Source organism: Camelus bactrianus, chromosome 27 (assembly GCF_048773025.1).
Source record: "Camelus bactrianus isolate YW-2024 breed Bactrian camel chromosome 27, ASM4877302v1, whole genome shotgun sequence".
Taxonomy (NCBI): domain Eukaryota; kingdom Metazoa; phylum Chordata; class Mammalia; order Artiodactyla; family Camelidae; genus Camelus; species Camelus bactrianus.
This window is the reverse complement of record NC_133565.1, coordinates 32,043,297-32,307,206: the sequence shown is the minus strand read 5'-3', so window position 1 is coordinate 32,307,206 and position 263,910 is coordinate 32,043,297. Positions and strand designations below refer to the sequence as shown.

Below are 263,910 nucleotides of genomic sequence, written 5' to 3'. Positions count from 1 at the left end.
GAGAGCTACTTCGGGAGGAGATGTGAGCTGGGCTGGTCCCCTCACCTCAGTCTTCTGCTCCTGCAACAGTTGTGGGTGGGGGCGCCCCCATGCCAGTCCTAGGAGGAAGGACAGATGCTTTTGGGTTGCTTTGCCTCTGAGGTTTCTTCAGGGCTCCCTTTGGGCAGAGAAGCACCAGTCTGAGGTTCTGCACAGCTCTGTTGTGCCCACTGGCATTGCAAACTTGACCTTTTCTGCTCCGCGGGTCCTCAGTGTCCCAGTCTGTCAAGGAGAGATGTTCTAGATTCTCTCAAAAGGCAGGAGAGATTCTCAACTCCAAGGTATCATTTGCCTCAAAATAACCCTGCCAGGTGGATGACAACCACTCCTTCCCCTATTTTATGGAGGAGGAAACTGGCTCAGAGCTGGAAGTGGTTCTGGCAAGGCCCCCAGATGGAGAGGAGGTCCCTGGCTATATGGGAGCAGGACCCGAGGCCTTCTGACTCCTGAATCTGGGTGTTTCAACTTCCTGGGGCTGCCTCCTGGAAATCTGGCCCTGGATTTAGCTTCTACCTAACAGCTTCAGGCTGGGGCCCTGCTCCTCTTGGCTCCCTCCCAGGCAACAACATCAGCCTTGTCCCAAACAGGAGAAAGGGCAATATTATTGCAGAGCTTCTGGTGCCTAAAGGCTCTGCGTGCTCTCTACCTAGCCCCAGCATCAGTGTTGCCTGGCCTCGGTTTCTCTGTCCAGAGAATGGGTGAAAGTGTACCCCTGGAGTGTTTCCCCATCCCTCTTCCATCAGAATCTCTCTGTCACACTTGGCTGCTTCAGCCCACCCGCAACCTCATCCCACCACTCACGGTCTCCTCAGGGCCTCCCCTTGCCCAGTGCCAGTCCTACCATGTGTATAGCCCTTCAGAGTTTGCAATAAAATTGAGGCCCATTTTGCAAATGAAGAAACTGAGGCTGAGGGAGATTAAGGGACTTGAGCAAGTCTACACAGCTGCTGAGAGGTGGAGCTGGGTTCTTTGACTCCAAGACCAGAGCTCTTACCACTACAGCACAGTGGTAACTCAGGCTCTGGGTTCGAATCCCAGCCCTCTTGCTTAGCTGTCCAACCTTGAGCAAGTCACTTCACCTCTCTGTAGTTCAGTTTCCTCAGTTGTAAAATTGGCTGTGAGGATTTGATGCTTTAATGTGCCTCATGTGCCTAGCCCAGGTGCTATAGCAGGTGCTCAACAAATGCTTGTCCTTCCCTCCTCTTTGCCCTGTAGTCCTGCTGCACATCCTCCCAGTTCACATATAGCTTCCAGAGGCAGCTGCACACAGTAGTGCTCAATAAATGCATGCTGGGGTTGACAGAGAAGCCAGTTATTGCTCTTCTGTGGGGATTGTGGCAAACTCCCATCCCGTTCACTCTAGGAGGCCTGGGGCAGGGCTGTGCTCAGCGGTCTCAGTGGCAGTAAAGCCATTGACTCCACACTTGTCCCTTGTTTTTCCTTCTTCCCAAGTCAGCAAGGCACCTGGTCCTTGTTAGGGGCTAATTACTGGCCAAGTGTGGGCCCAGCCTTGCGGGGACTGCTGAGAAGACGACGTTTGGAGAAGAGCTTTCTTTTTAGGAATGAAGAAAGAAAGGAGAAGACTTTTGCTTTTTTATGAATCAAAAATGTGGGTGGAGATTTCCACCCTCCCCATCTTCTCCCCCCCTGATCCTCACCCACACACATTTACCCACCACTACCAGAAGTCGTTGGCCTGTCTGTGGAGCCTCCAGACGGAGGTCCCGCCCACAGCTGAGATTCAAGTCAGGATTAGCTCGCAGCCTCCCCCCCGCCCCCCGCCCGCCTTGTTGCTAGCTGGGGAGAGAAACACAGGCCTGGAAAAATAAAGGCAACTGGCAGGCAGTAATAACCCACACTCGCTTCTCTGCTGGGGCTTCTCAGTTTACAAAACATTCACCTGGTCTCTTGACAACCCTGGGAAATGTGTGTGTTGGGGGACAATGTTCCCTTTTCACTGATGAGAAAACTGAGGCTCTAGTAGGAGAGGAATGCTGGGGCTCCAGTGCACACAGGCCTGGCCTTTGTTCAGCCTGTCTCCTAGGACTTGAATCTCGGATGTGCGCTTTGGAACTAATCCTCGACTGCCTCTTACTGACTCAGAGCTAAGGCTGTTGGACTGGGCAGTGCCTGCTCCTCAATTGTCCCCTCCCCAGCCTCCTTGGCATGTCCTCCCTGAGGTCCCCGAATCCCCATCCTGAGTAGAGCTGACTGAGTCCTCCCTGGTATCCTCAGGGCTTCTTCCTCTGCCTTCTGACCTTTGCCATGACTTTCTCTGGCTTGGATTGACCAGGTATTCTTAGTGACAATCCATGAGTGCCCCTGCCTCCTTGGCCATATCTCCCCTTCCTCCAGGAAGCCCTCCCAGCCTTCCTTCCCATCACTGACCTCCCTTTCTACAGACTCCCTCGAGTATTGCTCTCTGTATTCTCCTAGGGCCCCCCAGAGTGCACCTAATTGGGTCAGGAGGTGTGAATCAATGCCTCTTGGGCCCTGAGACAGATTTCTTTCTAGCAAAGCACAGGACTGGGTACCTGGGGCAGAGGAGAGGGAGACTCAGAACATACTTGAAGAATGAAGGACACTCACAGTCCAGGGCTAAAGGAGGGTTCAAAATTTTCTGAAGCTACAATGACCTGTGGAATGTGCTGCCTCTGTTCCCCCAAATGATCTGCCTCTGGGAGACCAAGACAACAGAGAGCCCCGCATCACCCACTTCTCTGCCAGCAGAGTTCAGCCACGCGTGCTGGCAAGGCCCTCCTGGTCACTCTTACCCTCAATGCCTCTTGGACTAAGAGTGCCTGCTCTGGCAGTAGCTGTGGCTCGGTCCCGCCATTGGCCAGGGCCTGGCACTCTGAGTGCTTCTGTGTTTTGCACCCTGACTGCCTGGGCCCCACCCAGGGAGCCTGCAGCCAAAGCCAGCTTGCTGGTAAATGGCAGGAACTTGTGCCCTGGATGGTGGTAGTACCTCAGCTGGGCATCTCTCATCAGCCAGATCCTGACCTCGGGGAGTTGGCCTTCCGCCATGGAGGACACAGAACCCAGGCCACTACTGTGCAAAGGTACACGGGCTTTTGACCCCAGTTCCGTGGCCCTGCAGTCTTATGGCCAGGAGCTCCACAGCAGCGGGCCGCAGGCCTGGGCCTCTGACCTGGGGCCTCTGATAGGAGTGGCCTTGCTCCTGCTTCTGGCTGGAGGTATGGCTGGGGCTCCTCCAAGTGCAGGCAGCCAGGATCAGGAGGGGCGGGGGCAGCTATTCCCAACAATTACACAATTCAGGAGCTAAAAAGTTATGCTTGCTGCCCTCGGGAGCTGGCTGTGGGCTGTGGATGGGAGGCGGGTGGCAGGGCTTTCCCTGGCCAGGGGCAGGCTCTGAGCCATGCCCAAGCTGTGCTGGGGAGATGGGGGGCTGGGGGTGGTAGAGGACCCTCTTGGAACCTCTGTTCCTTGGAGCAGGCATTCATCTTCCACACCATGTCCGTAAAGGCTTGTGGCTTCAGTGGCTGTGACCAGCTGGCCACAGCTGACTCTTCCTGAGGTTATGCTATTTCTAAATATTGGTTCATGCTGTTAACCCCTGCTTTGCTCCGCCAGTGGGTATTCAACTGGCTGCAGAGAGAGCCTCTGGGAGGGGGAATGAATAATCTTCGTTTGGATGGAAAATTTGTGAACATACTTGCTCAGGGTCTAGCACAGGGAAGGTACTTTGTGGGCTGGGGCGGGGCTCCCAAAAGAAGGATGAGAAATACCTGCCCAGGACGGGGAATGAAGCTTCAGTGGGCATTAGGAGACATGGGTCTGAGCTGGCAGCTGGGCAGGGCAGTGGAAAGAATGTGAGGTTAGGAGCCAGAGGTCTGGTTCTGCCAAGCCTTTTCTATGTGGCCTCAGGCGAGTCACTTTACCTCTCAGCACCTTTTCCCTCATTTGTAAATTGTAGAACCATGATGCTTGCATTAGGCCCTCCAACAGAAGTTCTGAAGCTTATAAACTGTGAAGGGCACTGCCTGGTTATCATGGGGGCAACTGTTGATGCCAGGGCCATGTTCTCTGCATGACTCCCAGGAATCCTTTGAAACAGAGGGAAGCCTGCCAACCAAGAGTCAATTGGAACAATGTGGCAGGGCTGTCTTCAGCCTGTGTGGGGTTTAGCGGGTTTGCCACTTTATCCAATCACATGTATCTTGGACATCAGCCCCTATTGGCCCCACTGGCAAGTGTCCTTGTATAGTGAAAAACCTATGATAGCCAGTCTCCAACATGGCCCTCAATGGTCCTCACCTGCTGGCATTCATGAGCTAGTGCAGTCATCTCCCACACTGAATAGGGCTGGCCTGTATGGCCAATAGGGCATTGCAGAAATGGTGGAGCATGATTTCCAAGATCAGGTCACAGAAGACGTGACAGCTTATGCCTGTTTTCTTCTGATTGCTTGCTCTAGAGGAAACACGGAGGACAGTTAAGCAGACTGTGGAAGGCCTGTGCGGAGAGAACTGAGGCCTCTTGTCAACAGCTAGCACCAACTCACCTTTCACATGAGTGAGCCATCTTGGAAGTGGGTCTGCCAGCCCCAGTCACACTTTCAGGTGGCTGCAGCTCCTACTGACATCTTGACTGCCACTTCCAGAGAGACCTGAAGCCAGAACCATTTACCTAAGCCACTTCTAAATTCTTGACCCACAGAAATTGTGTGCAATAGTAAATGTGTATTGCTATTTTGGGCTCTTAGACTTTGAGGCTAATTTTTTTTTAGGCTGATTTGTTCCACAGCAAGAGTTAACTGATACAAATCTACACAACTGTAAATGGTAGTCCAGTCACCCAGACGGGGTGCATGTCTGGGTTCAGAAAGTAGGACTCTGCTCCCATGAGGAGGAGTGATGTTTCCTTGATTGATCAACAATCCTTCATTCATTTCACAAATATTTCTTAAAGACTTAGCATATTTTAGGATACTGTACTGGGGGCTGGGGACACAGGGTAAGTGATAGATTCTCTGCCTTTGAGAGCTCATGGGCTCCCCAAGTGACTTGGTCATTGTTGGATCTGGGGAGTAAGGACAAGGGAGATGTCCAGGACAAGCCCAGATTTTCCATCTGCACACTTGAATGGGTGGTGGCATCATACACTGAGATAAATGGGGGATGGGGAACATTTCATGAGAAAAACTCTGGGTATGTTGATTTTGAGACATTTGTGAAAATCCCAAGTGACACTGTGCAGGCTGTCAGATATGTGGGTCTCAACTCCTAAGAAGGTCTGAGCCAGAGACAAATATATTTGGGAACTGTTGAGGTTGAAGCCACAAGAGGAGATGAGACTTCCCAGTGAGAGGAGGGTGGTGGGAAAGGAGAGGAAAGTCCAGGACTGAACTCAGAGACACCAACATTCTTTTAATATTTGAAAAATTTTAAATTTTTTTAAAAAAATGGAAGTATCAGCGATTGAACCCAGGACTTCACGCATGTTAAGCACATACTTTACCACTGAGCTATACCCCTACCCCTGCCTAATTTTTTTTACATAATTTCAGACTTATAGAAAAGAAGCAAGACCATTATTTACTTCCCACATACTCTTAATGTGCTAGATTTCCCAAGTGCTAAAATTTTATTACATTTTAAATTCTTTTCTATGTATATACATATTTTTGGCCTGTAAGGATTTTTTGAGGGTAAGTTACAGACATAATGTTCCTTTATCCTTAAATATTTCAGTGTGTATTTCTGAAGAACAAGGGCCTTCTTTTTCAGAACCAAAGTGCAATGATCAAAATCAGGAAATTAACTTTGGTACAATACTTTTAACTAGCCACAGAATCCCCCCCTCAATTTTGCCAATTTTCCCAGTAATATCCTTGATAGCAAAAGAAAATCCTGACTCCTACATTGCATTTCGTTGTCCTATCTCTTGAGTTTCTATTAATCTGGAGAAGTTTTTCGGTGTTTGTCTTTCATGATATTGCCATTTTGGGGCAAGTACAGACCAGTCAGTTTGTAATGTGAGTCTTGATTTGAGTTTGTCTGGTTCCTTTGTGATTTGATTCAGGTTATGCCTCTTTGATGGGAACAGCCCAGAAGTGATGCTGTATCTTTCTCAGTGCATCCTCTTGGGAGGTACACAGCATCCATCTACCCCAGTGTCGATGATGTTAACTTACATCACTTGGTTGAGGTGGTGCCTTCCAGGATTATCCCTGTAAAGCTGCTGTTTTTCCTTTTGTAATTAATAAGCATATGCCAGCATTGAAAGGTCAGGCTGAGGAAGAAGAGCCAGGAAGAAAGCTTGTGAAGGGCCAGTGGGGACATGGGAAGAAGACCAGAGCATTTTGGAACCAGAAAGAGGTACTGCAAGAAGGAGGGAGTGGCCGGCCATTGTGGTCCAGTGATGCTGAAAGGTCCGTCCCGCAAGGGTGAGAAGTGGACGTTGGCTGCGGCTTCCACATACAGGTCATAGTTTAGGTGAAGCGAGGGGCTGAAGGCAGCCTGTGGAGAGTCAGAGTGTGAAAGGGAGGCGAGAATAGAGACAGCAGGGAAAATGCCTCCTTTGGGAGGTCTGCCTGTGGACCAGGGAGAGGGGTCCAGGCAGTGACGGAGAGGTGTGCACGGCCGAGATGGCTTTTAATAGACGGAAGGGATGTAGAGAGTATATAGAAGTGATAAGAAGGGGCCAGATGAGGGGTTAAAGCAAGAAGGGGGGACAATGGACAATGAAAGGTTCTCAAAGGCAAAGGAGATGGGAGAAGGTCTTGGTGGGTGCTCCTAAGCCCTGGGAGGGAAGTGGGAACAGATGACAGCGGAAGCCAAGCCGGTGCTTCTGACATCGCGGTAGGGAGGATTTGATCAAGTCTAGTCTGATGGCCTCTGTTTCCTCTGTGACGGGGAGGCGGAGCAGTGGGCTGGAGGGAGGGCCAGGCACACAGAGGGGAATGAGCCACATTTGAAATGATCTCTGGGGAGAGGGAGAAAGCAGACTGACCAGAGTGGAGGTGGGCAGGTGGGTGGCATGGAGACAAGTCCAGGGTTCGGGGGCCGTAGGTCTAACTAGAAGGTTTTTTTCTTTTAACTGAAGTATAGTCAGTTACAGTGTGTCAATCTCTGGTGTTCAGCACAAGGTCCCAGTCATGTGTATACACTCATATGTTTGTTTTCATATTCTTTTTCATTAAAGGTTATTACAAGATGTTGAATATAGTTCCCTGTGCTATACAGAAGAAATTTGTTTTTTTAAATCTGTTTTTATATATAGTGGCTATCATTTGCAAATCTCAAACTTCCAAATTTATCCCTAGAAGCTTTTAGCTTCCTGGTGCAGGTGTACAAGCACACCTGGTGACTCAGGGCTGGGATTTACCAGGAAAGAAACTGGACAAGGAGGGCTGTAAAGGCAGGAGGGGACTGAAGGGTGGTGAGGAGGTGCAGGGTCACTGATGGGGTCTCAGGGATGGTGGGCCATCTGTGCACTAAAAGAAGTAGAAGGGCAGAGGGTGGTGTTCCTGGGAGGAGGGTGAGGAGCCCAGGATGTGCTGGGGAGGGTGGCTGAGAAGGCGTGGAGGGGAGGTATTTGGAGATGGGGAGGTTTGGGAACTGGGAGGCCAAGGGATTGGTGGGTGGTCCCTGGGGAGGCCTAAGTCACCAGGGTAATGGCAGGAGTCGGGGGATGGAATAGAAGACAATGAGCCAGGGCCACCAGGTTTACAAGGCAGGACAGATGGCAGCCCTGAGAAGATGAGGAGGGGCACCCTCGATGCTGGAACACTTGGGGAGCAGTGCTCTTGACAAGGAAGGGACACTGCCTGGTGGGTACCAAGACCAGAGACCTGCTCCACCTTGGGCTCTGAGGGATGAGGGTATGAGAGACAGAGATGCAGCTTTAGAGAGGACCAAGGGCTGTCTGCAAGAGTGAGCTCGAGGGAAGGGAGCATTGGGAGCAGAAGTGGGTGGCTTGTGACCTACTGGGGTATTAAGTAGCTCAATTTCCCCAAGACAGTGGGCACAGGGGTGACAGACAGGAACAGTATGTGTGTGTGGTGGTGTCAGGAAGGCTTTCTGGGTCTGAAATACTTGGAGACGACCCCCGCCCCCCTGCAACCCCAGCCCAGAAAAGTGAAGTTCCCAGCCCTACATCTGGCCCCTGTCAGCATGTGGGGACCATCAAGACCTGGGCCCAGCAGGCCCGCATCTTCCTCCAGGAAAAGCTGACAAGGATGTGAGCAGAGGCCGCACTGCCCATAGCCTGAGGCCAACTGAGGCTGGGCCAATCCCAGCCTTGCCCAGCCCTCCCTCTCCAGAAATCAGAGGTGTAGCTGCCCCACCGGAGATGTGAGAGGCACAGGGAGGGTCTGCTGCTGCTGAGGTGGGCCCCTGCCCTCTGTTCTGAGCCTTTCAGTTCCAGAAGGGCCTTCTGGAGTAGCCAGCATGCCTGGCTAGTCTGCTTTGAGTCCTCACTGTGCCTGCTGGTTGGAATGGGTTCAGAGCATGGTTTGGTTTCCAATAGATCAGAAGTTATGATTGAAAGAGAGCCCTGGGGTTTGTGTTCTGGTTCCATCTCTGATACTAATGTAGTGGAGATTTGGGCAAGTCTTTGCCCCTTTTGGGGCCTCAGTTTCCTTATCTGTGTACCGGGGCTGTGACAGACACCCTCTTTAAAGGCAGCAGTCATCTGTTCCCAAAATGAGAACCCCTCTTACGTGCTACAGATCAACTCCCTCGTCTGAGCTATGAACTGGTAGGTGCAAGCAGGCCCCCAGGCTGAGCCTCCTGGATATTTAGGGGTGAAGGGGTCTCTAGCATTTCCTCAGCTCCGGGGCTCATCCATCAATCACAGGGCAACTGAGTATCCTCCCTCCCCCTCAATGTTTTTTCTCAGGCTCCTGCCCCCGCCCCCCCCGGGGGTGCTCTTGACCACAGGCACAGGAAGTGGCTTCTTGAGGCCTCAGCACCACTCCTTCATCTTCTGTTATTTGCTCCTCATTCCCTGCCTAAAATGCCAGCAGCAGGAAAGTATTCCTCAAGCTAGACATGGATCTCTAAAGACACCGTGCCCTGGGGTAGGAGTCTGGGAAACTATCAGGCAGTCACACTTTAGTGTGAAATAATTGACTTGACACTTTCCCAAGAAAAAACAGACGTTGATAGAAGGGAGGGCGTGTCCGGAACCTAGGGGGATAGGTGGGAGGGGCAGGGAGTAGAAGGCCACCCAGGGGGCTGTTCAGGTGGCAAGAACCCTTCACCCATGACCTGTCCACTCTTTGACCAACCTTCACCCACCGGGAGGGAAGAGCTGGATCTGTCACTCCATGTCTCCCTTTTCCTTTCCTGACCCATGGTCCTGGAGACCCTCAGGCTATTTCACCAGAGTGGGGACAGGACAGTGGGGCCAAGTTCTCAGGGTTCCACAATTGAGCTGCCAGCATAGAATTTCTACGCCACAGTTCAGGCGCCACGGCAACTGGGGGAAATAAACACTCTAGGTTTCACAGTCCAAGTTCTGCGGTGAGGTCATCCCCAGCTCAAGCCTGCCGGGCCCTACAGCTGGCTGCACCTCAGACAGCCTCAGCGGCTTGAGCCGGAGGACTGTCTTCCTTCCCAGCCTCCAAGCAGCCTCTGGTGTGGAGGAGAGAGAGTGGAGACAGGGGCTTGTGCAGGGGGCCAGGAACAGGCCCTACCCAGGCCCAGCTCCTTGCCTGCCATTAGACCTCTCAGAAGCTGTTGCCCCCTCCTCACCCCCAAACATGAAACTGCCCAAGGGGGCCAGAAGCCCTGTGTTCTATGGGCAGAACCCAGAGAAGAAGGTACAGGTGTCCTCAGGGCAGGAGGTAAAGCAGACCCCTGTGGTCATGGCGATGATCAAAGGTGAGAGTAGCCCCCACACTACCCGCCTCTACCAGGCTCGGGCTCATTCCTCTCTCTGCAGGGATGTTGAAGGTGTCTCACCCTTCCAGCTCTGACTCCTGCAGAGCCTCTTCAGACTCTCCTTGAAGCCACAGAAGAGCTACGCTTCCAAGCTGAACTTCACAAGCAGTATTAGCTGCTGGGAATTTTTGACAGTGGGGTGGGGAAAGGACAGAGCAAGGGGTGTGAAGTGAGGCCAGTTTTGGCAAAAGATGGGGATTTAGTGGCATCTTTAGCCCAGCTTTAGCTTTCCTCACTTCCCTTGAATCTTACTCTCAACTGAAAGCGGACAAACTAATTCTTACTACATTGCTAATGACTGATTGCTGCTCTATGTGGGAGATGATTTAGTATGTGATTACATGCTTGGGCTCTGTTGGCTGATGTCTCAGAATTTTCACACTCCCAGCTTGTGTAACTTTGGGCAAATTGGTATTTCTAAGCCTCAATTTTCTCATCTGTAAAATGGGAAAAATAAGAGTTATCTATCTTACAGAGTTGTTGAGAGGCTTAACTAAAATAACCCAGAGAAAATGCTTAGCATAGTACTTGGCACAGAATAAGTTCTCAGTTACTCATAACTATTACTTTTTTTATTATGTGTTGCCTGTCCAAGAGAAACTGCATTTTGTCTGAGAACACTGCCTTTCCCCAAAGGAAGCAGCTGGATGGTGGGATTTGTGGCAGTGTGATACCAGCGAGAGTGAAGACCCCAGTGTTCTCAAGGCACACTGTATTTGGGGCTTCCTCTGCCTCTGATCCAGTGGGTCCAGGCTGAGGGCCTCTCTGTCCATGCTCACAGGTCCAGGGCCTGCCAAGTACCTCCGGCCACCCTGCACGGGCTACGTAGACCACGACATGTCCATGTTTCAGGAGCCAGCCTACACCCTGCACACCCGGCACTCAGAGAAGCGTGAGTGCTCACCACGCCCATAGTCCTCGTGGGCGTACGGTTATTATTGTTGGACATTTGGGGCGGCAGTGAGAGGTGAGGAGTCATAATTTGTGGCCGCAGGCTCCTGGGAACCCAGGCCTGCCCTGAATAGGATACCCAGGTGGCCCACGGGGTCCGGAAGGAAGCAGGGATGCCAAGTGACCCATCCCTCTGAAGGAGACTGTGGGCCTCTCCCACCTGGACCTCCTGAGGGACTCTGCTGCGTCCAGCTGGCAGAGTGTCCTTCCTGTCTGGTCCTTGGCTGGGGCTCTTCAGCTCTGGCTGCTATGGGTTCACTTGCCATAGCAGCTGGGCAGGAATAGCTGGGGTGTGGGAGGAAAGTGGGGGCTGCCCCCCAAAGCTTCTCAGGTGGCTTAGAACTCCCTGAAAGGGCAGGAGAAGCAGAGGCCACGGAAGAGTTGGGGCTGCCGGCCAAAGCCAGTGAGAGGAGGGCGTGGGCAGGGGTGTGTATCTGGGGGTCTGAGATCTAGAGTGCCTGCCAGGCCCCTCCGTGGGGTGACATGCCCTCCGCAGCAGGGGAACCCCCTGGCTGGGGCTGGGCCCCTTCTTCAGACTAACAATAGCCATTGTGCCACCAGTCCCTGAAGGCGTGGGGGCTGACCAAGCAGCTGTGCAGCTGTTATGTTATCTGTTCCTATGAACAGGTTCTTGAGAATGTTAGGTCATGTGTTAAAAGCCCCATTTCACCGATGAGGAAATCAAGGCTCCTGAAACACCCAAGAGCCCAAGGAATTGAAAAGGAGCCCTTGATCTTTTCTTGGGGGAAGGGGATCTTTCCTGGAGGCAGGCCTCTGGGGCTGACAGGGCCTCTCCTTGGCTGCCGTGCAGGGATCACGGACATATGCAGCCCTGGGCCTTGTTATTTCTTGGATCCTAAAATAACTCGGTTTGGAATGTCCAGCTGCCCTCAGGTTCCCATGGCGGAGCGCGTCTCTAACCTGCGTAAGATGGGACTGGAGAGGGAGGGGGGCAGGGAGGTTGGGGGACGGGGTGCATGTTTAGTACATAAGCAAGGGCAAAGGGTCAGGAACCCCCTCAGCAGGGGTGTCTGTGAATGCTGGCATCCCCCTGCAATGTCACACCAAGACACCGATGTCACCGTGTTTGTGTCACAGCACTTACGTCTTGAGGCCAGTGTTATGCATGTCTGTCGCAGGGTGATGTTATGATAAAAAACATCACAGGGCTTACGTCATGGCAGCGATATTGTCGTGCTAATGAGTTCACACATGTGATTTCAGGATGTTTTCCTGTGCTGTCACAGGGACAATGACAGTCCAAGGGCTATGTTCCGGGGACACTTGTGGCTTTTATATTATGATGACAGGGTCACAATCCTGCTGTCAGGATGGCCAAAGCCCCTCCCCACCCCCATCCCCTAGAACCATTCAGGGGCAGTAATGTTCCTGCTAAGCTGGTTACAGTGAAGCCACACCAGGCTGACCAAGACCTCAGCTCCCTCCCTAGACCCGTTAGTTGAACGCCAGGAGGTGCGGTGGCCTAGCTCCTGCCCTGAGACCCCTCCCCTTCATTCACCCACTTGCAGGCCTGAGCCCCACTCCGGCCTCCTGCCATTACCACTTGGAGAAGACCCACCCACCTGGGGAACGCAGGGCTCCCCAGTACACCTTCGGCTACCGGTGCCCATACAGAGTGACGGACCCCAGTCCAGGCCCCAACTGCTACCAGCTGCCACTCCTGCTGGGCCCCAACCTCCCCGCCAACCGAGCTGCCCCTTGCTATAGCTTGGCCTCCTCGGACAAGAGCTGGTTCCACAGGGAGCGTGTGGCGGGAGGCCCGGGGCCGGCCGCGCACGCCAGGCCTGAGCCGTCCGTCTACCAGAAGCGCAGCCCCGCCTACAGCCTGGCCAGGCGCTTCTCCTGCCCGGTGGACCGCACCCCTCGGCCCGGGCCCGGCTCCCACGACGTCCAGCTGGTCACGCTGCACAAGCCCCGCATCCCCGCTTTCGCCATGGGCATCAAGCACTCCCCCTACCTGTGCCCGCTGGTCGTGGACATTCGCGACTGAGGCCCCTCCTTGTACACCCACACCCCGTCCCCAGAAGTTATTTTTCTACGACATTGAGCAACTTGTCAAGGTTTTGAGTAGCAGAGCTGGTGCCTGCTTTGCCCAGCACACAAAAGGCATTAGATAAATATTTTCATTTATTTATTCCTTTGTTTTGCAAACGCTCACGGCTACTTCCTTTGGGCCTTGCCCTGGATAAGGGGCTGCAGATGCTGGGAGGCACGGTGGGGGTCCCTGTCCGGGAGACACTGTTCTGGCTCACCAGGGGAGGCAGCCGGGTATCCTTCGAAGAGCCCTGCAGAGACTCTGGAGAGCTGCATTCTCCTCCCAACGCACTGTGCCTACTTGTGCAGCTCCTGAACCTCTCTGGGCCTCCATGAAGGGGGAGGGTAGGCCTGGAGGGTTCCAAGTTCCCTCCAGCTCCAGAACCCTGTGACTCAGGACAAATCCTGATCCCCTCCACGCTGATCCCTGACAGTGGTTAGCACCCAAGAGAGGAGCAGGGTGAGCAGGTGTGGGCACAGGAAGGAGGGGTCATTCTGGTTGGGGATGGGAAGGGAGGGCAGTTTTCCGGGGGGAGGAACCCAAGAGGACAAGACAGTGTGTAGGAGGGAGGGTGGTGGAGGTAAAGATGAGAGGGAAGGCATGCAGGTAGGACCGAAGGATGCAGGGTCGGGAACCAGGGGATGCTCAGAGGGCAGGTGCCTGGGCTGTAGGAGGCAGTCGATAATGAGACCAGATGGTGGGCAGCGTGGAGGGGACTCAGGATTTGGGCTACATGCAATAGGGCTAGATCAGGTGTGGTCTTTTCAGAGTTCTCTGGGCAGTAGAGAAGGTTCGACAGGATGGGCAGAGCCTGGAGGCTAGGGTTCAGCCTAGGGAGGAGGCAGAGGGCAAGGCGGCTGCTGGGAGGAGGGCCTGCAGATCACATGCAGTCTTTGGAGAGTCACTTGTGTATCCCCAGCCTCAACGGCCACCCCTGTTGTGCCGGGTCCAAGAGGAGAGGTGGAGCCATGAACTAGCCAGGAGGGGGCAGTGTTGCCTCACTCATGAGTCCAGGTGGTGCCCATCTCTCCACCTCTTCTTTGGGACAGACAGGTGCCAGCTCTCCTTTTGTCTCTGGTGGAGGCTGGGGTCTTGGGGCTGGTATTTATCCTTTCTTAATTCTTGGTATCCAGATCCCCTGACTAGCCCCTCTCCCAGCTCCTCCGCCATAGGAGATGTGAGGGGGACTTCCATCCCTGCTCTGCAGCCTGCAGAAGTGAGGAAGTGAGGGCAAGAGGGAGAGGGGCTTAGGGAAGGAGGAGAGGAGGCTGACTAGGCCCCAGATCCCATGCCTCAGGGAGAGGCATGCAGCCACTGTCCCCAAAGCAGGGGGAGGCAGGAAGAAAGGGCCACTAGGAACCAATGTCTGATGGCTCATCCTTGCAAATTTGAGGAATATTGAGGTTTTAACCGAAAATTAAAATTGAATTGAAGAACTAACTTCAGATGGAAAGGAGCAGAGAATATCTTTGGAGTATTAAAAAGAAACAAACAACTGAATATTTTTAAAAGGGGCTTGTAGAAAACCCCACTGGGGTCATACTTGACTCTGGGCCTGAAGTTTCCTCCCCCTCCCACCCCAGCCCCCAGGCCTGGGGTGCTGTGTCTGTCCTGTTCTCGCCACTCCTCAACAAGGCTGTTCTGGGCAGGCTCGGGGGACAGTGAGTGAGCTTGGGGATCCATCTGTCTTGCAGCAGATTAGAAGGATGTCATGTTGCCGACAGTGCCATTTATCACGGCGGCTGCAAAAATTAGTGATGCTTGGGCTGAAAGTGTTGGGCGGGGGTGGGGGCTGGCAGGTGGCAGCAGCTGATGCTCTCCTGTGTCACCAGGTCAGGGAAACTACAGGCCACCCTCTGAGTAGGGATTTTCTGATTTAGTGCCCATCCCATCCCAAGGCCCTCCGTTAGAAAGATAAGGAGACTGAGGCCCAGAGCCAGGGAAATAACTTTGGTCTTATGACAAATTAATGGCCTGTCTCTAAATAAAGCTTAAGGCTCAGTCTGTGACCAAGGTTAGGGCTCAGTGTGTGACCAGGATCAAGGCTCAGTCAGTGGCCAGGTTTGTGGCTCTGTCTGTGATTAGAGTCAGGGCTCAGTCTGGGGTGAGATCCTTGACTTATATTAGGACTAACCCTAGTTTTTGCCCCCATGGCTCAGTGTGGGGCAGGCCTTCAGCCTGGCCCCAGCTGCCACCAGATATATGGGTAGCACTAAAGCTAGAACTAACCTTCTCTTTGTGGTCCCAAGGGAAGGAGAGGAGGCTTGAGGATTCAGAATGAATCTTTCGGGGATGAAGATGTTTGGAAGAGAGATGGCCCCGCCAAGAAAGGGATGCGGCCTCCAAAGAAGATAAATGGCCTCCCTTGTGCCTCAGCCCACAAAGTGATGGGGTCATTAAGCTTGAGATAGACCTTCAGACAAAGCAGTCCTCATCTCTTGGCCTTGCCTCCCCTGTGGTGGTGACCAGGTCAATGACCTAGAGAAGGTCAGTGGACATGGCCTCCCAGGCCTGGCTGAGTGCTGACCCCATCACTTCTGAACAGCTTGGGGGCCATGCTTGACCTGATAGGAAGCCCTGGTCTGATTCTTGTAGAACTTCAATCTGTGCCCTCGGGTAATTAGGCCCTGGAGCCTGACAGGTAATCACACAGGCATGATCATTCACTCATTCAGCAAATACCTGCTGAGCTCCTGCCCTGTGCCAGGCTCTGGCTGTGCCCCGGAGTCCCCGCCACGCCCTCCGGGAGTTCAGAGAGGGCAGTGCGGTGGGAGGATGAAGCAGCTCTCTCCCGGCATGGGCAGACATTGGAGGGAGGGCGAGGGTCAGCGCAGGGCAGGGTGCCCACTGCAGCTTCTGCCCTTCTCTCCAGGGGGCGGGGGGAGGCCTGGCCTCTGTGGGTCACCCCTGCCAGGCTTGGCGGTAAAACTGCAGTCACGTGACCCTCCTGGACACTGGCGGCGGTGAGTGGAGGGCTGGTCTCTGTCATTCTGTTGTTGCTGGAGGGACCCTGAGGGCCACCTGTTACTCTGGCCCCCAGGAGCTGGAGAGATGGTGGCCCTGGGCCAGGAACAAAAGATGGGCCCTATCTGCGGGGACACACTGCCACACCATACACAAGCTCACAGGTGGAGATTCTGCGTAAACATGTCCTTCATCCACATATGCGTGGAGATAAGCTGCAGACGCGCCTCTCAGTACCGCTCGCCCATGCACACACCCTGCACAACCTACTCCACACACCCCCCGACACAAACCCACTGAAACGGGCCTTAAATCACACTCACAAGGAAAGGCACAGACACACACACACACACACACACACACACACACACACACACACACACACACACACACACACACACACACACACCAGACACTACACGCACATTTACTACCACACACCTTGCTCCAGGCAGGCACCTCCTTATCTCACGCACATACCCATGCCCCCCAGACTAGCCCACACAGCCCACCGCCCTGGAGAATTAGACAAACCGTGAGAACCACGCCCCCCCCAGACCTGCACAGGTGCAGAGGGGGCGGTGGTGGGCTGTGGCGGGGGGATGCTGGGGAGGGTCTCTGTGCTCAGGGCTCAGAAAGGAGTTGGGGCTCGATTCCTAGCCCTGGGGGCAGAGGAGCCGCTGGCTGGCTCTCAGCCCTCCAGTTCGGGGCCCACCTCTGGATGGGGCGCACTTGGTTGTGAGCCCTCACTGACCAGGACAAGCCAGGCCCCTTCTCCCTGCCCCCAGCACTCAGAGACCCCATCCTGGGGACAGGAGGACTGGAGTAGGAGCTCCTGCCACTGGCTCTCCTGTTCCTGTCCTTGGCTGGGGTGGGGGTGGGAGCTGGTTGGAGGGCACATCCCCCTGGGTTCCTGGTGGGGGTCAGACACTGCCTCTCCCGGCTTGCTCTTCCTTCCGGCTTCTCTCTCCTCACACCCACCATTCCCATCTGGCTCTTCTGCCCGCTCTTTGCTCTCTCCCTCTTGCTCCCCGTGTCCTCTGCCTTGTTTATCCTCTAGAATAAAGATCGACATTTTCAATTACCCCCGAAATAACAGAGCCACTCTCGGAGGCCCCAACAGGAGGAGGATTGTGTGTGTGTGTGTGAGTGTGGCCTATGGGTGGGGGTAGAGGTGGGAGCTGGGGGCACCCATGCCTTCACGGTCCTTTGTTTGCTTTTTCTTTTCTGGAGCCTTCATTTTTTCCTGGGAGAGTGTAAGCACGTTTCCCTTCAGGGGAGGAAGGGAGACAAAAGAGAGAAATAAAAAACTGTCATGGTTTTCTTGTAAACACAGTATGTGGTGCAGAGCAGGGGCTCAGCAGGAGACAGGGACTGAGGGAGAGGCAGGGACAGAGAAAAGGGGGGCTGAGAGACACGGGGAGAAAAGGTGAGCGGGCAGGCCAGAGCCACTACTCAGGGCCTGGGTGAGCATGGGCCCCAGGCAGGGCTGCCAAGGGGAGGGGCCGAGGGGAAGTGTTGATCCGGGATGGTGGAAGGGACTCAGGAGGGAGAACCTTATGTCCAGGGCCCGGTGGGGCCCAGGAGGAAGCGGGCCCCAGGCAGCTATTATTCTCTGAACGTCCACCCCATCCCGGCTCCAGGGTGAGTAAGACAGACACGTGCCTGCTCTTGTGGAGTGTAAAATATACCAGAAACCAAGCAGTGGCTTCGTGTGTTCAGCATTTGCCATGTGCCACACACTTACATAAGCTGAGAATCAGAGAAGGTGAGGGACCTGCCTAGTGACACACAGCCAGAGGTTCAAGGACCAGGATTCCAGTCCAAGCATATCTGACTCCAATCCTCCCTTCATACAGCCTCAGCTCGGGGGCTAGGGGCTGGGAGAAAGGGTTAGAGACTTGGCTCTGCCTGTCTGACGTGTGACCTTGAACAAGTCCTCTCCTCTTCTCTCTGGGCCTCAGTTTCCCCGCCTGAAAAGTAGAGAGAATGCTGGCTGCTCAGCAGGGCTGTGGGGAGAAGCAGATATCTGGACGCAGGTGATTACCCTGCTCTGGTTCCCTGGAGAGCTAGCTGAGGGTGTGTGTGGGCAAAGAACATCTGGTGCTGGGGGAGGGACTGGCCAGCAGCAGCAGCAGAGAGGCTGGACCCCAGCTTTACTCCCTGCTGTCACCCAGTGGCAAGACTTGGGTACTGCGAGAGATGGGTCTGGATGGGCTTCCATAAAGGTCAGAGCTGGATGATGCCTCTAGGGAGTGTGGTTTGGTCTTCTCTGGCTCCATTTTGCAGCTGCCCAGGGAGGGGACAGATTTACCCTCAGGTCACTCAGGTTGGAAGCTCAGGCTGGAGCTGGGGCTGGAATTGGCTTTCAAGGAAGTGTGCTTTCCCTTACCCCTGTGGTGTTTAGGAAGCCCCCAAGTGCCCTCAGAGCAAGAGAGATGGAGCTCTGTATCCTCTGCTTGAAGTCACCTCCCCCAGGGACCCTTCCAGGATTTCCTCTATCAGGAAGTGGACTCACTTCTGGCTTGCAGCCCCACATACTCCCTCTCCATTTCCCCCTGCTCCACCTGTCCTAAACTGTCCCCCCCCCCCCCCCCCCCCGTCCTCTAGCGATTGGGCCCTTGAGACATAATGGATGATGAAGGACAATCTTCACCACCTAGGGAACACTGCCAGAGGCCCATCTCTGTCCTGGGACTTCATCTATATTCTATCACTTGAACCTCACAATGACCCCAGGAGATCAGGAGTAATTTTGAGCCCTATTTTTCAGGCGAGGAAATGGGCACAGAGTGGTTGTGACTTTCAGACAGAAAGTGATAGAGCAGGAATTCAAATCCATGTCCACCAATTCTCTGGAGACTTTCCCTTATTTGGAGATGAAAACTCTCCCCATGGCTGTAGGCCAGTCAGCCATGACCAGACACTGACATGATTAGTTCAGGGTCTCAGGGGCTCAGGTCTCAGCCATACCACTGTTCTACTATGTGACTTTGGGCAGGGCCCAACCCTCTCTGGACCTCTGATTCCTCATCTGTGAAGTATGTGTGTGCTCTGGATTCCCTCCGAGATCCGTTCTGAAGTTTGGATTTGGCATGTCCAGCCTTGGGCTCTGGGATGGATCCATCTCGAAGGGCACTGGGAAGGGGTGAGCAGAGCTGGGAGGGTGGAGCTCTGGCCCAGGAGCTGGGCCTCTTGGGTGCACCTCCTGTCTGGGTGTCAGCATGTGGGGCTGGGGGATCACAGGGAGGCACGGGCTGTAAGAGGGGTTCAGATCAGGGACAGGAAGCGGGTGAGGGTCTGGCCCTTGGACCTGGGAGCCTTCCTCTCTGCCGCCTCTCACAGAGGGGAGTTTTTCTTGGCAGGAAACATCCTCATCAATCAGCGGCAATGGGGGGCTGACAGGAGGCCACTCCCCGCCGGCCAGGCTTGAGGCAGACTCATAAATCCCACTCGAGGCTGGGCTGTAAATTCCTGTGATTCACACCCGGCCTCTTGGAGGACGGAGACATTGGGGCTGTGGGACAGGCTGCTTGTCCCTGGGCAGTACAGGTGGAATATCTTATTCACTGGCCTGGGAGGGTGGGTTGGGCTCAGACAACCTCCTCCCCAGCCTCTATGGGAGATGCGGCTGCTGACCCGCTTGCCCTGACCCCCACCCCAGGACACACCAGGCCCAGCCTGAGTCATCCCTGTCCAGACCCTGGCTACCTCTGCCTTCAGTCTGGGACATTCCTGGGCCCCGGTCTGATCTGGCCTGAATCAGCCCACATATGTGAACACTTTCTGTGTCCTCTGAGATTTCGTGGGGGCCTGTGGCCAGGAGGAGCCATGCTGCTTACAGCATAGCAACTTCTTTGGCCGCTTGATGGTCTGTCTTGGTGATGATGAGGAAGAGGTGGGAACCAGGGCCCAGTCTGTGTATTTCTCATTCTAGGGGTTCTGGGGCCCTGAACCCACTGCCTCTCAGAGAGGGAAGGGCCTCAGAGACTCTCTGCCCAGGACTGCAGTCATTTGCCAACTTCTGCCAGGACTTTGTCAGACTCAGTTTCTAGCCTTGCCTCTCATTTACTTAACATTTTCCTTTAGACTGGCTCACTTAAAATTTAGATTTGTTAAGCCTTGTCTTAAGCAGTATTTGTGAAATCAGGGGTCTGATGTGTTAGTTAAATACACACAAACACACACATGTATGTGAGAATATATACATGAAAATAAATACGTGGTTAAAATAGCAGATGCCCCTCTCCGTGTACTATCTAAAGTCTGTGTCTCACCAATGATGCATACACCATTCTTTGAGAAAACTGGCTCTAGCCTGCTTTCTCTATTTTACAGACAAGACCCAGAGAGGTATAGGAACTTGCCCAAGGTCACACAGCACTGGGATTATCAGCCAGCCCCCCCTGACTCCTAGGCTAGTGCTCATTTTATGGGAGCATGCTCATTGTGGAGGGACTGGTCAGAGTGTGCAGGCCTTCCTTCCCCCAGAAGCACATTCGGATTCCCAGAGGCCTTGTGGGGACGATATGCCCTAACACAGAGGAGTACATTGAAAGGTGGGCTTCCCGGCAGCAGGCTGATGGGCAGGCAGGCGGGCATCTGGGTCTCCCGGTGGAATGAGACACTGGCCCTCCTCTCTGTCTGCCCTTCTGCTTGGTGCCCAGGCTCCTGCAGTGTCTCTGGACTGGTGGGGAGGTGGGGAAGGGGCCCCAGGAGAGGGAGTGAGCAGGGCTCTGGCAGCAGCCCTTCCCTGGGGAGCTGCTTACTGACGCGATAATTAGTGGCACCAGCTCCCAGGCTGGCAAAGAAGGTGGCCTCATTAGTGAGCGCCTTCCCTGGCGCCATCTCCACCTCCCTACCTTCAGGCTCCTGCCCCCTTGCACTGCCACTGCCGCCACCACCATCACCCTTCAGACACGGCACAATGGCTCTTGCTGGGGACAAGGCTGCCAGGAAGGAGGTGTGTGTGCAGGGCAGCCAGGGTGTGTGGGTGTGTGTACACTGCACACACAGCATGTGTGCACAAGACATGCTCACATACCAGTGCACACACACTGTTAGATGTGCACACATAGGTCTGTGTGCACACACCATCCAGAACACGAGACACCTATTTCTATAACCAGACAGACTTGAACGGTAACAGATCCACTAGAGACCTGGGCACACGGAAGGGACCTAATGTGAAGACAGTCATGCACATGAGAGCATGCCCACGCAGGTGTAGACACACACCCACACCAAGAGACTTGTACGTGTGTTCATACCAACATCTTGACGTGTGTCTCCAGACTCAGGAGCACATATACACAGATTTGTGCATGTGGATGAACGGCAGAGCGGACACACAGAAAAGTGCAACAGTAGATGGCATGTTCCTGTGTGCACCATTGTGCACAGGGACCCCTGTGTGCACACATACATGTAACAGCACACAAGGGGAATGTTTTTCTTGGAATCTAACAAGGCCTGAGGTGCTGGGACTGGTTAATTCCTTGGGGGAGGTGAGCAGACAGGAGTTGAGGACACATTTAATTAATTGTTATCCTTCCTGATAGAGGGGGAGAGAGATGGATGGAGGGGGAGAGAGAGAGAGAGAGGAAAATGAGCAGCTGGAGGGGTTAAGGTGAAGAGGGGTAGCAGCAGGTGCAGAGGCCCTCAGGGCCCAGGACATTAATGCTTTCAGCTCAGGGTAGACCCAAGGACCCCCTCACTCAGCTCAAATCCCAGATGGGCCCATCAGAGTCAAGTGGTTGGGCTGATGCAGAAATCTTGCAGAACCCAGGATGGAGAACTCACCAGTCTTTCACTTGCTTCCACTGAGTGGAAATCTACCACGAGAATCTCCCAGCCCCACTTCTGCTCTGGGGGTCTATCAGCTCAGGGGACATTGAGGCTCCCTTTTCACAGGCCAGAGTGGGAGAGACACGACTGCCCAAGGAGGCCCCTCCTGGACATTAGGACAGCTCCCCCCACCCCTGCCCTGATCTCAGACCCAAGACAAAGTCAGGGAAACAGGGATGGACAAGGATAGGGACTCTGAGGAAGAGAATTGATGTTGTTGGGGAGGGGGGTGAACGGGAGTGAGACAGAGAGACACAGGGACCAGAGATGAAAGAGACAGAGATGCTATGCAGGAGACAGAGAAAGATGTGAGGGAGACTGAGACTGAGCTGGTGAGAGCCAGACAGGTCCAGAGAGATGGGGGGGAATCCAGAGAGAGAATCAGAGCCAGCATGAAACAGACCTCAAGTAGGGAGATGCAAAGAAAGATGGGAAGAGAGAGCCCAACTCTGCCACCTTCCTTGATGAGGAGGGAGTCACCACACCTGGGGACATGGGGGAGTAACCCTGGCCTAGAGAGGATACTGTGTGACCATGCCCAGGCCACCCAACCTCTCTTGAGTCCTGTCTGCTGGTCAGTAAAGTGAAGGAGGGTGACCCAGGCTTTCAGGGGGCCCTGGGGCTTGGCGGGGAGGCTGCCCTGGCCCTTTGTTCCCTCTACTTTCCCTTGGGGCACATAGGCCTACAGATGGGGGTGGGGCCTCTGAAAGGGCTGGGGGTCCAGGCCCTACTGGGAAGCCCCCGAGTTGGTGAACCAGGTGGAAGAGGAATGTCTCTGCAGGGCGGGTGTAATGTGCTGCAGCCATGCAGCGCTGAGTGATGAAGCGTTTGCCCTGAATATTGAAAATGCATAAATATCCATTTTCAGGCACCAAGGCGGATATAAATACAGAGGGGGCTGTGTGTGCAGCCCTCAGTGGTAATTTACCGGCTCTGCTGCTCACGGTGGCATGAGCACTTACATTCGGCCATCAGGAGGCTTTCCAAGATGGCTTTATGACCGCCGGCTGCCACCTGGGTCCCTTCTCTGGGAGAAGTGGCTCCTTGGGGGTCGGGGACCACTGCCCACGGTGGGGCTTGGGCAAGGCCCTTGTGGTCATCCCTGGGCCTGCTCCATCCCAGGCCGCGAGGCCTCTCCACCTTCCCCTCCTCCAGCATCTCCTGGCTCAGGAGGAAGGGAGGGAACAGGCCTGCATCAGGCCTGGCGTCCACCCACCCCTGGTGCCCTGATCTCGAGTTCACACAGGGGAGAACTGAGGCCTGGGGAGAATCACGTGGCCAGTGGGGGTCTCCCTGTATGCTGCCTCAGCTCAGCACGTCCGTAGCCCGCAGCCTGGGAGGTTAGGCGGCAGGGTCCTTGTAGCAGGACCGGACAGCAGAGGCCATGGCCTGCGGGCCGGGAGCTCTCTGGTGCCTGCAGGAGAGGTCAAGGGCCTTGCCCTATGCGGGCTCACCCTGACCCTCGACCCTCTCTGTGGGCTGGTAAGTGGGGGCCCTGAGGCAAGTCCCTGCCTCTCTTCCCTGAGCTGAGGCCTGAACTTGGAGACCCTGACCTCTGCAGCCTGCACACCTGAGGGGTGTCTTTTCATTTGGGCTGGGACACGAGGCCCACCTCTCCACAGCAGAGAAGACTTTGACTTCCACTGGAGGGCACAGTGTTCTCCGGGCTGCGGTCCTTCTGGGGCCCCTGAGCCTCCTCTTCCCTGGAAGGATGAGGGTGGGCTTCCCTGCCGTGAGAGAGAGCCCCCGACTCCCCCGCAAGGCAAGAGGGAGCTGGACAGTCACCCACCATCTGGGCTGCATGGGGAGCCTGTTCATGAGGGTTGCAGGCCCTGAATCTGCATCAGGAGCCTCTCAGGCAGAGTGGCCCAGGGCCTGGGTGCAGGGCAGGGCTGGGGGTGGGGCCAGTGGGGCTCAGCGGTGGGGTGGGGGTGGCTGTGGAGCGGAGCCTGAGGCTGAGCCTCGGACTGAACTGTTCCTCCTCTTCCCGGCCTGCTCCTCATCTTTATCTCCTACAGCTCTGTTATGGCCCTGACTCCGCATCACGGCCGCTCTAGACACGTGCTCTTCGCTTCTGTCTCTGCTTTGAAGTGACTAGATCACGTGGAAGGTCTCAGGTCAAGTTACTTATGGAAACAGTCTGGCCCGAGTCATTTCCCAGCAGGCCAGGGGTCAGTGAACAACCCATGGCTTGGCCTCTGAGGTCAGATATTCACAGGCATGGTTGCTCCAGGGTGCCCCAGAGGGAGTCATTGGGCTGGGAGTGGGGCCATCTTCCTTAGAACAGTGTGGGAGTGGGCCCCGGGATTATGATCATGAATTGAGATCAGCAGCTTCAACCCCTCTGGTTCAAAGGCTACACTCAGGCCCTCCACCCTGGCCCTCTCCACCTAGGGCCCAGCAGTGCCTACCGTGTGCCAAGCACCATGCTGGGCTTATGGGTGAGCAGAGATGTACAAGGTTCAGTCCCTGCTCTCAGGGGCTGAGAGTCTCATGTGGGAGACAGTGTCCACAAATAGCAAGACACAGGGACACAAGGAGCTTGGGGTGCAGAGAGGAGAGAGGATCTAGCTCTGACTGAGGAGTAGGGGTGCTTCACGGAGGGGATGACATTTAATCTGAGTCACAGGTGGGATTTTAGCAGTGGTTCTGGGGTTGCTGGAAGCCTCCTGTCTGTGTAGACATGTATGGTGTAACATGCCGACTCTGCGTTGGGGAGGGGGTGAGCTGACTACTAACCAGTCTAACTTGGCTAGTGAGAGAGCCCAGAGACTCTGGAGTTAACCCAAGAGTAGGCAGGGCCAGCTCCTGGAGGGTCTGGAGAATCTGTCCAGAGGGAGGTGGGCGAGGGCATCAGAAGGGCTTGCTTGGCTGAGAGGCTTTGCCTGCCTTGGGGGAGGGACGGCCAGCCGTCCGGCCCTCCTGCTGGGCTTGCAGGGCCGGCCTTTAGAGTTGGGCAGACACACAGCCATCTCAGGCCCAACACCCAGCCTGCAGCCTAAAATTAGGGCTAAAATTAGCCTTGTGGCTGTGGGGCAGCAGGAGACACTGTCATGGGAATCGCCCTGCCTTTCCTCTCAGAGGCCATGACAACTGCTTCTGAGAGCTGAGGGACACAGGCCTGGACTCAGAGTGCGCTTGAACTTACTGCAGCAGCAAGACCCTGCACCACCCTCCCTCCTAGCTCGGCTCTGGAGCAGGAGCCCTGGGGGGGCAGGAGCAAGGAGGGCCCTGCCTCCTCTCCTGGCCACCCCTTGGCCTCTGCCAGCCGCTGGGGGGAAGAGGTGGCCAAGCTCTGAACCTCTGGGGCCCACAATGCACTGATCAGGCCAACAGCCCCTCCCCGACCTCTTCCCCATCTCCTGCTTGTCCAGGTGCTTGACTGAGTCTCTCTCCCGGTTGCCATGGGAACCCCAGGTGGCTGAAGTTTGCCTAAGCCTGGCTCCCTGACGAGATGGGCAGTGGGGCAGGGCCCACAGGAGGGGACCCATCCTCCAGCTCCTGGACATTCATAAGGTACTTTGTTGCATGTTAAAGGCTCAGACAAGTCCTATAGTAAAGAAGCCTGTTTTGCTTTATTTAACCCAGAGATTCCCTGAGTGTTTGCCCATAAATAAGGAGCATCTTTGAATGGCTCTAGGAGCTAGTTTCCCTGGACCACTGTTTGAAAAATGCTGGATGGGCCCTAAAGTGTGGTGCCCTGTCCTTTGGGATCTGAGGTCCTGAGGCCTGCTCCCCACCGGTATGGAGGGGCCTCCCACGGGATATATCTTGGTACCGGGCAGAGTGGGCATTGGAAAGCTGGCCCCATTGTCAACACTGTTTCCCTCTCCTGGCCTGTGGATCAGGCATGGTTCCTGGATGTGTTTTGTTTAAACCACACAATGTTCTTTTAAAACTTGACCTGGTTGCTAACATTTAAAACCTGAGAGATTCTACAACAGATTTTGAATTTTAAAGTTCTCTTGAAAAGATGTGAAGACCTATCAACACAGTGTGCACACATCCCTCTGCAGAATTGAAGAACAGTACGAGCCATTTACATGCAAAGCAGATCACTCCACTCCTGGCACCTCCTGAACCCCCTTGAAAACATTTTTTTGTGTATGGCCCCTGTCAAGGGGAGTATAGGGCCCTTCTCAATGAGATCCTCTTCCCTGGGGGGACCTATACCCGACACAACCCCTCCATGGTGTGCCTTTCTGCAAAGGGCAGTGATAGGTGGGATCCTGGAATGTCCCTCACACCCCGTGACTCACCAGGTACACTATGCAAATCAAGTCAATGAAGGCCAGTGAAGCCCACTGGTCCAGCCCACTCTGTGCCCCCAGGTTCCTGCAATGTGACGAGCACCAGGGTGGCGGGGAGGCAGCGGGGCTGTGGGGCCAGTGGAGGGGAGGCCTGCCCTGGCTCCTCTCATGTCACTCGCCTGTGGGCTTAGCCCACGAGGAGATGCGCTGCAGCTGCTCAGGTCACCCTGCTAATCGGAGTGTGCTGGATGCGAGGATCAGTCCCCACAAGAACTAAAAGCTGAGAACAGTGTGGGACCGAGCATGCCAACACTTCTGAGCCAGCTCGCTGCTGCGGAGAGCCCACTAAAAATAGCCTGCTCCCTCTCAGCTGACACTGGAACCCCAAGAAAATCCACTCAGGACCGGTGGCTGGGGCAGCCTGTCCTGCCCAGCCACCTGCTGGGGCCCAGAGGTGGGGGACAGGTGCTGGTGAGAGCCAGGGCCTCTCGCTGGGAAGGCTGTGGGGGGTAGACAGAGCTCTGACTTGAGGGCAAAGGGTGGTGGGGGGCTGTTGGGATAACTGAGGAATTCCCCCTATCAGGCTGAGATGGGGCACCAGGATGGGTTCTGTCCTAGGTGGGCAGGGTCGGGGGTGTCAATAGGGGGCTGTCCTGCTTGGCTGGGCATTCAAGTTCTCACAGTCCCCACCGAGACCACCCCATCAGGATGCCTGACTCCAGCCACCTCCTGCTTTGCCTGAAGATGTCCTATCTACCTTGAGGCCCCTCATGCATGTCTTTCCTCTGCCAGGAAGCTACGTTGATCCTGCTCAAGGCACCAGCCTCTCCTCCAAGCTTATCCTTCTCCCATCAGGGCTGCCCTTCCCCTAGTGCACCTCAAGATGCTGTGGCACCATGAACAAGCCACTATCCTTCTGTGGAATCAAGTTGGAGCAGGCTCTGAGGTCCGTCTGGCTGGAACCCACTGCACATGCTATTGTGACATCCTGTGTCACCATGCCCCCCACAGAGTCCTAGAAGGGTAGAATTGGAGATCTGGGTGTGACTGCAAGCCCAGGCCCCTCTCAGAGACCGAGGGTCCAGCCTCTGCTTGCATGCCTCCTGGGGCAGGGTGCTCACTACCTCCTGAGGCAGCCCCACATTGCTGGCAGGTTCTTACTCTGCTTCTTCTCCAGGTCCTGCCTCTGTCACGGTTCCCTGGGGGAGGGGTCCAGCCTGGCCGAGGGGCTCACACACTTCTGGGAGGGAGTAGAGCTAGACGCAGACAAGACTTCAGAGAACAAGTCCCAGTGGGCAGGGGCTGAGCCCTCTGGGGGGAGGACTAGAGGAGGAGAGACAGGGAAACTGAGGCTAGAGGTGCTTGGCCCACCCAGTGTGGACAGGCTGGTGCTTGTCCTCAGGTGCAGGTGGAGCTGAGGGCAGAGGTGTTGGGGAGAGGCCAGGGAGAAAACAGGGCTTTGTCATCAAGAAAGGAGGGTCCCTGGGCCTGTAGGGGGTCAGCCAGGCTGGGCTGGTCTCTGCAGTGGTGCCTGGGGGCCAGTAGCAGCTGGGGTGTCAGTGGGTGGGGGGCTTCTGTCCCCGCTGCTTGCTCCGGAGATGACCCTGGCACAAAACCACCTTCCCTGCTGTGGGTAGTGATGACAGTGAGAGACCGGGATTTCCTATTGCTCCTGACTGTGGGGACATGAGAAGGGCTGGGAACACAGAGGTTCACATGTCCTGGCTGCCCAGTTTTGTCTGTCCTCAAGGCCTTGGGTGAACCCTTCATGTCCTGGGCCTTACTTGTCTATCTGGGTAAATTCAGTATTGAACCAGACAGGGGCCAGATTAGTGGCTAACAACCTGGAGACTCTTATCTCAAGTCACCTGAGCAAACTTCTGCAAATTGCTTAGCTTCCCTGTGCCTCAGTCCCTACACCTATAAGATGGGGATGACAATAGAATGTCTCTCACAGGGCTGCCGTCAGGATTCAACGAATACAAATACATACATACATACATACATACATACATACATACATAAATATGTGTCGTGCAGAGCCCAAGTATGGTGTTATATAAATGTTAATTAGTATTGCCAGGTCACAGGCTCTTTTGAGAATTCAATAAAATGTATAGATCCCTGTTCAGAAAAAACTTGCACCCATGTACCCAAATTGGTGCATAATTTCCAGGGCTATGAACCCCTGGAAGCTCACATGTGTAAGAACACATGACTGAGGCCTTCTGACTCTAATATGATTTTTTCCCTTTTTTTTTTCAGTTGATTTTCTTTTCTTTCCTTTTGTTTTTTTGGTTTTTTTGGGTCAAATTAATATATGCAAGTAGTTTTAAAAATCCAAAGATAAATGGTTGTCCCTGCATTACCACCACTCCTGGACCGGTCTCCTCCAGAGGCTGCAGCCCCACGCAGCCCTGTCCCCTGCTGTTTCCCTCCTTCTCCACAGCCCGAGCGGTGTGTCGGCGGGTGGCAGGCCTGCCCCTGTTTCCTCCCCAGTGACCGCAGAGCCAGGCTTTGCCCCTCTGACTCTCCGCCAAGTTCTCGATTCCACCTTCTGAGTGGCTCTCGGGTCTTCCCAGGGGCCTCCCACACCTCTGCCTCCCCGCCCCCAAGCCTGGATGCCTTGTTTGTCGCCCCAGTTGTCCCCCTGCCTCCACACTTGTCCCCTCACTGGTATCTAGAGCAGCTTTCAAGTTGCAAATCCCACCACACCCTCTCCTGCTGAAAACTCCCCAATGGCTCCCCCTCAAATGCAGTGATTTTAGCAGCAAGGTTGAGGGAGAAAAAGTTATGTAAGTTTCATTCTGCCTGGGGTGCGGAGAAAGCAGAATTCTTCCTGGCAAATATGACACCATGAAAGGGGGCCTGGGGTTGGCCTAGGGGCTTGTGAGGACACTGAACTGGGCCAGGCCTGCTGCCAGGGCCCAGGGGTGGGGCTGGGGGTGGGGAGAATGAGGCAGCTGGGATGAAACCATTTCATGCAAATACACTGAAATGAGGCCTTGGGCAGGTGTGGCCAGCTGCCAGGAACAGAGGCTCTGAGATGCTACTGTTTCCCACCCTGCCAGACAGCTGGCCTGACAGTCTCTTGCGGGAGACTGGAGGGGGTGCTGTGGGGAATAGCACCTAAGGCTCCGAACCGCAGGGAATTAGGGAAAAAAACCACACATCTGGGCGCATCCCCTGCCCTCCTTCCATACTTTGGTGGTGTCCATTGCTACAAGATGAGATGCAAGCGCCCTTGGGCAGGTACTGAGGCTGGGCTTCCAGCTCATATCTGAACGACACTCTCTTTTCTTTTTTTTTCCTTTTTAAGTGGACCTCAGGTACCCAGAGCTGGGTAATCACAACCCCTGGTTATGCCACACTCATAACTGGCCCATGCAGGGCCACTTCCACTAATGAAGTAGTTTGTTTACACTGACATATTTTTGTTCACAATAATACAGTGAACACGTGTGAACTCAGAACTCAACCCGAGTTCTAGAGCCTTAACAATATTTGCACCTCCCTTATGCTCCCTTGTCCTATCCCCCTGCCGCCCTCTCAGAGGTAGTCACAATGCTGAATTGTTTATTATTCTCTTTAAATATAATTTTATTATTGTATCAGTCAGAGTAAATGAGCTTCTGCCACAGTAAAAAATAACCCCTAATCTCTGTAGCTTAACCCAACAAAGGGTTATTTCTCACTCACTACAAGGCCAGTGTAGAGGCCATTGCAGACATGGGACCCGGGCACCAGGCAGCCACCACCCTGTGAGACTGCTATTCAGCACTGAGATCTGGGGTTCACTTCGGCAGGGGAAGAGAGTAAGAAGTAGGCACCAGTTCTTAGCCGTTTCTGCCCAAAAGTGACACTGAACCCATTGGTGACATTCCATTGGCCAAAGCTCTCCCTAATTTCAAGAGGGCAGGTACCCAGAAAGAAGGAAGAACTGAAAGTTTTACTGAGCTTGGGTAATGTTACCACAACCACATGTCAGTGGATACCAAAGCAGTATGTTTTTGTTTCTCTTCCATTTTTATTGAGATATAATTGACATTTAGCATGGTGTAAGTTAAAGGTGTGCAGCAGAATGATTGACTTACATAATTCATGAAATGATGACCACGATAGGTTTAGTGAGCATCCATCATCTGACATAGATACAACAACAAAGAAACAGAAAAAATTTTTTTCCTTGTGATGAGTGAAAAATATGTTTCTGATTTTAGTTGTTTGCGAACCTTATAGAAAGGGCATCCGTCATGTTGTATGAGATTTACTTCTTCACTCAACATTCTGCTGCTAAGATTTATTCATACGATTGTGTGTAGCTGTGAGTTCCTCCATTTTAGGCCATCTCAGTATTCCACACAATGATTCTATCCCCTGTACCCATTTTCCTTTCAAAGGGCATTTGGATTGTTCAGTTTGTGTCTGTTCTGTTTTCTGTTCTTTGCTATCGTGAATACTGCTACTGCTAACAGTCCCTTCTGGAAATTTCCCTTGGATCTCATCATCCCAATTGCAGATCCTGAGCTACTCCGGGCTCATGGAGAGTTCTGTGCAGTTTCTGCCTCGACCTTCGCGGCCCCAGAACCCAGGCAGCCTGGCCCCTCTGCAGACGAGGAAACTCTGCTGTGCCTCCTCCCTTCCTTGCCATCCTCCCCCGCGGGCAGACTTGGGAGCAGAGACCCAACAGCTCTCCTGTTTGCAGCTGCTTCTGCTTCTCCAAGTGCTTACATCAGGAGGCAGGCCATTTTCCGGTGGAGGACACAGTGTCAGTGGTCAGGTCCTCCCCTCCTTTTCTCCTAACACATACTAAGCTTTGGCTGAGACCAGGTCTCGTGCTGTGTGCTGATGAAACAAAGACTAACTTGTTAAATTGCAAAGTGGATATGTATCTATTTCTGCTTATGTGCCAAACTCTGTTGGGCTGGGACCACAACCAAAGGGACTTGTCCTCAAGGAGTTCACAGTCTAGATGAGGAAGTGAGGACACAGACACTGTCCTGGACTTGCTGGGGTACAAGATGTGCAGGTATGCAAGTCACATCACGAATTGACAAGGATTCAAAAAATCTAAGTATTTTTTAGTTACATATGTGTCTATATCTCTGTCTCCGTGTCCCTATCCACCTACCTACCTATCTATCCATCTAGTGAATGTGATTTTATTTATTTAAATTAAGCATCTTCTATACTACAATAGGATAGGAAATCAGATCTTGATTGGTAGATTTACATTTTTTGTAGATCATAAATTTTCTAAGCTAAAACTCATGTTTTAAACTCTTCTAGTTGGGGCCACTTAAAAATTCTCCTAGAGAGCCAGCTATAACTTTTAGCTGCTCTTTTGATTTTCTCTAAGTCTTATCTTCTTCTTTTTTTTATCTGTTGCTAGTGGACCAAAATATCACTGCATTCTCTTGGGAAGCTAATATTAAGCTTGCCCCTAGCAGTGCCTCTGCTGCTTTTGAGTTATGGCTTACGTTCAAATCGAAAATGCTGGGGAAGTAACCCAAATTCTACTTCTGCTGAGTGATGTGGCTTGTTGTGGTTGTTGATTTAATTAAGAGCACCTAGAGGCTGTGACACTGGAGTCCTTGCAGCGCTGTCTTGGGCTGCCTCGTCCAGCCCCACTTCAAGGAGGTAGCATCACCTTATGCGCCCACAAATTCAGCACCTGTCAGCATAGGTTCCTCCTGGATGCAGGCATCCGAGGAGATGTGGATGCCCAGAGGATGGTGGCTCTGACTCTGCTTGTGTAGGGAGCATCAGTGGGGTCCTGAAAAACCTGCTGGTGTTAGCCTGGAAGTGAAGGGGGAGCTGGAACTCGAGGCCAGAGGCACAGCATGTGCAAAGGCACAGATAGGTGACAGGACATGGTGCCTACAGGAGGCAGCAAGCAGTTTGCAGAGGCCAGGACAGAGGGTCATCAGGGGATGAGCTATGAGCTTGTGGTGACCTTACCTGTGCTCAGCAAGACTTCTGGTTCTCCCCTCATGCTATGTATGTGCCCTCTTGAGATTACGGAAAGGTGGCAGGTGCCCTGCATGGCAGTGTGTGATAGATTTTTAAAAATTGAGGTATAATTGACATAGAACATTACTTCTGGGGTAAGGATTTTTTTTCAATCGTGGTATAATATACATAACATGAAATTTACCATTTTAACCATACAATTCAGTGGCATTAAGTAGATTCACAATATTTTGTAACCATCACCACTATCTATTTCAAGAACTCTTCATCTTCCCAAACAGAAACTCTGCACCCATTAAGCAATAACCCCTTTCCCCCATGCTCCTGCTCCCAGGCCCTGGCAACCACCATTCTCCTTTCAGTCTCTGTGAACTTGCCTTTCTAGGGATAGCCTATAAGTGGAATCATATAGTATTTGTCCTTCTGTGTCTGGCTTATTTCACTTGGCATAATGATTTCAAGTTTCTCCCATGTTGTAGCACATATCAGAATTTCATTTCTGTTTATGGCTGAATATTATTATTATGTGATAGGATTTTGACTTTCTCCTGGAAGTGTTGGCATGCTGGGGAGAGTTTCACGTAGAATGACAGCGGGCACCTGCTGTTCAGGAAACTCTCCGATCCGACCTGTGTGTGGGAGGCTGGGAAGAAGGGTGAAGGCCTGCAGGAGACTGTAGCAATGGTTCAGGAAAAGAATTATGATCCTTCAAAGCTGGTATAGCCACACATCCCCCAGGGAGCTTTTCTTCTCCTCTGAAACCCTCGGGGCCCTTTCTGTCTTCTGAGTATCAACAGCTGAACCGCACAATCTCTGCTATCTGTTAACCTTTTGGCAAGTGAACTGTGCCCCCAGCACTCCAGGACCCTCAGGCCTGACTCCAGTTTCTCCTCCTCCTGTCTCCCTAATACACAGCCCAGTGCACGGCTAAGGCCTCGGTGGACGCTGGAGTTGGGGCTCAGGGAGAAGAGACATCTATGACAGGAGTGGCCCTGGGGGAGTCAGTTTCTCCCACCACCTGCCTCCTTTCTCTCCCAGCCCTTGGCTTGAGTCAGGCTGCATCCCACTGGAGGTTTCATCTCCGGAGCTGGGGCCGAAGGAGACAGAACAGGCCCCAGGGGTGTCGATAACAGGGTTATAATCCAGCGGGATGAGCCTGAGCTCTCTGGAGCCTCATAGCATTTTCCAGCCCTGGCCACTTTATTACCATATCGCTGAGTGATGGGGCTCCGGGGAGCTGTGGTTCCAGCGGCCGCTCCTGCTGCCGTGCCCCCCGCCTACGACTGATCAAGTACAATTGGGCTGAGCACACTTACACTGCTTCCTGCCACCCTGTATTCTGTTCTCCCCATTCTCTTTCCCTCTCTCCTGCTCCTCTGGGCGGCAGAGATTTGGTCCCCTTGGCCTCATGAGCCTTGGGCGTGTGGGCTGCTGGCAGCTGATGCTGACCCCAGGGGCTGCCGATTCAGGTCCACCTCGTCCTCATTGTATGGCCTTGGGCCTCAGTTTCCTTCTCAGAACAACCAGGGGTTTGGACCAGTTGTTCTCCAAGATTCTTTTCAGCCCTGACTACTCTGTGACTCAGGTTTTTTGTTTTTTTGTTTCTAAAGATTTCAAAGCAAATTGCAGAGTGTTTGCTTCCAAGATGGTGACAGTGTGAAGGAATCAGGTAGGCAGGCTAATTCTGCCTTCCCTTCACTCCGCAGGAACCCCAGACAATGAAGGCATCCTTCTTTGTCCTCCATGGAAACATTAGTAGCCCCAGACAGAGGCTGGTGCCGTTCCTCAAGGTTGTCTTAGAGTCCAAACCATTAGGTCAGAGCTTGTCAGGGAATCAGATACCATCCTGACTAAAGAAACGTGGAGCAGCTCGCTCAGGGAGTGGGGGGCAGAGCAGGTGTGACAGGGAACCTGGACCCCAACTGCAGCCCATCTTGGCTGGACCTCATGGTGCCCATCCAGGTCGCTGAATGTCTGCCATGCTCCAGAAGCTCTCTGGGGAAGGACATTTCACAGATGAGGGAATTTACCAGTCTAGGATTTTATAACCACAATATTAGGCCAAGTCATTCTAGTCAGAAATTGTCAATGATCTACCTTTCTTCCTAAGTAGGTGGAGATATTAACTGAAGAATGACTGTTCCTTGGTGGGGAGCATATAGCTCAAGTGGTAGAAGTGCATGCTTAGCATGCATGAGGTCTTGGGTTCAAAACCCAGTTCCTCTACCAAAAAAGTAAGAAACAGAATAAACCTAATTACCTGCTGCCCCCGTGCCTCCCTTCTGAACCCCCCCCCCCCAAAAAAAGTGACTGGGCCTCATCTTAATAAGATCCAAAGAATGATGATTTTCTTCACGAGAGCTTTTTTCTGTCCACTTGCAAAATGGTCTCTCTGGTCTTGTAAGACAGGCCCTCCCTGCTGTCTGCCTGCGAAGGTGAGCCTCAGACACCAGGACCTGGAGGCCGCGCCTGGCAGGTGTGCAGCGTTCCTGGCCTAGGATCTGTCATCCTTTCCAAGGGAGAGTGAGGGGAGCCTGGACTGCTTGGCAGTGTCCCCCAGGGGCACTGTGTTCTCTCACTTCTGACATCTCTGATGAGGTCATATGCACAAGGTTGGTCTGAATCAGCCCCAGGAAGGAGACTTCAAGGAGAGATATCTCAGAATTCCCCAGCAAGTAGATGGTGGCCTGGGGAGACACGGGAAACACTGGGCTTGTGGGGGGTGGAGACGTGGGGGCTGTTTCTGGTTGTGCCACTAGACATTGTCCACACGTCTCTGCCTCTCTGTACCTCAGTGACAGCCCCACCGTCCCCGCTTCACTTGGTGTTGAGAGGATGGACATGAGGTAGGAATCCTAAAACTATGTGGCAAAGATTGTTACCTCTACTCCCCAGTCAAATCATTCAGGCCTGTATCTAAAGTCCATCACCAAACCTCCTGCAAAAATAAATATTTGATATAATGGGATTACTCAAACAAGTTACAACTTTTAAAAACAGACCAAGTTAGAATGAAAATTTTTACAGCACGTAAAGTTGCAAATCTGCAAAGCAGGTGTGAAAGATGAACTAATCTGACTGCCGTACCCCTCTGCTGCTTTTTGTTTCCTGTTACAGATACATATTTACCTTTTCTTATTGTTTTCTTCCCTCTACTTTCTTTGGGTTTCCTTTTTTGTTCTTTTTCTTCCTTTTTGAATTAAATAACAATGTTTATTTAAAATTTTTCCATATATTAATAAATTCATTTAAGGCTATACATTTACTTCTAAATATTGCTTTAACTGTATCTCACAAGCTATAAATTGTATTTACAATCTTTAGTGGCTTCTCTTACATTTTAATATACATATTTACTTATAATTTTTTTAAACAAAGTTCATGGATTATTCAGTATCTCTATTATCCTCTGGACAAGTAAAGAATTCTTAATTTTGTTGTTAAAATATTATGACTTAAAAACACAATTGTAGCTGTTATTATTTTATGGTCAATAGTTCAGTTCACTATTTTTTTTTAAATGAATTTCTGCACTCATTCTTGGTTTTTTTACATCCTACTTTTCCCATTAGGTTCACTTATCGTTTTGCTGAAGTACATCCTTTAGGTCTTTTTTCAGTAGTCTCTTGACTATAAACTTTCCTAGTCTATATGTGTTTGAAAAAGTTTTGTTTTTAATCTTAAGTGATTATTTAGCTGCAGATGGAATTTTACCTTTCATTTTTTTTTAAACAGTACTTTGAAGCATTGGCTCCGATGTTTTCAATTTTTAAAAAAAATTATTGTCTAAAATTTTGGTTTTACCCTCCTTTTGTACTCTGCTTAGGGGTCTAATCCCTTGGTGATTTTGTAAGTATTGCATATCCAGTCCCCGAGACAGCATGTGGCTTTGCTGGGCCAGCTTCCTCTGGCCTCCCTAAGTTCTGCCTTATTTATTAATTTTTTCCTTTAAAAATTTTCTCTGTCACTGTTAAAGGTTTGCAGAAAAGTGGAGGAGGTTGTGGTAGCCCACAGAGCACAAAGTTGGAGATACATCTTGACTGAAGGCCCACTTGCTTTGGCTACTGGATAGACATCAACATTCCTGTAACGACAGCGCCTCTCTCCCTAAACTCTGCCAGTGCCGAAGACCTCTGGATGCTGTGATGTGATGCCAGTTCCTGCCTGTTCTGGGCTAATGTAACCATGAGGCTTGATGGCGCAGGCTTGGCCCCACTCAGGTACTGAGCTCCAGGAGCCAGGCCTGGAGGGTACTGGGAGCTGCTTCGCCCTGCACCCCATGGCTTAGAGTGAGCTGCGTCTCGGAGCCTCAGCTTTCCCTTCACACCCCGGCCACATGGTCCACACCAACCTCCCTCTCTGCTTTCCTTCTGTTGGTTTCTGCAGGGGCTGGAGGTAAGCCCTGAGCCTGGGCTCTGTCTGCTGCTGCCCTGCTCCTGCTCCTGTTATTTTGTCTTCCTTCCTCCGCCCTCTTTCCCTGGGGCAGGGCCTTGCCCGTAGGTAACTTTATGGCTGTTCTGTATCCTACATTACATTACAAACATTTCTTCTTGTCATTAAAAGGTCTTTAATATTTCAAAGGTCCTTACGACCATTTACTTAGTCTTTCTCTCAGTGTTATTTCCAGTTACTCTTGATTAGAGGTAACCCAATGGTCTACACTTTAAATTGTGCCTTCGGGAAAGACCCCAGAAGGGAATGACAAGGTAAAAATGAAAGCCCTTGGTTACTGATATCTGTCTAGAGTGGATATATTTATCCCCATGACATTGGGATTTGAGCAGCCCTCTCTACCAACCCTACCCACCCCTAGCAGCTCCCAGCACGTTGCAAGCAAGGGAGGCACTCAGGCAATGCTTCCAACATTGAGTGACTTTATCTCCTCTAGTCCAGAGTTCCTTGATACAAAATCTTTAGTTCCTTTAAGAAATTTCTGGCCAGACCCCGGACACAGGGAGCAAAGTGCCAGAGAGAGCAGGAAGGTCTTGGGCTCACCAAGTCAAGTTCCTGAAATGCTACATGTGAGGTTTGACACCAAGCAATGGAATGGCTCAGGGTAAGTAGTGAATGTTTCTTGAGGTTCCTACTTTACAATTTGCTGAACTGTTTTCTTCTACATTTTCAAAATCCTTGCAAACTGAACTGCAAGGCAGAGGTCCTTATTGTCTCCATTTTCCAGAGGAGATGACCGAGACTCAGAGCCACTCAGGCAGTGTTTCTTAAAATGTAGTGTGCACATGAATCACCAGGGATCTTATTAAAACACAGATTTGAATTCAGGTGACCTCGGGAGGAGGTCCAAGATTCTGGTTTCTAACAGGTGATGTCAATGATGCTGGCCAGAGGACTTCACTTGAGTAGAGAGGTGCCAGGGAGCTCATCCTAGTCACACATATCTTATGGGTCTGAATAGGGATCTGAATCTGTCTGAGTCCAAAGCCTGCACTGAGTCTGCTGTTCCCACCTAGACTCCTGCAATCCAACCACTTACTTTACGGAGGCCAGAGAGTTTGAAGCTTCAGCTGGAGGGAGAGGAAGCTTTGTTCAAGGGGAGGGGCTGCTCTCACCAGGCCCACCCCGCCCTCCTCGAGGTTTAATGAGGAAGAGAAGGATGGAGGGGAACTGTCTCTGGGGGAGGGAAGCCACACAGCCAGGCAGCCGTCAGTGGGTCTGTTGGAAAAATTAATTTTTTAATTAAAAACATCTTTTTCTCCCCTCTTTCCCCTTTGCTTTAATGTCTCAGTCTGGAGTAATTATGAGTTGCTCTGGGGAGACTGAACCTTAGAAAAATTGTTGGTGCAACTGGCAAGGAGTTTATCTGATTAACTTGGGCTCAGCCTTTGAAAAAAAAAAAGCAAAAGAGAAGTAAAAAGAAAAAGGGAGGCGGGAAAGCACCAATTCTCCATTCTCCTTCTGGCACAAAACTTAATCACAACGTCTGGGGGGCCAGGTGGCCCTGCCCAGCTCCTTCGGGCCAACCCCTACGAGGTGGGTGGGGAGGATCAAAGCTCATTTGCATTCCCTTCCCAGGGCCCCACCATCCCTGGCCCAGCCTGGCCCCCACCCCTGTCCTCAGGGGCTGGGATGCATCATTTTGACTAGCCCAACAAGGGACATGGTGTCTTAGGTTGGGTTCCTGAGAGGCAGAGCCAGAAAGGGAGATCTGAGTGCTAGAGGTTTATTAAATGCGTGCTTTCAAGTGATGCCCACAAGAGAGTGGGATAGGATGGGGAGGAAGCTAGGCAAGGGTGAGGGGTCAGCTGAAGCCTCAACCCAAGGGAGCTCTGGAGCCTGAACAGCAACAGAGTTACCAGGAGGCTAGGGGGTTGTGGGTGGGCTTTTGTTCCTGGATCTGTCAGCCATTGGCTTGGCTTGTAAAACCTCCAGGCATTTCCTAATAAGGTCAGTCTCCCTTGTCTGAGGGCAACGCTGCAGAGAAGGGCAGCTGAGGGGCAAATGCACTGGTAAAAAGAGATCTGAGTAAGGCACCAATAGCACCTACAACTGGGGGTGGGGTAGTCCGGTGGGGTTGGAGAGAAATGGATGGATTCATGGTGATTTAGGGGGGAGAGTTGTTAGGACTTCAGGAGGTAGGCTGAATGAGGGGGTAATGGAAAGTGAAGTGACAAGGGGGCTTCCAGTCTCCTGGCTTGGTGGCTGGGTAGCAGGGAGTTCCAGGTTTTAAGATGGGCACCCAGAAAGAGCGTAGACCTAGTTGGAGAGGAGGGTGATTTGTTATCTGGACATGGTGGACATCCAGGTGAAGATGTTGAGCAGACAGCTGGGTGTGCCAGGCTGAAGAGGAGATGTGGGTGCCACCTGTGTGGAGATGGGAGAGGCTGGGTGAGCTGGTGGGAGCTCTGTGGGGAGAGAAGAGGCAAGACCCTGGAAGACCCCTCCAGCTGGGGCTGGCAGAGGACAGGGAGCCCAGGGTGGCTTGAGAAGGTACAGCCAGAAAGGCAGCAGGAAAACAGAGAGAATAGTGTCCCTGGTACCCCCTCTCCCATCCTCTGTCTCAGTCGTTACTTGTCCCATCTGCAACTTTGTGGCAGCCTTGAGGACCCTTGATAGACTGGATCCCCCTTGAGGGTGGGAATTGTGCCTGTCTGGATTAGTATGTGTTTCTAGCACCTATCAGACTCCCAGGTACATAGTAGGTACTCAGTAAGGCTTTGCTGAAAAATATACTAACACCCATATGGCACCTACCATGTACCACCCACTGTATTAAGTCATTTACCTATGAGGAAGATGAAATTATTATCCCCATTGTACAGATGAAGACTCAGAGGCACAGAGAGGTTAAGTAGCTCATCAAGGTCACACAGATGATATGTGGCAGAGCTGGAACGTGACTCCCCAGGGTCCTTGTTCCTGTGCGAATGAGTGAGATTTGAGGTCAGCCTGTTTAGGACCAGGGCACATGACTGGTTCATGTAGCACATGCACATACAGTTACGAGCGCATGCAGCCACATTTGCATGCAGTACAAAAACAGCTCTTGTCTGCTGCAGGAAAGGACAACCCACAGCCTTGGGAAGGGGACCCTTACTGTGCAGCCCTCTCATCACACTGGACTGGCCAAAGCTACTTCAGACTAAGTCACTGCTGCCTTGATAGCCCATGAGGACAGAGGGATATTGGGGGTGGAAGGGGGAATTCTGAGGTGCGGGCTGCCCTCCTTCTTCTGGGCCCTACCAACCCGCTTTGCGGGAACTTGTGCTTCGTGGTCGCTGGCGTCTTGCTTTTATAAGCATCGCCAGCCAATCAGCTCACACCTTCTCTCTTGTGCTGGAACTGACCAATCACACTCGGCCTGGTTTCTCCGTTGCTAGGTGCTGAAGCTACCTCCCTACCGCCAAAGGGCTTGCGTTTTAAAAGTACAATCCTGGATCTGGAGCTGAACCAGAGGTTGGATGCTCCTGGAAGATAGATTTAAGATTTCCTGAGCTCAGTGTCCAATGGGTTCTGCCCACCATCAAGGCTATTGGAGCTCAGAGGAAGGAGGGAGCACCCAGCCCGTGGTAATCCTGGAGGACTTCCAGCAAGGGGCCCCGGAGGAAGATTTTTAGGCCCAGCCTCGGTGCCCTTTTCTCCAGACAGTGAACAGCAGGCCTTTCTCAGTGCCCTGCTGGCAGCCTCAGCATTCCCAAGCTGGCAGCGTTGGGACACCTCTCTGCCCCTCTGCCAGCTCCGGGACTGTCCTTGTCCTTGAGCTCCACTCTGCCCTAGGACCCTTTTCCTTTCTCTCTCTCACACACACCCAAGGCTCATTAGCCTCAGGCCTGAGTCATGGTCCAGACACACTTCTCTGGCTCCAGAGACTAGGGATGGAAGCGGCCAAAGAAATGATTGGAGAGGATTCAGAGAGAAGGGGAGCATGTCCTAGGTGGGGAGCATGGTGTAAGCAAAGGCTTTGGAGGTATGCGTGAGAATGTATGCATGTATATCTGCCCGTATACATGTATGTGTGCATCTGCTGATGTTTCCATGCACAAGTCTTGGGCACACGTGTGCATGTGTGTAAAAAGCTGAGAAAGGACATTGATGCCTTCTTGTCTTGGATTTGTGGATTTTATCACCTCCCTCTGGCCTCCCCATGAGAAGCCTGGCTTCTAGGTCCCTGTAGGCCTGGTCCCTGAACCCTATCCCCATCCAGTCCCCATCCTATTGAGTGTAACAAGTTGTTGATGGAAAATATTGATGAGACTAGCACCTAGTGGAGCGAACATCCCTCCAAATGGAGAAAATCTGATCCAATCCAGCCTTCTTTCCCACTACCAGGGCCCCTGGTAGCCCTCTTGCCACTCAGTTTCACCTTTTCTGGGCCCTGGGACCCCACTCCTGCACCTCAATCAAAAGGGCCCACTAAGGGGGAAGGGATGGAATAAAATTTATGCCTCCTTTGCCCCAGGTTCCTGGGTCTTGCACCTCAGAGCAACCCAGTGTCCTCATCTGTGGTCAGGCCAGTTCGATCTTGTTGGAGCTGGGGTCTCCTCCCATAGCAAGGCCTGCCTGTGTTCCATGGGCTGCAACAAGAGGTTACTGACTTGGGACAGCAGGAGGAAGCCTGGGATGGGGTCAGGGCCCAGGCTTACCAAGGACTCTGCCTGCTCTGAGCCTCAGTTTCTACAGCTGTAAAAAAGGGACCATGATCCCCCAAAGCTCAGATAGGGGAGATGGGCAGGGGGTCTGTGAACTGTGAACTGCTGGATCACACTGTTGTCTCCACTGGGGCCTTGCTCAATGGGAGCATCTAATGGCATAAGCCAGGGATGGCAAGTTTGGCCCATAGGGTACTTAAGAAATTGAATTAGTGGCCAACATTTAAAAAATGGGCAGTTTCTGAGGGAAGTCTGGCTTTTGGCTTCTCTTTCAAGATTTTTCAAAATCAGAAGGGTCACACTGGGTAGTTGGGGCTTTTAGGCAAAGCCTGCACTCCCCTGGCCCTTCCTCAGCAGGTCTGTTTCTGGTTACCTGCCTGACCCCTGGGGATAGTGACCCCTGACCCTTTCAGAAAACGTTAGCATTTCAGAAGGGGTCTTCCTCAGTGGTCCAGAGAAGTGAGTGGCCTGTATTCAGGTGGGGGAGACAGGAACATCTCTGCCTCCTGGATCTCACAGGGCACATCCCCCTGTGTTCCCCACTCTGCAGCCCCAGCAGGGCTCTGAATGCCCGATTGCCCGTCAGGTGGGAAACAAGGAAGGAGTTGGGCCTTGGATGTGACTACTTTTCCCCCTCCATCACCTTGACCATTGCCTACGTTGGGTAACCTTCCAAGAGCCAAGGAGCTAGCTGGGCAGGTTCTCCTAGAGCAGGTATAAACTAGGCTAGACATTCCTTTCCCCTCTGATTCCTTAGTGAAGCTCACCTGTACTCAGGCAAAAGTTTGTGCTGTGACCAGTTCTATGGAATCAACCATTTGGTACAGGGCTGTGAGAGCCACCCTCATCAGACTGGAAAAGGGGCAATCTGGTCTTCCTCATCCACCCGTCCTCAGCTGTGTGACCTTAGGAAAATAAATTAACCTCTCTAAGCCTCAGTTTTCTCACCTGTAAAATACCTACTTCCATGGGTTGTCTTAGGATCAAACGGGATCAAGTGTAAGAGAATTGCCTGGCACAGTTCAGGCACAAAGTAGGTACTTAATAAGTGTTTGTGAAAGGAGGAGTTGAGGGTTCTCAGGCCCAGCAATGGAGCCTGCAGAGTTGCTCTGCAATGAAGACTGAGTAACAGGGTCCTGGCTGGTTGGGGCTGAACGTGATGACAAGAGTAAGGGGCCTCTGCTTTGAGAATCTGCCCTGTCCAAGCTTGGGTAACTGGGAGCATGTGGGAGTGGAGCAAAGGGTAGCGGTGTAGCTCTTTCTCTTTCCCCATCCTCTACCCTTGTAGTGGGGACACAGCTCTTTCCTTAAGAGCTAGGCCCCTTTCTTAAATAGGGAGAGACTCTGCCTTCTTCGGTCACTAGAATCTGGCTGCTTGGTTTCCCACTGAGATGGGGAAACTGGGGCGGGGGGGCAAAGAAGCAGGGTCTACAGGTCCTGGAGCCACTTCCTGGGGTTTCCCTATCAGGACTTGTGAATGGTGGGCAAGGGACTGAGGCAGCCCTCTCAGACTTTACCCAGTTTTGATTTGAAAGCACAGGTAGGACAAGTTTATTCCAGGTCACCCAATGGGGAGCTTTGGGACAGAAAGGATCTGAGCAGCCTCTGAAAGGAGGGCCCTCCTCCCCCTTCCCTTAAAGGCTGCTGTCTGGCCATCTTTTGCACACAGCAGTGGAGACCATTGCCTTCTCCCTGGGTGTGCTTCTTGGAGCCACAAGATGGGGGTGCACATCTGGGTGTGGTTGCTATCCCAGAAGGAGGGAGGGCTGCCCAGGGAAGATAAGGATTATGGTTGTGATGATGACAGCCGATGACATTTACTGAGCACCTGGTTAAACTCCTCCTGCTGCACTCATCTGATTCCAGGGCTGCAGACAAGCCCATCTCATTGAGGCACATCCTTTACATGAAAATTCAAATGGGAATGGAGCCACCCACAGGGAGAAGGGAGAGGTGCATCAATTCATGGACTTCAAAAAAGCATTGTCCTTGGTGGTGGTGGTGGTGGTGGTGATGAATCTAAGAAATAGCTTCCCACGAGTGCTTAGGATAATAGTCCATATCCAAAATGTTGATGTATCTTCCTGGTTTTAAGGAACGTGTCCAGCGAACCAAGTCAGCTTTGGGGTCTCCAGACTGCTTAAAGGCAGAAGAGATATTTCAGGACCCTGGAGAGTGCACCCAAACTCCCCATGGGTGGGTGGAATGTGGAGTTGGGTTTCTCAGAACAAGCTCATCCTGAGAAATCATCATATAGGTGGGACCTGGGTCCTAGGGCTCTGGGAACATGACTTGCCTAAGTCATTCAGCAGGTCAGTGGCTTCTTGTTTCCATGCAGCCTGACTGCCTGGGCCTGTGTCTTCTGGAGCCCCCTGTCTGTGTACAGGCAAAACAACGCCCTTGACGTGGTTGCTCAGAGGATGAGATGAGAAAATGTAGGCAAAGGCCATGCACGCATGCTATGAGGGCTGTGTAGTGGTGGCTGTCACATGGCTGTCTTCCTGATGTCTCTGTCTCATTTTGGGTCTCTGTTATTCCCCTCTCCCTCCTGGTGGGTGAAGTTCTCATCCCTTCTTGACTGCTGGCTTGGTCCAATCCAGAAAACTTGGGGGCCTTCGGAGTTGGCTCATCCAGGCCCAAACCTCAGAGAGAGAGGCTTTTAAAAGATAAGAGTGGATTCTGGCCTCTGGTGGTCCATTTCCTGTGGCTTCACCCTTTCTCTATGCTTTTTCTTAGCATTAATGCTCTGGGTTTCTAGACCACTCCTTTGTCCCATAGCCCTGGGCAGACTCCTCTCTCCACCGCCAGCTCTGCCCCATGCCAGTGGCAAGTGGTGAAGCATTTATCTTATTAACAGCTCAGACTTGACAAGCATGAACCAAGCCGGTTCTAGGCCTGATCACTTGCGTTATCTCATTTATAATTAGCATTTAATTAGCATCTACTTTGTGTCTGGCAATGTAAGAAGCATTTTACACACCTTTTCTTATTTAATCACTTAACAGCCTCCAGAGACAGCTATTAATGCTAATTTTATTTACAGGAGAGGAAACTGAGGCTGGGAGGGGTTGAGTGACACTTGGGTCACAGGGAGGGGGCCTTGGAGCAGCAAGGAGGAAGCTTGGGAAGCACTTAGCACAGTGCCCAGCATGCAGGGGGTGCTCAGTAAAAGGGGTCACACCTGTGCACCCTGGGTTCCCTCCCTGGGATCTCTAACTGGATGCCTCCTCTTCATCCTTCTCTCCCACCCTGGTGCCAGCTCTTCTAATGGTCAGAATGCATTAATTTACATTTGAGCAGACAGTGGCAGAATTTCTGGCAGTGTGAGAATTGGGTGTGGGGGTAGGGGGACACAAAGAATCACCACTAGCTCCAGGCACAGCAAAGGCCCCACCTTGCTTGCTGTTTTGGCCACATCCAAGTGGGGCTCCCAGGGGCCAAGATGTGGAGTCGCCATGAAGTAATGTCTGAATTTCATGAGCTCTCAGTAGTGGGTTATTCATTCTGCCTGGAAACCTGAACACAGCCCCAGTCCCTCATTCCTCCCCTGAGCTATTTGGGCCTGGGGTATGGGGTGGAGTGAGCCAGGACTTCAAGGCCTTTAGGTTCCCTTCTGCTACTGTCACAGGGCCTGGCCTTGACCACGACCTCCCTGAGATGCCCACCTGGGCCACACTTCTCAGTGTGGCTCTGTTGTGGGCAACTCACAATCAGGCCTAGGGCAGGCCTTTGTCCCTTTTTGGGTTCCAGTGTCCTCATCTGTAAAATGGGAGGGGAGGACTGGCTGTTCTTTGAAGGCTCTCCCAGCCCGGCCACACAGTAGAGTAAATGCCACAGAGAATCCTTCTCCTCCCCTCTGCCTGCCCCATCAGAGGATAGGTAGTGGAGGGTGGGGACGGAGGACCTGGGGCAGAATAGGGTGTGGGGAATGAGGCTGGCAGAGGAGTCTCAGTGGTTCCTAGCTCTCTGGCTTGAGCAATTAGTCGATTGTGGTGGTGTTTAATGAGATAGGGAAGAAAAAGAGGCAAGGGTGAGTCTAGAAAGGGATGGTGAGTTCAGTGTTGGGTCCGCTGGATTTGAGGTGCTCAAGAAATGGGCCTAAGCGGCCAGCATGGAGATGAGCTTGGATGTGAAGCAGGGATATCTGCATCAAAGGCACATATCACTCCATGCAGAGTGTGCAGTGCACACAGTTAAGCTACTGAGGGCCAAGGAGGGATCAGAGAGGACTCCTGTTCAGGGCAGAGCCAGCAGCTGGGAATAGTGAGGAGAAGAGAAGGCTTAATCAGGGAGGGCTTCCTGGAGAAGGCCATTGAATGTTGTGTTTTGTAGATACCAAGAGAGGGTAAGGTCTGAAGGAGTCCTTGAAGGCCATGATCAGCAAGATTATTTGACTTGCCCAAGGTCACACAGCTAATAAGTGGCAGAACCAGGATTCCAACTAGGTCTGCATCACTCCAGGGTCTCTGTTCTCAACCCCACAGGATGATGCTCTCAGTATATGAGGCCTGGTGTGGGGAGAAGGAAGGGCCAGGAGCTACAGAGTGTGATGGACTTAGTCTCTCCTAGTTCAGACCAACTTGTCTCACCCTGTATGTGATCAAAGTCCAAATCAACAAAGAGATAGCAGAGCTTTGACCCTCACCTTAAAATCCCAAAACATGAGAGTTGAGATTGTCCTAGAGATCTGACGCTGGGTACAGGGTTGCCCTTGAATGTAGATGGCCTGGGCAATTACTTAGCACCTGTGAGCTGATGTGCATCCAGAATCTCCCTTGCCCCTCAAACTGGTCCATCACCACGCCCGAGAGTCCATTGGCACAACCCTGACTTTGGAACAGATGTTGCCTGACTGGTCTCTTCCCAGGAAGGAGCACATCTTTGTCCCCTCCCACTTTGCACAGAGGGGACTTACCAGACACTTTTCCCCTGGGCAGAAGGGGCAGAGGTCCCTGGAGGAAACCCTTCCTCCTTGCATCGCAGAAGGCTAGTCTGCCATGCGAGGGACCGGCTCGCCTGACAGAAGGGCAGGGAGCTGCTGGGCACACCAGGCTGCAGCGGTGGCAGCAATGGCAAATGCCAGCAGCTTGCAGTGAGTATGCAGTGTCAAATGGGGTGCATTACTCTCTGTGCAAATTAAAAATTAAAATTAATCAAACACTCAAATTGATTTCCTTCCCGTCTGTTTGCTCTACTGTGCCAGTCAGATCCTGCCTGCCCATCCCAGTACTTCCCAGCTTCACGCCAGGGCTGGGCAGCTCAGGCTGCTGCAAAGATCTCTGCGGTGAGCCTTGGGGAACTACAGGCACCTTATTCCAACCTTAAGAAATTGAGTAAGGGTCAACCCAGCTAGGTCTCTGAGCCTGAGACCCCGTGTAAGGCTTGGAAAGGGGGGCAGGCTGGAAGAGAATATCAGTTTGGTCCGAAGGAACACCTGTGCTGGGCTGGGAGGCAGAACCCTAGGGAATACTCATCGGGCCATCATTAGTTGACATTATAAGCCTGGGCAAGTCTTGTTGCTTCTCCCATCTCAGTTTCTCCATCTGTGGAATGAGGAAAGGGAGGTAGAAGGAATAAGTCCCTCCTGGTTCTAGTGCTGGCCCATGGGTTGAACTGGCCTTCCCTGGAGACTGACCCCAACCCCATCCCCCTGCCCCAGCCAGCCAGGTTCCCTGGCCTCTTCCCTTCCCAGCCAGCCCCTGACCTGCCACTTACCAGCTGTGCAGCCATGGGCAAGTCACTTAACATCTCTCAGCCCCAATTTCCTTATAAGTAAAGTGGGGATGATAATACCTGCGTGTGGAGGGAGATGAGCACGCAAGAGTTTTACCAGGATCAACACCCTTGGCGGGAAGGGATTAAGGGAAGCAGGATGGGGCAGAGAGGGAAGCTGGGCTGTGATGCAGTTACAGTACAGAGCTGTGGGGATCTCTGGACCTGAGCTCTCTTTGTGGGGTTGTCCTGAGTTGGGGAAAGAGGTCAGGCCTTTATCCCTTGCTTTGACCAGTTGTTAGATGTAGCTGCCCAAGGAAGGGCAAGGCCTCGGGCAGGGAGACTCTGTTCAGCTGAAGGACAGGTGCTCATCTGTGGCCGGCCAGCCTCAACACTCCCAGCTGCAGGGAGGAGTTCTTCAGCCTGCAGGGGGTCTGCGTAGTGCACCCTGTGCCCCCTGTCCACTGCAGACAGTTGAGAGAGGTCAGTGTGAGGGTTCCCTGGAACAAGGTCATGAAGCCTGGCAGGGGTCAACTCATAGCAGAGAGCAGTCACTTTGTTTAAAAGGCCTCAGGGCCCCTCCTTTCCTCACCTCCACAGCCAGATACTCCCAAGTCTTGAATTTTTAAGTATCTACCTTTGGACCTCTCCACCCCCTCATCTCCTTACCTGAAGATGTACCCCACAGCCTCCTTTCCAGGCTTCAACCTCCAGATTCACCCACTCCATCCATCTTCCCTGTAGGAGCTGGAGGAAGTGCCCACAAATTCATATCTGAGCATCTGTCTTCCCTCAAAACCCTTCAAAGTCCAATTATTCTCCCGAGGCATTCAAGGACCATGGTGACCCAGCCCTGATCCCCTGCCCGGCGCCTCCTCACCAGTGCACCCCGCTGGCTGTTCTGCTCCTCCCTTGACAGTATGGATGCTTCATTTTTCTGTCTGTAGGAAGTTCCTTCCTTCCCCCTCACCTTCCTTCCTTCCTTCCTTTCTTCCTTCCTTCTTCCTTTCTTCCCTCCTTCCCTCCCTTCTGTCATTCAAGTACCATCCATGTGGCCAGCACATACTCTCGGAATCCCTGCAGTAGCCAAGCCTGGGCTGGCAGGTGCTGAGGGCTCAGAGGGGATCCCCCGCCCTGCCGCCCCTGTGCTCCCCCCTCCCTAGGACCCCTCTCTTAGGCAGTGAATTCCTATGCATCTTTCAAGGGCAGTCATTCCAGGGCCTCTTTGGGAGAGCCAGATCCAGCTGATGCCAGCCCAGGTAAGTGCAGGAGTTCCCCTCCTTTCCTCTGAGGCTCAGGGCCTGGTCTTGTGGGCTCCCAACTCTTAGTTCTGTGATCCTATTGGCCACCTTGACAGTGCCCACTCCAGAACTTGGAACCTTGGCCTTCTCCTGTGGATGTGGTTGTCCTCATGCCTGTCTGGCCACAGCCTGTGAATCCTCCGAGAACAGCCCCACAGGGCCTGGCACAGAACACACCATCTGTGAGTGGGAGCTGAAGTGTAGACCTATTCCCCGAGTTGTACACACACACTGCTGGGTCCCCAAACTCCTCCTGCCCCACTGGCCTTCCAAACTGCAATTCTAACCCCACCTCTCAGTAATAAGCAGGGTCATCTATCTGCTCAGATCCCCAGTATCCTCCAGTCTTGCTACCCCTGGCACCATCCTCCACCATGTGACTGCTGGACTGCAAGTCTCCAGTGTCCATACTGGCCATAACCTTGTGCCTCAGTTTCTTTATCTATAAAATGAAGATGATCCTTGTTCCCACTTCCCTCGGCTATAGCGTGCCTTCACTGAGAAGGCACACAGGATAGGCTTGTGGATGCAATGCACTTCCCCACTGACAGGTAGGTGTGATTATTGTAGAAAAAGCTGATGTGACAGAACTGTGGATTGACCCAGGTGTTCTGACAAGCAGGCCTGGCCCTGCTGACCTGGGGACAGGTCCTGCAGGGCCATCCCAGCTTCCTTAGGATGGGTCCTTAATAAGATAAATCAGGTTCAGAAGCAGAAATTATAACTCAGAGAAGAGAGCCTCCCACATGGCAGAGAGTAGTGCTGCTCAGGGAGGGAGCAAGCTCTGAAGCACATCCTCCCTCCTCCAGCTGCTCTCTGCACCAAGGCAGCCCTGGCGGATGGAAGAGAAAATCAAGGTTCAGTGTGCAGTCCCAGGATTTGAACTGAGAGCCACTGTTCTTCATTCCTTCCACGAACACTTACTGAGGTCCTGCTCCATGCCAGGCGCTGTGCCAGGTGTGGGGAATACAGATCAGAGAACTTAGAATCTAGAGAAAGAAACAGACAGAACTCAAAGGGACAGAACTCTTTACATTGCAAAAAAATGACAACCAAGACAAGTACTATGAAGATCTATAGGGCTGTTAGGTTGAGGCTCAGTCTGGTCTTGGGAGTAAAGAAAGGCTTCCTGCAGGATGTGATGTTTGACCTACCACCAGAAGGTTGGATCGGCATTAACTTGGAAAAGTGAGGGGCTCCAGAGAGGGACTATCACGTGCAAAGGCCTTTTTGTGGGAGGAAGGAGAGAAAGCCCCTGTGGCCAGAGCATAAGGAGAGGGAACTGGAGATGGGGCTGCACGGGACCAGGACAACAGGTTCTCACAAGCTCTGCAAGGAGTTGAGGGTTTAGCCTGGTGGCTCTGGGCTGACCTTGGAGGTCTGAAGCAGAGGACAATGTCCCCACTGTTCCTCCAACCACTCCAGAGCCCGCCACTCAGCACCCTGCACCAGCGACCACTTCTACCCCCTTCTTCTGATGCCCCAGCTGTAGCACAAGGTGGGGCATGCCAGGGACTCAGATTTGGCAGCTGAGCTGGCAGAGTGGTGAAGGGGGCAGACCTTGGCTCAGCTTTCACTCAGACTCCACCTGAGGCTCAGAGAGTGTGTTACCTGTATGAGTTTGCACAGCAAAACTGGGGTCATAGATTCCCAAACACAGACACAAAGGCTAGGTGGCTCCCAGAATAGGAGAGTGGGAGAAATTGATGGGGATGTAGACTGCTGCTCTGCTTACATGTCAGGGACTCCAGGGGAAGGCTGTTTGTCTCTGTTTGACTTCCCTAGGGCCCACCTGGAAGCCCTGGGAAGACTCTGAGGAGGCGTGTTGAGCCAGAGCAGGCAACCGCCATGAGCTCATCTCCTTTGAGGCCCCCAAGGAAGTCTGTTAGGAAGGCAGAAGGAAAACGGCCAGGGAAGGAGGTAAAAGGGAGAGAGTAAGGGCCTTTGGGAAGGTCCACAAAGCTAAGGCCAGGTGTGTGGAAGGAAAAGGACATTTTCTGAATGTCTCTTGTGTGCTGGGTCATTCCTGTGTGTTATTCCTCATGAATTCTTCACCAACCTCCTTGGTGGCTGAATATTTATTCCCATTGTACAGAAGAGGACACTGAGGCTGGAATTGGCACTGAGTATGCCTAATAAGAAAGTCTAGGGTCTTTGCAGGGCACCTAGATGGGTAGGTGCCAAAGTCTGACCCTTCCTGGACTCGCATCACCACCACAGCGAAGCGTGGGCTTCTCTCACTTCCAGCTCCGGTCAGCAGGGGGAGGCTGTGCTGCATCTGGCGGCAGAGATTGGGTGCAGAGATTGGGACTGAGTTTAGGAGGAGAGGAGAGGGGGCCTCTTTCAAAAGCTCCTGGAACTGGGGAGCCCTTAGCTGTGCCTCTGTGAAGGATGGAGAGGGCTTCAGCCTAGCTTAGCTTAGTGGCAGCCCCACTGCTGCCCCAGAACAAAGTTGAACCTCCTCACTCAAGGCTCTTATAGATTCTCTTCCCCCAAATACATGCATCTTTCCCTATTTCCCACTTCTAGGTCTTTGCACATGTTCTTCTCTTGGCATGGAATGCCCTTTGGGCCCAGCCAACTCTTACTCATCCTTCAATACCTGGCTTCAATGTCACCTCCTCCAGGAGCTTTCCTGGACTTCCTCCATCCCCCAGAGTTTCACCATACCTTCTGCTCTCTCATTTTTGGAGGGACATAACACCAAATCAGAGCCACAGAGATGATGGAAGCCAATGTCCTTCCAAGGAAGGATAAACTAAGGCCCAGATAGAGGCAATCATTTGCCCAAGGTCACACAGCAAGAGTGGGAGGCCACCCTGTGCCCTGTTCTCTCAGCATGACAGGTGTCCTTATCCTGTGCTCAGATCCGGACAGCTGCTTCCCTGATCCTTCCTCCCCCCACGCCCCAAGTGCTGGGCGCCCAGCCGGCCTGCACTGCTCACACCCCTAGCCTGTCCCTAGGCTTAGCCACCGAAAAGCACTGAGCGCCCCCTGGATGGCGTGGTCCGGGCAGCTCCTGACAGCCCTTCTCCTTGACTCACCTCCAGCCTCGGAGGGCCGGGCTCACTGGCGGCTGACAGGGCGCCGCCCGCTCGACCCTGGCTGTACCACTGCCCCGAACTGTCCCAGAGCAGGAGGACGCCCTCCTCGGCGCCCCCGGGTGGGGCAGGTCGAGCCCGGTGCGCTATCCCTTTAAGCCCGGGCAAGATGGGAGCTGTCAGCGACAGCCGAGGCTAGTGCGGGACGTCGTCGCCCGCGAGGCCGGAGCTTGGATCCGCGGAGCGACCGGAGAGCGGAGGGGGCGGCGGGGCCCGGGCGCGGCGGGTCTCTTCGCCTCTCACTGCGCGCTCGAACCCTGGGCCCGGCGACCCGCGGGCTGCACCCTATGTAATGCGGAGAATGTGTGAGCCAGCGCAGGGCGGTGGGGAGGAGGAGGCGCAAGAGAGGGCGTCGGCAAGATAGACCTCGAGGCAGCGAGAAAGACAGAGGACGGAGATCGGGGCGGGTGCAGGTGCGAGAAAGAAGAGGAGATAAAAGGAAAGGCAGTGACAGAAAAGGGGGAAAGAAAGGAGCGAGAGAGCACGCGGCGGCGGGAGGCGGCGCAGGCGAGGAAGAGAGAGCCGGCGCCTCTGGGTGGGAGCGCTGGAGACCGGAGTTGGGTGCGCCGGCCAGTGAGCAGGCTGAGAGCACGGCCGCGGTCCGGCTGGGCGCGGTGAAGAAGCAGGGACGCCCGCAGGGGCCCCCTCTGGGAGCAGCCGGGGACCTGAGGCGGGGCCAACCTGGTAGCGGACGCAGAGCCACTCCTCAGGCCCCACGGGCCGCGCTCTGGGGACTCCGGCGGGCCGGGGCCAGGGGGCCTTTTGTGAGCGCCTCAGGAAGGCGAGAGTTGGGAGTGAGGAGCCGGGCGTGCGGCGGCAGCGGGGGTGTGTGCGCGCCCGGGCGTGCGCGTGTGTGAGCGCCCAGGCGGGTGGGAGCGCGCGTTAGGGATTCTGCTGGCATCGCAGCGTGGAGAGCAGGAGGCAGGCGCAGGGCGCGCAGGGGAGCGCGGGGCCCTCCCGCGCACACGCACACAGCGCGCGCGCGCGCGCGCACACACACACACACACACACACACACACACATACACACATACACACCCTCACGCCCTCCCTGCCTCGCTCGTTGCCGCGGCCACCATCTCGGAGCCGAGCCCTGCGGAGCGGGAACTCGAGTCGGAGCGGGAACCGGAGCGGAGCCGAGACGGGGAATGCGGCCCTGGAGTGGAGCCGCGCGCGGAATGCGCGCCCGGGACGGTGAGTGTGGCCGGGCCGGGACGCTGCGGCGGGGCCAGGGCGGACGAGGCGCAGGCCACGGAGCTGGGGTGTCTGCCCGCCGGCGGCGCCGCGTGCGCGGCCTCTGATTGGGCGGGAGCCTCGGGGGCAGCGGGTGGGGGTGGGGTGTTGGGTGCGCGCCTATGGGGGGCGTGCACGCGCGGAGCTGGGGAGGGGCGCGCTCGGCACCCTAGTCGTTGACCGCGCTCCCGCCCGCTGCGCGGCACCGCCTAACCCTCGCATGCCGCCAGAACCCAGGCGACTTGGAGCAACTTTGCATGCGGAGGCAGAGGATGGAGGCGCTTTTATGGTGGAACTCTGGCCTTTCTAGAAGAGAATGCGAGGGAGGAATGAGGAGGGGGCGCGGGTTGTGCCGCCCGGCGGGCCAAGGGGTGTGTCTCTACCACCCGGTCAGCTCAGCCACCGGCTCTCTGGGACACCAGTTCAGCCCCAAGGCGCCTCTCTGGAGCAGCTCCGGGCGCCGGACTGCTATGACCCTGCCAGGGTCGGGGGGGGACTGCGCGGAGACAGCTTCCAGGCCCAGGGGCCGCGAGGTCGTCTTTGCAGCCAGGCTGAGGACACCGGGCTTGAGGTGGGGGGAGTTGGGAGACGTGCCCCTGTGTGTATGTGTGTGTGTCCTTGAGCCTTCTGCTCCGTGGGACAGGCGGCTGGAAGAAGGGAATTGCCCGAAAGGTGCATTAGTACTGGCCCCCAGGAGCTCCCAAAATGCTAGAGATTACAGGGGGAACCTCTAGGCCCTCAGCCTGGTGCACTGCCGCTCCCTATCCCTGCTTTGCTTGGAGCCATGCTTCTGCGTGCTTCAGTCTGTGTGATGAGGTTGTGGCTGTGTTGTACCCCGCTCCCTGTATCCCCCCCTGCCCCCCCCCTTCTTGGAGTATCCTCTCACAGTCTTCCTGTCCACTGCTTACTGCTTCAAGGAACTTCCTAGACACCCTTTCTCCCCAGCTCCTCCCCTCCTCCTCCCCCTTCCCCTCCAGCCATCCCCACAGTAGAAGATAGGTTGGGGAGATGTGGTCCAGGATGGTACCTCTGAAAAGGAGGCAGCCCTTTGTCCCCAGGACTGAGAGGCCCAAGGAAGTGTCAAGTCAGGCCCCCTGCAGGCCCCTCCCTGTTACCAAATCCTCCTTGCTTCTGGGGCATATTCCTCCTCTGGGAAGCCTTCTTTGATTGCTCTCAAATCCTTCCAGCTTGGGATTCTGGGTTGGAGCAGTTGAGTTCCCCAGCAGCCCTTGTCCATGTGCCCTCCTTCCTGGCACTCAGTGTATGAGCCTGTGTGGTCAGAAGTCTTGTTCTCAGCCTAGATGCTGTGTGGAGGTATGTGATGTTGGACCAGTCAGTATCTGGGTCTCTGGGGTATGGTAATATCTTGTTTGACTAGCTTTCAGGCTTAGAGCTCCCTTCCACTTCCATTACCCCTCTAGAATCTCTCTAACACCTTGTGAGAATGCAGGGGCCATGGGCACACTTCCTCTCCATTTCACAGAGGAAGATTTTGAGGCAGGAGAGCTGCAGTCTCAGGGCAGCCCCTTTCATTGTGAAGTTGTCCTTTAACCCTGGTCTTTGGTGTGGGCGGGAGGGGGCAGGAGGGCCCTCAGACCCTCTTTATTGACCTGGCAGTGGGGCTCTGGGGGCCTGCTGCTGGGGGGGGGGGGTCTCCCCAGGGCAGCTCTCTTGCTGCCTGTGACCAACACCCTCTCCAGATGGGCAGGGACGTGGGCACAGCCATTCTCAGCCTGATTCTCCCTGGCTTGACCCCAGCCTCATTAACCTTTGCCTCCTAGATTTGGTACCAGAGTCTGCCTGGGCTCTTTTTGATGGTTTGCAATTCTTGGCACTTGGATATTGGTATCATTCTAGGAGTCAGAGAAGTTTTCCCCACCCCCAGCCTGGCACTCTAGGTCAGGTCCTGGCATTGTCCTCCTGTTTGGGCTCCCAAACCCTTCCCACTCTCCTGAGATCTCCATCCTGGATTTCCTTTGTGGGCCAAAGAACTCGCCTGAGGTAAATGGGCTCCCCACCTGGTCTAAGTGTGCAGGGGGTGGAGGATGGAGTCTGGTGGCTATAGGGACCAATTTCTCCCCAAGTGGTCTTCCTGAGACACAGGAGGCTAGAATAGCTGTCAGCTCTAGGCAGGCCTCTGTGACCATTCCCCCCAGCCCAGTCCTGATGACAGCCTGGACTCATCCCCAGAGCCACTCAGATCTCTGAGGTCCTCGGGTGGGGAGAGCTGTTGCCCAGGAGTGACCAAAGCTCATCTAGGGGCTCGGGGGTGCTGATGGCCTGCTGGGTCCTGTGGTGGCCCCTCAGCCTCTTTGCTGGCTTCACTCTGGGGCAGCCCCTCTCTGCCTCTACCCCTTCCTTTCTGCCAGCTCTAGCTGATTCAGTCTTTCTTAGCTGTCATTTCTCTTTCTCTCTTTTCCTCTCCCCTCCTCTTTATCCCTTTGTCCTCCTGTGGCTCCCTGACCTCTGGACTTTTGCCTTCTGTGTGTTGACCTGATTGATGCTCTGGTTGATTCCTAGGTGGCTGGAGAATGGCCAGATGTCTGTTTGGCCCCACCCCTGCCTTCAAAGCCTGCTTGAACCCTGATTCTTCTGCACACCCCGCCCCCACCCCAACTGACTCCAGCAGGATGAGCCCTCCATATGGGGCCTCAAGCCTTGGGGAGGGAGAGAGCGGGGTACCTCTTTAGCCCCTGATTCTGTGCTGTCAGGGGTAAAAATCCCAGCCAGGTGCTCCCAACCCCCACTGGCTGCCCTTAGGAAGACAGTCACTCCCTGCCCTAAACCGCCTGACTAGGAAGGGGTGGTGCTCAGTGTGGCCCCCTTAATTTCCCTGTCCAGCCAAGCTCTGACCCTGCCATGTTTGTGTTTTACGTTATAACAAATTCAGTGATAAGTTGTTGGCTGGGCTGGGCTTTGGGGTAACTTGAGGGGGTAAAGTTACCCCTGACCACTCAGGCCTCCTTTAGGGGGAACTGGGGACCACTCTGGCCAATCAGTCTCTTCTGTTGGCTTCCAGGGCCTAGACATCTGCTCCCAAGAATCATGCCTTGCTTGGCCTTTCTCTTCACTGCCTGGAGCCCTACACTTGAGGCTCACTCCACATTCAGGGTCATCTCCTGGTTTGAGGCCTGGGCTGAGTACTGGGGATACTGATGACAAGGTGGGCCCCTCCCTGGATGGGCTCTGAAAGGGCACACAGACATCTACCCACATCCCTGGGTATGAGGCAGACTGGGCTGGGCCCCTGCAGAGGTACAGGGGAGGGAGGCTGGCAAAGGGTAATTTCAGATGGACTGGAAGGGCTGCTGCAATTTGACCTGTTTGGATGTTTCTGGTACTTGGTAGATGCTCAGTAAATATGTTGAATAAGTGAATGAATGGAGAATGTGACTGAGTGAGGGCTTTCCAGGCAGATGGCACTGTGTTAGCAAAGGCACAGAGGCGGGAGGCGCCAGGCACGGGTGGAACGTGTTTGCGGTGGAGTAGTTCACGCGGGGCAGCAGGCATGGAGCAGGCTGGCACAAGACGGAGGAGGATCTTGAGTGCCTGACTGAGGAGTGTGGGCTGATTTCGTATTCAGGGGTTGTAGGGTTGAAGTTCTGGAGGGACGCGATCAGATTTGCAATTTAAACCGCTCCCTCTGGCGGTAGTGGGAGGGGTTGGCCAGGAGAGCCAGAGGCAGGGAGGCAGATCTGAGGCTGCTGTGGGAACCCAGGCTGGTGGTGAGGGCAACATCAGGGACAGGCGCCTTGCCAGCCTTCACCAGGATGGCCAAGGGGCTGTACATAGATCCCCTCCTGATGGAGGATGGAGAGATTTGGGCTGGGTGGGGAGTCAGGTGGGGTGATATAGGTCATCAGAGTAGGGCAGGGCCTCAGTATCACCATTCCCACCACCTGGGCCCACAGAGGTGGCAGGCTTCTTGAAGTCATAAAATACTGCCTTTAGTACTGGCCCTCCCACTGTGTGCACTTGAGCAAGTCCCCAAGGTTCCTTGGGCCTCAGTTTCTATGTCTGTAAAATGAGTAAGCTTATTTGTCTCCCTGGAGACCTGGAATGAGTTTGGGTGGAAGTTAGTGACCTTGGAAGTGGGATACAAAGGGAAGGGGCAGAGGGGTGGTCAGCATTGCTATTTGACAGAGGGAGTTTGAGGCCCAGAGAGGAGCTGTGACTTGCACAAGGTCATAAAACAAGTTGAGAGCAGGACATTCCAGTCTGGGATTTTCCCGGCTGCGCCTGTGGCCTGCTGGGCCGGGGTGAGTGGGGTGGCCCAGGCCTCAGGGCCTTTGCAGAGGATGTCCTCAGGCAGTTGCTTCAGCAGTCCAGCTGTCAGGGAGCATATTGGTCCATATGGCCACATCAGGGGAGGTGCCAGGCGCTGAAGGAGGGATAGCGGCTGCCACCCTGGCCTTCTGGATCTGTGTGGGCACTGCCAGCCACCAGGGTCAAGGCAGGAGGAGGCCAAAATGGAACCTCGGTGTCCAGGTTGGTTTGGACATGGAGGTTGGGACTTGGCAGGTGGCCCAGTTCTAGCACCCATCTGCCAGGGCAGCCGGACAGGCGGCTCCATGCCCAGCACTGATCCAATTAGCTCAAGGCCAGCTGGGCTAGCCACCCCCACCCGCATTCCACACTCAGCTCTGATGGCCCTACTGGTCCACAGGCCATGGGGTGGCACGACACATCTGATGTCAGGGGCTCAGGCCTCAGTGGAGTATACGTGTGTAACATGCGGCCTTACCCTGAGCACTAATTCTGTAGCTCTGAGATTTTGGGGTGTGGGAATGGGCCCCTTGAATCAGCCTGGTGTGATCAGAAGGACCTGGGTTTGGATGCCATCTGGAACTGAGTTTGAATTCGGACTCAGCCACTTCTGAGCTGAATGAGCTCGGGCAAGTCAGTTCACTTTTCTGAGCCTCAGTTTCCTCATCTATTACGAGAGAATGTGACCTACCTTGTAGGGGTGTCATTAGCATACTTTGAGATAATACGTGTAAGTGTGTACTAGCCTGATACACTGAATCTCAATAAATGCTAACTTATACTTTGCTCTCTGCTAGGAGAGGGAAGTGAGTCCTGTTGGAGTTTCAATCTCCAGGCTGAAGTAGAAAGGAGCCTTATTGTTATTATTTCCCAGGACAAAATTTGCTGAATAAGTTTCCATTAGTTTTTATACTCCCTCCCTCATTTGGTCCTCATGGCAGTTCTGGAGAGGAGGCAGAGAGCACTGTCCCATTTCACAGATGAGGAAACTTGGAAGTGATTCTTCAGAGTCACGCAGTGAGTTGGGTTTGGCCCTGTCTCTGGACTCCTGGTCCAGGACTCTTGTTCCATCAATATGCTTCCCAAACTTTGGAGGGAGTGGGTCTGTCTTCAGCGAGGTCTGTCTAGACCAAGCTTGTGGATTCTAGAGATTCCCTGCCTAGCCTTGTCTCCATTACAGGTGCAGGGACAGGCTGCCATGGCGACAAGCAGCCAATCCCAGCTGGGATTGGTATGGGGATGCTCAGCCAGGCAGCATTTGCTGCATTTCTCTGTCTGCCCAGCACAGGGTAGGGGCGGGGGTGCCAGGAAGTGAGGAGGGGTAGGCCTTTACCTCTCGGGGAGCCATGGCCATGCAAGGCAAGCCTGGCTCAGCCTTTTTTTTGGGCAGGTTGGGGAGAGCACTGGGCTCTGCCACTGACCAGCTGTGTGACCTTGGCCAGGTCTCTGTCTGCCCATCTTTCAGCCTCTGCCTCCTTTTTTGTAAATTGGAGATAATTCTCTCCCTGCCTGCCTCACAAAGCTGCGTTTGAGATTCTACTATAAATATATGTTTTTATACAAACATCATCTTCCACAGCTGTGAGTCCAGGAGTCCCCAGTCCTACATCTGATGGTCCTGTAGTCATTCAGTGATTCACTTGTTGGGTGCTTCCTGGGCCCGGCTGTGCCGGCTGCTATGGGGACAGAGATAAATAAGACCAGCCCTCGCCCTCTTGGGGCAGGCAACCTGGCAGTAACTGTGGACTCCATGGCATTTAATCATCTTTCCAAGCACATGCTAGTTGTCATGCCCCTACTCAGCACCCTTCAAGAGCTCCCCATTCCCTCAGACTGGCATCCAAACCCCTCATGTCTTGCACAGTCTGACCCTCTGCCCCAGCCATGTCCCTCCGTATTCCTCTCTGCACCCTGACTCCAGCCAGATGCCACTTAGTCTCCCCTTCACACACACGGTGGCTTTCCTTCCTCCAGGTTTCGTTTTGCTGTTCCCTCTGCCTGATTCCTTCCTCCAACTTTGCCCATAGATTGCACACACTTTCAACACTCAGCCTAAATGTGTGTTTAACCCCTCCGCCCGGTCACCCTTACTGGGAATAGCTGCTCCTTCCTGATAACTTTGAAACCAGTGTATCTGCTTCACATTTAGCAAACGTTCACTGTGCAGCTACTGTATGTGAGGCCTATCGTGTGCAAGGCCCTTGATGTGTGGCAGTTGGTCTCTCTTCATGGCCTGGGAATGCCTTGGTGGCAGGGACTTGGCTTATCCATCCTGGGTACCCGGCCCATCCAGGGACCTGGGGCCAGATGGGCTGACCAGGGCCTCAGTGGCCACTGCCACTTCTTTCTCCCCTTGGGCCTGGGGAGGCCGGCTAGGCCCAGGATATCTGTTTGAGAAGCTCAGAGTTATGGGTGGCTTTTCTGTTGAGGTGCTCACCACAGATGGCCTTCCCTGCCCCTGCAGGCTCTGCCAGGCGGCGGGGGGGGGCACCTAGTCACAGGCCACACATAACTCTCCCTGATGAATTGCATGGCATTCAGCAATTAGCAATTGATTATCTGGGGTACTGATAACTCTTCCGTTATCGATCAGCGGAGGCAGGCCTGGCCAATGTTGGTGTGGGTCAGCTGGGCCTGGCTGGGAGATTGCGATCATGGCCATTTATTCCTGACCAGGAAGCTCGATAAATAGGATAAATAAGGAACCAGAGAAAAGGAGGTGCCGGCCACCCTCTCTGATTCATGCTGCCAGGGTTGGCGTAGAGGGATGAGGCAGAGAGGGAGGGGGCAAACAGGGAGCTTTTGCTCACTCCTGCCTCCCTCTGTTCCTACCTTCCCTGTTCCCCTTCTAGTCTCTCCTGGCCTGGGTCTCAGCTTTCCCATCTGTTAAATGGGGATTTCAGTCTCTTTGTGGGGTAACACTGTACCTTTGAATGAGATAGCCAGGCAGTCACTGACTTGTCTTCATTTCTGCCTAATGGGCAGGGGCATTCTGAGGCTCAGAGAGGCCACGTGAGGATGGAGTCAGCATCATGACCTCTAGCCCAGGGCTGCTTTGTAGAAAGGAAGCGGAGATAGTGGGCAGGAGCAGGGTGGTCAGTCAGAAGACAACAGTTGCTTCACTGAAGCACTGTGCCTTGCTTTTGAATGTGCTGAGGCTTCTAAAAGTGGGGCTTGGACTCAGTGGAATTTGTGAAAAAGCGATTTCTAGGGAAACCACATAAAGGAGATGGCGGGGGGGATTTTTAACCTACTTAAGAGACCCAGCTGCCTTTCCGGCTCGCCAGGAGCAGGCGGCATTGTTTGTGAGGCTCTGGCTCATGTGACTGAAGCTTTTTTTTTTTTTTTAAACTTTTTGTTAGGAACATTTTCAAACATACAGAAAGACAGAGAGAATAGTACAGGAGACTCCCATATATTCGCTCACCTAGGTTTAACAATTGTTGACATTTTGCTTTATCTTTTTTTTTCTGAAGTAGTTTAAAGTAAATTATAGACACCGTGACATTTCACCCCTAAGTATTTCAGCATCCATTTCTAAAAAATACGAGAAAATTCGTCTAACCTCAAGTGGTCACATATTTCATTTTATCTTTGAGAGGTGAGAATGCTTGAGAGATGAGGAGACAGGCCTGAGAGGTGACCTGGCCTGTCCAAGAGCACATAGCAGAGAGAGGTAGGAGAGGAGAGGTGGGATCTGACCCCTACAGGTGTCAGCCCAGGGTGGGCAGAGACAGTGAGGTCAGGGGGAGGAGGTGAGTGGTCTGGAGCTGGGCAGGTGGCTGGAGCAGGATCCCCCTCTAGGGGGCTGATTCCTCTGGCTCAGGCTGTAGCTTCCACCTGGAAATATCCTTTTCAGATAACTGTATCTTTTCTTTTTGTTTGCTATAGGGATTAATCAGGAACTGCAGTGTCAGGAAAATCTAAAGCAATTTCTTGTTTATTGTTTAATTTAGGAGACTGTTATCAGGCTCTGGCCATGCAGGGCCAGGGAGCCTCTGCTGGCTCAAGGAGCAGGGCTGCCCCTCACCAACCCCCTTGGAGGGCAGTGGGGAAAGCAAGGGGAGGGCTGCCTGGGGGAAGGGCTTAGGATCCTAGCCTGGACAGCCGGGGATCTGGGGGAACTGGGGCTGTGTGTGGGGGAACTTGGGGCTGAGCCTAAGTTCTCGGCTGGGCCGAATCCCCTGTAGCCTCAGAACAGAGAGATGAAATGGGGCACAGAGGGGAGCGCTCCTGGGGCATGTGCAGAAAGGAGGTGGGGGCTCTGGCTGCCTCTGGCCGCACCAAGGAGCCATCCTTGGCTTTCCTGCACGTGCCCAGTCTCCTCCCGGGGGAGGGAGGACAGGTGTCCTCTGCCAGCCTAGGGCAGGCACAGGTCTCCCTGGGCTTCCTTGTCTCCTTAGGGTGACACTGCCCCCTGGCACTCATACATACTTGGGACTCTTCATTTTGCCCTTAGTGCCCTTGGTGACTTGGGAACACCTCCTGACTCTGTGAGGGTCATCGAGGTCATGGGTATGGAGTTGAAGAATGTTGGAACTAGAAAGCAGCCTCAGAGATGACCTCATTTTCCTTTTATGTTCAAATAGGGAAATGGAGGCACAGGGAGTGGGCAACCCCATCTTGGGTTTCACAGTGAAAAAGCATCACAGAGCCTCAGCAGTAAGTCAGGTGTCTGGCTTCTCAGTCCCAGGATCCCCTGCTCCTGGGTCATGTGGACTTGTGGTTCGGAGAGACCAGTGCTCCCGGAGGTGCAAAGGGGCAGAGGCGGGCCTAGTTGGAAAAAGGCTGTCAGTCATCCCTGGGGGTGGGTACCAGGTTCTTAGGACCTGCCCTCCTCTCTGTGTGTCTGTGTGTGTGTGCGTGCACACACACACACACACACACACACACACATCTAGTTACCTACCAGTGGAGAGAATGGGTCTGCAGGTGGAGGAGGAAGCCTCAATGGGGTGTCCTGAGGCTCAGCCACCTGGGGCTGGGACTGTGCTTCTATGCTCCCATCTCTGCCCTCACAATGAAGAGAGCCCTGATTAGTGCCATGCTTACTGTTGGGTTTATTTCTTGAGGACTAGGGTAGGGGCAGTGGGCAGTAGAGGCCCCTGGGAGGAAGGTGGCCAGAGGGAAAGCAAGAGACAGAAACACCAAAGCACCTTCTGATCCCTGGTCTACAGCCACGCTGCACCACCAGGCCCTCCGTCAAGCCTGTGTGTTCTCCGCAGCTGGGCATTCGGGGAAGGACAGGAAAACACCCCAGCCTCCACCGAGTGGCTCAGGGAGGGCTGTGTGACCTGGGGCATGTCACCGCCTCTGCTGGGCAAATTGATGCGGCGAATGGGCCTCTTCTGCTCTCAGGGTAGGGCAGGGAGGACTGGCCACGGCTGTTGGCCCATCTGTTGGCTGGTCCTTCAGCCCCTTGCTGGGTGGGCAGTGGGCTGGAAGGGATCACAGGACATCAGCAGGTCCTTGTTGCTCCCACCCCCAGGCCTTTCCTCTGCCCTCCCAGTGCTGCAGGGGAGGAAGGGCACTGTGCCTGGAGTCCAGGGGGCAGGCGGGCCAGAACCAGCTTCTGTTCCCATGCTGACTGTGTGCTGGAGATTCTGCAGGGCACTGGGAGAGCGCTACCTTTGTTAGTACACGTTACTGCCCTGCAAGCAACCTTTGTTAGCACACGTTACTGCCCTGCAAGAGGGGGTGTTATGGACTCCATTTTACAGGTGAGGAAACTGAGGCTCAGAGAAGTCACCCAGCTGGTCGGTGGTGGGACTGGGATCTGAGGCCAGAACTACCTGACTTTGCTGGACCACACTGTCTTCGAGACTTTGTTTCTGCTGTCGGCTCTGCCACTAACTGTTGTTCCCTGGGTCTGGGTGTTTGCCTTTGTCCGGTGAGGCTGGGAGGATGGCTGAGGGCTGGGCTGCAGCCACAGGCTGGAGAGAATGGGTGTGCTTCCAGTTCCGTCCTCCACCTGACCTGGGAGGTTCTCAGGGTTCTGGCTGAGGCCTGCTGCTGTTCTTAGAGGAATCCCTCCTAAGCCAAGCAGAGTGAGAGGCTCCCTGGCACTGTGTGTGGGGATAGGCCCTCCAAGTGTGTGCAGAACCCCTCGGCACCTCCTGCACCCTCTGCCCCAGCTGGTGTATGCCGTCTGTGCATTAATCAGGCGACGGCAAGGTGGTGTGGGAGCCTGTGTGCACGTGTGTGGGTATCTGGAGGCCTGGAGAGGCACACTTGAGGACTGAGTGTGAAGTTGGGCAGAGGTGAATTTATTGAACACCCGCTAAGTGTTAGTCACAGTGCCAGGTGCTTTACATACCTTACCTCAGTTAATCCTAAAAACAACCCCATGAGATATGTACTATTACTATTCCAACTTAACAGATGAGGGAACTGAGGCTTAGAGAGATTGAGGGACTTGCAAAGGTCACACAGCTAGTGAGTGGAGGAGCTGGCATTTGAACCTGGGAGCATCTCCTTCTAATGGAGGCAATGTCTTCTGTGTGACAGACAGAGGGGAGGTCTCTACTGCAGCTAGGAAGGAGGGAGTTAGGTTTCAGGAAGATACCGCTGGTGTCTGCTCTGTATTTATAGAGAGGAGGCCAAGGGTTAGGTGCGGGGTGCAGGTGGGGAAGGGGTGGTTCAGAAGCAGGTGGAAGAGGCCTGGTTGGAGTCTAGCCTATAGCCTAGAGACTTGTGTCCTTGGCTCTGTCATTTAAGGGTCTGCACCCTCAAACCTGCCTTACTTCCCCCTGAGAGGATGGGTGCACACTCTGTATTGTCCCTTCTCAGGCTCAGGCCTGGAGGTGGGACTGAGCAAGGCTCCTTGGAAAACAGTCAGGGCGGCGCACCATGTGGGGAGCGTCCAGGATGAGGCTGGAGAGGGGCCCGGGCTGTGCAGGCCTCCAGTGCCAGCTTCTGGTGGTGGATGTTCTCTGGAGTTTGAGCAGAGCCAGGTCTGAGGACTGGCAGGATGGATCTCTGGTGGCTGGGGGCTGGCTAGTGGCCCTGGGCCATGGCTGGTGGACCATGGAGAGAGCAGGGTTGTCCAGGGCTTCTCCCCTCCTTGCCCTCGCCCCGCGGGTGCAAGTAGGGGTGTAGGGGGTGGCTCGTCTTTCCTTGTCTCCCATTCTCTGCCTTCCCTTTTCTTGCCTCTGGGAATGTGGAATAGGAGTGGGGGTCTCTGGCCCCTCCCAGGCCCCTCCCTTGGAGGCTGTAAATATTTTATTTCCACCATCTCTGCTGCTGGAAATTGCTGCTTTTAACACCTTTTTTTCCTTTTGCTTCATACAAACGAATGCTGGAAAAATTCTGTGCTGGGCGCTTATTCTGTCTCTTTTGCTCGTGCCCAGAGTCCCCTCCAAAAACTCTAATTGCTTTTAAGCTGCGATAGTTGGCAAAAGCAATTTTCTTTACATTATGGAGAAAGGGGGGGAAATCCACCACATTTTCTTCTTCCTTTTTTTTTTTTTTGACTCTAACCTTTCATTTTGAGTTCCTCCTCACTGCTGCTGAGGTTCTGGGAGAGAAATGGAGTAGAAAGAGATGTGGACAGGGAGGCAGAAGCACCCTGGGACAGGGCATTTTGCCTCTCTGAGCCCCAGTTTCCCCACTGACAAGGTGGTCGAATGTCCATTCATTAAGCAGACATTCCCTGAGTACATCCACTGGAAGGAACTGGAGGGTAAAGCTCGGCTCTGTCTTTGCTGCTGCATCCCCAGCACAGAGCCTGACACATAGTAGGTGCTCAGTTGACTGGATCAGTAGCTCTGTTGTGAGCCGGGCACTTTGCCAAGCACTGGAATGCACGGGATGAATCAGATGCAGCCCCTGTCCACGAGAGCTCGCTGACATAATCACCCAGACATAATCACCGTATTACTGAGTTGTACACAGGTGGGGACTGGATACTTAGGAGTGCAGAGCAGGGCGGGCCAGGGAGTCGGGAAGCGCTGCACAGAGGAGAACTTGGGCTGCATCTTGAAGAGGAGGGTAGGAGTTTGACAGGTGAACCAGGGCCAGGGAGGAGGGAATTCCAGACAGGAAAAAACATGTGCAAAGACCAGGGGTGGTCAGCGCTGGAGCTGAGGGTGGGGTCAAGCCAGGGAGGAGGTGAGGCTGCCCAGGTGGGCCTGAGTTGCCGGAGAGAGCTTTGCATGGGGTTGGCGAGTTTGGACTCGGTCCCTAGGGTAATGGGGAGTCCTCGGAGGGTTCTGAGCAAAGGACGTGTGGGAATGACCCCTCTGGCTCCACAGAGTGGGAGGGATGCTGCCTGGGAGGCTGGTCCTGGTGAACCTGTGGGGGAAGGGAGGCTGGCAATGTGAGCTTGAGACAGACAAGGCAGGGGACAGGGTACCCAAATCCTGCTTGTGCTGTGGTGAGAGGCAATCCAGGCCTTCCCTGGACCATGGGGTGGGGGTCCCCTGGTATAGCTGGGGTGGCCGGCATCCAGTCCACAGACCTCCTCTGTTGCCATGGTCAGTAAAGCTTGCTTCGTTCTTGGTTCCTCAAGGTGTACAACCCTTTACAGTATATAGACCTTGGAAACATCCCCTAAGGTGAGCAGAGCAGGGGGCCATTCCTCACTGCCAGGTGTAGGCCAGGCTTGCCCCAGGCTTCTGCAGGCAGGTGAGATGGGGTGTGGACTTGAACCCAGGTCTCAGGGCCCCTCGCTGACTGCCTGTACCACCTCTGCTGCGCTCCCCTCGGCCCCAGCCCTCTCCACTCCTCCCCTCTCGAGCCCTGTGCTCCTTCCCTGTTTGCAGAGTGTGTGGGGCTTTTCAAAAGCATTAATGATAGAAAATAAATTGGAATCGGAGAGGAATCATCGCTGGGCATTCTCGGAGGGCCGCCTCTGCCCTTGTGTCTCTCAGCCATATTGAAGCCAGCAGCCAGACCAGAATATGAATGAGTCTGGGGCCGGCATCGCTCTTAATCTGTCGGGGAGCCCTCCCTAGCCAGACGGCACTCACCAGCAGCAAAGCTGTTTGCAATGAGGCCTCAGCGACTGCTGGGCATCACTGACCAGGACTGATTTCTCTGGGATAGAGTCACAGTCCTTGGCTGTGGAGGAGGGGTGGAGGGGGCCTTGCACCCAAGTGCCCCCCCGCCCCCCCCCCCCGCCTCAAACCCTCTGCGGGTGACACAGTTTTGAGGCCAGACTGGGGTGGGGTCAGGCATCTCTGCCCAGGGCAAGGGGGCCCATGCCAAATTGGCTTATCTGGATTCCTCATCTGCGTGTTCAAGGCCCCCTGTGTGAACTTGGCCTTCTTTGTCCTGCCTCTAGGAAGCCTTCCTTGATCACTACCCAGCTCACACTGGGTTTTGTGTTTTCAAGCTTCTTGTGGCCTCTGGAGCAGGGGTACACACCTAGTGCCTACAGAGGGCAGGCAGGTGATGAGCAGGGCAGGCTGGGTGTGCAGCAGTAGGGGGAGGCGGAGTCTGGCCGTGTGAGGCACAGCTTGTGAGCCCTGCCACAGGCGCTTTCACACGCGGCTCTGCTAGGCGGCCTTTGCTCCTTTTCATCTGCCAGCTGGTGGAGAGCGACTTGAGGGCAGGCCCTGCCTCTGCCCCCACAGCCTGTCTCCCCATAGACACAGGCACAGGCTGGGCATCCAGGCAGTTTTCCCGGGAAGCATCAGAGGCTCCGCGGGCCTGGGGAATCCCTCAGAGCAACCTTCCTGTTTAGAAATGGGGAAACTGAGGCCCAGAGATGGGGGAATGGAAAGGGCCCTGGTTCTGCTCTAAGCTGACTGTACATCCGTGCTCTTCCAACTCTTCCAACAGGAGGAAGAGGGCAGTTTTTATACCTCTGTTTTAAATAGCAAGAAACTGAAGCTCACGGTATTTGGATTCAGGAGGACACTCAGGCCTACATTTGAATCAGTGTGTTGGATACCCAGTGCCTGCTGCCTCTTTCTGGCAGGATTGGGGTGCTGAGGTGGGCACCGTGTCACCTGAGGGCGGTGAGGCACATTTGTGCCCAGAGCAAGCCCAGCCAGCAGCAGGAGGCCTGGGATCCTGGCCCAGATCTGCCACCAGCTCCCTGCATGACCCAGCACAGAGGGCTACCCCCTGTGCCTCCAAGCCAGTTTCTCCAAGCCAGGCTGAGAGAGGCCCCTGGAGGGGTCAGAGAGAGTCCAGGGGGCTCCACTGAGCTCATATGCCCTGGCCTGGCTGCCAACCCTATTCAGTGCTTCTGTCTAGCCCCCGGGGTCCCTTGGCCCCAGTCCAGGCTTGCTGTGAAACCTCTCACTCCTGTCCTCTCTGAGGTCCCTGTCATGTGGGAGATGGTGACACCCAAGAAGGGCTTGGGCTCTACAGGTCCAGTTGGCAGTGTGGGGTAGCCCGGGCAGCCTGTCCGCTTCCCAGGAGGGAAGAGGGACTCAGGCCACCACCAGGTGGGAGAACTGTATCCAAATACCGGACTGGATACAGCCCTGTAGTCTGAGCCTCACCCCTGCACGGCCCTTCCTTTCGCCCGCTCAGAACGGGCTCCCAGGGTCCACCTTGTATAGCCCTGGGGTGTAAGATGGGGATACTGAGGCCCAGAGAGTCCGAGAATGAGACTCAGGGCTGACACTCACTGACTCTGACCTCTGCCCCGTCCAGCCTCCTCCCCAGGCAGCCCCGCTCATCTTGGACAGCTCTTGTCCTTGCTCAGAGTCAGCATCTACTCCCTGAGACTCTCGCAGGGGTCCTGGTTGGGGCCTGGAGCTGCAGAGCCTGTCCTGGCCCCTGCCCTCCAACACCACCCACGGATGTGCGTGCAGATGTCCAGCCCCTGGGACCGCTTTCCTCTGGGGGACAAGACTTGCTCCATTCCTGCTTGATGGTTCCGAATCTTTTTGGTCTGTGGGCCCCTTGGGGAATCTGACGAAAGCCATGGCCCTATACCTGAAACAGGCGCACTCCCCCTCCCCGAACCGCGTGTTCACACTCACATCTAGATTTGTGCCGTTTCAGTGCTCACAGACCTAAGTTCCCCCTCCCTGGGGACCCCTGTTAGGAACTCCCGCTTTAATCAATTCCCAGGTGACGTGGTTAATGTGACCTGTCGGACTGCCCTAGGATGGGAAGCTAGGCGACTCAGTCCCCAGGCCACTCTCTTTCTGCTTCACCCTGCTGCCTTACGAAGGTGTGCCTGGCTGAGTGCTGTGATAACCCACTCATTCTTTCCACAAACTTTAGTCCATGAAAGCCCCTCATCTTCCTCCTAGGAGGCAATCACTGTACCGTCTAAATATTGTCCTCCAGCCTTTTGGGGCATAAACCAGCAAACTGCTGTTTATAAAAATGGCTCATTCTGAAGTAGCATTGTACAGCTAGATTTTTTTTCATATTGTTATACATACATGTGCTGCCTTCTGCTGAATGGCTGCAGAGTGTTCCATACTATGGATGTGCTGTGTTTTGTTTAAACATTCCCTTATTGATAAACATTTAAGCCGTTTCTTTTTCACTCTCACCAGCAATGCTGCTATGAGCATCCTTTAATATTTATATGTGAGTGCCTATGCTATTATTTCTGTAGAAGCGCCTGGAAGTGGGATTACTAGGTTGTAGGGTGTGTGGGTTTAAAACGTTATTCGATATTGCCAAATTACCCTTACAAACTTTGAGCCAATTCCCCTTCCCTCCGACGGTCCATAAGTGTTCATTTACCCACATCCTTGCCAGCACTGGTTGTTATCAATCATTTAAATTTTTCCCAGTCTGATGGGCAAAAAAATGGTATCGTGTTGTTTTCATTTGCATTTCCCCGATTGCTAGTGAGATAGAACATCTTTTCATATGTTTATTGGCCAATTTAGTTTTCCCTCTGTGGATTTCTAATTCACTGCCAATTTTTCTCTTCTTTTGTCTTTTTTTCTTATTGATTTGTAGGGGCTCTTTGCATATTAGTGATATTCTTTTCCAGCATCTCACTTGCTTTTTAACTTTGTTTATAGTGTCTTTTGCTGTACAGATGTTTTTATGTGTTTATGTAGTCGGATTTATCAAATTTTCACCTTATGGCTTCTGGATTTAATGTCTGGCATAGACGGCTTCCCCCACTGTATAAGATTTCATTTCAAATAAAAATTTTATTTCTGAAAAATCTTTGCAAAGCCCTGGTTTGTGGGCTCCTCCTGGCAGCTGCAGCGCTGGCTTGGGGAGGCAGTGATAGTCCCATCTGCCTATTCATTTCATCTCTCTGTCTTGAGCTTTGGGGTCCCAGTTGCTCTACCTCTCCTTTTTGTGTCTCTACTGTTTTCTCATCCCCAGCTGGTTCCCCACTGAGCAGCAGTAATTAGGGGTGGGCGATGGTAGGCGTGGCAGCACTCAGTGGGTTGGGACAGGATGGTGGCCGGTTAGGGACATGCCCCCCTTATCCACCCTTCACCTTCCAGCCCAGCCCCAAGTCATATGGGCTGGCAGGACAGCCCCTGGCCCAGTTCTCTCTCTCAGAGAAGCTCACTTCTTGCTGGGAGCCTGAGGGAAGACTCTGAGCTAAGCCTCACCCCTCCTCTAGCAGGAAGCCTTCCCAGGCAGCTCCTCCCTCCCTGTCCGCAGCCCTGGGCCTGGCCCCTCCCTCCTGCCCTCGCTGGTCTTTCCCCTTCCTGCCTTCTCGGTGCTCAGCAACCTTGGGTCCACCTGGGTACCTCTCAGGGTCTGTTTCCACCTGTGTAAAATTGGTCCCGGGAATGTGGACCAGCTGCTGGGAGGCATGGCCCATGTGGGGTACAGTGGAGCTGTTGGGTCTTCCAGGCCAAGCTCTGGAAGGTGTTGTCCCCTCAGTACTACCTCCGCCAGAAAAACCTCTGCAGGAGAGAATTTGTGTGCTGCTGCCAGAGGTGGGGACTTGAGTTCCACGAGGGTGACAGCCTATGACTAGGGCTCACTTGTTCTCTGCCCCATCCCGAGTCCAGTGCCATCCATGTCTGGCTCATGGGAGGTGCCCAGGAAGGGAGGAATGAGAGAGGAAAGAATGAACAATGCAGGAAGATGCTGAGCCAGGGGAAAGGAGGAGGGCAGCCAGGGCACTCACTTTCTTTGAGCTTATGTGTAGCAAGGTACTTTCTCATGGTTCCTCATTTCTGGGAACTGGGGTTGCAAATGGGGAACACGCCCCATGATCTCCTGGAGGTGAGGGCCTCACACTGGAGGCCTCTGTGTGGGGGCTGTAGGGGGCCTTGGGCTGAGGGAGCAGTTGGGAGACAAGTCGGGGAAACCTGGAAGTCTCTTTGAAACATGGCCCAGAAGCACATAACTGAAATCTTTGAGGTGACCTTCCCTGGGCTCCTGCAGCCCCTTACACTTCTGTCCCAGCATCCTCCCTCTGACCGTGGTGGACTGTCTCCTCTCTGAGCTCCTGGCATATTGTACTTCATGTCTTTTTATCCCCGTCACCAAGCACAAAGTAGGTGCTTACCAGCAGTAGAATGAATGAATGAAAGAAAGAAAACCCGTGGGTATAGGGTAGAGGGTTCAGGTCTGGGAAGAGGAGACCTGGGCTCTGGGCTTAATTTTTTGGCTGACTTGCTGGGTTGACCCTGACCCTCACTGGGCCTCAGTCTCCCTTCCGTACAATGGACATGGACCTTTCAAGCTTTGAGATTCTGTGACTGTTGACCAGAGCAGGCGCTTGTCTCTGTCTTACACACACACACACGTGTATATACACGTGCACACGGGTATATACACACGCCAGTACTATCCTCTTTGATCACAGTGTTTTCTGAGCACCTACTGGGTGCCAGCCCCCCACAGTACTGAACCCACTCTGGCACATCCTGAAGTAGCTGTTTCCATGGAAGCCTCACATTCCCCAGGGCATGAGTTAATTCTGCTGAACACACAGGCATCTGATTCCCAGGGCTCCCTGGGCTCCACGGAGGAGTCGGGGAGCCAGGAGGGAAGGTTGGAAGCCTTCCCACCTCTGCTACGGTTTCCTTCACCCCTCCTTGGCTGTGGCGCCAGCTGCTAGGATTTCATGTCCATTCTGGACTCGGCTACAGGCAGGCCTTGTGTCCAGGAGAGCTCCCAGCTCCCACTGCATCTCCTCCTCTGCCCCAAATCATTGTCATGCTCTGCCTGTGGTCCCATTTCCATAGCAACTCCTTGTGATGCCACCGAGGAGAGTGGGAGCTTTAGAAAGGTTTGGGGAGAAGGGAGCGGGAGGCCCATTCATTATCTTGGAACATGGTAGCTGGGGGCTTGGAGCGGTGCTGTGGGGATGGCTTGCCGTGCCAGCTCAGGTGGAACTGGGCTCAGGGCTGCCAGCCAGGTGGTCTGGAGGTCTGCCTGAGACAGGGCTGCCCGGGTTGGCCTGGGCCTTGCTGGCTTGTGCCAATCTACAGGGAGCCAGCTTGGGCAGCCACTCAGGGCACCCCTGCCTGGATAGGCCTGGCTTGGAAGACCCAGTCCTGAGGAACTGCCCAGACTCTGGCTACCCCTTTGTCCTCCAGGATCAGCAGCCATGGCAGGGCATCCCTGGGACCTGCTGGCAGCAGGGGGCATACACTGGGGCTGTGAACTGTGGGGCTAGGCAGGCCCTCTCTTGCTGGGTCCTCACTGCTCGTGGCTCTGTTATCAGGATGGGAAAGCCAAGGTGGACCGTGGAACCTGCTCGGGGCCCATTTCTCTGCCTCCTTCTTGGAGGAGAAGTTTGCAGTCCATGAAACAAGAAGACTTGCCTCCAGAGAGTCCTTCCATCTTTACCTACCACGTAGCTAGAAATTCCACCGTTTGCATCTTAGACTTGATGGAATGTTGGCTTTGGGAAGGACTCAGAGGCCTACGTTATTACAGCCTCCTCTGAGCCCCAGCTTTCCCATCTGGAAGGCCTTGTATGTCCCCCTGGGGACCTGGGCCTGTGCTATGTGGTACCATATGAGGAATTAAGAGAAAAAGGAGGGGTTGGCCTGGCCTTTCAGGGAAGAAGAGGGAGCAGCTTCTGGGAGCCAGGCCACTTAGATGCTGACTTTCTGCATTTCCCTCTCCCCATCACAATTAGAGTCACCTCTGGGTGCCACGTGCACTCATGCTTTCTTAATGCTTGTCTTTGCGTTGACTCAAGTTTGAAGGTGGATCACGGAGCACTCCTCAAGCCCCACATCCATGAGATCACAGCTGTAATATGCTTGTCATTTTTTTTAACACATGGAAAAATAAACATGCACCTATGAAAATCAAAATGCCTGTCTGTGCACCACCTAGAATCCCCGTGTGCGCCTCCGGTAATGTGTGTCCCACACTTTGAGAAACTAATTGGATTGGAACCTCTTGGCAACAGCTCAGAAAGGGATTTGGGTCTTTATCTGAGAGGGGGATTTGGATCTTGGTCTGAGAGGTTAAGGAAACTGAGGCTCAGAGAGGGAAGCTTGGCCCAGGGCCACACAGCCTGAGAGTGGGAGAGCTGGGAGTCGATCTGCCTCCTGGGACTTCCAGCCAGGCCTGTGTCTTGGGGTCTTGCCAAGGGGACAGGACTCCCTAGTGTCTTCCCCTACTCGTGGAGGATGGGGAGACTGGAACCCCAATTGCCCTTGGAGAACATGTGGAGGAATATACCAGGATTGGCTGGGGAAGGAGGTGAGGGGTGGGAGCCGTGGGGATCTGGGAACTGGGAGGTGGGGGTCTCAGGCTCAGGGAGAGGCACCCCTGGTACTCTGCTGCACCCACTCTCAGGGCCCAGCCCTGGGCCTGCCTCCTGGAGTGGGACTGGGCCCCGCTGCGCCCCAGGCCATGCATTCCTTCTCTCCTTTTATCCTCCCAGCAGTCCTGGCAGGAGGGACAGTGTCCCCATTTTATGGATGAGGGAAGTGAGGCCCAGAAATTTGACTTTCCCAAGGTCACAGAGCCAGTGGGTAGGGGGTGCCTATTCAGACACCCCTGCCCCCTTTCTGTTGCCAGAAACCCCACCATTCACAGAACCTCGCTTGCCCTGGCTGGTGGCATGTGTGTGAGTGTGTGTCAGTGGGTTAGAGCACGTGTGTGTAAATGTCAGTGTGTGAGTGATATGTGAATGTGTCAGAGAGTAAGTGTGTGTGTGCATGTGACAGCACGTATGAGTGTTTTAGCATGAGTGTGCTGATGAGTGAGAGCACATGTGAGGGTACGTGTGTCAGCAAGGAGAGAGAAAGTGTGTGTGCATGTGTGAGATGTATGAGTGTTTATGGTCCAGCCTGCTGAGATCAGACCCACTGCGTGCATGGCCCCCCCACCCCCACTGCTTCCCAGAACTGCCCCTGCTCCCCGACCCTGGCTGACAGCTCATCTCCTTTTCCCACAGCCTCCTGCGCCCACAGGCCCTGAGGCTCCTGTGCCCACCGGCAAGGAGGGAGACCAGTCAAGCCCAGGCTGACCCCCAGCCCAGTGGCATGCCCCAGACGCCTGCTCGACCTGCGGTAAGAGGCCACTCTGAGCCACCGGGCAGAGTGGGGGCGGCGTGGGCCATGGGAGGTAGATGTGGTGTCCCCAGCGGAGAGGCTGTAGGGAGGCCACTGAGGGGCAGTCTTTCTGGGGGTGTTCCCATCTCCCCTTCCCCGCACGAAGTCAAGGCCAGGAGGTCTGATCTGGCAGCGCCACCTCCCACTAGTCCTTGCTGTGCCCTGGGCCCTGGCAGCCAGCTCAGGAGCCTGGGGCGCTCTTCTGAGTGACGTGGTTTCACGGACGCGCCGGCGAATGGGTTCCCAGGTGGTGTGGGAGGTCTCTAAAGGGGAGCTGAAGGGCCCTGTCCTTGGCTCTGTCACATTGTTGACCAAATGTGTGCATGACTCCAGGTCAGGAGGGAGTGGAAATGTGTGGACTGAGACAGTCAAGGGCCAAGAAACTGTCAAGAGGCTGGCACTGGCTCCGTCGTGTGAAATTTAATGGGGCTCCAAGCCAGAGTAAACGTGCGGATTCAGACACCTTCAAGGCAGGATGAAGCTCAGCCCCCCGTGGGTGCGTGTGACAAGCACTGGCAGCCAGGTGACCTTGGCTCTGTATGAGCAGAGCAGATGGCCTCTTGGACTGTATCATGAGGAGCAGGACACCCACAATTTGGGAGGTGACAGGCCTCCCACTCTGTCTCATGTGGGGAAATGTGGAGAAACTACAGCAAGTCCCGAAGAGGCTGTCGAAGGGGAAGGAAGGGGATCTGGATTGCTGCCTCGCTTGCCTTGCTTGTGACAGTGAATAAGTGCCCTGTTCTTGACCCATGAGAGGGATGCCGGGTGGGGGCTTGGGGCAGCAGGTGGGACTGGAAGGTTAGCCCCATGTTTCAGAGGAAGGAGACCTAGTGGCTCAGCAGGGCAGTGGGCCTCAAAGCCCTTCTCCTGAAGGACTGGGTGACAGTTGCGGTATGCCTGAGGCTCAGATGACAGTCCTCCCATTCAGGGAGCTGTGGGGTTGGGGGGAGCAGATAGCTGGATTTCCTTCCTGGGCACTCGCCTCGATTTGAAGTCCAGTTATCTCCATCAAAATATACCCGTGAGCAATCAGTCCTGGGTGGAACGAGCAGCTAATTAGTCCCTCCAGTTTAACCTGTAATTGCTGCTGGGAGATGGGGAGAGAGGATGGGCCAGGGTTACCTGCAAGGCAGCCAGGGGCCAGGGGAGGGCTGGGGGCAGGGGCATCAGGGCGGTGGGTGGCTGGGCCCTCCCCCCACCCTCATCAGGGGCCGAAGCAGCCTCCCTGCTGCCCAGGGCCAGCACAAGGCACCAGGAAGCTCAGTGGGCAGGGAGACGGGGTTGGTGGGGAACAACTAACACGGAGTCGGGGTCGCTCTCTCAGCTGGGGGGCTGGAGGGTCCTGGAGGAGGGATGCCTGAGCTGAGCCTTGAAGGCTGTAGAACATTTAAAATGTTCTATTTTTCTGATTATAAAAAAGCCCGCATGTTCTCTATGGGAAATGTGAGCACTTGGGTATTTTACCCGTCAGTCTTTTACAAAATAGGTATTTATGACATAATTGGGATCACGCTGTACTCACTGTTTTCTAACCTGCCTTTTGCACTTAATTCTATACCAAGATCATTTTCCCATCATTAAATACTCTTCTGTACTGTAATTTTTATTGGCAGCATAATGTTCCAGCCTGTGTGTGCCGTAGCATGTTTAACCAATTCTCTGTGGTAGGGTTTGATTGTTCCCCTAGTGTGTCATCATAAATAGGACGTGGATGTACAAAATGATGTATGTAGAGCAATGATGGGAAGAAAAGGTTTAGGGGAGCAGGGAGGGCCCAGGGCAGGGTGGCCAGGTTGAGGAAGGGCAGGGGAGGCTGGGAGTTCCAGATACCACAGTCCTTGACCTCTCGCTCCCTGGTGAGATTAGTGGCAGTTAAATCAAACCCCTCTATCTCCGGTGAGCCCTGTCCAGGTCTTCTTGCCGGAGGGACGCATGCATCAGATCTGAACACTTACTGACTCCTGACTCAGTGCTGCTGGTCAGATAGGCCTCCCTTCATCCCCTCAATTGGGTTGGAGAAGGGGTGGCCCCTGACATTGAAGAGCCAGGGAGGGAGGCTGAGGGTTTGGGTGTCTCTTCTAGGAAGCTTCCTTGACCTCTAGGCCCAACTGGTGGTCCCCTACCAGTCCTCCCCTCCTTGAACATGAATGTTCACCCCAGCACTACTCACTGGCTGGGTGGGATTACCCATGGATGTGGATCTGTTTCTCTCCACAGACTTTGGGGGCTCTCAGGACAGACCTAGCCTGATTTGCCCCTCTGTTCCCTTGTGGCATATACCAGGTACTGCACAAATGCTTACTGAAGTCATTCATTCATTCAGTGGCTCATTCATCATTCATCTGACACATACATATCGAGCACCTGCTATGTGTCAGGCACTGTTCTATGTGCCCAGCATTCACAGGTGAGTAAGTCAGACCCGGTCGCTGTCCTCACTGTGCTTATATTCTAATAGAGTAGACAGAAAATGACCAGAGATGTAAATTCATAGTACAAGGTTAGGGAGCAATAAGTGCCCTGGACAAGGGGAGCGAGCATGCAGGGGGAGCCCGCTCTGCAGGGTGGTTGGGAAAAAGCCTCTCGGCTGAGCTGCCCTTGGAGCAGAGACTGGAGGAGAGGGAACAAGCCCTCAGCTGTTTGGACAGTCTCTGAGCTGGGAGTAGCTGGTGGGAAGAGGGGCTGGGAAATGGACTTACAGAGCCTCTTGTTAGAGAGTGTGAGTGGAAGTTGTTCATAGCCCACAGGCTCCCTCTCACTGCCTCATGAGGAAAAGACTATGGGGTGAGGGGAGTGAGGTGGGGAGGGGGCATAGAAGCAGGACCCTAGGAGGCCCCAGCATCAGTCCAGAGAGAGCTGGTGGGCTGGGCCTGGGTGGGGAGGTGTGGCTGAGTGTAGAAGACCAAAGGGTGGACTGTGGGCTGTGAGAGGTCAGAGCCTGGGAACTGGTGGGTGGTGGTGCCTTTGACTGAGCTGAGCTCAGGGGGGCTGGGGATGGGTTTGGAAGGAAAAGGAAGAGTCCTGTTTGGAAGTGGTACGTTTAAGATGTCAGTATCCACATGGAAAGGCTGCACTTACCAGGGATATGTGAGGCTACAGCTGAGGGCAGAGGCTGGGGCTGGGCATGTAAAGGAAGGAGTTGTCAGCATCCTCAGGGGTCTACCAAGACCTCCTGATCTGGAATCACTGGTGGAACCTAGGAATCTGGATGATTAACAAGCCTTGCCGTCATTTCTGGTGACTGGCCAGGTTGAGACCCGCTGGCCCAACCCAGACTCATACTGGGGGAGTGCAGGTGTCCCTGAGAGTGTGACCTCTGACCTTTACTTGCATAACTGCAGGAATGGGGCCTCACTCTCTCCAGGGAAACCTAGGCCCTGGAGGCCGCTTTGATGTGGAAAAAGTCCTTCCTTGTGGTACTGATCTGAACCTGCTTCCCTGAAGCCTCCATGAGTGGGTCAGCTCAATGTGGGGCAGGGGCCATGGTTGGCCCCCCGGGAGCTCTCTTTTCCTACTCGCATAGTAGATGCTCAATAAGTATAATTTAAAGTCATCAGCCACAGGACGCAGTGATGGAGGGCAGCAGAGGGGTTTCTGGGGAGCTGTGCATTGAGGGTCGGGTTCTGGGAACCTGGCAGACATGGCCCCTGCCCTGTCTGAGTGCCCTATCATCTTGTTAACCCCTCAACCATTTGCCACCCTTTTTGTGGGGGGTGAGGGGTGTGGAGCATGTATGCCCAAAGGGAGAGGTTTGAGGCCTTTGAGCAGTCTCGGGTGAGGGTCCGGGGGTCTGTGCGTATCGGGGTGGGCGCAGCTGCCACTGCTGCCACTCCTGCCTCTGCCCCCGAGGGCGCTGTGTGGCTGGGGGAGGGGTACGCAGGGAGCTTGCCTTGTTAGCCTTTGTGTTTAGCCCGTAGGTTTCATAGGTTTCGGGAGAGGAGATGCTGGGGAAGCAAAATTAAAATTCCTCTTTGAGAAGTTAACAACTTCCCAATTAAAGGATTCTTATTTGTGAGATGCCTTAGAGGCCTTTTCAATCAAGAGGCTCTTCTGAATAATAAAAGTCCTTGAGCTGGGGTTGGAGAGAGACGTAGTGGAGTCTGAGCTGCAGACAAGAATGTGGGGGACACCGAAGGTGGGCACCCCCAGCCTTGAGAATGATGGTTGTGTGTGACGGGGGTGGGCTGCAGCTCCTTTCTGCTCAGCGGTGGAGGTGGGGATTGGTATGGGGAGGGTTAAGAGGGGAGGACTAGCCCCACTTCTGCCCTCTGCAGCCCTTAAGCCCCTCTGGCTCCAGACTGAACCCTACATACTGGTGCCCTCTACTGGGAACCCTTGGTCCTTTTTCCACTCATCTGACCCTCAGCTCTTCCACTCAGGCCAGGATGGAGTTGGGAGGAGGTTGCGCTGTGTAGGTGACAGCCCCTAATTGTGGGCATGGCCTGACCTTGTGCTCAGGAACAGCCAGTCTGGATAGGGGGCAGCATCCTCTTGGCTGCTGAGACCCCAGGCTCCCTGGTGACATCCCGGGTGTAGTTTTGTCTCTGTTTAGTAGGTGTGTCCACCTGCCTTTCAGCTTGGTGCCCCTACTCAGCACTACTGGGCTGGTTTTCTGGGAGATCAGATCTGTCCTGCTTGGGGCTGAGTGTCTGCCAGGTGTCCCAGGAGAGCTGCATCCTTAGATGCTGCTGGGGTAAGCCCGCCTAGTTTACTTGAGTGTCTAGAATGTGGAGGCCGCTACTACCTGAACCCCACTTACGGATAAGGAAGCAGAGGCTCGGTGAAGTGAGGTGACCCCTAGATGCAGAGAGGGGTTCTTGCTCCTTTTAAGGGGCTTCTCTTCCCATCTGCCCCGAGGCCTTCCAGGTCACTGAGCAAAGAGGAGCTGGAGGGGACATTGGCCAAGGCCCTCCCCTCAGTGGGCAGCCCGGGCCTTTGCCCCTGGCCGCACAGGGTCCCCCCGCAGCAGTTTCCAAGGTCATTTGAGGAGACCGTGCCGAGGGTGGCTCCGCTGTCCAGGCGGTGTGGTGGGTGGCGGGAGTGTTTTCGGCCCACACCTGCCTTCCTGGCCCCCCTCCCTGGAATGTCCTACTTTCTGGAAGCCACTGCAGCGAGGCTGCCTGTGTAAATACCCAGAACTGTGAGAGCCCGGCCCCTCTGAAAGGTCATCCGACCGTGCAGGTTCTCCCTGGAGTCCTGGGTTGGACCGATAATTGGGAGCGGGTGATGTGCTGGTTGGGGACCGGGAGGGGGCCATCCAGCAGCCTGGGAGAGGGGAGGGCAGGCTGGGTCTACAGACCCTGTGAGGGAGGGTCTGACCAGGTTGGGAATGAGAGACTTTGGATTCAAGCTCTAGTCCTGCCATTTAACTGTTTGTGTGGCCTTGAGAAGTGACCCCGCCTCTCTGGACCCCAGTTTCCTCCTGGGGGGCCTAGAAAGCAGTGGGGCTGAGGTGGTGGGGGTCACACGGGGTAGTGTGTGTGAACTGCAGGGCTGGCGGGTCATGTCTGTGGAATGTGGATTTGTGGACTCTGTCTTAACAGCATCATTTGGTGGGGTTGGTTCACATCCCAGCCCCGGGGTTTGGGCAAGTGCTTCACTTCTCCTAACCTCAGTTTCTGCATTGGCACAGTGGGCATAATGATACCTATTCACATCAGTGGGAGTCCTTCTCCTTGAATCATTTAATGAGTCCATCCTTCCTGACTACCAAGTGGTACTGGGCTCAGTGGCCACAGAATGAGTAGGTGACTATTTTTGCTTTTGGGTAGCAATGTGAAGTTAGAGAGATTGAGGAGAAATGCTGGGAGTCCAGGAAAGGGAAGGAGATAAGGGCTGGAGAAGTCAGGGAAGGCTTCCTGGAGGAGGCTGGACCTTAGTGTTCAGGAGGATCTGGGGGAGGGGATGGGGCATAGTCAGGGGGTGGGGTGTGGGAAGGGGTTGCAATCAGAGTCCAAAGAGGTCCCAGCCCTGGAGCCCTGGTGGGGGTTGGGGATTAGGAGTTGGGAGTGGGACAACCATCTCCTGATTTAGGGCAGAGGGCATATAACCTGGATCCCAGCACAGAGCCTGGCATGGGGCCTGTGGTGGAGGACAGGGGTTCACTGTAGGGTGTGTGGACAGATAGGACTCCTCAGACCCTGGGGCCTCGGGTGGGAGGTATGAAGGCCTCGTACAGGGCCTGAGAGGAGGTTGGTGGCAGCTACCTGGACTGGCAGGTTGGGCCTGTGGAGATGCTCTTGCTGGAGGTGGGGTCAGCCTAAGGGCAGCCTTAAGCTGGAATTAAGGAAGCAGGGAATCTGGCTTCTCGAGGGTGAAGAGACCAAGAGAAGTGGGAGGGGTCTGTACTGGGTTGGGAGGACCAGCAGACTCACTCTTATCAAGCAGCCACCATGTGCCAGACCCTGAGTCAGGCTTGCTCTGAACTGGGGCTTGCACAACAGCCCAGAGATGGGGCAGCACTTAGCTCATTCTAAGAAACTGGAAGCTAGGCTCAGAGAGGCTCCTCTGAACTCCAAACTTCTAGCCTTTTCATTGGTCCCACGCTACTCCCAAAGACTGGGTTTTAGAGGTGATGACCTCTCAGACTTCCCTGGGTGAACTCTGTAGAGGGACACCCAAATAATCGGTCTTCCTAGACTTTGCCTTCCTTGGTATGCTCAGAGACGTTGAAGGTGTGCCCCAATGCCACACAGCACTGAGGTCTGCAGTCCCTGGCTCCTTGGAGAGGAGGTACTGTGTATCCCCTCCTCTAGAGGGTCCGGTGGCCCCTGCCAGGCCCTTCCAGTTTTGAGGACAGAGAGAATCTTTCCAGCCACAAGCCTACTCATGTGTCTTAGCCACTGAAAGAGGCTTTAAAATCTCAGCCCCAAATTAAAACCTATGTGTGCTTCAAAACAGTGAAAAATTTCCCTAATAAAAGAGAAGGTACACTCAGGCATGTCCTAAATGAATGGAGTGACTTCTGGGATTAATCTAGGATGTATGGGAGGGCATCCAGCTGGGAAAAGCGAGCAATGGATATTGTAACAAATTGTTTGCTCCCAAGAGGAATAATTCTTAATGTGCACGAGCTGCAAGCGAAGGCACCTTGAGTCCTGACAGCTGCCTCACGTTAGCTGGCCCTGAGCGGAGTCTCTGCTAGGGTGGCCTTACCTTTAGGCCTCTGGACCTTCAGTGATGACCTTCCAGCCCCAGAAGCCATTCTGAGTGGGAGTTGGTGGGCCCAGAATCTGACCTTAGAGTCCACACTCCAGGGTCTTCAGAGTCCTGCTGCCCTCCCCTGCTCTGTGCCCTTGGCCGGGTGGTTCGGGGGCTGTGCTTGATAAGTGGCATTCCTCCTTCCCTGCAGACTTCCCGAGTCTCGGGCCTGCACATTCCCCCACCTCAGACCATCCCGGGGACTCTCCACACAGACTCGCTCTCTGCCTGCCTCAGTTTACCTGTCCGGGGCTTGGGCGACTGCCTCCTCCCCAGCTCCCTTGCCTCAGGCATAGGGATGTGGGAGCAGTGCTGTGCTCCTTGGCCAGCACTCCCAACCTCCTGAAGTGTCTTTGTGCTGAACCTGGGGAAAGGGGAAAATAAAGGAACACGACCACCGAGGTACAAATGTCAGAGACAGGCCTCCTGTGCTCCATTCCCCACTCCCAGCCAAGGACTGACCAGTACAGGGGCAAGAGCCCTGGCTTCTGAGTCAGACAAGCCTGCATCTGGTCCTAGCTCTCCACTTTCCGACCTTGGGACCCAGGTAAATCCACAACCTTTCCGGCTTCCTCATCTGTAAATGGATAGAAAGGTGGGAATCTTTCTATCATCACCGTTGTCTCATATTTTTGAGAGCACGATCTCATTCACCCACAGAACAGTCCTGGGAGATGGGTCCTGTTATTTCCCCCCAATATGCAGGTGAGGAAACTGAGGCTCGGAGAGGTCAAGTAAGTTGCAAAGAGTGGCGGGGCCAGGACTCAGACCTGAGTCTCAGATCTGGAACTGCTTCTTGAAATTGTTTAGAGAAAAGGTTCCAGGTCATAGATGCTGCTCCACAGACCTCACCCCACCTGTTCCCTTTCCTTAGTTGAACAGGTGCTGAGACCTTTCAGAGGCTGGGGCAGAAGACACTGGGGACAGGGAGCCCTGGCCCCCTTCTCACCAGCCCCTCTGGTCTAGAGCTGATCTGTCTTTTCTTTCATTCATTCACTCACTCACTCCATTCATTCATTCATCAAGTGTTTATGAAATATCTCCTAAGGGCCAGGTTCTCTTCTAGGCTGTATGGGTACAGCACTTAGAAGGTACTCACATTCCACCTGCCCTCGGGTGGTTTCCATTCTTGTGGGAGTGGCAGTGAGCCAAACCTCAAATAATTCAGACTGTGCTGAATTTTGGAGGGAAGTAAACAGGGCCATGAAACGGAGTGACTGGGATGGGCTGAGCGGCTTTGGAAGGGGAGGAGTCTGGACAGGACTTTCTGAAAAGGTGACCTCGAATCTGAGAAGAAACGGCGTCCCGGGTGGCTGAACAGCAAGACTAAGGCCTGGAGATGGGAAGGAGCTGGGTGTGTTTGAAGACCAGGAGGAAGACAGCATGCTGGTGGATGCGGAAGGAGGGAGAGAGGGAGGAGAGGAGGGAGCAAATGGGGGCCTCGGAGGCCCTACCAGGAACTGGATTTATTCAGAGGGGTGGCAGGGGCGAGGGAGGGGGAGCTCTGGAGAGCACTAAGCCGGAGAGTGACAGGATCTGATTTGTGCTTTTCACATTCTGTTCTGGCCACCATGGGGAGAGAATGGATTCGAGCCAGTGGCAGGGAAAGCAGGGAGCCTGGTAGGGAGGTGGGTGCTGGGTCTGGTGGTGAGCTGTGGGGTCATGGCCAGGGGTGGCCTCAGGATGGGGAGAAATGGATGGATGGGGGAGATGCTGGAGATGGGCCGTGGGGCGGGAGGGCCGAGAGTCTGGGTCAGGGGAGGTCAGCCTGGCCTGAGTGGCACTGTTTTCTGAGCTGGGATTCTGGGCCAGAAGGAAGCGTGACAGTCCTCATTTGGACTTGCTAGGTGTGAGGTGCCAAGGAGCCATCCAGTGGAGCATCATTGCCCCAGGCAGTGTCGGGATCTCCTGTGTGTCTGTAGACACACTCAAAATGACTTCTTGTGTCTCGTGACACTCGTTCCAAGGTCAAAGGCTTTGCCCTTAGACATCAGGTCATCTCATTGCCAAGTCCATTTTTTCAGATAAGGAAACTGAAGGGCTGTCCCGGAACTGCACACCGCCTTCCTCTAGACCCCCGGCATTGAGAGGAGGGAGTAAGAACCTGAGTGATGACTTGATAGGAAGTTGGCAGGAACACTCGGGGAGCCCGGCGCCATCTCCTGCTGACGCCTGGTGTCTGCGTGTGTGTGTGTGTGTGTGTGTGTGTGTGTGTGTGTGTGTGTGTGTGTACGAGCATGCGCTTGTGTGTGTGTGTGTGTACGAGCATGCGCTTGTGTTGGGCCCATTAACAAACAGAGAAATAAATTAACAAGTATTCAACCCACCAAATGTTCCTTCTGTTCTGTATAATAGAGCACGGGAACATAATTTTCCCCTGGAGCAAATTGCTACAGCTGAACCTGCTCCTCGTTTTCCTCCAAAAACTGCTTAAAATTCTGGAACGCTTGTTGATTTCGGGTCCTCTCCCTTTCTGCCTCCTGTACCCGACCCCCGGCTGCTTCCCTCTGCTGTCCTCATGCCAGACCTTGGAGGAGCCAGACTGTCACAGAGCAAGAGTCCCCGCCCTGCAGATGGGAGGATCTTGGCGGGCAGCAGCTCAGGCTGGGACCGCATACAGGGGGTAAGGGGCTTTTGGAGTGCTGAGTGTGAACCTAATGTCCAGGGTTTCCAGAAATGACCAGTGGCTTCCCACTGAGCCCTGCCACAGGTGTGCTGTGTGACTTTGGGCAAGTCACTGCCCTTTCTGGGCTTTGGTTTCCCCTAGTAAACTGGGGCTGAATGTGCCTGCCATCCCAGGGACCGCACCTTGCAGTGTACAGAGTGCTGTGTAAATGTGAGCCACCTCCTTCCCAGGACACCACGTGCAGGGAATAGGTGCCACCCTTATCGCACTCCTGGGCCCTTCCATGAAGCCTCTGGATTCAGGGACTCTTGCCCTGCTTCTGAAATCCTCTAGGGCACTTCTAATTTTTTTTAAAGCAAGTTAATTTTAATCCACTTTAATTAAACATGTCTTATAAAAATGTATATTTATTTATAGACCTTCTCTCTCTCTGCATATATCCTGATCATTTCTGTCATTCAGAGCCCGGCGCAGGTCCCTACTTCCAGGCAGCACCCTTAGGGGTGGGAGCCTGGGCTAGGGGGAGGCCCTTGCACATTGACTCCTGATTGTCTCGGGCCAGGCTGTGTTACCTTTCATGGTGGCAGAATGGGGAAGTGGGGATCCGGTGCTGAGGAACCATAACATTCCAGCCTGCTACCTCTGTCTTGGGGGGTCTGGCTATACTTTAGAGGACCAGGCAAAGTTTCACCAATCCTGCAACTATCTCTGTGCTCCTCAGCACAGAAACTAAACCCCAAAGAAACTGCTGAGGCTTTGCAGGCCAGACGAAGGATGGGCCTTGGCTGGAGTCCACTGTGTGACCACAGGTCCAGCCAGCCAGGATCTGACCTGTTTTCAGGCCCTAGGATGGCCCCAAACCTTGTCTCCTCCAGGAAGCTCTCCTTGACTTTGCTGTTTGTCTTAGTCTGCTTGACTGCTGTTAAAAAAATACTGGGTGGCCATAACACAGACTGGGTGGCTGAAACAACAGTAATTCGTTGCATGGTCGGGCTCTGGTGAGAGCTCTCTTCCTAGCTTGCAACGACTGCCTTCTCTTTGTGTGCTCTCATAGCTGGCGGGAGGCAGCGGGGTCCTGAGAGGGACGTATTTCTGGTGTCTCTTCATATAAGAGCACTAATCTTACTGGATTAAGGCTTCACTCTGTGACCTCATCTAACCTTAATTATTTCCTCACTCCAAATACAGTCATGTGGGGGTTTAGGGCTCCAACACATGAGCTGGGGGACACAATTCAGCCCACACTGCCATCCCTCTCTCCTGTCCCCTGGCTGCACTGAAGCTGCACACTCTAGCGTTTGTTGTAAACTGTTGGCTTTACTTTTCCCTGAGGTGTCCTCCCAGCGCAGCCCTGGGCATGCTGGGGCTCCCTGTGTCGCGAGCTGCTTCCTGGCTGAGGTCACAATATGAGGGAATTTCTCGCTTCTTCCCCTAGTACCTGTCACGTGGGCCCTATGCCCTGATCTCGGCCCACATCTAGGGTGCTTGTTGGTCACGTGAGGCAGGGGAGCCTCCAGACATCCACACCCGCCACATCCTTCCCTTCAGTGGCCCACTATTGCTCACAGGGAAGAGTTCAACTCCCTTGGCCTGCTCTTTAAGGCCCTTCAGAACTGGCCCTTGCTTGACCCCTTAGGCTCACTTCCTGCCTTCTCCTTTGTCTCAAGTACAGGTCTTATTATTTTGTTCTTGTTTTTGTACCTGCTGGTCCTCTTGCCAAGTATAAAGTTGTCCCCTTATCCAGCCAGTGAACTCCTACTTATCCTGCAAAGCCCTCCCAAGTCCAGTCTTCTGCAACTCCCTGGGCTGAGTTTGTCTCTCCCTCCTCTGAACTCCCGTGGCACTCTGTGCTTCCCTGTCACTGTGTTTGATACCCTAGATGGTCCTTGTCAGGGGCTGAGTCTGGTTCACTGCTAGGTTCTGATACCTCCTCAGTGCCTGGCTCTGTAATTGCCTGTGGAGTGACTGAGTATTTACTGAGCACCTACTTGTCCAGGCACTTTTTTGGACCTAGGAGGCTGTCATCATGGAACTTACAATCTAGCAGAGGAGACAGACATTAAACAAGATGAGTAAGCAAAATATTGTATTGTGTTAGATAGTCAATGTCAAGGAGAAAAAGATGTCAGGGAAGAGGATAAAAGGAAATGTCAGGGATAGGGGTACCCCACTGAGAAGGTGACTTCTAGATAAAGACCTTCATGAAGAAGGTGAGGGAGCCACATGGATAGCTGGGAAGAGCATTCAAGGCTGAGGGGACAGGGGCCCACAGGAGGGAGCATGCCTGGCTTGTTGAGGATCAGGGAGGAGCCTGAGTGGCAGGAGAAAGGGGAAGGAGTGAGAGAGGGATGGAATTGCTGTCAGAGAGCAAATGGGGCCAGAACTTGCAGACTATTGTAAGCACTTTGACTTCCGCACTGAGTGGGATGGGATCCACTGTGGGGTTTCAACAGAGTGACATCTGTGACTTGGGTCCCTCTGACTGCTCTGTTGAGGACACTGTGGAGGCAGGTGCCCAGGGAGGAGGCTGTTACAATAATCCATGAGGGAGAGATGGTGGCTTGGATCAAGTGGTGGCTGTAGGGGTGGCGAGAAGTGGTCAGACTCTGGATAGATTTTGAAGATAAAACCAGAGAGACTTGCTGATGGTGGATCAGCCGTCGCGGGGAGAGAAAGGGAGGAGTTAAATGTTGACTCCACGGTTTTTGGCCTCGACAGGTGGGCAGATGGGAGTTCAAGTACCTGACACAGACAGGATCCGGCCTGGAGTAAAACAAGGCCCTCCGCTGTGATTGTGTGAAGTTTGATGTACCTGTTAGTTGTCCAGGAGGGGTGTTGTGTTGGTAGTTGGTGGCTGTGCTAGGCTAAATAATGGCTTCCAAAGATGTCCATGTCCTGGTCCCTAAAACATAACTTTCCTTATATGGAAAAAGTCTTTGCAGATGTGATTAAATTAAGGATTTTGAGATGGGGAGATTATTCTGGATTGTCTGGATAGGCTCCAAATGCAATCACTAGTGTCCTTATAAGGGGGAGGCAGAGGGAGATTTGACTACAGAGAGGAGAAGGCCGTGTGACCACACTGGCAGAGACTGGAGTGATGTGATGAAGCCAAGGAATGCCGGCATCCACCAGAAGCTGGGAGAGGCCAGGAACGGATTATTCCCTAAAGCCTCCAGCGGGAACCAGCCCTGCTGACAGCTTGATTTTGGCCCAGTGAGACCAGTTTTGGAGTTTTGGCCTCTGAACTATGAGAGAATAAATTTCTGTTGGTTTAAATCCCCGAGTTTGTGGTAATTTGTGACAGCAGCCCTAAGAAACTAATACAGTTGTATAACAGGTTTGGAGAGAGGGTTAGTGAAGCGCTGTCAGTGTCCAGGGCCGCGGAGAGAGGGAGTGTGTGCCCTTCTGAGGGGCATGAGGTCAGAATGCCCACAGTGATGGGTCAAACCACCCTGATGATAGCAGTGACAATCATCATCATCATCCCGCCATGTACCACTTGCCTGGCCCTTGATAGTTGAGTAAATCTTGAACATTTGCTCCTCAGAATCCCCCTGTGATTAAGACTGGAAGTTGGGGAAGGTTGGGGTGAACCCATGCAGTGTGTCAGGCCCAGCACCTGGGCTTCTCTCCTCCGGTGCTGTCTCAGGGACGAGGGCCATCTCTGTGGGGTGGGCTCAAGGAAGGGGCTGAGTCTTCCTGAGGTGGTGGGAACACCTCACCTGGCCAGCCTAGAAGGCTGCTGTGAGCAGAGCCCTTAAGAGCTGGGCTCTGGGGCGAGCCTGCCTGGCTTTGCATCCTGGCTCTTCTACCTGCAAGCCGTGTGGCCTTGGCTTTGCATCAGTGTCCTGTCTGTAAAATGGATATGCTAGTAGTGCTGGTCTTATGGGGTCATTATGAGGCTTAAATTATTACATGTAAACATGTAAAATGCTTAGAACATGTGAGCTCTTAGCCTTCAGGCCTTGGGGACCCAGGACTGTGGGAGATGGAGCTTTGCAGTCCCTGGTTCTGTGTTCAACTCCAGAACAGACCAGATCCCCCTCACAGACCACCTGTGTGATCTTAGAGGCTCAGTTTTCTCCTCTTAACACCAGCTGCTTATTGGTGGCTCATGTGAAAAGGGCCTGTTAATATTGGGGCTCCCAAGTGGGAGGCTTAGTCAGGGTCAGCTCCCTACCCTCCTTCCTGCAAAAGCCCTGAGCTAGTGACCCATTCCCCAGCCCACCTCTACTGTGAGCAGATTCCATCTTAGGGCTTATAGGGCAGTAGTGGGTGCATGGGGAGGGCGGGTGCATGGGGATGGCGGGTCTGGGGACTCTCCAGTGGCCCCTGGCGTGGCAGGGAGGGTGGTCAGGGCAGCCAGATGAAGCCTAAACGCACCCATTAGCGTACGGTGGCTGCATGTTTGCGGCTGTGGTGTCTTCTGCAGCGGCAATGTATTCAGGCCCCATTAGAATCTGCAGGGAAGACATGTGGTGATAGTTACAGCCCAAATCTTCGTCCCCAAAAACAGAGGCAGGGCTAGAGGTTGGGAGGGGGAGGAAGGGGCCAGAATTTTTGATAATGTCATAAACAGAGTATGTTTCCCTGGAAACAGTGGTGGCAGCGGCGCCCCAGGCTGACAGATGTGCATGCCATAATATGGGCCCGTGGTGGCGGTGGCGAGGACATTGGGAGGGAGGGATGGGCTGTAACTCACCAAGCCTGGGGCTCGGGGACAGCCGGCTGTGCTAATGGGGGCATGGTGGGGATGCTGATGGAGGGATGGGGGCTTTGAACTGGGTATCTGGGAGGACAGTGGGGTATCAGCTGCTGGCCAGGGTTTGGGGAAGACCCTCTCGCCTCTGGCCTCTGGCTCAGGGCCAACCTCAGAGACAGGCCAAGCTGGTAGGGAGATATTTTTGGAGTTAGGGGCCTTCCCTAACTCTTTAGAATGGGCACTCAGGATACCCACCCATACAATGTTGTTCTAGGTCCAGAGAGGCACAGACCCAGGGCGGAGTGCTAGAGAGCCTTGGCTCAGGCAGGGGCTGTGTCATAAGGAGCAGTGGGTCTGGTGTGAAGGAGGAGATGACCGGGGAGGCTCGTCGTGCTGGGGCTCAGTGTGGTGGGCCCGTGCTGCCAGAGCCTTTGGGGTCAGGGCTTTACCTAAGTGGTCGCATTTCAGAGAGAGTGAGGAGCTAGCCTTCAGCCACCCAGTCAGTCGGTGCTCCAGCCTGGGCCCCACCTAGGCCCAGAGGGACACTAACAGGATGTGGGAGGCAAGGAGGGACTGGGACTTGGAAAATGGCAGGCTCGGGAGTTGCACTTACTGTCCAGAAATCCCTGAGGACCCAGAGCCCTTTCCCCAAACCCTGACCTGCAGTGAGTACCAACTTCCCGGGGCAGAGCCAGGTCTGGGGAGTGGGATCCCAGTTAGAGCCTCAGATGGACAGGCTGCTTTGGTGGTGGTGAGCTTGCTCTCATCAAAAGTATGTAAGCAGGGGTTCAATGGCCATGGCCAAGTAGACTGGAGAGGGAATTCCTGATGGAGAAAGGAGTGGATTTGGGGCTTGTCCTTCTAGGCCCAAGGCACTGTCATCCTGAATTCTAAGAGATAAGATGGCCCTTGACATGAGCATTGGGCCTGTGGCTCTGTCCCTCTCACAATGTGCATTGCATCCATGTCCCAGGTTCAGGAGATGGGAGAACCGAGTTCTGGTGCCAGCTTGACCCTGGCTTGCTGTGTGACTTTAGCTGGAGGCCTTGGCCTCTCTGGGCAGGAACAAGGAACGCTAAGGCTGTGGGCTGGGAGCTTCTGAAGAAGAACCTTAGGGCCTCATGCTGGGCACTGACTCCAGCCTATCTTGGTGACCTTCCTCTGCAGACAGTTGGACCCTGGTAAAGAGGGAGGCTAGAATCCCAGGAGCACCCATCGGTGATCCCTGTGACCAGGGTCAGGGCTCAGCCCAGGGTCAGGAAGCTTCCTTTCATCTGCCGCCACTGAGTGGCAATCAGCCTGGTGTCCTGTTGGTCTGCTGCTTTCATTACTGATACCAGCGGCATGAACTGGGTGGCAGATAGACTGTGTGTGTGGTGGGCGCCCATGCTCTGCTTGGGGCAGGCACCCGGGACCTTGTGTATGGGTGTGTGTGTGTCTGTGCGTGCACACTGGGCGAGGGGGGTTGGAGCAGGGCTGCCACAGGACGCCCCACAACCTCTGGCGTCCGTGGGAGTGAATGGAATTGGGTGGGGGCAGCTAGCTTCTTGATTCTGCCGTGGAATCTAAACTGGAAGGTGCTTGAGGGGCAGCGGGCCCTGGGTGAGGTGGGCAAGGGGCTGGGGGCTTGGATGGGGACAGTGGGCATCGGGCAGGGGATAAAGACCCGTCAGGCACAGCCGTCGATTCATGTGAGTGAAGGCCCACACTCCCCTGCTCACTTGAGGAGCCAAAAAAACTTTCTGGGGAATTGAGGCACTCTCCCTGCACTCTTACCACCCCCTAGACTGTCCCCACCGTGGCCTCCAGCTCCCCTTGCACATTGTCCCCAGAGAGGGCATGGGCTGGCCTGCAGCCCTGAGGGTCTCAGGTAGGGCAGGAGTCAGAGGCCTTGGGAGCAGCTGAGGAGGGCGGCAGGGTGGGCTGGGCTCTGCATTTGGGAAGCTGGTGGTCGGAGCTCAGGAGGGGTTGGGAGCCCTCCCAGAACTCATGACTCAGTGATTCCCCTGGAGCCGTGGAGGTGTGGGACTGGGGAGGGGTCCTGTTTGTGAGGCTGGCAGGAGCCCGAGCGATGCTCCAGGGATTTAAGGCGGGGGTGGGGGGGTCTGGAGACCACGGAGGAGACGAGACGGATGGGGTCTCTGAGCCCGGGGAGGACAGCTGCTCCTCAGGCTGGTTCCTGGAGCGAGGGCGTTGGAGGAGTGCTCTGCTCTGGACAGGGCTTCTGTGGGGCTGCCCAGCCCTGGGTGAGTTTCCAGGGCTGTGAAGTGAGGGCAGAGGCCCATTTCCTTAAAATCCTCATTCTCCTGGTCTGTGTGACCCCAAGCGAGTGCCTTTACCCCTGAGTATCACTGTACAGCAGTAGCTCCCGTCTCATAGGGCCGTTTGTGCTGGAACATGTGGAGGGCTGGAGAATCAAGCGTTCCTTCCTGCGTGGAGTCAGGCTGGGGTGCGTGGGCTTCCAGTGCGTGGGCAGTGGCGGGGTGCAGTTTGGCCTGCCTCTGTTCAGATCTCACCTACTAGCTGTCACTCAACATCGCTGTGACTAACCTCCTCATCTGTAAAGGACATTGGGAGGGATGACCTTGTGGGGCTCTCATACCAAGGTTAAGAGTCCATTCAGTCAAAACCTGCACATCATAGGTGCTCATTAAATGTAGGCCACCTTTGTTTTAATATCGGAATTGGAAGTGCTCAGCGCTCCAGGCAACCCTTTCCCCACTCCACGCTCTGTTGTTCTGCCTGTGCCAAAGCCTCCCAGGGACATGGTATCCAGGGCTCTGTGGGTCCTAAGTGGTCACAGGGGCCAGTGTCCATAGCTCAGGTGTGGACACTGAGGCTTTAAAGGGAGAGGGCTATTGCAGGAACCTGGGCTCTGAGAGCAAATGCCCACGAACCAGGTGAGACTGAGTGAGTAGAAGGTTGGGGGATGGTGGTGGGGGGAAGAGATTGAAGCCCACCTTCCCGGTCCCCAACCCCCATATTGGAAGCTGGTTCCTGCTAATTAGCACCTTAACCAACCACACTGAGGCTTTCTCCCTGAGCCTGCTCCCAGACAGATAATTACAGTGATTTTTTGGCTTCTGGGGGGCAGCTGGAGGTGGTGGGGGAGAGGGCTTTTCTGGCTTTTTTACTGTCCACAGGGATTTTTAAACCTACCCACTCTTGTCTCATTTGGAGAAGGAAAAAAAAATGTGTTAATGGACCTTTTTCTGCAGCTGAGAAGGACAATTTATGATAGAGGTGACAAACTTCATTTTAATGAAAGGCAAATTCCACTTTATTTTAAACTACAGATTTCCCCCTCATCTTTTTTTCCGATGCTTTAGGGCAGTGAAAGGGGAAGCTGAGGTCTTATGTTGGCAGGACCTGGGGGCAGGCCGACTGCTCAGGCAGGCCTGGGCAGGTCCCAGCTTCAGTCTCACTGGTTTGTCTGCTCACCCTTGTCCTCTCCTTTCAGGGGTGTGCTTACAGGCTCCATTTATTGATGAGGAAGTGGAGTTCAAGAGAGGTTAAAAGACTTGCCCCAAAATGCTTTGGAATTTTAGAGGTTGGTGGGTGACCTTTGAACCTGGGCTGTCTGACGCCTAACTCCATACTCTGACTACTCTGTCTTGCTGCCTGACTCAGAGGGTGTGGGAGTCCAGCCAAAGGTGGACTGTCCACCCAGGTGACTCCCCGGGACAGGGACAGGGACAGGGTGCGCAGGTTAGAGAAGCTGGTAGTGTCTCCTGGCTACTGCTCAGTCCTGGCCCCAGAGCACCTGTGGTCACACTGATTTAGGGGAAGGGCTGCAGGGCTCCCCTTTCTGCGTGGAGGGTGCTGCTTGAGTGGTGTTCTCTGCAGGCCTGGGGGCAGAGTCCACAGTGCAGGTGGGTGTCCTATCTTTCCAGTGGCCTCTGAATCAGAGGAGGGCCCACTCTGAGGATTCTAGCCTCAGACCCTGGAGCCTGGCTAGAGGGGGATGAATCTACTGAACACAGAGAAACTCAAGGCCAGAGAGGGCAGGTGGCCTGCCCAACCCCCATGGCTTTTCAGGGCCAGAGCTGGGACGGGAGAATGTACCCTGTGATCAGGACGCGGAGCTGAGCGCACAGTCTTCCTTCCCAAGTTACGACATCGGTGGAGTGGGCCCGGTACCTGTTCACGTGTAGGCAGAAGGTGGCAGTGGCTTCTGGGGCCCCTGCCAGCTTCCTGCACCTCTCGGGCCCTACTCCAGGCTCCTGGCCAAGCTTCTGGGGGCCTTGAGGCCACCCACCTGCTCCTCCTCAGGGAGCTCCATCAACACTGGGAGCGCTTGTCTTGGAGGGTAGGGCCAGGGTAGGGGCTTCTTTCTACACTCTGAGAACTCTCTGTGCAGAGTCCTCTGGCTGAGAAATCATGGCTCCCAGACCCTTGGTTTCCTAGATCAGAGGGATCTGTTGCAGACCCCTCCCCTCCACTTCATCCCACCACCAGGGACAGCGTGACGTGTGAGGCCCCGTGAGCTGTGGGCTGACTGCACAGCGGCTCCAGTCAGTACACCAAAGTCAGACCCAGCCTACCTCTCATCACTGGAGGCCTTGGGCAGGTCCCCCTTCCCTAAGAGAAAAGCACCTTAGAATCTATCTCCTGCTGTGGTGGAAGGTGTAAATATAATGCTGTATGATGTCGTACGTTAGTCGATGCTCAAAAATGGTGGCAGGTGTAAAATTCCTATAAGCATGAGATTTTAGAATCACAGGCCTTTGGAGGTCCAGGGTCCTCAAATGTCAAGAGGTTGGGAGGAAACTTCTGAGTTCCTGGCCCAACTCAAGAAGGGAGATTGCTCCTCTCGCAGGGCTGTGATGCTGTCTTCCCAACTCTATTTGGCCTCATCCTCTCTCTGATCCTCTTCCTCATCTGTGAGGAGTGATAGATGGCAGAAATGATCTGCCCGTCTGGGCACCCCCACTCCAGCTGGGAGCATCAAGGCTTATTTGCTTCTGGGATGCAGGCTCCAAATCGTATGTTCCCCCATCCCAGTGACCCCCATCTCAGAAGACCACTGGGAAGAACTAAGCTCCCCAGGTCGACATATTTGACTGCAGATCCTAGCCATGATGTGACTGTGGACAAGTTACTAAACCTCTCTGGGCCTCAATTTCTCCACATGGAAAATGGGGCAGATCAGGGTCTAAGAATTAAACAAGCTCATGTATGTTGCACATTTAGCACTGACTGAGCATATAAGGGAAGGCAGGTCTTGTGTGAAGTGCCTGGCACGTAGGAGGTGCTGGATGATGGTGGCTATTTCAGGCCCTCCCCGGGCCCTCTTCCCAGAGACCATCTCTGCTCATGGTGTAGGGTGGAGGAGGTGGAGGAGGTGGCAGTGGATGACAGCTGTCCAGCATTGTCAGGTGTGGCTGCTGTCCACTAGGGGTGGGTGACGGGCTGAGGGGCTGGCTCTCTTCCCTTGTTCTGTCTCCGTGGCAGTCCCCCTCCCTCCATCCTTGGTTGGCTCTGACATTGCCCAGCCCAGCCTGGGGTATAGCAGGGTAGGGGGAGATTCTTCCCATGGGCATGTATCCTCCCTGACCCCTTGCTGACCCTGGCCACTCTGTTGGTCAACAGATCTCCTGGAACTCCTGCTGTGTGCTGAGGGAGGAAGGAGGGAATCCCAAGTCATGGAGGAAGACAGGTCATGGAAGGCTGCTTGTGAGACCAACCTCAGGGGGACCTGAAGTGGGCTCACTGGGCAGGAGAAGGGAGGGCCCTTAGGCAAGTGGCTTAGCAAGAGCAAAGGCCTGGAGGTGGGAATGGGCCACGTGGGGTTTTCTCCCTCTCCTGGAGCTCTTGATGGATTTCTGCTCATCCCAAGGCTGGCTTCAGCATGGTCCCTCTGGGGGCCTTTGCTGACTTTGTGGCAGCTGGCGGGGGCTTCCCACTCTGGGCTCTGCCCTGCCATGAACTGCCTCCTCTATTCCTGCCAAGATGGTGCTAGGTGGTTATCAGCCCCTGGTTCAGCTCCACAGCCCTGAGCTTGGCCTGGGTCTGGCTGCAGCTGACACTGCATGCCAGAGCTCATAACTTGTCCCTGAGAACAGTGGGAACCATGGAAGGATCTTGAGCAGGGGAGGCTTGAATGAAAGCAGAGTTGATGGAGGAAGACAGGGCAGGAAAACACCTGCAATGACGGGGCTACAGCAGGCAGAGAGAGGGCTCAGGCAGAGGGATCCTGTGCCCACACGCTGCTGCCCTGCCCTCCCCTCTCGGCTACGGTGCCTCATCTGACCTGAGTGAGGAATGAATCGAGGGTGTAGATCACCCTGGTGAGGTGGGCATCAATTTCCATTAAAAGGCTGGGCCATGGATTTCTCCCTCCTGCTGTCCTCTGACAAGCCTGGCCCTGGTCGTGGCTGGTGTGATGGGTGAGGAGCAAAGGAGGGGAGACGAGACAGTGCTGGAGGTGGGGTGGTGGTAGGGACTCTCATGCTCCACCCTCCCCACCACCTATTCCTTTCCCCCCTCCTTCCAGCCAGGGCACTCATATCCCTGTCACCATCTCAGCCTGCCCCTCAGTGTCTTCATGCAGAAATCAGAGTTCTCCTTCCACAGACCTCGTTCTCTTCCTTCATGGCTCTCCCCACAATTTGTATTTATTGCTTTATTTGCTTAATTTGCTGCTGCCTTGTTCACAGCCCTGATGCCTGGGACAGAGGAGGCGCTCAATAACTATTTGTTAAATGAGAAGTAGAAAGAAAAGCTCAGTGGACTGCTGGCTCGGGCAGACCCCCCACCCCCAGGAAGCCCCCAACCACGGAGAAGAGGAGGAGGAAGAGGAAGCTGAGGGCCTCCCTGTCTGCCCCTTTGAGGGGGGGTGGGGGTGGGCAGGTACTGAGACCCAGCAAGGGTGGCGGCAGGAGCTGGCCAGGAGGCTGGGGTGCTGGTGCCTGGGGTGCAGGGACAGTGAACATTCACAGGTTAGGGCAGAGGATGGGGTGTTCAGGGCCAGAGGTGGCCCCACTGGCGGTGGGTGAAGCCATTGTGTTGCTCTGTCCTGAACCCTGCGGTCCTCTTCCCAACCCCCGGGCCACTTGCCACTCCTCTGGAGCAAGCTCTTTCAAATTTTCTGGTGGATTATTTGTGTGTTTACTTCCCTACTTCTAAATAACTGGCGTCTAGGGCTGTTCCTTGGTTTCATTTCAGGCATTGCCTGGTGACTTTTACTATAGAAGCTGAGGATTTAGCTTCATTTGACTACCATCCCGCAGCTTCCACCCCACTCACCACATTTTTGGTTTGCTGAGCTTCCCAGCCAAGCCGTTTAGAATACGCTGATTACTGTTCCTTTCTTGACAGCTCTGTTTTCCCTGGAGTTCATAACTGTCTGTTTCTTGTGGAATTGGAGGGGTAGGAGGGATTAAGTTATTTTTTTTTTTTAATATTTATCACTTATTCAATTCCCAGCTCTCCCCCATTTGGATAAATCTTTGGTCAACATAAACACGTAAAGTACTCTATCAATTTCATCTTCTTGAGGAAGTCTCTCCCCAAGCCTCTGACCTGCTCCAATTTGATTTGTTTAGACGCCTACTGTGGGGCAGGCATGCTGGGATGGCCCCCTCCATTGTTCGGGGTTCCCTTCACCTCCCTTGGGTTGGATCTCTTGCTTCCCTTCTTGGTTGACGCTTTCATTTCGGTGGAACATGTCCTCCAATGGCTCCCAGAAAAGGTGTGTGGGAAGTACATGCCTTGGGACCTTGCATGTCTGAAAACTCTTCCTTCTGCCCCAATCTTGACTGACAGTCTGACTGGGCGTCGTATTCCAGGTGGAGATCTTTCTTCGCAGACTTTAAAAGCGGGCCCTGCCTTAAAGCCGTCCTGCAGCGTTGCTTGCAGGGCTGGTGTGGAGCGCCCAGGGCTGCTCTGACACGGTTCCGGGTGTGCTCCCCGAGTTTTCTTTCTGGAGGCTGGTCGGACCTTCCCTTCCCCTCAGGGTTCTGAGAACTCGCCCTGCTGGGCCCTGGTGAGGGGCCGCCCTTTCAAGCTGGAAGTTCATGTTCTTCAGCTCCAGAAAAGTTTTTGATTTTCTCCTTTATGATTTCCTGACCTCTGTTTTCTGTTCTCTTTTTCTGGAACCCCAACTAACCACATGTGTTTCTCGGAGGGACCCTAACTTCCTTATCTTCTCCCTCCTTTGTCACATCTCTTCATCTTTGTGTCCCTGTTTCTAGGAGATCCTCAGTGTTACCGTTCTACACTTCTAACAGAGGTTTTGGTTTCCGCTTTATAAATTTTAAAGTTCAAAGATTTCTTTTTATTTGCTGAATGTTCTCTTTAAAATATGTTGTATCCAGTTCTTGTTTCATGGATACTATATTTTATTTCTCTGAGGATAATAATAGCTTGCACTTTCTTTTTTTAAGTTTTCTTCTATTCGCATTGCCTGTTTCTGTCAAGTTGGTTTTTTTTTTCTTTTCAGTTTGCTTTCTTGTTTGGGACTCTGTCTTACTTATTAGAGGGTTCCTCAGTGAATTCACTCGGAAGAAATTTATGGAGTGCCGGCTCTGTGCCAGCCCCATTCTGTAGCCCTGAACAAAATGGTCAAAAGCCCTTGAGTTGGTGGAGCTGATGTTCAGATGTCTGGAGATGCTTGGTTGGTAGCTCTTACTTAGGATTGGGGCACTAAACACTGATTGGTGTCCCCTGTGTGGGGGCGGGCTCACCAACTGTGGGTTCTCTGTGGCTGGTTCACTGGGGAGCCCTGATGGCAGTGCCTCCTGGAGCTGAATGGGAGAGGAAGGCTGGGGTCGAGACTGAAATCCAGCACAGAAACTTTCACCTACTCCTTCAGTGTTCCGGATGGTCCCCCACTCTCCCCTCAGCCAGGTGTCTCCCAGTCTTCTCTGGGCAGAGCTGGAAGCTCCTTGGGGTCTACCTGCATCTTTCCTTCTAGCCAGTCCTTCATCCCTATGTCCAGGGCCACCTGGTGCCACCATTTAGCTGAGTGTTTGGGTGGGTTCTGCCAGGTAATAGGACTGGGACTCGCTTTCTCAGCTCTGCCAAGCCAATTACCACTCACCCATCTGCTTTCCGACTTCCAAAATCATGTTGCTGTTTCCTCTTCTTCCATTCTTTGTCCTTTTGGATTTATGTATAAAAAAGATGCTTTATTGTTGTAATGGGGTTTTGGAAAGGAGTGAAGGTAAATGCATGTGTTCAATCTGCTGCAGTTAATCTGCACATCCCACAGCTGCTCCGTTCTCCTGCTGGTGGACATTTAGAGCATTGTCCCTTTTCATTCTTACAAACAAGGCTGCTGTGAGCATTTTACATCCTCCTCGTGCGTGTGTGGAAGTTTCTCTTGGAGTGGAATTGCTTGGTTGTAGGCTATATGCATCTTCAGCTTTACAAGATAAGACCAAATTGTTTCCTCAAATGCTTGTGGCAAGTTCCACTGCCACCAGCAATGAACGAGTGGTCCTCTTGCCCCACAGCCCCGACAGTGCTCGGCCCTGTGACTTTTTAGGTGACTACCGACTTAATGGTTACAGAGTTGTATTGTGTTTTACTTGGGTTTGCTGCGCTGGGGCGAAGTCTTGTCATGCCTTTTGGGTCTCCTCACCCACCAATTGCCTGTTCCTATTCTTTGCCTTTTACAAAAAGTGGGCGATTTGTCTTTATCTTATTGATTTGCAGAGTTCTTTATATAGCCTGGAAGCGGATTTTTTGTCAGCTATATGTACTGCAGGTCTACTCTCCTGGCCTGTCTCTGGCTTGTCTTTTCCCTTTGTGATGTCTTCGGTTGCACAGATGCTTTAAATTTCTATAAATTTAAATAAAGTCAAATTTCTCACCTTTATGGCTTATGCTTTTTATAGCTTGTTGGGAATGAGCATTTTTTAAGGCTCATGATATATATTGCTAAATTTCACTGAGAAAAGTTGTCTGAATCTGCCCTAAGAATGGACAGAGTTGACCAGTGTCTGAGGCACACGAACAGTGGGCATCACTGCAGTGGGCGTGGAGCTCAAGGAGTAAAAAGATAATTAATGAACAACCAAAATGCGTGCAGTGATCAAGGCTTCAGAGTGCTCTGGAGAGAAATGCTTTACTTGAGCCTTGACACTGTCCTAAAAGGCCCCTTTCTTTGTTGTCCTTTGGGGAACTGAGGCCTCCCGCCATGGCCACGTCACGAGTGACTCAGGTTGCAGCTCAGATCCAGCTGTGGTGGCTGGGCTGGGAGCTGAGGAGGCCCCCAGGAGGGTGGTTAATAGGTGTCCAGGTGAGGGGAGAAGGAGCAGCTTGCTTTTTCCCAAGGCGGGGCTACAAGTGTGTTGTTATTGCTGGCAGGGAGTGTTTGTATCCAAATCGAGCAGCCAGGGGAAGTGGGAGGGGTTTTGGGGTCACAGAGCCCTGGGGTCTGTCACTACAGCTCTGTGATCTTAGGCGGGATCTAGACCTCTCTGAGCCTCTCTCCTTTGGGATATAATGGGATGGCCACTCGCTCAGCCCTCAGGAAGCTGGCAGGGCTGAGTGAGGTAATGCAGGTAAAAGCACCTGAAGCTAAAAAGGTTTTTTAATTGGAAGATCTGTTCCCTGCAGAGAGCCACGGGGAATGGTGGGCACCCAGAAGCATGGCTGAGCAGTGGGCTTTGCAGGGAGACCCTCAGGGTTTGGTCAGTAGTGGGGGCTGGAAAAGCCTGGGGGTGGTGGAGGGGGTGGGGCAAATGACCTTCATTTCCTTATAAAAGGTCTTTTCTGAGAAACTCTGATGTTGGCCCAGTGAGTCGGAAGAGGAGAGGAGTGAGCTGTTCACCTCAGGTCGGTGGAGGGTCTGGTGGAGGGACTTGCGAGGTGGGGCTGTGGGAGGTGCTAGGTTGGCCCCTGAGGACCATCCCTTCCCCCCAGCCTCAAGTGACTGGTGTCCCTCCACCCCGCCTCCTCCCCAGGCCTCACCCAGCCCTCCCTGCCTCCCAACCCCAACCTGAGGCCTGAGGGGTTAATTTTGCCGCCTTGAGCCTGGCGTGGCAGTATGCAAATCTATACATTTTCATGAACTGCTTAATTAGGCGAATGTTAATGAGACGTTAATTACTGTTGTGCCCGCGGATCCCACGGAAACGGAGATTATGTTTCTCTTCAAACATCCCGTCTTAATTATAACTTGTGCTTAATTCTGCAGCTTTTGCCAACTGGGTGAGGGCGGGGTGAGGTGGGGCATGCCTGTCTGCCTCGGGGGCGGGGGTGGGTGGGCACATCCCTTTCTGGGATTTCTCTCTCTTGCCTCCTCACCTTTGGTCCTCCATTAGTTTTTTGGCCATCTGTTAAGCACCTACTGTGTACCAATCTGGGTCTTGAAGCTGGTACTGGGGTGACAGAACATCCAGACCCAGTTCCTCCCTCAGGGAGTTCCCAGCCCTGCGGGGAGGCAGGTTTGTGAGTGGATGTGTTACAGTGAAGGCCCCTGGGACAGAGGTAGAGGTGTGAGGCGATGCTTGGCAGAGTGGGAGGTCTTGTGGAGGGAGTGGTATGTCCCTTGGGTGGTAAGTCAGGGAAGGCTTCGTGGAGGAGGGGGCCCATGGACTGAGTGCTGGAAGTGGAAAGGTGTTCACCAGGTAGCTGAGAGATCTGAACGTGGAATCTCTCCTTCCTGCACTTAATTACGGTGGGAGATTATTTACCTGTAATGTCCTGTGCCTGACCTGGACCAGATTAATGGTATTTCTGGAGTCTAGACATCTTAACTGAAAAGAGCACAATCATAGCAGAAAAAAGCTTTTATTTCATTCTGTGTATCTGCACAATTACAACTCAACCTTTTAAACTGGTTATTAGGTCCCCAAATTTGAAAACAGAGAATATCCATCCCGGCTCCTGGGCTATCAGCCAGCCCCTAGGACAGCCTTTGATCATGTGTGGTCCTGTGTCTGGACCGGGCTGCAGAGGCCTGGTCCCTCACAGTTGGATGGCAGGTCCCAGCACCGTCCCACCCCATACACTGGAGCAAATGTTTGGTTTAATAGAATGGTGTGAATTGAACATGGATACTAATTAATAACAACACAAAGTAAAACCGTTGACAATAAAGTCTGTGGTTTGTATGTATGTTCCTGCATTGTATTCCCAATTTGGGTCTAGCTACGAGTCCTGTTAACCCCCTTTTCCTCCTGTGCCTCACTTCCCCCAGCCCCAGGCAGAGCACAGGTTTAGAGACTTGGAACCTTACAACTGGAGGCCCGGTTTGGAGGGGGCAGTCTCAAACTCAGATTCCAGGGAACAGGCAGGGAATGGAAATGAATGAAGCAGGCTGGGTGGGGACTGTGGGGGACCAAAGGGATACCATCAGCACCACCAGATTGTTGCCACGTGTGAATGCAGGCCATGTGTGGCCAGGTTAGATTTTTCCAAGAGAAGCCCAGATTTCTGTGTGATTTATAAAAGTTGGCAACTGACTTGAATCTCTTAAAAACCACTGAGCAGGCCAAGCCAAACATCCTGTTGCCCAGTTTGCAACCCCTGTGTATGGTCCGATCCCTGCTTTTAGATGGCTAGGCACTGAGGCCCACTGGGGCTGGAGTTGCTGGGTGGGGCCCAGGGCACCCTCAGTGGTTGGGCTCACTCTGCCTCCTTGATCCTCTCCACTTCCAGCCCGGGGTGTTAAATGTCACCTCTCCCACCCCAGGGTGCCCTCCAACCCCCACAGGGGAGGCAGTCATCAGGTGTGCCTGAGCGACAACACAGAAGCAGGCTGCTGCGGGGAGACAGGCAAACAGGCGTGAGTCACCGCCAAGCTTCCTATCGAGGAGGGAAAAAAAAGCCGCCTCCTTAGAATTGTCACCCAGGCCCGCCTAGGGAGGGAGGGGGCCTCTTAGACCTGACAGTCACTGTCTGTGGGGTGGCTGCCTTCCGGGCCTTGTGGGTCATGGGCACCGCTGGCACCAGGTGAGTTGTGACATCCTGGTTATGGGATGTGGCTCAGATGCCAGGCTCCCCGCGGGTGTGGCCGGGGGAGACGGTTCGACATGTTTGTTCAGTTATGACTTGTAAAAATAACACAGGAACTCTTTTATTAAAACGACTGCATTACCAATCAACGTGTTTTAATAGGACACTCAATTAGAGCGAGATTTGCAGAGATGCAGACGCCCCCACATAAGCTGGCACCTTTTTTCCCTGTTCCTGGCTCCAATCCATCACTGCCTAATGGGGTCTCCTGTTCTGGCGAGGTGTGAGAGGAAAGCTGCTTTCAGCTTTCCCAGCACCCCCGAAATTGGGGGAGGGGCCCCGAGGGATGCATGCTGAGCACCTGCGGTGCCAGGCCCTGGGCTTGGTGCCTCAGTACACCACCTCACTTCATCTTTGCAGCCACCTTGTGAAGTTGATGTTATTTGGCTCAGTGAGGACACTGAGGTTTTGAGAGTAACTTGGCCATGGCCTGCTGCCCCAGGCCCACCTGAGCCGAGTTGGCTCTGGCAGTGTGGGGTTAGCAGGCTTCCCAGGTCTCTGTCCTCCCTTCCAGCTGCCCTCCAGTCTTCCGCCTGGGCTGGGCCCTTGCCACCTGTACCTCGCCTCCACACCAGCCCACTCTCAGGCCCAAGGACTCTGTGGGCAGCTGGTGGCTTGTAACCTCAGATCAGAGGCCAGTGAAGGGAGGGGGAGCTGTGGGGGAAAGGCATTGTGTGCCTGTGTCTGCACACGTACACATAGGCGCACGCACGCGCATGCACACACGCGCGCGCGTGCGAAGGCGTTTTATTTACTCATGTCACATGCCCGCCCCCTGGGTGCCTGCTACTTACTCCCCTGCCCTGCTATTAAGTGCTTTCCAGGGCTTCAGAGAAGGCCCTGATTTTATTTCTTGCTCATGGCAGGTGGGGTGGTTTGGTCTCAGCCTGTAGCAAAGAGAAATCCTACTGCCTCGGTCAGGGGCCTGGTGGGCTCCCGATGGACTAAGTGGAGCAGACCCACCCTGGGACATCTCACACAGGCCTGGGCTGAAGTGAGGACACGTGGGGCAGGCTGGCCTCACCCAGATATTTCCCCCTCCCCTCTTGTCCCATCCCTGATGACGGTGCTGCTCGTGTTGCCTGAGTACTTCCTCTGTGCCGAGCACGGTATCAGGGGCTTTTCATGGATGGTGGCCCCAGCTAATCCTCCCAAGAACCCTCTAGTGTAGGCACTCTCATCATCATTTTTCAGATGAGGAAACTGAGGCATAGGAAGGGGAAGCAAACTGCCAAAGCCACAGAGTAAGATGGGAAAGCAGGGATTTGAGGCTAAGTGTCTAGCTCTGGAGGCTGTGTTCTTAAAGAGCTCAAGATCTGGCTGCTCCCTTGGCTTGAACTTAAGCCTTGCCTCCTCCGTGAAGCACACCCTGACTGCCCAGCCTTCTCTGAACTCCTCTGGGTTCAGTTGACTCTCCCTAGCAGGGTGGCCATCTCGGCCCTGCTTCTCCTCTGTCTCCCCAGAGCATGAAGATGGACCACAGGGGTGAGGAGATGCCCAGAAGAGGACACAAGAACCCAGCTCCCAAAGCTGGAAAGGACCTGGACAGGGGCTAGTTTGCTCAACCCGCTGCTCTACAGAAAAGGGAATGGAGGCCAGAGATGGGGAGGGGCTCGTCAGGGTGCCGTGAATTAGTGGTGGAGCAGGACTCCGACCTCTGGCTCAGTGCTGTCTCCCCCACACCCACTGGTGCACTGATTTTATTTGAGACAGGGCCAGGATGAGTGGTAGGGGAGAGGCCAGAGGGAAAGCTGGCCAAGATCCCCTTTCCTCTCCATTGCCTCCAATTCTCAAACCATGCAGGCTTGTGCATTTTCAACTTCCCTCTCATCCTTCACCTCCCACCATTTAAGAAAAAAATTGGGAGTCGAGGGGAGGGGCGAGCAGTCGACTTAAATGTTTAAATTAGCCTCACTTTGCTGAAAGCTGGGTGTCAGGATAAATCCATTCCTACAACGTCATATATCTTTTCCTGAGTGGGAAGTTGATGAATAAATGAATGTTCTTCATATATTATTATGGCCTGACACAGCCAAGGCAGGGAGAGGCAGCCCGCCGTGATTAACGAGCAGGTCTTGGCTAACGAGCTGGAGGCTGAGCTCTTTACCAGGGGCCCTGCGCCCTGAGGCCTGTGCCAGGGTTGGGGGCTGAGCCCCAGCTTCTGGGCAATTCCAGACAGCCGTTGCTCATAGGCGTCTATGGCTGCCTTTCTTTTCCTCACCATCCTTCTGTCTGTCCCTTAGGGCAAACTCCGCCCCTTACTGCTTTTCTTTACCCCGTCTTCACACCTTCTGTCTTCTCCTCTGGGGATTTGAAGGGACACCTCTGTGGCTCAGGAGAACAGAAGACTTCCCAGTGGACACCCTGCAGGAAAACACCATAGGACCCTAACACCTACGTGGCGTTTTTAGATCAAAAGCACTTTGACTTGGTCTTCACAATATGTGCATTGACCGATGAAGAAACTGAGGCACAAAGATGGAAAATGACCTCCATAAGGTCTGTGGGGCCCGGCCTCCGCCTGTGTGGTGCTCCCTTCCCCTCCTGTTTTATTCTGGCTCACCGGAATCCCCCTCCTCTCTGATGCCTGTCCCTGGAGTCAACTCCTACACGTGGTCAGTGTCTGATGAGCCCAACCTGAGGGTGTGAAGAGGGAACCCAAACCTGGGAAGGAGGCCGACCGTCCCACAAGAATGGCTGACAACCATTCTTGTTCTGGGGGCTTGGACTCCTGTCCAGTCAGCCCAGAACCAAGACCCTGGGCAGACTACCCAAGAAAACTCTTCTCAAGACATTGTCTCAAACACCAAACCAAGATGATTCCTGGGAATGAGAGAGGTCTCCTGGAGGAGGTGACCCTGAGACAGGGACATAGTTGGGGAGAGAGAAGGGTGAGGGGTTTGACAAAGAGGGAGGCAGCAGGGCCCCAAGCTTCTCACCTTGCTCACGGGTGGTGGGACTCCTTCTCAGGCTTGGGTTCCCGACCCACTCCCCCAGATGTAGGGGTCACAGGTATGGATGGGGAGACCTGCACAGCAGAGGTGGAGCCACTCCCCAGGGGTGGGCTCCAAGGTCTCTCTGAGGTCAGCATGTGGGAGCCTGGATGGTGTGTGTGAGGCAGTGCACATGAGTGTGTGTGGGCCGTGGAGCGCTGGGTGTACGTGCACACATGCGGAGGCGTCCCTAGCCCTGTGGGGAAGATGTGTGGGTGGAAGTCGGGGAGTGCAGGGTCGGTGCCCTGAGCACTTTCCCTAAAGTGGCACTTTTGCAGTCGTCTTTCAAGTTAGCATGTCGACACTGGTGTTCTTAAGACTATGATGAAAAATGTGCAGAAAAAGGAGGGGAAACCAGAAAGATGCCCAGATGAAGGGAAATGGTCATGTTTTTACTGCCTCCGCAACCAGCAGTGCTGACCCGGGGCCACCACCCTGGCTTGGCCTCCCCTTCATGGTGTGTGTGTGTTCATGGATGTGTAGTTGTCATTGTGTGTCACTGTGTGTATTGTGTAACTCCGTGTGAGGGTGTGCGTCCATGGCTGTGTGCCACCATGTATTTTGTGTGGTTATGTGTGAGAATGAATGCCTGGCTGTGTCGTTGTGCGTTAGTGCCGTATATGTGGAACTGTGCTTGTGAATGTGGCTGTCAAGTGTCTGAGCTCCTTGGGCCTCGTGTTCCTCATGGCCCCCAGTGAGACTGTGGGTGCCGTAACTGTAAAGTGCCGTTCACACCTGAGGCCTTGTCTGCTGCCACCACACGAGGAGATCTCCATGCAGAGATTGGGACCCATCAGGGAAGAAAGTGGGCTCAGCTAGTTAGGATGTAGCTGGAGGCCTTCCCTGGCCCTTCTGCATGGACATCGGCTTGCATGATCCTGGTAGTTGAGCCTCTGCCTTCCCAGCCCTGGCCTGGACTGGCCCAGAACCCTCCCACCAGCCTTTGCTCAGCCACACTGTGGAAACAGGTTGAGGAGGAGACTAGTCCCAGACCTGAAGGAACCCCCAGTTGCACCCAGGAGACAGAATGTGGAACTTGGGAGCAGTTAGGTTTTAAATCACATTTGGGCAATCAGAGAAGGCTTCCTGGAGGAGACAGGGCTGGAGAAGATCTTGGTAGATTGAAAGAGAACTTAGCTTTGCAGAGAGGAGGAAGGAGGGCAATCTAGGCGGAAGAAACAGCAAGGGCAAATGCTTGGCATCAGGAAGGAGGCAGGAATGTGGAGGAGTTAGGGAGGAAGCCAGGCAGCTGGGCAGAGGGCATCTACAAAGGAGAGGAGCTCAAGAGGTGGACAGAGTGCCTGGCACATAGCAGATGCTCAGTAAAGAGTTGTGACATGAAGTCAGGGATCTAGTTATGGAATTTTCTATGTGACCTTAGGGAAGGTGTTAAGCAGACAGTGTAATTACAGCATAATTACTGACAACAGCTCCGTTTGTTAGGTGCCTGCAGTGTCGGCAGCAGTTAGCCAAGGGTACTTTACCATTTCCTCTTCCAGATAAGGAAATAGAGGCACAGGGAGGTAGTGACTTGCTCAAGTGCTAGCACAAAGAAATGGTGGTGCCAGGATTCAATTCCAGGTCAGACTTCAGAGCCTGTATTCCTCTTCCCACTGTGCCTCCATTTCCCCATCTGCCCTGTGAAGGTCTGGAAGGGATGATGTCAGATTTGGCCACTCTCTGTGAGTTTGAGGAGTGTTGTGCTTCTAGGCTAAGGCCTGGTGACCCCGGAGTTCCCTTTTAGCCCTGATTTTGAGTTTGGCCTTCAGGGAACCTGCTCTTTTCTGGTCAGATCCCCAAGACCTCTGGCACGGAGGCCAATGTGGGACGGGGCCTGGGGTGGGCAATAGGGGCAGGACTGAGAGCCCTTTGCAGTGAGAGGCATGTCCATGCTCCTGAAGGGGACTGAGTGCCCAAGTATAGTTCTAGGGGGGTCCTAGCCAGTAGGGAGTGTTTGTGCCTCCGTCTGTGGCCTTCTGGTCCCCTTTTCCACAGACCCGGCCAGCAGAGGGAGGAGCCACACCCTTCTTTTGTGTAGCCCTGGTCAGGTCTAATGCTTCCCACCCACACTGCCTGCCGCGAGCTTCATAACCACCTTGGGAACTGGAGACCCCCGCCCCCTTTTTACAGGGGAAGCAACTGTTTCATAGACGCTTGTGAGGTCCCCAAGGTCCCCAGTGACTGAGGGCACAGCTGAGGCTTGGCTGTCTCTGGGTCCCTGGTGACTCTGGGCCTGGCCCTCTCATGGACTGGGGCAGGGAGGCTGTGCCTCAGGGCGCGGACCCGACCTCTGAGTGGGCAGCCGAGCCGGGGTGTGGGGCCAAAGGGGCTGCTCTGCGGGCCTCATCGTCCTCGGAGCCCCACCCAGCTCAGGGCGCCCAGCACATACCCATGCTGGGACTGCCTCCACAGGCTCAGCCCCTGAGCCGGCTGTGCTCTGGGGGTGGGGCGTCATGTTGCCCTGTCCCAGGGAGGCAGGCGTGCCTAATGAATTAATTAATGTTGGCAAAGCACTTGGAGAGCTCTGGCTGAAAGGTGCTCAATACACACAAATCAGAGTGATTGTTATTACCCGTAATTATGGAGTTTCTGCTGGAGAAATTATTCAGAAGCGGACAGTGGCTGGGCCAGCACAGGGCCCTGCCAAGATCTGCTCCTCAGTAGCAGTGGAATCTGTCTTCCTTTCCTCTCTCCCTTCCTCTTTTCCTCCCTTTCTTCCCCTTTTCCCTGTCTCTCTCCCTTCCCCATCCCTCCCTGCTGTACTTTCTCCCCCATCTCTGGGCCTGCTGCCTGCTTTTCCACAGTGAATGCCTCCTTTGTCTCATCTCTCATGAAGACAGGCACCTGGCACAGCTTGGAGGAGGGGATCGGGTAATAGCCTCTCACACTCTGGAAGTGAGAAGCATCCAGGAACCAAGTCTGTCTTGCCTCCTCAGGGTCCATAAGGAGGTCCCTGTGCCTCCTCAGGTGTGGGGGATCAAGTGTGCTGATGTCTGGGAGGGCACTCTGGTCTGGAAGCTTGGTGCCTGCAAGGCTTGCCTACATTGTTTGCAGAGAGTTTGTGATGCGTGTGCTGCTGTGTGCACACATGGTGTGTGTGTGCGCTTCCAGCTCCTTCTCCATCAGATCATGTTCTCACTGTGGCTCTGGGTCCTTGACTAGACTGTTGGCACCCCAGTGGCTGAAACTGAGTCCCCCTCCCCAAGCCTGAGCATGTGGCACCCATGCTGACAGACCCTGCAGTGCCCAGAACCAGCAGTCCAAATAATTTTTTTCTCAGCTGTGCCTTCCTTCCTTCCCCCAGACTCCAGTCCGCTCTCCGTGGCTGTGTTCAGCTTTTGTACCCACCATCCTCAGAGAGGGCCACTCCCAGGTTCAGCACCACGAACAGCGCCTAGCTCAGCCTGGGGCCCACCATCTCCTCACAGCTGAACACACCCCACTGGCTGTTCTGACTCAAGCCCTGCTTTGTCAGGTAGGGGCACTAAGGCCAAGAGGATGCCAGTGACTTCTCCAAGAGCACAAAGAAACTTAGCATTAGAGCTGACTACAACACTGGTCTCTAAACTCTCCAAGGGTTCCCAGTTGCAGCACATGGAGGCTTTAGAAGGACTTCTTCGTGTTCAGTCAACAAACACTTGTCTCTATACCGAACTCTGTGACAGAGGAGAAATGGAGGCGGTCACATCTCTGCTTTCTCTGTAACAGGATCGGCATGTCAATAACCAAACCACAACAATGAGAGCTGGGCATGGTAGGCACTGCAGAACCATGTGATTTTGTGGGGCCCATAAGAAGTGCTCCAGACAGGAGGCTGAGCAGGTTCCTGTAGGATGGAACAGTCAGAAAGGCCCCTGAAAAAGGTGGCACCAAGCCTGGAGAGGAAGAAAGGAGGGGGAAACAGCATGGTCACTGAAGAGGAGGCTGGCACGAGGCCACCTGTATGTGTGGGAGATGGTGAGAAGTCCATCTCATGGGCTTAGGGCAGGTGGCAGCGATGAGTCTGGGAAAGTAGGCTGCACCCCTGCTGACGGGCTGGTCTCTGCCGTTTGGGCACAAGGGAAGGCTGCTCATCCCATGGGCACTGTGGGATTTCCACCCAGCTCTCCAGTGCTGCAGCCTGGCCTGCCACCAGAGTCCCACTCCTCATTTCTCCTGCCCTCCCTCCTTCACCTGGGGCTGGCCGGTTTCATCTGGAAGTGACAATAGGTGTGGGTTGTCTGTGGGGTCTTTGTGCCTTATTGCTCAGCCTGTGATCTTTCTTATCCGATACAGGCTCCTTTCTCTTCCCCAGCATTTGTCAGAATGATGGGACAGAGCCCCAAAGCCCTGAGGGGAGGCTGGGCCAGAATAGGCCTCTTGCTTCCCATCCATTTGCTCTGTTCCTGCCAGCTGCCTGAGCGTGTTTGCCGGACACTGTGAGGCTATGTTTGGCTTTGGATAATGAAGTAATGTCCTAGCTGAGGAAAGGATGGAGTATCCGTTAATTAGCTCAGTTGTCTACTTTGAGGACAAAAAGTCTTTACTCCTGGGCTCCCGGGACTGGCTACTGTGGGGGATCTGTGGGGGCCAGTAGGGTAGGCAGTCCACCTTGAGGGTGATGGTGAGAGGACGAGAGGGGCCAGGCAGGCAGGGGCCACACAGAGGGAGCTTTCTAGGAATGCTGCCTCCTCCGCCCTGGTTCCCCAGCAGGGCCTTCCTGGCTCAGGGGCAGCATGGGGCAAGGGAAGCCTTGGACCAGATGGACCTGGGGCCCATCCCTAGCTCTGCCACTTGCAGGTCTTGTGACCTTAGTCAAGTTGTTGCTGACCTCTCTGGGTTTTGAGTCATTTTCTCTGAAAAATGAGGCCATGATCTTACTGCCATTTGCGAGGGTGGCTGCTCAGCCTGAGGGTAATAACGAAGCAGAGTGCCTGATGCATGGCAGCGACTCAGAAAACGTTGGAGGCCTCACGGTTCGCCACTTGGGGTCATGCCGTTACTTTGGTCTTGTCTCAGACCTTGTTCATCTTGGGGACGTGTGCCCTGCCTCCCAGCCATCCGATCCCTTGGAAGGATGAGGTCTTCTTCTCATACATTTCCCAGGGCTCAGGAGGCAGTGGGTCTAGTTGAATGGTTGAATTAAAAGGCTGAAGGTTTTGAACTGCCTCCTCCCTTACAGTCCAGGCTCTGGGGCTGGGGTCCTCCCATGTCCCCGTAGGAAGGGGCTGAAAATCAGGTCAAGTGAGCAGAGGGGAGGAGACTGGGATGGAGAGGCCAAAAACACTGCTTCCTCCTCCAGGAAGCCCTCTGGGGATCAGCTGGAGGTATTCCTCTCCTATATGACCCCCTCCCTATAGACTTTCACTGTATTCCTCCCAGGGAATCCTCACTACCCCCACTATTACAGGTCTTATAATCCTTCCCATCTCTACGAGGCTTTTTCTAAGTTCTCTCATAGCCATGACTGTTCAACTCTACAGATGAGATGGATAATTGTAGTAATGGTAATCATAAAAGCAACTAACTTTCATTGAGCACTATGTACCAGGCACAGTTCAAAGCTATGTGTTTTCACCTCTGTACTTTATGCCCACAGGATTAGGTTTACTCCCATTTTACAGAGAAGGAAGTTGAGTCCTGAGGGAGAGAAAGGGCCTCTCGGGGGCATAGCATGAGAAGTGGCAGAGGCAGGCTCACACCTGGCTAGGTCAGTTTAGGCTGACAGTCATGAATGATGTTCCCACACTGTGTCCTGTCTTTTTTCCTGGACACAGGGAGATGATGGGATACACTGGGGCCCTCGAGGAGCTCACAGTGGGAAGGCTGTTCCCAACACACCCCCTCCATGTGTCCCTGTCCCACCTGACCTCCTCCTGGCCCGACTCAGGTGGCACCTGTGTTTTTCCTGTCACCTGGCCAGGTCTCTGGCTCTGGGGTTTCCTCAGGGTGGGCTCCACAAGGGCAGAGGCTCGGGTCTCGTTGGCTGGAGTATTGCTAGCACTTACCGGGCCCTGGCAGGTAGTAGGTGTTCAACTAATACTTGTTTAATGAAGGAATGAGTGTCATTGTGTGGATTAAATGAGACCATGTATGTTAAGTACTTGGTGTTCAACAATATTTACTGAATGAAAAATATATCTTTGGGTAGAATAAAGGAGGTGATGGTGTCAGATGTCTGGCTCATAGTAGGCTCAGCGTATGGGAACAGCCGTAATGGTAGTGTCCATTCTTCTGGAAAGGGCTGGGTGGATGGACCGGAAGCAGGGACAGGAAGTGGGGGTGCGGAAAGAGAGACGGGAGAGAGGCAGGTGCTGGAACCCCAAAGAAGAGGCAACAGTGAGGAGGAGGCTGGTTAGCAGCTGGGGCCCTGACACCCACTCTGTGTGGAGCTGCGGCCTGGAGCGCGTGTGTGTGTGCATGAGTGTGGGCGGGTGTGTGTGTGTAAAACAAATAACTGGGAAATGAATTTAATTATAAGGCACTTTTAATAGCTATTTATATTTAATCCTGCTAATTCTGTGTCTTGTGTAGCCAAGCTGTAATTCTATTCTTCTTACTCAGTTGCTAGTGAGAGTGAAGGGAGAGGGGAGAGGGAGACAGCCCCAGAGGAAGGCAGCAGGCGTCCTCCCACCCCAGGGGTTGGCCAGGCCAGCTGTTGACCCCAAGGGCAGGGAGGAAGGGGCTCACTGGCAAGTCTGTCCCAAGGGAGATCTGGGAAATGGCACCAGCCCTGTCGCTAGGGAAGTTAGTTCATCTGCTTGTGTTTACTCAGCACCTGGGGTGGGGGTAGGGAGCACAGTGGAGAGTCAGGCAGATCCAGGTTCAAATCCAAGTTAAACCATGTGCTTTAACCTCAAGAGAGGCTCGCTTTCTCCATTTGTTAAGTGGGCATAATGTAAGGGGCTATTGGGAGGATTAAATGAGATAGAGGAAGACTGCCCTATAGTTGGTGCTTAATAAATGCTTGTTCCTGTTCTCTCCTTACTCCCCCCACCAACCCCCAAGCTGATCACGTCTCTGTATTTCAACCTCTCTGGCTGCTCCCAGATAACCCTTAGCTCATTGGCAGAGAGAAGGTGATTGACTAACTCGATGACCATTAAATGGCTGGGGTCCTGTCCCTTTTTTCAGAGGACACCTTGGTGATGGCTGGGGGCCTGGGAATGTGGGTGAGTTGAGGGTGGTCTTGCGGGAGGACCCCAGAGGCCCTGGAGCAGCCTCACTGGGCAGCCAGGAGGAGGCCTATGAAGCAGCTGTGGGAGGGGCAAAGAAGAGCCATTTCTATGGAGGGACCTCAGACCTGGCTGGGACCGTTCGGGAGTTAGAGATCCCTCTGCGCCAGGCCTTGCTCAGCTGCAGAGACTCTGGGCCAGCCAGCAGCCTCCACTGAGCCTGTTTGCTTGAGTGAGAGGAAGAACTTCAGGAAGGCTTGCCCAGAGACAGGGTTGTGGAGAGGTGCTCCCCTGCTCCCCGACCAAGGGGATGGCGTTGTGCTAGTTTCCTGGCAGTGCTTCCCATGGTCAGGAAAGGCAGGGGCCTCCGAGGAGCCCTGTAGTGGCAGATGATGCTGGACACAGACCTCCATCCAGGACCGCCAGTGAGAACTGGGCTGGGGCTGGGAAGACAGGGCAGGGATGATCCTGCCAGAGGGAGGCTCAGGGAGGCAGCCACAGCCCCTGAGCGGACCCTATGAAACGAGAGAACATGGCTCTGGGTTCAAATCCTAGCTCTGCCACCTACAGGCTGAGTGATCGCTGGGCAGTCACTTGACCCCTGAGCCTTGGTGTCACCTCCAACGTCTGGCACATAGTAGGTGCTCGGTGCTTCCCCTTCCCTCCGCCCACGTCCTCTGCTGACACGTGGAGGTGGCTAATGATGGAGGGTGTGATTTCTCTCTGGGATTTTCCCTTTAATCGGAGACTGTAATGCCTGTGATCCCCAAAGGAACGATGTTTTCCTTTAATGGTGACATTTCAGGCATGGCGGCAGGTGCAGGGAGATGCTGGGGTTGGGGCTTGCCTGGTTCCTGTGTCATGTGCAGCCACATTCTCTGGCCCTTCTCCACACCCCCTTCCCCAAGGCTCCCTCTGCTCTGTTCACAGGCAGGTCAGTGTCTCGTTAATCTGATTGAGGGATTTGTTCTGAGCACATGCGCCCGTCAGCTTGGGGAAAGCCCGGCCTGGGAATTGACAGACATTCTGATAAAGCCAGGGCCAGCCTGACCTCTGCTCATCTAGGAATTGCGGGGTCACTGGGCAGAAGTAATTAACAGGCACACAGCACAAGTGATTAACCCCAGAGGGAACCTGGGGGTCCAGTCCTTGGGAAGAGTCCCCAGGGATGGGTCTTTTCTGCTCACTAATGCAGACCGTACCTGTGCTCCTGCTCTGACTCATTGTGAGCCCTCATCCACTCGGTCCTACCAGAAGTGGCCATGAGTCCCAGGTGCCTGCCACGTTGTAGCCATGTTGTTAGAGGTAAAGGAGGGGGACAGAGGGACCCAGGCTTGGCCCTTTGGTGGGGCAGTCTTGGACCTGAGCCAGGCTACTCCTGCTATGAAGCAGAGCTTGAAGGCAGGGAGGGTCTGGAGAGGTCCCTGGAGAGTGCAGTCTGAGAGTGCAGGCTGGAGGCCCAGGTTCTAGTCCAAGTTCTGCAGTTGGCTTCCTGTGTGACCTTGGGTAATATGCTGCCCTCTGGGCCTCAGTTTTCCAGTCCGTGCAACGGCAGTTTTGGTCTGGACCAGCTAATCTCTGGACCCCTTCTGTACCCTCCATCTCTGATTCTAAGGAAGCTTAGGGAAGGGGCTGAGCCTGAGGGTGGGGGATGAAGGTGGTTCCAGAGCACAAGGAGCTGGAGAGGGGTGGGAGACAGATGCAATGCTGCCATCCGCTGCGGCCGACACATTCATTAAGCATCTATAAAACCAATACACCCGCCCAGCTCACCTGGCGCACGTGCCTCGGGATTTATTTCTTACTGAATGGTGCCATCCATCAAGTTAGCTTTGCTGCCAGCGGGCGCAGCGTCTTGCCTGAGTCTCCTGCTGGGTAGGGTGCCTTGTTATCCTCCAGGCAGGGCTCGCCTCCCCACCAGCCGTGCTCCTACTCCTGACTGCCCTTTACCCATGCCACCTGACTCCTTTATCCTCTAGGTCTGCTCCAGTCCTCAAGCAGATTGCAGGTTCAGGGTGCTTGAAAGGGTGCTGGGCAATTCTGGGCTGGCTGCTTGGAGGAAGTAGCAGTACTGGTTCTGGACCTGCAAAAATAGCTGGGCAGGAGTTGGACAGATGGAGAGAAGAGTAGGTTCTTTCAGCCTTAGGGTTGGGGGAGGGATAGGAGACCATGGAACGCAGTGGAGGAGGTCCCTCACTCACACCCATGTTCCTTATCCTGACTCGTCCTGTCCTCAGTTCTTATAATCTCCTGTTCTTTCAGGCTCAGGTGCTCTACATCCTTCTCAGGTGGCTCAGGAACCATTGGGTGACCCTACATTGGCCTCCATTCACACAGTATCCCCACATCCATCCCTGCTAGAGGCATGTGGTATATGGCAAGTTCTACCACCAACCAGCTATGTGACTCATCTTTTTGAGCTGTAATCCTCCATAGTTCTGAGAGAAACTGGCAGGTTTCACCGAAGAGAGGGCATTTGAGATGGGGTCCACAGAGTGAATGGGAGGTTCAGTGGGCAGAGACGAGTTACAGTGGCAGGAGGTTCAGTGGGCAGAGACGAGTTACAGTGGCAATGATTCTAGACTGTAATGGAATGCCTGGAACAGTGCAGAAGGCTTCTGTTGGGAACTACTTCTTGACCATGCTGCTGTGGTTAAGAGTGTGTCTGGAGCCAGGCTGCCCCCGCTATGAATCCGGGTACTAGTTGTGTGACCTTAGGTGAGGCACTAAACCTCTCTGTGTCTTGGTTTCCTCCAAGAAAAGGGGGGTAATGATAGTCCCTATCTCATAGTGTTGTACTGATTAAATAACAAATATGAGTACATAGTAACTATTTAATAAAAGTTAGGAACTGTTGTTATTCTTACTGAGGCTCAGCGGGACTAGAGGATTTGCCCATAGACACAGCTTGTGATGAAGGTTCAGGATTCAGACCAACGCCTGTTTAATTCCAAACCTCTGCTCTTTCCTCTACTCGGCATTCCTAGTGTCTGACAGAGGTGCCTGACGTACAACCAGTGTTAAGGGCTCCCTGGAGGTGCTGGACCAGGCTCTGCCCACAGTAAGTTCTCCTCCCTTCCGAGGACCTTACAGTCTCTCTTACTCACTGAGGACCCTCAAGGCCTGGCCTATGACAGGTGCTTAAGAAATACTTGCTGATTGTCTGGCTGCATAAATGAAGGTAGGGCGGACCCCCCACATTGCTCTGAAGCTTGCACTGCTCACTGCATGAGCCCCTCAGACCCCCCTTTCCTGCCTGGTTGGGAGGTACTGCCCCCACCCCCCACCCCACCAGGTTCACAGCAGCACCCTCTGTGGCCCTTGCCATGCCCTCCCAGCTCCCCGCCTTGCTGCTTCCCTCCCCAGAAGCAGGCCTCAGCCTGGGGGGCTTTTTTTCCATTCTGCTCCCAACCCCTAGTCACAGCAAATCTTCAGCCTCTCTCCTGTCTCTCTCTGTCCTCCCTACTTGCTCGTTAAGGAGAGAATAACTCCTAAACTTGATGTCTTTGCCTCTGCTTTTATATGGAGCTATAATTTGACTGTCTAAAGGTTCTTAGAGGAGAGAGAAGAGGAAATCACCCCTCACTCTGTGCCCGGAGTAGACAGTCTTCAGAAGGAATGGAGCAGATCCTACCAACCCTCTTCGGGCTGGGGCTCCTTAGGAAGGGCATCTCAGGGTGGTGGATGGGGTATTGTGTGCGTGCACCACTGACGGGTCTTTTTGCCACCTCCTGCGTTGCCCCATGCTTTCCTGCCAGTGTCGTGGGGGCCCGTGGAAACATGCTGGCGGGGAGGGCGGAGCCTCCTTGTGTCTGGGACCGCAGGATCTGAATGGTCATGCCGGCCCACACTCGGCCCTGAGATTTCCTACACCTGCAGCTGTGTTTTGCTCACCTACTATTTTGGCAGCACCCGTTCCTCTCGCCTCTACCAGAGTTGAAACCGTCTATGCGTTTCACTGTCCTCAGAGCAGCTTCTCACCCTCTGTAGTTTGGTTCCCCTGGTTGCCTTGTGACCTCAGCTCTCTGATGGGCTGAATGAAAGTTATGGTTTTGCAGATCATCCAGCTTTGTCTCATTGCTTGTCTGGGAGCAGCTCTCTGTGTCTTCTACCCGCACTGGTGTCTGTTTCTGGAAGGGGGGTGCTCATGCCCACCTCAGAGAGCTGCTGGGAGGGTAGATGGGCTGCTATGTCAGCCACCTAGATGGTGGCTCTGCAAGACCCTGTCTATGGTGACTCTGCTCCCAGAGGCCGTGGGGAGAAGGTGCAGTGACGGGCGGGGCCAGCTCTGGCTGGGCTGGCTGGTGGAGGGACCAGCCTGGGCCTTCTCACCCCTCAGAGGCTTGGGAAGGAATGTTCAGCTCCACGCATGCCCAGTGGCAATTTTTGTGGCCTGGCCCAAGCTGGGCTTGGGGCTCAGCCAGGTCAGTCAGGTCCCCTGGAGTAGCCCCCCAACAGACATAGCCTCACATTTGCTGATAGCTGGCTGAAGTTCCCATCCTCTGTTTGGATCAGCCCATGAAGCTACTGGGCACAAAGGGTGACACCTAACATTTCTGTGCACCTGACATTCAGGCTCTGCCTGCTGAGTGTGGCCCAAGCCTCTCTCTGTCCCTCTCCCCTGCTAGAATCTCTCCCCCTCTGTCTGAACCTTGATTTCCCCTTGGCCCCTCTCCTCTCTGCGTTCAGCTGAGGTGCTGGGAAGCGTTCTGTTTGGATGTTCTGGGTGAGGCTTCCCTGGTCTGTGTGGGGACCAGGCCTTCAGCCCCCAGCAGCAGGGCAGGGCTGGCTACACTGAGCTTCTACTGCCTCCAACCGGCCCTGATGCCCACAGAGCCCGCAGCCCCAGGGGGCTGCGCTGGAGGAGCTGAGGCGGGAAGCCACTTGCCTGCGGAACCACAAGGTCAGTCTGGGCCTTTCCGTTTCTTCCCAGCAGTGGTGGGCCCTGGGGAGAGAGGCTGGCCACACTGTAGTCTGTGGGGCCTGTGGCCTGCCCCTCCTGGGTGGCCAGGCGTGGTGTCCGGGACCACTCTGGGGGATGCTGAAGGGGTAGGAAGGGACTTTCCTGGGCAAAAGCCCCAAGTCTCTGTTGTGTCCTCAACCCAAGGAGGCTGAGACCTCAGGGCCCAAAAGTGGAGGACAGAAAGCCTGATGAGTCTGGCCAGGCATTTCTTAGAACAGCATGGACTACGGGGCAATGTGATGGATGGGGAAGGGATTGGTTCCTGCAAGGCTCAGGCTGAAGTGGGCTGACCCACGTTTCCAGGAGTCCAGCCATGCCAGAAAACCTGAGGAGGGGCCAGGAAGCAAATCTAGTGGCTTTTTTCAGACTTTGCCCAGGATGACCCCCTGCCTATAGTGCCTTTCCTAGCCTAGCAGACATCTTAGAGAACCACTTCAGGCATCTCTTCACTTCCTAGCCTGGATTCGGGATCCTCCAGTCTCCCATCCCCCTTCTGTTGGCCTCATGGTGTGATAGCTGCCTGCCTTCTGGTCTGCCAGCTTTTCGAGGGAGTGGGGGGTGCTGGTGGACAATGACTCCTTAAGGACCTTTGGACAGCATCCTACCTGCCACCACTGCCTGGCAGCATAGCAGGTGGAAGCAGCTGCTCTCTGAGCCTCCGTTTTCTCCTGTCCAAACTGACTTCTTAAGGGCTACAGGTTAGAGATCAGCTGAGGCAGGCCTCTCTCTTTGGGTGGCCACCTCCTCAGGCCTTTCCTCAGCCTGTTGTCTCTGTGGCCCTGGGTCCCCGATTTTATGTCCAAATCCTCCTTTATTCAGAGCCCTGAACCCCCTCTTCAGGAAGCTCTCCCCGATGCCTTCGGCCCTCACTGCTCTCAGTCTGAACCTTCTGTTACACCCCCGTTTCTTCCTTCTCCTAGGCACACACTCCCGGCGCTTTGAGGGGCAACTGTGCAGACCGCTCAGCATGGCCTGTGTGAGCAGCTGCGTGGTCGTGCTGGGGAGGGGAGGAGCTCACTGGTGTGGTGGGGAGCAGCAGCTTCTGCCCTGGGGCCCCTGAGGCAATGCTTGGGCTGTACCTTGAGCGGGGAGGCTGGGGATGAGAGGATTTGGGTCAGAGTTCAGGCTAGGAAGGGCCTTGAATGCCAGGTGAGGAATCATGGGATCTGCCCTCCCTCTGCAGGTAGAGATCCCTGGGAAGAGGCCCCTAATTGGATGGCACGTTCCTGAGAGCGACCCTTTCTATAATGCCTGGAGCCCTCCACCCGCACCCTCTGCCCTGTGGTTTTCTACTTATTCTGGAGATCTCTGCTCTGAGGACATCGCCCTAACCACTGTACGAGCTCTCAGGGCCCCCGACTTTCCTTTAAAGCCCTCATCCCAGTGTGGAATGGGCTTCTCCCCTGCCCAACACTCCCCAACAGTGTGACCACTGATTGCTCACTGCGCCTTCATGAGGGCAGGAATCAGAAAGGAATGGTGTTCCCCTGAGTCTCCAGCCCCAGCCCAATGCTTGGCATGGGGTAGGTACTCAATAAATGTGATGGATTATGTGACTACACGCAGGGGCACAGAGCCCATGAGCCCCACGCTGAAGGCTGGGCTGACTGGGGAGGGAGAGGCATGGACCTCCAGTGAGGTGGGGCAAAACTGGGCCCCAGTTTGGAGCTGTGCTTCCTTTGTGTGTCATTAGGTGGCTCTTTAGAGGGCTGTTTGCTGGAACAAAAGCCATCTCTGGCAGCGCCTCAGTGGGCGGGCTGGGCCTCACTGGCTCCCTTCAGAAATGCTTTGAGAACAGGTGGAGTGAGCCTACTTGTCACCCCTAGGCTGGCTGGTGACTCTGGGGAGTGGGGGCGGCCCCCAGGGTGGGGGCTGTGGGAGGCAGGGCGATTGGTGGATCCAGCCCTGACCTCAACGAAATTATTTTTAAAACCTAAAAGAGAAAGGGGATATTTTTAACCTTTGTTCCATCAAGGCATCCCAAGGGAAAAAGAAGGGGGAAGGAGGCAGATGGAGAGTTGGGAGAGGGGCATGAGAGGGGCGGGGGCTTCCAGGGGAGGATGAGCAGCCCAAGAGAGCCCTGAGGACAAGCTTTTTTGTCCCCAGTCCTTTTAAATTTTTTAAAAGCTCCAAACAGCAAGAGGGACAGTGGAGTTCATTATATCGAGTTATCTCCTCCGTTTCAGGCAAAGATCAATCTTCCGAGTCTTGCAGCTCCGAGGGGGAAGGGAAAAGAAAGAAAATGGGAGGCGAAGGAAAAAAACTCCCTGGACCAATTTCCGCTGGCTAACACGATTACTTGGCTGCCTGGCAGCAGCGCCAGCTGTTGGCAGGCATACTGGCCCCCTGCCAGTTGTGCTCAGTTGCCGGCTGCCCCCCAAGGCTTCCTCCTGAATGGGACAAGTTGGCAGGTGTGAGAGCCTCAGTTCCCCCCTGGGGCAGGGGCTGCTGGGCCTGGCATCCCAGGGAGGCCTTGGGCCCCACTGGTCTCAAGTGTGCATCCACCGCTCCAGCTGGCCTTGTCTCAGCCTTGTGCCCACTTCCCTGCCTTTGCTCAGAGGGTCCTGCCCTCTGGGTGAGCCTTCTGGTTCCTTCCTACTTCATGTGGGAGCAGATTGTGTAGGAAATAGAAACACAGGCTTTGGAGCCAGATAGAGCTGCCTCTGCCTATTCATTCATCCATCCGTCTATCCATCCATCCATTCATTCAGCAAATATTTACTGGGCATCTGCTATGTGCTGAGCACTGGACATAGTAAGAGGAAACAAGGACACAAATCAGCAAGATAATGTCACGTAGGCATTAAAGTCTATGAAAGATGGGAGAGATTGCAGTGCGTGAGGGGCATTGACCTAGGATGACTAGGAAAGATGAAGGAGGTTCTGTTTGACCAGGATGATAGTCTGGGGGAAAAGCATTCTGGGCAGAAGCAGTAAGGACAGAGACCCCAACACTGGCCAGGGTGGGAGGGAGCCAGATTGCGGGAGAGAGTTCTGAGCGGTGGGCAGGCTTTGAAGAATCTAGACTTGATTCTCTCTACCATGGAAACCCCTTGCTTATGGCTGGAGAGTAAGAGGATTTGATTTGTACCATTATGTGGCTGCTGTGATAGTTTGGGGCCAGGGTAGGAGCAGGGAGCCCAGCGAGGCAAGAGGCTGCTGCAGTCATCCAGGTGAGGGCAGGTGAAGGTGAGCTGGGGCAGCGGGCAGTTTCTGGATGTATTCCGGGGTTGAACTGACATGGTGTGCTGATGGCTTGGGTGTGGGGCGAGAAAGAGAAGAGTCAAGGCTGAGGGAGACATCATTTTGGGGATAAAAATTAAGAGTTTTGTTTTGGACAGGTCTGTTAGATGAGCAAGTTGAGATGACAAATAGGCCTGTGGATACACGCAGCTGGTGCTCAGGAGACAGCTGGGGCTGGAGAGGGAGATCTGAGGGCATGACTGGGATTTAAAACCACAGGACCCACCGGCTGAGACCAGGGAATGTGTAGACAGGAGAGAAAAGAGAACCCCAGCCAGCCTTGGGGCCTTGGATGTTTGTAGGGTGGTGGGGTAGGAAGGGAGGAAAGCCTGGGAGACTCAGCAGGAGAGGCTGAATCCTGGGACCCCAAAGATAAAGTGTTTCACGATGGAGGAAGCAGTTAGCCGTGTCAGAGAGTGACCACTGGATTTGGCAAAACTGAGGTTTCTGGGAGCCTTGATAAGAGCAGTTTTGTAGAGTCGTGGGGATGGAAGCGCGACTAGAGAGGGAATGAGGGCGGGCGGGGTATAAGGGAGTGGAGACTGAGACCCTTACTAGAGCTCTTGAGTTTTGCTATAAAAGGGAGCAGAAAGATGGAAGGGCAGGTGGGTCAAGGAATCTCCCTCCCTCTTTTCCGCCTTTTCTTCCTTCATAATATTGAGGCAAATTGATATGCTATCAGCTGTGTGACCTTCGGCAAGTAGCTTCACATCTTTGAGCCTCAGTTACACATCTGCAAAATGGAGTTGACAACTCAGATGTTACTGGATCTAGTGCCTGATAGGTGCTCCATGAATGGGAATTGTTTTCAGTAAGCATTCACCTGGGGAAATGGTCAGCCTGGCCTTGGCACAGACATTTTTAGAGGACAATTCGGCAGTGAGTATCAAAATTTTGAATGTATATACCCTTTGACCTATTCTTTAGAAATACTTGTACGTATGTACAAGAGGCAGGCTTTTTCCCGGTAATGTTAGAAATAAAAAATTGGAACCCCCTAAGCATTCATCTTGAGAGGTCTGGTTCAGTAGGTAAGGGTATGCCCCCATGGGAACTTCCTCCATGTAGCATCAAACATAATAGGACTCTGTTTGGAGCAGACACTGGCACTTCATTGGCTCAGCCACTCCCTAGGCTTGGTCAGGTTACTCTGCACTTTGGTTTTCTTATCTACAAAATTAGGCTAACAGTAGCACCCATTGGGTGTTTGTTATAAAAATTAAATAGATTAATACATACAGTGCTCAGCCCAGTATTTAGCACATAGTAGGTGCTCAGTGAGTACAATCAGTGATTGTTGTTATCTTTATGTGCAGACAGGGAAAGGTCTCCAAAATCCATTGCTAAGTGAGGAACGCGGTTACACGCCAGCACAGAGGCTGTGCTCGCTGGAGTGTAACCCCATGTTTGTGTCCAGATGTAAACACCTGTGCATCTATCTGCATGTGTGTGCAAATGCACAGTGAAAGTTTCACATCGAGAGGGAGCTGGGACCTTTGGAGATGTGGTTGGGCATAAGAGTGTGTTTACTCTGCAGGTATCTGTATTTGAAGCTCTTAACAAGAGAAAGCTTTCATGAGCAGACATACCTTAGCGATGTTGCGGGTTTGGTTCCAGACCACCACAATAAAGTGAATATTGCAGTAAAATGAGTCACACAAATTTTTTGGCTTCTCGATGTACATAAAAGTTATGTTTACACTACAATGTAGTCTATTAAGTGTGTAATAGCATTATGTCTGAAAAAACAAGATATATACCTTAATTAAAAAATACTTTATTGCAAAAAAAAATGCTAACCATCACCTGAGCCTTCAGCAAGTCATAATCTTCTTGCTGGTGGAGGGTTTGAAATATTGTGAGAATTACCAAAATGTGACACAAAGCCATGAATTGAGCAAATGCTGTTGGAAAAGTGCTAATAGACTTATTCAATGCAGAGTTGCCACAAACCTTCAATTTGTAAAACCCACAAACTCTGTGAAGTGCAGTAAAGTGAAGCTCAATGAAACGAAGCGTGCCTGTACGACTTGTATAATAATACGGCTACAATCTGTGAAAATGGTAAATTAGGTCTTCACCCCCTCCAGGAAGCCTTCCATGACCACACTGGCCCACAGCCCACAGCCATCAGATCTATAAGCCACATTTCCTTCTGTGGCTGCTTTGAGTTGGCTGTGTGCACTTGAGTGTGGTCTCCTCAGTCAGCCTATAAAATCCTTGAGAGTGTGGGCTATGCGTGCTGCAGTCCAGACAGATCTATACTAGCAGTTCTCAAAGTGTGACCTCAAACGGCAGCAGCAACATCACCGGGGAGCTTGTTGGAAATGCCGATTCTCAGGCCCCAGCCTGGACCTGTTGAATCAGAAACTGTGGGGGTGGAGCCCATCAAGATGTGTTTTTGTAAGCCCTCCAGGCGACTCTGATGCATCTACTGGTACTGATGGGGAAGTCAAGGCACAGCGAGGGGAACGGGCCAGCCCAGGGTCATGGGGTGAGCCAGCGACAAAGCTGAGATGACAGGTCAAAGCCCCAGTCGGAGGTGCAGGAGAGGGCCTGGATGCTCCCCAGGAAGGAGGATTTGAGGTTCAGCCCTATATGTCCGGGGGCCAGAAACCCCACAGGTGTCAGTATAGGTGGGGATAGCTGCTCTCTGTTTGGTGTGCCCGTCCCTCAGGGCCCACATGGAGCTCTGGGCCTGCTGCAGGGACTTCCCCTGACCCCCATAACTCTGTCCCTCCGGAGGCCCGTCTCCAGCCAGCTGCACTTGCACTCCTTGGAGTGAGTCTGGCATCCTTAGGCTGCCCAGACTCCTGTTTCCTCTGTCCCAGGCTGTGGGCAGAGGCTTGGTGGGTTGACTGCAGGAGGGGTGGGTGAGGAGTCTGCAGGTCTCTGTCTGACTGCTGTCTCACCCCTTCTTTGCTGTCTCCCTCCAGGTGTCCCTCTGAAGAGCCCTTGATCCTGCTCGCGCCCCCCGAGAGGTAAGCAGCCACTGCCTGGATTGGTGGATAAGGCGGGGCCGGGGGCGTATGTGCCGGGCAGGTTCCAGGGGCCTCTCCTCCACCCTCTCTGCCATCCTTTCTTTTCTTCCATCTCCTGGAGCCCACCTTTTCCACCTCCAGCCATGCTCCTGGGGGTGCAGTTGAGTCACAGGGTGAAAAAGAGAGTTTGGGAATCAGCTTTTGGGAAGGAAAGAGGAGGGTGGCTCCTTGGTCTGAGGGGGTCAGGGTTACGGGTGCTTGGGGGCAGCTGTTGGGGTTCGGGGGCTGCTGGCCTAGGAACCGGCCAGGACTGAGGCTCAGGGATCCTGGAGGCCCCTGACTGAGCAGGGAGCAGAGCTGTGGGCCACTCAGGGGAGGTGGACCGCCTGTGTGGGGCAGGCTAGGGTGTAAGTTGAGGCTGTGGGTGCTCTGGGTGGTCAAGCTCAGGCTTCTGAGCTCTTGTGCTCTGTAGTGCGTAGGCATTTGGGGGACACAGTTCCCAGGCCTGGAGAACACTATTGGACGAGGCGCCAGAAGGTCTCAGGGCAGGTGCTTTCCCTCCCCACCAGCTTCCTGTGTCTCCTCAGACTTCAGTTCCAAGGAGGCTTTGCTGAGTGGATGATTTCTAGGAGGACTCTGGCTTTAATTTGGCGTCAGGGGGCCCAAGTGTGTCTGCTGAATCAGCCTCGCCTCCACACACAGGAGGGAGCGGAGGGGTGTGAAGTGGGGGAGGTGGCACCATCCCCCCCACGCCTTTCACAGCAGCAGCAGTTGGTGGGAAGCAGTGGGAGACTTGAGGGCAGGCCTCCCTGGTCCTCCACCCTCGTCTCCTCTGGCCTCGTCTGGTCTAGTCTCGCTGCACAGCACAGGGTGGGTTTTAACTGAGATAACCAGCTGGAGTTCTACCTTCACCCTCGTCTGCATGACACACTCCCCTGCATTTCTTCATCTGTGAAAGGGGGCTCCTCCCAGTGCATCCTTCCGGGCATTGTGTTGTGTGGAGAAGGCCTGGTACAGAACCTGGCACACAGTTGATGTTCAGTAAATGTTAAAATGCTTGTCAGTTATTTTGCTGCATTGACTGAGTTCTGTGAGCAGAGCCTGGGGCCAAGCATGGGGTGGAACTGGTTATTGGGAAGAGTCTGCAGGACTCTGGGGAACAGAGAAGAGCAGCTCTGCAAAGGCCTTCCTGGGTCATTCTTGGAAGGAAAAACCGTGCCCACTGGACCCAATCTAGGCAGACTGCCTGGAGGAGGGATGTTAATTGTTATTAATTTGCCATGGTTGATCACCTCTTTTAAGTCTACAAGAAACATTTTTCACACTTTAATTAGCTCATTAATCTTAACAACTACCCATGAGAGGGAGCAGATTTTTCCCTTCCTAGAGGTGGAAATGGCGAGGCTGAGAGGTGGGGATGGATCCTAGTGGCCCAGGGAAGATTTGGTTCAGGTTCTTTCTCCAGGTGCCACAGTCTACCCATCACTCCCCGCTGCCCTGCCCATTGCCTCCCAGTTTGGGGCCTCCCAAGGGGAGGGGCATGGTTGGAGGCTACATCCTTGGTCTCTTGGGGGTCTGCCCTCCAGAGAGAATGGTGTGTGTTGCGGGGTGGGAGCTGGAGCCTGCACCAGTCAGTGGGCATGCCTGTCTGGACCAGGAGGACACAGTCAGCAGGGCTGTGAGGTGGAGACACTTGGGTGGTCTCTTGGGCTCCCTCCCTGGGGCATATTCATCCCTCCTGGACATGACCCACTTCCCTCTCCTCTGTGCCTGCACACTGGCAGCCCCTCTGCATAGAGTTTGGCCCCTTTTAGAAGCTACCCCACAGTAACTACCCTCAGCTACTCTCCCCAGCCCACCCACCATCCCTTGAGTGGCCGAGTGGGCCCCAGCCCCCTCTGGTTCCACGAGAGCAAGCTCCAGGCACTTGTCCCAGACACAGGATTCAGCAGCAGGGATAGAGCTGGGAAGAGGCGGGTTCAGATCCATAAGGCTGCCCGCAGAGGCTTGAAGGGATGTCATCCAGCACACCTGGAACTGGCATCTGATGTATGTTTATTTATGACTCGTGGGATGGCCTGTGAAATCTTTGGAATAGAAGAAACCTGTGCTGAATCAGAGCCCATGTGTGTCATGGGTCGGGGGGCATGGGGAGCCTGGCAGGGAGGCATCATGCAAATCTGGGAGCCACAGTTACAACAACAGCATCTGTCAGGGGGCAGGAGGAGCCACAGGTCACATGAGGACACGGGCTCCATCTACAGTCAAGGCTGGCGAGGGGTGTGGCCAGATTTGGCCAAGGCTCTGTCTCACTTGAAGCCACACGAGGTTACCAGGGGTGAACACCTGTCTAAGGGACAAGAAGAGCCGAGGAGGCCTGGAGAAAAGGTCTTACCTGGATTAGCCTGGGGAATTGGGCTTGCCAGGCACCCACCCCCACTCCACTGTCACTGCCAGCGTTCACCGGCCTGACGTTTCGTGTGGGTCTGAGACACGAACCCAAGCTGAGACTGCCCTCATTTCTAAAACAGGGGGACGATGGGGCTGGGTGTCAGGCCTGTGTCCTAACTGACATCCTATTCTTGGGGATGTCATTTTCAGCTTTAAGAAGTCAGAGTGTCTCTGCTTCAAATACTGGTCCGTTTTATTGCCTTTTACCTCAGCTCAACGTGGAAGGGAGACCCCATGGCCCTCTTCCCTCTCCCCACCACACCCCTGGGCATTTCTACAGTGCCTGAGGGTGGGCTTAGCAGGAAAATGTAGAGTTAGGAGCTCAAGTTCTGAGCCAGACCACCCGGGTTCATATTGTTGTCACCACTTGTGAGCTGTGTGACATTGAGCAAGTTTCCTAATCTCTCTGTGCTTCAGTCTCCTCATCTGTGAAATGAGCCCAACAGTCACTTCCTCATAGGGCTGTTGGGAAGGCTGGACGCGATGATGCGTGAGACGCCTTTAAACATGGCCTCGCACGAGGCCTAGCACGCGGTGAGGGCCCCGTCAACGGAGCTGTTGCTCCTGCCAGGATTGGTGGCTGCTTGTTCTCATGGGTGGGGTGGGCAGCTGGCCAGCTCAGGCTGAAGCCAGTGGTATTTGGTCTCAACTCCAGCCCCTGTGGTTGTGGTAGGGGAGGTGGCCTTGACTTCTTTTCTGCTGCCTTCCTCTGGGTACCAATTACTGAGGGCTGCCCGGGGCACTGCTGGGTGTGAGGTGGAGGGAGCCTGTCCCTGCTTTGGTGATTGGTGCTTTCAGCCACCAGGGTGGAGGTGGGCACAGAGGGGTGAAATCCACGTTGTGAGGAGACAGGGAGGCTGCTTTAATGGGCGCAGGGAGGCAGCAGCAGTAATGCTGGGGCTGGGCTGAAAGGCCTGGCAGGTGGAGGTAGGAGGCCGGGAGGAGAGAGGGGAGGGAGAAGGAACTGGCATGTGCCACTTGCCAGGGACCTGGCACAGTTTTCACACACGTAACATCGTTTGTTCCTCATACAGGAGAGATATGCTACTGGCCCTGTTTCCATATAAAAACAGGCCCATATAGGGAGGGTGAGTTGACCCAAGTCACAGGAGAGGCAGAGCTGGGATTGAACCTGTGTGTCCTGTGCCCTGCAGGGCACCCGGAATGGATGGGGCTGTTAGTGTTAGGCTGTCCCGGGCGGTGGTCGTGTGTGGTCCTGGATGTGTGTGCATGTGCATGTATGACCGTGTGTCAGTGTCCTCCCCACTCCGCCACTTCAGCCAGAGCCTCTGGGAAACTGGGGCAGTGGGGCGGCTCTCTACCACCTCCTACGGTGTTGGCACCTGGGGGTGGCTTCCACATTGGAACCCGGTGCCTGGGGGGCCTGTTCTCCCACACATGCCTCCTGTAACTCTGCCCAGCCCCCTCCCCAGTCTATCTGCCAGGAAGGAGGGGAGCCTAGGGTGGGCAGGAAGGTGCCTTGGGATAATACCAATAATTAGGGCTAAGACACTGTATGCCAAGCATGGGTAAGTGATAATTCTATTATCCCAATTCTGCTACTGAGGAAATTGAGACCAGAGGGGTATAATGACCTGCCTAAGGTCACACAGCGGGACAGTTGTGGGGCAGGGTTCTGACCTGGGTGGTGGGGAGGGGCTGGTGGGGCGCGACTCTGGTTTTGCTCAGTGGAAAGTCCCAGGAGGGCCTCTTAAGCCTGAAGAGCCAGAACCCTGTCCCAGCCCTGCTATGGGCCAGACCTGAGAGAGGCATTTGGTAAACGTGACCTCAGCTGAACCTGCCAGCAGGTTCTTACTGTTCTTATGTTATAGATGTGGGAGCCGAGGTTCAAAAGGGGCTCAGGACACTCTGATGCCAAAGTCAGGCTTTTATCCCCATACCCTGCTTCCCCAGAGTGTCTGGTGACCCCCTTTGCCTGCTTGCTCCCCCACTGCTACTTGTAGAGTAAGAACATCCTTCCTCCCACCCCCACCCCCCACGCTCTCCCTGAGGCCTGATGCCTATTAATGCAGCTGGAGGGGAGGGGAGAGCCTGGTCCAGTCTAGACACAGAAGGCCAGAGAGGTAGGGTCAGCCCTGCTTGGGTGAGTAGGGGGCAGGGACTGGGCTCTCTGTCTCAGGGATGTCATATTGAGCCCCCTACGCCCCACCCAGTCAGATGTCCTTTTTACCACTCATGGAGGTATAAGTAATTGTTAAGAGCCTGGGCTGTGGCATTGGACAGCCTGATATGAATCCCAGCTCTAGTATTTACCAGCTGTGTGACTTTCAACATGTTACGTAAGCTCTCTGTTCCTCAGTTTTCTCATGCAGAGAAGGGAGCACAATAGTAGAACCCGCCTGAGAGGCTGTTGGAGGATCAGCTGGAGTGGTTATGGACGTGCCAGGAGTGAGGCCTTTCACATAGTATGCACTCAATAAATTCCAGTCACACTTGTCAATATTGTTATTAGCAGGGCTGTGGAATGTTCTAGGATAAGAGCAGGGCCCTCCCAGCTCCTGTGTGCAACTAGAGGCCAGAGTAAAGAGGGACAGGGCTGGAGCCTGCCTCAGCCTCTCCCGCTGAGGCCGGCTCTGCCCACTCTGCTCCTCTCCTCAAGACCTCTCAGTGTCTCCCCACTGCCTGAGCACTGGCTACAGTTCCCTGTGCCTGGACGCCTGGCTCTCCGCCCTGATCTAGCTCAGCCCATGGGGCTCCCCTACACTCCCTCCCACAGCCCAACTCTGCAGGCACCTGCTGGCCTGGGTGTTCCAACCTCACCCCCCACTAGCCCCTGAGCTGCTCAAAGGCAGGATGGAGTCTTCCCCGCCTCCTTCCCAGGGCCGCCCGGGCTCTTGAGGGAATGAAGGTGCCATAAAAACCTGTAGGGAAGGAGGAGAGAGAAAAGGGACATTCAGCAGTCTCAGGGGATGGGTTCTCCAGTTTGCAAAATGTTGCATATACTCGGCCAAGTCCAGACCTCAGAGCAGCCCTGGGAAACAGGACAGCAAGAGCACAGCAACAGCAGGTGTTGCTGGTGCCGCCGTGTTGCCTGCTGTGTGCCAGGTGCTGTTCGAGGCACTTACAGATCTTTATTTGTTTAATCCTCACCACAACCCGTGTGGCTGTTTCACAGAAGAAGAAACTGAAACAGAGAGGTTAAGTAACTTGCCTGGAGTTACACAACCCGTAAGTGGCCAAGTGGGGATTTGAGCTCAGGCAGCCTGGTTTCAAGAGAAAGGGAAGGGGCCCACTATTTATTACGCTTCCATTATATTCCAAGCACTTGGCACATGCTGTCTCCTTGGCATCTCCTGAGGGCTGGTGAGGGAGTAATGTGACACCCATATTACATATGAAGAAACAGGGGCTGAGAGAGGACGAGGGCTGTGAGGCCACATAGCTGGGAGGGGCTGGACGTTCCCATTAGCTCCATCTGATGCCCGGGAGCTGCCCCTGGGGACCTGTCCTTGGAGGCTGGGAGGAGGGGGCAGGGGTGAGGTGGTGAGGGCTACAGAAGGCCCTGTTCCAGGTGTGGCCATCACTCAGGCCCCAGCCCTCAGCGAGGCTTTGGTCTCTGGCCTGGCTGGGAAATGGGCAAGGTCTACGGGCCAGGACTCAGGCAGGCCCTGATGTGGCCCACCTGCCCCGGGCTGTTGGGGATGTGACGTGGCCATGATGAGCGGGCTCCTGGCAGACTGAATATTAGTCACATTGCCTGGTGGTGGGAGAGGCAGCTGCCTGAAATGCCAGCACTGGGGCAGAATTTGTCACCACTAGGCCTGACTGGACTGGAGGTGGTGACGGGGCAGCCAGGGGTGGTTGGGAAGGGGGCCCAGCCTGAGGGAGGAGGCATAGCCCTGACCTGGTGGTCCAGTTTGAGGGACCTCCTCATTTCCCCCATTTGTATATCTTTTTTGGAGAAAAGTCTATTCAAGTCCTTTGCCCACTTTTTGTTCAGATTATTTGGTTCTTGTGTTGAGTTGTAGGAATTCCTTATATATTCTGGGATTCCTTATCAGATATATGATTTGCAAATATATTCTTCCACTCTCCGTTTCACTTTGTTAACTGTTTCCTTTGACGTAAAGAAGTTTTAAAGTTTGATGTATGTCCACTGGTCTATTTTTGCTTTTGTTGCCTGTGCATTTGATGTCATAGCGAAGAAACCATTGCTGGGTCCATTGTCATGAAGATTTTCCCTCTAGGAATTTTATAGTTCTAGGTCTCATTTAAATCTTTAATCCACTTTGAGTTAATTTTTGTATGTGTTGTACAATAAGGGTCCAACTTCACTTTCTTTTTTTTTTTTTGCACGTGGATGTCCAGAAACTGAACATAGGCTGCAGCAACTGCAAGCTTATTCTTTCCTGTGCAGTATCTATGTATCCAGATTCACTGAGAAAGGGACCCACACCTTTCCCTCCTGGGGGATGGCTGTTGCCCAGGCCCTCCCCTCTTTGGACACTGCTGCACACAGGCCCGGTTAGACAGGGCAGGTGCCTCTGTCCCAAGTGGGGCGATGTGAACCACTGCAGGGATGTAGGCTTCTTCCCCACCCAACTCCAGGGCTGCTGGGGCCTCTGGGTGGATTCAGGGGCTCTGTGATGGGACAGATATGGGTGCCCAGTGTCAGTGCACTCAGGAGGACTTGGGCAGGATCAACAGGCCCAAAGAGTCAAAACTGGACATTGGTCTGTGGGAGGAAGGTCCCCAGCAGGGCCACTTTAGGGCTCTGGCCTCATCTGCCCCAATCTTCCGGTGACTTAGATGAAGGCACAGAGTCCCACATTTGCTCGTGAAAGGTGGTTCTCGCCTCGGGTCCTCAGCTGATGGTAGCTCTGGGCTAAAACCCTCCAAACCAAATGGAATTGTAGAGCTAGAAAAATGAAGTTCTGAACGGGAGCACAAAACTCAATGGCCAGGGGACGCGCGCAGGAAGAGGACAGGAGGACTGCTCCCACACACACTGCGGCAGTGCCGTGCTGGAGTCGGCTCGCACACTGTCTAACAAGGTGTACCCATAGGCACGTGTTCAGGAATTTTGCAAGCCGGTGGTTCAGATGTCTCAGATGTCCTGGCTTCCCCAGGCCTGGCAGATGCAGGCTCCCCCTATGACAGGGCTGCCCATGGAGCCAAGGGTTTGACAACTCTGCCTCTAGGTTTCTGTGTGACCCAGACAGGACTTTCCCCCTCCTGAGCTGCTGTTTCAACATTTGTAAAATGACCATTGTTTCCTTCCCATGGAGGAGCTTTGAGGGTTCAACAAGATGATGGCTGTATGTCTCTCTGTGGGGAGTCAGCTGTGATCAGGGTGGATTGTGAGCCTGAAGTTTCCCAGAGACCATATGTCCACTCCCTGCACTGTATGGGAGGGGAAACTGATACCTGCAAGCTCATATGTCTGATCCAGGACTCAGACTCCAGTCTCTGAATTCCCCACCCAGGGCTCCTTGTCTACTCAGGTCCTGGGGCAGGAAATCAGCTAAGCTCATTTAGATCTGTATCTGGACTGGGTACACCCAAACCAGCTTCTGATATCCAGGAGGGAGCCCCACCATCTGGAGGGGGTAAATCCTTTCACCCTGATCTTCCACCAAAGCTTATATGACCAGTGGCAGGACGAGGAGATGGCCAGGACTCCACCTCCGGCTCTCTCAGGGTAGGTGGCGAGAGGGTCCACCTGCCACCTGGGAAGCACCTGCCATGGGCTGGGTGTGCACTTCATGGAGACCTGCCAGGGTGGGATGTTGGGTGGAAATGGACCAGCCCCTGGCCGTGAGGCTGGAGCCCTTGCCCAGTTGGGGCTCTGGCCAAAGGAAACTTTGAGGTACTTCCTGCCCTTGGGAGCACGTGGCCCTCTTCCATATTATGAAATGGTGGCTTCAAGTGCCTCACTCCATCTGCTCCTCACAGTCGCCCGTGAAGTGGTACGGACCTTATCTCCACTTTACCAGTGACGGAACAGAGCTCAGAGAGGTGAGCTGGAAGCTAGCGAGTGGCTCTGCCACTGGCTTGCTGGTGACCTTCAGCTCTTAGTTCCCCATCTGAACAATGATGATTCAGGCAGATGCATTTGGGCGAAAGTATTTGACTTCTTCTGCTGTCAGAGTATTCGTTGATTTCAAGTTTTGACAAGTCCAAGAAAGGACCTTGGCCACACAGTTTATAGACCAGCAGACTGAGGCCGAGAGAATTACCATTAGGTCCCTGGACGTCATCCCTTTCTCCACCTCACCGCACCCACGCTCTCTGGGAAAGGCCTCCTGGTTGCTCCTGGCCCTCTCCAATGTCCCCGGAGACTTGGGTCAGAGCTGGCAGTCACTGGCAATGTGTGTCTGGCTGTGCGTGTGTGTGCACACGTGTGTGCCAGGTGAGGGGCATGCCTGGAGGGAGCCGGGGCAGCCGAGCAGACCCTGTGGCTGCTGGGGAAGAGGAGGGCCCCCTGCCCCATCTCAGCTGCTCGGGGGGCAGTGAGTGGGAGAAGCCCTGGGTGAGGGTTTTGTGCCCACTATATATAGCTGCTGAGACATGCACACCCAGCTATTTCTGTGTTCTTCCTCCTACTGAGGCAGGGGGAGGGGAGAGAAAGTAGTCCATCTAAAAATATAACCCGGGGAAAATATCACAGCGCCGGAGCCTGAGCCTGAGAGATCTGTCTCGTTCTCTCGCCTGCCGCCCCCGCGCCCCGACTTACCTCACAGCCGCCTCGGCTCCCTTTGGAACCTTCTGGATGTGGCCTCCTCCCCACCCCATGCCACCTTCCCCTGGTGCCCACTGGGTGGGGCTGGGGTCTCCCTGCCTCCATTTCACAGGTGAAGAAACTGAGGACTGGAGAGGGGCCACAGGCTCCCAGACTCGGCACTTTCTGCTCCTGGCCCCTTGGGAGGCCCAGGTGTCCCCAGCGTCTCCCAGCCCTGTTGGGCCTTGGACTTGGGTCGCAGGGTTCAGGCTTGGCCCTGCACTCTCTTGCTGTGACATCTCCCTCTGAGCCTTGATTTTCTCAGCTACAGGGGGACGAAGGTACCGTGCTCCTGGTGGGCGGTGGTGAGGATGGAAGAAGAGGTGCAGCGAAGCCCGTGCCCCGGTTTCGGCAGGTGGACAGCACTCACTAAGTCAGGCCCTGTCGCTGTCGTCCTGTCACCCTTGCCTTCATCCTGGCCACGAGACCCTCTTTTCCCGAGGCCTGCAGTCCTCTCAGCCCCCTTTCCTGAGGCTTTGCCGGGTACAGCATAGTTTAGAAAATGACTTTTCCCCTGAGAGCTTCCAGAAGGCGGGGCTAACTCTTACCAGATCTGCTTCCCTGTGCCCAGTATGAAGCTGGCCTGCCCACCCCAGGCTTCAGTAGCTGAAGACAATTGTATTTAAATTTGTAGAGGAAGGCGGGGCCAGTCTGAGGGTGATTAAGGGAGTTTAAGCACCTGCCTCAGGAAGGCTCCCACTACATGGGTAGGGTCTAGTGGGGTGGGGTATTGCCACCCTCATTATAATGATGGGAACCTGGAGCTCAGAGAGGGAAAGCCATGGTCCCTGGGTCACACAGCTGTGACAGCAGACCTGAAACAGAGGCTGCCTGACTCCCCTGGCATCCCAAGTCCCAGGTGAGGGGTTAAAGGGGCCCCTGACCTGCCTGTCTCCCCTTCTGTGGACAGCAGGAGCCTCTGGGGATCCTCTGTGAAGACTCAGCCCCCTCGTCCCGTGTTCCTTCCTGGTGCTGTACATTGTCTTCCTGCCGCCTGTCTCTGCATCTTGCTGCACAAGGAGCCCAAGGCTTCTGAGGCTGGGAGAGTACACCCCTGGATTTAATGAACACCCAGTAGATGCCTGTGTGATGGTTCAGTGTGAAAATGTCAACCTGTCTGAAGCGGAGAGACTAGTTTACTGAACCCCACATTCTCATCAGCGAGCACCAACTCATAGCCAGACTGGTTTCCTCTGTACCCACCCACTCCCCGCCACCACTGGGTTATTTTGACATCGTATAATTTTATCCATAAATGTTTCAGTGTATATCTCTAAAAAGTAAGGACTTCAAAAAACAACCATAATGCCATCCACACCTTAAAAATCGAACGTTACTGGCACTTGTTATTTATTGCCTGATTCACTCTTCAAAACAGTCCTGAGGTAGGAGTTAGCACTGCCATTTTATAGATGAGGCAACTTGGGGCCCAGAGAGATTTGGTCACTGGCCTGAGGTCACACAGCTGATTAAGTGGCCAACAAGGGATTTGAACCTGGGCTACCTGACTACAAAGCCAGTTCTCATTCCTCTGAAGTCTGCTCCCCGACCCACCATTCCTAAAGAGTTGCCAAGTCTTGTGGCCCCAGCAGGGCTCTGAGCATATTTTCGTTGGGGAGTGTCCAGTTCCTGGGCGTTTTGGCAATGCCAGAGGCCAGCCAAGGCTCAGCACCAGTGTGTGCTCAGAGCGCAGGCTGCAGAGAGGCTGCACCAGGCCAGGAATGAGCTGTCTCCTCCGGCCAGCACTGAGCTTTACGGAGGCATTAACAAGCCATTTAAAAAGCGCTGACAATACACTTTGCGGCTCCTATTTAAGATGTACTATAAAATAAGCACCTTTTCAGGGAGGAAACTACAGCATGTCGGGGTAAAATACACCGTGGTGTCACCTACGCATGTGCCGCCCAGCAGGTGCTGGTGTGCTCCCAGCTTCGCTCTCCTTGGCTGGCCACGGAGGGTGGCAAGTACTTGGTGAGCAGGTGCATTTGGCAGCATCTCCTGCTCTGCAGGGGGAGGAGGAGAGCCGTCTGAAGATTTGGGGGTGTTAGATGTCAGGCTGGGGTGGAATGGGGGTCTTGGGTGGAGGACAGAGGAAGCTACCTGCTCCAGGCTGCCCATCTCACAGATAGGGAAGCTGAGGCCCAGCCTAGGGGATGAAAATCCAACGTCATGCATCCTGAGAGTTGCCCCCAGCAGTTCTCAGGTCCCCAAGCCCGAGGGGGACACTGTACCCACAGTGGGTACTCCTGTGTGTCTCTCCTCCCTTCTCATCCCTCCTCAAACAGACATTCTCAGGGCCCGACTCTTGCTCTGGTTCACCGTCCCCTTAGGCACGTCCCGCCTCTCTCTGGGCCTTAGTGTTCAAATCTGTAAGACGGGGAGAGTGATGCCCAGGTGGGATGAGGGGAGGGGAGAGTCTCAGAGTTTGTTGAGGTGGCCCTTTACCTCCTCCTAGACATGCCCTCAGCAGACACAGGGGCTGTGACGATCTCCTGGATGGTGCCCTGGACAGGGGCTCCCTCTTCCCTCTCTTCCTTTTTTCCTTCCATGAGTATTTCTTAAGCATCTGCCACAAGCCAAGCGCTGTGATGGGCACTGGGGACACAACAGTGAACAAGCAAAACAAAAAAATAAAGTGTCTAGCTGCTTCATGAAGCCTGTAGTTGAGCGGAGGAGACTAAAGCTAAATGAATCACTGTGCTGTTGTTAGGCCACTGGGTACGCACTACCAAGGGGCAGATGTGCGGTGCTGTGAGAGGATTTAAGAGGGGATGGACCAGGTTGGGGAGGTCAATGAGGGCTTCCTTGAGGAGGTGACACACAAGCTGAGCCCTGCAGGATGAACAGATGAGCTGAGAGGGTGGGAGGTGATGACTGGAGGGATGAGAGCAGCAGACAGAGGGAACAGCACGTGAGCTGAAAAGGCTGAGGAAAGGCCAGTGTGGCTGGAGTGGAGGAAGCCCAGAGATGTGTGCTGGGAGTTGTGGCTGAAGGGGCTGGGCCAGGCCTCGGTGAGGGCCATGAAGGGATTTAAGTTGGGATGACGAGGGTTACACACTTAAATTTGTGGTATGAACAGATTTCTGGCTGTTATGTGGGGAAATGGCTTGAATTTGGGTTAAGAGTGGATTGGAGAGGTAGCTCAGGGGTGAAGGTGAGCATGCAGGTTGGAGGAGCTGGTGGCTTGGACCAGGGTGATGGTCTGGGATGCCCCCTCACTGTCTGTTCTCCCCAGTTATTCCTTCTGGGCCTGCTGACCCAGGAAAGTCCCTGCAGGTGTCCGGGAGGGACAAGGACTTGTCATCCAGCAGCGGTTCAGGGGGGTGCCTTTGGAGGTGGGTCTCCTTCCTTCCCTAGGAGGTGGGGAGGCCCTTCTGAGGGATGGGATGTGGGAGAGGGTCGTGGTGCACAGCCCACTGGCTCGCAGCTGCTCCCTCTCTGAAATGCAGCTCAAGAGACAGCCAGGGTGTGAGAGCATGACTGTGCTGAAGGTGTGACATCTGCCTTGTCTTCACTTTGAGATCTAACCTAGGGAGGAGTGGGTGCCCGAGAAGGGAAGGGAGTGAGAGAAAAAAATGGCTCGCTTTACTTAATTATGACTGATTGTGACAGCTTGCATCTTTAGTCTGAAAAGTATCTATGGAGTAAGGACCGCTTTTCTCAATCGGGATAATTATGTTAATTAAAATGCTTTCTTTATAGCAGTTCTGATTAATAAAAACAGTTCCACTGCTCTCTTTAAACACTCTAACCTTCTGTTGCAAGGGGAAGGAGGCCCTTTCTTAGCAATTTATGATTCTTCACGCAGATTTCAAGAGGCGACCTGCTGCTGGGTGGCCTGGTGGCAGGCACTTTGCTCACCCACATGTGGGGATGGATGCAGGGAGAGAGGGCAGGAGAGCCGACCTGGCAGGTGGCTGGACTGGCCATCAGGGGCGGGGATGGGGCACCGTGCTGCTGAGTCTGCTGGAGAATAAAAATACCACTTATTTCTCTAATTGCTGTTTATTTCCTCTGGAAAACATAGGGATAATTAATGAGCTCCCAATTAAGTAAAATTACATATAGGGGAAAGAGGTGCCTGGGCCAGGAGTGGTTCTAGAATTGAGGGGTGAGCTCAGGGGTGCCCCCATCCTGGCCTTGGTGGATGGGAGTGGGGAGAGTCGGGGAAGGAGGGTTAGCTGGGGGTAAGGAGCAGGGGATGTTCCCTGATAAAGTGGGGGTAGTTGTTGATGTGCAGGATGAGAGATGGAGTGAGGGAGGGACAGAGGGAGGGAAGGCAGGAGGGGAGGTGGGGTAACACCTGTCTCCCACTCCCAGGGAAGCTGAGCTGGAAATGAAAGAGAGCAGGGGCCCTGATGACAGAATTCTGCATTCCTCCACTGACACCTTGTGTGACTCTGAGCCTGGCCTCACTATCTCAGCCTCGAGTCCTCACCTCTGCCCAGACCAGAGATCACAGATGCTGCCCAGGGGCAGAATCTGCCCCAGAGGCGCATGCGTGCGTGTGCGTGTGTGTTTGTGTGTGTGTGTTTATGTGAAAATGTGTGTATGTACTTGTGAGTGTGAGTGTATGAGTGTATATGTGTGTGTTTCTCTGTGTGTATGAGTGTGTATATGTGTGCATGTGTCAGTACATGTATGTGTGTAGGAGTGTGTATGAGTGTGATTATATGTGTCTGTGAGTGCATTTATGTGTGTGAGTGTATATATGAGTGTGTATGTGTTTTTGTGTGCAATTGTGTGTTTATTTATGTGTTTGCATGTGTGTGAATATGAGTGTGTATATGTGTGTAAGGGTGAGTGTGACCACATGCACGTGTGAGAGAGTGAGTAAATTCCAGCCACAGAGTGTGGTAAAAATCTCAGCCTACCAATTTTGGAAAGCACTGGGAAGCTTACCATCAAAATCAGCTTTTCTGGCCTCACTTGAGAAGTTAGAAGCCGGGAGCCCTACGTCTGCAGGAAGCCCTGGGTGGGGCTGAATGTTGGCTGCTTCCATTTCTACCCCCGCCCCATTTTCTTTACAGCCTGACTTGGGAGGTGTCTGAGTCGTCAACCCTGGTCTGGAGAGGACTGTTGTGGTTCTGGCGCCCTGTGACTTTGTCAAAGCCCATGAGGATTGGAGGGTGGGGATGGATGGTCTTGTATGGAGAAGGGTCCCAAATAAGAAAGGGGTCATCTCAACTGACCACCATCTCCTTCTGAAAGGACTGAGTAGCAATGAGGTCACAGAGGCCCGGAGCAGAAGTGTCCCTGGCGCTGGGAGGAGACCTGGTGGGGTTCCCTATTGCATTCACACCCAACCATCCCAGTCCTGTTAGCTGCTCAGCACGGGTCAGAGCCCGAGGAGCACAGGCAAGGCTGGAGGCTGGCTGTCTAGAGGAGGCAGAGAGGAGGGGGTTAAAGCAGATGCTGCAGCGGTGAGGCCTGGCACTGGAGAGCTGCCTGCCCCTCATCCTCCCTGCTGTCTCATAGACACCCCCTCCCCAAGTTGCTGTCGCTGTCAGCACCCTGGCCATGCTTCTCATTTACTGAGGACTTTGGCTCCCGTTCTGCTCATGCCAACCCAGGCCCTGCCCCCCAAACACAGACTGGGGCCCTGTCCATCTCCCTGCTCCCCTCTGCCCGCAGCCCAGTCCTGGCTTCGCTTGCTGCTGGGAATGAGGAAACAAGCTGATGGGCTCCTCTCATGTGCTGCCTGGTTGAGAAACAACCTGTTGCAGTCAGCGAGGCTCCTGTAGCCCACAGAGCACGTGGACCAGGAAGGGCAGGGGCTTTTCCAAGGTCACACAGCTTGGAGCCAGGGTCTGAGGAAGGCACAGAGCCCAGGTCTTCTGACTCAGGGTTCTCTCCAGAGAACCCTGCATGCTAGCTCCTGGCCTGCATCTTTAGAGCCTGATATTGGGGTCCAGAGGCTTGCCTGTGTACATGGGTGTGGGCACTCACACATGTATGTGTGTGCCCACATGCCTATGCAATATGTGTGAGGACCCATGAATCAAAACAGGTGTGTGGGCATGTATACACGTGCATATTATCAGGTGCACATACACATGTGGACACATATGTGCACGTGCAGACATGTACTTGCACATGTGTACGTGTGTGGGGAGTGCTCCTGAGTACACACAGCCACGAGCATGCGCATGTGTACTTGTGGCTGTTTAACGCGTGTGTGTGTGTGGTTCTGCCCCTGCGTGTTCACATGTGTGCCTTCCATGTAGGTCTGTGTGTGAGTGGAGGGACCAGGCAAGGCCCCTCCTTGGGCCTGGAAGAGGGGAGCCATCTAGCAGATGTTGACAAATCCTTGTGCTGGGAGCCAGCCCACTGGGGAGGGATGGCACCATCTCTCAAGTTGCTAGCAAATATCCTCTCGGGTGCTGGCTTCCAGGCAGGACTTGGGCCCCACTGGCAGCCCTCTGGGCCTGCAGTCCTTATATGGGGAGAGGATGGGCTGTATCACCTGCCCTGTGATGCCACGGCTCAGATGTGCTGAGGACAGAGCTGGGACCCTCCTTGTCCACTACCCCCGTGATGCCCAGCTGTGGCTGGGGGGGGGCCCTCCCTACATGGCCCACCCAAACCCGGGATGGGCGTGGGGTCTGAGCAACACTGAACAGGGCCTGGGATGGGGGTGGGGGGCTGTCTACTGGGGCTCCCTTCCCACAGAGCAGCCTGGGCCCTGGCACAGAAGGCGCCCTTGCCCCAGGCTCCCAGGGCTGCCCCTTCCTCTTCCCACCAACACGCAGACTCAGGTGGAAGTCAGCTAAGCCCTCGTGGTCTGTCTGCCTCCCCTTCCCTTTCTCTCCCCCTGGCCCCGTTATCTGACAGGCTCCAGGGCTGTCCGTCTACTGAGAGGGAATGTGTTTTCAAAGACAAGGCCATTGCGACCCCTAAGACGTGGTGTGCTAATGGAGGGGTTTCAGGCACTGTGCGCCTCCCAGGGCGCCACTTCTGGGCAGGAACACCCGCTCCCCTCAGGAGACACAGCGGCTCCTGCCTGCGTGCGGTGGCCCCACAGGCCGGCTGGGACCTGGGCCTGCCACCCCCACCTCAGCCTGCCTAGGGGGCTGCCCCCTCTCACCTCCACTGTATTTACGTGTCTATTTTATGATTTCAATTTTTAATGCCTCTGCTCTTTGAAGACGCTTAATGCTTTCGAGTGGAACATTTCCTTCCAGGACCTGAGCGCAGATTGAGGACAGAGCAATAAATCAACTAATAACTGGAACCTCATTTTCTGCTCCATGGCAGAGAGTTAACCCTCGCCTCGCTGCACTCCTTTCCGAGGCAGGCAGCTTTGGGCGACGGGGGCTGGTGAGCCGCGCCGGGCCCCCTGCAGCCCGCTGCTCAGGCTTTCCCACCGCTCCCCTCCTCTCCTCTCCTCTCCTGAGTCTCTCTCCTTCTTGCTCTTGTTTCCCCTTTTCCTCTTCATCTCTGCTATAATTTCTGTCCTGCTCAAAGCAAGCAGGAATAGGGGAGATGTCTGGAGTTGGGGATTGTGGAGGGGACCCTGGGGTGGTGTAAGAAAGCATTTGTTGGGAGCTTTCTAGGCCTGGGCACTGGCCCGGTTTTGCCCTGATTTGCTGTGTGACTTAAGGAGTGCTCAGCCCTCGCCTCCAGGTCACCACTTACATAAAGGGATCTCACCCCATGGACAGACCAGGATTTGATTTTAACATCTAGGACAGACTTGACAGCAGAGGTGGGCAGTGCCTGAGGTTACCCCTTTTCCTCCCTCGCCCACAGTGGCTTGAGGAGGGGAGAGGTGAGGGACTCTGAGGCAGTGGGACTAGTAGTGATGGCTCCTCACTCCTTTTGTGTGCATGCGTCTGCAAGTGTTCACTAATGCCTGCATCTGTGTGTGTGTGTGTGTATTTATGCATGTGTCATGGCCTCCAGGGTCATGAAGCACCACCACTGTTCACCTAGGATGACCCCTGACCCTCTGCAGGACTTGTGAAGGAGCCCACAGTGGGGAATCACATGTGCACTGAGAGGCTGAATAGTGCAGGTCGAGGTTAAGAGCACAGATTCTGGGGATCACACTGCCTGGGTGCAGTTCTGGCTTTGTCATGTACAGATTAAATGAGTTATTTGCCTATAAGGTGCCTGGTACATAGTAAGTGCAATGTAATAAGTACATAGTAAGTGTTTGCTGTCATTATTGCTTAAGACACACACACACACACACACACACACACACACACACACACACACAGAGTGCATGCTCCCCTCCCCCAATCCACTGACCACGAGACAACAGAGATGCAGTGCCCAGAACCACCAGCCTCCAACACCTGGTGTGAACCACAGCCCTGAAGTGAGGAGGAGCCAAGGGTCTATGAGAGCAGCCTGGGGTGGCTTTCTGGAGGAAGTAGTGCCTGTACTAGGTCTCAGTAGGTAGACAGGAGGGTGGACCTGGGCACCTGTTGGGCAAGGGCAGGAAGGGTATTTGGAGAGTGGCACAGATAGATGTGCTTACATTGATTCAGAGGGAAACAAGGAGGGGAAGGACTAACATTTGGTAGGCACATACTGCATGCATACATCTTGTCTCTGAGAAGATGAGGAAACTGCATCTGAGCACTGAGATGTGACTTGCCCAGGGTCACCCAAGCTGTCTGTAGCAGAGGTGGGATTTGAACAAGTGCCTGTTTGACCCCGAAGCTCTACTCTACTCGTGACTCAAGTCCCAGCGCTGCAAGGCTGGAGAAGGGCAGCCAATCCCAGCCCTCCAGCTACGATGTCCTACCCTGTCTGGACAGTTCATCCCATTTTCATATGGTTCCACTCAGGCTCAGCCAAAATCCAGTTGCTATAACTCATCCCTCATACATACACCCCACGCCCCCTCAGCCATGCCCTGCCTGCTGGGCCCACACTGAGTAGGCTGCACCATCTCCTCCCAGTGCCCCACTGATGTGTGAAAGGAATGGAACGTGCCCCATATTGAGTGCCTGCAGTGTGCCAGACATGATGCACGACACCACCACATCCCACAGTCACCCTGTAGAATAGTCTGCGCCAAGCTCTGGTGCATTTGGTGTCCCACACAGCCAGGTCCACCACTGGCACCCAGGGCAATCCGGAATAGAGCTCAGCCCCAAGTATTTGGTTTCCAGAGTACTTAAACAGATGAGTCTACTAGGTTATAATTTTAGCACATTACGGGTGATGTCTTCTTGGGGCCATAAAACAGCAAACTTTTACCGCTGGAAGCCGTTCCAGCAAGACGTGGGGAAATTATCATGTCGTCGAGTCATCTGGGTATCAGTTACTGTTTTGGGGAGAGTGGAGCATGTGGATATTTATAGATGTACACCCTCCCCCATGTGCAGGCGAGCCAGCCTCGTCAGGGGTGGGAGGATGCTGCTGGGGGGAGGAGACCAGGGAGCTCTATCCATTCACTCAGCAAGCATTACTGAGCACCTACTATGCACCAGGCACTGATGTGCAAACCCCCTCAGTCTCCTTCCTCAGTAAGGACGACACTAACAAAATAAAGGCAAACAGGGAATTTGAAATTGCTAATGGTGCAGTGATGGGATGAAGGGGGACACCTGTGAGATGAGGCCCAGCCCGCACCTCAGGTGAGGCAGCACCTGAGAGAGAGCTCTGAGTGGGGAAGAGGAGGCTGTGTGGCAATGGGGAGGGGCCCCAAGTGAGGGTATTTGCATGGGAATCTGGGGCTGTGGGGAGAAGCTGAGATGTTTTCAAGGAGCAATGACCAGCTCACTCTCGATGGGTTCAACAGAGGAGTGACTGATTTGATACATGATTTTAAAAGAGCTCTCTGGCTGCTGTAGGAGGGGCCAAGAGGGGAAAAGGCATAACCCAGAAGTGATGGAGGCTTGGGCCAAAGTTGTAGCTGTGGTGATGGAGAGAGGGAGAGAATTACAGACCTGTTGTAGAGGCATAACTAGGGGTTGGAAGAGGGACGTGAAGGAGGCAAGGAGGACCCCTTGATTCCTGGCTTGAGCCCCTGTGGTCATTTTCTGAGATGAGGAGGACCAGTGGAGGTTTGGGATTGGCCTCAGGTAGGGGTTTGGTTCTGACTACCTCTTGGAGCAGAAATGTCCACTGATGGTTGGATTCACAGCCTGGAGCTCAGGGAGAGGGTTGAGCAGAAGACGGGGAGATGGGAACCAGCAGCTGTAGGTGGTGTTTATAGACATAGTGCAGACCTCCCAGGATGAGATGTGGATGCTGGAGAGAGAGGGTCCAGGCCTGGGCCGTGGGCTCAGCAATGTGGAGAGTTGGCGGAGGTGAAAGAGGGCACGGGAGGCTGGCGGGGCATATTCAGGGAGAGCGAGGAAAGCCAGGTTGGTGTGGCAGCTCAGAAGCTAAGAAGAGGGTTCCGAAAAGAAGGGCAAAGTCGGCCATGGTTGAGGATGCTGTGAAGGTGGGTAAGATGGAGACAGACGCCGCCATTGCCTTTGACAGCAGGGAGGTCATGGGGGGCTGGGATGAGAGAAATGTGAAGGGGTGAACAAATCCAGTTTAAAGTGGGCTGAGGATAATGAATGGAGAGAGAAGGGAGAAAGGGTGTCGTTGACTCTTCCTAGAAATTTTGTGAAGAAGAGAAGAGAAACAGAGTGGGGGCTGGAGGGAGGAGAGTCACAGGAAAGTCCAAAGGATGTATAGAGAAGCCCTGGACACCTTCCGCCCAGCCGCCCTCTGGAGTGATGTTTTGTGTTGCTCTAATACACATCAAAGATCAAACCAGGCCTTTGACATTGGTGCAATCCACAGACCTTATTCAGATTTTCTAGTTACATGTGCACTCGTGTGTGGAGTGTGTGCATGTGTGCAGTTCGGTGTAATTGTATTGCATGTATAGCTTTGTGTGACCGCCACCCCGCCACAATCAAGACACAGAACTGTTCCATTGCCGCAAGGTTCTCTGTGCTGCCACACACCCCTCCCTTCCCACACTGTCCCTCCCCCAGCGCTACCACTGCTTTGTCTTCCATCTCTGTAGTTTTGTTATTTTGTGAGTGTTCTATAAATGGAATCATACAGTATAGAAACTTCTGAGATTGAATTTTTTTTTAAACTCAGCATAATTAAGGAAGGCATTTTTAAAGGATGGGAGATACCAGAACATGATTGCTGGTAGGGGAGGACGATGGACTCATTAGAGGGCAAGATGGGTGATGCGAAGAGATAGCATAGTGGTGGGAGCCAAATTCCCGGGACCTGGGATGATGAGTTTAGACTCCAAGTGGAGCAACTAACCTTTGATGGGCAGCGTGACCCCTCCTCAGACAGGAAGAGGAGATACAGGCGGAGACAGGTGGACTTCTGGAATCTGCAGTAGGCAGATAAGGGAGTTCACATCTCCTGGCTTCTGCTTCCTCTGGGAGTCTGAAGGGAGGGCTCAGCTGAGAGTGACAAATCAGACAGAAACGGGAGGTATGAGGCAAGTGGGGAAGGGGAGACATTGCCATCTAGGAGAGCAGGAAAGTGAGCCAACCGTGACACGAGCTGGGACTGCTGGGCAGCGCTGGGACCACTCGAGGCCCGAGATTTCGAGCTCGCCGAGGGCACAGCCTTCATGGTGAGCTCATTTTCTCCAATCACATTTGACTTTCCAGCTGCAGGTGCCAAGAAGGTGATAGTTGGGTTCCTCCAGATATGGGTTTCATGAAAGTATTGCCAAGGGAGAGGGGGGGCTGAGGTGTTCGAGGGATTTATTGTGCTGTTGGAACATGGAACCCAGGCTAGGCAAAGGGAGTGAGGACGGAAGAGCAGCGAGGGAGAGAGGGAGGGGTAAAGGTCTCAAGCGGTGAAAGAATCATGGCAAGAAGGCTAAGGAGAGGCGCAGGTGGGCCGGGCTGGGAGGCTTGACCAGAGGCTGTGCTGGAGACGAGGGCCAGGCAGTGGCCTGGGGTGGAAGCTAGAGGGCATGGGAGCCAAATGTCACTGGAGGCAGGAGGTCAGGGAACAGAGAGCCCAGGGCTAGTCCTCCCTAGCGTGGTGAAGTCACCCAGAGGATGATAAGGGCTGAGGCTCAGAGGGAGAGCCTTCTGTGGATGAGGGAAAGTGCCAGGAAGTTGGAAGGAAGAGATGGGGAGGCACAGCCCAGTGGGGTAGGCGTCCAAGGGGCAGGGAAATTCTCGGTGGGAGAGGCTTAGAGCTGAGGTCTGGAAGGGGCTGAGAAGTGAGGAGCATGTCGACCTGCCCTGGCCTAGCAGGAACCATCTGCAGAGTGTCACTGTGCACCCAGCCCTCAGTTGGGAAAACAGAGGCCCAGAGAGGTTAAACAGGTTTCTGAAAAGGCAGGCTCTGTGGAAGCTTAGCCAGGGTCCACTTGAAAGTCAGCGGAGTGATGAGGAAGGTAGGTTCAGGAGCTGGCATGTTGCCTGGGTTTGAGTCCTGCCTCCTCTACCTGTAGGCTGTTTTTTAAACCTTTCTGGGCCTTTCTTCATTTGTGAAATGGAGCTAATTGCAGTATATACTCCGGAGGTGGCCATGATGACTGAGTGAGTTAAAACATGCGTCCTGTGAGTCCTGGAGCCAACCCTGTTTATATACAGGAAAAGTGAGGCTCAGAGAGAGGAACTGATTCGTCCAAGCCCCGGTGGTCCCCAGCTTCCCTGCCAGAGCCCATTTCTCTGCTCCGGGGGTACCCCTCCCACTGTACTGCCCCACTTCCCCCAGACACATGCCTCTGTCAGGGTCATCCTGGATGCTCCAGCAGCCCCAGGAAGGAAGCAGGATGAGGGCCTTGTTCCCATTTGGCAGACGGGGAAACCAAGGGCAGGATGGCATCTTCCCTCCCTATGTGTCCCAGGGTGCCAGGGAAGGGTAGGGTCTTTATTATCAGCCAGTGTTTACTGTGGGGGACACGGACACTGTTCCTGTCCTTGTGCCACAGTCTCACAGAGGAGAAAGGACAAAATAATGAGCCAAGTTAGCAGCATTAAACAGTGGAACACAGGGCAAGAAACAATTGCCCAAGGTGACAAGAATATGGGGCTGGAAGACCTCAGAGGGGAAAAGAAAGGTCTGGTGACTGGTGGCAAAGGAGGAGCAAAGGTGGAGCTGGGTTTTGAAAGGTGGTATGAGTTTAGAGAGAGGGGCACTCCAGGGGGCTGTGTGAGCAAAGGCCTAGAGCAGGGGTGGGGAGGAGGCCTTCCGCTAGAGCAGAGGAGGCAGGAGGGCGAGGTCTTGCAGGCTGGTTCCTGCGATGTCTCAATCTTCTCCAAAACTGGTGAACCAGATGTCCCTAAGGCTTGCGAACAGATGCCAACAGTGGGAAATTGGCCAGTGGATTCTCTGTGGCTCAGCACGCCTGAAGCCGCCAGGAGCTAAGACAGAGGGGCCTGCAGGCTGGGAGGCTATTGGCCCCAGGGTGTGCTTGGCCAGCAAGCTCTGCGAAATGGGGCAGCCCCAGCCGCCCCTTGCCCCTCCCAGGTGGGCTGTGTGAGGTGTCAGAGCCCCATGATGTCTTCTTCAGCGAAACAGAAGCTGGCACCAGGAGTGATGGGATGGAGGTGAAGGCTTTTAGCTCCCTGGCAGGGACGCCCAGTAAAAACCCAAGGCGCATCAGAAAACGGAGTTTCAGGAGAACCTTTGATTTAGAGAACAAGGTTTTGGCATCAAACCGCGATCAGAGAACAGAGGCAGCCCGCCACACCGTGAAACTGAACGCTGTAAACCTCATTAATCTGATGCCTCCGTGTTTAAAGCTGCACCTAATTAGAAAGAGCCAAGACTCTCCACTGGCTGGGTGGCCCATTGTTCCCGCTGGACAAGTCACACCAGGTGACTTCAAAGCCCACTCCTCCTGTCCCTCGGCTGTGTGGCGCCAATTAACCAGCATTTAGAGCAAGCTGCCCTGGCTGGTCAGATTGGCTGTGCTCACGCTCCAACAGTTTGGTGCCAGAGCTGGGGGCCTCCACGCTGTTCTCCAGCTCCTGGGACAGACAGAGGAGCCGAGCGCCAGGCTCAGGTGGGGTGAAGGGCAGCCCCGGGCAGCCCCAGTCTGCCCTGCCCTATGGGGCTCAGAGCCTGAAGGAGCTGGAGAAGGCCACAGTCTTTCCTCTCTCCCTTCAACTTCCAGGTCTGGCTCCTCCTGAGAAAGCTCCAGCAAAGGGCCTAGGATGTCCAGCCAGAGGTCGTCACACTTGGTCTGGGGATACCCTCAATGGGTGGCCTGATCTGCCTGAACTCTGGGTCCACAAGGAGATGCCATGTCCTGCCTTCCCTCATTTTTACCCCCACCTCCCACTGTGCCAAGGGCTTTGCACACAGCAGCGGCTCAGTAAGGGTATGTGGGCCAGAGCAGCACCTCTCTTAGCCAAGTGCTGTTGAGAGGCTGGTGACTGCACCAGGGTGCAATGGGCCAGCTGAGCCACTTGGAACCTTCAGGTTTGAATTGGGCAAGGCTTTCAGCAGTGATATCACCTGGGTCCAGAGAGACTGTGAATTTTTCTCTTTTAGAACTACAGTTGAGTCTAGGGACAAGGAAGGCACAGAATGAAGACTCAGGGTCATGAGCCCGAAAGAGCCCAGGACTAGCGTTCGGGATTCCAGGACTGCCGCTGGCATTGACTAGCTACCTTGTGCTCTCGAGCAACTTATTTGCCTTCTCTGGGCCTCAGTTTCCAAATCTGTGGGATGGGAATGATAACTCTTTCCTGTCCAGTTCTCTGGACTGCATACAGTGAGGTTGGATAGGGGTCAGTGTGAACCTGCACTGGCAGCAGGTTGGGGCACTGAGGGGAATGGGGACACTCCTGGCTTGGCTTGCACACCTCTGGGGGTGGGGGTGCTCACCACCTTTTGAGGTTGCCTTTTAAACTGCTGGAGAGTTGTAATTGTTAGAATGGTCATTGCATTAATTTCCTAGGGCTGCCATAACAAATTACTGCAAACCTAGTCGATTAAAACAACAGAAACTTATCTCAGTTCTAGAGGCTAGAAGTCTGAAATAAGAGGTTGACAGGCGTATGCTCTTTCTGAAGATTCTAAGGGTGGAAATTTCTTGCCTCTTTCAGTTTTTGGTGGTGGTTTGGCATTCCTTGGCTTGTAGATTCATCATTCCAGTCTCTACCTCCATCTTCACGGGGCATTCTTCCCTGTTTGTGTGTCTATGCTCAAATTTCCCTCTTCTTATAAATACACCAGTCATTGAATCAGAACCCACCCTAATCCAATATGACCTCATTTTAACTAATTATGTCTGCAGTTGCTAATTACCCTATTTCCAAATAAAGTCACATTCTGAGGTTCCATGTGGACATGAATTTGGGAGACACAATTCAACCAGTACATTCATTTTTCTTCTCCTTATCCCAGACTTCCACCCTGTGACCCTACCTTTATGGGTTCTCCCCTGCCCAGTCCCAGCGCTCAGCCTCCTGTGCCGCAGCAGGGCTCTAGCCTGCTCATGCCCTCATCTGCTCTTCGGGAACACCTGTTGGTGTCGAAGAAACATTTCTGGCAGAGTGTTCGGCTTTCCTCCCAGGGTTTGGCATCCCTCTTTCTTCTCTTCCCACCTTTAGACATGGAACTCCCATTGCTCCACTCCAGGACTCAGCCCAGGTCCCAGCAATTACCAGCTGCTTTTATGTATAATATTATAAACCCCTTCACCTCATTATAGGAAATTTCTTTTGAATGGCCTTTAAAAACCATCTCATTACACAGGAAGAACTGTAATTATCTTGTGCAAGAAGGAGGTTCTGGATGAGCTGATGCCCAGCACTGTCAGAACCACCAGACAGGGTTCACCGCTGGCTGGTTTGGCCACTAGGGGTGAGCTCCTCCTCTCCGCATTTTAATCCTCTCTGATCCCTTTTCTTTTGGGATCTGGGCACCCTCATCTCTATTGGTGGCCTCAGGAGGTCAGAGCCTCCCACGGAGAGAGCAGAGCTGTAGAGTGACCAGGGCTGGGGGCCGCAGAGTGGCCAGGGCTGGGGCAGAAGGCTCAGATGTGCCTACCCTCTGATGGTCAGAGCCTTCCCCAGCCATTCTGAGGGGCTGCCCTCCTGGAGGTTGGAGCTTGCCTGGTGGTCCCAGAAAATCACAGCAGGGGGAGACCCTGGAAGATCAATAAGTCCTACTGCTGCCCTTAGACACTTGCCCAGTCCTCCCCAGCAGCCTCCCGAGAAGGGACTCTAGCTTTCCTGGGATCATCTTCCTGGGATCAAGTTTTCTCCAACCTTTTGAGGAATTTCTTTTGTATTTGGCTAAAACCACTTGCTGCCCCAGTGCTGACCTGATTTTAAGCCCCTCTATTCCTGGCTATGCGACCGAGGGCAAGTCATGTGACCTTTCTGAGCTGAGCTTCCTCACCTGCAGAAGAGTCAGGATTGTTTCTGCTTCAAGGGTGTGGTGAGATGCCCTATGGCTGCCCATGTGGACGCTGGCTCTGGGGCATAGTGGGAAGTGAATCTGCTCTGCTTCTTTCCTTCCTTCCAGAAGAGGCTGGCTGGGAGGTCTTCTTCCTTTCTCTACTTTCTGCTTAATGCTAGACCAAGTGGCTGCTCTCGTGACTTGAAGAATGTCTCCCCAGCATCCCTCAGTGGTCCTGAGTGGGTGTGGCTCTGCTCCCTCAAACACGGTCCCCACTCTACAGCCCAGGTGTGTGTGCGTGCATACGTGTGTGTGCGTGCGTGTGTGTGCATGTGCGTGTGTGTGTGTTGGAGGGTGGTTTCAGGGATAATTGCTTTCCTTTTCTTGGTTCCCATCCTAGCGGCGCCCAGACCAGAGCTATGGACACAGCCCAGGCCACTCCTGTCACTGAGGTCACTGGCATGTTGGGGGAGCTGCAGTGGGAGGGGAAGAGAGGCCTTTGGGGTGCCCCTTACTGGAGATACCCCACCATAGACCTTTTTTGCCATCATGAACTTTTCAGTTCTTGGCTTTCTTATAGGGTCCAGGGACATCTTGGTCCCAGCTAGTTAGGTGGGCCATGGCCAGGGGATGGCGGCACGTGGAAATGTCACTGACGTCCACAGAGCCTGGCAAAATGGCTCCCTTGGAAGAGGAGCTGCTGTGCCAGTGACAGGACAGCTATGAGGAGTGACCAAGTTCCCTCCCCTCCACAGGCCTGGTGGTCAGGAGTTGGGGACAAAGTCAGGTTGTCCTGAGTCTGGGTGCTGCAGGGAGACAAAAGGCTGACCTAGCTGAGGCGGCTGTGGGAGGGCTTGGTTCAGGAACCTGCTGGAGCCCAGCACTAAGGCACAATCAGAGGGGTGAGCTTGGATTTTTTTTTTTTTTTTGGCTCTCTCTCTTTTCTGGAGCATCGGAAGATGCTATTCCTCTCCAGAATGCCCGCCCACTGCCTGCTGCCTGCTGAGACGGTTTGCTGTGAGAATGCCCAGCCCCTGGCACAGCTTCAGCAGCTACAGGTCCTACCTTGCTCCGTCCCTTGCTGCACTGTCCCCTGCAGGAGATCTACATGGTATCTCGGCATAGCTACAGCCATGGGCACCAGCCAGAGAGGCAGAACCATGCCTATCTGGGTGTCTGTGGCTGCTACAGCCCCAACTGGGACTCCAGATGTGGCTTTTTGAACTGGCTAGGAAGCAAGGAGGGCAGACTCTTTGGTCTGCTTCTGAGTGATAAGCCTCAGGGGGGATTCCTGTTTATTGGGCATCTACTATGTCTAGGAACTGGGGATACAGGGTTGAATAAGGCAGTTGTGTCCCCATCACCTTTTGAAGCTCAGTTTTGCTAGGGTGGAGGTGGGGGCAGATTATAAATGAGTAAATAAATAAATAAATGTATAACTGCAAATTGTGACAAGTGTAGAGAATGCGGAAGTGAGGAAGTCTCCTGGCCCACTGAGACAGGGCAGTCTGGGATGGCTTCTCTGTGGAGGTGTCTCATCCCATAATAAGATGGATGAGGAGGGAGTTCTGTGCAAGGAGAGGGGAAGAGCATCCCATACCTGGGGGAACCTTGGTGTGTTGAGGGGCTGGAAGAAAACTTGTGGGGTGGGACGAAGAAAGCCAGAGGAGGTGGGTCAGGGCAGGTGGGCAGGGCTGGGTCAGGCATTCTATAGACCATGACAAAGAGGGTGGGTGGGCTTTGTTCTAAGAAAAAGAGGAAGTTGCTGAAGGGTTTTAAGCAGGGAAGGAACTTAATCTTATTAGGATTCACTAGTACGGCCCTGGATGCCATGTAGGAAACAGTGGAGAGGACAAGAGACAGTCCAGCAGGTAGTGGTGGGCTTGGCCTGGGATGAATGTGTAGAGGAGTTTTTACTGGAGACACATTGAGGACTCGTGCTGGGTGCAATGGGAGGGAGTGAAGGAGTCCCAAGGGCTCCCAGGTTTCTGGCCTACACAGCTGGGTTGATGGTGGAGATATTCACAAAGACAGGAACTCAGGAGGAGGAGGAGGAGCAGGCTTGGAGGAAGATGAGGGATGAGGGGCTTTGTGGGACATCCCAGGGGAGGGGCCAAGGATGTCAGGATTTAGTGGTAACAGTCAGGTGACAGACATATTATTATCATCCCTGTTTTACAGGTGGAGGATCTTAAGCTCAGAAAAGCCACAAAGCCAGTAATGCTCAGAGCCAGGGTATGATCCCAGAGACGTCACCTCTAGAGGTGACACCCCCACCCCCACCCCGGTCTTGTGTTTGAGAAGAGCAGTGCTTTACATGAAAGGGTGAGTCAAGTGTGGTGGGACTTCAGGCGTGGGTGGGCAGGTCATCTCCCCACGCTGCCACCTTGGTCTGCACACAGGGCCATGTCTGGATTCAGTTGCAGACTCTCCTGCTAGTGTCACACTGTAGTGCCCTTGGCCAGGATGCCTTAGCTGCCCCCAGGGAGGGTTGGGGCAGCCCATCCCTGTGGCCCCATTATGCCAGGTAGGAATGGAAGAGTTCTTCAATTGTTCAGCCTGAGAGGATGTCCAAAATTAGCCTCAAGCTTGGGCTTTCTGAGGTCAGAGGAGGTTCCCTGAGGCTCTGGCACCTCCTGCTGCCTTCCTGGATGTGGGAGGGGCCTTGGGGCTCTCCTGACTCTTATCTGCTAGGGCACCTCCTCTACTGACTGGGTAGGGCACTGAGAGAAGGGAAGCCCTTTGGCAGTCAGAGGGCTGGGTAAAAAACCACTGGACCAGGATGGAAGTCCTGGAGCTGCTGTTCACCCCCAATGACCTCAGTGTCCCCACCTGAACAGTGAGCCCAGTGAGCAAGTGAGGCCAGAGCCCCTTTCCCCAGGATCTCCACCTTCTGAGGTCAGAGTGGCAAAACATACTAAGGACTTGCATCATGGGGTTGTGGTCAGGGGACAGAACAAGTCAAGGGGCCTAGAAAACATGGCCAGGGTGATGGAATCATGGCTGGAGTTTGTGTGTGGGGACATCTTTACGCAGAAACCAGTGGGGAAAGCAGCCCCTGGGGTACCTTAACTGCACTTTGTTGTGTAAACCTCAGCAAGCTTGTGAGATGGACAAGGTCAGCTCATTTCCTAGCCAAGGAATCTGAAACTCAATGAATGAAGTAAAGTGACAGGCCTAGAGGTTTCAAGCCAATTCTTACCCACATCTGCCTGATTCAAAGCCAGTGGGTCTCCACAAGTCCCCTCTGTGAGTCCACACTGTGGCATAGGAATGAGAGAGGGACACAGTTCCCTGCCCTCAAGGAGCTGCTGAGAGAATGAGATTTAAGTCAGAAATAAAAGGAGGCAAGAATAAGTCTCAGTGCTGTGTGCGCAGATCACAGCCATGCCAGGAGCTCAGATCAGTGCAGCTGGAGCAGTAAGGGAAAGGTGGGTGAAGTTTAGACAGGAGGAGGGGATCGGGAAGTGTAGGCACAGCTGAGTGTGTGTGTGTGCGCGCGCGCGTGTGCGTGTGCGTGTGCGTGTGTGTGTGTGTGGTGGGAGTGACCAGGCGGTGGTTAAGAAGACAGCAACCGGGAGCTGTCCGGGGTGCTGAACAAAACAGCACCCACAGAGCTTGTCCGCAGCTCTTCCTCAAGCCTTGGAGTGTCCTTTATCGTGTCTGAACCTCAGTTTGCTCACCTAGAAAACTGGAGTACTGATGCCTGCATCACAACCTTGTTGAGAGGATAAATGAAGACCACGGAGGATCGTGCTGAGCATGCAGCCTGCATATAGTTTATACAAGCATTGGGAGGGGTGGCATGACTGAAGTGACCCCACTTCCCTTGGGTTTCCCCCAGCCTTTAGGCCTGGGCACCTCATGTTGCTTATGGGGCACTGGGGACCAGAGAAGGGAAGACACTTGTGCCAAGAAACACAGTGTGTTAGTAGAGGAGGGGGACTAGAACCCCAGGGTCCTGCCTTCCACTGCTAATATTCTTAGATGGTGTCTCTCCCAGGCTCAAAGCCTTATGGAAACTAAACACCTCTGGGGACTCAAAGGAATGACACTCTAATAGTGGGAGTCCAGGCACTATGACATCTGTTCTCTTGGGCCTTCCTGAGCAGCCTCCCTACTAGCCTCAAGCCACAGATGGCTTGTCCTAGCTCTGGGCTGAGCATCACCCCGAATTCATACAGAGGTCCTTCTCAAGCCATGTTGGCAACATCAGGACTCCTGAATACCCAGTCTCACCAGGGAGATGAATGCTTTTGGGCAGGATTGGGATAAGGCAGAGGGCTTCTGGAAGCCACAGGAGAGACCGCTCTCACCCTCCCCTGCCTCTTGTCGCCTCATCTTCTCAAACTGCCCAACCTCCTGAGCCCTGGGCATGCGATAACTTTGCAAACACTGGGAAGGGAGCCAGGAAGACTTCACTCCAAGACCCCTCCCAGGCCTACTGATTATGCTTGAAATACCCTCCAACTTCAGCCCCATAAGCTTTTTCAGCCTTTGACATCTTATCCATTAGAAACAGACAGGTTCTAGGTGTGAGACCCAGGTTGGCCATTCCCATCTGTGACCTTGGGCAAGTGACATAACCCCCCGGAGCCTGTTTCCTCATCAAGTGGGAATAATAATACCTATTGACCAGCATTTTTGTGCAGTTTTGCCACTTTTCCTCTTTAGAGCCTGAGAACTTCTGGATTCTAGTGTGTGGGTGAGGTAAGTCCTGTGGAAGACAGGAAGGGGAATGCTGCAGGTATAGGCCATCCTCAGCACCAGCTTTTTAAACACTGGGAGGGCCATACTGAGCTGCCATCATAGCCACTGTGTAACCTCTGACCTTGCTGCCTCTGACCTGGCTCTGGAAGTTTCCCTCCCTCAACTCCTACCCCACCACACTCACCCGGGCTCAGGAGTGGTCACTTGGAGTTATGATGAAAACATTGGGCAACTTGCAGACCTTGGCCACTGGTGACACCCACCTTGCCTACTACCCTGTCTGTAGCTGGCCCAAGGCTCAGACCTTAGTCAGTCCTCCACCAGCCAGTCTAGCCAAAGGGAATCTGTTTGGGAGAGGGATTGGGCAGGCTTGGACTTAGGTCCACCTCAATTTCTCCAGGCACAAAGTACTCAAACAAAGCCTAGCACAGAGTAAGTGCCCCAAATGCTTTAGTTATTAGTAGTAGTAGTAGTAGTAGGAGGAGGAGGAGGAGGAGGAGGAGGAATATAGCAGCCCATTTCACAGAAGAGCAAGGTGAGGCCCAGAGCAGTTGAAAAGCCACCTCCTCTGTGAAGCCTTCCAGGTTCTGCCCCTTCTCCTAGAAGTGGTTCCTCCTTCTTTCTGACTTGTTTCAGTTTCTCTCTAATGGTCTAGGTTGGGCAGGGCCGACACACAGAGGGTAGATTCTGAGGTGGGTGGGGTGAGTTGGAGGAGCCCCTCACATGGCTGTGGGTGCTTTGAGGAGGCCTGGGCCCGGGAAGCCCATCTACCCAGGGACCCTCCACTTGGGTGAACCCCACTCCTTAGCCCTCACTCCCCTCTGCTGGCTCCCCTGACGGCCTGCTGAATTACTGAGGAGTGCTAATGTGTGTGGGGAGAGCAGGGCCTCTGCCACCCCGGGCGACCTTGGCCTCTGCTGCATCCTCACGCCTTCTCCCTGGGGCATCTGCTGTGTCCTCCTGTGATGCCCTCTTTCCTCTCAGCCCCTTCCTCACTGGGTCCAGTGGACAGAATTCTGACCTTACATCGCTACCAGCTGGTTGGCAGTTTAAGTCAGTTCAGTACAAGTTAGCTGAGTGAAATTGTGTGTGAGGCACTGGGGATGCTGTGAGGACTAGGCTCCAGGAGACTTCACTACCAGGGACGGGAAGGGAGTATCATCCATGTGCACCTACTGTGTGTGCATCTGGGCACTGGGCAGTGCTTTCCTGACCTGGTCACTGAGAGGTGAGGTCCTCCTCAGTTTCCTGATGAGGAGAGTAGGGCCTAGGAAAGTGAGGAGTCTGCTGGCGATGCTCTGTGTGGATGGGCTGGCCTTGAGGAACTGAAAGGGAAGAGCTGCTCCTGAGCTGACCCAGCTGGCTCCCATCAGTGGCGGGGAGAGTCCGGAGGCACGTAGGCTGCTCTGGGCCTTCCACAGCATGTGGCTGGGATCCAGGGAATCCACACTCTGAGGAGGTTCTTAGCCCTCCAGGAGCACAGGGCAGCCTGAGGCCATTGTATGAGGCAGCTCATGGGACCCGCTCCTCCCTGCTGGGGCTCCCTGCCCTTAGCCCTTCCCCAGCTCAGATACCTTAGGGAGCCCAGCCCGGCTTAAGGTCCTCCTGATGTGCCCACTCTGAACCTATTACCCTCTGGCCTGCCTGTGTGCCTCTTCCTCTCCTCTGGTGGCCCCGATGGCCTTGTCATTCCCCACCTGTTCCCCTCTGCCCCTTTTAGCCTTCTGCCCATGGAGGAGATCAGCACCCTCCACCATAAACTTGCCTGCCCCCTCACACTTTCTCTCTGGCCTCCCACCCCTGCCTCGGAGGAAGAGGCACTCGCTCTCCAGACTGAGGCTCCTCCCGGCCCTGCCCATGATCCAGCCCCTCCTGTCAGGCATCCCCTTTCCACAGCTCATGCCTGGCTTCTGTCCCAACCTGTCCCCCAAATCTGGAGGGTACCTGGGTCCCCCAAGCCCATGGCCATTCCAGGTCACTCCCACAGTCTCCTGGGCTGTAGCAGAAGCCCTGCAGCAGGAGACCAGGAGACTAATGGAGACTGTCAGCAGCCCTGGACTTCCGCCTAACCCATGTGGCCGTGGAACTTCTTGGGCAGCACTTCTGGGGCTCAGTTTCCCTCTGCTGAGTGGCCAGAACAATGCTTAGATCATGGTGGGCACTCAACAAGTTCCTGTTGAGTTAATGGACTAAGTAACTAATCCCTGGTCTGCCCCCTCACCTGATGGCTGTGCAGATCAAAGTGACTAATGGATTTACAAGGGCTTTGCAGGGTTGGACAGTGTTGCTCGGACATGAGCACTCATGCTCAGCGGGATATTGCTGCTCCCTACCCAGCTAGAGACATATGACCCCTGTCCCTCCCCCAACAGGTCAGCCCTGCCCCTCTTGACCCCTGAGACCCTTCCTGGCCTGAGCATCTCTAGTGCCTCACTACTGCACCAGTAACCCTGCCCTGAGTCCCACCTCTACCCTACTCTAACCTGGCCCCCAACCTGCCTTGTGCCCTGGCCAGCCTGCTCTTACAGATTCGTGTCCTGGAATTTCTATCTTCCTGTCCCAGCTTCCCTGGTGCTAAATGCATTCCCATGAGTGATGCCCTTCAGTGGACTCAGCCCATGCCTGAGGTGCTACCGCCTCTGCTCCTGGTTTCCTCTAGCCCCTGCCTTCAAGCCTGCAAATCTGGGCAGAGTCCTGAGTGCCCAGTCCTCCGTGTGAGAAGGCTTGGGGAGCATCCTGCCCTGTTCAGAGGGAACTTCTAGGACTGAAGCACCCACATGTACACAACCACCGGAACATGGCAGAGCCCAGAAGGTGGGCTGTAGGAGATACCCAGGGGTAGGGGTCAGGGAGAGTTTCCCGGCAGAGGTGGTTGTGCCCTATGGGGGCCAGTGAGATGAGGAAGAGGGGATGAAGAGGAGGTCCTTACCAGTGGGCAGAACAGCATGTGCAGAATTGTCCTGGGTGCCCACTCTGTGCCAGCTTCATACCCCTCATGGCACAGCCTTTGGTGGGTATTATTAGCTTAATCTAACAGAGGGAAACAGAGGTTCAAAGGCACTAATGGACTTGCCCAGAGTCACCCACTGTCACTGAGGGATTGTCAGGCCTCAACCCCACTTCTAGCATCTTTTCAAGCTCCTTAGTGAAGGGAGAGGCTGGGAAGAAGGGGGAGGGACTTTGGCACCCGCCACAAGCATCACACAGCTGCTGACTGACTTTCCGGAGAAGGGGGTGTGGGATGGGGGTGGCTTTCCTAGTTGGTCCTGTTCTTCCCTCCCCCCTCTGCTCACCGTGGGAGAACCCTCACGATGAGAGGTTCCCGCCGCGCCCCCTCCCTGGAGAGGCCAGCAGTTTGCCTTTTCAGAGGATAATTCCCCATTATACAGAGATATTTAGCCTAATAGAAGCCGACAGATCATTCAGGGTAGTAATGTACTCCGGCTTCAAGCGTTTAGTTTCCTCGGCCTGAACTCCCAGATTAAAGGCTCCTTGCCTGCGCCTGCCCCACAACGATGCCTGTGACCTTGACTGCAGTGATGGGGTAGGTTTCTGCCACCCTCTTTCCCTCCCTCTTTGCTGACTTCCTCCTCCCTCCCTCTATCTTTCTTAAAGAAAAAAAAAAAGGCATTTTTCTTTTTACATATTCAGTCGAGAGGCTGTTGCTTAAACCCTGCATGCTCTGGGGACAGGCCAGTTGTGCTCAGCTGCCAGCGGGGCTTGGAAACACCTGGCTAGCCCCAAACACTCCCACAGCCATGTGGGGCCAGAGGGTACACTGCACCTGGTGGGCAGTCGGGGCAACTAGACCCCCCAGCCTGGCATGGGCAGACAGGGGCTGGGCAGATGGCCTTGCCCAAGGACAAAACTGGCCCCTTACTTTCTCTGCCCACCTCCCTGGCCCAGGGCTGGCCCATAGAGACCTGGCCTGATACCCTCAATGACTGGGGGCTCCGAGGGCAGGAGGTTTCTTCTGTTCCTCAGACTTGGGCATCCTGGGAGGGACCAAGGGGACACTAATGGCTACATTGGAGGAGCAGATGGCTGCAGAGGTGGTACTTGAGGGCTTTATGTTGATCAAGGGGGCAGCTTCCGGATTTGCTTCCTTCTGGTCCCTGCAGGGTCCACTTGTCAGTTTGTCTGTCCCTGCTGCTCTCTGTCCTGTCTTTGTCTTGCCTTTTCTCTCCCTCTCTCTGCTGCCCCGCCTCCCTTTCATCTGCTCACCAGTCTGCTTAGTTGAGCTGCCTTGCACTTCTGTGGAGGCAGCAGGGAGCATGGGAAAGCACTGGTTATTTAGAATTGACTGGTCCTGGGTTCAAATCCTCTCTCCAGAACTTAAGGCTGTTTCTGTTCAATTTAATATTTTGAATTTGGGCAAGTTCTTAATCTCTCTGAGCCTTCATTCCATCATCTGTAAAGTGAGATGCTGATACTCAGCTCACAAGAGTATCCTGAGGTTCAGTGTGTGATGGGGCATGGAGTGGTCCTGGGGGTGGCAGCTTTCCTGCCTCGGTGGTCTCTGTCTCCCCACCTCCTGACACTCCCCTCTCTCCTTCCCAGATGCCCTCTCTCTGCCCCTCTGGCTAGGAATAGGGAAGGTGCTCAAGAGGGATGCCTGGCAAGGTGGGTTCTGGTTCCCCCTGGTCACAAGCTGTGTATGTGTGAGGGGAAGAATGATGCTGAGAGGGAGGGAGTTCATTTCCTTGAATTCATTTTGTGAGCAAAGCCTAGGGCTAACCCTGGGTCTAGTTTGAAGGAACCAAACTAAGGAGCTGTGGCAGGACTACCAGGGGAATGAGGGGATGGGGTGGAAAGGCAGGGACTGTGTAACCTGGGAGGAGAAGCTTTCTAGGCTGGGACTCCCCTCCCATGTTTCAGGGAGGAGGTACAGAGAGAGCTTGTAACCTTCAGGAATGGAGTCTTGGCAGCTGGATGGAAGCCCAGGGTGGAGGGGACATTCTCACTCTCTGCTTCTGGGGTAGGGGTGGTGGGATGACCATTGGGAGTACAGGAGGGGAAGGCACCTGGGTCTGGGGCTGATGTGCTGTGAGACCTTGGGGTAGTCCCATTCCCTCTCTGGGTCTCAGTTTCCTCATCTGCTAAATGGTGTTAATCATCCTGCCCTATGTGCCTCACGGGATGGGCAGAAGATCCAGTGAGAGAACAGATGGGAATGTTCAGTGATCTATAACAATAATAATAATCATAACTATTATTCTGGACATCATTGTGCTTTCCCTGCACTCTCTGTAACATCCTCTTTGATCCACACAATCTAGCCCTGATTCATATGTGGATAGAATTAAAGAAGTTCATAGCTGAAAGCAACCTCTCCATTTAGTGCAAATCCCTACCCAGCATATATATTCTCCAGACCTCTGCTTGCATGCCCCCAGGGACAGGGAGCTCACTACTCCCCATGCAGAACAGAGCTCTGTCTTCCTAGAATTTTTTCTCACTGAGTCTAGCTCTGCTCTCTGGGCGCATAGATGCCAAGTGTCTTTTTCAGAGACCTGAAGTCTTGACCAGGCCCCTGAGACTTCCTCAGGGAGCATGGGTTCCAGGCCCACCTCTTCCTGTCAAGCCCCTGTAAGCAGACCCCACTTTATCAAAATTTTATGAACAGATACATAAAACAGATGGCTGCACCATCTCCAGAGCTCGTGGCTGGCTCACCCACGTGAGTCATGTCTCCTGGCCACTAGGCTCAAAAAAGGCCATGACTCCCTGTCCACTCTGTGTAGCTAGCTCTTGAAGCTACTCACAGAACTCAGTCAGGGTCTAGTAACTCCCTCTTTCCTAGGGCAAGTGGAGGGCTTTGAACAGAGGATTCTGCCTCCCTAAGTGACCCCTCCCTGGACCTACCTTCCAAACTCCATCCTAGTCTCTGCCAAAAAAGGTTGTGCCAGTGAGATTCCACCCGGGTACCAGCCTGATCCACTCTCCCACATTCCTGGACATGGAAGGTCTCCCCTACAAGGACGTCATGAGGGCTTTGCTCGTGCCTGGCTGGAGTGCACATCACCCCTCTGAGCAGCCAAGGAGTACGTGCAGTTACCCCGCAGGACGCTTTGGTCGTGAACTCCTCAAACTGGCCATTGTCTTTCACAGCGTTCTGGGCAGCACTTCCAGAATATTAGGATAGATGTGAACTTACCAGTCTAAGCTTAAATTGGCTTTTTGAGCCCCCTTTTTAAAACAAAAGGGGGAAAGATGCTAATACTTATAAATGCCAGTCCTTGACGGGCATCATTTCACCAGGCCTTCGCTGCAACTTTGTGTGGGAGGCTTGTGGTCACCCCTTGGATGTGTGTGGGTCATACGTACCCACGTGAACGTGCACACGCACACGTTTCCCAGTTCAGTGGCAGTGTGACCTCTGGCAGGGTCTTTTATCTTTCGGGTCTCAGTTGCTCTTCTTGTGGGATGGGGCTGCCTGGGGCTGGAGGCAGAATACCATGTCCTCTTGAGGTCAGCCCTGGCCAGTGACAGGAGCACCGCAAGCAGCAGGGGCCTGCGGCCTGCCTGCTGGCCCGCTGCGCTGTGCCAAGGGCCCTGGGAAGTGTTTATTGAAGTCCACTTCCACACAGGGCTGCTCCCCGCTGCCCCCTGAGGTGAGGATCTCGCTCTGGCAGGAGGGAGTGGTCCAGGGTCAGCAAATTGGCAGGAAAGCCTGGAGACATGAGCTTTGCTGCCAGGAGATGGATTATGTTCATAGTCGAGGTCTCTTGGATTCATCAGTAGCTTCAATTTGATAAATTTTCATTTTTGTGTATGTGCTTGTTTTTTAAAAAAATTTGAAGCAATATTTTATTTCTGCAACTTTTTTCTTTCAATTACTACAAAAAGAATTTCTATGAAATTAAAAAGGGAAAACACACACACACACACACACACATCTGTATTTCAACCACCCCAAGTCAACAACTGCTCCCTCCCTGCCCCCTTGCCTTTTTCCTGTAAAGACAATACTAGAACCTTGCAGAATATATGGGAAGTAGAAGTGGCCCTTGACCTCTGTGCCTTGGTTTCCTCATCCAAAAAATAAGGGTAAAAATTCCTCTCTGTTACATTTGTTGTACAGATTATGAGAGTCAATGTGTTGGTTAAGTAAGATGAGTTAATAAATAGAAAGGAAAGATCACCCATAATGTCACCATCATGGCACAAAGAGGCAGCTGTAGAAGTCTGTCCTTAAAGTCAGAAATTGAGATTTTGAGCCCCAACTCTGCCCTCACTTCCCCGTTTTTCCAGGAGTATGTGTGTGGCTTCTTGAAGCCTCAGCTCCTCCATCTATAGAATGGTACGAAATCTGGACGCCACGATGTGGGTTGGTGGGTAACAAATGTGAGTGAGCTTGGTGAGTGCAGAGCCCTGTACTCTGCTGCAGCCCAGCCCCCACCCTCATCCATTTTCTGTTTTCTTGCTCAATCCTGTTAGGTAAACATTGCTCTGTGCCGCTACCAGAATTCATGTTTATCGTTTTTAACAACTGTGTAATATTCCACCACGTGGAGGTGTCGTGATGCACTTTGTCATCTCTATTGTGGGATGTTTAGGCAGCTTCCAGAATTTTGCTGTTGTTAATAACCCTGCAGTGAACAGCTCTGTGCCTGGAGCACTTCCTCTCTGATGGATGATTTCCCCAGCCAACCTCCAGGATATTCATTGAAGCTGCTTTGTGGCGGGGCTGAGGGATGGGCCAGCGGCCGTTGCTGGGAGAGTTAGGTCCCTACAAAGGCGGTCTGATATCCTGCCCCAGGAGTGCAGCATGGGTAGTGGGGCAGCAAGACAGTGCCACAGTGCTGAGCATGGTGGGAGAACATGAGGCCCCCATGGGAAGGGCAGTGGGTGCTGTGGAGAGTTGGGGCTAGGAGTCAGAGGAACTAAGTTCCAGGTTTTGCCTTTGCCATTTTCTGTGTGAAGTCGGGCAAATCCCTTCTCCTCTCTGGACCTTAGTTTTCTCTAGATACTGTGGCCAGGTCAAGGGTTGGTCCAGAGCTATACTTTCCAATGTGGTAGCCACTCACCACAAGTGGCTATTTAGATTTAAGTATGAATGAATAAAAGAAAAGAAAAAATCAGATTCTTCGGGTCCCTATTCACATTTCAGTATCCGTGTGTGGCTAGTGGCTACGTTATCAGATAGCACAGGTGTAGAACACATCCATCATTGCGGAAAACTCTATTTGACTGCTCTGGTCTAGAGACATTTCTAGTGATCCAATCAGCCCAGTGTTCTGTGATTCGGGATCTCTGTCATCATGCCTTTTTATGGAGCCAAGAGGAAAGCCAGCAGCCCCTAGATCAGAGAACTCATTAAGGGTCTAGATGGGCTTAGTGACTTTCCAAAGACCTGGACCTCTGGCAGTGTCCTGAGTCGGAAATATTCCCACCTTGTTTCTCTCCCCAAAGGTCCCAGCTTGGCCTCAGAGAGAAGCTGGGGAAGAGTGTAGGCTCCTCGAGGAGTGGCCCCCAGCCAGGGATGGTGCCCAAGGGAGACTGGTGTGAAGGTAGGGTAGATGATTTCCTGGTTCCTTAGATAGGAAGGCACTTGGAGAGCCTACCCTGAGCTCTGCCCATGGCTGGAACTCCACCGTTCATTCCCTTGGATTAGGCATTGTCCTCTCTAGGATTCTTTTAGAAGTCCAGACTGAACATCAAATAAGACAGCTGCCTCACTCAACTTTGTCCTATTCAGGCTGCTTAGGCCATGTTCTGGGCACTCACTGGGAGAGGAGCTGTGAGAAATAAGTCCACAGTACTGAGGGGAAAACTCCCCTGCCTTCTCCCCACCACCAGGCACATACACTCTGGCAACAGCATGTGGATTCCAGCCGTGCCTTCCCCCTCCCAGCCCCCACTTCTTTTCAGAGGGGAGGCCTTCTAAAGATGCTCTTCTACAGCCTGGAGGTACTTCAGGGAGAGGGGGCAGTAAATGGGGGAAATAAGATATAAGACGTGAGGAAGCGAAGACAAACTTGGCTGATTTTGATCTCCCCTTTGTCAAGGTGTGGCCACCATCTGCCCTATGCACTGTGCCCAAATGCCCCTCTGTCCCTGTAAGAACCGTGCTGCTCATTCATGCTTCTCCTATTTTCTAGGGTTCTCACAGCCATGTCCTGGCTGCCTTGAGTCTTCCTTCTGCCAGCATTCCAGGGCTCTGTCCCTGTCAGCCCCTGGACCTGCTCCCAAGCTTATTCCTCAACCCCAGGCTGCGCTGAGAGGACTCATCAAGCTTCAGAACTCAGCGGGGCACAGTAGCAGTCACGGTAGGTGCCATCCCCATCCTGACTACTTCCCAAGCCTTCTTGGTCTCTGGAACAGGAAGGATACCTTTTTGAACACTGTGTCTGTTAGGATCCCTTTGATTGCAAGTAGTAAAAATGCTATTTCAATGAAATGAAATTATCTCATGTAACTGAAGTGTCTGGGCATGGGTTGGGCTTCAGGCAGGACTTGATCCAGTGGTTTCAACAATGTGACCAGGACCTGTTTTTTGTCTTTATTCCTATGCTTCTCCTTTTTGGTGATGACTCCACTCCTACTGGCATTTCACATGATATGGTCAGAAGATAACTGTCAGCTGTTTCTGGGGCAACATGCTTCCAGGTTGAAATCTGGGGACTGGGGTAGAGACAAAAATCTGTTTTCTTGATAGAACAAATAAAAGTCCTGGAGTTGATCTCTTGAGCCCTATTGGTAGGGTTAAGGTCATCCTGATCCTTTTACTGGGTCCACATGGCTTGGAAACACAGATGGGTTAGGGGTCAGAGTCTGTCCTTCTCCAAGTGTGTGACCAGGGATGAGGGGGTGGGTGTTTCCCAAAGGAAGCTCAGGGTCCTGCTGGCAGGAAGGAGATGCCTCAAGCTGGGGGAGGCAAATAACAAATGATTATTATAGATGAAGTCTGCCCCATCTTTTTTTCCAAGGCCCAGTTTATGTCCCTCTTTCTTTAAGAAATCTCTGCTGACTGCTCCAGCTAATGGTTATTTCCTTTAGTTCATCCTCCAGCTCCACCCTTTTACAGATGGAAATTCTGAGGCTCATTGTGCATTTCCTCATGAATACTCGATTGGTTACTGCTTCAGTGCCAAAGTGTGTTGCTCTCTTCACCTTGGCTACTAGGAAGCTCATAGCTGGTTTGTGGCCCATTTCTGATAAATGTTCAGGATGTTGTGGCATGCAGTTGCTCGGTAACATTGCTTTTGGCTTCATCTTCTTCTCTCTCATTTTTTTCCCTTGTTCTGATTTCTCTTATTTTTCAGTCTGTGCTGTTCTTAGCAGCCTCAAACTATTTTAGAAGGAAGTGGGGTATAAATAACCAAGAGCGGCCGTAAATGAAGCGTTCAGTGCTTACTGTAGCCAAATGCTAGGCCTTTTCCTTTCTAGGGGCAGCTGGGGTGCGGGTCTCCCCAGGCCCAAGGCCAAGCCTGTCTTCAGGGAGAAACAAAGCCTGACCATGGTAGCCCCAGTACAATGCCCCTGCCGCCTCGCCCTCTGTAGGCTGAGAATGGCATTGTTCTGTTTCCCACCCTCCTCCCTCCCCACTCCCCACTCTTATCAGAAGCTAATGAAAGAGGCTGGGAAACCCAATCCTCTGGTAATTAAATTTACTTAACGGGTATTCAAGTGGAGTAATGAGAAGTTTAATGCAGTGATTAGATTTTTCTTTAATTAATTAAAATGAGAACCATGTGTCTTTCCAGCAAACCATCTTGACCTGTAGCAAGCAGAGATAGTAGGGTTTTGGCTGGCTGGGTGGGGGTGCTGAGGGGCGGGGGCAGCCTCCTGCCCAGCTCTGATGCCCACTCAGGCCGATCTCTGATTCAGCTCCCATTTCTGAGCCCCGTGAGTGCCAGACCTGGGCTAGACTGGAGTCACTGAGGGCCGAGGGACCCAATAGTCCCCACACTTAGCTGAAAACTAACCTAGGATGGAGGTTTCAGAGGAGGGTCAGCAAGGGTGGATTAAAGCAAGGAGCACAAAGGAGGGATTTCAGGCATTGTGACAGGAGGGGGTGTTTGGTTGGCTTGTCTCATTGCCTTGTGTCAACTGACACCTTTGTCTGCATGTTCAGCCAGACCTGGTTTTAACTATGGTGGCACTGGGTCATTAGGGCTTATGGAGTGGGGACAGTGAGGTGGATAATCAAAAAATCTGAGCTAACTCACAAAGCACTCCTTGGCTTGGGAATGCATCCATGCCAGAAGGCTGACTGTCCTTGCTGTGTTTCTGAAGGCCAGTTAGGGATGCGAGGAAGCTCTTCTTGCCTTGAGCCACTCCTGCTGGGGTCAGGTGGTGGCTGGGACACAGTGAGAGTGGGAATCCCAGCATAGCTGCCTGGAATGGAGCATAGAACAGGCCTTGCCTGGGCAGAGGGTGGGCATGGTGGGGACTCAGAAGACAGGCCCTGGCACCCCAGGGGCAGGATATGTTGTTTTCAAAGCAATGAGTAAGGCTGGGAGGAGTCCTGAGCCCTTCATGGTAGGGAATAGAAAACTTCCTTCATGGTAGGAGACAGAAAATACTGACCCCAGTTCCATGCTGAGCCTGATCCTGGACAGACTGAACTTTGATCCCATCCCCACACTGAGCTGTGACCTTGAACAGATTGAACACACTGAGCCCTTACCAATCCTCACGCTGAGCCTTGAATTGTCATGGATACATCAATAGAGAAACAGGTGTTGGGGTAGGAGGGGTGAATGGTTCTGCCCGTCCATCCCCACTGCCAGCTCTGCTGCCTGTGGGCAGGACTCCTGTGCCAGGCCCCACACTCTGCAATGGCCAGGATGAATCAGATGTAATTCTGCCCACAGGGCTGGTGGAGGAGGTGACAAGCAAACAGGCAATGACAGCCAGTGATCAGAGTTGAGGTGGGCCTCACTTAGAGTGTTCCTCTGGCAGCAGGTGGGATGGGGGAGGTGCTGGAGATGGGCCAGTGGGGAGGCTAAGACAGGGTCTTGGAAGATAGCACCCAGGAGGGTCTTGAGGGTGCCTAGAGTGAGAGATTCTCCCCCTCCCCAGAGCTGGCTGTGAATCCCCGAGGCCACCCACAGCTCCTGGTGAACCAAAGGACTCACCTATGGGGAAGGCTGATGGTGTGCTGGGCACTGGGCTGATGATGTTACCTTACAAGGAAAGCGTTTTTATCCATTTCATGGAAGAGGAAATGGAGATGCACAGGGACTTGTGTAATGGCACTAGCCTGAAGTAGCCTGGTGGGACATGATCCCAGGTCTTGCCTGCCTCCAGGCCTGCACACCACTGTTCCCACTGGTCCTGGGAGTGAACTTGCTGTGGGAGGCAGAGGCTCCTCTCCTTCCATTTCGCCACCCCCAACTGAGTGGAGAACACCACCTGGGCACTGGTAAGGTGAGAAGAGTGTGTGAGGAGGGCCCTGGCTGGGTAGGGAACTTGCCTTAGGAGGTAGGGTCTTCCTTCATCTCCATTCCTCCCCTCTTAATCCCACCCCTCTGAACTTCCACACACCCCACCTCTCCCCCACCCAACCCCATTTCCCTCTTTCTAAGGCTCAGCCCTTTCTGAATTTCTTCAGGCCTAGAGAAACCACCCAGTCAACCACCTACCACCCACATGGGGAAACTGAGGCCCTGAGAGGGGCAGGGACCTGCTCAAGATCATGGGGCTCTGCCTCTCATGTCTCTTTAAGGTGGAAAATCTGAAATCACATACCTGGAGTTTACGCTTTTAAACACACGATAGTATTTGAATATTTTCCTTGGGCTGGGAGGCGTTCTGAGGCACGTGCACACACACGTTCACATCACAAAGGCAGCTGCCCCCAGGGAGCCACACCTGTCTCCTGGGGTACTGTGCCTCCCAGATGTGTCCATCGCCTGCCTTCCTGGGTGCCAGGTGCTGCAAACCACTGTCTCCTTTAATTCTCTTGTCTCAGAAGTTTCATGATTTTCTACAGCTGAGGGAACCGAGGTGGGGGACTAGGCCACAGTCAGCTGGCTAACTGCAGAGGGGTAGTTGCCTAACAAGGTCCAATCCTAGGCAGACCACCCTCTCCAGGTTGCCCCCTCCTTGCCTGCAGGCAGCTGCCCCCTCCAAGGGCCCCCAGCCTCCCCCACCCTCACATCCACTGCTGCTTCCCTACTTACAAAACCAGTGACTCTTCTCCAGCGCTCCCCACACTTGCCCACCTCCAGACCCTTGCTCAAGCTGTTCCAGCCCCCTGGAGTTCCCTTCCCCAACTCCACCTGCCCAGATTCCCTTCATCTTTTTTAGGCTGGGCCCAGATGCCACATCCTTCATGGAGACCCTCCTATCTATTTCACCCGGATCAGAAGCCAGGCCCCCTTCCTCTGAACAGCATCCTACAGCTCTTTGCTTGTCCCCCTCTTAGGCTTCTGACCTCTCTGTGCCTGACTTTGCGGTGTATGGAGGGCAGGGTAGTTTCCTGCCCCTAGCTTCCCTGGCCGTTACCCTCAGGGCCTGGCACACTGTAGGTGTGCAGGAAGTAGCTTGGGTCCTTGCTTTGGGAGGGGCTGCACCTCCACAAACCATCCATTTCCTCAGCAGTCCTGAGTCAGCTGGCCCCTCCCTGTGCTGGTCCCAGCCCCCACCCTCACACCCCTCCAGCCCTGAGGGGGCTGCTTACTGTAGCCATGACTGGGTGGGCGTGGGGGCTGGCCTCTGGCCCCAGCAGAGCTCCCTGTGTATGCTTGAACTGCCCAGCTTCTGGAAGCAGGAACAAGCAAACCCCACCCTTGGGACTCACAGGCAATTCTTGGATCCTGGCAGGTACACGTACCAAGGGATTCCAGCCCTGAGTGCTGAGCGCTGGTGGAGGGCTGCACGGCTGCTCTGCCTGGCACCACTCATTGGCTCTGCTGATTGTTGACTGTGTGACTTTAAGCAAATCAAGTGCCTCAGTTTCCTCATCTATTAAATGAGGTGATGACAAACCTTCCTAGGGTTGCTATGAGGATTGAAGAAACCAATACAACATAAAACACATAGCATAGCCTCGACACAGACACATGAATGCTCCCTGGATGTTGGCTGTCACCATTGCTGGGAGGGAGCATGAAGGCGGAGTGTGGGGGAGTGTTCAGGAAGAGTTTCCAGAAGGTGGAGACACCTGAGCAACAACTTGAAAGATGAAGCACAGAAGGCAGGAAATGACATTCCAGGAAGAGGAAACTGCATGGACAAAGGCCCAGAGGCAGTTTGGGGAACATGCCAGGGAGCTGGGTGTGTCTATCTAGACTTAAGGAAAGAATGAGACAAGGAGAGACCCCAGCCTGGTGGCACACATGAGCTGTGTCCTGAGGGACCCTCGGTGCCACACTGAGTTTGGACTTTGTCCTACAGCCTGTGAGGGGCCATGGATGAGGTATTTTTTTAATACCACAAAAGCAACATTTGTTTATGCAAAAAAAATTGAAACAATTCAGAAATGTGTCATTTTCACTAGGAAATTCCCTCTTTGCCCTTAGATCTCATTCTGCCAAGGTCTCACTATTGTTGGTCTTTTTCTGCACATTTATAAACATATTTATTGTATATTATATAAAAAAAGAAATGGAATCATATTACGCACATTACTCTACAACTTCCATTTTTCATTTACCAGCGTGCTGTGGGCATCTGTCAGTGTCACTGTGTGCAGAGCTACTGTGTTCTTTTAAATCACTGCCTAATATTCCATTGTTTGTATGTAGCATAGTTTATGTAACTAGTCCTGGGTTGATGGATATTTAGGTTGCCTTCAGTTTTTCACTCTTGCAAATAATGCTTCAGTGAACATCCTTGTATATATATCTTGGCTGACACGTGTAAGCCTTTCTGTAGGATAGATTTCTAGATGTGAAATTGCCAGGGCGAAGGGTATGCTTATTAAATTTTGATAGATACTGTCACATTGTTCTTCCAAAAGTTTGGGCCAGTTTATGCTCCTAGCCTTGGCATCTGCGGGTGGCCATTTCCCCAGCCATCCTCCACACCGAACATTATCAAGCCTTTTAACTTTTACCAATCCAAGAAAACGCCTCCCTGTGGTTTCAACACTCAACTTTCCTTCTCCCCAGCAAGGCTGAACATCTTTTCATGTGGTTATTGGCCATTTGTATTTCCTCCTCTGTGAATTGACTGTTCATATCCTTTGCCCATTTTTCTTTTCTTTTTGCTTTTTGCTTATTGGTAAAAAGGAGCTTTTAGTGTTTTAGGAATTTTAAAACTTTTTTCTATTATGTGTACTGGAAATATTTTCCCTAGTCTGTCCTTTGTCTTTTTAACTTTGTTTATGGTATCTTTAGCCATATAGAAGCTTTAGATCTTTATTCAGTCAAATCTGTCAGACTTCTCCTTAGGGCTTCTGAGTTTCACAACTTGCTTGGCGAGGCTTCCTGGAAGGGTTTTAAGCAGAGCCAGGGTGAAGTCGGATTTGTGACTGGGAAAGGTCATTCCTGTTGCCACTATGTGAAGGGTGGGTGGAGAGAGGACTGCAAGCCAACCTGGGTGGGGATGGGGGAGAACTGGGGAGAAGATGAGTTTGAGAAATACTCAGGAATTGGCTGGCCATGGTGAGAGGATATGAGGGTGAGAGAGGGAAAGAGAAAGGACTCTGGAGTGATGTCTGGGTGTTTGACTGAGGACTGTGTGGCTAATGCCACCACCAGCCCGAGGTGGGGATGGGACGAGGGGGGGAAATGCATGCACGTACACATGAGTGCTCACCTTGGCAGGGACACGTGTACATTTGAGCACATACGTGTACACATATATCCATGCACATGCTTGGAAGTTCTGGAGACTGGCACATCTGTGCTGTGGCTCCGTGATGGGGGTTGGGGATATCTGCTTTTTGTGGAGTTTCTGTTCTCTAGGTACCACACACCCTCACACACACACACACACTCACTCACACATGCTCTGTAATCTCAACTACCATATTACTCTGTAATCTCTACTATGAAGTACGTTTTACAGATAAGGACCAGACTTAGTGTAAGTAACTTGCTTAAGGTCAGAGAGCTAGTGAGTGACAGAAGGGATTTTTGGGACAACTTAGATCTGACCACCCACAGACAGAATTCCTGCCAATGGCATTGAGGAGCCTTTCATTCATTTCTAACCCGACCAACCCAGTTTCATCCGAGACTCTTAGGATGAGTGTTGGAGCCTGACTGCCTGGGTTTGAAATGCAGCCCTATTCCTTACAAATTACTTCTCTCTGTGCCTCAGTTTCCCTATCCTGAAAAAGCAGTCAGTGACAGTACCCACCTCCTAGGGTGCTGGTGGGAATTAAATGTGTTAGCACGTGGGAAGGGGCTCAGCCCAGTGATGACTGAGCTCTCAGGGACACTGTGTATGGTGACTGTGACGAGATGGCGATGTCTGTGCCCCTTTACCCTCTCTGATCCCCTTCCATCCTCCCTCCACCTGTCACTTCACTCCTATGGCAGCTCTTCCTCAATTCCCCAGAGGAACTTCTTTCAATATTTGCCTTTGAACCTTTGTCCTGTTTTCAGCTCCCCAACCCTTGGCAGACAGTGAATTAAAGCCCAGTCAGTCAGCAAAAACCATTCAGGGGAAAACGATTCATATTGTGCTTAGGGAATCCCCCCTAAGCAGTTCTGGATAGGCATTTTCCACGAGTCAGTGTGTTCTTCCCAACATTGCCCAGGCCTCTGGGTACCAGACCATAACATCCAAATCTAAAACTCCTTCCTCCCTGAGTGGGGCTGCTCAAGTGTGCTTTCGAGCCAGGGGTCTGAGCTGACCCCAGCCCAGCCAACTCTCCACTCTAGCCCAAGTTCAAGATCACAGGAGCCTTTGGATGCACATAGACTAGTATTGACACCACATCCAGTGCTCATTCACAAGAAGAGTCTTTTTAATGGCCTTGAAGAAGCTGTATTGTACCCATTTGGGGGCAGAAGGTTGGTGGCAGGGAGGCAGTGAATTTTACTACAGCCAAATTTTACTTCTTGGAAAAGGCAAGAAGTCACAGGGGACTTTATATAGACTAAGGGCTTTCCTCTCAAGTTGCCTACCAGTGCCCTGGTCTTATCTTGAGGGGCTGCCTCTTCTCCCTATTCCCTGTATTGTCCCACAGGAGCACACAACAAGGAAGGTGATAATTTTCAAAGTAAAGTGCCAATAAGTTCAAAATATAAACCTACAGTTAAGCTTGCAGCTCATTGTCATTTGCAGCTCCAAGGCCCTGTTGGAGTTTTCCTTCCTCCTCCCCCCAAATTGTCCCTCCAGGGCAGACGAGTTGCGGGTCCTAGGGCCTTTCTGAGAGCTGGTCCCAGACCTGAGTCAGGGATAAAGCTCTAAAGACATACCAGCCTTTGTTCTCAAGTCAAGTTCAAGTCCTTGAGTGTAGGCCAAGGCCCCAGCTGTCACGGAGTTGCTGCCAGTTGCCTCGGCTCACAGTCCCTTCTCCAGGTAGAGGTTGTCTCCAGGTGGATCCTGGAACTGCCCCCTTTCTCTTGCGAATAGAGAACCCTTCAACTTGGGGATTCAGATCTTTCCCTCCCCCACTGAAATGCTAGTTATTTAGGGGCTTCCAAATGGAGCTTAGTTCTGTCACTCAGAAAAATCATCCAAACATGTTCTCAAACCAGATGCCCCCACGTGGCCGGTGGGGGTGTAGGTAGGGTAGCACTGTGCTGCACCAGCAAGCTCTCTCTGAACTCTCAGTGATTTAACGTGACAAGGATCCCTTCTTCTTTCTTCTTTTACCCTATGAATTCACATTACATGTCCACTGTGGGGAAGGTGGTGAACTCTGCTCCATATAGTCACACAGGGACCCAGGCTGACAGAAGCTCCGCCATCTGATAGCTGCCCCATCTGGAAGTAGTGGCCTCCTTCAGGGACTGTGGCAAGGAAGAGAATGTGGTAGATTCACACACTGGCTCCTTAATGCACTGACCCTGCAGTGACACACATCACTTTTGTTTACAACGCACTGACCAGAACTTCTTGTGTGGCCTCAACTACCTGCAAAGGAGCTGAGGAAATGTGGGGACATTTTGTGGGGGAAGGGCATGGGAGAAAAGTGCCCAAACGTCCAGTGACCTGTAAAGTTCTTTGTACAAGGGGTTTTATGGGGGTTACATGCTGTATGCAGCTCTCAAAACTCATAGAATTGTGTACTGAAAGGGTAAATTTTTTTCCAATTTTATTGAGAAATAATTGACATACATCGTTGTATACATTTAAGATATTCAGCATGATGGTTTGATTTATATTGTGAAATGATTACCACCTAACATCCATTATCTCATATAGATATGAAAAAAAAAGAAGAAAAAAGAAAAAAAATTTCTGCTTGTAATAATAACTCTTAGGATTTACTCTCTTAGTAACCTTCCTGTGTAACAGACAGCAGTGTTAACTATAGTCATCATGTTGTACACTGCGTCCCTAATACTTATTTTATAACTGGAAGTTTGTACCTTTTGACCACTTTCCTCCAATACCTCTCCCCCAACCCTCTGCCTCTGGTAACTGCAAGTCTGATCCATTTTTTTATGAGTTTGGCTTTTTGTTTTTATTTTTTAGATTCCACATACAGTATTTGTCTTTGTCTGACTTATTTAACTTGGCATAAGTTCTTCAAGTTCTATCCATGTTGTCGCAAATGGTAGGATGTTCTTATTTTTATGGCTGAATAGTATTTTATTGGATATATACGTATACCGCCTCTTCTTCATCCATTCATTCATCAGTGGATGCTTAGATTGCTTCCATGTCTTGGCTGTTGTAAATACTGCTGCAGTGAACATAGGGATGCATATATCTTTTTGAGTTAGTGTTTTTGTTTCCTTTGGATATATACCCAGAAGTGGAATTGTTGAATCATATGCTAGCTTTATTTTTAATTTTTTGAGGACCCTCAATACTGTTTTCCATAGTGTAGCAATTTACATTCCCACCAACAGTCCACAAGAATTCCTTTTCTCTACATCCTCACCAGCATTTGTTATCTAAAAAAAAGGATAAATTTTACTGCAGGTAAATTACACCTCAATTAACCTGACTGAAAATAAAGTTCACTGCAGGATTGCTGAGACAGGGAAAACCAAATGACAGATCAGTCAATCAGGGTGGAGTGACACGGATAAGGAGAGGCTCCTGCACACAGTGCTCAGGGAAGGCTTTCTGAGGAGATGCCTTGCACTGAATCTGGATGAGGAGGAGCCATGCCTGTGTGGATCTGGAGGGGTTGTTCCAGGCAGGGAGAGCAGCAGGGCGGCCCATGTGCCTGGAGCTGAGTGAGGGAGAAAAGGGTGGGAGATAGGTCAGGGGCCTCAACCCTTCTCTGGGCATGATGGGGGGTCACTAGGGGCATAGATAGAGGGTGATTGAAACACTGGTGTGGGTGAGATGGCCCAAAGAGAAAGGAGGGGAGGACAGGGAATAGCGGCCTATGACCGTGTGCAGGAGGAGTAATGGAGGAGTGTGATGAAAACGAGGAGAGGATGGGTCAGGACCTCTTACAGGAGCAAGTGGTCAGCCAGCCAGGGAGCCGGCAGGCTGGGGCTGGAGGACTGGCATGGACAGGAGGGGTCCTGGCTGAGGGTCCTTGGTGGGGCAGAAGCCAGACATCCTGGGTTGAAAGTGCTGGGAGTGAGGCCGTTACAAGTGAATCTTCCATGAGGCAAGGGACAGACTTGGTGGGTAGGAAGGGAACCTCAGAGAGAATGGGATAGAGCTGCCTTTGTGTGTGTGTGCAAAACTTGCTGAGGTGGGTCTGACCTATGGAAGACTGTATGAGACGGTAAGAAGGGGGGGGGTTGGACAGGGGCTTGATGCCAGGCCCGGGAGGCCACTTGAGGGGGCTAGGGGACAGTAGGGAGGCTGGTGCCACAGGGCCAAACACTAAGGTGGGAGGCAGCACTGAGCTGGCAGGCTAGGGGGATGGGATCTATTTTGGGGAGCCCATACTAATATGGGCCCACCCCCGCTAGCAGAAGCCCCATCTTTACCTGCACTAACCTTCCTACTCTTGCCCCACAGTGCATGCTGAGACTGCGACGGACAGGCTGCCGCTCCCCCCGCTGCTCCCCGGGCCCCCAGAGGCCCGTGTGTTTGCCTCCCGGTGCCGTCTGACCCAGGTAGGGGAGAGCGAGGTGCGCTCGCCCTGCCTCATGCCTCTGCATGGGTGGGAGGGCTCTAGGTGCGAGGACCAGGCCGGCCCTGGGTGAATGAGCCCCTGTCAACGGCAATTGTGGGGCCACAGCACAGGGTTTGAAGGCCCCAGCCACAGCAGGGCCTCCTGGGGAGGAGTTCCCAGACCTCCAAGAGGCAGGCCAGCCTGGCGGCAGTCCATCCTCACCAGGCTCCATCCCTGGGGTGCTGAGAGCCCTGGGACACATAATTCCTCCAGCCCCTGTGTGGCTCTCATATGTTCGCTGTTGGCGGTTTGTTCGGGATCCTTCCTGGTACACGCTTGTCAAGTCCTTTGGCGGTGGGAGGTTTCGCATCTGAGGTTTCCCTTGCTGTCACTGGCTTTTCCCTGCTGGAGTCGCGGTACTCACTTGCCTGGTGTGTGTGCTTCCGTGAGTGGTGGCTCTTACTCCGGAAGGTCACTGCTCTCTGTGGGACACCCTCAGGGCAGAGGTGCCCCTTCCAGCACCAGAAGCAGCCCAGCTCCCTTTTAATACCCTCAAGTGTTGGGCCTGAGAGGGGCCATTTCCCTGCTGCTCCTGGGCACCCCAAGTGGAGGCTTTCTCCTTGGGGCCAAATTCCCCAAGGGCTGGGATTAAGTGGGAGCTAGGCTTGCCAGAATAAATACAAGAAGTCTAGTTAAAATTGAACTTCAGATACACAACAAATCATTTTTTTAGCATCAATATGTCCCAAATATTGCATGGGACATACAATTTTATTTATTAAATCTGGCAACCCAATTGGGAGCTAAAACCCTAACCTCCCTCTTCCTCTGTTCAGTCCTCCCTGCTACACCCAAATTGGTTCTCTCGGATCAGTCCAGTGCCTGTGGCAGATGCCCTGGAGCCAGGGGCCACCAAGCCTGCTCAGGCCATAATCAATGGACATTCCCTAATTCCCCAGGTCCCGCAGGCCATCCTTGGGTCAGAAACCCCGGGTTCCTGCTGGAAGCTGGGGCAGCAGTCCTGGCTGTTAAGAGTGCTCTTGGGGTCTCTGTCTTCCCCTTTGGCTGTCTGACAGCAGAATTCAGGCTGAGGAGGTCACTGGGCGGGGTCAGCTGGGCCTTTGTGCCTGTGAACAGAGCTGTGAGACAGATGTGGAGCTGTGAGAGGAGGCAGGAATAGGAAATTGTTTCGTGAGCTTGGAACCCAGAGTGCTCGGGGTGTGGGGGTGGAGGTTGAGGGGTAACATGGATGAGGCAGGGCCAGATAATGGAGGGCTTAGAATGTCCCATTTCTGCATCTTTCAACATTAGGGAGACAAAGGAAGTGATTCTCTTTACGCAAAGTCATTTTTCTGACTACTGATGTAATATTTTTTCTATGTTATCCATCTGTCTGTCTGTCTGTCTATCTATCTAGCTATTTAGCTATCTAGCTATCTATCTACAATCTAGAAGTATTTAAAGCATGCAGTTCAAGCCCTTCCCGTAATCTCTTCCTCGCCAGGACTGACCACTGCTAACTAATTCCATATATCATATCCTTCCAGACTATTTTCTATGCACTTGTAAACATATCTTAAAAGAAAAACATGGGATCATACTAGTTATACTGCTCTGTCACTTGATTTTTCATTTAATATATTGTGCAGACCATTCCAGAATTCTTCCCTATCCTTTTACGCCCATTTTATGGATGGTCTTTAAATTGTTATCAATTATTAATCCTGTTGGTGGCCAACAGGATTTATAAACCTCACTCAGGGAACCTCCCAGTTCATATATCTGTGTGCACTTGTGTTATGGATCCTTTGGGGATGTTTCTGGAAGTGGACTGCCTGGGTCAGAGGGTATGTACCTTTCAAGGTTTGATCCATAGTCCAGATCAAACTCGAGAAGCTTGTGCCGACTTACCATATAAAAAAGTCCCCATCCCCTCACCCTTGCCAACCATGGGCATTATCAATTACTTAGATCCCTGCCAATCTGATGGGTAAAACTGATTTATTTTACATTTCTTTGATCACTAATGAGGTTGATCATATTTGTGTATGTTTGTTGGCTATTTCAGTTTATTTATGAATTGCCTGTTTATTGTCACATCCTCATTTTTCTATTCATCTGTCTGTTTATTTAGTAAGCATTGATTGAACACCTACTACATGCTGGGTACTTTTTTTGGTTAAGGACCTAACAGTGAACAAAACTGACAAAAATACCTGCTCCATAAAACTTACTCTCTAGTAAACGAGAGACAGCCAAGGAAAAACAGATGAATAACTGAAATACAGTGTGTGTATAAGTCTTAAGTGCTAAGGAGAAAAAATAAAGCAGGGGAGGGATGGGAAGTGTTGGGTGACTTGGATATGGTAGTCAGGAAGGCCTCACTGGGAGGTGGCAGTGAAGACAAGACCTGTAGGAAGTGAGAGAATGAGTCACACAGATGTCTGGGACCCTGAGTCAGGAGCAGGCTTGGCCTGTTCAGGGCTCAGTGAGAAGGCCTGTGTGGCTGGAACAGGGTGAAGGAGGGAGAGGGTGAGCGGTGTGGCCAGAGAGGGATTGAGCCAGATCATGCAGGGCCTTGTGGGCCACCCTAAGGCCTTGGCTTTTACTTAGAGTGAAGCAGGGAAAGCAGGGAGCCATGGAAGGTCCTGAATTAGTGATATGATGTGATCTGATTTTCATTTTAATCAGCTCACTCTAGCTACTGTGAAGGGGGCCAAAACAAAAACAGTGAAATCACTCAGTAGGCTATTGCAATGAACCAGGGAAGAGATGGTGGGGGCTTGGACCAGGGGGTCTGGAAGGCAGTGGGGAGAATTGGACAGATTCTGGGTACACGTTAATGGTAGAGTCAGTAGGATTTACTGGCAGATTGGATGAGGCGGTGTGTGTGTGTGTGAGAGAGAGGGAGCCAAGGATTACTTCTTAGTCATTTTGGTCTGCCATAACCAAGTATGACAGGCTGGGTGGCTTAAACAACACACATTTATTTCTCACACTTCTTGAGACTTGAAAGTCTAAGATCAGACTCAGTTCTTGGCGAGGACCTTCTGCTTGGCTTGCAGATGACTATCTCGCTGTGTGCTCACGTGACCTCTTCTTTGTTTGCACAGGGAGAGACCAAGCTCTGGTGTCCTTTCCTCTTCTTATAAGGTCACTAATCCCATCATGAAAGTCCCACTCTCATGACCTCATCTAACTCTAATTACCTCCCAAAGTTTCCTACCTCCAAATATCATCACATTGGGAGTTGGGGCTTCAACGTATGAATTTTGGGAGACACAAACATTCAGTCCATAACAATGAATCCAAAGATCTTGGCTAAAGTAGGTAAAAGGTTGAGGCTCCCGTCAATAGAGATAGGGCAGAGAATCGGGAGGAGTGGTTTTGTTGTAGGGGAGGAGAGAAACGAGGCTGTGGACAGGACTGGCTACATAATGTATAGGGCCCAGAGCTATATGAAAATGAGTGGCCCTTTGTTTGAAAGAAATATTAAGAATTTCAAAGTGGTGACAGTAGAGCATTAAACAAAGCCTGGTGCAACACCCTTCTGAGTGTGGGGCCTGGTGCGACTGCCCAGGTGGCACCCCTGTGAGCAGGCTCTTGCTGTGGACATGTGAAATGTGACTAGTAGACATCCAAGTAGAAATGAGGAGTTGACAGTTGGATATACCAGGTTGGAGTTCATGGGCTAGATCTGAGCTGGAGATACAAATGTAGGGTCATCAGCACAAAGATAGTATTCAAAGCTGTGACATTGGATGAGAGCACCAAGGGGATGAGTACAGACAGAAGAGAAAAGAACCAAAGACCCAGTCCTGGGGTGTCTTGGTTAGAATTTAGGGAGCTGAGGAGGAACTGAAAAGGTGACTGAGAAGGTGCAACGGGTGAGATGGAGGAGAGCCAGGTATGCTATCCTAGAAGCCAAGGGCAAGACATGTTTCAAGCATGAGGTCAAGTAAGATGCAGACGGAGCATTGATCATGCATTAGCTGTGGGGAGGTCACAGGCAACCTTGGTTTCAGTGATGGTGGGAGGGTGTGTGAAATGCATCTTATTGACTTACAGAGCGGATTGATTTATAAGAGGATAAGGGATTTAACCCTTTACCTGTCATATATTGCAAAAAAAATTTTTTCACAGTTTTGAGGGGTTTTTTGTCATGTAAGTTTATGGAGTTGTGTTTTGCTTTGTTTTGTTTTTAATCCCTTAAAAGTTTTAAATTGTCCTATGGTCAAGTCTGTCACTCTTTTCCTTTAGAGTTTCTGGCTTTACCCACTAAAAAGTTTTGAAAGTGTTGTCTTATATTGTTTTCTAGTTCTTTATGAAATTTTAAAATGTTTAAATCTCTAGTTTATTTTTTATGTGTGTGGTTTGAAGATAGGGATGTAAGTGCTTTTTTCCTAAATTACTAGCCAGTTGTTTGGACAGTGTTTATTGAGTCCTTTCTCCCTGCTCTGAAGCTCCATTCCTATCATCTGCCAAATGTCCCCATAATCTCATGTCTGTCCAGGCCTTGCTGTTTGATCCATTGATCTTTGCCTGGGGAGAGATTTAGGAAGTCCAGAGAATAGACAGACGTGGTGATTGATTAGGGATAGAGTGTGAGGAGGCAGGAGAAGTGGAAGCAGACACAGTTACCTTCAATGAAGGAAGAAGCAAAGGAAAGTTAGGGCTGATGGGAGCCCTCAAGTGTTTGGGGCCCCCTATGTGCCTTCACAGTTCTGCAAGGCTTGTATTCTATATACTCATCTACAGATGAGGAAACCGAGGTTCAGAGAGGTTTTGCCACCCATCCAATGGCATCAATTCTTAGGAGGTGGAGTGAGACTGGGAGGCAGCCCTCTCGGTTCCCATGCCTGTGCTCTGTCTACCCCAGTGACAGGGGAGGTGAGGGGGATTGGGGTTCAGGGAAGGCTGGAAGGGTTCCAGGCACAAAATACCCCACACACCCCACTCAGCATCCCCTTCTGCCACTTGGCTGGGTCTTGAAGGTTTTCCCATTTTCAAGAGCAACCTGTTAAAACCAAAATACTCCTCGCAGGGAATCACACGTTAAGTTTACAGCTAACATCTTAATTATCAGTTAACACTTCTGCAGGGATTAGCTGACAGCCAGCTGAGGACACTGAATGGGGGCCAGTTGCAAGTATACCTGAGTTAGGAAAGGCCAGGAGAGGGGACAGGTGAAAGCAGATGGGAGAGGTACCTAGCAATACACAGCTTTTTTTCTGGAAAAGAGGGAGGTGGACCTGGATCCCCATGGGAGAGGAAGGGGGAGAGGAGCGAGGGAGCAAGCGCTACAGAGCTGGGGGGAGGGGAAGGGAGGGACATGGAAGCTTCTCCATTGAAGCCTGGGGCCTGGGGCTCCTAGAGGACCTGGCCTCTACTAGGCACCTGCTGTGTCCTAGACACAGAGGAGCTTGTCATCTGCTCAGACTTGGTTTTGAGAAGGTCAGGAAATCAGCTACCATGAGTCAGCTTGGGCACCAGCTGCCAGCAGTCAAAGTGGGGATCTGTCTCAGATACTCAAATACTAGATCTGTCACCCAGGCCGAAGGAGTAGCAGGAAAAGAGGCTAATGCCTCTGAAAGTTTCTCTCCATCTTTGAGGGCCAGTGTACACTTCTAGGGTTGGGACTCAGTGTGTGAGGAGTGTCAGGGCTTAGTGTGTGACCATGGTCAGCACTCCTGTGTGAGGAGGGTCGGAGCTCCGTGTGTGAGGAAGGTCGGGGCTCCGTGTGTGAGGAGGGTGGCGGCTCCGTGTGTGAGGAGGGTCGGGGCTCCGTGTGTGAGGAGGGTGCGACTCCGTGTGTGAGGAGGGTGGCGGCTCCGTTTGTGAGGAGGCTAGGGGGCCCCATATGTGAAGAAGGTCAGTGCTCCGTATGTGAAGAAAGTTGGCGTTCCTTGTGTGACCAGGGTCGGAGCTCTCTGTGTGAAGCGGATCGGATTCCGTGTGAGGAGGGTCAGGGCTCCGTGTGTGAGGCGGGTTGAAGCTCCGTACGTGACCTGGGTCATGACTTCCTGTGTGAAGAGGGGCAGGACTTCCTGTTTGGGGAGGGGTAGGACTTCCTGTTTGGGGAGGGGCAGGACTTCCTGTTTGGGGAAGGGCAGGGCTTCTTGTGTGAACAGTGTCGGGGCTCCGTGTGTGAGGAGGGTTGGGGCTCCCTGTGTGAGGAGGGTCTGGGCCCTCCTCTGAGGAGAGTTGGGGGCTCCAAGTGTCTGAAGAGGGTCGGTGCTCTGTGTGTGAGGAAGGTCAGGGCTCCGTTTATGAAGAGGGTCTGGGTTCCCTGTGTGAGGAGGGTCAGGGCTCCGTTTATGAAGAAGGTCGGGGCTCCCTGTGTGAGGAGGGTTGGGGTTCTGTATGTGACCAGTGTCGGAGCTCCCTGTGTAAAGAGGGACGAATTCCGTGTGAGGAGAGTCAGGGCTCCATTTGTGACTACGATCTGGGCTCCATGTGTGAGGAGGGCTGGGGATCCCTGTGTGAAGAGGGTCTGGGCTCCTGTGAGGAGGTTTGGGAGCTCCATGTGTGAAGAAGGTCACTGCTCCGTATGTGAGGAAGATTGGGGTTCCATATGTGATAGGGTCAGAGCTAAAAGGTGTGAAGAGGGTTGGAGTCTGTGTGAAAACACTTGGGGCACTGTGTGATCAGGGTCATGACTTCCTGTGTGAGGAGGGTTGGGACTCTGGGGAGGGTGGGGACTCAGTGTGAGACTAGGGTCAGAGCTCCCTGCTGTGTGAAGAGGGTCAGATTCCATGTGAGAAGGGTCAGGGCTCCTTGTGTGAAGAGGGTAGGGACTCTGTGAGGAGGGTCAGAACTTCCTGTGTTAAGAGGGTCGGGACTTTGTGTTTAAAGCGGCTTGAGGGCTTGGTATGTGAGGAGGGTCAAGGCTCTGTGTGATCAGGCTGTAAGATTCCGTATATCTAGAGAATGTCATTCTAAGTGGAAGAAAAATGCCATATGAGATCACTTACATGTGGAATCTAAAAACAAAAACAAAACCAGAGAGAGAAACAAACAAACTTATTTACAAAACAGAAACAGGCTCACAGACATCACAGGAAGAGATAAATTGGGAGTTTGAGATTTGCAGATACTAATATATAGAAAATAAGTAAACAACAAGTTTATACTGTATAGCACAGGAAACTATATTCAATATCTTGTAATAACTTATGGTGAAAGAGAATATGAAAACGAATATATGTATGTTCCTATATGACTGAAGCATTGTGCTATACACCAGAAATTGACACAACATTGTAAACTGACTATACTTCAATAAAAATATATTAAAAAATTCAGTGTATGAATGAGATCAGGAAGGGGCCCCTTGCCCCTCTACTTCACTCTGTACAGGGGGAACATGTGTGTCTCTGGGGGATATCATGTGTCTAAATGTAATCCGCTGCCCAGCTGCTTCCTCACTATATCAAACTCTGACTTAACCTTCTTGGGACCTTGGGGCTAAGAACAGCTCTCCCTCAGCTCCCCTATTCTTCCCTGTCTTGTCCTTCCTCTCCCCTCTTCTCCCTTCACCTCCCTTCCCCTCCTCTGCCACCTGTTCCTGGCCTTGCATCCAGTTGCTGGCAGTCAGATCCTGAGACACCCAGACACCCTTCCAGCTCAAGGCTGGCCCAGATCCTGAGTAACCTGCAGTCGGGCATACCTCCAGCTCTTCCCTCATTCTCCCCTGAGCACCCTCCCTAAGGTGCTCAAGGGCTCAGCTGGGGAGGGAGCCCCATGAGAGGAGGCAGGTAGTGATGAAGTGAGACTTCCAGGAAGGGAGGAACTAAGCTTGGTGCCTAGGAACAGGCCTGAGTGGCTCCAAGAAGGGGACCTATGTGAGCAAAGGCTGTGGGTCTCTAGTGGTGTTGGGGGCCCTGTTAGTGAGTTGGCGGGTGGCTGGGGGGTGTGAGGGCTCAGATAGGGGAGGCCTCCATGGCTGCCTGAAGACCTCTGGCAGTTCAGGCTTACTGTAGGGATACCTAGAGTCAGTCATTCATTCAGCAAATATTTACTGGGCACCTAGTCTTCTAGACCTAGAGGCACATCTGTGAACCAAACAGAAAGTAGTTCCCAGCCCTACAGGAGCTGACAGTCTACAGGGAGACTGTGGCTGAAGGAGGAATAAAGGGCCTTATACCCTGCACCCCTCCACCTGTTGGCCCCCAGAAAATCTCCACAAACACAAGGGCTCACAGAGCTGGTGCTAGAAACCTGCTGTCCTTGAGGGTCCTGAAGGGGGAGATGAAAGGATTTCTTTCTGCTTATGGAAAGTTCTAGGAGGGGGGATGGCCAAGACAAGGAGAAGGTGAGCATGAGAGGAAGAGGAGAAGGGCCTCTCAGGAAAAAAGCTCCCTCCTGTGGCTTCTACCAGGGCAGAGAAAGGGGATGGGCCCTCCCAGGTATAGTGGTCAACTGTCCCATTTTGCCCAGGACTGTCCCAGTTTTAATGCTGCTCAGTCCTGGGATAGTTGGTCACCCTATTTGGAAGCTGTTCTGCACTGGAGGCCCAGCCTCTGCCCCTGGCCAACCCAAAATGTTGAGGCAAGCCATGCTGGGCCTCTGAGGAACTGGATGTCTAGGTCATAGTGCTGGCCGAGCCTAGGGATTGTGGGAAGCAACCGTGGGCTCCCTGAGGGTGTGCTGAGGAAGGAGTGAGGGACAGGGGTCTCACTGCAGTGGCTGAGATGCCTTTAGGGTCCCAGAAGATTGAGGCCAGATCCAGCAGGTGGACTTGATTAAAAGGTCTGGGGGGCTTGGGGGGGCTTTGAGGCAGGAAGCAGTGACAGGACTGGCTATGCTTTTGTGTCCACCTTCCTCTGCCCACCAGAGGCTGGCCGCCAGCTGTCTGGGGTCTTCCTGCACTGAGCTGGGAGGCCTGGCTTCTCAGTTCTGCCTCTAGCTTGCCCTGTGACCTTAGTTCAGTCTACCCTGAACCTGGACCTCAGTGGTGTGAGGCACAGCTGTGACTGGGCCAGCACTGTCTGAGGGAGGTTTTGCAAAGGATGAAATGTGGCCTGGGTCGATGTGCTGCTGTGGTCACTGTTGTGGCTCAAGTGCGTGCCCTTGGGGTGCCAGCTCTGGAGACCACCAAAGGGCCTCATGTAGGGCCTACTCTCCATTCTTATCAGGGAGACAGATGTAGAAACTAGAGGTTGAAAACTGGAAACTGTAGCCAGGGATGTGGCTTGTGGATGTATTTTGTTCCATTTTAAACTTTTTTTTAATTGACATATAATTCACATACCATAAAACTTGCCATTTAAAAGTGTACAATTCAGTCTTTTTTTTTGTATATTCTCAAGATTATACAACAATCATCACTGTCTAATTCCAGAGCATATTCCTCACCCCAAAAGGAAATACTTGTACCCATTAGCAGTCACTCTCCCTCTTCCCGTACTCCAGGCCCTGGCAATCACTAATCTGCTTTCTGTCTCTATGGATTTGCCTATTCTGGACATTTCATATAAATGGAACCATGGAAGAGATGGCTTTTTGTGACTAGCTTCTTTCAAATAGCATTAGGTTTTCAAGTTTCATCTATGTTGTAGCATGTCAGTATTTCATTCCTTTTTATGGCCCAATAATATTCCTTTCCATGGACATTCCGTATTTTGTTTATCCATTCGTTCATGGACATTTAGGTTGTTTCCACTTTTTGGCAATTATGAATAATGCCACTATGAACATTTGTGAATAGTCTTTGTGGGAACATGTTTTCCATTCTCTTGGGTTTATTCCCGGATTGGACTCACTGGGCCATAAAGTGACTTGGTGTTGATGCCTTAGGCAGGGCATGTGCTCTCCACTTCTCAAGTCCTGCCCCCTCCTAACTGTATTACCTGCACACTGTCACTCACTCTCATTTCCTCTCTGACCTCTGTAGGCATCTAAGTTTTTAGTCTTTGATTACAGAACAGTGATGGAGGGAAACACATGGGGCTGTAGGAGTCAAAGACAGCTCCTGACCTGGGGAGGGATACTGGAGGGCTTCCTGGAGGAGATACCTCCTTAGCTTAACTTACGCTGAATGGACATTTTCTAGGGCAAAAGGAATAAGAGAGTGCTCCCAGTGGGAAGGAAAGTCAGGGACGTGTGAACCCCCCTCCCCTTTTTCCACCCTGGTGGGTGAGTCTGGCCGAGGGATGAGGGGGGTTCTCCAGGGGCCAAGTGAGATGCCCTCTCTCCTTTCCTCTAGTGCTTACCTTCTGTCTTCGCTCTGTCTCAGTCTTTTCTGTCATTTGTTCAAGGAGCTGCAAATAGTTTGATGGGCTGGAAAGAAGGGGGAAGATGAAGAAGTGAGATAAGCCAGTTGCAGAGAGAGTGGGGTGAGGGTGGGAGGGCAAAAGGATGTGGGAGTTTGGTCCTTCCTTAGCTAGGTGCAGAGTCTGAGAACCTAGGGCAGAGGTGACCCTAAGCCAGGACATTCCATGTCCCAAATGGCATCTAATTTTCCCTTCCTCAGGGGCAGGTGAGGGGTGGGATGGGCCCTGTCAGGCTGGGCCAGGCCTGTGGGCAGAGGCAGAGCGAGGGGCCCAGACTCAGAGCTGCACGCACATCTTCCCAGGTTTCTGCTTCACTACCTAATGGGTAATTATACTCTGACATGCATGGAGGCAAAGAAGGGATTTTCTGTGAAGCAAAATCTCCCGTGAAATATTCAGGCCATGCTGGGCTTCGCTTCCCTGCCACCTAATCTCTGCTGCTTGGCTTGGCCACAGCTTGAGAGGCCACATGTGCCTGGAAGGCTGCATGGGGCTTTTTATTTCCTTCTCAACAGGGAGAGGTTTCCATGGGCTAGAAAGAAACTTGGCTTTGGGCCTAAGACACTACATGCATGCGTATGTATGTGAGTGTGTTTGCCTGTTTATAGCCTCTGCACGTCCATTTATGAACTTGGCCCTGTATGTGTGTCTGTATGTGCGTGCTTACACATGCCTGTGTCTGTGACGCACCCTGACATGGACGGTGTGTTTCACGTGGGCCTCTGGTTTGTCTCTGAAGGTGCTTCTGCACTGTGCCTTGTTCTCTGCTTCTGGGCGAGCCGTCCATGGGACCCTCTCAATGGGTGAAAGGCTGCCCTGTGTGTGACTTCTGTCTGTAACTAGCATGGTGCTCAGGGTTGTGGGTTTGCAGGGAAAGCCTTGACGTCCTCTTAGGCTCAGAGGCTCAGAGATGGCAGCTGGTCTGCTGCACATTTGAGTCAAGCTGTGCCTCTCCTCTCTGGCTTTAGTTTTTGGTTTCCACCAAGTTTTGAGTGCTTGATGCAGGGCTGGGGAACGTATTTGCTTCTGAGAGTTCATTGAGCTGGGACATGTCTGTCCCTTTGTTTGTTCCCATGAGCCCCTCAGCTATCCTACCTGTGCAGAGCCCCGCAGCCCATCCTTGGGCCCACAAAACCCCTGCGTTTGCACTCAAGGTCATGCTTCAAAAGCCCTGCTTTTTGCCCTTTATTTAATCCTCCACATTGCACAAGATAGGCAGGACTGGAATTATTGTACCCATTTGGCAGGTGAGGAAACTGAGGTCCAAAGAGGCAAAAAGACATGCCTGAGGTCGTTCTGTGAACCAGGGCTTCAGGCAAGATCACTAGCTCCTCCTCACTGCACATGGACCCTTTGCCTCCAGCCCCAGCCCTGGGCCCTTGGTGGAGGGGACCCTGCCCAGAGGAAACACAGTTTAATGAATGAATCCAGCTAGAGGGTGCTCCCTTCTCCACATGGAGCTCTCTTTTCCTCTGTCATCGTTCAGCATTGTCCTGGAGAGACAACCTGAGAGCTCTTTTCATCTCCAAATCAACAGGCAGGGACACAGGAGGCAATAATATTGACGTCCACCATTGATATTTCTTTATTGTGGTTGTAATTAGCAATTCTTCCGCAGCTGAGGCTTGATCTGGCAGACAAGTGGAGGAGCTCCAGCTTATTAATGTCAGCCTGTTAATGTCACGCTGACATGGCTGATGAGGGGGGTGGCCTTAGGTAGGGAGAAGGAGAAGCAGGAGGCTGAGAGGAAAGTCGACAGCTCTTCCCTCCTCCCCAGGCACTTGCTGTCCTTGAGCACAGCCCAATAGAGCACCTCTCATCCCATATATTCCAAGAGAGTTCACTTCCCAGGTTGCCTTCTTCACCCCATGGCCTCTCACCCCTCCCTGTTCTGCCAGGATGGCTTGGATTAAAGAGTGGCCTCCATACCCCTTGGAAGGTACGGGCATCAGCCTGAGGTCCCCTACATCCCAGAAAGGCTCCAGGGAAGACTTCCCAGGTAGCCAGAGGTGGGAGAGCAGCTCCTCAGCCCTCTGCCCTTCTGCCCAAGTTGGGAGAATGCCCCCCACCCCAGCCCTCACTCCCAGCCCTGCCACGTTTAGATCTGCATCCCCTGCTGGTGCTGGCCTCCATGGCAGGCACAGCAAGGCAAGTGCAGCCCCTTCCTGCTCGTCCTGGCACACTTCCTCTAATCCATGTACGTTCTGAGCAGAAGGGCTAAGATTAGCACTTCCAGACCCCTGGGAACTTCCTTGTCCATCCACTGCAGACTTCCTCTCTCCCCTCCCCTCAGGGTCCCTCCGCCCAGATCTCTTTAGATCCTTTAGTTCCTTGAGTAGAGAAAGCCAACGCCAACCATCTTCTGAAGAAGTTGATTTACTCAGCCCTGGACATCTCCCCACCTCCTTCGCTGCCGGTCTGCCTGTTTGCTATCTGCCTAGTCTAGGGATGCTTCACACTATTGATAAAACAATAATAATGGCTATTCTTGTTTCTTGGGTGCTTTTTCTGTGCCAGGCACTGTTAAAAGCATCTTATAAGCATTTGATCCTCATAACAACCCTATAGGGTAAATACACATGTCATTCCCATTTTACAGATGAGGAAAACTGAGATGCAGGGAAATTAAAGTGGCTGCCCAAGATCATAGGGCTGCTAAGGGGTTGGCAGCGTGAACCAGGATGTGGGCTCCCAAGCCACCCTCCTCTGCTTCTGGCTTTAGCCCATTAAGTTATTTCTTCCACCTGCATCTCTTCTCCATGAACTTCCTGAGCCCTGCATCACTCAAATGGTTCCCCTCCCATGGTTCTCCAGTGTGTGCCTACTGCCCCCTAGAAGCACTGCGCACTCTCTGAGGACAGGGGCCTCACGCATCATATCCCCTGCTGGTGGTGTCTGCTGAATGAGGAGCCAGCATCTGATGGCAAGACTCCCTGAAGCACATCTGCCTCCTCAAAAGAGACCTTCAGAGCTGTGTCTCAGCTAATGCTGGGACTTGGTAAGGATATCCACACATTCATTTCATTCATTCATTCATTCATTCATTCAGCAAACACTTGCTGGGTGCTGGGTACTCGGTGCTGGGCCCTAAGGAAGGCCTTAAGCATGCTGAGATGATCAGGTCCTGGCCGTGCCCTGGGGGGGCCCACAGCCCAGTCGGGACAAAAGCATAGCCAGACCTGACCAGTGTGGGATAAAACTTGCCCCTTAGAGGCAGTACCAGAGTATCATGTAGGTATGAGCAGGATGGGGGAGGAAGGCTGCACAGAGGAAACACTTGAACAGAATCATTAAGGAGAGGGAAGCGTTTTCAGGCTGACGGAGAGGGAAGGGCATCACAGGCAAAGGAACAGCATGTGCAAAGGCTCCAAGTCTGAGAGAGCAGGTCAGACTCAGGAAAAGGCAAGGAATTCAATTACAAAATATCCAGGTGGGCCTGATTGTGGAGACAGGGGAGGCGGAGCTGAGGGCGCTGTTGAAGGACAAGTGCACCCCGTCTCCCCTGCAGGTGCTGGGAGATGCACTGCAAGGCATGTGAGGACAGAGGCCAGGGCTTCTGCAGATGGTTGTAGGCCCAGCACACGTGTCAGTGAAGCTTAGCGATTCTTCTTTCCTGCCTGGTGTAGGGTGAGGTGTGGGCAGGTCAGTGTCCATGAGTGGGTGGTGTTCCCCACATGGTGACTGAGCCAGCTGTGGAGGGGGTATGTGAGGACATGATACCCTGACTGTGCTAGGAGATTGCCTTGGGCTCAGGAACCAGATGCTCTGGGCTGCAGCTGGTCTGGAGGGCACCCATGACCATGGCTGCATCTGCCTGTGCCACACCTCCAGCCCTCACAGCAACCCCTCCAACGGAATCAGCCCTATTGGGCAGAAGGGAGACTAAGTCCCAGTGGTGGCAGGGCCATGCCCAGGGTCACACACAAGCAGTGTTCCTGTTGCCTGTCAGTGGGATATTGGGTTCCTTGAAAAGGACAAGACCTCCAGCTCTCAGGGTCCAGGGTGGAGGCAGGGTGGCCACCATGCATGGCGCAGAGAAGGCCTGGCTGGAGAGGAGGTGGTGCAGGGCCCACCAAGGGCAGAGGTCAGGCACGGAGCCTAGAATGTGGCAGGAGAGGAGGCCTCCTCTGGAGTCTTATGATGGGAATTTTTTCAAGGACTTAACTTGAGCTCCTAGTGGCCAGTCTCTGGGAGGAATTTCTCTCACATGCCTCATGGAGCCCAGAGTAGCCCACAAAGGAATCAGGCACTGCCTACTGTGTGTCCACCTGTGTACCAACTCACACTCGAGTGTGCAGCCCTGCTTATTTGTACATACAGGTCTCTGTGTATGTCATGTGTGTGTCCTTGTGTGTCCACATATCTGAAGGAGTGTGACCCTGGGATGGGACAATTCTGCATCTGTGTGTGTGCGCCATGGCCAGCAGCCCCACAGCACACACCCGTTTCCTCCTATCCAAGCCAGAAAGCTACCAAAACTCCCACTTCCAGGCCTGGGCCCAGCCCTGTCCGGCCCCTCACAAGGCCCTCTCCTGAGTGCTGGGGTTCAGCCCCCTCGGGACAGGCATCGTGGGCATTAAAGGTACAGCTCAGGCTGGGAGGGACTATCCAGCTCTTTTTTGTGTTTGCCCCTCTCCCCACCCATCCCTAAGTGCCTGCCATGGGATCCTGACAGATGGGTACCCACCACCCTGCCAGCCCTCATGATGGGGAACTCTCATGCCTCCCAGGGCAGCATCAGGGGGACCTGTGGGACACTGCCCAGAAAGGAGAGGTCAGGAAGGCCAGAGGGTGGCCTGGGGCTCTTCTCCAACAGCCAGACCTGGGACTTCAGCTCCTGGAAGCAAGGTCAGGCCTGAATATTCAGGGCCTTTCACCTTGTTGTCAAGAGCATATTTTAGCTATTAGTGACAGAGCAAGGATTTAGGGAGGATTTCTCTCTCATTTCTCAGAGCTTTCAGCAAGCTTCCTCCCTTCCCACCCCTCCGCCTGCCAGGGCTGAGAATAACACACACACACACACACACACACACACACACACACACACACACACACACACCTCTCTCTCTCTCTCAATCTCTCATACCCGGTGTTCCTGTGTGGCTGAGAGAGAGGGAGAGAAATCTGGGTCAGTCTCCCAGGGAAAGCTCCGTGGCATCTCCCCACCTTCCCCAGCAGATGCTCAGTGTTGCAAACTCAGCCTGTGGTCTGAAGGCCGAGGCCTGCCTCAGTCCTGCCCTAGATACCCGTCCTGGTCCCTCCCTGGGCCTTCCTGGGCTCCCTGTCCAGGTGACCTCATGTTCTGGCCTCAGTCCGAGTCAGGCCCTGGGACTCACAAGTCATTTTTGCCACAGTCTGCTGATTGCATGGAGAGTGACAGAAGCTCTCCCATCCCCCACTGGACCCTGTATCAGCCCCTGGGGTCTAGGGGTGGTGGGGAGGAGGGATTTGGGGAGGCCTGTTTGGAGTTGGGGGCCAAGTAATAGCAACCCCAGGCAGAGAATGCCTGGTACAGATGAGGGACTTCCAGTGGTGGAGGTTCAGGCAGTATGGCAGGGGCCGGGGTCTGGGTAGGATGCCTCAGGCGTAGGAAGAGGTTTCTGAGAGAAGGCAGACAGAGAAACGGCTGAAGATACTACTGCCATTTCAGATTGGAGCCTGGAGTAGGGACTCAGCTAAGTTAAGTAGGTGCCTGAGACAGGACAAAGTCCAGGGTGGGAGCCTTGCCACACCCAGTGAGCTCAGGGAGACATTCACTGGACTAGGGGCAGAGCAGGGTGGTGGGATTTCCTGTTTAGCTGGGAAAACTGGATCATGGGGAGTTGCCATGGTTTAAGTCACCCAGCGACACAAAAGCCTTCCCCTACCTCCATCCCCGAGAGACACCAAGGTCACTTCCTTCTTACTGCCCCTGGTATACAATTACCAGGTGACCCAGCAGATCTCTCCTTCCTCTACCAGGGCATGGCCACAGGATCCTCAGTGCCTGCCCAAGAATGTCTGTTGAGTGAAAAGACAGAGAATTGACCTAAGCTAGACATCAGGAAAGACTTCCTGACGCCACTAGGGCAGGCTTAGCCTCAAGACTTGATGCTTTTGGAGCATCAAGATCTTCAGAGGGCAGATCTTCAAAAGGGTGTCAGTAGAGGGGGTGACCCCAGCCATCCTCATCTTCCCCCCCGAGGTCAGTTCCTGCCTGCCAGGTGTGAGGAGGCAGTGGCTGCCTGCTTGCTGGGACATCAGCTTGTCCCAGAACCTCCAGGCCTGGAGCCCAGTGGGATGCTCGTCTTTTCCCAAGCATCAGGTGTGTGTGTCCCGTGAGGGGGCTGGCTGTTGAAGTGCTGGGGTGACTTGTGTGTATGTGTCGGCACACACCTGTGCTGTGTGTGTAAGTGCACAGGATGGCTCAGGAGTCACTTCATGGACTTAGAAAATCTTTTGAAATATGGAACCAGAGACCATCAAGCTTTAGAAGGGGCTAAATTTAGGGATTGCTTTTTAGGCCATGGAGAGGGTGGCTGGCCTCCCTTTACTCACTAGCTACTTATGGAGTGAAGACTCGCAGGCTGGGGCATTCAGGGAAACACTGGCCAGAGGAGCTGGTCCTTGACCTTGAGGCCTGGCTGTAAGAGGAGTTAAGGAGGGTCAGGGAAGGCCTTGAAGAGAATGGAGCGTGTTAGGGTTTGAGAGGTAGAGGTGAGGGCAAGGTCCTGCAAGTTCTCTTCAGATGGGGCCCCAGAGTGGGACTGGCTTCCCCTCTCAGACTGGGGTCCCTGTGACATTATCTAGGCTTGAGGACAGCCAGCCCCCTTCTTGAGGACCTGTGGAAAGGAGTTTCCTGCCCTCTCATTCCCAAGGACCCCAGCCAGCCCCGCGCCTCCTCCCTTCTCACCATGCTTGGGCCCGTCCTTCCCTCGCTCCTGCTCCCTGTGGCCCTGGCCAGGCCAAGCTATGAGCTCGAGGCCCCTCGGGCAGGTGCTGGGCAGCTGTGGCAGCCGGAGCAAGCCCAGCTCCCTCGGGGAGGACCTGAGCTGCCAGCATGTCATCCCTCTGCTAAGCTGACTGAATCAGCACACGCATTGGAGCCCCTGGGACCCCGTGGGCTGGGGGCACGAGCACACTCACATATGCGTCCTCCCTGATCAATAGGGTAAGGAACTGGAAAAGGTGTAATTCAATTTGTCAGTCCGGTTATTAGTTATCGTGCTGGGGGCAGCTCCTGCTCCTCCTTCACCTTCTCCTTTCACCTCCATTTAGAGGGCCAAGCAGGATCCCAGCTGGAGGGAGAGCTGGGCAGTGTGCGGTGTGGCAGTGTCTGGGGTAGGAACGGCCCAAGAAGACCAAAGCTGAATCTGAGAATACCTCTCCTTGCCCAGAGCCATTGGCCTTGGAGGGTCTACAAGAAACCTTTGGGTCAGCATAGCCATTGTGCAGACAGGGAAACTGAAGCCCAGAAAAGGTAGAGTCCTGGCCTGTGCCTGTGTGTGGTGAGGACTTCCCTGTCCTAGCCCCCTATGGGAAGGGCAGGAGGAAAAAGGGAGCAGAAGGTGGGGAAGTCAGCAGGGAAAGGGGTGCAGGATCTAGAGTGGTGTGAGGATGTGACCAACTGTTCATCCAGTAAATGATTTCTAAGCCCCTGGGCCAGAGAAGGGCTTGTCTCTTCCCTGCCCTCAGGGATGGTGGCCCAGCTGGGGAATGGACAGTGACCTGCACTATGTCTCATTTGGTGCCTGACATACCCTGGCAGGGTAGTCACCATTATCCCCATTTCATAGATGCACAAACTGAGGCCCAAAGGGAGGCTTTCCCAAGGGAGGGACAGTACCTGCCCACAGGGGACACAGTGCTGCTCCTGGTCAGGGCCCTCCCTCCTTTGAACACTCTCAAAGGAGGCTTTGCTCACTGCCTTGAGGCAGAGCTGGGACCAGCTTCTCTGAGAGATGCAATGCTTGTCTCTAGGACTCTAGATAAATTCCCAATTTGTTCTTTGTGCTGGCCAAGAAATTTTTCTGCAGGTCTGACCACAGTCCCTCATGCTTTAACTTCACCAGCCACTCCTGTGGGATCTTGTCAATCCAAAGGCCCCACTACCTCTCCTCTGTTCCTTTGCCTTCTCAGTTCTGGGTGGGTCTGTGGGCATAGGCACTGGCCCCCACAGCCTGGCCAGCCCCTGAGGACAAGGACTGAAGCTGACCCTCCCCAGTCTTCCCAGCCAGGCCTGTTTGAGAATCAGCTCACCTTTGCCCAGCATTGCCATTCTCATCACAGCCTCTGCCCATCTCATTTCTATTAAACTCATTTACCATCTGAAGGGCTTCATTTTCCACTCTGTTTGCCCATAATCACCCCCAACCTGTCCCCATCTCCCCGATCTCCCCCTGCAGTGCCCAGCGCAGTGGTGAGCAGGCAGCCAGGCTTGGGTACAGCCCAATGCTCTCCCTCCCTCATTCCCTCCCTCCTGGCTGTCTTAGGAAGCAGCCTGTGCTCCAGGCAGGCATCTCACCCCTGCCTCTGTGGATTTTCCTGCTCCCAGACCAGACACCTGCTTTGACTGAAAACCAGGGGCAGACTTCCAAGTCCTTGAAGGCTTTTCACCCCTCACTCTCTACCTTCTCCACCCAAGCTAGGAAGACCTGGGCGTCATCACCCTGAAATCGAAGGTCAGAAGCCCAGGTCTTTCTTATTAGGCCCCACACACAACAAGCTCCAAATCTACCCTAATCCCAAGAGAAGCTGACCTTAGATGGGTAAGCAGGAAAGCAAGGTGATTTTTTAACTAATTCATACTAAGGTGTGAGTGATTGGTAGCACTTTATCCTGCCCATGGTATTTGGATTAGAACAGAAGATTATTATAGTAACAGTATTAATAATAATCACTAACACTCAGTTTTTACTGTGGGTCAAGCACTGTTGTTAACAATGTACAAGTATTAAAAAGCTGTATTAAGCCATTTAATTAATCTACTAACCCACGTGAATTTCTAGTTGGTAGAAAGATAAGGGAAGAATGTTGAGGGGCAGGAGGAGAATGTGGGAGGAGTCAAACCTCTCCCTCCTCCAAACCTCCATCCCAGAGAAGTACCAGTACATCCCCTTTGTACAGGGAGTACTTCCCACTTGGTACAGAGAAGAGAGTCCAGCTGTTTGCACTGTAAACTATACCAGGCATTCACTTGAGGTAACCTTGCAAGGGCAGGAGAGTCTCTGCTTCTCCCCAGGGGCTCACAGTTCTCCTAGGAGATGCCTAGGCTGATGCTCCAGGCTTGGCAGCCTTCCCTCAGGATCTCAGAGCACCCCTTAGAAAGTCCCTTGGTGCTGAGGGTCATCACATTGGCCTCCCTGAGAAGTCAAAGGCAACTTCCTCCAAATCCCAAGTTTTCTGTGGCTGAGCCTCTGCCTGGTCCTCTGGTCACACTCTTGACACTGCTCTAGGCTGGATACGTTCCAGAGCCCGTCAATAAGCTCAAATTAATATGAGCTTCAAATGAACCCTATAGGGTGAGTGGAGCTGGGATGAGGATGCCCATTCTGCAGGTGGGGAGACTGAGGCTTGGAGACGAGAAATAACTGTGCTGAATCCTCCTATTCAGAAGGGTGGCCTAATGAACTCCTGAAGTGAGGGGCGAGGAAAGGCTTTTTGCCTTCTAACGGGGACTTTGCCACTTTAAACCAGTAATGGTCACAGGTCGGGTCCCACCCTTTTCCCTCTCCACTAGGTGGTCTCACTGTTGGAGGAGGCTGAGCACTTGCTCCTAGGCTACCCCACCCCACCCCAGCCTCTCCTGCCTGCCAGCTTTCAAGATCAGGCTGCCTGGTAATTCAGTAATTGATATGGGAGACTTCCATTATAAATCTCCCAGCCGTGGCCAGCTTTCCCCATACAGCCAGCCGCCACACCTTACAGCCCATTCCATCCAGCTTACCCTGGTAGTGACCACTCATCTTTTCCTCCATGGGAGGGTAGCTGGCCATTCCCTGCTTCACCCCACCCCCACAGCCCTGCGGGCAGGGCCCCAGGGACCCTGAACTCAGACAGAAGTGACATGGTTCTGTGCTAACCTCAACCGCCAACTGCTGTGAGGTCTCAAGCAAACCACCTCCCCTCTCTAAGCCTCTGTGTCCACACTTGGGACATAGATCTGGTCGGGTGGCTTTGAGGAGCTAGTGTGAAAAAGTGCAGAAGCTGGCAGGGTAGCTACTGTGATGAGAGCTCCCTGGGGTCCTCAGGGTAGAGGAGCCCAGAGTAGTGCATGATTGTACCTGCCTCTCTCAGTAAGTTGGGAAATACTTCTCAGAGGAAGTGGCATTTGGGCTGGGCCCTGAAGGATGACCAGACTCCCCAGCACTTGGAGGTGGGGACAGTGATGGATGGTGTTCTGAAGCCCTACATGGAAACATGACCAGCTTGGAGCCTTAGGGTTCTTACTTGCAGATCTGACCACATCAAGCCCCTGCTTATACCCTTCAGTGGCTCCCTATGCCCTTGGGCTAAAGTTCCCACTCCCTTGGGAAGCTTCAGAGACCTGGCAAGATCCAGTCCCTGCCAGCTTCACGTACCCGAGCCACTGCCTCCAGCTTTGATGAATGTTTTTAAAAATTCTCTACAGGCTATAACCTTTGCACCAGCTGCTCCCTGATTTGGCTCGATGACCACAGTAAAATTTGACTGACCAAATGAAATCTCTGCTCCCTTCCAGGGCCCATAGGCCCTGTGTATCTGCCTTCCCCCTCTCCCTCAGGGCCCCAACTCCTCACATTAAGTCCCCATGTTTGGGGTTCAGCTCATGTATGCCCAGCTTAAAGTAGCCACCAGGTGACCGGTCATCCTAGATCACCGGGGACCCATGTATTTCCAGGGTACGACGATTTTAGTGCTAAAGCCAAGACAGTCTCAGACATATCGGGATGACTGGTTACCTTAATTCCCCTCCAGCCCCACTGCCAGGCCCACGTGTTTTCTTGTCCTCACCACCCTTCTGTTGGAAGACATTCATTCATTGAATGAATGAATGAGGGGCATGGACTCGGACCTGGGCAAGCCTCTCCTCCTCTCTGGCCTCAGTTTCTCGTCTATACCATGGGCAGGGAGGCAGGGTGGGCTCTGGGTGTCTCAGGGAGGACTCTCCCAGCCCCAGTGCACCCAAATGCAGCAAGTTGGAGAGGAAGGGCAGTGTCCCCAGCTCAGCGAGTGGCTGAAAGTGTGCTGGACTCCAGGGTGGACACCGCTGGCAGTGGACTGACAGCAGAGTGGGCTGGTGCAGGTGGGAGGGAGCTGTGTCACAGCCTTCAGTTTCCTAGATGTCCCACCATTACTTGAGGGCCATTTCTGGGCCAGGCCGTTGGTCCAGACCCAGGGTTGGGGGTGTCAGAGTGATGACACTGATTGCCAAGCCCCACTCCCCTCCCACCCCCGGGGAACAGATGGCCCAAGCTTGGGGGAGCGGCATAGATGGGGACTGGCATTTGTGTATGTGTGTGGTTTTTTAAAAATCTGACACATTTTTGTCACGTCTTGGTGCATCAGAACAGTAAAGGAGGCGGGAGTGTGAAGAATGTTTTAACTCGCAACTTTGTAACAGTTCCAGTTTCTCCAGGCCTCCTCCCTCTCCCGCAAGCCCCTGCGGAGGAGCCTCAAAGCCCATCTGTTCCTGAATCCCTGCTCTCCCCCCATATCCATCCCATCCATCTATCCACCCATCCATCCATCCTTCCTTCCCATCAGCTGAGAGGGAGAGGGAATCAGAGGGAGCAGCTTGGTACTCCAGGAGGACCCAGGGCAGAGAGGCAGGAGCTCAGCTTGACCCTAGACTTGCTGAATGGACTTGTGCAGTTTCTGACCTTCTCTAGGCCCCACCTATGTGCTCCTAAGGGCTCAGGCCCATCCCCTTTGAGGTTCCCTGATTCTGGCACTCATAGAAATGTCTGGGGAGAGGGATTAGAAATGGGAGAATACAGGAGAGAGCAAGGGAAATTTTGGGTTTAGAGCACCCAGGGAAAATGGCTCCAAGGTAATAGAGGGAGCCACATTCATGAAGCCAGACTAAGCAGGTTCCAACTTTTATTTCCCTCAGGTTTGGGGCTTGGGTCCCCCCTCCCTGCCCCTTAGCCCCCACTCCACCTAGCCCACCCACGGTGGTTCTTTGCAGGTGATCCAGGGCTGGCTGAGGTCTGGGCAGCTGCTCCTGGGTCAGGTAGAGAGAAGAGGATCCAAGCAGTACTGGGGACCTAGACATCCCCCCACTGCCCCGCTGTGCTTGTCTGTCCTGCAGGGCCCTGGGAGAGGAAGCAGGGTGGGTGCCGGGCCCTGGAAGATTTGCTTCTCAGCCGCCAGCCCTGCTGTCCCTAAGCCCGCCTGGCACTAGCTTCCATTTCATTAGTCATGGAAATGCCAACTGGCCTGGAAAACCGGGAGTCCACACAGCAGGCTGGTCGGAGCCACCCTGGGCATGGGGAGCAGTTAGAGACATGAATGGCGCGTGCCCCAGGGCAGCTCAGCCATGGCAAGGGCCCAAGCCTTGCTTCCTCATTCCACAGCTCAGAGACCAGGGCTGCTGGGCACCTGTGCAATGGTTTGGGACGGTGGAGGCGGGGGGGCAAGTAGCCGGTGCGCTCCTGCCAGAGGCAAAGAGACAAGCCTCAGTTGCATCCTGTTCCTTGCATCCCTCCACACCTAACGTGGAAATCCTGACGTCCAGGGCACATATCAGCAAGCAAAGGCAGAGGGAAGGGCGAGGCAGAGGGAGCTCCCCACAACCCTGTTTGGCCAGCCCACTCTGTTCTGCCCTTAGGGGTGAGAAACAGAGTTCAAAGGCTGCATCAGATCACTGCTGACCACAGAAAACCCCTACTCAGGGCTGAGGCAGCTCCTGAATATCAACCCCACTTCCTTGCACCCTGGTTAAGGCTTAGGACTGCTGAGCATCCCCCAAAGAGTCCCTCCAGTTGGTGGTCTCATTTGCTCAGTAGGGCAGGTTCTGTCCAGGGCAGCTGAATAAACCAACACTAACCCCCACTGAGGCCTGGGTCCCTGACCCCGGGGCCCAGCTGAGTCAGTGCCATTCGAATCTCACCATATGGGCACGGGGCGGCTGCGGGGGGCGGAGCTGGGGTTGCCATGAGAACCCGCACGCTGGCATTTCCTCTTTTGGGGAAGCTGAACCATACTTCGCAGGCTGTGTAGGCTTCTGAATCCCATTTCTCTGTGTTTTTTAGGAAGGGAAAAAGGGCAGGGGAAGGGGGTGGGAAAGGCAAGGAGGGAGACAGAGGGAGCAGCAGGATGGCGGTGGGTCCATTGAGGGTTGATCGGATGCCTGTGTCCCCCAGAGCTCAGCCCCGGACCAACACAGGCCTGGTGTTCCCTCTGACCCCTTGTCCAAGCCTTGGGTAAACCTTTGCCTTAAAATATGCAACCCTGTGCCCTGCCTGAGGTTTCAAGTCAACTCTGTGGCATTTTCTAGCTTCCTTATCCTCATCCCTCTCCCATGAGGGTTCACCCTGTGGACAGTGACACTGGGGCAGAGGAGGGCAGAAGACTTGGGCTCTGCTCCCAGGGACCTTGATCAGGGCAGGTGTCCACTCTGATTTTGGGCGTTAGTGGAATTCCACATGGCCAGGGCATGCCTGGAGGACAGGGAGACATGCCGGGGTGAGAGGTGGGAGGTGAGGCTTGGAGGATGTGGAAAACTGAAAGGAGAGGGCTGTCTGCACCTATCCATCTGGTCAGGGACTGGGGGGTGAGTATGAGAACCCGGGGTCTGGGGATCTGGCTGTGACTCCAGCTCCATCTCTTCGTACCTGCAGCACCTCTGGACCTTCTGGAGCGGTACCTGTGAGCCTTCTGGAGCCTCAGTTTCGTCGTCTGTAATACAACCTGTAAACACATACAAGGGTCCTGTGGTGTGCACACAGTGCGGGGGCTGGAGTAGATCTAATTAAATGGCAGCTGCCACTGATGTAGTCATTCAGGACATGGTCCCTGGTGTTTGCTGGGGACGTAGGGATGAGTTAATGTGGTCCTGAGCCTAGAGGAGGGCCTATCCTGAGCAGACGTGTGGTGGTGGGACCCAGCGTGGCCATGTTCTGGGTAGGCAGCACAGTTGGGAAGGGCTATACAGACTGAGAAGAAGAATGGGCTAGCAGGAAGAAGGCTGGGGTGGCAATGAGGGAGCTTGGGGTCTGGCGGCAGAACCAGGTCACGTGGGCAGCTCTAAAGCAGAACTGCCACCTCCACTGAATCTCTGGTTCTCTGCCAGCTCCTATTCCTGGAAGCCTTGCCTGGTATGTCTGGGGCACCCAGCCTTCCTTCTTGGGAAGTCCCCTCCAGACCCTTGGAAAATGGGGCTATTGAGCAAGGAGGCCATCACCATGACACCAGCTCCACCAGAACTTCCTGATGTGTGATGCTGGAAAGCCCCTCCTCTCTGACTATAAACGGGGTTACAGAGAGCTATCCTTCCCTCTAGGGGCTGAGTAGGGCCCTGTGAGACAATGGGGCAAGCTTCATTTAGGATGTGTCTAGAGAAAATAAGGCAGGGAGGTCTGGCTTTATTCTGGTTGAGAAGGTGGGGAGGGCAGGGGTAGAGAGTGGGGTGGCCTCAGCTCTGGGTGTTGCCTCCAGTGATAACAGAGCCCAAGTATCAGGTCCTACTATGTGTCAAGATTTTGCATCTCATTTCATTCTTACGATAACTAGGGAAGTAGCATTATTCCCATTTGACACCTGAGGAGACTGAGGCTCAGAGAAGGAGAGTAACTTGCCCAAGATCACCCACCTAAGGTAGCAGAGCCAGGATTAGAACCCAGGTCTGACTAACTCTGAACCTACCCATGGCCTCTCCAAGCGTCTCTCCTCTGACCGCCACCAGCCCTCACAGGTTGAAAGGGCCGAGTCTGGCCTCTCCAGTGGGCCACTGTGAGGGCTTGCAGGGATCCTACGCTCAGCAAAAAGTGGAAAATGAGGAGAAATGGATCCTGAGAACCAGGCCCCAACCCCCACCGGCTGGAGTCTGGACACGCCTACCCAGCCTGAGGCAGACATAGAGCCCCAGCTGAGGAAGAGCATGGTATTGGCATCGGGTATATTGAGACTGACTCTGAGCTTTGCTACTCACTTACTCTGGTTCTCCAGCAAGTTACTGAACCTCTCTGAGCCTCTGTTTCCTCATCTAGAAAACAGAAACAGGGCGGCACTGCATCAATCAGACTAGGTAGGTTTTGTTGCAATAACAGCCAACCTTAAAAATCTCAGAGATTTAAAATAGCTTAGGTGCATTTCTTGCCCAGTTGCAACAGGGGAAGGGAGGATCTGTTCCTAATTGTCACTCAGGACCTCAGGCTCAAGGAGCTGCCCCCATTTCAACACGTGTGCCCACAATACTATAGCAACAGGAAGAGGCATGGCCAAGCCTTCACTGGCTCTAAAGCTCCCTCTTGTAAGCAACAGAGGTAATTTTCACTAGCAGTTCATTGGCCAAAGCAAGTCACACAGCCAGGCTGAAACTTCTAAGGCCACAGGGAAGTACAGTTCCTTACCACATGCCTGAAAGAAGGAAACTGGGATCTTAGCAAACATTCCTTACTAATGACCACAGGCACTGCCCCACAGGGGAGGCACTGCCCCACAGGGGTGCCACTGAACACACAATGTGCTAAAGGGGATGGGGATGCTGGTACACAGAATGTGCCTAATAAATGTTAGCTCCCTTCCCCTCACTTCCAGCTCCTAGGGAATCCAACCCCCTTTCCTTTCCTGGCCATCTCCTCCGATGTCATCAGAGCTGACAGACAGTCTCCACCTTGAGGGTAAAGACCTTTGCTTCTGTGCCAGGCAGAGTGGTGTCTTCCCCTGGGGCACATGGTATGGTGGCAGCAGAGCCAGGCCAAGCAGAAAGACATCCTCACTCCCCGCTGAACACCCCCTACCCCAGTGCCTCTTTTAACAAGTGAAAAAAAGCAGGAGATACCAGTAATACCTTGACTTTATTAAGGGCTTCGTAAGACCCAGATCAAATTACATCTCCTACAATCGAACAGTAAATTCAATTCTGTTCAACAAATGTTGCGTTTGACACTGAGAGGGCCCAGAGTGGTCTAGGGGGCCCACCAGGCTGAGAATCTCTCCTCTCACTCAGCATCTGCCCTCATCACTCAGGAAGGCGCCATTCTCCCTGGCTGGAGGCCACGTATCTGCCCTGCAGTCCAAGATGAGTAGCCAAGGCCTGGGGCAGGGAGGGGACAGCAGCAAGGGATAGTGACTAAAGACTGGGGCCACTGTGTCCACAGCCACACAAGGCTTGTGGCCTTGGGCAAGTCCTTTTCCCTCTTTTGCCTCAGGCTCCCCCAGTGAAGGGATCAACCTAGGTCCCCATCCCCACCTCTTACGTCAGGTCTCTGAGAACTTCTTCGCCAGCCAGCATTTCCCCCTCAAAGTGAGGCAAACTTCTTTCCCTATCCTGTGCCCTATGCTCCCTGGGCCAGTCAGACCCTGCCCTCCCCTGCAGTGGCTCACAGTCAGAAGAGGAGACAGACAGGTGAGCAGGCAGAGACCAGGTGGTGTGACAGAGGCACACTCCCTCTAGGGAGGCTCATTGGTTACCAGCCATGACACAAACCAGACAAGCTATAGGTTGAGCCCAATTTCCTGCCCTCTCCTCTATGATCTTTCCATTGACCACCACTGGTCTGGAGAAATCCAGGGGGACTCCCTGGTGAAGGAGGAATTGGAGCTGGACCCAGAACCACTTAGCTGGACAAAGACGGGGAGCAAGTTCCAGGTGAACAGCAGGAGCAATGGCTTGGAGGTGGGATGCGTCCGGAGTGGGTGTGAGTGATAGATGTCACCTGGAGGATATATTGATATGGGAAACTGTAATTCCCATGTTCTAGCAACACACACACGCACACACTTTCTCCAGCTGCAGCCACAGCCAAGAGCTGCTGGGATTATTCAGGAAGACAGAAGAGCTGTCAGCCAAGATTTCATGATACAGAGCAAGGATGCTGCTGGAAAGCCCAGAGAAGCTTCTGGGCCCCCCGGGACTGTGGGAAGGGGCCCCTTTCTACCCAGTGAATCAATAACAGCAACAAGAATAGTAGTAACTCTTTTTGGCGCTTTACCGTTAATGAAGCACTTTAGTATTCGTCGTCTCATTCAGTCCTCACAATGACCCTGTGGGGATGCTCTGCTCCATTGATTCCCTGCTTCACAGAGAAGGAAAAAGTTTTGCCCAAAGTGCGTGGGCCCATGAGGTGCACTCATGCCTTTTGACTCCATGGTGTATTTTGCCTGCTTTTCAGAAGCCACGTGGGCCTTCACCAGGAAGACAGCTTCTTGGTGAGTAGAGGGAGCAGGGTTCTGGCGTGAATGGGAAATGGATTCTAGATTTCCTGTTCTGTGGCTTTCCTTGACTCCTCGAGCTTGAGAGGTCTCCCAAGGTAACCCTTACTCAACCTTCAGCCCAGAGTCCCCAACAGTTTGGCCAAACCCAGAGATCCAGAGTCTCCAACCCCCGAATTAGTGCAAAGCCTCTTCCCCTTGCAACAAGAGTGTGGCAAAAGCAGCCGGTTCCTTGAGCGAAAGGGTCCTGCCATGGCCCTGCCCCAGAATCTTTATTTCCACTTGCTTGAGTTCCTCGTCCATCAAGGTCTTTGAGTTTATATGTGTTTATTCTTCATTTGAAGCTGTTTGGAAAGTGTGATTTCCAGAATGTCAAGCTGTGAAGCTAGCACATGCTTCAGATTCATGGCTTATTAAGTCAGAGCATGACCTAAGGAATGTAAACATTTAGGTACAGCGTGGTGCTTTCCCGGGAGAAATGGACTGTTATCAGTCACTACTTGATACAAATTCAGGGTTTTATCAGTTGACCTTAAGAAGGAACTGTTACCACTTTTTCCAGATTTGGGTTGCTAGATGCTCTGAGTATGCCCTGGACCACGTGATGTTCAGATTCCTTTGGTTTTCCTGGGCTAGCAAACCTTCTCATTTGTGTTTTTAGATCGGCTTGGTTTCTTTGGCTGCTTAGCTTTTAATACCAGTCTGCACATTATCAGAAAGAAGGTGTCAACTGCCTCCTTAGAGCTTCTGTGTAGCTTTCTGAACACCATTCATTCAGTCCTCTGTCATTCATTCATTTATTCAAAAAAAAATTTCTTAAATGTCAGGCACTAGGGATACACAGTAAAAAAAAATAAAAAAGAAAAAAAAGGCAGTGAACTAGCTACTTTCCACAAACGTAAGACTCTCTCTTTCCCCACTTCAATTTTTCATTAAAAGTGGCCTCTGTACGTACCCAGGTGTATGACTCTTCCATAGCTACTTTTTTCTCCAATCAGGATTTTTCTTCTCACATTCCTCTCCAGCCTAACCCTTGCCTTTGAAGCCCACCACTGAGGCCAAATTCACTCTAGACCTAGTCTGTAAAATGTCTGCTTGCCTTCCATTAGCCCTCCATTAGCACAGGCTCAGAGGTGGTTTGGGAGAGCCACCAGCTTCCACACCATGCCCTGACCCCTCCAGCACCCGGACCCACCAACACTTACTGCATCTCCTGATCCCTATTCCATCATCTGTGTCAGCCAGGCATGGCCTTTCTCCTCTGTGACCATCATGAGGGACTCCCTTGCTCCCTCTGGCAACCCTTCAGCCACCATCTCATCACATCCCCATCCTGAGACTTCTCCATCTTCAGACTCAGCTCCCAGTCTTAACCTGGCCTGGCCCCGCTACTAGGCAACTCCCGTCTGTCCTCTTCAGAGAAAATGGCCTCCAGGACAAGGGAACAGACCTGGGCCCAGTCCCATCTTCTGGGGCTGCTGGGCTGACTCACCTTGCTCAGCCCAGACAAACCTGCAGAGTCCAGGCCGCCCCCTGCCGGATGCCCAGGGTTACCATGGCGACCCTTTGCCTGTCCTTGTGTGGAGACAGTTGAAAAATAAAGGCAGAGACTGTTTCATTCTGTGTCCCACCTGGGAGTCATTTAAGCCTCCCTACTTCTTTTGACACGTAATAATTTTTTTTTTCGCTTTTAAGATTATCCTGAAATCTCACTTCCTTCTCTTCCCCTTTACTTCATACCTTCGTGGTGGAGTCTCCAAGAGCCTCGGGTCTTAAAATCATACACACATACATGCATGTACATGTTGTGCACGTGCTTACACATCACGTAGACATCAAATTGGCCTCCCTGGTGCTTGTCAATCAGCAGCAAAACCCTAGGGTCCAGGACTCCTCCACCTCACATTGTACGTCACTTTACAGTTTGCAAAGCCCTTTCACATCCTGTCTCATGTGAGAACCATACAGGTGGTGTTATCACACCCTTCATTTTTCATGTAAGAAAACTGAGGCTTGGGATTTTAGGTGCATTGACCAGTGTCACCTGGTGGCTGACTGGGGCCAGAACTAAGGCTTCTTGACAGCATAGTTTTATTTTTCTGTTGACTCCCAGGGATGTAGAACTGGGGGGGGAGGACCCCCAACCTTTCATCCTCCCCATTCTTCCCTTAGTAGGGCCTCACTTGCCCAGTTATGAGCAGTGTTGGGAACTGCTGTTCTTGAAGGGGCAGCCTGTGGGAGCCCAGCCTGGATGCAGGGTCCAGCTGGCCACACTGGATTCCAAGGTCTCCTAATTGCCCTCTGGGTTCCCTTGGTTTCTATTTCCCAGCTTGAGACCTTCCCCAGCCAAGGCTGGACCCTAGGAGGCCAGGTTCTCCACCCTGACCCAGCAGCCACAGTCTGCTGCCCCCAGCTTCTTTCTGCACTCTTCTCCCCACGCAGAACCCTTCTTTTCTTTCCACATTATGCCCCTGGGTCTTCGCTCTCCCTGTGCCACCCTTTCTCGTCGTGACTGCCATCTCTGATAGTCAGCCTCACGTTGCAGATTCACGTGGGTATTTGCCTCAACCTTACATTTGTAGTGAACACATGCATGACTGTTGATCCCACACGTGCATTTCCATCAACCAGACATATTTTTCATGAAGTCCTCTGTCTTACCACAGACAAGCTATGTACTTTGAACACAGCATCACCACCTATGATGTTTACTTTGAATTCATGAACATTTATACCAGCCACACATTAGGCTAGAACATTCCCAATGGCATGAATATGTGTGTTGTTATTAAAACATATTTACATTGGACAGCCAAGGAGGGTTCTGGGTTTGCAGATAATACAGACTGCTATCTTACATCACTCCCATGTCTGATCCAAATAACCTCTTAATTTGCAGGACTGACAATCACTCCTTGGATGTGTCTTAAAGGCACTTCCCCTAAGTTTGGACTTGAGGGTACACAGATCAAGAACCACAATAACACATGCATAGCTGAGGGCCTCCTGTCCTTGCAGGGGGTGCTCCAGGGTGTGTGTGTAAGATTCCCAGGGGCCACTGGGATGTATAACAGCAAGTTTGAGGCCCAGGTCGTGGTTCCTGTTGTCCCCTCTTTGTGTCTTCTGGCCACAGAGAGCAGACTGGGACCCCAGAGGGGCAGGGGCCTGCCTGTGTTCTCAACCTTGGAGAACGGGGTCAGCAAAAGTTGACCCTTGGGAAGAGGGCATGGTTGCTCAGTGTGGCCCTGAGGGGGCCTTGGCCACAATTCATTTGTTGCTATCAGGACTCAGCCTGTTCAGTCTTCCCCTTTCTTAGCAGGGTTTCTGAGGCCCAGAGAGGGCAGGTCAGAGACTGAGCCAGGCTTGGCTTGAAGCTCTGTGTTTCTTGGCCTCAGGAATCAGGTTGGGGTCAGGATCAGGCCAGGGCATCCTGTGATTTGAACTGCTGTTTGATGTTCTCTTGGCAACAGCAATCAACATGGAGTAGAGCCCAGCTATGGGATGCGAATGTAGACAAATGTAGGTTCAAATCTTGGTTCTCTCACTTACCAGCCAGCTGGGGGGCGGGGGAGAGGTCCAGCTGGCAGAGTGGCCATGTGCATAGTTGTATGAGGGGACATTCCAGCTCCGCTGGTCAAGCTGTGTGGCTTTGGGCTAGTGATTTCCGTTCTTTGAGCCTCAGTTTTCCCCTCTGTAAAACAGGGTGGATAATGTGTCTGCCTCATAGTTTCCTGCATGTGAAGTGCCTAGCACAGTGCCTGGCATGCAGTAAGTGCTCCTTAAATGCTAGCTCTATGGCTAGTGTTAGTATTATAGTTATTGTTGTATCCGGGATATTGGGGCTCAGTCTCCTCATCTGTAAAATGGGCTTAATGATGCTACTGAAGGTCCCAGCTGCCCACCTGATGCCAAAGTTCTCTCTACTTACCACCTTTCTTCCATCTGACTGCCCTGTCTTCCCTAATACTTCAGAACTGAGCCCAGAGAGGTGGAGGAAAGAAGGAGTCAAGGGAATCAAATAGATCGCCATCCATCCATCAGTTAGCAATGGTGGCATCAGTTTTCATAGAGAAGTGGAATCTGCAAAGTAGTGAAAAAAATATTTCCTCTGTGACTATAGCAGCCCAGCTGTTCTCTTTCAGGAAAAGTGCTGAGGGCTGAAAATAAAATAAAGGAACAATGATAGAAAGACACAGGAAAGAAGGGAGTGAGGTGGGGAGGGAAAGGAGGAGAGGGCAAAGCGGACAGGGCAGAGAGGGCATGGGGTGCAGCAGCATGAGGGGAGAGAGGTTTTGCCAGGGCCTTTCTCAGGCTGCCTGGAACAGCATTCAGCAAGGCTGCCGTTGAGCCAGCATGTGCTCTGAGCCACCCTCCACTGCATGCTCACCTGAACCCAGGGTCAAAGGCAGCTCTAGCGAAAGAAGCTGTCTATGGTCTTTAACATTGGGATTGTTTTCTGCGAGTCTTCCTGCTCAACCTCAGGGAGGCCCGCAGGCCCCTTGCCTTTAAGAGAAGGTGGCATCTCAACAATGAGTTAAACACTGCCCTCAGTGCTGGGGAGGGAGACCTTGGAGAGGAATTTCCAGATTCCCGCTTGGCCTCTAACCAAATTCTGACTCCGACCCCATGCTGGGCAGTTGTGGCCACTCCATGGGCCTTGTACAGACCTCGCTCTGTCCAGCCTCCGCACCTTTGCACTTGCTGTTCCTTCTTCCTAGAATGTCTGTCCCCCTTTGTGAAGATCAGGCTCCTGCCACTCCTGAGCATCTGCCTCCTCTAGGCAGATGCCTGGGAGTCCCTCCCTTCCCTGGGCTTCCCGTCTCCTCCCTTCCTGCCCTGACTACTACCCATCTTGTGTCAGACCCTCTTGGGAGCTGAGCTACCTCTCACCTGGCCTGCGATCTGACAGACAGCCTGGGATGCTTTCAGCTCCGGCTTCCTAGTGCCTTCTGACCTGGGCAGGACGGCACAGGGGCCTCAAGACAGCCTGCTCTGAGGGTCTCTGGAGCAGGCCACCTGTCCATCCCTAGATTCCCACCAGGGAGGCTACTAGGGAAACTGTCCTCCTGGTTTTAGCATTAGTACCTGTAAAATAGGCACTTAGATAGCTGATTAAATGAGTTCTAGTTTCCCTACCACACTCACAGCCAGCCCAGAGCCTTCCCCGACCTCCACACTCTTCAGCTAGAATGTACCCAGGGGGCCATCTAGTTCTCTGTGACCTTGGGTGAGTTACTGTGCTTCTCTGTGCCTCTATTTCCTCACCTGTAAAATGGGGACACTCATAGCACCTTTCTCAGAGAGCTGTTGAGAGTATGAAGCAAGTTGATGCCTAGATTATAGGAGGGCCCTGGTACCTGGCACAGAGCAAATGCTCAGGAAGTGTTAGGCATTTTTGTTTTTCCCCAGCATCTGTTGCGAGTCCTGCCTCTCTTCTGGGCCTAATTTAGAGGAGCACACCCTCCTTGGCTGTCAGCAATCCTAGCCCAGTCACTTGTGACTGTCAAAGTCCCCGCCCTTCCTGGGGTGTTCCTGAGAACGGAGAGACCTCAGAGGCCCCTGGAGGAAATCACTCAGGCTGGAACTTCAGGCTGTGGGGATGTAGATGGGAGAATAGTCATGGCAGACTCAGCGTGGGGAGATGTCTAGGCCAGGGGCTGGCCCTCCAGCCTTGCCCTGAGTGTGGGTTTATGCTCTACTACATCTACTCCAGGAGTGAGGGCTGGCCAGCCTCTGCTCTGGCCTCCTTGGGGTGGAGGAAACTCCAGGTTCCTGTCCGAGTTCCACTTGATCATAGATTTGTGACCTACATTTGGGACACAAAGAGGAAGGAAGGAGAGCTTGGTCCTCTCCACGAATTGTGAGCCACATCCCAGTCCCCTCACCCCTCTCCTCTTTCCCCATCCCAACCCCCGACTCAGCTCTCTTGGTTGTCATGACAGCAGGGTGCCCGGAAGCAGGACTCCTTATAGGGGCAGAACCAGAGTATGCCAGCATGTGTGCCCAGGGTGGGTGGTGCCTTCGTGTACACGCTCAGGTCCTCCTGCACACTGGTGTGTGGTGGGGTGGGGGTGGGGGCTGTGTGTTTGGGTGGGGTCCCTTCAGGGCGATAGGCCTGGTTCACACACACTTCCCTGACATGTAGCTAGAGCACAGGCAGGAACAGTCCCCATGCCTTTACTGACAATGGGGGCCATAGATGTGTCTGCCCCCGTCACAGCCCCACCTGGCTCCTGCAGGAGGCCCTTCTCAAGTCGCTGGCCCCTGCCTGAAGCAGGCAGTGCAGGCAGATGGGGAAACTGAGGTCTGCTCATGCACTCGCTCATTCGCTGGACTCACTCTGGACTACCAGGCAAGCTGAGGCTCTACCGGGGCCTCCTGGCTCCCCTAGGCAGTGGAGGTGCCTGAGGGGTGTTTAGGATCTTATGCCCCTGGGCTATCTCCTCTTCTACACCTGAAGAAGGCTGGCTAATGTCCACCATAAGGGGAGAATTATCAGCAAGATGTTTAACTTTGCTTCTTTTCATTTTTCACTTCCCAGGGCTTAAGGAAGGGCTGCCAGCCTTTCTAAAGTGGGTCTGGTGCCAGCTCTCTAGGGGGACCAGTAAGCTGTGCATGAGCAGAAAGTGAGTGCAGGCGAGCAGCAAAGCAGGCGAGGGTCTGAGGCAGCAGCCCTGCATGTGTTAGGAACCAACCTGTCTGCAGAGGGGAGGGCACACACAGTAGGCTCATGACACTTCCCACACTTCAGATGTTAGCTAGCATTTATCTCTGGCCATGAGATGTGCAGGTACACGCCCCCTCCCCCACCTCCAGCATGTTAACTAAATGTGAAAATGTCCCTGCCAAGTTCAAGAGTAGAGAGAGAGCTGGGCCCTGGTAGGATGAGTGGTGATGCAGTCCACCTGTCCACCTGCTGCTTGGGCTGCCTCTAGGGAGAGAGACAGCGAGAAGGAGTGGGCCTCGGGGTCAGCCCTCTGTTCCGCCCCATTCTACCCACTCACTGTATGTCCTGGGATCCTCCCTGGACCCTGCTTCCTGAGCTGTGATGTATGGAGTCTTTGCAAACTGGCTGGTCAGGGCTGCCTCCTCCCAGACCCTCAGCCCCCTGATTTGGTGCTTGCTCTCTTTGGAGGAGGAAGGAGGCTCCCAGACAAGCCAGTTCTGGAGGTGTGTATATGGGAGGAGGAGTGTCTGGGTGTGCAGAGGGGGCTCCACAAGTCTGTGAGTCACTGAGAAATTTCCTGAGGGCACACCAGGCCTGCCTTCCCACTTGCCTGATGAGCCACCGTGACAATGCAGGTATTTATGGCTGGTTTTCACACCCTGGCAGGTGGTGTGAACACACTGCATCTGAGTCTGTGAGCCCATGTTTTGGTTCAGTGTGGGGGCCCCCGTTGTCTGGGGCCTTCCACATCTCTCCACCTCAAGCTGGCAGCCTGAGTCATGTCACTTACCCCATGAAGAGGATTCCACCTGGGGGTCCTCTGTCCAACCCCAAACCTCTGTGACTGTCACTCACTAGGGCTAGATCTGGCTACTAGTCCTGGCTCTACCAGGGCAAGTCACTTCACTTTTCTGAGCCTTAGTTTTCTCATCTGTGAGATAGGCACAGTAGCCCTTTCTGCACATGTTGCTGAAGGGGTTGAGGGAACCGGTCCAGCACTGTGGCCATCAGCTTCAGGTGTGGCCAGTGAGAAGTCAGCCAGAGCTCAGCCTGCGCCTGGCTCAGCCCTGCTTTGAGGCCTATTTCCTGTCATCTCAAGGACACACGTGATAGATTCTCTCTTGCCCTCCTGGTGTCACTCATTCTTCTACCAGTGCCAACCTCATTTCCCAGGTTACAGAAATGGCATAAGCAGGTGGCGGGCCCAGAAGGAGCAGGTAGATACTCAGGTCTGCCCTTGGGACCCCTAGAACCAGGGTATTCCTCTCACCCACCTGCCCTCCAGGCTCTGGTCAGCCAGTTGTAGTGAATGGGCTCCCAGGACAACGTGGGCAGAGAAGGGATAGAGAGGGAGGGCCCAGTCCAGGTACAGACCACAATTGGGAAGCCCTGAACGGGGGCTTGGGTTTTCTGTCTGTGGATTGATGGGGCTTGGAGAATGAGGGAGAGGCAGAAAAGTCCTGCTCAGGACCCCTAACCCTGATACACACAACAGAGATGACACATCACATTTAACAGTGATACACACAGCATAGATCTGCAATACAACATCAACATTAAGAAACCATGACACAAAAAACTGTATACACACACAAAGCAGACACTGCTGCACCAACTAGACTTATGATCACAATGGTGCACCCTCTTGAGGGCTGACTATGTATTGGGCCCTGTTTGCAAGGCCTGGATGGATCATGTCATTTAATCCTCACAACTCTTTGGAGCAAGTGAAGGGACTTGCCTAAGTGCTCTTCCCAGAGGGTGCATGTTCCAGTAGGTTCTCCCACTCATCACACCCACCCATTGCCCTGTTTGCAGATACATCCTCCTCCTGCTCAGTCCTGTACGAAAGGGAGATGAGATAGGAGGGCGAAAAGCCCAGGCGTCCTCCTAGGGGTGGTGCTATGCTCTCAGGAAGGATGCCCCAGTTTCCCGCATCCCTGCCGAGGAGTCTCCTCTGGCTTGCTGCCTCTGGGCCAGTGTTGAGGCTCCTCTCTGAGTGGAAACCCTAAACCATGGAACCCCCCGTGATATGACTGGTGGGACAGCACACCCCAGAATGGCAGGAAAAGGGGTGCAGACCCGTGTAGTCAGAAGAGGCCCTGTGGGAGTGCTCTTGGGCTTTCCTCTCTGTGTGTCCATCCTTCACATTCCCACACGAGCCTCTCTTCCCCATCTGTGTGGCCTGACTACTACCGATGGTCCGGCAGTCCTTATCAAGGTCTGGCCTAGCTAAGGGAAGGGAGAGAGTCCTTCTTGCCTTCGAGGTTTGCCTCAACCCCCTAGTCCTACGCACAGGGACCTGCATCTCCCCTGACCCCCTGGACAACCCTGCTCTCCCACCTGGTCCAGCCCAGGCAGCCTTCCTGCTCCCCACTCCTTCTTAGCTTCTAGCACTATCCAGGGGGACTGGTCGGGTCCACCTGTCACCAGCCCAGGAGTCTGGTCTGCCTTTCTCTCCCCGACCCTCTGAGAGAAGGAGAATAAGCCAGAGAGATGGAGAGAGAGGCAGAGATAGAGGGAGAGCCCCTCAAGGGTCAGGTAGGGGCTGATGCTGATCTCTGGGGGCCACAAGTGGCTGTGGCCTGACCTGATCAGCCCAGCTCCAAAAGGGCACACCCCATCCAGTTCTTTGTAGCAGCCAATGGTCACACCGCTGCACCTTCTGTGCGCTCCCCCTGTTAAGTTTGGTGGAGACTTTGAAAGCAGACAGACATGTTCTAGCTTCCCCATATGTGACCTATGTGATCCTGGGCAAAGATGTCCCCTGTCGGGGTGGGGTGGGGGGAGGTGTCCTTCGGTCCCGAGTGAGCACCCAGCCCTCCAAGATGCCTCCATCCCTCTCTGACCAGACCACCTGGCTGGCACTTCAGGCACCTGCCTCAGCTGCCTTCGCCCCACTGGGCAGGTGATGGAGAGGCAGGTGCTGAGGGCTGGGAGTTCTCAGGCAGGAAGAGAGCTCCCAAGAACACCATGCCACAGTGGCTGTCAGAGTGCACTCATCCCAACAGTCACAACAGTGCCCAGCACTGAGCTTGAGTGTGCAAATCTCCCACCTCTCCCAGGGCGGAGTCCAGCAGGTGTGGGGAGAGGCAGGAGGCCCTGGCTCCAGGCTTCAGCACTGATTTGCTGTGTGACCTTGGGCAGCGATGATGCCTCTCTGTGCATCTGCAAATCAGGCTGCAGTGGGACAGACCAAGGCTGCACCAGATAAGGGATGCAGAGAGACCCTGGAGGAAAGGCCCAGCTCAAAGCATAACTGATAAAAACTTCTTTCGTTGAAAGAAGAAAACCACAGTCAGAATGAATGCTCTCCTCAGGGTGTTTCAGGACTAGGGACAGGAGCCTGTCTGCTGCCCGAAGCCAAGCCCACATGGTGGGCCCAGCCCTGCTCCTTGTGTGGCCTCAGGCAGGTTATGGAAGGTGGTCTGGCTGCCTCTCCGGGGCACCTTCTCTAGGCCTGGACGGCCTCCTCTTGCCTTGTGTGGCCCTTGGCAGAGCTGAGCACACCATGGGCACCCAAGTGCCCAAACCAGGCTGCCTGGCTCCACCTTCTGGAAGAGAGCATCTTAGAGGCTACAGATGACAGCCCTAGAGACAGTGAGGCTCAAGTTCTTCATCACTGAGAAGCCAAAATGCTAGCATCCTCAACCATCCCTCCTACCTCTCCCCACTGCCCCTGAGGCCTCTCTCTGTTGGCAGCTCTGGCTCTGGAGCCCCCCTCCATCTTCTTCCTTTGTTCCCTGGGGTGGGGGTGCCCTGTGTGTGGTGGCGCCTGGGGTGGTCCAAGCCCTGGCAGCTGGGCAGCTTACTCCTCCTCATCTGTCTCCCCTTTCCTCCTAATGTCCTGGACTCAGGCCTTAAATGAAGCATAGACAGAGTCTGGCAGAGGGAAGCCTCATTAGGCCTGATCTAATTAGGAGCCCCTGTGAGACTGGGGTTGGACGAGGGAGGCAGAGGGAGTGTCCTATGCACAACAGCCATGTGCCCCAGGAGTATTATGTATATATGCTCCTAGGACCCTCCCCACAATCCTCCAAGATAGGCATAACTATCCCCAGGTAGAGTGACTGGAAAGCAACTGAGAGAGGGTAGGTGACTTGCCCAAGGTCACACAGCCAGCAGGTGGCTTCCCTGCGATGTGCATCCTGTGTGTCTGGCCCCAGCATCCAGTTCTTCCCAGTGCCTCAGCCAGTCTCAGCACATCAATCAGGGCAGGACCTCAGAGTTCTTCTGGCTCCTCTGCTGTCCTCTGGGGCAGGGTTGACCAGCCTCTACTTGCACATGCAGTGATGGGGAGCTCACGGCCCGTTTTTGGCTCTTCATGTCTGTGGACCTCCTCTCTCTCCCAGCACTACCTGATTTCACAGTGGGTCAGGATGGTGGCGGGGTGGAGGGAGGGTGGCAGCCAGTCTCTCCGCTTTTCTCCACACCCACCCTCATCCATCTCCCTCTGCAATCAGGGAGGGTGTGGGGGGAGCCCACGCAATGCCAAGCGGCAGGCTGCCCCTTCGTTAGTCTTAGCTAACAAGCTGTTTATGGGTGCGACATGACACCTGCTTTCTTCTTTATAACTTCAATAATTTATGGGCATATTAGCGGCCAGGCGGCTGCCCTGGGTCCCAGCCAGACGGGACGGGGCGATGCAGCCGGGTGCCTCTGCCGATATTTACTCTCTCCCACCATCAATTATTAAAGAGCTCTCCTTCGTTTTTGCACATAATTACATGCGCCGTTATGGTTCAAACTCCCCTGCTCTTAATCCCTCTAGAGAGGGGCCCTGTCTGCACAACTGGGCTGAGCTGTAGGGACCCAGCTGGCTAGAGAACCCAGCAGGCAGACATCCTACCTGGGAGACAAATGGTGGCAGCCTCAGCCCCAAACCTCCTTCTCAGCTGAGCTGGAACCACCTTGGCCATTGCCAGCCTTCCTTGGGTCAGCTGTCTCTCTCCACCGTCCTAGGGTTGGGCCTTTGCACCTGCTGTTCTCTCTGCTTGGAACACCATCCCCCCACCTTTCGTCAGCTGGTTGACTCCTTCTCACCCTTTGGATTTCAGCTCAGCCGTCACCACCTCCTGGTTATCTATCCTGACTCCTCAGTGCCTGCTCTGTGTGTGCGTGACCCCCCATGCTTCCCTCACCTCAGCCTAGATCATGCTCTGCTGAGTCTTGTGCATGAGATCTTGGGCTTTTTGGGACTCGGAGAAAGCTGTAGTGAATGTTTGTTAAGGGAATGAGTGGGAGAATGGATGGATGAACGCCTCCACCTGCCTCACCATTAATGAGCCCACTGATGCTCCTGCCCCCTCCCTTCCTCATGAAAGCCTGTCCTGACTGCTCCATTCACACACATCTCCCTCATCTTCCAACTCCTCTAGACCTTCCTGGTCTGGACTGGGATCCCCAGAGGGCAGCAAGACCTGGACCCTCCCTCTGTGCCCCCAGCACAGAGGGAGGGTCAAGGTGGAGTGAGGGCAGATCCTGACAATCTCAGCTCTGCTGTGTGACCTGGGGAAGTTATTCACCTTCCTGAGTTTGTTTCCTCATTGGTTATATGGGGGATAAGAACAGTTCCTACTTTACTGGGTTGTGGTTGAGGCTTACATGGGATAATTTAGAAAATCACCTAATACAGGGCCCAGCATGTTATAGGCACTCGCGCAATATTCCTTAACCTCAACCACTGTCTGTCTGTGAACTGAGTTGATGCAAAATTGAAGTGAACTGAATTGTGTTGAATTGAACCACCTTATTCATGCCTTCTCTTGTCCACACTTCCTTTTTAGTCTCTGTTACTATGTAGCTGGCCCTAGGCTTGGCTCCTGGGGGCCTCTGCAAATATTCCAGATTGATCAATCAAGACTCTCCCAGCATCTCAGTCCACACCTAGGAAGGGGGAAGGAGGGTGAGTCTCTCCCACACCACAGAAGAACAGACCGCGAGCCCAGGGAGGTAATATGTCTTCCCCCAAGGGAAGCTGGCCTCTGTCATAGCGAATAAGCAAGTGATGGGTAGGGGGTACCAAAGATGGAAGCCACAGTCTTTTGATAACCTAATTTCAGAAGTGATATTCCATTACTTCTGCCATATTCTGTTCGCTAGAAGTGGGTCAGTTAGTCCAGCCCACAATCAAGGGGAGAAAATTGCACAAATGGCTTTGGGGAGGATATTCCAGAAGACCATGGGGGGCCACCTGAGGGGCTGCCTACCACAGAGTAGCTGAGGACCAGCGAGGTAGAGTGACTTGCCCAGGGCCCCACAGCGGTTAGAGACAAAGCCAGGACTGGAACTCAAGACTGCTTGGCTCTGGGGCTGGACATCTTTCTAGTTGCCATGCTGCCTTTGACTTAAGTTAATAACGGGTTCCGCCTTAAGTTAATAAACAAGTTTCCTGCACAACAGAACTCAAGACAAGTGCTTAATAAATGCATTTGCTAATAGTGCTGTCTGTTTACACATATTAGCTCAAGCTCCCCCTGACATGATCCATGGGGACAGCTGAGGCCAGGCTCTTGGAAGAAGTTGCTCTGCCAAGCCTGGAGCCCAGATTCCCAAGGAGCCAGGGTGTGGTCCCTTTATACAAACTACTTTCTATATTTGCTTTTTTTTTGTTTTGTTTTGCTCTCATTTTAATCATTTGGACGTTGTGTGTGTGTGTGCATGCGTTTAACAGAGTATACACTTCCCTGTGTTCTTAGGGAGAGCTAACTGCAAGCTCAGGCACATCAGATATTCCCTTGGAGGGACTTCAGGGTGGGCAAGGCTGACAAGCCCCTCCACTGACAGGCCCCAGACAAATTTCTTGCTTCTTAGGTATTATGCAGCACCAGGCGCCAAGCCCAGCAGGCTGAGTAGGGGCCGGCCCCAGGGCCTCATCTCTCTGCCGGCTCTGCCTCAGTCCTCCAGGAACCTTTGGCCTCCCCCAGTTCTCAGTGCGATTCCAGGTAGTGGAGGTTGCTGCCTACATTGCTTATAAATAAGTGAATGTCACTGATGCTGGAACATTTCCAGTGGAGGTGTGGGTGATCAAGGCCCCAAGATGAGGGGAGGTGAGAATCCCTGCCCCCCATGCCCTGGCCCCCTTCTCCAGGGGAACCAATTGGTTCTTCCTGATTAATGGATTTCAGTTTGATTTGCACACATCAGACCCTCTGGAATCTGGGCTCTGGGTTCTCTGTGGAAACTGGAGGAGACACAAGATCAATCCCTGCCTTTAGTGTGTGCCTGTTCTCAGAAAATGAAGATCTTGGTCCAGGCTTCTCCTAATGGGAATGCTGAAAGGCACCTTAGGGTAGACCCTTGTCTTAACAGAGAAGGAGCTGCAGGGTCAGGGGTCAGGGGGCAGAGAGAAACCGTAACAGTAAGTATAATAACCATTAAAATACCTATATTTATCAAGCACCTACTGTGTGCCAGGTCCCGCATCAAGTACTGGTTATAATTCCATCCTCCTTACCCGTAGTTTCCACATCCACAGATACGGAGGGCTGACTGCAAGGGACTTGAGCAGTTGTGAATTCTGGTGTCTGTTGGGGTCCTGGAGGGATGACTGCACATTAAGTCATGAGATCCTGGCACCAACCCTGTGAAGTGACTTCTACTGATAGTCTCACCTTACAGAGGAGGAAACCGCGGCTTAGAGAGGTGCCCAAGGGTACGAAGACCATCTCAGAGCAGGAGACTGACGTGCTTAGAGCAGGCTTATGGAAGGAGGGGGCCACACGGTGCCCTGCACTGGAAGGGGAGTGGGAGAAAGGATTCAAAGAGGTGGGTCTAGGGTCTGAGAAAGTGGTCAGTGATAAATAAGACATGCATGTAGTGGGGGCTGCCAAGGAAGAGGATGCCCCCAGGGAAGTGAGGGTGGGCTTTCCACACCCCTGCCCTTAGAGTGCTGGCCTCAGCCTGTATCCACACAGTAGTGTCCCTCCATGTCAACTAGCATGTCTCCACATCCAGCTGGGCCAGCCACTGTGCAAATAAGTCCCTTTCAGCTGAGCCCCAGCCCCCCTCCCTGTGCTGACTGCCCCTCGCAAGACGTGGAGGACCAAGGGGTGGGTGCATCTGGATGAGTGACCTTGAGTAAGTCCTTTCCCTTTTAGGTACCTCAGCCAGACCCTCTGTAACATGCCTAGGTGGAACCATGGTGTGTCTGAGCCCCTGATGGCTCTTAGGGAAGGGCTTAAGAGGGGGAAGGAAGGCCCTAACCCTGGCCACAGCTCCAGGCCCACCTCCTAGAGGGAACTTTCCTCTCAGCCCCCTCAAGTGCCCCCATCCCTCGCCCACTCCATGGCTGCACCAGCACGGGGCTTTGACCTATGGATTTTCTGTCACTTCCTGATCCACTTCACTCCAGCCTTAGTCTTCAGGACTTCATTATACCAACAGCCTCAGCACCCCCAGCATGGAGGGCTGCGAGAGCCATGGATGAGTGCAGGGCTTCTTCAGTGGCTTCCGGAGGCTATAGGCCCTCCAGCTTCTGGGCCTCAGCCTTCTTGGAACTCAGGGTCCTTCAAGGAGCCCCTTCTTGTGGCATCATCCCACTCTCCCCATTAAGGCAGGGCCACATAATCCTGAACTTAAGAGACACTCCCAGGCCAACTCCTTATTGCATAGCTAGGGAAGCGTTCACCCAGGGAGGGACAGTGACTCCCCTCAAGGTCACACAGCAAATTAATAAGAACACTCAGAATCAAACATGTGGCATAAAACCCACACCCCCAACCCTGCTCCAGGCCTAGTGCCACTTGCCCAGCCCCCACCTGCCTCCCCGGCTCCTGGTCTCCGTTTTTCTTGCTAATTAGAGGTCTCAGCAATGACTCCACTGTCCCAGCCATTTTAGAGCTGTCATTAATTTCAAGTGCCTTCAGAAATAATCATCATCGTAAAACCCCAAGAGCTGCTGGGATGCAAGCAAGCAGGACCAGCACAAAGCAGGCATGCAGGCAGGCTTATGTGTGCCTTCCTGTGCCCCAGGGGACTGGGTCCTGCCTCCTGCCTCCTGCCTCCTCAGCCTCCCAGAGTGGGGGAGAACAGGGCTTGTGCTCTGACACCAGACACACAGAGCTTCAAAGCCCAGCTCTACCTCTTACACAGAGTAAACCTGGGCAAGTCACCAGCCCTGCCAGAGCCTCAGTATTTTCATCTGTACAATGGGGATCACTATCCCAATCTTGAAGTGAGATGAAGTATGCAAAGTATAGCTCAGATCCTGGCTTACAGTAGGAGCTGAATAAAGGTTAGACGGTCCTTCCCCTCTTCCAGAGTCCCCTAGCAAACCCCTTCCAGCTTCTCTGCTTTGCTCTGAGCACTCAGGCTGCCTCCTTTTCCTTCCAGCCATCAACTCCTGCTTTATTGAGACTTGCTGAGTTTTCACCCCAAAGCCAGGATCTGCTGAGTGCCTACCCATGAGACATGCTGTCTCAAGGCTGCTCTTTGGAGCTCCTAGTCTGAGGACAGAGAGGGAGGAGACTGGGCCCTTGCCTCCAAGGGCATTTCAGCCTGAGGAGGAGAGACAAGAATAGAAGAAAATGGTCTTAGTTTGGTCTTGAAGCACAGGTGGAAACCAGGGAGAGGGCATGCCAAGTCGGCGGACCAATAAGGACAAAAGCTTGGAGGTGTGGGTGAGCATTCTTCAGCTGTAGCACCAGGGTACAATCTCTGGGTTGTGCCAGTGACATCTTGGGCTGGGCCACTCTGATGCTTTACATTCTTCATGGCCTGGGGATCCCTGAGAGTGCTCTGTTGGGGACCATTACACTGGGCAGGAATGGAAAGATTCGCATTCCCAGTCACAGCCCCCCCCCACTTTTATGGGGTCTCTGGTGACAAGGCCAGGGGCCTGTACGCTCACCAGGCTGAGGCTGAACCCTCAAAAAGGCGTTTTCTCCACATTCTTCCCTCAAAGCTTCTTCTCCCCATATCGTCTTTGGTGAACCAGGACAAGGAGTGCTTGGAGGGGTCATTTCTTTGAGAGAAACAGGAACGGAGAAATGGCTTGCCTACTGTTTACAATGGAGAACTAAGACTCTAGGGCAGTTCCTCCCAGACACACAGCTCTTTGGTCATCTCTGCAGCCTCAAAGGTGCAAAGGGACAACTGTGGGCCCCAGGAGACCTCACCCCAGGACGCCAACTTCCTCGGCCAGCATCTAGGGGTTGGGGATGGGATCTCCTGATCCGAGGGGATCACTGAGGCAGCGAGCAGGTGAGTCGGGGGCGGAGATACGCCGTGGCCGTGCAGTGCCTGCGTCAGTCGCCGCACCAGGAATAGCCCCCGCCCCCGCCCCCGCCCCGCAGCGGGTCTGCGCGCCCGCCGGGTGCCTGGCGAGCCTTTACGCAGGAGCGAGAGAGCGACTATTCCTGTCGGGCTGGTGGGAGGAGGCGGCGCGGGAGGGCGGGAGCTCACGGATAACTCACAAACAGCCGGGGTGGGGGAGCTGGGGAGCCTGGGAAGGGGGTCCAGGCGGCACAGAGTTGAGGGGCCAGGGAGCCGCCTGCGCTGGGCTCTGGAAGGGAGGGGGACTCCTTTGCGGCTTCCCCTCCTCCCTGCCCACCTATAAGTCCCTCTGCCAAGCCTGCCCCCTGCTGGTTTACTGGACCCTGGAAGGGGATTCAAATTCCCTTTCCAGGCTTTACTAGCTGTTGGACCACAGGGAAATCACATAACCTCTCTGAGCCTGGGGTTCCTTCTCTCTGTCACAGAGGGAACAACAGCGCCTCCTCCCAGGGTTGTTGGAGGCTGAATGTAGAGAGCAGAGCACAGCACAGCATCCCCACTTGCTAGGATGGGGCTCCAGCTAAGCCGAGGATGACAACAGATGTAGAAAACAGGAGATAGTTCTCCAGGCTGACTGTCCAGCGCCATGGTGCAGCAGTGAGACTGAGAAGTACTAAACTCTGTTTAGTTAGAACAGAAAGTCTGTGCAAGTCTTTGGGCTATGTGTGAGCCCAAACAATGGAGAAGCAAGATGGTGTTGTGGGTGGAGGGACACTGGGGGCCCCATCATGCCAGCTAGGTATCTGCAGTGAGTGTCAGACAGGCTCCTTGGGGAATGGGCACTGGGAGCAGGATCCCCGTGTCTGCCCCATAGACTGAGAGGCCTTGGACCAGTCTTCTCCCTAGTTCCTGTGGCCCCCAAGCACCTGTGTGCTCAAGGTGTCAGGAGCACTGATTGTGCTCATGTGATGCACACCCAACAGTGGAGGAGGGGTGAGCATGCCTGCTAGTTTCAGCACTGATGATTATTCTCATCAAAGTAGCTTGGGTTAAAGGGCATCCAGCTTCAAGGTGATGGAAGGGGGTGTACAGTGGAAGAGGTGAGGTCCCAAGGGTGGTAGCCCTCTTCAGTCTTTGTGAGGACACTGCTGCCAGCTGATCCTCTGTATCTGTCAGTTAAGGAGGATCTGGATCTGAGGAGAGGGTCCATTCCTTGGGCCTATCTGAGTATGTGGCCTCAACTCTCCTGGACTGCTGGTGGGGAGCAGGGTGAGGGACTGCCAAATCCAGACTGAGGCTCTGCGTTGCCCTCTGCTGGTCACTGGGTGCAGTGCTCGCGGCCAGAGAGGCCTGCTGCCCTCTGCAGGACAGGAAGTCAGACTGGGCGGGGACCCAGGCTGCAAAAGAGGGCGCAAGACCCCGCTCCGGGTAGACCCGCGGGGCGCACCTTACTCGCCATCCCCTGGAGCCTCCCTCTCTACCTGCCTTGCTCCAAGGCCGCCAGGATGTGGGCCCTTCAGGGATTCGCACACAATTCTGAGAAGAGGGACAAGGCGTAGAACCGAGGCTCTCGGCCTGACCCTTCCCACGCCGTCCTCCAAACAACCCTTGCCGGTGGGGAGCCTTGCCCGTTCACATGCGTGTGCCGGTCCACATGGCAGCGTACAATGACCCCAGTTAACACGTGTGAACACATTCACGCGCTCACATGCACACACATGAGGCCACACGCGAGGGTGCGCACATCTCCGAGAGTACCGCAGGCCGGACTCTGCGGGGCCGGGCTGGCCCGGGACTCGGAGGGGCGCGGCTGTGTGCTGGGCTGGAGCACTGGGGCGCCGGCTCCCGCGCAAGGTTGGTGCAGCCCTAGCCCGCGCCGCCTTGCCAGTTTCGCTGCCCCATCCGCGCAGGGTGGTGGTTGGGGCGCTCCTCGCTCTCCGCCCCCTTCGCTGAAAGAAGCCGAGTCCCCCACCTCACTTCCCCCCTCCCTCGGTTTTGCGGCCGCGCCTTCTCCTCCCCCTCCCGGCTCCCGCCGCTCTCTCGCTCGCTCGCTCCCTCCCTCCCTCCCTCGGTCCCTCCTCCCTCCCTGGCTCGCTCCTCGCTCCTCGCGCTCCCTCCCTGCGCCGCGGCAGAGCGCGGAGCCCGGGCGGGAGCCGGCGCGGGAGCCGGAGCGGGCGGCCGGCGACAGCGCAGGAGGCGGCGGGTCCCGGTCCCGGCCTCGGAGCGCGCGGAGTCCCCACCCGCGCCGCTCCGGCCCCTCTCCCGACGCGGGGCTCCGAGCAGCATGCGCAGCCGCTGCCCGCCGGCCTCAGCCCTGGCCCCGACCCCGCTGCGGAGCGCGCCCGGCCTCGACCCCGGCCCCAGCGGCAGAGGTGGTGGCGGCGGCGGCGGCGGCGGCGGCTCCAGGCCGGCCCGGGGCGCAGAACCAGGCTCGTGGTGCCCGCGTCGCGCGTCCTGAGCGCGCCCGCCCCTCCGCCCGCCGGAGCCGCGGCCTCCAGCCTCCCTACTCCCTGGCCCTTGCCCCGGCCCCGGCTCCGGCTTGGCTCCCGCCTTCGTGGGGCAGACAGACGGACAGCTAGCCCCGCGAGGGCGCGCGGACTGCCGGGCGGAGGTGTTGGACGAGAAGGAGGAGACGGAGGAGGGGGCTGGGCAGGGGCTGGGGCCCGGCGGGGGAGACATGCGATTGGTGACCGAGCGGAGCGGACGGACGGCGCGCGCGAGATGCAGGTGAGCCCGGCGGCCGCGGCCCAGCCCCGAGTGGGCAGCCCCACTGCGAGCGCCCCTGGGGGCCGCCGTCGGCCCGGGCTGCGCCCTCCTGGGGCAGCGGGGCACCCCAGCGCCACCCAGATCCGCTTTTGGGTCACAGATCTGACTCCCCTCAAACCTCAGAACTGAGGACTCCTCCTTTCCCGTTCCTCCCACCCCTACAAATACCAGGTAGGCTAGCTGAGACCCCGCAGCTGTGGAGGGGTCCCAGTCCTGCTGGTCCTCCGTACCTCCTCCCATTCTGAGGCAGCCCTAGCAGCACCAGGCACTCCCAAGCGGGTGGACGCAGATCGGGGACCAGGTTTATCCACAGGCACCAGGCTGGGCGCCACCTTGCTCCCCTAACAAGGAGCAACCCCTTTCCAGCTCCTGCCCAGTGAGGAGAAGGCGAGGGGAACTGGGGGGCCTAGGAGAATGGAGGAGAGGGAGTTAGGGTTGAGGAGGACCCCGGAACCCTTTGGGGGCCTCCCCTTTGTCTTCAGCCCTGGCTTCTCACTTCCTCCTGCCCCACTTTTCATTCTGAAGCAGAGCTGGTGGGAGGTGGGAACCAGCTGAGAACAAGGGGCCTTCTTCTTGGCCCCCTACCTCTGCAATGTGGGCTATGGGCATCCTGCTCCCCCAGGCACCTCCAGGTGGATCCCACTTTGAGGAGAGGTGGGGCCAGTCCCAGTGGGCTGTCCCTTCCTGTGTCTTGCGCAGGGTCCCAGCCCAGCTCTGTCCAGCCCTGGTTGTGCCGGCATCAGCATCTCCTCTTTGTTCTCAGAGGTCCTGGGGTTGGGGTTGGGGAGAAGGGGCATCTGGGAGAATGGCAGTGCAGGAAGCCCTAAGGTGGGGGCAGTACCATCTGGGCAAGCCCCTTCCCTGCCAGCTCAGTCCTCCCCTGCTTGGCTTGGGCAGACGGAGGGTGCGCAGCCCAGCCTGGTCCATGACTCCAGCTCAGCCCTGCTGATCATTATGCCAGTGGCTCCAGCACTGGTGCCTCCTATGCCCAGGGAGCAATGAGCCGGGGCATCCAGGCAGCAGAGAGCCTGGGGCTTCCCCACGTCCTGCAAGGAATGCTGTGAGGGAAGAGAGGGTTAGCTGCTCCCAGACCCTTTGTCCTTGTGTGGGCAGGGAGGGGCTCAGAGTCCTCACACCTCCGGGAAGAAGCCAGCACCTGGTCTGCTGGGACAGCTTGTCTGCCCTTCCTGCTTTCTCCCCATGGCCTGAGGCAGGAGGGAGGGGCTGAGGTGGCAGAGGGGAGAGGCCAGGAACTCTTCAGAACCCAGATGGGGGCTCCCGGCAACACCCAGCTGCCCCTCCTGGAAGACAGCTTAGCAAAGGTGAGGGTGGGCCCCCTCTGGTATTATTGTTGGCTCCGCCCCCTCCACCCCTACCAATTTAAGAGTGAGGTGGCCTTGGCTAGGGCTTGGTCAAGGCTGTAGTGCTCCCTGGTGCCTGGAGTTAGAGTGGGTCCTGAATCCAAGGGGCCAGGTTTGGGGGGATGGGTAGGTGCTGAGGACAATGGAGAGACCACTCTATGCCTTGCAGTAGTCCTCTTTGGTCCTAGGGTCAGCTCCTCCATGCCCTGAGCATCCATTTGTCCTATGCTAGATACTGTTTTCTAAAATCCAGAATTCCAAGGAGACACTGAAAAGAAGGGAAAAAAAGTCTTGTGAGGGTGGGTCCTTGTTCAGCGTAAAGCTAGACAGGATCCCTGGTACCAGTGACGGCTCATCTGGGGCTACTCTCCGAGTGCCACCAGAACAAATGGGGAGAGGATCGTGATTGGGTCTGGGGGACGGGGGAATGCGTTCCTGTTGAGAAATGAGACAGTGTCAGGTGGAGGGTTGAGGAGGTGGGTCCTGTGCGGCTAGGGAAGCGCCAGCAAGGGGAGGCTGCAGGTGGTAGTTGTCTCAGAGACAGCCTTTGTTTTGCTGGCCGGGGTCTCTTGGTCTGGCTGTCCTGTGTGTAGTGCTCTGTGGAAGGATGGGGGCCGTCCAGCCTCAGGGTTCCCCCTCCTGATGGTCATCCACTGATGGCTGCCTGTTCTGTTCCCAGCAATCCCTCTACATGTCCCCCCATCACCTGGCTTGGTTCAGCGTTCCTACCCAGATGGTCTCCTCCTCTTCTCCTGGCCCCTCCTGTAGGAAGCCTCCCTGACTCCTCCACATCACTGACCCTCCAGGCACCCACAGCATAGAATCACACAGGTTTGCATCTAATATTGTACCAGCCAATTCATTCATGCATTTGTTCTACACATCCTGGCTGAGCTGCTTGCTCTGCTCTGGGCTAGGCCTTTCCATGGCTCCCATGGATTACCTTGAACATTCAGGGCAATCCGTACCCATCCCCTGTGCTCTCCTGCCTGGCCCCTGGGATAGGGAAGACACTGGGAGGCACCAGGGAGCAGTGGCAAGAACTACCTGGGGGAGACATAGTGTCTTCAGCCTATAAGGCGTCAAGGATGCCCCAGGCAGGGGTTAGGGAGAGCCAAGCCAGGGTATTCAGTAGCACACTCAGGCACTCAGAGAAGGATGAGATTTGTTCCTGGGGGCTGAGGCAGTCAGGGGTCCTCCAGGGAAGGAGAGAGACTGGGTATCTCTTGAAGGAGTAGAAGACTTGGCAGAGACACAGAAAGCAAGATTCCAGAATCAGGGACTGTTCTTTGTAGAAAGAGTGTGGAAAGGCAAGTTCACTTCCAAATGCATTTAAGACATGCTGACCTTTGTTTATATGTTGAATGAATGAATTAATATCCTTGGACCAGTAGAGCTGTGCTGACAACAGTCTCTTCCTCATGTGTGTTCAGTTCCTTCAGTGTCATTTTATAGTGAAGTTGTTGAGTATGGTCCTTGGAGCCAGATGCCTGGGCTCAAATCTCAGCTCTTATGACTTTGGGCAAGTTACTTAATCTCTTGGGCCTCTATCTCCTTATCCATAAAGTGAGGATGATAAACAGCTGTTACGAAGTCTGTGTATTAATATATGCAAAGCGATTAGAACAGTGCCTGGCACATAGTAAGCTCTTAAGAACTGCTAGCTACTCATATTGGTATCAGTGATATGCTCTCAGTCTCAGCTTTATTGATGGTACAGAGGTTTGCTTTTATAAGCTGAGAAAACTGAAAGAGAGATGGAATGACTTGCCCAAAGTCCCCAGCTTACAAGCCTTCTTCCTGACTTCTGGTCCAGGGCTCTTACTCACTGATCCAGGCATGGCTTGTTAATTAATTAATCAATCAATATATTTAGTATTATTACTACTACTAGACTAATATAATGAACACCCTGACCCTACTCCCTGGCCTGAACACTAGCACTTTAATAATAATATACATCTTCCCATGTGTTTCTTTTCACCCATCCCTTGATAACCTTAATAACTCCTCTAAATTATCTATTTAGCATTTCATTGCCTTTTTAAAATCTTGAATTTTAATATAGAGAATTGTTCTGTTTTAGTTATTTTTGAACTTTGTTAAAAAGGAACATGAAACTGTATAGAGCCCTCTGGAATTTGTCTTTTTTCTTCAGCATGATATTCCTAAGTTTCATCTGTATTGTTGCAAATAATGGTAGATGTAGTTCATTCATTTTCACTGATGCGTGATGTTCTGTTGTTTGAACATAACATGGTGTATTTATTCTTCTATTGAGGGGCATTTGGGTTGTTTCCCTTTTTGCTCTTAAAAACACTGCTGCAGTAAACCTTCTTGTCCCCTCCCCTGAGATGACATGCAGAGCATCTCTGGGGGCACACAGCTAAGAGCAGAATTGCTGGACTGTAGGTCATGCTCATGTTCAGCTTTACTAGAAAATGTGCCATGGTGTTTTCCAAATGGGACCATTTGTGCTTTCCTATTGAAGTATCCCCATTACTCCCAACCCCTACCAACACTCAGTATGTGCAGACATCTTGGTTTTTACTGACTGAATGAGTGTAAAATGGTCTTGATTTGCATTCCTGGAATTCAAGGTTTCTGGCGTTTGAAATGGGGGTTGAGATAGGCAGCAGCCCATGTGTAAGGGATGCTCACTAAGCAGTCATCCTCTTTATGCCTCAGGCGTTGGGATGCTGTCAGTACAAACCCCTGAGCTCAGGGGTGGGCAATAGCAGTCAGGGAGGAAGGACTCCCTGGGAAAGTGGGAATAAAGAAAGATCACGGAGAGCTTAGGTCCCTGCACATTTAGAGCCAAAGGATCCCTAGTGGTTCTGTGTTCACCTGCAGGATGGGCAGCGGTGGTCCTAGCATGGGAGGCGGAGGGAGCCTGTGTTTCATTATTTTAATAATGCATAGCCCCCTGATAAGCCCCGTCTCTATACCCTGGCACCTGGCCTGGAGCTGGGCCTTGGTGAGTGCTTGGTGAGAGCCTGGTGACCCGGGGAATGAATACTGATGAGCAAATGTATGTTTGTTCCTCCTTCATTCTCACCTCATCCTCCCTGACTGCCTTTGCACACAGTGAGTGAGGGATGGCTGAACAAGGTGGCTCCTGGGCATTCACAGGTGAGGCCCTCAAGCCCCTGCCTCCTCTCAGGGGCTGAGAAACCCAGTGCTGGCAAGCTAATTTGGAGCAGTTCCCTCTGCCAGCCTGGTGCACCAACAGTTGATTCCACAGCACTTTCCCTGCCTGGGCCTGGGCCCCTGGAGCTGGGCCCCTGGAGCTGGGTAGAGACGAGCGATGGGGCTGGTGGAATAATTATGCCTATTTCATGTGACACCCAAATTGATTGCCACCAGGGTGACATTACCAGGGCATTGTTCCTCGTCTCCAATCTCTTATTACATGTTATTAGGGTGTGTGGTGTGTGTGTTTTTCTATTTTTTCCCATTTTGGGGAATTAATCTCTCTCTGCGACCTCCTCTGCTTCCCTCTGCAGAGAACCTCCTCGTGGCTCTGGGAGGGGCTGGGGGCCCGGCCAGCATGCTTCCTCTGCCTGGCCCAGCGCAGGGCTGCAGATGCAGTTGGGGTCTGGCCTGTCAGGCCCCTTCTCTTGGGTGCACGATGTGGGTATCTTAGAGCTGAGAGGGGCTGCTGAGGTGTGGACTCCAGCAGAGGAGTCCTCCTCCAATGTCCCTGATTCATGGTCTCTGCTTACATACCTCTCATGACAGCCTGCTCACTCACTATCTGCCAAGGCACGTCTTCCATCCTGAGCCTTCTGATCTTTTGTTTGATTCCTCACACTGAGTTCAATGGGCCTCCCCTATGACTCTGCCCATGGTCTTGGCTCCGCCCTGTGGTGCTCCTCCAAGGGGACCGGCTGCTTGCCCAGGACCTTTTGCACCTTCTGCCTTGGGACGCCCCTTAGAGATTTGCAGAGATGCCACCACCCTCCCAAGTCTGGGCTTTAACGAATAGGCAGCCAGGTGATGGCATGAGTTGTGCCTGAGCATAACACACCCCTTATATGTGTCTGACCAGAGGGGCTCATCACCTCTTGATACTGAGCTTAGGACATATACCAGTTTGGGAAAATGGGTTTTGGCAAGAGGCTGGCCAAGATTCAATTGAGCAGAGAGGGCTTTGAACGGTCGGTGCCAGGAGAAGGGCAAGTGTTTTTATTTATAGTTTGCCTGTCCATGTTATAAATAACTCACTACTGGACCTTGGTTTGTGATATATCGGGGATTGTTTTTAAGTCTTTTCCCCTTTTTGAGGCAGAAATAACCTAAACCTTTACCCGTCCCTACTCTGGCCACACCATGAATCAAAAGGCTATATTACCCTCGCATGATGTTGGAGAGAGAAGGTGGCTGCAGTAAGGAGGCCAGGGTTCTTCCCAGGCCCTAACCCTGAGATGGTGTGTGGCCTCGGACAAGTCCCTGATGCTCTTGGCCTCAGTTTCCTCATCCGCTTGATGGTCTCAATTATTGTGCCTCTGGAGCTAGACAAACTCAGTGACCTTTGGCAGGTGAATTAATGGCTTGGAGCCTCAGTTTCCTCATCAGTAAAGTGGGGCTAATGGTACTTCCCTCACAGGGTATTGGGGGAGGGTTGCAGAATGTGGTCATTTTGCAAAGCATTTAATATATGTGTTCCATATAAATGTCTCTTCCCTTCCCTCTCCTTGAATTCTCTGCCCCCCAGCCCAGTGAGGGTGGTATAAAGCCTGCCTTTCTGTTTTCTAAATGAGGAGTTCAGGGTCCAGAGATATAAAGCCACTTGCTCAAGATCATCTGCTCAGCAAGCAGCCCTTGAACCTGAATCAGAGAGAGGCAGTATATGGGAGTAGTCAGGACAACCTGTGGTCTAACTGCCTCAGACCTAATCCCAGCTCTGCCACTTACCGCTGTGTGATTCAGGGCAAGCTGCATTACCTCTCTGTGCCCCAATTCTCTAACCTGTAAAATGGGGATAACAGTACCAACCTAATAGGATTGTTGTGAAGATTAAACAGGATCCTGTTTGAGTTCATATCATACTAGCTGTGTGACCTTGGGCAAGCTGCAGAACCTTTTTATTCTTCTGTCTTTTCCATCTGCAAATGGGGATAGGAACAGGACCTACCTCAACAGGTTGTGGTGAAATTAAACTAATTTTTATAGGTAAAGTGCTTAGAGTAATGCCTGGCACACCAAAGGCCCTGTGTAAGGGTTTTTCCAATCATCATCATCATCATTCTATTTATTAGGCCTCTGGCCTTCAAATCCCATACTACTTCCACCACTCCCTTCAGCTCTCCTCTCCACACCCTGGGTTTCTGAGGCTGGGACCTCCCCCCTTTCCCAAGCTCAAGGCTTGTGACCTTCCCAAGTGGGGACTGGCTGGTTTCCAGGCCTCCAAAGCCTGAGATGGGCCAGTTTGAGCTGTTCCCAAGGTAGAGGAGCCTGAGGACTGGAGCACTGGGAAAGGACCCCAGGTGCTCCAGGAAGATGCGTAGGGCTGGTGGGAGATGAGGCAGGGCCACTCCCAAGGGGCCCTGGCCTGGGTGGTGGGTGGGGCCAGAGGCCTGTGGGGATACTTTCCTGCCCCTGAGGGCCTGGGTTGGCATCTCAGACCCAGAGAGAAATGGGAAGAGAGGTACTGGGTTGTAGGAGCTGCATTTTCCTTCAGCCCTGTCAGGTGGCTGCATGGGTGTTTGCCTGCCCTTCCTCAGTTCTGGGACAGCTCCACTCCAGGTCCGGGCTCTATTCACTCGGGCAGGACCAGCACAGACAACAGGAGGCTTCCCAGAATCAGTGGCTCCCTTCTGCCCCCCTCAGGCTGGATCCTAGCTTCCCAACTGGTCTCTTACCTCAGAACAATCCTATGGAGGAGCGGATGGGGTCCAGGGTGGTCCAGGACTCACCTGGGGTCACACAGCAGGGCCAGGTTCCCTGGCTGGAGCCCAGGCTTGGGACCTGTGAGCCCAGTGCCCTTTACCCAGCCAGAAGCCGCCTCCTCCAGGCCCTGCCCCAGCCCTGCCCCTCCCCACTGAGCAGGCTGCTCTTGGAGGCAGAGCCTATATATAGAAGCCTTTAAACACTAAGACGCTTTGACAATTAAAATTCATAATTTATCCCGCAAATGGCCTGGGGCTGCGGGCTGGCCGGAAGGCTGGCAGCTCCTGAGATCTGCTATGCTCCATGGGCAGGGCCGTGGGGTGGGCAGGGGCATTCCTCCCTCAGGTGCAGGGGACCGGCTGCTTGCCCAGGGCCACACAGAGGCAGCTGCCCTCGCCACTCCGTGCCCAGGCAGCACCCTCCAGCCTGGCCATGGCTGAGAGGCCAGGTGAGCACCTTTGGGAGAGGATTGAGTTTCCAAGTGCACCTAAGAGATGGGGCTGATGGCACTGGGCCAGGGAAGGCAGGGAGTGGCTGTGGCAGGGGAAGGGATAGCAGGCGGGCGTGCGCGCGCACGCACGCACACACACACACACACACACACACACACACACCCTGGGGGCCCAGCAGCCCTTTGCCAGACCAAGAGCAAGAGGAAAATAAAGAATTATACACAACAAAGGACATGACCTCAATTTTCTTTCAGGTTGATTTTTCTCTCCCTGTTGGGAGGGCGTTGCTGAAGAAGGGGAAGGGGAGGGGAGAGGGCAGGCAGCCCAGCCCAGGAGACAGACGGACACTGCCTGGCTGCCTGCCCACGGGCCACACTGTCAGTCTGGATTTCTCCTGCCAGAGCTCAGCCTGGATGCTAACCCCTCCTCTCAGGGTTCCCTGTGCCCCCACACCCCCTCCCCGTGTGCCAGGAGGCAGCCCCTGCCCTCCCCCTGGGCTCTCAGCACAGCCCTGCCGGATTAGCCTGGCCAGGGAAGACCAAGTTTCCCCCATTAGCAGCTCACACCTTAAGCCATTATCAGCCATTCACACCTCAGCAGGGATTAGCCTGGAAAGCCAGAATGGTGTGTCTTTAAAAGGAGTCCAGGGACCCGGGTCGGGATTTGGGGTAGGAGAGAAGCAATTAGGAGCCCCTGGATGCTCTCAAATGTTCCAGGCCACCAGTCAGCTCCACCCTGCACACCTCTGCCGGCACCATTCTCTTGGCTGAAAGTGCTGCCCCTCCCTCCCCTGACTTGGCCAGTGGAAATGTATCTGCAGCTCAGCCTGAGCCCACATGACGCCTCCTCCTCCTCCTTCCTGAAGCCTCTATAAAGAGCCTAGACTAGGCTTCAAGGGCTGTTCTTGGGAGCTGTCCCAGCAGCTGTTTGTAGGGATTCTGCTCTTTGAAGCTGGGCCTGGCGGTGCTGAGCTATGTCAGCCCCAGCCCTGCACTGGGGGCTCTTGATATGGGGGACACAGACGGCGAGGCAGGAGAAGCTCCAACAGAGGGACGTAGGGAGAGAGGTCAACACAGCAGCAGTGCTTGGCAGCGGGCTGCCAGAGATCCAGGGGGATCGACAGGAGGTGGGCCCTTCTTCCTGGGAGCTTACAAAGAGCTGCTTGGGATAAGAGACCCTTGAGCTAGATTCTTCAGGCAGGGTGGGAGATCTCCAGGCATGACAGATGGTTGACTCTCACTGTGGGAGAAAGGGCCTGGGCTGGAGTGACCATGGGGGGCTTTCTAGACAGGCCTCACTTCCCCCCTACTTCCCCCTTCTTCCAGCCACGTGGCCAGGTGCACTTACCACAAATGCACTTTATCATTCATGAAATAGATCCATTTGCTCTGTGCCCTGGAGCTGAAGGCAAAGAAGAGACTTCAGACAGGCAGGGACCTGGGGACAGGGCAAGTCACAAGGAATCTAGACCTTCCCTTGCCTCCAATCTTTAATGACCCAGCACAAGTCCCTTCACCTTTCTGAGTAATCAGTCCACCTGAAGGTGTGGTGGTGGGGAGAGGATGCGCTAACAGGCCCAGGACTCCAGACAAGCAGTAGGACAGGGCCATGGAGCTGAGCAGGGCCCGAGGCAGACTCTCTGAAGCTCTCGGCCCCCTTCCCAGCTCTGCCATCCCTCCTCCCTCCCTCCTGCTGCAGACCCAGCCTTAGGAATGTAGGGTGTCAGGACAAGAGGAGACCGTGCATACCTGCCTCATTTCTCAGTGAGGAAGCAGCCCGGCACGGCACCGGCACCGTTGCCCCAGTCACACAGCCAGGCTGTTAACCCAGAGGGCCCTGGGCCCCGGCGATGGCAGCGGGCTCCTCTGTGCCAGGGATCTCATGCCTGTGTGTGCTGGGGATCCCTGCAGTCCCTGAGGAACACTGAGTGGGAACACCATGAAATATTGATACTGTAAACCTAAAATAACTAAAACTTCCATCCTGCATTGCAGCTGACCCCAAATTAGGAAAGATTTTAGCATAGACAGTGGCAGCAGGCACAAGAGAATGGTATGGTGGAAAAACACTGAAAAAATTCAGTGTGTTCAACATACTGTTTTCTGACAATTTGTCAGATTTGGAGGGGAAGGGTAACTACATTTAGCTACCTAAGGACTGGTGCCTTCCCTCAGCCCTGGGGGCCTTACCCTAGCAATGCCCTGACACACCCACCCCTCCTCTGGCTCTGAACTGGCCTGTGTGTCTGAAAGAAGTCCTGCTTCACCCGGGTGGCTCTTGGGGCAGGCAGCCTGACCAGGAGGAACAGAGCTCTGCTGCCTCCTAGCTTTGTAGCCCAGTCCTAAAGGCAAATAAATTCCCTTTTGGAGGCCTTCATTTTTCTCATCTGTAAAATGGGTAAGAAATACATCTTTTTGAATGCTGGATGAGAGTTTCTAAGACAGTGAATAAAGCCTAGAGCCTGGCCTGTACCAGGTGGTCTGTGGATGCTGGTCCCACCCCTTCTCTAGGTGCAGGTGTCTGACCAGCTTGTAGGGGCCAGGCTGGGTGCATGGGAGAGGCACTCTCCTGCTCTCAGGGACCTCCAGATGCTGCCTTAGGAGATAGATGGACTCCTGACTTCCCTCGGGGGTTCTCCAAATCCACCCATGGGTGATCCATGCCTCTTCTGTCTCCACCAGTTGCCCTCTCCAACCCTGAACCTCAGGGGAAACAGCCCTAATGTGAGGCCCCCAACTGCAGTTATCAACCTCAAAAAGATCCTTCTAGTCCCTGTAAAATTGCAATTTGGTGTCTGAGCCCCTACTCCTCTTCATCCTCTAAGCCAGTTTGAGCATGTTGACATTCCAGCTGGAGAGAATCCAGTTTCTCCTAGAACCAGCCCTGCACTGCACAGTGGGAGGAAGGGCAGAGAGGGCAGGCATCCTCGGGGTCACACAGTGGAGTGGCTGGTGTGGGGATCGAGTGAGCCAGGCCATATCTGTCCCCGGCTGCGAGTGAGGGTGTGATGGTGGTAGATAGCTCTCTGCAGTGCAAGTCTGATGACTTGGCTGCCCCTACTGCTCTGGGTTGGGAAGACTCAGGCTACTGTTGGCTCCGTGCCTTGTGGCCCGGGCACAGCTCTCCTCTGCCTGCCCACCTGCTGGCCTTCAATGTTTATTTCCTTTGTATTTATTGGTCCAATTTTTAAACTCTTGCCCTTGTGGGAAGCCCTTCAGGGGGCAAGGATCCAAAATAAAAACACTGATTAAAATGCATAAAACACTTCTTAGCCATTGCGGAGTAACCAGCAGGAATAACAATGCCAGGATGGTGAGAGTAACACGTTGCTCAGTCAGCAGTTTTGGTGACCACACCTCATGACATGGCCCTGCCAGCATCCCTAGATCACAGGGACCCCACAGGGGTGTTAGACCAGGAGACTAGGCCCAGCATGCTGTGCCAGCTTGGGGAGTCATCTTAGCCCCTCTAGGTCTCAATTTCCTCACCTTTCAGGACAGTCACATGTAAAAGGTGAAGGATGAGGCAGTTTGGAGGATGTGCCCTTCTGGAGCTTTCCTGGTCCCATGTAATATGGCCCATTGCTCTGCGGGTCTAACTGCTAGGCCTGCCACATAGGGCAATGCCGACCAGCTTTTCCATCAATGTATTTGAATTTTCCAGGTCTCTCTTTGCTCAGTGGGCCTGCTCCATCAGAGTGGCTTTAATTCCTGCAAAAACTCTCATGCACATACACTTCCTTTCAAAGAACACCCAATGGAGTCTTTTCTTGATCTGAGGCTGCAGACACACCATTTGCCCTCAGGCACCTCACTCTCCAGCAGGTGAGACAAATGCACCCATGAGGGTTTGACCCAAGATTAAACATACGACACAGGAGAGGAGCCAAGTGCTGAGGCTTTGGAGTATATTTCCCTCTTTGCTCAGGTCACTAGGAAGCTCACACCTTTAATCATTATACAGGGTTCTGTGGCATTCTTTCTTGACTGGCTTGCCTTCTTTAGCTTTATCTTCTTATCATCTTGGAACAGAATTTTTCTGTCCATTGGCTCAAATCACTTTTAGAATGAGGTGCTATACATCAGGTACATAATGTCACTACTAATAAATGCAAGGTAATTCAGAGTTGTCAAGAGATTATTTCTGACTGAGTAGATCAAGGATGGCTTCATGGAGGAGGTGGCCTTTGGGGGTAGATATCCACAAAGGCTGCTGGAGCAGTAAAGCTATGAGAGATCTCCAAAAGGAGATGGCTTAGAGGCAGGAATGAGGTGGGAATCCCTGGGTGGCTTCACTGTGGGGAGTTGGGGGGGAGGAGGGAGACGAGTAGGTTGAGACAAGAAGGTGGAGTCTTTGAATGCCAGATTCTTGTCTGTATGTGGGGCTTACCAACATCTCAAGGTAGCCTGTGCCCTCGCTATCCCCTTTCTCATTCCTTAGCACCCTCTCAGCAGCCCCCACCCCACCTGCCAGCCCAGCCTTGAGCTGGGTGCTAAAAGTCCTATTTACCTTTCAGGTCCCCAGGCTCACACCCACACCAGCCCCAGCTGCCGGCCCAATTACTTATTGATCTCCTGTCAGGATGTTTGCTTTTCTGGTGGGTCACTGGAGCGTGTGCAACTGTAGAAAATGGCCTGTTAGGGGTGGGGTGGGGGAAGCCACACCACAGAATAGTCTGGAGAGAGGATGAGAGGGCCTGAGGGGAGGGGGGTGGATAAAGCCATTGGGAATAACAAAGCCTTGCAGATTCCATAACATGTCAGTGACACCAGAAGCCCTCTCTGGTTAATCAGTCACTTAGTCAATCAACAACCTGCGAGCACCTGTAAGTCCTGGGAGACCGCTGGAGCATTGGAAATTATGTGGTGTCATTGAAGTCTGACAGCCCAGAGCCCTGGTCTCAAATCCACCCTCTCTACTGGCTGGGTGTCCTTTGGCAGCCACAAGCTCTCCAAGCCCCAGTTGCCTTAAGGATTGAAGTGTGGATGACAAGGTCTGTAGCCTTGAAAGTGGAGGCTATGTGCAGCTGTGGGGAGGAGCTGGGAGGAGTGGGAGAAGGGCCTGAGCTGGAGCAGAGAGGTGGGACCCTCCCAGCCTGGGCATCCCTTTTCTGCAGTGAGCCTCCCGTTGGGGCCATGAGTGTGGGGTATGTGGACAGCAGCAGAGTCCCAAGGGTGCCATGCTGTGTGGGATGCATCTTCACCCAACCGGCAGTAGAAAGGCTGCATCTTGGCCCCCAGAGACCATCTGATCCAGGCTCTGGAGTTTGGAGGAGTCCAGACTAGTCCTCCCAGCCCCCACCAACCCTGCTGGGCTAGTTTCCCATGGGGCAGAACAGTGCTAGGGAAGAGAAGGGCAGTCTGGGCACAAGTGGGAGCAGGTAGTAGAGGGTAATGGCAGGGCTAGCTCCTGCACACCCCTTGGTCACACCACCTGCAGCCTGTAACCAAGCTGGGCCCCTCTCCGGTCACCATCTCCCTAGTCATCGCCACCCGAGGCCTGCATGTTCCTCAGGGCCCAGCTGCACCAAGCCTCATTTCCTGCGTGCCACGACGTGGACTGGCACGTCCAGGGCTGCCTGTGCCTCCCTGGGCTGTGGGAGTCTGACTGCTCCCATCAGATCAGCAGCCAGGAGGAGGGTGATTGGAATCCAGAGAGACAGATGGATGAAGCCTGCAGGGTCTTTGGAGCGGAGCACAATTCCTACTGGGGACGAGAAAAACTTCTCAAAGCAGGGCATACTAAATTAGGCCTTGAAGATGGGGTTTCAAAGGCAGGGACAGGGACATTCTAGGAGGAAAAACAGCAGGACCCTGAGCTCAGGAGCCTGGGTGGGTCACCGTGGGGACCCAGAGGAAGGGCAGAGTTGGAGAGATTCCACAGGGAGGCATCAGGGCTGGGTACTGGCTTTCTGGGTGGGGGGTAACCCCTACTGATCCAGAAACCCCACTGGGGAGCAGATTTGTGGACACTGCAGGAACCACTGGGTGTGCTGATTGCCCAGGATTCTTGGCCTTAGAGTACAGTGCAGTGTTGATAGGGAGGGGGCCACTGTGTCTGCGCCAGGGGATGCTCAGGCTGAAGGCTGAGAAGGTGGGCCCCAGCAGCCTCAAAAGCCCTTGCCTGGCAAGCTGGGTCCCAGATGTGCTCGTCTGCTGGCTGTTCCTAGAAGCCTCAGGCTTTGAGCCCCTTTGATCCCCTCTGTGAGCCCTGAGGGCAGCTCAGCAGGTCTGGCTTTATCTCTGATGAGCACCAGGGGAAGCTGAGGTTCAGGGTGCCAGGTGGGGTGCGGGGTGCATGCCTGGAGTCACACTGTAAAATATGAAATAGAGAGGAGATGGATGCAGCCTGGGGTGTCAGTACCAGGCTCATCTGAAGTGATCCCACCCCTTCCAGGAGCCCCCTGAATCCCATGGATTGCTGAGGACTCTGGGCAGCGCTGGGGCAAGGATGAGGCAGCATAGGGTAGCAGGAGGCTCTCTGGCTTGGGCATCTGGATCTTACTGTGGGGTCCCAGGCAGGTGCTCTGTGACACTCTGGGCCCCTGCCTCCCTCTCTCTGTCAGGGACATCCTGACGGGGCAGGAGGACACAAGGGCACAGAGGGCTCGGGTGGGGTCCAGCAAACATATCCTCTAATGGCCCCCTCTGTCCTGTGCTTGACCCAGCTGCAGGTGAGCGAGAGGATGCTGGCGGGGGGCGCGAGGAGCATGCCCAGCCCCCTCCTGGCCTGCTGGCAGCCCATCCTCCTGCTGGTGCTGGGCTCGGTGCTGTCAGGCTCGGCCACGGGCTGCCCGCCCCGCTGCGAGTGCTCCGCCCAGGACCGCGCCGTCCTCTGCCACCGCAAGCGCTTCGTGGCGGTGCCGGAGGGCATCCCCACCGAGACCCGCCTGCTGGACCTGGGCAAGAACCGCATCAAGACGCTCAACCAGGACGAGTTTGCCAGCTTCCCACACCTGGAGGAGCTGGAGCTCAACGAGAACATCGTGAGCGCCGTGGAGCCCGGCGCCTTCAACAACCTCTTCAACCTCCGGACGCTGGGGCTCCGCAGCAACCGCCTGAAGCTCATCCCCCTGGGCGTCTTCACTGGCCTCAGTAACCTGACCAAGCTGGACATCAGCGAGAACAAGATCGTCATCCTGCTGGACTACATGTTCCAGGACCTGTACAACCTCAAGTCGCTGGAGGTCGGCGACAACGACCTCGTCTACATCTCCCACCGAGCCTTCAGCGGCCTCAACAGCCTGGAGCAGCTGACGCTGGAGAAATGCAACTTGACCTCCATCCCCACCGAGGCGCTGTCCCACCTGCACGGCCTCATTGTCCTGCGGCTCCGGCACCTCAACATCAACGCCATCCGGGACTATTCCTTCAAGAGGCTGTACCGGCTCAAGGTCTTGGAGATCTCCCACTGGCCCTACTTGGACACCATGACTCCCAACTGTCTCTACGGACTCAACCTGACGTCCCTGTCCATCACGCACTGCAACCTGACCGCCGTGCCCTACCTGGCCGTGCGCCACCTGGTCTATCTCCGCTTCCTCAACCTCTCCTACAACCCCATCAGCACCATTGAGGGCTCCATGTTGCATGAGCTGCTAAGGCTGCAGGAGATCCAGCTGGTGGGTGGGCAGCTGGCCGTGGTGGAGCCCTATGCCTTCCGCGGCCTCAACTACCTGCGCGTGCTCAATGTCTCTGGCAACCAGCTGACCACACTGGAGGAGTCTGCCTTCCACTCGGTGGGCAACCTGGAGACACTCATCCTGGACTCCAACCCGCTGGCCTGCGACTGCCGGCTCCTGTGGGTGTTCCGGCGCCGCTGGCGGCTCAACTTCAACCGGCAGCAGCCCACGTGCGCCACGCCCGAGTTCGTCCAGGGCAAGGAGTTCAAGGACTTCCCCGACGTGCTCCTGCCCAACTACTTCACCTGCCGCCGCGCTCGCATCCGGGACCGCAAGGCCCAACAGGTGTTTGTGGACGAGGGCCACACGGTGCAGTTCGTGTGCCGCGCGGATGGCGACCCGCCGCCAGCCATCCTCTGGCTCTCGCCACGCAAGCACCTGGTCTCAGCCAAGAGCAATGGGCGGCTCACGGTCTTCCCCGATGGCACGCTGGAGGTGCGCTACGCCCAGGTACAGGACAACGGCACGTACCTGTGCATTGCGGCCAATGCGGGCGGCAACGACTCCATGCCCGCCCACCTGCATGTGCGCAGCTACTCGCCCGACTGGCCCCATCAACCCAACAAGACCTTCGCCTTCATCTCCAACCAGCCGGGCGAGGGAGAGGCCAACAGCACTCGCGCCACCGTGCCTTTCCCCTTTGACATCAAGACCCTCATCATTGCCACCACCATGGGCTTCATCTCCTTCCTGGGCGTCGTCCTCTTCTGTCTGGTGCTGCTGTTTCTCTGGAGCCGGGGCAAGGGCAACACGAAGCACAACATTGAGATTGAGTATGTGCCCCGCAAGTCGGACGCAGGCATCAGCTCTGCGGACGCACCCCGCAAGTTCAACATGAAGATGATATGAGGCCGGGGCGGGGGGCAGGGACCCCCGGGCGTGCCAGGCAGGGGAAGGGGTCTGGCCACCGTCCACTGGCTCCCCAGTCCTTCCCACCTCCTCTCTGCCCCTCTACACACACTCTTTTTCTCCCTCGTACCCTGTCTCCTGCTGCCCGCGCCAGCCCTCACCGCCTGCCCTCTTTCTACCAGGACCTCAGAAGTCCAGGCTTGGGGACCCCACCTGCACAGGGGCACACACTGACAGACTGGAGTTGGAAGCTGATGAACCAACATGCAGCACAGTCAATAATTCAATTTAAAAAAAAGTTACAAACTTCCTCTGTAACTTGGGTTTCAATAATTATGGATTTTTATGAAAACTTGAAATAATAAAAAGAGAAAAAAAACTATTTCCTATAGCTAGTTGGAATGCAAACTTTTGACGTCCTGATTGCTCCAGGGCCCTCTTCCAACTCAATTTCTTGTTTTTCTCTTCCTCCTCCTCCTCTTCCTCTTCCTCCTTTCTCTTCTCTTCCCCTGTGGGGAGGGATCACTCAGGAAATCAGGGAAGGAGGTTCCAGCCCCACTCGCCTGCCCACCCAGCCAGGGCAGGCGCCAGAGCAGGCTGGGTGGTGGGTCTAGGCCCAGCTCTGGGCTGGCTGTTTGCAGGGAGCGGGTGGAGGGGACTGGGCTGCCCAGTGTGGGTGAGGGCCTCTCTGCCGAGCTGCCAGGCAGCACTACTGCCCGGGGGTGGGGCCTGGCTCGAGTGTGGCTGAGACTCTGGACAGAGGCTGGGGTCCTCCTGGAGGACAGCACAGTCAGTGGAGAGAGCCAGGGACCGAGGCCTAACTCCAGATCCAGCTCTGCTGCTGACTTGCTATGTGGCCTCGAATAGGTCATTGGCCCTCTCTGGGCCTCAGTCTCTGTATCTGTATAAGTGGAAACGTTACTCCCCGCCCTGCCTACCTCACAGGGCTGTTGTGAGGAATTGATGAGATGATGTATGTGAAACACTTTGTAACCTGTAAAGCGCTGTGCACACGTGTGGGTGACTGTTCTCATTATGGTCATTATTATCTCACTGTGTGGGGCAGGGCTTCTGAAAGGATTTCCATGGGGTCAGGTTTGGGGGCATGCCAGGGGAGGGCTGCCTCCAGAGCCTTCCAGAGGCTTCCCCCAGGACAGCTGCCCAATGGTGACCACAGGCGTTGACTGAATGGACAGGGCTCTTGACCCACAGGGGAATCCTGAGTCCCATGACAGCATCACTTCTACTGCCTCTGGTGTGGGGTCCCCCCAGGCAGAAGCCCCTTGCAGCTTTGACCTGGACCTATGTAGGGATTGAGAACACCAGCTCTCTCCAAGCCTTCTCTCCACAAGTACTTATCAAGTGCCTACTGTATACCACTTCCCATGTAGAGTCCCCCAGTCTTTGCAGTCTCTGAGGCTGGGGGAGGCAGTTCTGGGGCTGCTCTTAAGACTGCCTAGCCCCAGGTCACCGACCCCAGCCTTGCCCCATCTCCCACCACGCCTTCCTCTGAGCCTACCCTGGGCTCTGAAGGGTTCTGGGTTTGGGACTGGGATCCACCTGCGTATGAACTGATCAGGAGATTCAGAAGTGGCCCTGCTCATTCATATCAAACCTAGACGCTCCAAACTCAACCCTGAAAAGAGATGCTCTGAGTGACAGAAGTTTAAAGAGCCAGACAGGTCACCTTGTAACTTTCCTGAATCCTTAGACTCAAGAAGCTGGGCAGTAGCTCGGCCAGCAGACCATGAGCTCATAGCCCCACCTCTGTCGGATGGGGCAGGGCACCCAGCTTCATCCTTCCAAGCGTCCTCTTTCTCCTCAAGGACTACTTAGATTCAGCCCCACGGTGGGCCCAGGGCAAGCCTGCTGCCCATTAACCCTCAGGCCAGGGGAGAACCCAGCAATGCGGGAGCCCAAGGGCACAGGCTTAGTTGAACTTGGAGAGCCGGGAGCAGTATCCCTCAGCAACAAAAACTTCCAGAACGCAGCTCCTCCAGCCAGGGCTCCTCCTGGGGCTCACACCTCCCACCCAAACTGGCATGAACTAGGTAGCTGCACCTTCTAAACCAAGCCTCTGGTGGGACAGCAGAGTGAGCATAACCTGACATGGAGTTGGCACTCACTCACTCACTCATTCATTCATTCATTCAATTTACAGATGTACCCGAGAGCCTACTCTGCCCCCGGCTCCCGGCTGATGCAGTCTGTGTACACTTGCCCACATCTTCCAACCACCAGCCCAGACTGTACCTGGTTCTGGGGAAGCCTCAAGCCCTCTGGACTGTGATTTTATCGCTGGGAAGAAACAGGATCCTTTCCCTGTAGGATCCTAGAATATTGGCATGGAAACAGTTGTCAGTACCTGGGGGACAGCCTAGAATGGTGATGATAAGGAGCTGACGTTGGAGGTGGGGTCTGAGTGTGAGGTCCTGTTCTAGCACTTACTAGCTGTTTGGGGTTGTTAAGCCCGCTGAACCGTGGTCTTCTCATCTGTAACATGATAATCTTATGACATTTGGTCGTTAGGAGGTTAAATGAGGGAGAGTAGTAGTGCTGGTGTAGTGCCTGGCACTCTGTAAATCCTCTACCAGTGGTGGTGATAATTACTGTCAGGTCCAACTCTGGTGCAGAGCCAGGACCAGAGAGGGTTGTAGCTTAGCCAAAGTCACGTAGTTTCTAAGTGATAGGACCAGGGCCTGGAGTTTCCAGACTCCTAGAGCCACAGACTTCTAAGCCTTGCTCAGGGTTTCTCAGGGCCAGGCCTGGGGACCCACCCCCTGCATCTGGCAGGAGACAGCTTTGGGGAGCTCAGGGGCAGGAAGAGGAATCCTTGGACATGGGGGCAGCCTGTATGCAACAAGAGGCCAGTGGTATCACTTGAGGCTTTAAGAACCCAATTAGCCTGTTCATCTCCTGGATGCTTTGATGGGTACTGTCCTCATGCAGAAGGCAGCCCATGGGATTGTTACTTAACTCCTCCGGGATGCTAGGGTCCCTGGGGCTTAATGAAGTTCTGGTAAGAGCAGGGGGCTCAGAGGGCCAATATCTTCCTGGCTACTGGGAGGGAACTGGACCCCTGGGAAACTCAGGACACAAGAAAATTGTGAAGTTGTGTTCAAATGGGGGAGAAAGTCAGTTCACATGGGTGTGAGTACCCCGGGTCAGGGGGCTGGGTTGCCCAAGGAAAGGAGCCTGGGCACTGGGAAGAACTCAGGCTGTGAGCTAAGTAGCCGAGGTTTTAATGCTGCCCCTTCCTAACTGTGGGACCTTCATGTGTAGGAGAGTAATGAACTCACCTGCTAAGAATCCTGGCCGATTTAAGGGGGAAGAGCCTGAAAAGGCAGGCTGGAGAGGTTACTTTCTCCAAGGTCTGACAGTCTCTGACAGAGAAAGAGAAGGAACAGATACCACTCCCCCAACCGCAGCACTCTCCCTGGCACATACCAGCCAGGAACCTGAACTCAGAGGTGGTCTGAAGGCCAAAGCCTTCTTTCCTTCCTGGTCTGCCCACATTCCACATAGCCCAGTCGGCCTCACACCCAGTGGGGTTGTGGAGTCAAGATGTCCTGCCATGTCAAGCCCTATAGGGAGCTGGCTGCTCTGGTCCCCTTTCTGCCTGGGTCCTGGGGACCCAAGCTACCGGGGAAAAGTAAGATTCTGAATTCTGAGAGTTTAGCCTGCTTTCCAGGAGACCAAGATCAGCGGCAGCCTCCAGGCCTGTTCCTCCAGAGGTCAGCATACCTTAAATAGAAAGGGTGACAAGACTGGGAGCCTACCCTGGGCAAGCAAGTGGACTTGGCCAAAGATAGCATCCAGCAGGGTGAGTATTAGAGGGAGCAGCAAGCAACATGACCCCCCACCCCCCCAGGTTTATCCCTCACAAGTGTGACTCTGAGGCTCAGAGAGGGGAAGTAACCTGCCTAGAGTCACATAGAAGAGTACAGAGTGGTAGATGGGGCATGGACTTTGGAGTCAGGCAGACTTTGATTCAAACACCATCTCAGGTGTGGCACCTGTTTGGTGTACAACAGTGACTATTGTTATTAGCATGTTATCATCATGGACAGGCAGAGAAGTGGTGGTTGAACTCAGGAACTGTGTGGGGAACACAATGGGGCTCCCAAAGAGCTGGAACTCCAATAGGGTTGGGGGTAGAAACCAAACCCAGTCATACCCTCTGATTTGCCACTGAAGAGCTTGGGGCTGTGTGAGGAGGATGGGAGCAGATTCCGGGTCTTCACGCATGTCTGCCCAGGATGGAGAGAGTGGCCATGCCTGGAGCCCTGGAGGACAAGACCACAACCTGTGGATGTTTGTGGGGATGGAGGTCAAAGGGAACAAGGGAGAAGGAGTCAGGGGAGCAGTGTAGACCCCTGGCTGGTATTAGGAGTCCCTGAAGGACCTCAAGCCTTTCAGGGTCTGAAGTCAGGGTTCATGAGGTACAAGGAGCAAGGTCAGTGTGGACCAGCTGGAGTTGAGTGGTTTACTGGGGTCCTCACAGAACCTGGTTCTATGGTCTATCAGCTTTCCTGCTTTCCTCCCCAGTTTGGTGTCCGCTGATGACATGACAGCCTGCACAGGGCTGAGAGTCATTCTCAGCTCCCAATCTGCAACCCCAGCTTCAGCCTCCTGCACAATTTGGCTTGCTAGGATCTCTGATCTTTTCATTCGTATTCTTCAGAGAGAAAAATCTGATTGGACACCTTCCAGCCAATGGATTGGCTGCATCTAAGTCAGGTGCTCATCCCCTGTCCAATCAGCTGAGGCCAAGGAGCACCACATTATCCAGGCCAACTCTGGGTGAAGATGATACAGAAGGGGCTCAAGGGCAGCATCAGTTCTCTACCACTGCAGGACAGTCATCCCAAAACTTAGTGGTGTAGAAAAACAGCAAGCATTTATTTGTTCTCAGTTTTGCAACCTGGGCCGGCTTGGTAAAGTTCTGCCTGCTATAAGCTAGGAGGCCTGACTGGGGCTGAAAAATCCAGGGTGGCTTCTGGCCATGTCTGTCGCTTCAACTGGGGAGGCTGGAAGGGCTGGAGGCCAGCTGGTTTCTCTCTTTCCATACGGTCTCTCCAGCAGGCTAGCTGGACTCCTTTATAGCGGCTCGGTGCTCCAAGAGGGTGAGGCAGGGGCTTCCAGGTCTCTTGAGGCTGAGGCCAGGAAGTCCCACGGCTTCATATTCTCTGCATTCTATTGGTCAAGGCAAGTCACAGGCCCATCTGGATTCAGGGGAGGGAGGACAGGCCCAGCTCTGGGTGGGAGGAGTACAAAGTCACGTGGTGAAAGGGCAGGCAGGATGCAAGGGTCAATGCAGCCACTGTTGGAAGTCACCCTCCACAGGTACCTCCACAGTGCCTTTTTACTTTTAGGAACCACTCACTGGTGCATATGCCTCTACAGTTTACCCAGGAGTAGGGAGCTGAGAGAGTGATGGTGACAGGCCTACAGATGGATCCACAGCTGGTAAAGAGCCAGGACTTGAGCCCAAGTTTTCTGCCCCTGGTGCAGTGACATTTAAAGCAGAGGCAGGAGGCTGGGGACGCCAGGGATAATATATCAATAATAATAATAGCTATTGTTTATCAAGGGCTGTGCCAAGCACCAGGCCAGACACTCTACCCTTGTTCTCTTATTTAACCCTGTCGCAAGGATGTTCTAATGTGCTTCCTTTTGGATGAGAACACTGAGGCTCAGGGAGAACTGGCTGCCTAGGGCTTACCACTGCATGGCCAGGATTCATATTCAAGGCACCAGCGCTTCACAGCAGAAGAAGCACCAGACTGGTCTCTACACTGAACCACCACAGCCTTCTCATCTGTGAAGTAGGCACAGTCCCATCACCTCCCGTGGCCTTCTTCCTTTGTGGGATGGGATGAGCTGGTGGTAGAGTTGGCATAGATGTGAGAGTGCACAGGTCGGGGTCACAATCAAAGCTTCTACTAGTCAATTCTCCCCTCTTGGCTCCCAGTCCACCCGGCATCTCTGTGGGGCCTTGAGATCAGAGCATGATACACAAGGCCCAGCAGCCTGTTCTGAGGACCTGGCAATCTGGTCCTGGGGCCTACCGATCAGGGCTCTGAGAACAGTGGCCATGCAGTGCAACCCTGGTCCTAATTGCCTGCGGGAGCTGATTGCTTAGCCTGTAAAGGGATTTACAGCCTCCCCGTAAACCTATGATAGCTCATCCTGCACCCCCAGCCCAGGCACTGTCATCATGCCAGGCGTTTTCTGGTATCTGGGAAGGCTAGGCGGGGGACTTTGGGGGCCATGGCGACTGAGGGAGGCCCCACTGTCTCAGCCCCAGCTCCCCTCCTCTCTCAGTTCCTTCATAGCCCAGCTGCCATGCCAACCCATGCCCTGGATGTGACCTCAGCAGGGAACAGGGCCTGGCTCCTCCTGTACTCCCCACCAGCTCTACCCTGTCCCGCACCCCCTCACTCCTGGTCTGGGCTGAGACACACTACCATGGAGACAGCCAATCCTGGGGACAGAGCAGCAGGATGTTCTAGAGGAACAGAGGAGGAGGAAGCTGAGGGGGAAGCTGGAGGCGAAGGAACAGGAAAGCCTGGCAGGCAAGAGGACTATATGGGCTCTCCCCATGATCCACCCCTCCCAGTTGCCAGTATCCAGAGCTGAGCTCCAAAGCAGTGATTAGCATAACTGTCTTCCTGTTTTGGTGATGAGAAACAGAGAGGCTGAGCCATTGTGCAAAACTGCACAGGTGAGGCATGGCACCTCAGAAAGCACACAATACCCAGTGTGTGCTCCCATTGTGCAGATGAGAAAACTGAGATTCAGAGAGCAGAAGTGACAGGTCCAAGGTCACAAAATGAGTGAGTCAGTAGTAGCACCAGCTCTGATTCAGCTGAACTGAGGGGTGGCGACAGTGAGGCAACTGCCGTGGCATCCAGGAAGCCTTTCCATGGGAAACACACGGTCAGGCTGGCCCCAGGGAGCACCCAGCCCCAGAGGGCAGGGGGAGCTGGAGGCCCTGACTTTGCTCTCCTGCTAGCAGACATTTACATAGCTCGTTAAAAAATATGGCATCATAAAGAGAAACACAGGCACAGTAAACCCTGGTCCCCTCTGTTGCCTGTCAGCCTCAGAGCCTCTTTGAGGACACGCCAAGGGCACAGGGAGCAGGCCTGGGTGGGAAGGCGTGTGTGGCTGCCCCTTGGCAGCACCAGAGCAAGGTCGGAGTGAGGCTTTTCAATCGTCTATCTCCGGGGCTCTGTCCAGTGCCCAGTACTGGGAGTGGGAGACACTCTGTTTTGTGACCTTGCACCAGTCCTTGTGCACTTCTGGGCCCACCCTCCCAAGGGTCTGATGGTGGGCTATGCCAACTGGGTCTCCTCATTCCCGCCCAGCTTCAGGGTTCACCCCAGAACTCAGCGGTGTCCCCTGCCTCACTTCCCTGCCCCCACACCGTTATTAAACTGAAGCAGAGTTACAGCCTCTCTAGCACAACGACATTTACTGCCCAGCCATGCGCCTGGGCCCATAAATCCCCCTCGCCATGCTCACCACCGACCATGCAGTCACCTGGAACGGAGGCCCGAGGGGCCCACTGGCCTGCCCCAGCCCTGGCCACCTCAGATCACCTCTTACCCATTCCCTCCAAGCGTCCTCAGGAGCCTCTTGGTCTGGAGCCAAGACAGCCAAAGCCCCCTGAGGCCCAGCCATCAGAGCATCCCCCTCCCCCCACACACACCCTGGAGGTCACCTTCCTGGAGGCTTCCTGTGTCCACCTCAGGTAGTCTGTCAATCTTCTGCCACTTGGGGTGAGTCCCTGCCCCTCTGCCCCACTTCTCCTCTCTGCACAGGTAGGGTTGGATTGAACGGGCCCCAGAGTTCGGCTAGGCAGGATGGCCCATGAGAAATAGGACAATATCCTCTGCCCCACGCTGAGTCCAGGCAGAGCCACCAGCACGGAAGTAGGACTGGTGGAAGATCCTGCAGCCAGATGTGCCAAGCAGGACTGCCTGCCCCCTGGCTGGCCCCTGGCTGGCCAAGAGCCAGGAGAACAGCTGTTTCCTTTGTCCTACAGGGCAGCTGGAAGGGACAGGGACATCGCAAGGTTGATGGGCCCCTGCAGTTGCCCAGAGGCAGAAGGGACTGATGAAGGTGTGGGCTAGTGGGAAGATTGTTCTGCAGGGAGGCAAAGAGCTTGAGAGGCCAGGGCCACTCGTGATGGGTTCCCAGGTCCCAGCTGGGCCCTCCAGCCGGCCCCCAGCCCTCCCTCACGAAAGAAAGTTTCCCAAACACACTTGTAGGAAGGGGAGGATGGGGTGGGGGAGGTAGATGAGGGAATAACACCTGGCAAGCACCTCATAGCTGTGTTCAGTGTCCCACTGGCAGTGGGGGCTCAGGGAAGCTTACCATTCCTAGAGGGAGCAGACAGGGGAGAGCAAAGACAGGTACCAGCTTTCAAAGAGTTCTCAAGCCCTCAGCTCCAACCCCCCTGGCTCAGGTTGAGGAAAATCTGCTTTGAATGCTTCATGCCTGCCCTTGAAGCCTCCCCTGCACCAGGGACAGAATCCTCCCTCCTGTTGGCTCTCCGTGCTCCTGTGGGAGGGAGGGTGGACTGGAGTATGAGGAGCTGGGGAAGTGGAGGCAGGTGATCTGTAGGGAACCATCAGGCAATGAGGAGCTATGGTGGACACTTGAGCATGAGTGACGCATCTCAGAGTCTGTGGAGGAAAGAAGTGTGGGAGCAGAGGCAGAGCATGCACGCATGAGCATGCACACCTCTGCTACACACACATGCAAGTGCACCTACACACTTCAGTGGGCACACATGTGCGCATGGAAGAGCTCACATTTATACAGCCTCACCCATTCCCCCACAGAGACAGGCAGCAATTTATGTGTCCACACACAAACCTTTTCACCTATGCAAGCAGACACCCTCAGTGTACACTTTGGTACGGATAATAGCTGTTCACACTGGTATGCCACTCTGGATCCTCTCACCTGTGCATTCACACTAAAGCACAGATCCACAGAACGCCCCCTCCTGCAGCTCACAGAGTTACGGATATGCATGCTTCAAGGTGCACCCTGGCTGAGCAACCCCCAACCAAGCTCCAAACATCTGGTTCCTCCCAAGGGTCCACGCCCCACCTCCCATCCCGTGGCTTCCCTCCTTCCTGTGATCACAGCTCGCCCAGACCAGCCCGGTGCTCAGAGCTCCAGCACCCTGCACACCCACGTGAGCCCGCGCACGCACGTGTAGACAGCAGCCCGGAGCCAAGGCCGGCCAATGAGAGCGCGCCAGGCGCTGTCTCCTAGGCGACCAGCGGAGCTACCCTGCTAAGGGCTGGGAGGGGCCGGGAGGGGCGTGGCCACGGGAACCTCCTTTTCACTCTCTCCCCGATTCTGGACTCTTGTGACCTGGCCCTCGTCCTTACAGGCAGAGTTAGAAGGCAGGGCTAGGCTGAGAGCAGGAATGGTAAGTGTTCCCCCAAAGCACCCAGATATTGAGCCTGAAAGCAATCCCAGAGAGGCTGCTCCCCCTGGGTAGGCGTGGCAGGTGAGCATCCAGGCCAGAAGTGCCTTGTGGGGCCCACCCCCAAGAGGTTTGTGAAGGGACCTGGCTCAAAGACCCCTGGGGAGCCTTTATGGCCCAGTCTGGTCTCCTCTCTCTAGAGGGTTCTGAAGAGCTTGCATTGGCCTCCTTTCCCTGAAACCAAGTTCCTCCCTCTCCAGACCTCCCCAAATATTCTTCCTTCTGCTTGGGATGCCCCCTACCCCTCACCCACAATACACACTCACACACACATGCTCACTGCTTTTTTTGGCAACCTGCAACCCATGGTATATAGGTCACTTCCCCAAATAGTCCTTTCCTCACCGCCACCCCTCATTCTGAATCAATCCCCTGGTCTAGGGCCTGCCAACACTGGGACTAGGCAAAACCATACCTTGAATATTTGAATCATATTGAAACACAAAGCATACCAAGAGGGGAAGGCTGGTCAAAGGGGCCAAGTGTAGGAAGTTAAAAGCATGGGATCTGGAGCCAGACGACCTGGGTCTAAATCTTGGCTCTGCCACAAACCAGCTGTGTGCCTTTGGGCAGGTTGCCCATGTAACTTGTGAGGATTAAATTAGATCATGCCTGCAAAGCACTTCGAATAGTGTCTGGCAAGGAGCAAGTGACCAATCAATGTTTGCTTCCACTATTATTATTCTTATGGACTCTCAATTATATATAATGCTGCCTTCTCCACACAGCTTCCAGCCCCAGCCTTCATTCAGAACGTGCAGAACAAGCATGGGGCCCTGGATCAGGAGACTCACAGGTGGTGAGCAATGGAGGGTTTGTCCCTGACACACAGCCAGACCCATTCCAATACGAGGTGCCCTGTCCAAGAAGGAGGCTTGTCCCATCAGGGTAGAAATTAAGAGCCCATGGTGACAACCGACCATAATTGTTTTTTACCCTATTGGGTGGACAAGCCCATCTCTCTCCCTTCCTCTGTCTCTCTCTCTCTCTGTCTCTCTCTCCCTCTCTGTTTAGGAACATTTAAAGCAAGCAAGCATGGTTTCTAACCGGTCCTGTAGTGAGGTTCTGGAGGCTTTTCACTTTCTCCAGCTCGTGGCCCACTCACTGCTCACTCTGGGTCAGACCTGTGGTTCTCAGCCTTGGAGAGAGCTGCCACTGTTCATTCCCCCTGCTCCAACCAGAAGGGGTGGTGTTTCCCCACCAGAGAGAGAGTTCTCAGTCTCAGGAAGAGCCTTCACTCAGGGTCTTCTTGCTGCTTTTTCATCCCACACTCAAGCTATAGTTACACATTTGTCCAGGACTACTTACACCTACAGCCATCCTGAAATCTCACTTCTGCTTTGCCTTCTTGGGCCTCCCTCCCTGCTCATGGTCAGGTCCTCGCCCAGCTTAGCCATTGCTCCCTGTCTGACCCTGGCCACTTGTTTTCCCTCCCTGGGTTTTACTTTCCCCATCTATAAAATGGAGCCATAATTCTTGCTCTTGAGTACTCCCTCCCTTTCTCATTCCCACATATTCACTGAGCACCTCCTCTCACCAGGCACCAGGCTAAGTCACCAGGGATGGTATGAGAAACAAGAATAGGAAATTCCCCGCCCTCCGGAAGCTTAGAGACTGGTGGGGGAGACAGACTCCAACCAGCCAATCACTCAAATAACACACATGTAAAACTTGTGGTCAGAGCCACAAGCACCTGTTGTTACGAGGAATCACACAGGATGGGGTAGGAGCGGGATCTGTGGTTCACAAGGCACTCTGTAGCCTGTGTGACAACAGCGACAATGACGATGAGAGTAATCATAGCTCCCAGCTTCCCAGCATGTCCCATGTACCTCCCTGGGCCTTGGCTCTCCCGCAGCATCTCTCTCAGGGCCTAGGCCCCAGTGGGGTTGTTTTCAAATGGTCAGCCCCTCTCCTCTCATGCTCTGTGCCCACTCTGGGGGAAGGACTAGAAGCAGCCCCCCCAACCCCTGATCGCAGCAGGACCTCCACTCTGCCCTGCTTTGCGTAATTGGCTTCTGGTGAGATGCATTGGAAGTGATTTGGCACACCCGGGTTTCTGTCTCTGCTCAACACTGATCAGCCAGGCAGCCTGGGGCACAATCCTGCACTTCTCCTTGAAATGGTGATAATCATTTCCACCTTGCAGAGTTGTTGGGAAGTTTGAAGACAATGCCTGTGGAAAGTACCTGGCTTGTGGGATGTGCCCAATAAGTACCAGCTGCTTCCCTTCCCTGGGCCCTGCAGGGTAGATCAGTGGAGGCTGCAGGGGGTGGGGCTCTTGGGCTGGGGTAAGTTTTAGCTTTCAGTGCTGTCTGTATCCAAAACTATTTGACTGCAACGAACCCATTTAAAGATGTTCTCTAACAAGGGGGTTTCTGTGAGGAGGTGGTTAGAAAGCTTCCTCTGTCTCCTCTTGGCTCAGCTTCTGGCTGCACAGTGGCTCAGGTCACCTGTCCCTCTCTGCAGAGGGAGAGGCTTCTTCTGCTGCCCATTCGGGGCGGGGGGAGGGGGGTGTCTGACTGAGCGCAGCTCTCCACTGCACCTCACTCAGCCTCCCTGTTCAATTCTAAGTTCCTAAGAGAAATTATGATGGGCCGGGATTATGTGAGGCGTCCACCCCTGGTCCAGTCAGCTGAGGCAGGGCCAGAAGATAGGGGAGGTCACCTATTCTAGGCTATGGGCAGGGTGGGGTCTGTAAGTAGGAGTGTGAGTGGAGTGAAATGCTGGCTTTCCCTCAACCAGTGGTTGTTAACTCTGGCTACACATTGAAATCACCAGGGGACGTTTAAAGAAAACTGCTATTTAACTCTCATTCCTAGAGATCTTGATTTCATTGATCTGGGGAGCTACCTGGGTACTAAGATTCTCAAGAGTTTCCCAGGCAATTCTAATGCGCAGCCAAGGTGCAGACCACCACTTGAAAGACTGCCTGGGGCTGAGTCCACACTGCAGGTGTCATTCATGCCTCTAGTTTGGTCTCATTTTAGAGGTCTCATTTTACAGATGAGAGGTTCACCTTCTGTGGCTTAAATCAGTGATTCCCAGGTCACCCCCCAGATAAGAAAATGTCAGAATCTTGATCCCCAGGCCTGGTCCAGCCCCACTGAATCCAAATGCCTGGGGAGGTGCTCTGCTGATTCTTGTCATCAGTCAAGTTAGGGACACCGGGCTAAATGATGCTATCTGCTGTCCATGCACCTGACATGCAATCATGGGGTGGAGGGGGGATCAGCTCAAGTGCAATGAAAACTTGCATGTAGCAAAGGAGGAAGGAGAAAAAAGTTTTCAGCCCAGCATCACACAATTGTCATCAGTAGATGCCGACCTATCCCCTCTGGAGAGAAGTAGTAGATGGCAGCAGACCTGATGCCCCCAGATCTCTGTGCTCAAAGAACAGACTGCATGTCAATTGCTCTGTCTGCTTTGTGTGAGGTGCCCAGGGCCCCAGCCACGTGGTGTGGCTAGGAACTGCTGTCTTCTTATGGAACCCACCACATGGACATGGCCCAGTCCAGGGGAGGGCACTCAACCCAAGCTGGGCCAATCTATACCCAACCCACATCTCCTCGCTGATGTGAGTGGACAAGAAATTGGTACCTGTCCCAAGTGCAGCTAATCACAATCCTTCCCTAGGAATGTTTGAGCTTGGAACCAGAGAATACCAGTCAATATTGGTTTTCCTATGGAGTTGAGGCTGGGAAAGGTGAGCCTGGGAGCTCCCAAGAGCCACGTCTCCGATTCACAGAGGATGCAGAAAGAGGCAGAGGCAAGCGATAGGGAATGTCCCTGATTCTACTCTCCTCTGTGATCCCCTGAGCCTGGCTCTTAGTGGGCCCTAGGTCAGTGGGTCCCAACAACTAAAGGCACAGCACAATTAGGTTTGCTACCACATGTCATGGGCCGCTGACACCCCCTTCACTCCTTCCCCGGTAATTCCACACTATCTGAGGGTCTGTTTCTTGTCACTTAGTCCTAGGATCCATCTCTTAGGGCCAGTTTCAATGGATTTCTGCCCTTTCTTCCAAAAGTGCCCTTTGAATATAAGGTTACAGAGAAATTTGAAGAAACACAGTTGCACAATGAACCGCCAGGCTTCCCTATCCCACACCTATCTGTGTCTGTCTCTACCAGGAGCCAGGAGGTCTCTCATCTCTGCTCCCCTGTACATGTCTGCTACATTCTCCTCCTCATCTCTGCCAAACAAGCTTTTCCCTCCCTCATCAATGTGCACTTAGCTGAGCTTGACCACCCCAAGATGGTAGCCCCTGCCAGGAGCCAGCACAACCTCCAATCTCAGTTCCCTGCAGCTAACCTAATCTCTGTGCCCTGACTTCAAATTCCCATAAGACACACTGTGATTGGCCATGTTTTAGTCAGGTGACCTCAACCTGGCCCAGTCAGCTGGGGCTGGGGGAGGACTGCTGTGGAAAACAAGGACCCACCCTCATTCACCAGATCCAGGACACACCATCACTGGAACTCTGGGACAGGAGGGAGATTACTTTCGGATAAACTCAAATGAAGCCTCACTTTCTCCATGAGAGCTTGTTCCTCAGCAAGTCAAAAAGAGAGTGGGAGTCTCAATCAGGGGGTCAGCCGATTCTGCTAGCAGGGCCTAGTAGCTGGCAAGGAGGGCCAGGCAGAGGTGACCCTCACCCTTACCCTCGAGGCAGCAGCTGCGGGGCTGCTTTGCATCCTGTCCAGATATTTCCAGTAAATAAACATTGACGCTTTCGATATCATGTTAATTTCACAGGCGGCTGCTCTACTGACAGTTTCCACACTCCGCCAGAGCCTCTTGTCAGTTTTATACTCACAGACGGACACCAGCCCTGCTCACAGGCCACCCAACATACAGACATAAAAACAAATGGCTCAGAAAGCCCTGGGGAGGTAACAGGAACCAGCATAGGTGCCTAGGTGGCGGGGAGCAGCCATGCGCAGGGTCCTAAAGTTCACCAGGGCACGGACCAGGCCACAGGGCTTAGAGTTCACTAGTGTAACCTTGGTCAAGTCTCTCTACCTTTCTGGGCCACAGTTTTCGAGTCTGTGAAAAGAGTTAATATGCAGCACTGCTTCTCTGGAACCTTGACTGAGAGTCTTGGGCAATCTCTGACTCTTAAAGATCCTTCTTAAATTTCCAGGGGAATCCAATCCAGATGATGGTGATTGCCAGGACGTGACCTTCAGCGCAATCCCTGGAGGCATTTTAACTGAGACTTATCCCCACTGTGCAGATGGGATAGCTGAGACTTAAGGCAGGGCAGTGATTTGCTCCACGTCACAGGGAGAGACAGGAGTAGAACCAAGACAGGAACTGGGGTTCCTGCTCCAGCTGCTCCAACAGCTGTCAGCCATATAAGCCAGGGTCCTAGGGCCATGGGGATGGTGGGTCCAAAGACCCCTGCCTTGTCCCAACCCTAGCTGAGCCAGCCCCTTGGAGAATTTAGACTTCCTCCTAACATGCATAGTCATGAGGTCTCATGCATATGCATGATCCATTCCTATTACAGGCTGAGCTGAGATAGTACATTCTGGCTAGGGTCCTCCTTTGCTCTAGGACCCTCCCTGTCAGCCCACGTTCCTAGGCCTCTTTCAGGGAGCCCACCAACAGCCCCACCTTATGCCAGCCCATACTGGGAGCTGAAGCGGGGCAGCTGGCCAGGGAGCTCCTTCTGGGTGCCAGGATGACTCCCTTCTTCCTCTGGCTGCTGCTGTGGCTGCTTCTGCATCCTTCTGCCAGGTGGGAAGAAACATTTACATCAGCTGGGCCAGTCCTGCCACACATCCCCCCACCATATCCTCTAGGCCTAGGTTGGACTCCAAGAGGGACCAGGCTGAGGCTAGGTCACAAACGACTACGGTGACAGCCTACCTCTTTGTCTGCCATCTACTCCCTGAATGAAGGCTTCACCAGCCTGGAGGGACGTCTGGGCGCACTGCAGCCCAGGGATGGTGATAGGAGCAGGAAGAGATATCCTGGCAGCCCAGATGTCTGTCCAGGGAGGCTCAGATGGCCGCCTTCTCTGGGGGCAGGGCCCTGAAGGGCTCACACAGCAGCTCACACGCATGCACTCCTGGCGCCTGCTTCTGCTCAATAAAGACTCGTTAATGGACTAAAGTGAATTAGAGTCATTAACACTGATATCAGAGGCAAGCAGAGGTCGGTGCCTGCCCTCCAGACTCAGCCTGCAGTCTGGGGAACTTGGGCAAGGTCTTCACATCGTGGAGCTTCAGGGCCCTCACTTGTGAATTGGGGCATGAATGCCCCCTCAGATGGCCTCCATCACCGATAGGCCAAGATTCCCATAGGAAGCCAGCATTCCACACTGGGCACCAATCTATCTCCAGCCTTCACGCATGCTATTCCCTATAAGTAAAAATTCCACTGCGCTCTCTCCCTAGCCCTGTGCCAGACTGCTAAACTCCTGATCAGCCTTCAAAGTCCGGTGTCAATGTTACCTCTGCCAGGAAGGCTTCCCTGACCATCCCCCCCCCCCTTCCCCGGCTGGGTTGGGTGGTCTCCTCTTTGGGGCCACCTAAAGGAATCACCCATAAAGGAAATTACATTTTGGACAAATTTAAAAGAAGCCCAACTTTCCCCATGAGAAATTGCCCTGGAGGGCCTCTTCCTTAGCAAGTCAAGAAGAGAGCCGAGGTCCGGACTGGGGCCCAGCTCCCTGCCATCATCTGCAGTGTAGTTGTCTATTTAGGTGTCTGTTCCTCCACCAGGCTACCATCCTCTTGTGTGAGGCCTAGTCCAGGTCTGTCTCACACAGGGCCTGGCACACAGTAGGTGCTTCCCTCAGTTGGGTTTCCAGAAGAGGCAATGAGAGGGTGGCTCCAGCTGCACCCTCTGACACCCTTTCTCCAAAGAGCCTTCGAGAAGCAGGAAGGGCTCAGCCTCCCTCCAATGCCTTCCCCACCCCCTCCCCAGTCCCTGCTGGGTGCCTTCAGAATCACTTAAAATTTTACAGATTTTTCCTTCTTAATTACAGTCCGTGTAACAAATAACAAATGAAGGAAGGAGAGAGGGACGGAAATCAGGAAGCTGGCAATCTCTAGCTGCCACATGGCAGGAGCTCTGGGCCTGGACAAAGGCTGTGGGTGGGAGAGAGGGAAGGAGGAGGGAGGCTCTCAGACTGGAGAGTGGCTCTCACAGTGGTACTTAGTGACCTCCTCATCTCCCTCTGGCTCCAAGATGGGCTGCCCTGGGGCCTCTCCAGGCCGGGGACTTCTCGGCCACACCACACAGGTAGGAGCTGTCTAGGCTTCCCCCTTCTCTGGCTCCTGGTGAGGGAATTGTCTCCTAAATGAAGATGATCAGTTACAACTGCTGCTTATTGAGGGCCTTCTGTGTGCCAGGCACTCTGCTCAACCACTGCTCTGCTCCTCACAGCGACCTTTACCATCAGTCATTCTACAGAGTGGGAAACAGAGGTTCAGGAAGATGAAGTGATCCCCACTAGGAAGTGGGTCTGATTTCAAAGCCTGTACTTTCCATGAAACTGTGCTGCCTCTCACGTGAGCAAGCCCACCCTCCCTGAGGGACGGTTTGAGCATCTCTTTGGGCTGTCACATCATTATCCCTGCTGCCCCAGCAAGGGCTGCACAACTCTTTCTTTTTTCTCTCTGGGTTGTTTGTGGACAAGGAGAGCTACCAACATCCTTTCCCCTTTCTTACTGCGCATGCTTGGTGGGCCGAGATGGTCAGGAGCAATTTCATTGCAAGGGATGTAAAAGCTAAGTACAAAGGAGCCAAAAACAAACCCCCCAAACCCACTTTTTTAAAAAAAGCATGGAAACATGATGGCCAAATCCCGGTTTTAATCTGTCGAAGCCACAGCATCCTGCACGAGGCAAGTAGAACCTCGTGCATCCTTGGCCTGGCTCTGTGGGCTCTGGGTCACCTTGCCTTCCACTGACAGACTCCTTGGAGAAGAACTGGACCCTGAAGAATAAATAATCTAAACCCCAGCCTCCCCAGGCCAAGGCTGATTCCATCTCTCTGTCAAGAACCTGTTTCATAGAGGAATCGGAATTTCTTTGATTTAAGAGGTGGGTGAATTCCATCCACCTCTTCCACCCTCAAGGCTCTTGGCAGCAGGAATGGACAGTGGTAGCTTTGACCTCTACAAGGGTGGGAGGAAGCAGCACACTGCTCCACATGCGTTGTTCCTGCCCCCACCCCCAACCCAGGGGCCCCCTGTTTAGCTGAGTAGTGGGATATGTGGGAAAAAGCACATCTCTGCTCTCAAGGGCAGCCAGGCCAGCTGAGGGGCAGCATCCAGAGTAGGAACAAAAGACAGCTATGTAAGTTTTGCCAACATACTCATTCATTCAGTCATTCATTCAGTCATCGAATGCATATTGAACACCAGCTGTATGCCAGGCAGTGCTCCTATGGTGGTAGGCTTTGGGGACACAGGGAAGAACAAAGCAGACAAAAGTTTCTGCCTTTGTCAGTCCTATAGTCTAGTGTAAACATTTTCTGTAAACAGTTAGAAATAAATATTTTATGCTTTGTGGGCCACATACAACCTCTGTTGCTTATTTGTCTTTGCTTTCTGACAGTCCTTTAAGAATGTAACATTCTTGGTTCATGGGCTGCACAAAAGCAGGCTGCTGGCTGAATTTGGCCCACGGGCCATAGTTTGCCAATCCTTGGTACAGTGCAACACTGTCTAGTAGAAAAATAATGTGAGTCACAGGAGCAAGGTAAAATTTTTAGTAGCTGCATTTAAGAAAAGTAAAATTAAACAGGTGAAATTAATTTCAACAATACCATTTATTTAAGCAAATGTATCCTTAATATTATCATTTGAACATGTAATCAATATTTTTAAATGAATGAGATATGTTAAATTCTTTTTTTCATACAAGTCTTCAACATCTGGTGTGTATTTTATACTGACAGCAAATCTCAGTTCACACTCTCTGCACCTCAGTGATCAAACAGCCACATGTGGCCAGTGGCCACCAGACTGGGCTGCACAGGTCTGAGGGAGAAACAGACGATAAAGGTAAATAAGTGAAGTATGCCTAATATGCGAAGGTGATGAGTGCCATGGAGGGAAATAAAGCAGAGGAGGGGGACGGGGGTGCTGGTTAGGAGTCCCTCGGGCTTCTCGGCTGCTCCTAATTCTGAGAATTTCACTCAGGAAAAGGATCTTGTAATTCCCAGGGAAGCAGGAAGGAGGGAGGCCATCTGCAGCCCTATGGAATCTTATCAACAGACAAGAACTAAGAGGTATCATCATGCCCAGCTCTTGACCTTGACAGATGGCAGTCCAGCGCCTGCTCACTCACTGCCCGGATGGGAAGCTTGTTGTCTCCCCAAGCAGCCTGCCTCTCCCAGCTGGGGTCTCTGATTTCACTCCTCCCTCCTTCTTGACTTTGCAACCTGAGTGGTATTTTTAAGAAGAAAATAGTTTCCTGTTAAAATTCTTCAGTGGCTCCCCATTACTCTTGGGATGAAGTCTGAAGTCCTATGGTGGTCTACACCGATATGTGCTTTCTGCTGTGAGTAACAAAATATAAAACTAGTGCTGGCTTAAGCCATAAAGAAATGTACTGGCTCACATAACATGAAGTCTAGAAGTAGGCAGGCTTCCTCTCACCTCTTGTCCGTTGGCCAGAGCTGGTTCACATGCCCTTCCCTGAGCCAGTCACTCACTGGTAATGAAATAGGATGGCAACTCCATCCCCTTGAGCTGAGGTCAATCCTCCAAACTGCATTGCTGGGGGAAGGGTGGGGAGGATGTTGTAATGCCCCATTATCCACCTCAGGTGTCTTGTCATGGGTCCAGCTCATGCCTCCAGTAGCCCCTACCACTCCCTGCCTCACATGCCACGATCTAGCCTGCTCAGGCCCACCAAAGTGTCCGCTTTGCCTCTTAGTCTTCACACATGCTGTTCCTTCTGCTTAGAATGCTTTTCCCGTTCTCTGGGTCCATCCAAACCTTTGACTGGCTACTTCCCTTTGTCCTCTAAGCCCCAAGTTAGATGCCATCTCTATAGGAAGACCATGCCTGTCTCCCAAGATCAGGCCAAGAGCTCCATGAAGAAGGACAGAATCATAGCAGACTCACTTCCCAGTGCCTAGCACTGAACTGTACCGAGTGGGTACTCAGTAAACACTAGCTGAATAGAACTATCTTTGGGCACTTCTCAATGTGGAGCTGTGGTGACCCTGGCACATAGAGCTGGTCCCCGTGCCACCCAGGGCCTTCCCGAGAGTGGTGCCCTGCACAGGGAAAGGCCCAGGTTCAAATGCCAGATCTGCCTCTGCCTTGCGTGTGACCTTGGGCAGGACTTCTCTGGACCTGACTGGGTTTCAGGGGGAGGAGGGGTTGGTAGATAGGAGTGCTGGGAGCTGGACAGGGAGATAAGCCAGGCACTGTGGAGCCAAGGCCACCTACCGCCCCTCTGTTCAAGACAGTCTTTGATGCCCGCATAGCTCATGTACAGCCAGGCCTTCTCAGCAGAGAGAGCTGTGAGCCTCTAAGAGAGTGGGAGGCAGGAAAAAGCAGGAGTGAAATTCCATCAGGCACTCACTGAGCCTGCTCCCCGGAGCCTCTGTGCCTTTGTTCCATTTAATCAATATGTAATTAAACTGAAATCCCAGCTTAAGAATTTCCAGCAGTGTTAAGACCGGACTTTCTGAGGGGCTGGCAGAGTCAAGGCTCCTGGGTCCTCCACCTATTAGCCCCCTACCAGCCTGGCCTGCTCCCACCCGGCCAGGCCTCAAGGTCACCTTTCCCAGCTGGCCAGGCCAGAGTGGGACTCCAGTCTTCAACATGTGCTTTCCAGGGGAGATGGCGGGACGTCTGAAAGGCAAGAGCATCAGGAGGAAAGTGCATGCTCACTGAGCCCTGTCACCACCCTGGTTCCCAGAAAGGACTGGCCAACCAGGCGCCTAGCTCCCCAAGAGAGAAGAGGGCCTAGTGGTAGGACAGCCTCTCTGACCCTCTGCTCCCCACCAACCCAGGCTGCTGGATCAAGTTCTGGGTCCATGAAGGCAGAGTTTCCTCCTCCCAACCTAGCTGACAAAACCTGCAAAAGAAGCCCTCCATGGAGCCATCTGGGGCTTCAATAACCCGCTGAGATGGTCCCAGGCCCTGAGTAACAGGTGGGGTTACTAACAGATGAGAGGAGGGTTTAGAGAGGCTAGGGCTTCTGGGGCCAGAGGAGAGTCCAGATGAAGGAAAAAGATGGGTGAGGCCAGGCCAGGCCAGCCAACCCCAGGGTTTCTGAGCCAGCACGTCTGTCCTGCATCCATCTCCACTCCCCGTACCCCCGATGAGTGCGGTACGTCAATGGCAGAGCCAGCACCAGAATGGGTCCTAGCTGAAAGAAAAGGTGTCGGGGGAGATCACAGAGCTGCGAAAGAGCCAAGGGAATGGACCTGAGCTGGTCACTGGGAGGCCTGCATGCAAGGTGGATGGACAGGCTGGATGTCCTCTGTCCTCCCAGTCCTCCTTGGATGTGGACATCCTAGGTGGACTTGGTCAAGAAATCCAGTGCCAGAGCCTGAACTCACAGAGGCCTTGCCCATGAAGGAGGCTGGGAGCTGGGCCCAGAGACAGGGGGTGGGACAGCAAGGGTAGGCAGGTCAGAGGTCTGGCCAGGCCACTTTGATCTTCTTTAGCCAGAACCTGGTGGAGACACTGAAACAGTCTTGGGAAACTGGAATAGTCTTTTTTTTTTTAATGGAAGTACTGGGGATTGAACCCAGGACCTCGTGCATGCCAAACATGTGCTCTACCAGTGAGCTATACTTATCCCCCTGGCAGAGTCTTTTGAAAAGGGTAATACCTGTGGAAGTACCCAGAATCTTGCTCCGAGCACAAGAGGTGCTCAGTACACTCATTCTGAATCCAAATCTGTAAGCCATAGGGAGCCAGTGCAAGTGCATGAGCAGGAGAGTGGCCAGACAGGAGCCCAGTGAGCACCGTGTACAGAATGGACGAGTGGGGCAGTGGGGTCAGAAGCTGTGACAATGACCCTGCTTAAAATGACCAGCCCCAGGCTAAGCTGGCCTGCCCTGGACCACACTTGTTCTGGGCAGGGTGAGGGGGCTCCAGCCAGCCCTGAGGCTGGGCAGGTGGCAGTCCAGACCCATCCTTCTTGATTGGAGCCACAAGACAGCTGCACTGGGGCCAAAACAAACCTCCTTTCTGGGGACGTCCCCAAAGGCTGTTCCCCTCCTTCCTCCCTCCCTTCTAGGTCTTGCCAACCTTTAAGGATGATCTACAGGCCGCATGTGGAAAAAGGGCAAGTTGAGATTGAAGAGAAGGCTAAGAAAATGTGACGATGGTCAGCTCCCCAGGGACAAGCGAGAGCTGGAGGCTGGCTTGGGGGCGTGACAGGCATGGTGATTAAAGTCCTCCCAGCCTCCTCCCCCAGATCCAGTGAGCCTTACACCGAAGCCTTCTCTTCCCACTCTCAGGACCCTCCCTGGGAGAGGGTTGCAAAGGGCCAGTAGGAGGATTCAGTCCGTTCCTGACCCAGTCCTGCCTGTGTGGCACCTCATCACCGAGCTCTTAATGCCCATGACTTCCGCCCACCTTCCCTTATCAGAGTGGGACGGGAGGAGGATCTGGAGAGCAGGGCTGGTCAGTAGAGGCACTATTGGGATTCAGGGATCAGTGGAGGTCTGGGAGACACCAGGAAGTACAAAACATTGCTCAGAGCCCCAGGGCCTTAGCACATCAGTGCACAGCTAAAAACCAGCTCTCTGCTTTAGCTCTGAGATTCCCCAGCTGCAGCCATTCAGGCTCACCTCACAACTTTTGCCAAACCTCCATTCTATCTGTACTATCGTCCTAATATTCTTTAAGCCAACTTACATCTTACTTAGATAAATTTGTTTTAAAAGAAACCTTTCTATTACTAACTTAAGAGAAAATCCAGTCTCAATTTTCATAAATTGTAGCTAAGTGGAAAACCAAATGCCATGAAAATGATAAATAAATAAATAAATAAGTAAATAAACAAACCCCATTCTGAAAGATTAACTAGACATACCAACCAGGAGTCCTCGAGTCTGAGGACTCAAGGATTTAAAGGGAGGAGATTCAGAAGAGTTAGAGGTGCTGAAGGCATACCGGCACCAACTGGAGATTTTCTCAATGTTTCTGGAAGGTTTTTGAAACTAATTCAAAGTAGAATAACATTCTTATCAAGTGACAACTTGATGACATGATGACATGTCCATGTGTGACCTAGAATCATCTCCCTACCAAACAGTCGTCACCAGGTCCCTCCGCAATAGCCCATCAGGTCCTAGCTCCTATCATCCCCCACCAGGACTGTTTCACCAGCCTCCGAATGGAGGCCCTGCTTCTTCCCTGGCCTCGTTTCTCCTCAGCGGCCAGGGTGACTTGGTGGGTCCTGTCACTCCTCTCCCCGGAGGCTTGCCTGACCGTGTGGTCCCCCGTTACTCCTCCAACCCCCTTCCCTTAACGTCTCCCGCCTCCCTGCACCCCAGCCTCCCGCCTGCTAGGCTGCATGACCCGCCCGAGGGCCTGGGCTCTAGCTGCTCCCAGTGCCTGATGCGCTTTTCCCGGGACTTACCTGACCTCCTCCCTCACCGCCTTCACATCTGCCTCTGATGGCATTTTCTTAGCGGCCCTCCCTGGTCACCTGAAAATTGCAGCCCCTCCTCCCCCAACGACACTTTCTATTCTCCTTCCCTGACTTTTCTTCTTAGCATCACTATCTGACAGTCTATCTATTTTACTTACTCATCTGATTTATCGACTTTGTCCCCTCTAGAGCACAAACTTCACGAGGGCAAGAGTTTTTGTCTGATTTGTTCACTGTTGTATCCTCAGTTCCTTGAAAGGGCTCAGGAGATTTCTGTCTAATGAAACAAGGCATCTTAATCCCCTCACCATCCGTAGAAAGCAGAGGTTGCTGTCACTGACCCCATTTTACAGATGAGAAAACTAAGGCCAAGGTCACAAGCCAGTAAGTAGCAGAGTCAGGATTTGAAGCCACACTTCAAACTTACACAAGTGAGCAAGACTTCTGTCCAGAGTCACATCAGACTTAGTGCTAGGACAGGCCCGGCAGGAGGACGTGCACCTCCAGTCCTACACTGGAAAGAAATCACAGAGTCTGAATGGAGGCGGTGGTGACAGGCTGTGTGTCTCCTTGCTCCCTGGCCTCTTCCTGCTCTCCCAGCTCCCCAGCAGCTCCTTCAGGCAGGCCCCACTTTCCTTCCCACCCTACACACCTGAGTCCACCTCCCCAAGCCTCCTGCCACTAGGACAGGGACAGCCTGATGGACCCCAGGACCACCTTGTCACAGAGCTAGGAGGCTTCCTTCTTGCAGAAAGACCTCTTCCTTGAAATTGCAGAGGACAGTGGCACCAGTGCTCCAGTAATCACAGTAAGCAAGAAATCATTGTTTCCATGATTCACATCTTCCCATTGCAGCCTGCAGGAAGCAGCCTCCTTGGGCTGGTAATGGGGAAGGCCTTCCCCCTCGGCCCTCCCTAGCCAGGTCCTCAGCAAAGGGACTAAGCCCTTGTCCTGAGCTCCCAGAGCACAGCCAGCATCCTCGTTCACTGAAGAGCCAGTCCTGAGCATCTTCTCGGTATCACACTGGTGCCAGGTCCCAGGCCCTGCCCTCCCAGGACTCCCAGCCCAGCAGGGGACAGAGGAGGGAACCGGCAGCCTGGAGCGCGCGCTGACGTGGCTGAGGAGGATACGAGAGCCAGAGGAGCCTCCACCCAGGAGTGCAGACTGTGTCCTGAGGGAAATGGGGGGCCCTGTGGGAAGAGGTGAAATCAGAACAGAAGCTTTGCTTTCGTGGGACTGAAAGTGTCCTCTCTCCACCCGGATCCAGTCCCGGCTGGCACCCACTGCACGCACGACTGTCTTGGGCTGGGTTCCCTAGGAGCAGACACGGAGACAAGCATTTGAATGAACAGCGACCCCAGGAAGGGAGGAGAGAGGGCAAGTGGGATGGAGCAGAGAAGGAAGTCAGTACAGGGGTCTGCTGTGGGCAGCCGGGGCCTAGTCTGCCTGGGGACCTGGGGATCTCAGAGGGGTCTCATAGAGCACCCCTCAAAGATGTCCTATTGCGGGGTGAGGAGGTGGAGTATTTTTCCACGTCCCGCCCCCACCCCCCACAGGGCCGGGCCCAGGAAGGCCAAGGGAGAGTGGAGATGGCTTGTGCAGGATATTGAGCAATTCTAGGCCCCTGATTACAGAATGAACATCTGGCAAAAAGTTAAAGGGATGTGGAGAATCTGCATGGGGTCAGTGCCTCCTTGCCCTGGGACCCTGGGACGCCGAGGAAGAGTTCTGGGTTCAGAAGGAAGGCCCAGGTGAGAAGAGAGGTTCCATGGAGTGGGAGCCTCCCTCAGTCCTCCTGGCTCTCGTTTACTTCCCCTTCCTTCCTCCCCGTCCCCATCAACCTGCAGGAGGGCTGGGGCTCTAGACTCCTGCCTCTGGGGTCCTCTGAGGAGAGGGTCAGGCCACGCAGCTTCCCAGCCCAGCCTTCAAGACTGCCCTGCTGGCCCAGATGGAGGCTCAGACGTCATCAGGAAGGAGAGGAGGCTCAGGCTTCTGGAACTGTCAGGAGGGTGAAGCGGCTTCCCGGATTCCATCTAGGAGAAGTGGAGGCAGGGCTGGAGAAGGGAGGGAATGGTGGGGGGGACCTCCTCTGTCCCCACCCTATTCACATCAGAGACACAGCCCCCTGTACCTGTCCCAGGAACCCCATATTGGCCAGTGTCACTGGCCCACTTTATGAATGGGGAAATGAATCTGAGCAAGGCTAGGTCTTCCCTTGGTTGCATTCGAGTCTCTCCTCCTTGCAGTGGGGCAGTGGGCACCAGTGGGTTAATGGATCTGTCTGCCAGAATCAGAGACACTGAGGGTTTCTGGCAGCTTGTGGCATTCTTGGAGCAGGCCTCTGAAAGTACCCATAAAACTCCCACCAGGGCGGTGACAGCTCCTCCCACATGTGCATCTGCCCTGACCCTGCAGCTCAGAAAGCCCGACCTCTCCCCAGGGTGAGTGCCCAGCTGGGTGTCCCTCTCCATCTGCGTCCCTTTGGCCAGCTTCTACATCCCTGAGTAAGGAAGCTTACCACACACACGGGGCAGGTGCAGAGAACCTTCCTACCCACTTGGGGCATGTCTGTGTGCCAAGGGCCTCCCTGGCATGTACCCCTTAAATGCTGTAGGGAGACTCCAGAGGAAAGTGTGGGGAAAGGGGCGCCTGAGGGAAGACTGCTGGACTTGTCAGGGCCTAGGCAGTGATGCCGGATTCTCTTTCTACTCTTCCCCATGGCAGAGAAAGTAGTCAGCACCATACTAAACCCAGATAAGAGGCGCTCCTGCCCTGAGCCCTGTACTTTAGAGGCCCTGGGACTCTCCACCATGAGGGGCTCTTCCTTGGCCCCACTTCTAAGAGGGCACCATGCCACTGATGTCCACACTTGAGGCCTGGGGGGAGTCCAGGGAGCTGGGTGCAGGGGGTGGGGTGCAGACAGAGCTTGGCCTTGCAAGCTGGGGTGTCTGTCCCTGTGTATGTGAACAAGGCCCTTCTCAGAGTGGGACAGGGCCGGGACACAGATGGAGAGGGACACCCAGATGGGGAACTCACCCTGGGAAGAGGTCGGGCTCTCTGAACTACAGGGGCAGGGCAGATGCATATTTGGGAGGGCTGGAGTCTAGGGTCCAGCTCTTCCCAAGAATTCTATATTTGAACCTGGACTTTCAGGCTGCCATGAAGGCATATTTGTCAAAGTAGGAGCCTAAAACGTGTTTTATTTAACAATTTGTTATCTTGGTTTATAATTTGAATACCTAGACATACAGTATATGGGCTTCCATTTGTACTCTTGCCCCAGCCCCCACAAGTGTTAGGACTGGGCCTGGAGCTGGAGGCTGGGGTGTTAGACTAATTCTCTGTGCCCTGAGCTGGCATCTGTCAGCAGTGTGAGGCAAGGCAGCACCTCCACCAGATGATGTGACCATGGCCACAGCTGTGAGCAGTCACCAGATTGCGGAGTTTCCCAGCTGGTAGGGATTTGAGGTCAGTAATCAAGGCCCCATTGTACAGATGGCAAAACTGAGGGCAAGAGGGTGCCAGGGACTTGCCAATGAAGTGCACAAACCCTGTAAGAATGCAGGCATGTGTGCAAGTGCAGGTGCCTCATGTATCAGTGGGGGTGCACACACACGTGGGTGTGAGTGTACCCAAGGGCATGCACTGGTGGATGGGTGGGTTGGTGGATTTTTTTCCTTCTCCTCGTTTTTTCTGCACCAGGGAAGATCCATCATTTCCTTTTCCTGTGATGATGTTGACCTGATTAAAATTTTTATTGGATTTCACAAAATAATTTCATATACAACATTCCCTAGAGGCCCTGCTGGAGGAGGCGATGGCAGAGGATGGCGGGGAATCAGCAGCTGGAGGTAGGGGTGCTAATATGAGAAGAGAGAGCGACAAGTAGATTTAGAAAAAGGTTGAGTCAGAAAATATTTCATGTGCCACTGAAATGACTGGCGGGGGGCAGGCCGGGCAGAAGGAAGATTAAAAGCTGTGCCTTTTCAGTCGTGCTCTTGGGCAGCTGTAAGTGGAAACATTGATGTGGGCTAGCCGTGGGAGGATGTCAGACGGCCTGGGACCATGAAGGAACCTTGCAGGAGACAGAGTCGAGGGGTCCACAGGCTGCAGGAACAGAGGATGGATGCTCATATATCCCCTCCTCCCTCCCTCCCAAGCCCAAGGCTCTGGCCCACGGGTCAGGGTCTGCGGGTACATTGGGATCCCAAGGCCAAAGCCAAGTGAGCCTCCAGATGGTGATAGCTGAGGGCAGTCTGGGGCAGCCCCCTACCTGCTGCACTGGCTGCACTATGAGTACACGCTGGCCTGTGGGGTCCAACTAGCTTTGCTCTGTCACCCACTGGCTGAGCGACCTTGGGGAAGTCATTTAATGTCATAAGCCTCAGTTTTCTTGCTCTATGAGACAGAGGGGGTGCTGGAATGATTCAAGGGGATAATGGATGCCGAGGGCTCACACAACTGGGTGGGTGCCCTCACAAGGCAGCTGCTCTTCTTTATCACTATTGTAATTTGTTCACTCTTTTGTTCATCCTACAAACTCTCATTCATTTTAACTACCCTCTGACAGGCACTAGGGATTGAGGAGTGAAAAGTGCCTGACCTCGTGGGGCTTACATTCTAGAGGGGAGATGGACACCAAAGAAAATAAGGAAGGAAAATTAATTGTGTTTTAGATGATGACAGGTGCTATGGAAAGAAATAAGCAGGAATTTAGGGGATTCTGGGGAGGGGTTGCAGTTTAAAGTGGTCGGGGAAGGCCTCACTGAGAAGGTAGTCCTTGAATATAGATGCAAAAGGGATGGGGGAGTGAGTCCTGTGTGTGGGCCCAGAGATAGAGAATATGAGATTGAGGGAACGGCAAGTGCAAGTGTCCTGAGGTGGGAGTGTGTCTGACATGTAGGAAGGACATCAAAGGGGCCAGCATGGTGGAGGCAGAGTGAATGGGGGAGGGGAAATTGAGTGGGAGAGTGCAAAACACGCGGTCAGAGAAGGGATGGGGCCAAATCAGTAAGA

At 53.7% G+C, this 263,910-nt stretch overlaps 2 protein-coding genes across 7 annotated transcripts; both read left to right on the top strand.

Moving 5' to 3' along the window:
• The first annotated feature begins 9,632 nt into the window (after window positions 1–9,632).
• Window positions 9,633–13,031, top strand: CIMAP1C (ciliary microtubule associated protein 1C). Its single transcript, XM_074354332.1, has 4 exons — window positions 9,633–9,890; window positions 10,732–10,842; window positions 11,713–11,826; window positions 12,431–13,031. Exons 1-4 carry the CDS (start codon window positions 9,770–9,772, stop codon window positions 12,910–12,912), a joined length of 828 nt encoding a protein of 275 aa, XP_074210433.1. The 5' UTR covers window positions 9,633–9,769; the 3' UTR covers window positions 12,913–13,031.
• Window positions 13,032–52,256: 39,225 nt separating this feature from the next.
• On the top strand, window positions 52,257–236,804 carry LINGO1 (leucine rich repeat and Ig domain containing 1). 6 transcript variants are annotated; one of them, XM_074353964.1, is made up of 7 exons: window positions 52,257–52,403; window positions 72,979–73,093; window positions 113,773–113,846; window positions 116,932–117,084; window positions 121,928–121,972; window positions 161,291–161,458; window positions 233,925–236,804. In XM_074353964.1, exon 7 carries the CDS (start codon window positions 233,943–233,945, stop codon window positions 235,785–235,787), a length of 1,845 nt encoding a protein of 614 aa, XP_074210065.1. In that variant the 5' UTR covers window positions 52,257–52,403; window positions 72,979–73,093; window positions 113,773–113,846; window positions 116,932–117,084; window positions 121,928–121,972; window positions 161,291–161,458; window positions 233,925–233,942; the 3' UTR covers window positions 235,788–236,804. The 6 variants fall into 6 exon arrangements, with proteins under 6 accessions (XP_074210065.1, XP_074210064.1, XP_074210063.1 ...); XM_074353963.1 differs by lacking the exon at window positions 116,932–117,084; XM_074353962.1 differs by lacking the exons at window positions 113,773–113,846; window positions 116,932–117,084.
• The last annotated feature ends 27,106 nt before the right edge of the window (window positions 236,805–263,910 follow it).

Coding starts and splice junctions, on each gene's coding strand:
- CIMAP1C (XM_074354332.1), top strand. CDS start 9,770: ATGAAACTGCCCAAGGGGGCCAGAAGCCCTGTGTTCTATGGGCAGAAC. Junction 9,891..10,731: donor GGTCATGGCGATGATCAAAG/GTGAGAGTAGCC, acceptor CCATGCTCACAG/GTCCAGGGCCTGCCAAGTAC. Junction 10,843..11,712: donor CACCCGGCACTCAGAGAAGC/GTGAGTGCTCAC, acceptor GCTGCCGTGCAG/GGATCACGGACATATGCAGC.